The 243,793-nt window shown below is 46.2% G+C and overlaps 2 protein-coding genes across 7 annotated transcripts; one reads left to right on the forward strand and one right to left on the reverse strand.

Moving 5' to 3' along the window:
• Window positions 1-34,241: 34,241 nt before the first annotated feature.
• LOC134983572 (E3 SUMO-protein ligase ZBED1-like) lies at window positions 34,242-65,290 on the reverse strand. 4 transcript variants are annotated; one of them, XM_063949230.1, is made up of 6 exons: window positions 65,123-65,290; window positions 64,738-65,005; window positions 47,855-49,819; window positions 47,406-47,525; window positions 36,467-36,565; window positions 34,242-34,542 (listed from the first exon to the last, which is right to left on the reverse strand). In XM_063949230.1, the coding sequence occupies exons 3-6, from the start codon at window positions 49,446-49,448 to the stop codon at window positions 34,298-34,300; spliced, it is 2,058 nt and encodes a 685-aa protein (XP_063805300.1). In that variant the 5' UTR covers window positions 49,449-49,819; window positions 64,738-65,005; window positions 65,123-65,290; the 3' UTR covers window positions 34,242-34,297. The 4 variants fall into 4 exon arrangements, with proteins under 4 accessions (XP_063805300.1, XP_063805299.1, XP_063805301.1 ...); XM_063949229.1 differs by lacking the exon at window positions 64,738-65,005; XM_063949231.1 differs by lacking the exon at window positions 64,738-65,005 and having other exon boundaries at window positions 36,491-36,565; window positions 65,123-65,289.
• A 46,929-nt stretch (window positions 65,291-112,219) lies between these two features.
• LOC134983578 (zinc finger protein OZF-like) lies at window positions 112,220-241,563 on the forward strand. 3 transcript variants are annotated; one of them, XM_063949238.1, is made up of 5 exons: window positions 112,220-112,316; window positions 215,839-215,917; window positions 216,039-216,136; window positions 216,298-216,457; window positions 239,729-241,563. In XM_063949238.1, the coding sequence occupies exons 2-5, from the start codon at window positions 215,884-215,886 to the stop codon at window positions 241,054-241,056; spliced, it is 1,620 nt and encodes a 539-aa protein (XP_063805308.1). In that variant the 5' UTR covers window positions 112,220-112,316; window positions 215,839-215,883; the 3' UTR covers window positions 241,057-241,563. The 3 variants fall into 3 exon arrangements, with proteins under 3 accessions (XP_063805308.1, XP_063805310.1, XP_063805309.1); XM_063949240.1 differs by having other exon boundaries at window positions 239,732-241,563; XM_063949239.1 differs by lacking the exon at window positions 112,220-112,316 and adding an exon at window positions 150,864-151,086.
• The last annotated feature ends 2,230 nt before the right edge of the window (window positions 241,564-243,793 follow it).

Raw genomic sequence — 243,793 nt, forward strand, 5'->3', positions numbered from 1 at the left:
TTATTCCTCCTCATATATCACTGTACGTTCCACTCTCCCCTATATAATAATAATACCACATATCAGCGTGTTCCGGGGGCTGTGTTATTCCCCCTCATATATCACTGTACGGTCCCCTCTCCCCTATATAATAATAATACCACATACCAGCGTGTGCCGGGAGCTGTGTTATTCCTCCTCATATATCACTGTACGGTCCCCTCTCCCCTATATAATAATACCACATATCAGCGTGTGCCGGGAGCTGTGTTATTCCCTCTCATATATCACTGTATGGTACCCTCTCCCCTATATAATAATAATACCACATATCAGCGTGTTCCGGGGGCTGTTATTCCTCCTCATATATCACTGTACGGTCCCCTCTCCTATATAATAATACTACCACATATCAGCGTGTGCTGGGAGCTGTGTTATTCCTCCTCATATATCACTGTAAGGTCCCCTCTCCCCTATATAATAATAATACCACATATCAGCGTGTGCCGGGAGCTGTGTTATTCCCCCTCATATATCAATGTACGGTCCCCTCTCCTCTATATAATAATAATAATACCACATATCAGCGTGTGTCGGGAGCTGTGTTATTGCCCCTCATACATCATTGTAGGGTCCCCTCTCCCCTATCTAATAATAATACCACATATCAGCGTGTGTCGGGAGCTGTGTTATTCCCCCTCATATTACTGTACGGTCCCCTCTCCCCAATATAATAATAATACCACATATCAGCGTGTTCCGGGGGCTGTTATTCCCCCTCTTATATCACTGTACGGTCCCCTCTCCCCAATATAATAATAATACCACATATCAGCGTGTGCCGGGAGCTGTGTTACTCCTCCTCATATATCACTGTATGGTCCCCTCTCCCCTATATAATAATTATAATACCACATATCAGCGTGTGCCGGGAGCTGTGTTATTCCTCCTTATATATCACTGTACGGTCCCCTCTCCTGTATATAATAACAATACCACATATCAGCGTGTGCCGGGAGCTGTGTTATTCCCCTCATATATCACTGTACGGTCCCCACTCCCCTATATAATAATAATACCACATATCAGCGTGTGCCGGGAGCTGTGTTATTCCACCTCATATATCGCTGTACGGTCCCCTCTCCTCTATATAATAATACCACATATCAGCGTGTGCCGGTAGCTGTGTTATTCCCCCTCATATATCACTGTACGGTCCCCTCTCCTCTATATAATAATAATACCACATATCAGCGTGTGCCGGGAGCTGTGTTATTCCCCCTCATATATCACTGTACGGTCCCCTCTCCCCTATATAATAATAATACCACATATCAGTGTGTGCCGTGGGCTGTGTTATTCCTCCTCATATATCACTGTACGGTCCCCTCTCCCCTATATAATAATACCACATATCAGTGCGTGCCGGGAGCTGTGTTATTCCCCCTCATATATCACTGTACGGTCCCCTCTCCCCTATATAATAATACCACATATCAGCGTGTGCCAGGAGCTGTGTTATTCCCCCTCATATATCACTGTACGGCCCCCTCTCCCCTATATAATAATAATACCACATATCAGTGTGTGCCGGGGGCTGTGTTATTCCCCCTCATATATCACTGTACAGTCCCCTCTCCCCTATATAATAATAATACCACATCAGCGTGTGCCGGGAGCTGTGTTATTCCCCTCATATATCACTGTACGGTCCCCTCTCCCCTATATAATAATAATACCACATATCAGTGTGTGCCGGGAGCTGTGTTATTCCCCCTCATATATCACTGTACCGTCCCCACTCCCCTATATAATAATAATACCACATATCAGCTTGTGCCGGGAGCTGTGTTATTCCCCCTCATATATCACTATACGGTCCCCTCTCCCCTATATAATAATAATACCACATATCAGCGTGTGCCGGGAGCTGTGTTATTCCCCCTCATATATCACTGTACGGTCCCCTCTCCCCTATATAATAATAATACCACATATCAGCGTGTGCCGGGAGCTGTGTTATTCCCCCTCATATATCACTGTACGGTCCCCTCTAACCTATATAATAATAATACCACATATCAGCGTGTGCCGGGAGCTGTGTTATTCCCCTTCATATATCACTGTACGGTCCCCTCTCCACTATATAATAATAATACCACATATCAGTGTGCCGGGAGCTGTGTTATTCCCCCTCATATATCACTGTACTGTCCCCTCTCCCCTATATAATAATAATAATACCACATATCAGTGTACTGGGAGTTGTGTTATTCCCCCTCATATATCACTGTACGGTCCCCTCTCCCCTATATAATAATAATACCACATATCAGCGTGTGCCGGGGGCTGTGTTATTCCCCCTCATATATCACTGTACGTCACCTCTCCCCTATATAATAATAATACCACATCAGCGTGTGCCGGGAGCTGTGTTATTCCCCTCATATATCACTGTACGGTCCCCTCTCCCTTATATAATAATAATACCACATATCAGTGTGTGCCGGGAGCTGTGTTATTCCCCCTCATATATAACTGTCCCGTCCCCTCTCCCCTATATAATAATAATACCACATATCAGCTTGTGCAAGGAGCTGTGTTATTCCCCCTCATATATCACTGTACGGTCCCCTCTTTCCTATATAATAATAATACCACATATCAGCGTGTGCCGGGAGCTGTGTTATTCCCCCTCATATATCACTGTACAGTCCCCTCTCCCCTATATAATAATAATACCACATATCAGCATGTGCCGGGAGCTGTTATTCCCCCTCATATATCACTGTACAGTACCCTCTCCCCTATTTAATAATAATACCACATATCAGCGTGTTCCGGGGGCTGTGTTATTCCCCCTCATATATCACTGTACGGTCCCCTCTCCCCTATATAATAATACCACATATCAGCGTGTGCCGGGAGCTGTGTTATTTTTCCTCATATATCACTGTACGGTCCCCTCTCCCCTATATAATAATAATACTACATATCAGTGTGTGCCGGGAGCTGTGTTATTCCTCCTCATATATCACTGTACGGTCCCCTCTCCCCTATATAATAATAATACCACATATCAGTGTGTGCCAGGAGATGTGTTATTCCCCCTCATATATCACTGTACGGTCCCCTCTCACCTATATAATAATACCACATATCAACGTGTGCAGGGAGCTGTGTTATTCCCCCTCATATATCACTGTACGCTCCCCTCTCCCCTATATAATAATACCACATATCAGCGTGTGCCGGGGGCTGTTATTCCTCCTCATATATCACTGTACGGTCCCCTCTCCTCTATATAATAATAATACCACATATCAGCGTGTACCGGGAGCTGTGTTATTCCCCCTCATATGTCACCGTACGGTCCCCTCTCCTCTATATAATAATACCACATAGTGTGTGCCGGGAGCTGTGTTATTCCTCCTCATATATCACTGTACGGTCCCCTCTCTTCTATATAATAATACCACATATCAGCGTGTGCCGGGAACTGTGTTATTCCCCTTCATATATCACTGTACGGTCCCTTCTAACCTATATAATAATACCACATATCAGCGTGTGCCGGGAGCTGTGTTATTCCTCTTCATATATCACTGTACGGTCCCCTCTTCCCTATATAATAATAATACCACATATCAGCGTGTGCCGGGGGCTGTGTTATTCCTCCTCATATATCACTGTACGGTCCCCAATCCCCTATATAATAATAATACCACATATCAGTGTGTGCCGTGGGCTGTGTTATTCCTCCTCATATATCACTGTACGGTCCCCTCTCCCCTATATAATAATACCACATATCAGTGCGTGCCGGGAGCTGTGTTATTCCCCCTCATATATCACTGTACGGTCCCCTCTCCCCTATATAATAATACCACATATCAGCGTGTGCCGGGAGCTGTGTTATTCCCCCTCATATATCACTGTACGGCCCCCTCTCCCCTATATAATAATAATACCACATCAGCGTGTGCCGGGAGCTGTGTTATTCCCCTCATATATCACTGTACGGTCCCCTCTCCCCTATATAATAATAATACCACATATCAGTGTGTGCCGGGAGCTGTGTTATTCCCCCTCATATATCACTGTACGGTCCCCTCTCCCCTATATAATAATAATACCACATATCAGTGTGTGCCGGGGGCTGTGTTATTCCTCCTCATATATCACTGTACGGTCCCCTCTCCTCTATATAATAATAATACCACATATCAGCGTGTGCCGGGAGCTGTGTTATTCCTCCTCATATATCACTGTACGGTCCCCTCTCCCCTATATAATAATAATACCACATATCAGCGTGTGCCGGGAGCTGTGTTATTCCCCCTCATATGTCACCGTACGGTCCCCTCTCCTCTATATAATAATACCACATATCAGCGTGTGGCGGGAGCTGTGTTATTCCCCCTCATATATCACTGTACGGTCCCCTCTCCCCTATATAATAATAATACCACATATCAGCTTGTGCCGGGAGCTGTGTTATTCCCCCTCATATATCACTATACGGTCCCCTCTCCCCTATATAATAATAATACCACATATCAGCGTGTGCCGGGAGCTGTGTTATTCCCCCTCATATATCACTGTACGGTCCCCTCTCCCCTATATAATAATAATATCACATATCAGCGTGTGCCGGGAGCTGTGTTATTCCCCCTCATATATCACTGTACGGTCCCCTCTAACCTATATAATAATAATACCACATATCAGCGTGTGCCGGGAGCTGTGTTATTCCCCCTCATATATCACTGTACGGTCCCCTCTCCACTATATAATAATAATACCACATATCAGTGTGCCGGGAGCTGTGTTATTCCCCCTCATATATCACTGTACTGTCCCCTCTCCCCTATATAATAATAATAATACCACATATCAGTGTACTGGGAGTTGTGTTATTCCCCCTCATATATCACTGTACGGTCCCCTCTCCCCTATATAATAATAATACCACATATCAGCGTGTGCCGGGGGCTGTGTTATTCCCCCTCATATATCACTGTACGTCACCTCTCCCCTATATAATAATAATACCACATCAGCGTGTGCCGGGAGCTGTGTTATTCCCCTCATATATCACTGTACGGTCCCCTCTCCCTTATATAATAATAATACTACCACATATCAGTGTGTGCCGGGAGCTGTGTTATTCCCCCTCATATATAACTGTCCCGTCCCCTCTCCCCTATATAATAATAATACCACATATCAGCGTGTGCCGGGAGCTGTGTTATTCCTCCTCATATATCACTGTACGGTCCCCTCTCCCCTATATAATAATAATACCACATATCAGCGTGTGCCGGGAGCTGTGTTATTCCCCCTCATATGTCACCGTACGGTCCCCTCTCCTCTATATAATAATACCACATATCAGCGTGTGGCGGGAGCTGTGTTATTCCCCCTCATATATCACTGTACGGTCCCCTCTCCCCTATATAATAATAATACCACATATCAGCGTGTGCCGGGAGCTGTGTTATTCCTCCTCATATATCACTGAACAGTCCCCTCTCCCCTATATAATAATAATACCACATATCAGCGTGTGCCGGGGGCTGTGTTATTCCTCCTCATATATCACTGTACGGTCCCCTCTCCCCTATATAATAATAATACCACATATTAGTGTGTGCCGTGGGCTGTGTTATTCCTCCTCATATATCACTGTACGGTCCCCTCTCCCCTATATAATAATACCACATATCAGTGAGTGCCGGGAGCTGTGTTATTCCCCCTCATATATCACTGTACGGTCCCCTCTCCCCTATATAATAATACCACATATCAGCGTGTGCCGGGAGCTGTGTTATTCCCCCTCATATATCACTGTACGGCCCCCTCTCCCCTATATAATAATAATACCACATATCAGTGTGTGCCGGGGGCTGTGTTATTCCCCCTCATATATCACTGTACAGTCCCCTCTCCCCTATATAATAATAATACCACATCAGCGTGTGCCGGGAGCTGTGTTATTCCCCTCATATATCACTGTACGGTCCCCTCTCCCCTATATAATAATAATACCACATATCAGTGTGTGCCGGGAGCTGTGTTATTCCCCCTCATATATCACTGTACCGTCCCCACTCCCCTATATAATAATAATACCACATATCAGCTTGTGCCGGGAGCTGTGTTATTCCCCCTCATATATCACTATACGGTCCCCTCTCCCCTATATAATAATAATACCACATATCAGCGTGTGCCGGGAGCTGTGTTATTCCCCCTCATATATCACTGTACGGTCCCCTCTCCCCTATATAATAATAATACCACATATCAGCGTGTGCCGGGAGCTGTGTTATTCCCCCTCATATATCACTGTACGGTCCCCTCTAACCTATATAATAATAATACCACATATCAGCGTGTGCCGGGAGCTGTGTTATTCCCCCTCATATATCACTGTACGGTCCCCTCTCCACTATATAATAATAATACCACATATCAGTGTGCCGGGAGCTGTGTTATTCCCCCTCATATATCACTGCACTGTCCCCTCTCCCCTATATAATAATAATAATACCACATATCAGTGTACTGGGAGTTGTGTTATTCCCCCTCATATATCACTGTACGGTCCCCTCTCCCCTATATAATAATAATACCACATATCAGCGTGTGCCGGGGGCTGTGTTATTCCCCCTCATATATCACTGTACGTCACCTCTCCCCTATATAATAATAATACCACATCAGCGTGTGCCGGGAGCTGTGTTATTCCCCTCATATATCACTGTACGGTCCCTTCTCCCTTATATAATAATAATACCACATATCAGTGTGTGCCGGGAGCTGTGTTATTCCCCCTCATATATAACTGTCCCGTCCCCTCTCCCCTATATAATAATAATACCACATATCAGCTTGTGCAAGGAGCTGTGTTATTCCCCCTCATATATCACTGTACGGTCCCCTCTCCCCTATATAATAATAATACCACATATCAGCGTGTGCCGGGAGCTGTGTTATTCCCCCTCATATATCACTGTACAGTCCCCTCTCCCCTATATAATAATAATACCACATATCAGCATGTGCCGGGAGCTGTTATTCCCCCTCATATATCACTGTACAGTACCCTCTCCCCTATATAATAATAATACCACATATCAGCGTGTTCCGGGGGCTGTGTTATTCCCCCTCATATATCACTGTACGGTCCCCTCTCCCCTATATAATAATACCACATATCAGCGTGTGCCGGGAGCTGTGTTATTTTTCCTCATATATCACAGTACGGTCCCCTCTCCCCTATATAATAATAATACCACATATCAGTGTGTGCCGGGAGCTGTGTTTTTCCTCCTCATATATCACTGTACGTTCCACTCTCCCCTATATAATAATAATACCACATATCAGTGTGTGCCGGGAGCTGTGTTATTCCTCCTCATATATCACTGTACGGTCCCCTCTCCCCTATATAATAATAATACCACATATCAGTGTGTGCCGGGAGATGTGTTATTCCCCCTCATATATCACTGTACGGTCCCCTCTCACCGATATAATAATACCACATAGTGTGTGCCGGGAGCTGTGTTATTCCTCCTCATATATCACTGTACGTTCCACTCTCCCCTATATAATAATAATACCACATATCAGTGTGTGCCGGGAGCTGTGTTAATCCTCCTCATATATCACTGTACGGTCCCCTCTCCTCTATATAATAATAATACCACATATCAGCGTGTACCGGGAGCTGTGTTATTCCCCCTCATATGTCACCGTACGGTCCCCTTTCCTCTATATAATAATACCACATAGTGTGTGCCGGGAGCTGTGTTATTCCTCCTCATATATCACTGTACGGTCCCCTCTCTCCTATATAATAATACCACATATCAGCGTGTGCCGGGAACTGTGTTATTCCCCTTCATATATCACTGTACGGTCCCCTCTAACCTATATAATAATAGCACATATCAGCGTGTGCCGGGAGCTGTGTTATTCCTCTTCATATATCACTGTACGGTCCCCTCTTCCCTATATAATAATAATACCACATATCAGCGTGTGCCGGGGGCTGTGTTATTCCTCCTCATATATCACTGTACGGTCCCCAATTCCCTATATAATAATAATACCACATATCAGTGCATGCCGGGAGCTGTGTTATTCCCCCTCATATATCACTGTACGGTCCCCTCTCCCCTATATAATAATAATACCACATCAGCGTGTGCCGGGAGCTGTGTTATTCCCCTCATATATCACTGTACGGTCCCCTCTCCCCTATATAATAATAATACCACATATCAGTGTGTGCCGGGAGCTGTGTTATTCCTCCTCATATATCACTGTACGCTCCACTCTCCCCTATATAATAATAATACCACATATCAGCGTGTTCCGGGGGCTGTGTTATTCCCCCTCATATATCACTGTACGGTCCCCTCTCCCCTATATAATAATAATACCACATACCAGCGTGTGCCGGGAGCTGTGTTATTCCTCCTCATATATCACTGTACGGTCCCCTCTCCCCTATATAATAATACCACATATCAGCGTGTGCCGGGAGCTGTGTTATTCCCTCTCATATATCACTGTATGGTACCCTCTCCCCTATATAATAATAATACCACATATCAGCGTGTTCCGGGGGCTGTTATTCCTCCTCATATAACACTGTACGGTCCCCTCTCCTATATAATAATACTACCACATATCAGCGTGTGCTGGGAGCTGTGTTATTCCTCCTCATATATCACTGTAAGGTCCCCTCTCCCCTATATAATAATAATACCACATATCAGCGTGTGCCGGGAGCTGTGTTATTCCCCCTCATATATCAATGTACGGTCCCCTCTCCTCTATATAATAATAATAATACCACATATCAGCGTGTGTCGGGAGCTGTGTTATTGCCCCTCATACATCATTGTAGGGTCCCCTCTCCCCTATCTAATAATAATACCACATATCAGCGTGTGTCGGGAGCTGTGTTATTCCCCCTCATATTACTGTACGGTCCCCTCTCCCCAATATAATAATAATACCACATATCAGCGTGTTCCGGGGGCTGTTATTCCCCCTCTTATATCACTGTACGGTCCCCTCTCCCCAATATAATAATAATACCACATATCAGCGTGTGCCGGGAGCTGTGTTATTCCTCCTCATATATCACTGTACGGTCCCCTCTCCCCTATATAATAATTATAATACCACATATCAGCGTGTGCCGGGAGCTGTGTTATTCCTCCTTATATATCACTGTACGGTCCCCTCTCCTGTATATAATAACAATACCACATATCAGCGTGTGCCGGGAGCTGTGTTATTCCCCTCATATATCACTGTACGGTCCCCACTCCCCTATATAATAATAATACCACATATCAGCGTGTGCCGGGAGCTGTGTTATTCCCCTCATATATCACTGTACGGTCCCCTCTCCCCTATATAATAATAATACCACATATCAGCTTGTGCCGGGAGCTGTGTTATTCCCCCTCATATATCACTATACGGTCCCCTCTCCCCTATATAATAATAATACCACATATCAGCGTGTGCCGGGAGCTGTGTTATTCCCCCTCATATATCACTGTACGGTCCCCTCTCCCCTATATAATAATAATACCACATATCAGCGTGTGCCGGGAGCTGTGTTATTCCCCCTCATATATCACTGTACGGTCCCCTCTAACCTATATAATAATAATACCACATATCAGCGTGTGCCGGGAGCTGTGTTATTCCCCCTCATATATCACTGTACGGTCCCCTCTCCACTATATAATAATAATACCACATATCAGTGTGCCGGGAGCTGTGTTATTCCCCCTCATATATCACTGTACTGTCCCCTCTCCCCTATATAATAATAATAATACCACATATCAGTGTACTGGGAGTTGTGTTATTCCCCCTCATATATCACTGTACGGTCCCCTCTCCCCTATATAATAATAATACCACATATCAGCGTGTGCCGGGGGCTGTGTTATTCCCCCTCATATATCACTGTACGTCACCTCTCCCCTATATAATAATAATACCACATCAGCGTGTGCCGGGAGCTGTGTTATTCCCCTCATATATCACTGTACGGTCCCCTCTCCCTTATATAATAATAATACCACATATCAGTGTGTGCCGGGAGCTGTGTTATTCCCCCTCATATATAACTGTCCCGTCCCCTCTCCCCTATATAATAATAATACCACATATCAGCGTGTGCCGGGAGCTGTGTTATTCCTCCTCATATATCACTGTACGGTCCCCTCTCCCCTATATAATAATAATACCACATATCAGCGTGTGCCGGGAGCTGTGTTATTCCCCCTCATATGTCACCGTACGGTCCCCTCTCCTCTATATAATAATACCACATATCAGCGTGTGGCGGGAGCTGTGTTATTCCCCCTCATATATCACTGTACGGTCCCCTCTCCCCTATATAATAATAAAACCACATATCAGCGTGTGCCGGGAGCTGTGTTATTCCTCCTCATATATCACTGAACAGTCCCCTCTCCCCTATATAATAATAATACCACATATCAGCGTGTGCCGGGGGCTGTGTTATTCCTCCTCATATATCACTGTACGGTCCCCTCTCCCCTATATAATAATAATACCACATATTAGTGTGTGCCGTGGGCTGTGTTATTCCTCCTCATATATCACTGTACGGTCCCCTCTCCCCTATATAATAATACCACATATCAGTGAGTGCCGGGAGCTGTGTTATTCCCCCTCATATATCACTGTACGGTCCCCTCTCCCCTATATAATAATACCACATATCAGCGTGTGCCGGGAGCTGTGTTATTCCCCCTCATATATCACTGTACGGCCCCCTCTCCCCTATATAATAATAATACCACATATCAGTGTGTGCCGGGGGCTGTGTTATTCCCCCTCATATATCACTGTACAGTCCCCTCTCCCCTATATAATAATAATACCACATCAGCGTGTGCCGGGAGCTGTGTTATTCCCCTCATATATCACTGTACGGTCCCCTCTCCCCTATATAATAATAATACCACATATCAGTGTGTGCCGGGAGCTGTGTTATTCCCCCTCATATATCACTGTACCGTCCCCACTCCCCTATATAATAATAATACCACATATCAGCTTGTGCCGGGAGCTGTGTTATTCCCCCTCATATATCACTATACGGTCCCCTCTCCCCTATATAATAATAATACCACATATCAGCGTGTGCCGGGAGCTGTGTTATTCCCCCTCATATATCACTGTACGGTCCCCTCTCCCCTATATAATAATAATACCACATATCAGCGTGTGCCGGGAGCTGTGTTATTCCCCCTCATATATCACTGTACGGTCCCCTCTAACCTATATAATAATAATACCACATATCAGCGTGTGCCGGGAGCTGTGTTATTCCCCCTCATATATCACTGTACGGTCCCCTCTCCACTATATAATAATAATACCACATATCAGTGTGCCGGGAGCTGTGTTATTCCCCCTCATATATCATTGCACTGTCCCCTCTCCCCTATATAATAATAATAATACCACATATCAGTGTACTGGGAGTTGTGTTATTCCCCCTCATATATCACTGTACGGTCCCCTCTCCTCTATATAATAATAATACCACATATCAGCGTGTGCCGGGGGCTGTGTTATTCCCCCTCATATATCACTGTACGTCACCTCTCCCCTATATAATAATAATACCACATCAGCGTGTGCCGGGAGCTGTGTTATTCCCCTCATATATCACTGTACGGTCCCCTCTCCCTTATATAATAATAATACCACATATCAGTGTGTGCCGGGAGCTGTGTTATTCCCCCTCATATATAACTGTCCCGTCCCCTCTCCCCTATATAATAATAATACCACATATCAGCTTGTGCAAGGAGCTGTGTTATTCCCCCTCATATATCACTGTACGGTCCCCTCTCCCCTATATAATAATAATACCACATATCAGCGTGTGCCGGGAGCTGTGTTATTCCCCCTCATATATCACTGTACAGTCCCCTCTCCCCTATATAATAATAATACCACATATCAGCATGTGCCGGGAGCTGTTATTCCCCCTCATATATCACTGTACAGTACCCTCTCCCCTATATAATAATAATACCACATATCAGCGTGTTCCGGGGGCTGTGTTATTCCCCCTCATATATCACTGTACGGTCCCCTCTCCCCTATATAATAATACCACATATCAGCGTGTGCCGGGAGCTGTGTTATTTTTCCTCATATATCACTGTACGGTCCCCTCTCCCCTATATAATAATAATACCACATATCAGTGTGTGCCGGGAGCTGTGTTTTTCCTCCTCATATATCACTGTACGTTCCACTCTCCCCTATATAATAATAATACCACATATCAGTGTGTGCCGGGAGCTGTGTTATTCCTCCTCATATATCACTGTACGGTCCCCTCTCCCCTATATAATAATAATACCACATATCAGTGTGTGCCGGGAGATGTGTTATTCCCCCTCATATATCACTGTACGGTCCCCTCTCACCGATATAATAATACCACATAGTGTGTGCCGGGAGCTGTGTTATTCCTCCTCATATATCACTGTACGTTCCACTCTCCCCTATATAATAATAATACCACATATCAGTGTGTGCCGGGAGCTGTGTTAATCCTCCTCATATATCACTGTACGGTCCCCTCTCCTCTATATAATAATAATACCACATATCAGCGTGTACCGGGAGCTGTGTTATTCCCCCTCATATGTCACCGTACGGTCCCCTCTCCTCTATATAATAATACCACATAGTGTGTGCCGGGAGCTGTGTTATTCCTCCTCATATATCACTGTACCGTCCCCTCTCTCCTATATAATAATACCACATATCAGCGTGTGCCGGGAACTGTGTTATTCCCCTTCATATATCACTGTACGGTCCCCTCTAACCTATATAATAATAGCACATATCAGCGTGTGCCGGGAGCTGTGTTATTCCTCTTCATATATCACTGTACGGTCCCCTCTTCCCTATATAATAATAATACCACATATCAGCGTGTGCCGGGGACTGTGTTATTCCTCCTCATATATCACTGTACGGTCCCCAATCCCCTATATAATAATAATACCACATATCAGTGCATGCCGGGAGCTGTGTTATTCCCCCTCATATATCACTGTACGGTCCCCTCTCCCCTATATAATAATAATACCACATCAGCGTGTGCCGGGAGCTGTGTTATTCCCCTCATATATCACTGTACGGTCCCCTCTCCCCTATATAATAATAATACCACATATCAGTGTGTGCCGGGAGCTGTGTTATTCCTCCTCATATATCACTGTACGTTCCACTCTCCCCTATATAATAATAATACCACATATCAGCGTGTTCCGGGGGCTGTGTTATTCCCCCTCATATATCACTGTACGGTCCCCTCTCCCCTATATAATAATAATACCACATACCAGCGTGTGCCGGGAGCTGTGTTATTCCTCATATATCACTGTACGTTCCCCTCTCCCCTATATAATAATACCACATATCAGCGTGTGCCGGGAGCTGTGTTATTCCCTCTCATATATCACTGTATGGTACCCTCTCCCCTATATAATAATAATACCACATATCAGCGTGTTCCGGGGGCTGTTATTCCTCCTCATATATCACTGTACGGTCCCCTCTCCTATATAATAATACTACCACATATCAGCGTGTGCTGGGAGCTGTGTTATTCCTCCTCATATATCACTGTAAGGTCCCCTCTCCCCTATATAATAATAATACCACATATCAGCGTGTGCCGGGAGCTGTGTTATTCCCCCTCATATATCAATGTACGGTCCCCTCTCCTCTATATAATAATAATAATACCACATATCAGCGTGTGTCGGGAGCTGTGTTATTGCCCCTCATACATCATTGTAGGGTCCCCTCTCCCCTATCTAATAATAATACCACATATCAGCGTGTGTCGGGAGCTGTGTTATTCCCCCTCATATTACTGTACGGTCCCCTCTCCCCAATATAATAATAATACCACATATCAGCGTGTTCCGGGGGCTGTTATTCCCCCTCTTATATCACTGTACGGTCCCCTCTCCCCAATATAATAATAATACCACATATCAGCGTGTGCCGGGAGCTGTGTTATTCCTCCTCATATATCACTGTACGGTCCCCTCTCCCCTATATAAAATTATAATACCACATATCAGCGTGTGCCGGGAGCTGTGTTATTCCTCCTTATATATCACTGTACGGTCCCCTCTCCTGTATATAATAACAATACCACATATCAGCGTGTGCCGGGAGCTGTGTTATTCCCCTCATATATCACTGTACGGTCCCCACTCCCCTATATAATAATAATACCACATATCAGCGTGTGCCGGGAGCTGTGTTATTCCCCTCATATATCACTGTACGGTCCCCTCTCCCCTATATAATAATAATACCACATATCAGCTTGTGCCGGGAGCTGTGTTATTCCCCCTCATATATCACTATACGGTCCCCTCTCCCCTATATAATAATAATACCACATATCAGCGCGTGCCGGGAGCTGTGTTATTCCCCCTCATATATCACTGTACGGTCCCCTCTCCCCTATATAATAATAATACCACATATCAGCGTGTGCCGGGAGCTGTGTTATTCCTCCTCATATATCACTGTACGGTCCCCAATCCCCTATATAATAATAATACCACATATCAGTGCATGCCGGGAGCTGTGTTATTCCCCCTCATATATCACTGTACGGTCCCCTCTCCCCTATATAATAATAATACCACATCAGCGTGTGCCGGGAGCTGTGTTATTCCCCCTCATATATCACTGTACGGTCCCCTCTCCCCTATATAATAATAATACCACATATCAGTGTGTGCCGTGGGCTGTGTTATTCCTCCTCATATATCACTGTACGGTCCCCTCTCCCCTATATAATAATACCACATATCAGTGTGTGCCGTGAGCTGTGTTATTCCTCCTCATATATCACTGTACTGTCCCCTCTCCCCTATATAATAATAATACCACATATCAGCGTGTGCCGGGAGCTGTGTTATTCCCCCTCATATATCACTGTACGGTCCCCTCTCCCCTATATAATAATACCACATATCAGCGTGTGCCAGGAGCTGTGTTATTCCCCCTCATATATCACTGTACGGCCCCCTCTCCCCTATATAATAATAATACCACATATCAGTGTGTGCCGGGGGCTGTGTTATTCCCCCTCATATATCACTGTACAGTCCCCTCTCCCCTATATAATAATAATACCACATCAGCGTGTGCCGGGAGCTGTGTTATTCCCCTCATATATCACTGTACGGTCCCCTCTCCCCTATATAATAATAATACCACATATCAGTGTGTGCCGGGAGCTGTGTTATTCCCCCTCATATATCACTGTACCGTCCCCACTCCCCTATATAATAATAATACCACATATCAGCTTGTGCCGGGAGCTGTGTTATTCCCCCTCATATATCACTATACGGTCCCCTCTCCCCTATATAATAATAATACCACATATCAGCGTGTGCCGGGAGCTGTGTTATTCCCCCTCATATATCACTGTACGGTCCCCTCTCCCCTATATAATAATAATACCACATATCAGCGTGTGCCGGGAGCTGTGTTATTCCCCCTCATATATCACTGTACGGTCCCCTCTAACCTATATAATAATAATATCACATATCAGCGTGTGCCGGGAGCTGTGTTATTCCCCCTCATATATCACTGTACGGTCCCCTCTCCACTATATAATAATAATACCACATATCAGTGTGCCGGGAGCTGTGTTATTCCCCCTCATATATCACTGTACTGTCCCCTCTCCCCTATATAATAATAATAATACCACATATCAGTGTACTGGGAGTTGTGTTATTCCCCCTCATATATCACTGTACGGTCCCCTCTCCCCTATATAATAATAATACCACATATCAGCGTGTGCCGGGGGCTGTGTTATTCCCCCTCATATATCACTGTACGTCACCTCCACCCCTATATAATAATAATACCACATCAGCGTGTGCCGGGAGCTGTGTTATTCCCCTCATATATCACTGTACGGACCCCTCTCCCTTATATAATAATAATACCACATATCAGTGTGTGCCGGGAGCTGTGTTATTCCCCCTCATATATAACTGTCCCGTCCCCTCTCCCCTATATAATAATAATACCACATATCAGCTTGTGCAAGGAGCTGTGTTATTCCCCCTCATATATCACTGTACGGTCCCCTCTCCCCTATATAATAATAATACCACATATCAGCGTGTGCCGGGAGCAGTGTTATTCCCCCTCATATATCACTGTACAGTCCCCTCTCCCCTATATAATAATAATACCACATATCAGCATGTGCCGGGAGCTGTTATTCCCCCTCATATATCACTGTACAGTACCCTCTCCCCTATTTAATAATAATACCACATATCAGCGTGTTCCGGGGGCTGTGTTATTCCCCCTCATATATCACTGTACGGTCCCCTCTCCCCTATATAATAATACCACATATCAGCGTGTGCCGGGAGCTGTGTTATTTTTCCTCATATATCACTGTACGGTCCCCTCTCCCCTATATAATAATAATACCACATATCAGTGTGTGCCGGGAGCTGTGTTATTCCTCCTCATATATCACTGTACGGTCCCCTCTCCCCTATATAATAATAATACCACATATCAGTGTGTGCCGGGAGATGTGTTATTCCCCCTCATATATCACTGTACGGTCCCCTCTCACCTATATAATAATACCACATATCAACGTGTGCAGGGAGCTGTGTTATTCCCCCTCATATATCACTGTACGCTCCCCTCTCCCCTATATAATAATACCACATATCAGCGTGTGCCGGGGGCTGTTATTCCTCCTCATATATCACTGTACGGTCCCCTCTCCTCTATATAATAATAATACCACATATCAGCGTGTACCGGGAGCTGTGTTATTCCCCCTCATATGTCACCGTACGGTCCCCTCTCCTCTATATAATAATACCACATAGTGTGTGCCGGGAGCTGTGTTATTCCTCCTCATATATCACTGTACGGTCCCCTCTCTCCTATATAATAATACCACATATCAGCGTGTGCCGGGAACTGTGTTATTCCCCTTCATATATCACTGTACGGTCCCTTCTAACCTATATAATAATACCACATATCAGCGTGTGCCGGGAGCTGTGTTATTCCTCTTCATATATCACTGTACGGTCCCCTCTTCCCTATATAATAATAATACCACATATCAGCGTGTGCCGGGGGCTGTGTTATTCCTCCTCATATATCACTGTACGGTCCCCAATCCCCTATATAATAATAATACCACATATCAGTGTGTGCCGTGGGCTGTGTTATTCCTCCTCATATATCACTGTACGGTCCCCTCTCCCCTATATAATAATACCACATATCAGTGCGTGCCGGGAGCTGTGTTATTCCCCCTCATATATCACTGTACGGTCCCCTCTCCCCTATATAATAATACCACATATCAGCGTGTGCCGGGAGCTGTGTTATTCCCCCTCATATATCACTGTACGGCCCCCTCTCCCCTATATAATAATAATACCACATATCAGTGTGTGCCGGGGGCTGTGTTATTCCCCCTCATATATCACTGTACAGTCCCCTCTCCCCTATATAATAATAATACCACATCAGCGTGTGCCGGGAGCTGTGTTATTCCCCTCATATATCACTGTACGGTCCCCTCTCCCCTATATAATAATAATACCACATATCAGTGTGTGCCGGGAGCTGTGTTATTCCCCCTCATATATCACTGTACGGTCCCCTCTCCCCTATATAATAATAATACCACATATCAGTGTGTGCCGGGAGCTGTGTTATTCCTCCTCATATATCACTGTACAGTACCCTCTCCCCTATTTAATAATAATACCACATATCAGCGTGTTCCGGGGGCTGTGTTATTCCCCCTCATATATCACTGTACGGTCCCCTCTCCCCTATATAATAATACCACATATCAGCGTGTGCCGGGAGCTGTGTTATTTTTCCTCATATATCACTGTACGGTCCCCTCTCCCCTATATAATAATAATACCACATATCAGTGTGTGCCGGGAGCTGTGTTATTCCTCCTCATATATCACTGTACGGTCCCCTCTCCCCTATATAATAATAATACCACATATCAGTGTGTGCCGGGAGATGTGTTATTCCCCCTCATATATCACTGTACGGTCCCCTCTCACCTATATAATAATACCACATATCAACGTGTGCAGGGAGCTGTGTTATTCCCCCTCATATATCACTGTACGCTCCCCTCTCCCCTATATAATAATACCACATATCAGCGTGTGCCGGGGGCTGTTATTCCTCCTCATATATCACTGTACGGTCCCCTCTCCTCTATATAATAATAATACCACATATCAGCGTGTACCGGGAGCTGTGTTATTCCCCCTCATATGTCACCGTACGGTCCCCTCTCCTCTATATAATAATACCACATAGTGTGTGCCGGGAGCTGTGTTATTCCTCCTCATATATCACTGTACGGTCCCCTCTCTCCTATATAATAATACCACATATCAGCGTGTGCCGGGAACTGTGTTATTCCCCTTCATATATCACTGTACGGTCCCTTCTAACCTATATAATAATACCACATATCAGCGTGTGCCGGGAGCTGTGTTATTCCTCTTCATATATCACTGTACGGTCCCCTCTTCCCTATATAATAATAATACCACATATCAGCGTGTGCCGGGGGCTGTGTTATTCCTCCTCATATATCACTGTACGGTCCCCAATCCCCTATATAATAATAATACCACATATCAGTGTGTGCCGTGGGCTGTGTTATTCCTCCTCATATATCACTGTACGGTCCCCTCTCCCCTATATAATAATACCACATATCAGTGCGTGCCGGGAGCTGTGTTATTCCCCCTCATATATCACTGTACGGTCCCCTCTCCCCTATATAATAATACCACATATCAGCGTGTGCCGGGAGCTGTGTTATTCCCCCTCATATATCACTGTACGGCCCCCTCTCCCCTATATAATAATAATACCACATATCAGTGTGTGCCGGGGGCTGTGTTATTCCCCCTCATATATCACTGTACAGTCCCCTCTCCCCTATATAATAATAATACCACATCAGCGTGTGCCGGGAGCTGTGTTATTCCCCTCATATATCACTGTACGGTCCCCTCTCCCCTATATAATAATAATACCACATATCAGTGTGTGCCGGGAGCTGTGTTATTCCCCCTCATATATCACTGTACGGTCCCCTCTCCCCTATATAATAATAATACCACATATCAGTGTGTGCCGGGGGCTGTGTTATTCCTCCTCATATATCACTGTACGGTCCCCTCTCCTCTATATAATAATAATACCACATATCAGCGTGTGCCGGGAGCTGTGTTATTCCTCCTCATATATCACTGTACGGTCCCCTCTCCCCTATATAATAATAATACCACATATCAGCGTGTGCCGGGAGCTGTGTTATTCCCCCTCATATGTCACCGTACGGTCCCCTCTCCTCTATATAATAATACCACATATCAGCGTGTGGCGGGAGCTGTGTTATTCCCCCTCATATATCACTGTACGGTCCCCTCTCCCCTATATAATAATAATACCACATATCAGCGTGTGCCGGGAGCTGTGTTATTCCTCCTCATATATCACTGAACAGTCCCCTCTCCCCTATATAATAATAATACCACATATCAGTGTGTGCCGGGGGCTGTGTTATTCCCCCTCATATATCACTGTACAGTCCCCTCTCCCCTATATAATAATAATACCACATCAGCGTGTGCCGGGAGCTGTGTTATTCCCCTCATATATCACTGTACGGTCCCCTCTCCCCTATATAATAATAATACCACATATCAGTGTGTGCCGGGAGCTGTGTTATTCCCCCTCATATATCACTGTACCGTCCCCACTCCCCTATATAATAATAATACCACATATCAGCTTGTGCCGGGAGCTGTGTTATTCCCCCTCATATATCACTATACGGTCCCCTCTCCCCTATATAATAATAATGCCACATATCAGCGTGTGCCGGGAGCTGTGTTATTCCCCCTCATATATCACTGTACAGTCCCCTCTCCCCTATATAATAATAATACCACATATCAGCGTGTGCCGGGAGCTGTGTTATTCCCCCTCATATATCACTGTAAGGTCCCCTCTAACCTATATAATAATAATACCACATATCAGCGTGTGCCGGGAGCTGTGTTATTCCCCCTCATATATCACTGTACGGTCCCCTCTCCACTATATAATAATAATACCACATATCAGTGTGCCGGGAGCTGTGTTATTCCCCCTCATATATCACTGTACTGTCCCCTCTCCCCTATATAATAATAATAATACCACATATCAGTGTACTGGGAGTTGTGTTATTCCCCCTCATATATCACTGTACGGTCCCCTCTCCCCTATATAATAATAATACCACATATCAGCGTGTGCCGGGGGCTGTGTTATTCCCCCTCATATATCACTGTACGTCACCTCTCCCCTATATAATAATAATACCACATCAGCGTGTGCCGGGAGCTGTGTTATTCCCCTCATATATCACTGTACGGTCCCCTCTCCCTTATATAATAATAATACCACATATCAGTGTGTGCCGGGAGCTGTGTTATTCCCCCTCATATATAACTGTCCCGTCCCCTCTCCCCTATATAATAATAATACCACATATCAGCTTGTGCAAGGAGCTGTGTTATTCCCCCTCATATATCACTGTACGGTCCCCTCTCCCCTATATAATAATAATACCACATATCAGCGTGTGCCGGGAGCTGTGTTATTCCCCCTCATATATCACTGTACAGTCCCCTCTCCCCTATATAATAATAATACCACATATCAGCATGTGCCGGGAGCTGTTATTCCCCCTCATATATCACTGTACAGTACCCTCTCCCCTATATAATAATAATACCACATATCAGCGTGTTCCGGGAGCTGTGTTATTCCCCCTCATATATCACTGTACGGTCCCCTCTCCCCTATATAATAATACCACATATCAGCGTGTGCCGGGAGCTGTGTTATTTTTCCTCATATATCACTGTACGGTCCCCTCTCCCCTATATAATAATAATACCACATATCAGTGTGTGCCGGGAGCTGTGTTTTTACTCCTCATATATCACTGTACGTTCCACTCTCCCCTATATAATAATAATACCACATATCAGTGTGTGCCGGGAGCTGTGTTATTCCTCCTCATATATCACTGTACGGTCCCCTCTCCCCTATATAATAATAATACCACATATCAGTGTGTGCCGGGAGATGTGTTATTCCCCCTCATATATCACTGTACGGTCCCCTCTCACCTATATAATAATACCACATAGTGTGTGCCGGGAGCTGTGTTATTCCTCCTCATATATCACTGTACGTTCCACTCTCCCCTATATAATAATAATACCACATATCAGTGTGTGCCGGGAGCTGTGTTATTCCTCCTCATATATCACTGTACGGTCCCCTCTCCTCTATATAATAATAATACCACATATCAGCGTGTACCGGGAGCTGTGTTATTCCCCCTCATATGTCACCGTACGGTCCCCTCTCCTCTATATAATAATACCACATAGTGTGTGCCGGGAGCTGTGTTATTCCTCCTCATATATCACTGTACGGTCACCTCTCTCCTATATAATAATACCACATATCAGCGTGTGCCGGGAACTGTGTTATTCCCCTTCATATATCACTGTACGGTCCCCTCTAACCTATATAATAATACCACATATCAGCGTGTGCCGGGAGCTGTGTTATTCCTCTTCATATATCACTGTACGGTCCCCTCTTCCCTATATAATAATAATACCACATATCAGCGTGTGCCGGGGGCTGTGTTATTCCTCCTCATATATCACTGTACGGTCCCCAATCCCCTATATAATAATAATACCACATATCAGTGCATGCCGGGAGCTGTGTTATTCCCCCTCATATATCACTGTACGGTCCCCTCTCCCCTATATAATAATAATACCACATCAGCGTGTGCCGGGAGCTGTGTTATTCCCCTCATATATCACTGTACGGTCCCCTCTCCCCTATATAATAATAATACCACATATCAGTGTGTGCCGGGAGCTGTGTTATTCCTCCTCATATATCACTGTACGTTCCACTCTCCCCTATATAATAATAATACCACATATCAGCGTGTTCCGGGGGCTGTGTTATTCCCCCTCATATATCACTGTACGGTCCCCTCTCCCCTATATAATAATAATACCACATACCAGCGTGTGCCGGGAGCTGTGTTATTCCTCCTCATATATCACTGTACGGTCCCCTCTCCCCTATATAATAATACCACATATCAGCATGTCCCGGGAGCTGTGTTATTCCCTCTCATATATCACTGTATGGTACCCTCTCCCCTATATAATAATAATACCACATATCAGCGTGTTCCGGGGGCTGTTATTCCTCCTCATATATCACTGTACGGTCCCCTCTCCTATATAATAATACTACCACATATCAGCGTGTGCTGGGAGCTGTGTTATTCCTCCTCATATATCACTGTAAGGTCCCCTCTCCCCTATATAATAATAATATGTTATGCACACCAGTGCCAGCAGGAAAGTACTGGTGTCAGAACTGTTATGCACTCCAGTGTCTGCAGGAATGTACTGGTGTTTGAACTGTTATGCAAAACAGATGGACTCACAGACAAACTGGGGGATATGACATAACGTACACAGAAGGTGATAGGGTAACAAAATACACACAAAGTGAACAGAGAAGCCCAGAGGCTAAGGAACTGGGTATCTCCCTTGTATTAGAACTGCTAAGATGGAAAAAGCAAGATGTTGTGTTTTAATACGTAGAGTACCCGAAATGCTGTTGCTAAGGGCAACAGCAAAACCCTAAAGGGTTACCAACGGGTGTGGCAGTAAACTCCTTGGTCAGAGATGGAATGATAGACACAAGGAGAATCTCCACAATCCAAATTCTCACTTGCAGTGCACAGGTTTTAGCTTACTGCCACTAAACTGACCCCTGACACCTAGCACAGTGAGACAGGATTAGACAGGCAAGTCTTAGAATACAGCCGCAAACTTGCTAAGTTCACAGAGTAGTAACAGAACCCCAGCAAGCTAAACGACTGACTCCAGTCTTACTGCTAGGTCTGGATTGGCAGAGTGTAATACCAAATTCCCAGGCCTATTTGCAGTAAGCAACAAACAAATACAAAGCTACACAGTACTGGCTAACGTTAATGAACTGACTAACCAACAAAGATTCAGCAGCATCTGCTTACCCTGAAAAGAGGCCTTATAAAGCAGGTGCTGTCCACGCCCCACTCAGACCTCACAGACTGTGAGCACAAAAACCAGCACCGGATCCCCTGCCGTGCACAGAGCCTGTAACCACTGCACAGCAAAAGACCCGAACCGGAGTATCAGCTGCGCTCAGGTTACTCCACTAGCACTTGTCTCCTGGTTGCCATGACGACGTGGCAGCACAGGGCAGGAGACCCTAACAGTACCCCCCCTCTGACGAGGGGTCAAAGAACCCCTACCACCGGGTTTATCGGGGAACTGCGAGAAGAAAGAGCGTATCAGTCTGGGGGCATGAAGATCACAACTGCGCACCCACGACCGCTCCTCCGGGCCATACCCCTTCCAGTGCACCAAAAATGACAGCCGACCCCGAACCACCTTGGAGTCAAGAATCCTTTCAACAACAAACTCCCTCTGGCCACGTATCAGAAGAGGGGAAGGTCTTCCACTGGTAGAAGGATTACTAATCGCCCGTTTTAAAAGGGAACAATGAAATGTTTTATTGATACCCAAAGAACGGGGCAGATCTAACTGAAATGCCACCGGATTGATAACCCTGGTGATCTTATAAGGGCCGATGAACCGGGGCCCTAACTTATGAGATGGCTGTCTCAACTTCAAATTCTTGGTAGACAACCAGACGAAGTCTCCTAATTTGAAGCTGCAGGGTCTTTTCCGCTTATCAAAAACCCTTTTGGTCACTAATGACACAGACACAAGGGCTTTCTTCACTTTCCTCCAAATACCTCTAAGGACCGAAACCACAGAGGAACCACCAGGCGTGGAGTCCACGGGGTCAAAAGAATTGGCCTTAGGATGATGCCCATACACACAAAGGAAGGGAGAGATCCCTGTAGCAGAGTGAGCCGCGTTGTTATAGGCAAACTCCGCCATGGACAGATGAGCAACCCAGTCAGTCTGACACTTGGAGACATAACACCTGAGGAACTGCTCCAAGGACTGGTTCACCCTTTCAGTCTGCCCATTAGACTGCGGATGGTAGCCTGACGACAAGCTGACAGAAATCTGGAGATCGGAACAAAATGCCCTCCAGAATTTGGCCACAAACTGGGATCCGCGGTCAGAGACCACATCAAGTGGCAACCCGTGGAGACGCACAACATGCAGCATAAATAATTCAGACAGGCGTCTGGCTGATGGCAGCCCAACCAGTGGAACGAAGTGCGCCATCTTCGAAAACCTGTCAACGACAACCCAGATGGCTGTCATCCCCGAGGATTTGGGCAAGTCCACCACAAAATCCATTGAAATGTGGGTCCATGGCTTAGATGGGATAGAGAGTGGATGTAATGGGCCAACAGGAACCCCTCTAGGAGTCTTATTTCGGGCACAGATGTCACATGCCCGAACCCACTGATCCACATCCTTAGCCACCGAGGGCCACCACACCGCCCTAGATAGCAACTCCCGAGTTCTGGCAATACCCGGGTGACCTGCCGACTTCTTGGCATGGAATTCCAGGAACACTCGCTGTCTTAACCTAGGAGGCACAAACAAAAGACCTACCGGAAGGTCTGGAGGAGCCTGCTCCTGTGCTCTAAGGACTAATGATAAGAGGTCCTGGGTAATGCCCACTTTAATACATGATGGGGAAACAATGGGCAACGGCTCCTCGGTGGTCTCCTGGATTGGAGCAAAACTCTGCGAGAGCGCATCAGCCTTGATGTTTTTTGACCCAGGGCGATATGTTATCAAAAAATTAAAGCGAGCAAAAAACAAAGCCCATCGTGCCTGCCTGGCATTGAGACGCTTCGCTGACTCTAAATATGCCAGATTCTTATGGTCAGTGAGAATTGAGACCACAAACTTAGCCCCCTCAAGCCAGTGTCTCCACTCCTCGAGTGCATCCTTAATAGCCAACAATTCCCGGTTACCCACGTCATAATTCATCTCGGCAGGCGAAAATTTACGGGAAAAGTAAGCACAGGGATGAAGGCGATTATCAGACACTCCCATCTGAGAAAGCACTGCCCCAATACCCATCTCAGAGGCATCCACCTCCACCACAAAAGGACGCTCTGGATCTGGGTGTCGCAGCACCTTGGCCGAAACAAATGCCCTTTTGAGACGGGCAAAAGCCGCTTTAGCCTCACAAGACCAGTGAGCAACATCCGCCCCTTTCTTAGTGAGTGCCACCAAGGGCGCCACTATAGACGAAAATCCAGCGATAAATCGTCTATAAAAATTCGCAAAGCCCAGGAAACGCTGAAGCGCCTTCAAACTAGTGGGCTGCACCCAATCCAGGACTGCCTGTACCTTGGAACCCTCCATTTGGAAACCTTCTGGGGAGATAATATATCCTAGAAATGCGATTTGCTGAACTTCAAATACGCACTTCTCCAGCTTTGCCCCAAGCCGGTGGTCTCTGAGTTTCTGGAGGACTAAGCGTACATGCTTCCGATGTTCCTCCAGGGAATGGGAGAAGATTAGGATGTCATCTAAGTATACAACTAAGAATCTATCCAAATATTCCCTGAGCACATCATTCATGAAATCCTGGAAGACTGCCGGGGCATTACAGAGCCCAAAAGGCATCACCAAATATTCATAATGCCCTGAGTGGGTATTAAAGGCAGTCTTCCATTCATCCCCCTCTCTTATTCGGATTAGATTGTACGCACCGCGTAGGTCAATCTTAGAAAAAATGGTGGCAGTACGAAGCTGGTCAAACAAGACCGAAATGAGAGGCAGTGGGTATGAGTTTTTAATCGTGATACGGTTCAATTCCCTGAAGTCGATGCAGGGTCGCAACGAACCGTCCTTTTTACCCACGAAGAAGAACCCCGACCCAACTGGAGACTGTGAAGGTCTGATAAATCCCTTAGCCAAGTTCTCCTGAATGTACTCTGCCATAGCCTGAGTCTCAGGACGTGACAGGGAGTACAACCTGCTCTTGGGAAGCTTAGCATTTGGCAACAAATCAATGGCACAGTCATAGGGGCGATGGGGAGGTAGTACCTCTGCAACTTTTTTGGAGAACACGTCCGCAAAATCTGCATAACACCCTGGCAATCCTGGCAAACTTAGCTGCGAGAGCCTGACTGGAAGGCTCAAGCAACTCCTGAAACAATCAGTACCCCAACTAAGAATCTCCCCAGAGACCCAGTCAAATTGAGGATTGTGGGCCCTTAACCAGGGTAACCCCAACACCAATGGGGCAAAAGTACAGACAGTCACATAAAAGGACAATTTTTCAGAGTGTGTGGCTCCAATAAACAAAGAAATCTGGCTAGTGCAAGAGGTAATTTTACCTTGGGATAATGGTTCCCCGTTTAACCCACAAATCTCAATTTCCGATGCCAAGGGTACTAAGGGAACAGAGTGTTTCAGGGCGAATTGGCGGTCCATAAAAACCCCGTCGGCCCCACTGTCCACAAAGGCCTCAGTCTTGACAGTTTGACCGAGGATCTTCAAGGTCACCGGAATGATAAAAGTCTTCTTGGGAAATTCTGACTTCTCGCCTGACAGGATATTTCCCATCACCCTCAGGCCCTGAAGTTTTCCGGCTTTTCTGGGCATGATACTACCACGTGACCTTTATTCCCACAGTACAAACACAACCCCTGCTGTCTCCTCCGCGTCTTCTCACGCGAGGAGAGGCGGGTAGCCCCAATCTGCATAGGCTCCTCAGAAAATTCCTCAGAGTCTGAGGTTCCCTTGGGAAGGAAGGAAATCTCAGTCTCCCTTTCAAGCCTACGCTCTCTCAGCCGTCTATCCACCCGGATGGATAACTGCATGAGCTGATCCAAGCTATCAGGCAAGGGATATTGTACCAGTTGGTCCTTTATCTGGTTAGAAAGACCTCTTCGGTACTGGTGTCTCAGGGCTGGGTCATTCCACTGGGTATCATGGGCCAACCTCCGAAACTCCGTACAGTAAACCTCAACTGGCCTGCGCCCTTGCTTAAGGATCGAAATCTGAGCCTCGGCTGAGGCCGTCTTGTCAGGGTCATCATACAACATGCCCAGTGCCGTAAAAAAAGCATCAACACTTTTAAGCGACGGACAGTCAGGCTGCAACCCATATGCCCAGACCTGTGGGTCTCCTTGTAGCAAGGAAATCACTATGCCCACCCGCTGAATCTCCGACCCAGAAGACTGAGGCCTAAGCCGGAAGTATAGCTTGCAGCTCTCCTTGAAACAAAAGAACTGCGAGCGATCTCCAGAAAAACGATCCGGGAGATTTACTTTCGGCTCCTTAACCCCTGCAGGTGCTGCTGCTGCGGGAGCTCCGCCAGCAGCCTGGGAGGTGTGCATTTTAATGGACAAATCATTAAATTGTCGAGTCAGGACCTGCACCTGATCGACCACCTGTTGCAACGTATTTTGAGGGGTATGCTCCATATTCCCACAAAATTTCAACAGGAGTATTAGGCTGCTGAATATGTTATGCACACCAGTGCCAGCAGGAAAGTACTGGTGTCAGAACTGTTATGCACTCCAGTGTCTGCAGGAATGTACTGGTGTTTGAACTGTTATGCAAAACAGATGGACTCACAGACAAACTGGGGGATATGACATAACGTACACAGAAGGTGATAGGGTAACAAAATACACACAAAGTGAACAGAGAAGCCCAGAGGCTAAGGAACTGGGTATCTCCCTTGTATTAGAACTGCTAAGATGGAAAAAGCAAGATGTTGTGTTTTAATACGTAGAGTACCCGAAATGCTGTTGCTAAGGGCAACAGCAAAACCCTAAAGGGTTACCAACGGGTGTGGCAGTAAACTCCTTGGTCAGAGATGGAATGATAGACACAAGGAGAATCTCCACAATCCAAATTCTCACTTGCAGTGCACAGGTTTTAGCTTACTGCCACTAAACTGACCCCTGACACCTAGCACAGTGAGACAGGATTAGACAGGCAAGTCTTAGAATACAGCCGCAAACTTGCTAAGTTCACAGAGTAGTAACAGAACCCCAGCAAGCTAAACGACTGACTCCAGTCTTACTGCTAGGTCTGGATTGGCAGAGTGTAATACCAAATTCCCAGGCCTATTTGCAGTAAGCAACAAACAAATACAAAGCTACACAGTACTGGCTAACGTTAATGAACTGACTAACCAACAAAGATTCAGCAGCATCTGCTTACCCTGAAAAGAGGCCTTATAAAGCAGGTGCTGTCCACGCCCCACTCAGACCTCACAGACTGTGAGCACAAAAACCAGCACCGGATCCCCTGCCGTGCACAGAGCCTATAACCACTGCACAGCAAAAGACCCGAACCGGAGTATCAGCTGCGCTCAGGTTACTCCACTAGCACTTGTCTCCTGGTTGCCATGACGACGTGGCAGCACAGGGCAGGAGACCCTAACATAATACCACATATCAGCGTGTGCCGGGAGCTGTGTTATTCCCCCTCATATATCAATGTACGGTCCCCTCTCCTCTATATAATAATAATAATACCACATATCAGCGTGTGTCGGGAGCTGTGTTATTGCCCCTCATACATCATTGTAGGGTCCCCTCTCCCCTATCTAATAATAATACCACATATCAGCGTGTGTCGGGAGCTGTGTTATTCCCCCTCATATTACTGTACGGTCCCCTCTCCCCAATATAATAATAATACCACATATCAGCGTGTTCCGGGGGCTGTTATTCCCCCTCTTATATCACTGTACGGTCCCCTCTCCCCAATATAATAATAATACCACATATCAGCGTGTGCCGGGAGCTGTGTTATTCCTCCTCATATATCACTGTACGGTCCCCTCTCCCCTATATAATAATTATAATACCACATATCAGCGTGTGCCGGGAGCTGTGTTATTCCTCCTTATATATCACTGTACGGTCCCCTCTCCTATATAATAATAACAATACCACATATCAGCGTGTGCCGGGAGCTGTGTTATTCCCCTCATATATCACTGTACGGTCCCCACTCCCCTATATAATAATAATACCACATATCAGCGTGTGCCGGGAGCTGTGTTATTCCCCTCATATATCACTGTACAGTCCCCACTCCCCTATATAATAATAATACCACATATCAGCGTGTGCCGGGAGCTGTGTTATTCCACCTCATATATCGCTGTACGGTCCCCTCTCCTCTATATAATAATACCACATATCAGCGTGTGCCGGTAGCTGTGTTATTCCCCCTCATATATCACTGTACGGTCCCCTCTCCTCTATATAATAATAATACCACATATCAGCGTGTGCCGGGAGCTGTGTTATTCCCCCTCATATATCACTGTACGGTCCCCTCTCCCCTATATATTAATAATACCACATATCAGTGTGTGCCGTGGGCTGTGTTATTCCTCCTCATATATCACTGTACGGTCCCCTCTCCCCTATATAATAATACCACATATCAGTGCGTGCCGGGAGCTGTGTTATTCCCCCTCATATATCACTGTACGGTCCCCTCTCCCCTATATAATAATACCACATATCAGCGTGTGCCAGGAGCTGTGTTATTCCCCCTCATATATCACTGTACGGCCCCCTCTCCCCTATATAATAATAATACCACATATCAGTGTGTGCCGGGGGCTGTGTTATTCCCCCTCATATATCACTGTACAGTCCCCTCTCCCCTATATAATAATAATACCACATCAGCGTGTGCCGGGAGCTGTGTTATTCCCCTCATATATCACTGTACGGTCCCCTCTCCCCTATATAATAATAATACCACATATCAGTGTGTGCCGGGAGCTGTGTTATTCCCCCTCATATATCACTGTACCGTCCCCACTCCCCTATATAATAATAATACCACATATCAGCTTGTGCCGGGAGCTGTGTTATTCCCCCTCATATATCACTATACGGTCCCCTCTCCCCTATATAATAATAATACCACATATCAGCGTGTGCCGGGAGCTGTGTTATTCCCCCTCATATATCACTGTACGGTCCCCTCTCCCCTATATAATAATAATACCACATATCAGCGTGTGCCGGGAGCTGTGTTATTCCCCCTCATATATCACTGTACGGTCCCCTCTAACCTATATAATAATAATACCACATATCAGCGTGTGCCGGGAGCTGTGTTATTCCCCCTCATATATCACTGTACGGTCCCCTCTCCACTATATAATAATAATACCACATATCAGTGTGCCGGGAGCTGTGTTATTCCCCCTCATATATCACTGTACTGTCCCCTCTCCCCTATATAATAATAATAATACCACATATCAGTGTACTGGGAGTTGTGTTATTCCCCCTCATATATCACTGTACGGTCCCCTCTCCCCTATATAATAATAATACCACATATCAGCGTGTGCCGGGGGCTGTGTTATTCCCCCTCATATATCACTGTACGTCACCTCTCCCCTATATAATAATAATACCACATCAGCGTGTGCCGGGAGCTGTGTTATTCCCCTCATATATCACTGTACGGTCCCCTCTCCCTTATATAATAATAATACCACATATCAGTGTGTGCCGGGAGCTGTGTTATTCCCCCTCATATATAACTGTCCCGTCCCCTCTCCCCTATATAATAATAATACCACATATCAGCTTGTGCAAGGAGCTGTGTTATTCCCCCTCATATATCACTGTACGGTCCCCTCTCCCCTATATAATAATAATACCACATATCAGCGTGTGCCGGGAGCTGTGTTATTCCCCCTCATATATCACTGTACAGTCCCCTCTCCCCTATATAATAATAATACCACATATCAGCATGTGCCGGGAGCTGTTATTCCCCCTCATATATCACTGTACAGTACCCTCTCCCCTATTTAATAATAATACCACATATCAGCGTGTTCCGGGGGCTGTGTTATTCCCCCTCATATATCACTGTACGGTCCCCTCTCCCCTATATAATAATACCACATATCAGCGTGTGCCGGGAGCTGTGTTATTTTTCCTCATATATCACTGTACGGTCCCCTCTCCCCTATATAATAATAATACCACATATCAGTGTGTGCCGGGAGCTGTGTTATTCCTCCTCATATATCACTGTACGGTCCCCTCTCCCCTATATAATAATAATACCACATATCAGTGTGTGCCGGGAGATGTGTTATTCCCCCTCATATATCACTGTACGGTCCCCTCTCACCTATATAATAATACCACATATCAACGTGTGCAGGGAGCTGTGTTATTCCCCCTCATATATCACTGTACGCTCCCCTCTCCCCTATATAATAATACCACATATCAGCGTGTGCCGGGGGCTGTTATTCCTCCTCATATATCACTGTACGGTCCCCTCTCCTCTATATAATAATAATACCACATATCAGCGTGTACCGGGAGCTGTGTTATTCCCCCTCATATGTCACCGTACGGTCCCCTCTCCTCTATATAATAATACCACATAGTGTGTGCCGGGAGCTGTGTTATTCCTCCTCATATATCACTGTACGGTCCCCTCTCTCCTATATAATAATACCACATATCAGCGTGTGCCGGGAACTGTGTTATTCCCCTTCATATATCACTGTACGGTCCCCTCTAACCTATATAATAATACCACATATCAGCGTGTGCCGGGAGCTGTGTTATTCCTCTTCATATATCACTGTACGGTCCCCTCTTCCCTATATAATAATAATACCACATATCAGCGTGTGCCGGGGGCTGTGTTATTCCTCCTCATATATCACTGTACGGTCCCCAATCCCCTATATAATAATAATACCACATATCAGTGCATGCCGGGAGCTGTGTTATTCCCCCTCATATATCACTGTACGGTCCCCTCTCCCCTATATAATAATACCACATCAGCGTGTGCCGGGAGCTGTGTTATTCCCCTCATATATCACTGTACGGTCCCCTCTCCCCTATATAATAATAATACCACATATCAGTGTGTGCCGGGAGCTGTGTTATTCCTCCTCATATATCACTGTACGTTCCACTCTCCCCTATATAATAATAATACCACATATCAGCGTGTTCCGGGGGCTGTGTTATTCCCCCTCATATATCACTGTACGGTCCCCTCTCCCCTATATAATAATAATACCACATACCAGCGTGTGCCGGGAGCTGTGTTATTCCTCCTCATATATCACTGTACGGTCCCCTCTCCCCTATATAATAATACCACATATCAGCGTGTGCCGGGAGCTGTGTTATTCCCTCTCATATATCACTGTATGGTACCCTCTCCCCTATATAATAATAATACCACATATCAGCGTGTTCCGGGGGCTGTTATTCCTCCTCATATATCACTGTACGGTCCCCTCTCCTATATAATAATACTACCACATATCAGCGTGTGCTGGGAGCTGTGTTATTCCTCCTCATATATCACTGTAAGGTCCCCTCTCCCCTATATAATAATAATACCACATATCAGCGTGTGCCGGGAGCTGTGTTATTCCCCTCATATATCACTGTACGGTCCCCACTCCCCTATATAATAATAATACCACATATCAGCGTGTGCCGGGAGCTGTGTTATTCCACCTCATATATCGCTGTACGGTCCCCTCTCCTCTATATAATAATACCACATATCAGCGTGTGCCGGTAGCTGTGTTATTCCTCCTCATATATCACTGTACGGTCCCCTCTCCTCTATATAATAATAATACCACATATCAGCGTGTGCCGGGAGCTGTGTTATTCCCCCTCATATATCACTGTACGGTCCCCTCTCCCCTATATAATAATAATACCACATATCAGCGTGTGCCGGGAGCTGTGTTATTCCCCCTCATATTACTGTACGGTCCCCTCTCCCCAATATAATAATAATACCACATATCAGCGTGTTCCGGGGGCTGTTATTCCCCCTCTCATATCACTGTACGGTCCCCTCTCCCCAATATAATAATAATACCACATATCAGCGTGTGCCGGGAGCTGTGTTATTCCTCCTCATATATCACTGTACGGTCCCCTCTCCCCTATATAATAATTATAATACCACATATCAGCGTGTGCCGGGAGCTGTGTTATTCCTCCTTATATATCACTGTACGGTCCCCTCTCCTGTATATAATAATAATACCACATATCAGCGTGTGTCGGGAGCTGTGTTATTGCCCCTCATACATCATTGTAGGGTCCCCTCTCCCCTATATAATAATAATACCACATATCAGCGTGTGCCAGGAGCTGTGTTACTCCCCTCATATATCACTGTACGGTCCCCACTCCCCTATATAATAATAATACCACATATCAGCGTGTGCCGGGAGCTGTGTTATTCCCCTCATATATCACTGTACGGTCCCCTCTCCCCTATATAATAAAAATACCACATATCAGCGTGTGCCGGGAGCTGTGTTATGGGTGTGGTTAATCAAATCGACAGTATCTAGGTCGACAATGTTTAGGTCGACCACTATAGGTCGACAGTCACTAGGTCGACATGGATGGAAGGTTGACAGGGTTTCTAGGTCGACAGGTCTAAAGGTTGACATGAGGATTTTTTTTTTTTGGGTGTCATTTTCTTCGTAGAGTGACCGGGATCCCAAATTAGTGCGCCGCTTCGCTCGCCATGCTTCGGGCATGGTGCCTTCGCTCCGCTACCGCTTCGCTCGGCACAGATTACCGTTCCAATCGTAGTCCACTTGGATCGTTAAGTATGAAAAAATAAAAAAAAGCAAAAAAAAAAATGTTAAAAACTCATGTCGACCTTTAGACCTAGCACATGTCGACCTAGAAACCCTGTCTACCTTCCATCCATGTCGACCTAAACATTGTCGGCCTAGATACTGTCGATCTTCAGACCGGATCCCCTGTGTTATTCCCCCTCATATAATCACTGTACAGTCCCCTCTGTCCTATATAATAATTATAATACCACATATCAGCATGATATTATTGGGCCACTATGTAAAGTTGCCATGTGTTATGGAAAAATATAATCCAGGATAAGGGCGACATTAACTATAAAACGTGTCCCTGAAGAAAGACAAAACAAAACGTTACATAGCTACTTTAATGGAAAATCACGTCCTACAGGAAACGCTATGTCGCTTAAACCCCCCAGAGCCGATCATCTATACTCTGTAAGAACAGTAACTTGGGAAGCAGCTTTCCCGTTATTCTATTTCTTGATCTGCTCTTGATTTCTCCTGCCTTGGAGAAAAGCCAGTCGGCAGGAACACAAGTGGCCACGGTGGTCAAATATCGCCTAGCCACACTCGTCAGATTCGGATAGGTGGCTTCCATTTGTTTCCAAAATCTAAGGGGGTTTTCCTCTATTTTCTCCGGCGGAGCACCTGCAACGAGATTATGAAACCATGATTTAGCGCTTCTTCATAAAGCATTAAAAAAAAAGGTAACATTTTATGTATGTAGAACCTAATTTATATTCATTGTTTACCTGTCTTTACTCATTAGCTTAGGGAATTAGGAGTTATAGTCCTCACTTTCATATTCACCATGACGATACATTTATTCTGCCCCTTGGTAGCCTTCTAGCTCAGAGGTTCTCAATCGTGGTCCTCAAGGCACCCCAACAGTCCAGCTTTTAAGTTTATACATGCTTGGCCACAGGTGACTTAATTAGCACCTTGGTCAATTTAATGTAACCATCCGTGCTGAGCCAAGGATATATCTAAAACCTGGACCATTGGGATGCCTGGAGGACCGCGTTTGAGAAGCTCTGTTCTAGCTTATACTACCACCGCTGCCTTTGTTAGTCAGGTAGAACCTGCATGCTCAGGATCTACTGGTCATCTACATTCCCACACTCCTTTTATAGTTATTTACTGGCTTCAGTTATTATCGGATGTCCAAGGCTCCTTAACACACCCTTACATGGGTCCCATAGCTCAGTCCGAGCCTCCTTCTCATTTGCTAGTCCACCTTCCACCTCCTTATCTACACAATCACCCACAATTGCTGTGGAGTCCTCAGTATCCTGTGTGCTTCCTAGCTTTCATAGGAAACATGTGGCTTTCAAACCCTGCACTTAAATGGATTTGAGAGGGGCCTTATAATGGTCTCTCTGAACACGGGAGGTCTCAGTAGCCCCAGTGACTGTGGACATCATCAGTCCACGGTGTAGACACCATCTTCGACAGTGGCACATCAGTGATACAGCCATTCTTAGCCCACATATGAAAACACATCTGTACAGCAAGTTGCAGTACGATTCCACCAGGAATGTCCCCAAAGTCTCCTGAATGTTGCGGTGAGTCTTGCACAAGGCAAATCTCTGCTTACTCCCGACATAGCTCTGACCCTTGGCTAGTCTGACGACTACCTGCACCCATTCTAGTTACCATCCTGTCAGAGGGACATGACCTGCGTACCAGGAGCATCAAAGTCCACATTCCCTTGTGGGTGTCCCTGGACGATGACCACTGGTGCATTCAATTCCACATCTCTAATTTGGGTAGTACCAAAGCTAGTCGGCAGTAATTATTCCATCTATTGTTGAGTTTGTGACACAATATCTAAAATCAGTAATTTTATGAGAAGGGGACCATGCAGACACACTAGCAGCCTCTAGAGCAAAGGTTCCTAAACGCGGTCCTCAAGGTACACACTGGCCAAGCTATTAGACATTCAAACAGTCAATATATCATGAGCCTGATGGCGGGTGTCTACCCCGATATATATCCGAATGACGTCGTTCACAGACCTATCGCGTCGGCTCTGCAGCACAGCTGATGGCAGATATATAGGCACACCTTGCCGAGTGTACGGACGGTCGGCACTTGCGGCAGGGGGCGGACGTTACAACTAGGCAGGTTTTCCTGGCCAACAAGTCTAAATAACTAAAAGCTAGATTATTAGTGTGCCTTGAGGACCGTGGTTGGGATACAGGACAGGTCCCCGGAGCTGCCAAGAGCAGTTAAGTAACCGCTGGGCCATTACGGACAATATGTCAACATTATGATTGTCGACATATACAACTGGTTATAGAACCCTTGGTGGCTAGAATACGCTTATCCAAAAACATCACAGGGATAAAGTTGGCACAGGAAATTTAAAAAGCTCCTTGCTTGCCAATCAAGTCCTGGTGACACCATCACCCCCCCACGTGTCACGTCTCGCTCACTTCGGGGGAATTTATGGCTGTAAAGATCATTTATAATCAGACAGAAGCTCTTCCCTTCAAAGCCGAAACTGTATCCTTTGCTTGAAGAGTGACTAAAGATGGATATTTTAGAAATCTTTCGTAATTATACCTACGGTTCACTCTATAAAGAAAACTACCCTCGTGTCTCTTGTTTATAAAGGCGGACCAGTTGAGATGGCAAAGGGTGATTCCATGAAAACAGGGACAGAGTACTAAAAAATTAAAAATTACAAATTATTTGTTATTTCAGTTTATTCTGAAGCACAAGATTTCAAATTAAGTGGCAGCACTAATTTTTTTTAAACAAATAATAAGATTTTACTCACCGGTAAATCTATTTCTCGTAGTCCGTAGTGGATGCTGGGACTCCGTAAGAACCATGGGGAATAGTGGCTCCGCAAGAGACTGGGCACAACTAAAGAAAGCTTTAGGACTACCTGGTGTGCACTGGTTCCTCCCACTATGACCCTCCTCCAAGCCTCAGTTAAGGAAACTGCGCCCGGAAGAGCTGACATTACAAGGAAAGGATTTGGAATCCAGGGTAAGACTCATACCAGCCACACCAATAACACCGTATAACTCGTGATACTATACCCAGTTAACAGTATGAAAACACTGAGCCTCTCAACAGATGGCTCAACAATAACCCTTTATTTAACAATAACTATGTACAAGTATTGCAGACAATCCGCACTTGGGATGGGCGCCCAGCATCCACTACGGACTACGAGAAATAGAATTACCGGTGAGTAAATTCTTATTTTCTCTGACGTCCTAAGTGGATGCTGGGACTCCGTAAGGACTATGGGGATTATACCAAAGCTCCCAAAAGGGCGGGAGTGCAGATGACTCTGCAGCACCGAATGAGCAAACTCAAGGTCCTCCTCAGCCAGGGTATCAAACTTGTAGAATTTAGCAAAAGTGTTAGACCCTGACCAAGTAGCAGCTCGGCAAAGTTGTAAGGCCGAGACCCCTCGGGCAGCCGCCCAAGAAGAGCCCACCTTCCTCGTGGAATGGGCTTTTACAGATTTAAGATGCGGCAGTCCAGCCGCAGAGTGCGCAAGCTGAATTGTGCTACAGATCCAGCGAGCAATAGTCTGCTTTGAAGCAGGAGCACCCAGCTTGTTGGGTGCATACAGGATAAATAGCGAGTCAGTTTTCCTGACTCCAGCCGTCCTGGAAACATATATTTTCAAGGCCCTGACTACGTCCAGTAACTTGGAATCCTCCAAGTCCCTAGTAGCCGCAGGCACCACAATAGGTTGGTTCAAATGAAAAGCTGATACCACCTTAGGGAGAAACTGGGGACGAGTCCTCAATTCTGCCCTATCCATATGGAAAATCAGATAAGGGCTTTTACATGACAAAGCCGCCAATTCTGACACACGCCTGGCCGAAGCCAAGGCCAATAGCATAACCACTTTCCACGTGAGATATTTCAAATCCACGGTATTAAGTGGCTCAAACCAACGTGACTTTAGGAAACCCAACACCACGTTGAGATCCCAAGGTGCCACAGGAGGCACAAAAGGAGGCTGAATATGCAGCACTCCCTTAACAAATGTCTGGACTTCAGGCAGTGAAGCCAGTTCTTTCTGGAAGAAAATCGACAGGGCCGAAATCTGGACCTTAATGGAACCCAATTTTAGGCCCATAGCCACCCCTGACTGTAGGAAGTGCAGAAAACGGCCCAACTGAAATTCCTCCGTTGGGGCCTTCCTGGCCTCACACCACGCAACATATTTTCGATAAATGCGGTAATCATGGTTTGCGGTCACTTCTTTCCTAGCTTTAATCAGCGTAGGAATGACTTCCTCCGGAATGCCCTTTTCCTTCAGGATCCGGCGTTCAACCGCCATGCCGTCAAGCGCAGCCACGGTAAGTCTTGGAACAGACAGGGCCCCTGCTGCAGCAGGTCCTGTCTGAGCGGCAGAGGCCATGGGTCCTCTGAGATCATTTCTTGAAGTTCCGGGTACCAAGCTCTTCTTGGCCAATCCGGAACAAGGAGTATAGTTCTTACTCCTCTTCTCCTTATTATCCTCAGTACCTTGGGTATGAGAGGAAGAGGAGGGAACACATAAACCGACTGGTACATCCACGGTGTCACTAGAGCGTCCACAGCTATTGCCTGAGGGTCTCTCGACCTGGTGCAATATATTTCTAGCTTTTTGTTTAGGCGGGACGCCATCATGTCCACCTGTGGCCTTTCCCAACGGTTTACAATCAGTTGGAAGACTTCTGGATGAAGTCCCCACTCTCCCGGGTGGAGGTCGTGCCTGCTGAGGAACTCCCCAACAACTTATTATCTCTGCAAAGACTTCTTGGTGGAGATCCCACTCTCCCGGGTGGAGGTCGTGCCTGCTGAGGAAGTCTGCTTCCCAGTTGTCCACTCCCGGAATGAACACTGCTGACAGTGCTAACACGTGATTTTCCGCTCATCGGAGAATCCTTGTGGCTTCTGCCATTGCCATCCTGCTTCTTGTGCCGCCCTGTCGGTTTACATGGGCGACTGCCGTGATGTTGTCTGACTGGATCAGTACCGGCTGGTTTTGCAGCAGGGGTCTTGCCTGACTTAGGGCATTGTAAATGGCCCTCAGTTCCAGAATATTTATGTGTAGGGAAGTCTCCTGACTTGACCATAGTCCTTGGAAGTTTCTTCCCTGTGTGACTGCCCCCCAGCCTCGAAGGCTGGCATCCGTGGTCACCAGAACCCAGTCTTGTATGCCGAATCTGCGGCCCTCTTGAAGATGAGCACTCTGCAGCCACCACAGCAGAGATAACCCTGTCTCCAAGGACCAGGGTATCAGCCGATGCATCTGAAGATGCGATCCGGACCACTTGTCCAACAGGTCCCACTGAAAGGTTCTTGCATGGAACCTGCCGAATGGAATTGCTTCGTAGGAAGCTACCATTTTTCCCAGGACTCGCGTGCAGTGATGCACCGACACCTGTTTTGGTTTCAGGAGGCCTCTGACTAGAGATGACTGCTCCTTGGCTTTCTCCTCCGGGAGAAACACTTTTTTCTGGTCTGTGTCCAGAACCATCCCCAGGAACAGTAGACGCGTCGTAGGGACCAGCTGTGACTTTGGAATATTTAGAATTCAACCGTGCTGTTGTAGCACCTCCTGAGATAGTGCTACCCCGACCAACAACTGCTCCCTGGACCTCGCCTTTATCAGGAGATCGTCCAAGTACGGGATAATTAAAACTCCCTTTTTTCGAAGGAGTATCATCATTTCGGCCATTACCTTGGTAAATACCCTCGGTGCCGTGGACAGGCCGAACGGCAACGTCTGGAATTGGTAATGACAATCCTGTACCACAAATCTGAGGTACTCCTGGTGAGGATGGTAAATGGGGACATGCAGGTAAGCATCCTTGATGTCCAGCGATACCATGTAATCCCCCTCGTCCAGGCTTGCAATAACCGCCCTGAGCGATTCCATCTTGAACTTGAATTTTTTTATATATATGTGTTCAAGGATTTCAAATTTAAAATGGGTCTCACCGAACCGTCCGGTTTCGGTACCACAAACATTGTGGAATAGTAACCCCGTCCTTGTTGGAGGAGGGGCACCTTGACTATCACCTGCTGGGAATACAGCTTGTGAATTGCTTCTAGCACAGCCTCCCTGCCTGAGGGAGTTGTTGGCAAGGCAGATTTGAGGAAACGGCGGGGGGGGGGGGCGTCTCGAATTCCAGCTTGTACCCCTGAGATACTACTTGAAGGATCCAGGGATCCACCCGTGAGCGAGCCCACTGATTGCTGAAGTTTTTGAGCCGCCCCCCCACCGTACCTGGCTCCGCCTGTGGAGCCCCACCGTCATGCGGCGGACTTGGAGGAAGCGGGGGAGGACTTTTGCTCCTGGGAATTGGCTGTATGCTGCAGCTTTTTCCCCCTACCTCTGCCTCTGGGCAGAAAGGACGCGCCTTTTCCCCGCTTGCTCTTCTGGGGCCGAAAGGACTGTACCTGATAATACGGTGCTTTCTTTGGCTGTGAGGGAACATGGGGTAAAAATGCTGACTTCCCAGCTGTTGCTGCGGAAACGAGGTCTGAGAGACCATCCCCGAACAACTCCTCACCCTTATAAGGCAAAACTTCCATGTGCCTTTTAGAATCTGCATCTCCTGTCCACTGCCGAGTCCATAAGCCTCTCCTGGCAGAAATGGACATTGCACTTATTTTAGATGCCAGCCGGCAAATATCCCTCTGTGCATCTCTCATGTATAAGACTGAGTCTTTTATATGCTCTATGGTTAGCAATATAGTGTCCCTGTCTAGGGTATCAATATTTTCCGACAGGGAATCTGACCATGCAGCAGCAGCACTGCACATCCATGCTGAAGCAATAGCAGGTCTCAGTATAATACCTGTGTGTGTATATACAGACTTCAGGATAGCCTCCTGCTTTCTATCAGCAGGCTCCTTTAGGGCGGCCGTATCCGGAGACGGTAGTGCCACCTTCGTTGACAAGCGTGTGAGCGCTTTATCCACCCTAGGGGGTGTTTCCCAACGTGACCTATCCTCTGGCGGGAAAGGGTACGTCATCAGTAACCTTTTAGAAATTACCAGCTTCTTATCTGGGGAAGCCCACGCTTCTTCACACACTTCATTTAATTCCTCAGATGGGGGAAAAACCACTGGTAGTTTTTTCTCCCCAAACATAATACCCTTTTTTGTGGTACCTGGGGTAAGATCATAAATGTGCAACACATTTTTCATTGCCTCAATCATGTAACGTGTGGCCCTATTGGAAATTACATTAGTCTCATCGTCGTCGACACTGGTATCAGTATCCGTGTCGACATCTGTGTCTGCCATCTGAGGTAGCGGGCGTTTTAGAGCCCCTGATGGCCTTTGAGACGCCTGGACAGGCACGAGCTGAGAAGCCGGCTGTCCCATATTTGGTATGTCGTCAAACTTTTTATGTAAGGAGTTGACACTTTCACGTAATTCCTTCCACAAGTCCATCCACTCAGGTGTCTGCCCCGCAGGGGGTGACATCACATTTATCGGCATCTGCTGCGCCTCCACATAAGCCTCCTCACCAAACATGTCGACACAGCCGTACCGACACACCGCACACACACAGGGAATGCTCTGAGGACAGGACCCCACAAAGCCCTTTGAGGAGACAGAGAGAGAGTATGCCAGCACACACCAGAGCGCTATATAATACAGGGATTAACACTATAACTGAGTGATTTCCCCTTATAGCTGCTATATATTAATATACTACGCCTAAATTTAGTGCCCCCCCCCTCTCTTTTTTACCCTTTGTTGCTTGAAACTGCAGGAGAGAGCCTGGGAGCGATCCTTCCAGCGGAGCTGTGAGGCAAAAATGGCGCCAGTGTGCTGAGGGAGATAGCCCCGCCCCTTTTTCGGCTGACTTCTCCCGCTTTTTTAAAGAATTCTGGCAGGGGTATTTTTCACATATATAGCCTCTGGGACTATATATTGTGAATATTTGCCAGTCAAGGTGTCAATATTGCTGCTCAGGGCGCCCCCCCCCCCCCCCCCCCCCCAGCGGCCTGCACCCATCAGTGACCGGAGTGTGAGGTGTGCATGAGGACCAATGGCGCACAGCTGCAGTGCTGTGCGCTACCTTGTTGAAGACCGAAGTCTTTTGCCGCCGATTTTCCGGACCACTTCTTGCTTCTGGCTCTGTAAGGGGGACGGCGGCGCGGCTCCGGGAACGGACGACGAGGTCGGGTCCTGTGTTCGATCCCTCTGGAGCTAATGGTGTCCAGTAGCCTAAGAAGCCCAAGCTAGCTGCAAGCAGGTAGGTTCGCTTCTTCTCCCCTTAGTCCCTCGTAGCAGTGAGTCTGTTGCCAGCAAATCTCACTGTAAAATAAAAAAACTAAAATTATACTTTCTTTCTAGGAGCTCAGGAGAGCCCCTAGTGTGCATCCAGCTCAGCCGGGCACAAGATTCTAACTGAGGTCTGGAGGAGGGTCATAGTGGGAGGAGCCAATGCACACCAGGTAGTCCTAAAGCTTTCTTTAGTTGTGCCCAGTCTCCTGCGGAGCCGCTATTCCCCATGGTTCTTACGGAGTCCCAGCATCCACTTAGGACGTCAGAGAAACACTTTTTTTTCATTAGATTAGCCGCTTCCACATATCCATGTGTTTCTCAGGCTAGTTGGATATGATTATTTCACTTTCATTTAGAAGCAATTTGTAAAAAATTTTAACATGTTAACAGTAAAGCAAAAGCTATGTTGTATTCATTTATATTTTATGTTTAGGAGTAATTGAAAACTACATCCAAATACCTTTTTGATTTTGCACAATGGCCCTCATTCCGAGTTGTTCGCTCGGTAATTTTCTTCGCATCGCAGCGATTTTCCGCTAATTGTGCATGCGCAATGTTCGCACTGCGGCTGCGCCAAGTAAATTTGCTAAGAAGTTAGGTATTTTACTCACGGCATAACGAGGTTTTTTCTTCATTCTGGTGATCGGAATGTGATTGACAGGAAGTGGGTGTTTCTGGGCGGAAACTGACCGTTTTATGGGAGTGTGTGAAAAAACGCTGACGTTTCTGGGAAAAACGCGGGAGTGGCTGGAGAAACGGGGGAGTGTCTGGGCGAACGCTGGGTGTGTTTGTGACGTCAAACCAAGAACGAAACTGACTGAACTGATCGCACTGGCAGAGTAAGTCTCGAGCTACTCAGAAACTGCACAGAGAAATCTTTTCGCAATTCTGCTAATCTTTCGTTTGCAATTCTGCTAAGCTAAGATTCTCTCCCAGTAGGCGGCGGCTTAGCGTGTGTAATGCTGCTAAAAGCAGCTTGCGAGCGAACAACTCGGAATGAGGGCCAATATTAGGTTTCTTAAACCTACTGTTAGCATGTAATCTGAGTTACCAAAACATGGAATTGTTTTTTTTTTATATAAGGGTAAATAATAATACTGCTAGTTTATACTTGTTTTTGTATACATTTGTCATGCATGTTACTCAACTCTATAAAAAAAGAAAACATTTCATTCACATTTAAGTCATGAAAAATGCAATTCAATTGTGTGACCTGAGTTACCCTGTGTGACCTGAGTTACAAGACAAGCTATTCATTTTATTACCAGTTTTTTAATGCAATATATTTGGAATTTTTTTAGTGTAACATACATATGAATTAACAGGATTAATATCAACTTTAAAAAAAATAAATGAAGCTATCTTTATCTGTTTAGTATAAGAATTATACCCCTTTTCCACTACTGAGCACGGGTCGCAGCCCCATTTCCCACTGCGCTCACCAACACGGCATATTGCTGGCTGCTAGTGATGCGGCAGGGGCGGTGCTGGGAGATCACATGATCTTCCAGCGCCGCCTTTCCATACAGTGTAAACGGGAGCCGTGTCACATCGACACGGCTTCCGTTTACACTACAACCCTACGTGGATCATTCCCTTGGCCTACCCAGGTATTTACCCGGGTAGGCTTCACGGGTCACTTGATCTGGGTTTTTGCGGGAGTACCCTTTTCCGCTAGCAAAATACACGGGTAAATGTGCACCCCTGTGCATTCACCCGTATTTTTTGAGCTAGTGGAAAAGGGGTATTACTGTAAGATGGCACTAACACCAGCGGGGAAAAATTAGGAGAAGGAGACAGAGATTGAAGGATGAAGGAAAATATGATGAGTACAAAGCAGCTCATAGGCTTGCTGGAAAAAAAAGCAGTCAGAAAAGAAAAGATGCATTAAAAACGCTTCCAGCAAGGAAAAGAGAAGCTATTTTGGAAAAAATTAGGGAAAAAAAAAAAAAAAACAGAATCAAGGTGGCAAAACACGGGCAGCGAAAAACTGAAAACAGAGCAACTCCTTCTGAAAGAAATGCGGAAATGCATTTGAAGACATTTGATAACGCACCTTCTTTTCCTGGAATTTCTAAAGTCCATTGCCTGCGTTTAGAAGAGTTTGAACCCAAAGGCTACATGTTAACAAAACATGCTAAGTCTGTGAACAAGAGGTCCAGGAATAACTTTTACAAGGAAGTGTACAGGTCTTCTCCATCAGAAGATGAACTTCAAGTTCATGAACCAGATAGACCCAGGGTTGAAGAAATCAAACCTGGAACGTATGTTCTTGTTAAGTTTGATGGAGAGCGTAAAACATCATATCGATATGTTGCTGTCTTCCAGAGTGAATTGGAAGATGATGGTGAGGTCAAGATCATGTGTCTGAATCTGGTTGGCAAAAGTGGCATGCGTTTTAAAGTCGATGATTCTGATGTATCATATGATTATATCCTGTATCTTTTACCAACTCCAAGGCTAGTAATGCAAGGAAATAGAATGGTGTATGATTCTGATGCTGAAATTGATGTGTATCAAAAGACCTAGGACCCAGAGAATGCACAGTTTTGCCTCATGTAACCTGAGTTACCGTACCCTGTAACCTGAGTGACCGTACCCTGTAACCTGAGTGACCGTACCCTGTAACCTGAGTTACCGTACCCTGTAACCTGAGTTACCGTACCCTGTAACCTGAGTTACCGTACCCTGTAACCTGAGTTACCAAGAATTTTTTTTATAAATAATTCATTTCTTATCATAAACATGTGTAATATGTTATATCACCATCTATGATTTAGTGGCTTTTTCATAAATAAATTGTAGCAACTTCACACCTCAATAAGAGCAGAAATATTACATTATGTGATCTTAAAAAAAAAGCTGTGTCTGTTTAGTGTAACCTGAGTTACCACACAAAAACAATTTGTATTAATTTATGTGCAATTATTTTTCATTGTTTGAACATTTGGAAATAAAGAAGAATGTATTATTAGTAGGCTAATCATTATTTAGTACTCCTAAGCATAATTTATGTGGTAACAATATTGGTTTAAATGTCAACTTAGAGTGTCACTTGTAACCTGAGTTACCATGGAATCACCCCAAAGTCAATTTCTTGGCACGGTTTAACCGTGGTGAGTAAAATGACCGTCCCACCAAGACTCATCTACTTATCTCAGCTTCATTATTGGTTCGTGGCGTTGTATGCAAGAATAAAGTTCTCAGAATCCGTTTTTTTAAAGATTTGGAAGACCAATGGTGGACAAGGGTTCCCAGATATTAAGTTACATTCTATAGCTACTCAAGTCAGGTGGTGGCGGCTTGGTTTGCTCAATTAAGTACTCTAAGATGGCCACAGTTGGAGACTGGTGCCTGTAGATTGGCCTTTCTACCTTCAAATGTAGTTGTAGTTTGATAACAGCTGGAGAGAAACAGGTTGTCCAGGCCTGCTCTAGCTCTTCCATCTTCATGCACATTAAAGAGATGCACATTCTATGGGTGGTACATGGAGCTACCAGATCACACAAATCTATGGGTCTCTGGCTCCACTGTGCTGGGGGAGAAGGCTGTGTTGAATTGAACTCCTTCCTCCATATTTGGTGGCTATGCCCTAGGGCCACCTGCTTTAGCAATACCTTCATGGCTCTTCTCAGTAAGGGGACCACTGGTTCTATTCATTAAAATCCTGCAGTCCTTACCCCTGTGGCACCACAGCGTCCTTAGACAAAACCAACGGGGAAGCTTGCTACCCAGATCCTCAACGCAGAGATCTATGCCTCACACTGGAAGCACCCGACCTTACCCCCTCGCCACAAGATCATCGACTAAATCTGGCACCTGGCTGTGATGTGAGAACATTTCAGCATATCTCAACAACAAATCGCACCAGTTCCCTGAGATATGGTGTCTACGCCAGAGTTTCTCAAACTCCCATCGGTCCAGGATTTAAAGACATCCATGCTTAAGTCCAGATGGTTAAATCATATTGACTGAGGTACTAATGAAGTCACCTGTATTTAAGCATGGATAGCCTCAAAATGTGGACTGTAATGGCGAAGATTGAGAACCTCTGGTCTATGGTATGCTTTCAGCAGCCCACCTTCTCCTCGTCCTCCATTCCAGGGACTATCAAGCTCCTACACAACACATTCCTACAACACACACATTCACATCTAAGTAGAGTTTACATTGCTTCAATATCTTTTCTACCACATTGTTGTCCTTATCTCTCATTGGTGAATCTGACCACCCCTACCCCTTTTGCCATCCCTCCATGCCCTCTTACTACTCAGCTCTGTCAGTGGGGAGAGAGACATGTACCAGGGAGATGTTGCTCTCATCCCGATGTAAAGAGCTTTGTGCACTTCCGCCATTGCCAGAAAGCCCCCTCCCCACCAAGTACAGTTGGCATCTTGAACCCTGGTGTCCTTTCCCTCCGGCACAGTGCATCCACGCATCTATGTTCTTACGTCGTCGTCGTCCCCCCTCCACCGTATAGCCAGCACTGTGCATCAGACGAGCCGACTTTTCTCCAACTTGTGATGTCACAGAAGTGGGTGGGGAGTGCCTGCCTGCTTCTGCATGTTTTAAATGAATTATTTTTGTTTTCTAAAACTGTATGTGTAGTTATTTATTAGTTGTAAACTGAGAGCATTGTTAACAACCTAAATAAATAAAAACGTGCGGTGTCCTCCTCCCCAATTTCTCAGCACTCTCTGTAAAGCCCACAAAACATGCACAGCAAAGACGTCTGATGAAGCACTAGATTGTGGCAACGTAAATAAAAAATATATATACGCATAAACTACAGGTGGCAAAAAACATAATCTGGCTCAGTTTATGTGACGCCATGCAGCCGCCCCCTCGATCACGCTCACCAAGCCAGGCCTCCATTTCCCCACCGCCGCCGCCTTGGAAACAGAGCGTTGCCGCCCTGCGAACGCCTCTGCATGACTGACAATGAGAACGCATGCGCAAGGTGGGGCTTGCGCAGTTTTGCGGCTGGACCGCTACACACAAGTGGCAGGAGTTGACACCACCAGTGTGGTACATATTGGACAAGCACTACACAAACGTTATGTACTGCAACGTATTTCTAAAAACGTTAACCTTGTCAATCGTGTATTCAAAAAATAAAATTAATACCACAAACATATGCTCCAAAAAACAATCTTTCCATATCTGCAATCTCTCAGAATATTACATAAAGCAACAAAAAAGCCTCATCTTGAATCTACATTGTAAAAGTGGCTTACCCAGGTACATAGAGAGTTCCTGTGGCATATTTAAATACGGCGACTCCTCACGTTGCTGCCACGTCTTTTGCACAATGTTGTTGTGGTCACTGAACAGGTCCCTTGACGGTTTTTGTATATCTGAAATAATGGGCATTGTTAAATATATATATATATATATATATATATATATATATATATAGATTGTAAAACAGTAAATACTTTGAGGGATATCAGATGACTGGTCAACCTGAAGAAGGTCTACAAGCAAAAATTCAATAGTAAGTATTTATCGAGAGGAGCAGATCATGTCATCTCTAATGGTTGTCCAAACCTCTGTGGTAGCTGACCAAACCCTCTCTGGCTACTGATCACACCCCTAAGCGTGCCGTACCACTGCATGTCCCCCCCCCAGGTGGGCCCTTCATGCCCCAATTTGACAATGTGTGTAATTAATGCAGCCATCTTACCTTCGCTCTCACATACGGACGCTGACAAGTCATTGCCTTTGGCGCTTTCCGTGCCGCCCTTTTTCAGCTTGTTACTCAAGAAGGTGATTTGTTTGGACAAGGCAGTGGGATCGCGGAAGTACAGCTTCTTAAAGCGAGGGTCCAACACTGTGGCAATTGCTAATAAAAAGACGTGCTCGATCCTGCCAAACTTCTTCTTCATGCCACTCACGGCTTTGGCTAACACGCCCTTCGGGATATCGCGGCTTGGGTGCAGTTTCTCCAGTTTATCCAGGATCAGCGAAGCAATGGGTATCACCATGCTGCTACTCAGGTAGTGCTCCCCGCTAATCAGTTGTGTCGCCGATTCAAACGGATCCAATATTGCCAGGACTTCCGTCACATCCTCCAGCTCAGCGTCGGTCAGCATGGGAGGCGAGCCAGGATGCCTGGCCAGAACGTTACCGATGTGCGGCTGCAGCTCGAGCAGACGCTGCAACATATGAAAGGTGGAGATCCACCTCCCGGCGACGGATCTGATCAGCTTCCTCTCGTCTAACTTCCTCAGCTCTTCGCTGGCCGCGAGGCTCTGTTTGAACCATGCAACGATGTCCTTGGCCTTCGTAACCAACGTCGACACACTGTCGATTTCTAAACACTTTTCCACAACGAAATTGAGATTGTGCGCGAAGCACGGGATGTGCTTCTTCTCCCCAAACGCTACTTCCACTGCTTTTTTTACACTTGCGCCACTGTCGGTCACGACAGCCATTACGTGGTCGGTTTCCATCCTTATGCCCCAGTCTCTGCACCACTGCCTCAGCTGATCGGCCAGGTTCTCGCCCGTGTGAGTCTCCTCAAGCGGCAACACCCCGAGCGTCCCACTGAACAGTACATCCTCAAGGTCGTAAAAATGGACTGTAAGGCTGAGATAACTCTGCCGTTGGTCATCCGCCCAAACCTCGGTCGTGAGGGTGCATTTCTTGTTTACGAGCTTCTCCCTCATGACGTTGCTGAGCTGATAATACTTTTCAATCACAGAATTTTTTATACTTTTTCGAGTCGGAATTTCATACTGGGGCGCCAACGTGTTTAATAAATCTATAAACCCGGGCAGTTCCACGATGTTAAACGGCTCGCTGTCTTTACAGATCATGTAGACGATCGCCTGGGTGATCCGGTTGCTCTCGCTAACAGTCTCCTTGAAAGTGTGGACTCTCCTTAAGGTACGGGCTATCATGTCCTGGTGCACCGGCGTCTGTGGTATTTGCGGATGTGGAGTGGACGGTCCCGGGTCTTGCGGTGGTGGCTGCTGCTCCTGCGGCTCCGGTATCAGGTTCACAGCAGCCTCTGATAAAAGATTTGCAGCAGTTTCGTCTTCTTCCGTGACCTGCACGACGTTTATAGACGGCCACTCCGTGTAAAGGAGCCTGATTTTGCCTTCCGCTGAACCCGGAACCGGGGTCTGAAGCACATCGGAATGTTTGCTTTTCAGATGGCAATTGAGATTAGTGGTGTTGCCGCACGTTTTTATGTGTGTCCCGCAGAGCCTGCAAAGCGCGGTTTTCTCAGAGGTCTTATCGAAATAATTCCACGCAATGCTTTTTGGCCTCATTTCTTTTTTTCTTCTTTTTTAAAATCACAGAAAAAAAAAAAATCTCACAAAACTATTGAATGCTAAAAACTCCAAATATACACTAAGAACATAAAACGCTATGCTAAATTAAAATGAGGTAAAAAAAAAAAAAAGCAAAATCATTTGGTCGGACTCTTCTCCCAAGCGTCACCTAAACTGCTACTCCATCACCCACGGTTTGATTAGCGGTCTATCGGAAATGTGCCGTCAATAAAAGTAGGGGGGCAGTGTTGTCCGTGAACCAATCAGAAGGCAGCAGGTGGCACATTTCAATAGATAACAAAGGAAATTTGTTGTTGCCTTTCCCAGGACAACAATGGGGAGAGGTTCTATCCACTCGCTAGAGTGTTCTGCAAGAAAAAGAAAAAGACATAATCAGAGATCAGAGATTTAGTAATTAGGGGGGGGGATAGGATTATAATACCTACCGGTAAATCCTTTTCTCTTAGTCCGTAGAGGATGCTGGGGGTCACCATTAGAACCATGGGGTATAGACGGGATCCGCAGGAGACATAGGCACTTTAAGACTTTGAATGGGTGTGAACTGGCTCCTCCCTCTATGCCCCTCCTCCAGACTCCAGTTATATGATCTGTGCCCAGGGAGACGGACATTTCCAGGAAAGGATTTATTGTTAAACTAAGGTGAGATTCATACCAGCTCACACCTTAAGCAAGCCGTACAACGTGGCATTCAACAGAACACAAGCCAACGGCATGAACAACATCAGCAACATGCTGACAATCAACGTAACACAACATGTGTGTAACCACAACTAATAACTGCAGATACAGTACGCACTGGGACGGGCGCCCAGCATCCTCTACGGACTAAGAGAAAAGGATTTACCGGTAGGTATTAAAATCCTATTTTCTCATACGTCCTAGAGGATGCTGGGGTCACCAATAGAACCACGGGGTTATACCAAAGCTCTAGAATGGGCGGGAGAGTGCGAATGACTCTGCAGCACCGATTGACCGAACTTAAGGTCTTCATCGGCTAAGGTGTCAAACTTGTAGAACTTTGCAAAAGTGTTTGACCCCGAAAAAGTAGCTGCTCGGCAAAGCTGCAATGCCGAGACCCCCCCGGGCAGCCGCCCAGGACAAGCCCACCTTCCTAGTGGAATGGGCCTTCACTGATTCCGGTAACGGCAGTCCAGCCGCGGAATGGGCCGGCTGAATTGTGTAACAGATCCAGTGCGCAATGGTCTGCTTGGAAGCAGGACACCCAACCTTGTTGGAAGCATACACGACAAACAGAGCCTCGGTTTTCCTAATCTGAGCCATTCTGGCGACATAAATCTTCAAGGCTCTGACCACATCCAGAGATTTTGATTCAACTAAGGCGTCAGTAGCCACAGGTACCACGATAGGTTGGTTTATGTGGAAAGAGGAAACCACCTTCGGAAAAAATTGCTGACGCGTCCTCAACTCAGCTCTATCTTCATGGAAGATCAAATAAGGGCTCTTGTGAGACAAGGCCGCTAACTCGGACACCCGCCTTGCAGACGCCAAGGCCAGCAGGATGACCACTTTCCAAGTGAGGAATTTCAACTCCACCTTCCGCAAAGGTTCAAACCAATGTGATTGAAGGAACTGCAACACCACATTAAGGTCCCAAGGTGCCACCGGAGGCACAAACGGAGTTTGGATGTGCAACACTCCTTTCACGAAAGTCTGAACCTCTGGAAGGGAGGCCAATTGTTTCTGAAAGAAACCCGATAAAGGCTGAAATCTGTACCTTAATTGAGCCTAATTTTAGGCCCGCATCCACACCTGCTTGTAGAAAATGGAGAAAACGCCCCAGGCGAAACTCTTCCGTAGGAGACCCTTTGGCTTCACACCAAGAGACATATTTTCTCCAAATATGGTGGTAATGTTTAGCCGTTACCCCTTTTCTGGCCTGAATAAGTGTGGGAATGACTTCACTGGGAATACCCTTACGGATTAGCATACTGCGTTCAACCACCATGCCGTCAAACGCAGCCGCGGTAAGTCCTGATACACACACGGCCCCTGTCGTAACAGGTCCTCGCGCAGAGTAAGAGGCCAGGGATCTCCTATGAGTAATTCCTGAAGATCTGGATACCAAGCCCTCCTTGGACAGTCTGGAACAATGACGATCGCCCGGATCTTTGTTCTTCTTATGATCTTTAGAACTTTCGGAATTAGAGGAAGTGGAGGGAATACATACACCGACTGAAACACCCACGGTGTCACCAGTGCATCCACTGTTATTGCTTGAGGGTCCCTTGACCTGGAACAATATCTCTGAAGCTTCTTGTTGAGACGAGATTCCATCATGTCTATTTGAGGAACTCCCCAACGACTTATTATGTCTGCAAAGACTTCTTGGTGGAGATCCCACTCTCCTGGATGGAGATCGTGTCTGCTGAGGAAGTCTGCTTCCCAGTTGTCCACTCCTGGAATGAATATTGCCGACAGAGCGCTTGTATGTTTTTCCGCTCAGCGGAAAATCCTTGTGGCTTCTGCCATTGCCGCTCTGCTTTTCGTTCCGCCCTGACGGTTTATGTACGCTACTGCTGTTACATTGTCCGACTGGATCAGTACCGGCAGACCTAGAAGAAGATGTTCCGCTTGTAGGAGACCGTTGTAAATGGCCCTTAACTCCAGAACATTTATGTGGAGACAAGTTTCCTGACTTGACCATCTTCCTTGGTAGTTTTCTCGCAGTGTGACTGCCCCCAAGCCTCGGAGGCTTGCGTCCGTGGTCACCAGGATCCAATCCTGTATCCCAAACCTGCGCCCCTCTAGGAGGCGAGAGCTGTGCAACCACCACAGGAGCGATATCCTGGCCTTGGACGACAGGATTATTCTCTGGTGCATGTGTAGATGGGACCCGGACCATTTGTCCAACAGGTCCCACTGAAACTCTCTGGCATGGAACCTGCCAAACTGAATGGCCTCGTAGGCCGCAACCATCTTCCCCAGCAACTGAATGCATTGATGGATTGACACTCTTGCTGGTTTCAGAATTTGTTTGACCAGACTCTGAAGTTCCAGCGCCTTTTCCACAGGAAGAAAGACTCTCTGTAGTTCTGTATCATTACCAAAAATGATAACCGCGTTGTCGGAATCAACTGTGATTTTGGAAAGTTTAGGAGCCAACCATGTTGTTGGAGAACTGTCATGGAGAGTGCAACGTTTCGGACCAACTGGTCCCTGGATCTCGCTTTTATCAGGAGATCGTCCAAGTATGGGATAATCGTGACTCCTTGTTTGCGAAGGAGAACCATCAACTCCGCCATGACTTTAGTGAAAATCCTCGGACTCGTGGAAAGACCAAACGGTAATGTTTGAAATTGGTAATGACAATCCTGAATTGCAAATCTCAGGTAAGCCTGATGCGGAGGATAAATGGGAACATGTAAGTAGGCATCCTTTATGTCCGCCGACACCATATAATCCCCTTCCTCCAGACTGGAGATCGCTGTTTGGAGAGACTCCATCTTGAATTTGAATCTCTTTAGGTAGAAATTCAGGGATTTCAGGTTTAGGATCGGTCTGACCGAGCCGTCCGGCTTCGGGACCACAAACAGGCTCGAATAAAACCCCTCTCCCTGTTGTGGCTGGGGAACCCTGATGATAACCTGATTTAAACACAATTTTTGTATTGCGTCGCAAACTACCTCCCTGTCGGGAAGAGAAACTGGTAAGGCTGATTTGAAAAAACGGCGAGGGGGGGGGGGGCGCGTCTTGAAACTCCAGCTTGTACCCTTGGGATACTATTTGTAATATCCAAGGGTCTAGGTCCGAACGAACCCAAAACTGACTGAAGAGTTTCAGACAGGCCCCCACTGGTGCGGACTCCCGCATAGGAGTCCCAACGTAATGCGGTGTAGGTGGCAGAAGCCTGGGAGGACTTCTACTTCTTGGAGCCTGACAAGGCTGGAGATAGTTTACCTCTTCCCCTTCCTATAGTAGCAAGGAAGGAAGAACCCCGGCCATTTCTGTATTTATTGGGCCGAAAGGACTGCATCTGATAATGGTGCGTTTTCTTTTGTTGTGGAGGAACATAAGGTAAAAAGGATGACTTACCCGCGGTAGCCGTAAACACCAAATCATCAAGGCCGTCTCCAAATAAGGCCTTACCTTTATACGATAGAGCTTCCATACTTTTCTTGGGAGTCGGCATCAGCATTCCATTGGTGAATCCATAACACACGCCTAGCTGAGACAGCCATGACATTGGCCTTTGATCCCAAAAGGACAATATCTCTTGCTGCGGCGTACTGGATATGACCTAGAGTCAAGAGAAAACTATCCCTATCATCCAGGGTATCTATATCAGATGACAAGTTATCTGCCCATGTTTCGATAGCACTACTCACCCAGGCAGATGCATTGGCTGGCCTGAGCAGCGTACCTGTGGTGACATAAATGGATTTCAATGTATTTTCCTGCCTACGATCCGCAGGATCCTTAAGGGCTGCCGTGTCCGGGGATGGAAGAGCCACCTTTTTAGACAGCCGAGGTAGAGCCTTGTCTACAGTGGGGGGGTGACTCCCACGTATCCCTATCCCCAGAAGGAAACGGGTACGCCACCTGAATCCTTTTGGGAATCTGAAACTTTTTGTCAGGAGTTTCCCAAACCTTATCAATTAGAGCGTTCAGTTCATGAGAGGGAGGAAACGTTACCCCAGGCTTCTTCCCCTTATACATACAGACCCTTTTGTCAGGAACAAGAGGGTCTTCCGAGATATGTAACACATCTTTTATCGCCACAATCATGTACCGAATGCTCTTTGCCAATTTTGGATCTAATCTGGTATCACTATAGTCAACACTGGAGTCAGAGTCATTGTCGGTATCCGTGTCTGCCAACTAGGCAAACGATCATTTTTGTGACCCCGAAGGGGTCTGGACTTGTAACAATACATCCTCCACAGATTTCTTCCATGCCAGGTTCTGAGACTCAGATTTATCCAATCTCTTACTAATAAGAGCCACATTTGCATTCAACGCATTAACCCAATCAGGAGTCGGCGGTGCCGACAGGGTTACTCCCACAGCCGTTTGTGTCCCTAATACAGTCTCCTCCTGGGAAGAGCACTCCGCCTCAGACATGCCGACACACGTGTATTCACCACTCACAGACACACTGGGCATATAGGGGACAGACCCACAGTAAAGTCTGTCAGAGACACAGAGAGAGTTTTGCCAGCTCACATCACAGCGCTTCACCAACGGTTCTGAGACCCAAATTAATGTCTCAGACCTGCAGCGCTATTGTAATAATAATAATAATAATAATAATAATAACATGCACCAAAAATACTGTGCCCCCCCCCCCCCCCCCGTTTTGCACCCTGTTTTTGTACAGTAGTGTGAGGAAGGACCAGCGTCTCTGCAGCCTGTATAGAGAAAATGGCGCTGAGCTGTGTGAGCTGATAGGACTAAGCTCTGCCCCCGCAATGGCGCGCTTTTTTCAGTAAATGTTTATATTGGCGGGGGTAGGACAGTGCCTCTGCACCTATGTCCCTTCTCGCCACCCTGCAGTGCCGCTGTGTAGTGGGAGCGTGGCGCGCAGCGCGATTGCTGTACGGTACCTCACAAGCCGTCACTGAAGTCTTCTTTACTTCTTCTACTCACCTGTCTTCTGACTTCTGGCTCTGCAAGGGGGGTGACGGCGGGCTCTGGGAACGAGCATCTAGGCGCACCTAGCGATCAGACCCTCAGGAGCTAATGGTGTCCTGTAGCCAAGAAGCAGATCCTTTAAACTCACCAGAAGTAGGTCTGACTTCTCTCCCCTAAGTCCCACGAAGCAGGGAGCCTGTTGCCAGCAGTCCTCCCTGAAAATAAAAAACCTAACAAAAGTCTTTTCCCGAGAAAATCTGTAGAGCTCCTCAGTGTGCATCCAGTCTGCCTGGGCACAATTCTAAAATTGGAGTCTAGAGGAGGGGCATAGAGGGAGGAGCCAGTTCACACCCATTCAAAGTCTATACCCCATGGTTCTAATGGTGACCCCAGCATCCTCTAGGATGTATGAGAAATAAAGTTTCAAAATTATCAATTATTCTTTGTTACTTTAAAAAAATTATCTAAAAGAGGATTAAAAATAAGCAAAAAAAAAAAAAAAAGAGGAAGGAATGCCCTCCCACACACAATAAGACTTACCTCTAGTCTCTAAACCTTTAAATTGTCCCTGAAAACTTATCACATTCCGAACCCACCCATATAACCATCAGCGCATCCCTATCTAATTACATCCTCTCTGTACAGTACACATAACATCACATATCTTGTCTTTCTTTACTCTCACACCCTCCTGACACTTGGCCAACATCGCTGGGTGATCATATCATACAGCCCATTAAGAACCTAGCAATCTGGTGGACCATTATGCAATAGGTAGCATCTATACTTGTGTATCAATGCCTATTTCCCCATAGATTGTAAGCTTGCGAGCAGGGCCTTCCTACCTCTATGTCTGTCTGTTTTTACCCAGTTTTATTCTATTACTGTTGCTCTAATTGTAAAGCGCAACAAAATATGCTGCACTATATAAGAAACTGCTAATAAATAAACAACACTGAAATAAAAAAAGAATGCAGGAGAAAATAACTACTCTCCAAGGTGATGGGGGATTGTCATTAATATAGACTTGTCCCATAAATCACTGTACACTTCCTTCCCTTATATAATAATAATACCACATAGCGTTTGCCGGGGGCCGTGTTATTCCCCTCATATATCACTGTACGGTCCCCTCTCCCCTATATAATAATAATACCACATATCAGCGTGTGCCGGGAGCTGTGTTATTCCTCCTCATATATCACTGTACGGTCCCCTCTCCCCTATATAATAATACCACATATCAGCGTGTGCCGGGAGCTGTGTTATTCCCCCTCATATCACTGTACGGTCCCCTCTCCTCTATATAATAATAATACCACATATCAGCGTGTGCCGGGAGCTGTGTTATTCCCCCTCATATATCACTGTACTGTCCCCTCTCCTCTATATAATAATAATACCACATAACAGCGTGTGCCGGGAGCTGTGTTATTCCCCCTCATATATCACTGTACTGTCCCCTCTCCCCTATATAATAATAATACCACATATCAGTGTGTGCCGGGAGCTGTGTTATTACCCCTCATATATCACTGTACGGTACCCTCTCCCCTATATAATAATAATACCACATATCAGTGTGTGCCGGGAGCTATGTTATTCCCCCTCATATATCACTGTACGGTCCCCTCTCCCCTATATAATAATAATACCACATATCAGTGTGTGCCGGGAGCTGTGTTATTCCCCCTCATATATCACTGTACGGTCCCCTCTCCCCTATATAATAATAATACCACATATCAGCGTGTGCCGGGAGCTGTGTTATTCCTCCTCATATATCACTGTACGGTCCCCTCTCCCCTATATAATAATAATACTACATATCAGTGTGTGCCGGGAGCTGTGTTATTCCCCCTCATATATCACTGTACGGTACCCTCTCCCCTATATAATAATAATACCACATATCAGTGTGTGCCGGGAGCTATGTTATTCCCCCTCATATATCACTGTACGGTCCCCTCTCCCCTATATAATAATAATACCACATATCAGTGTGTGCCGGGAGCTGTGTTATTCCCCCTCATATATCACTGTACTGTCCCCTCTCCCCTATATAATAATAATACCACATATCAGTGTGTGCCGGGAGCTGTGTTATTCCTCCTCATATATCACTGTACGATCCGATCTCTCCTATATAATAATAATACCACATATCAGCGTGTGCCGGGAGCTGTGTTATTCCTCCTCATATATCACTGTACGGTCCCCTCTCCCCTATATAATAATAATACCACATATCAGCGTGTGCCGGGAGCTGTGTTATTCCTCCTCATATATCACTGTACGGTCCCCTCTCCCCTATATAATAATAATACTACATATCAGTGTGTGCCGGGAGCTGTGTTATTCCCCCTCATATATCACTGTACAGTCCCCTCTCCCCTATATAATAGTACCACATATCAGCGTGTGCCGGGAGCTGTGTTATTCCTCCTCATATATCACTGTACGGTCCCCTCTCCCCTATATAATAATAATACCACATATCAGTGTGTGCCGGGAGCTGTGTTATTCCCCCTCATATATCACTGTACGGTCCCCTCTCCCCTATATAATAATAATACCACATATCAGTGTGTGCCGGGACCTGTGTTATTCCCCCTCATATCACTGTACAGTCCCCTCTCCCCTATATAATAATAATACTACATATCAGCGTGTGCCGGGAGCTGTGTTATTCCCCCTAATATATAACTGTACGGTCCCCTCTCCCCTATATAATAATAATACCACATATCAGTGTGTGCCGGGAGCTGTGTTATTCCCCCTCATATATCACTGTACGGTCCCCTCTCCCCTATATAATAATAATACCACATATCAGTGTGTGCCGGGAGCTGTGTTATTCTTCCTCATATATCACTGTATGGTCCCCTCTCCCCTATATAATAATAATACCACATATCAGTGTGTGCCGGGAGCTGTGTTATTCCCCCTCATATATCACTGTACGGTCCCCTCTCCCCTATATAATAATAATACCACATATCAGTGTGTGCCGGGAGCTGTGTTATTCTTCCTCATATATCACTGTACGGGCTCCTCTCTCCTATATAATAATAATAATAATAATAATACCACATATCAGCGCGTGCCGGGAGCTGTGTTATTCCCCCTCATATATCACTGTACGGTCCCCTCTCCCTTATATAATAATAATACCACATATCAGTGTGCCGGGAGCTGTGTTATTCCCCCTCATATATCACTGTACGGTCCCCTATATAATAATAATACCACATATCAGTGTGCCGGGAGCTGTGTTATTCCTCCTCATATATCACTGTACGGTCCCCTCTCCTCTATATAATAATAATACCACATATCAGCGTGTGCCGGGAGCTGTGTTATTCCCCCTCATATATCACTGTACGGTCCCCTCTCCCCTATATAATAATAATACCACATATCAGTGTGTGCCGGGAGCTGTGTTATTCCCCTCATATATCACTGTACGGTCCCCTCTCCCCTATATAATAATAATACCACATATCAGTGTGTGCCGGGAGCTGTGTTATTCCTCCTCATATATCACTGTACGGTCCCCTCTCCCCTATATAATAATAATACCACATATCAGTGTGTGCCGGGAGCTGTGTTATTCCCCTCATATATCACTGTACGGTCCCCTCTCCCCTATATAATAATAATACCACATATCAGTGTGTGCCGGGAGCTGTGTTATTCCCCTCATATATCACTGTACGGTCCCCTCTCCCTTATATAATAATAATACCACATATCAGTGTGCCGGGAGCTGTGTTATTCCCCCTCATATATCACTGTACGGTCCCCTCTCCCCTATATAATAATAATACCACATATCAGTGTGCCGGGAGTTGAGTTATTCCCCCTCATATATCACTGTACGGTCCCCTCGCCCCTATATAATAATAATACCACATATCAGTGTGTGCCAGGAGCTGTGTTATTCTCCTCATATATCACTGTACTGTCCCCTCTCCCCTATATAATAATAATACCACATATCAGTGTGTGCCGGGAGCTGTGTTATTCCCCCTCATATATCACTGTACGGTCCCCTCTCCTCTATATAATAATAATACCACATATCAGTGTGCCGGGAGCTGTGTTATTCTCCTCATATATCACTGTACGGTCCCCTCTCCCTTATATAATAATACTACCACATATCAGCGTGTGCCGGGGGCTGTGTTATTCCCCATCATATATCACTGTACGGTCCCCTTTCTTCTATATAATAATAATAATAATAATAATAATACCACATATCAGCGTGTGCCGGGAGCTGTGTTATTCCCCCTCATATATCACTGTACGGTCCCCTCTCCCCTATATAATAATAATACCACATATCAGCGTGTGCCGGGAGCTGTTATTCCCCCTCATATATCACTGTACGGTCCCCTTTCCTCTATATAATAATAATACCACATATCAGTGTGTGCCGGGGGCTGTGTTATTCCTCCTCATATATCACTGTACGGTCCCCTCTCCCCTATATAATAATAATACCACATATCAGTGTGTGCCGGGGGCTGTGTTATTCCTCCTCATATATCACTGTACGGTCCCCTCTCCCCTATATAATAATAATACCACATATCAGCGTGTGCCGGGAGCTGTGTTATTCCCCCTCATATATCACTGTACGGTCCCCTCTCCCCTATATAATAATAATACCACATATCAGCGTGTGCCGGGAGCTGTTATTCCCCCTCATATATCACTGTACGGTCCCCTTTCCTCTATATAATAATAATACCACATATCAGCGTGTGCCGGGAGCTGTGTTATTCCTCCTCATATATCACTGTACAGTCCCCTCTCCCCTATGTAATAATAATACCACATATCAGCGTGTACCGGGAGCTGTGTTATTCCCTCTCATATATCACTGTACGGTCCCCTCTCCCCTATATAATAATAATACCACATATCAGTGTGTGCCGGGAGCTGTGTTATTCCCCCTCATATATCACTGTACGGTCCCCTCTCCCCTATATAATAATAATACCACATATCAGCGTGTGCCGGGAGCTGTGTTATTCCCCCTCATATATCACTGTACGGTCCCCTCTCCTCTATATAATAATAATACCACATATCAGCGTGTGCCGGGAGCTGTGTTATTTCCCCTCTATATATCACTGTACGGTCCCCTCTCCCCTATATAATAGTAGCAGGATATAAAATTACAGTGTATAATAATAGCAGGATATATTATTAATATAATAGAACAGCACAACTCAATAAGAATATAGTATATAACAGTACGATATAAGAAAAAAAAGATAGTACATAATAGCAGGTTTAAAAATAATACAAGTAGCTAATAAGTATATGACATCAGGATATAATACTACTATAGTGTATAATAGTCAATTAATATATAATCGCATGAAATAATATGATGTATAATAATAGCAGGGTATTAAAGTAATTTAGTTTAATTAGAGGATATAATAATGTGATGTATAATAATAGTAGGATATAATAATGTAGTGTATAATAATAGCAAGCTACATTAGTAACATAGTATATAATTGCAGGCTATATAATAGTAGCAGGATATATAATAATAACAACAACAACAACATGGTATAACAGTAACAATCACAGCAGGGCATATAATAAGTGTAACACACTATAATAATAATAATAATAATAATAGCAGGCCATATAATAATGGCAACAGTATATGATAAGCTATATAATACGAGTAACAGTATATGATAGGATATATAATAACAGTAACAGTATATGATAGGCTATATAATAATACTAACAGTATATGAAATAAGCTATATAATAATAGTAACAGTATATTATATAGGCTATATAATAATAGTAACAGTATATGATATGCCATATAATAGTAGTAAACAGTATATGATAGGCCATACAATAACGGTATATGATATAGGCTATATAATAATAGTAAAAGTATATGATATAGGCTATATAATAATAGTAACAGTATATGATATAGGCTATATAATAATAGTAACAGTATATGATAGGCTATATAATAGGATTTTAATGCATACCGGTAAATCCTTTTCTCTTAGACCGTAGAGGATGCTGGGGACTCCAAAAGGACCATGGGGTATAGACCGGATCCGCAGGAGACATGGGCACTTTTAAGACTTTAAATGGGTGTGAACTGGCTCCTCCCTCTATGCCCCTCCTCCAGACCTCAGTTATAGTAACTGTGCCCAGGGAGACCGACATTTCGAGGAAAAGGAATTTTGTTAACCAAGGGTGAGATACATACCAGCTCACACCACAAGACACCGTACAACATGGCATTTAACTAAACCAGTTAACAGCATGAACCAAAAAAAAAAATCAGCAACAGGCTGATCTAAACTAAAACACAACCTTTCTGTAGCAAAAGCAATAACCATGAACAAGTACTGCAGATAGAGTCCGCACTGGGACGGGCGCCCAGCATCCTCTACGGACTAAGAGAAAATGATTTAAAATCCTATTTTCTCCTTCGTCCTAGAGGAGGCTGGGCACTCCAAAAGGACCATGGGGTTTATACCAAAGCTCCAGACCGGGCGGGAGAGTGCGGATGACTCTGCAGCACCGAATAAGCAAACACAAGGTCCTCCTCAGCCAGGGTATCAAACTTGTAGAATTTTGCAAAGGTGTTTGAACCCAACCAAGTAGCAGCTCGGCAAAGTTTGAACCCGCCCAAGATGAGCTCACCTTCCTGGTAGAATGGGCCTTCACTGATTTCGGTAACGGCAATCCAGCCGTAGAATGAGCATGCCGAATCGCATTACAGATCCAGCGTGCAATAGTCTGCTTAGAAGCAGGAGCTCCAATCTTGTTGGAAGCGTACAGGATGAACAGAGCCTCCGTTTTCCTAATACGAGCCGTTCTGGCGACATAAATTTTCAAAACTCTGACCACATCGAGAGACTTTGAATCAGCCAAGGCTTCAGAAGCCACAGGCACCACAATAGGTTGGTTCAAGTGAAACGAAGAAAACACCTTGGGTAAAAATTGTTGATGAGTTCTCAACTCCGCTCTATCCTCGTGGAAAATCAAATAGGGGCTTTTGTGATACAAGGCCGCCAATTCCGACACCCGCCTTGCGGAAGCCAAGGCCAACAGCATGACCACTTTCAAAGTGAGAAATTTCAACTCAACCGTTTGTAAAGGTTCAAACCAGTGTGACATAAGGAACTGTAACACCACGTTAAGGTCCTATGGAGCCACTGGGGGCACAAATGGAGGTTAGATGTGCAGCTCGCCTTTCACAAAAGTCTGAACCTCTTGAAGAGTGTCCAATTCTTTTTGAAAGAAAATTGATACGGCCGAAATCTGCACTTTAATGGAGCCTAACTTCAGGCCCGCATCCACACCTGCTTGTAAAAAATGGAGAAACCGACCCAGCTGAAATTCTTCCGTAGGAGCCTCCTTGGATTCACACCAAGACACATATTTTCTCCAAATACGGTGGTAATGCTTAGCCGTTACCTCCTTCCTAGCTTTCAGTAGAGTAGGGATGACCTCACGGGAATACCCTTTCGCGCTAGGATTTTGCGTTCAACCGCCACGCCGTCAAACGCTACCACGGTAAGTCTTGGAACACGCACGGCCCTTGCTGTAACAGATACTCTCGTAGAGGAAGAGGCCAGCGAACTTCTATGAGTAATTCCTGAAGATCCGGATACCAGGCTCTCCGTGGCCAACCTGGAACAACGAGTATCACCTGAACCCTTGTTTTTCTTATGATCCGTATCACCTTTGGGATGAGTGGAAGTGGAGGGAACACACAGACAGACTGATACACCCACGGTGTCACTAGGGCGTCCACTGCTACTGCTTGAGGGTCCCTCGACCTGGAACAGTATGTCTGAAGTTTCTTATTGAGGCGAGACTCCATCATTTCTATTTGAGGAATTCCCCAACGACTTGTCACTTCTGCAAAGACCTCTTGATGAAGACCCCACTCTCCTGGAAGGAGATCGTGTCTGCTGAGGAAGTCTGCTTCCCAATTGTCCACGCCTGGAATGAAGACCGCAGACAAAGCGCTTGCCTGTTTTTCAGCTCAGCGAAGAACTTTTTCGGCCTCCGCCATCGCCGCTCTGCTCCTTGTTCCACCCTGTCGGTTTATGTGCGCCACTGCGGTTATGTTGTCCGACTGAATCAGGACGGGCAGGCCGCGAAGAAGATGTTCTGATTGTAGAAGGCCGTTGTAGATGGCCCTTAATTCCAGAATGTTTATGTGCAGACAAGCCTCCTGGCTTGCCCATTTTCCCTGGAAATTTTGTCCCTGTGTGACTGCTCCCCAACCTCGGAGACTTGCATTCGTGGTCACCAGGAACCAATCCTGGATCCCGAACCTGCGTCCCTCTAGGTGAGAACTTTGGAGCCACCACAGGAGGGAAATCCTGGCCCTGGGAGAGAGGCTTATCTTCCGATGCAAGTGTAGGTGAGACCCGGACCACTTGTCCAACAGGTCCCACTGAAAAACCCTGGCATGGAACCTGCCAAACGGGATGGCCTCGCAGGCCGCCACCATCTTCCGCAGCACCCGAGTGCATTGATGAATCGACACCCTTGCCGGTTTCAGAATCCCCTTGACCATGTTCTGTATTTCCAGAGCTTTTCCCATCGGGAGAAAAATTCTCTGTAGTTCAGTGTCCAGAATCATGCCCAAGAAAGACAGCCGCGTTGTCGGAATCAACTGTGACTTTGGCAAATTTAGGAGCCAACCATGTTGCTGCAGAACGGTCAGGGAGAGTGCAACGTTTTTTAGTAACTACTCCTTTGACCTCGCCTTTATCAGGAGATCGTCCAAGTACGGGATAATTGTGACACCCTGCTTGCGCAGGAGCACCATCATTTCCGCCATTACTTTGGTGAAAATCCTCAGAGCCGTGGAAAGACCAAACGGCAACGTCTGAAATTGGTAATGACAATCCTGAACAGCGAATCTCAGGTAAGCCCGATGTGGAAGAAATATTGGGACGTGTAAGTAGGCATCTTTTATGTCAACTGACGCCATAAAATCCCCCCCCCCCCCCCCTCCAGACTGGAAATCACTGTTCGGAGAGACTCCATTTTGAATTTGAATCTTTTCAAATATAGATTGAGGGATTTTAAGTTCAGAATCGGTCTGACCGAGCCATCCGGCTTCGGGACCACGAACAGGATTGAATAAAAACCTTCTCCCCGATGTGACGGGGGTACCGCGACAATGACTTGCTGTTGAGACAGCTTTTGTATTGCAGCGCACACCCCTTCTCTTTCCGGAAGAGACGCTAGCAAGGTCGATTTGAAAAATCGGTGGGGGGGGGGGGGGGGGGACGGGACACACGTCTTGAAACTCCAGTTTGTATCCTTGGGTCACAATTTCCAGCACCCAAGGATCCAGGCCTGAGTGAGCCCAGACCCGACTGAAGACGTGCCCCCACCGGTGCGGACTCCCGCAGCGGAGCCCCAGCGTCATGCGGTGGACTTGGCAGAAGCCGGGGAGGACTTCTGCTCCTGGGAGCTTGCCACAGCCGGTGATCTTTTTCCCCTTCCCTTACCTCTAGCAGCAAGGAAAGGAGGACCCTCGTCCTTTTTTGAATTTACTAGACCGAAAGGACTGCATCTGATACGCAGGCGTTTTCTTTTGCTGTGGAGGGACAAAAGGGCAGAAAAGATGACTTACCCGCGGTAGCTGTAGATACCAGGTCCGCGAGCCCCTCCCTTATACGGCAGTGCCTCCATAGCCCTCTTAGAGTCAGCATCACCATTCCATTGATGAGTCCATAACGCTCTCCTAGCCGAGATTGCCATGGCATTGGCCCTTGAGCCCAAGAGGGTAATACCTCTCGCAGCCTCCCATAGATAGACTGCGGCGTCCCTGATATGACCCAGCATATGCTCCTGCGGATCCCGTCTATACCCCATGGTCCTTTTGGAGTCCCCAGCATCCTCTAGGACAAAGGAGAAAATAACAGTAACAGTATAATAACAGAGGCAGCAGCAGGACATATAATAGTGACAGGCAGGCAGTATATGAGGGCAGTGACGCAGCACAGAGGGGACGGTACCTGCGGCCGGCGGGTGAGAGAAGACGATGGCGGAGATATCTGCAACCCGTGGCCCCGCCCCCTCCGCCGCCGCTGCTCTACAAGCCGGGTCACGTGCCGGGAGGTAACGTCCAATAGGAGATGACGCCTGCAGCCGGCGGACCGCGCTTCCCCATTGGCTCCCCCGCGCGTCAATCACGGTGCAGGAGACTAAAGCCGTCGCCTCTGGTGACGAGGGGCGGGTAGGAGGAGCCGTTCAGGTGAACGTGACGGTGCATTGGGCGTGCGTGCGAGGGGTGGGAGGAGCTCGCTGCGCTGTGTGCAGACGTTCCTGTGATAGGGAGGATACTACTCCAGCCGTCCCCGGCCCGCCCGCCCGCCTCACTTCCCTGTCACTGTGCGCCCGCCCGCACCATTTCTCTGTCACTGTGCGCCCGGCCGCCTCACTTTCCTGCCAGGGTGCTCAGGAGCAGGGCATTCTGTCCCTCCTGGGGAGTATCATTGTTGGGAGGTATGGGAATGCAACATACTTGCCTCCCTGACCCTCTCCATGAGGGAGAAAATGCTCTGTTCCTGGACTTTCCTGGTAATGTATGATTGCCATCACCTGTGGTGAAACACCTTTCTTATCAATTACCTGGCTCACCACAGGTGATGGCAATCATACATTACCAGGAAAGTCCAGGAACAGAGCATTTTCTCCCTCATGGAGAGGGGCAGGTAGGCAAGTATGGAATGCAACCCTGGGCTGGCGCAGTAGTGCATAGCAGAGTACGCTGCTCAGTGTCACCCAGCACCCCCCCCCCCCCCCCCCATAGTCCCATGCAGCGGATAAGGTGGGCACACTCTTGCTGTGGGGGCGGCATTGTGAGATTACACTGGGTCCATGTGACGGGAATGAGCTGCCATGTGAGGCGAGAACCAGTGACCTGTGTGAGAATGAGGCGGCCATGTAACCGGAGTGAGGGGCTATTTGAAGGGGCTATGTGTAGGAATGAATGGCTTGTGTGAAAGGGCCGTGTGATTGGGGGGGGGGGCATGTGACGGGATCAAGTGGCCATATCGGGTCTGTGTGATGGGAACGGGGGGCCATGTGACGGAAACAAGTGGCCATATCAGGGGTCTGTGTGACGGGAACAAGTGGCCATATCAAGGGTCTGTGTGACAGGAACTAGAGGACCATGCGAGGTGAGAAGAGTAGCCTGTGTGAAGGCAACGAGGGGCCAAGTGAGGTGAGAAGAGTGGCATGTGTGACAGGAACGAGGGGCCCTGTGAGGTGAGAAGAGAGGACTGTGTGAAGGCAACAAGAGGCCAAATGAGGAAAGGGCTGTGTGACAGGAACGAAGGGCCATATCAGGTGAGAAGGGTGGCCTGTGTGAAGGTAACGAGAGGCCATATGAGGAGAGGGGGCTGTGTGACAGGAACGAGGGGCCATATCAGGGGTCTGTGTGACTGGAACGAGGGGACCATGTGAGGTGAGAAGAGTGGCCTGTGTGAAGGTAACGAGAGGCCATATGAGGAGAGGGGGCTGTGTGACAGGAACGAGGGGCCATATCAGGGGTCTGTGTGACAGGAACGAGGGGACCATGTGAGGTGAGAAGAGTGGCCTGTGTGAAGGCAACGAGAGGCCATATGAGGAAAGGGCTGTGTGACAGGAACGAGGGGCCAAGTGAGGCGGGAATGAGTGACCTGTGAAAGGGGAACAAAGGCCGTGTGACGGTAACGAGTGGTATGTGTGAGGGTAACAAGGGGCTGTGGGGTGGGAACAAGTATTCATGTGAGGATGCTCTGTTGGGCGGGTTCGAGTGGGCTGTCTGAGGTGGTTACAAGAGGGGAAGGAGGGGGCCTGTGTGACGGGAACGGTGGCTGTATGAGGGTTTGTATGATGGGAATGAGGGGGCCGTGTGATGGGTATAAGAGGGAATGATGGGGTCATGTGAGGGGTATGAGGGTGACAGGAACGAGGAGCACGGGTACGAGGGGGCCATATGAGTGGATTGTATTATGGGTACCAGGAGGCTGGGTGATGGGGTGGTATTTAGGTTGGCGGTTGTTGGGATCCCGGCGCACAGTACACCGGCGCCGGAATCCCGACACCCGGCATACCAACACCTTTTCTCTGACGTCCTTGTGGATGCTGGGACTCCGTCAGGACCATGGGGAATAGCGGCTCCGCAGGAGACTGGGCACAAAAGTAAAAGCTTTAGGACTACCTGGTGTGCACTGGCTCCTCCCCCTATGACCCTCCTCCAAGCCTCAGTTAGATTTTTGTGCCCGAACAAGTAGGGTGCACACTAGGTGCCTCTCCTGAGCTGCTTAGTGAAAAGTTTAGTTTTAGGTTTTTTATTTTCAGTGAGTCCTGCTGGCAACAGGCTCACTGCATCGAGGGACTAAGGGGAGAAGAAGCGAACTCACCTGCGTGCAGAGTGGATTGGGCTTTTTAGGCTACTGGACACCATTAGCTCCAGAGGGACCGATCACAGGCCCAGCCATGGAGCTCGGTCCCAGAGCCGCGCCGCCGGCCCCCTTACAGAGCCAGAAGACAGAAGAGGTCCGGAAAATCGGCGGCAGAAGACGTCCTGTCTTCAACAAGGTAGCGCACAGCACTGCAGCTGTGCGCCATTTCTCTCAGCACACTTCACACTCCGGTCACTGAGGGTGCAGGGCGCTGGGGGGGGGCGCCCTGAGACGCAATAGAAACACCTTGGCTGGCGAAAAATGCATCACATATAGCTCCTGGGCTATATGGATGAATTTTAACCCCTGCCAGTTTTCCTTAAAAAGCGGGAGAAAGGCCGCCGAGAAGGGGGCGGAGCCTATCTCCTCAGCACACAAGCGCCATTTTCCCTCACAGCTCCGCTGGAAGGACGTCTCCCTGACTCTCCCCTGCAGTCCTGCACTACAGAAACAGGGTAAAACAAGAGAGGGGGGGCACTAAATTGGCATAATAATCAATACAGCAGCTATATAAGGGAGAAACACTTTTATATAAGGTTGTCCCTATATATTATATATAGCGCTCTGGTGTGTGCTGGCAAACTCTCCCTCTGTCTCCCCAAAGGGCTAGTGGGGTCCTGTCCTCTATCAGAGCATTCCCGGTGTGTGTGCTGTGTGTCGGTACGTTTGTGTCGACATGTATGAGGAGGAAAATGGTGTGGAGGCGGAGCAATTGCCGGTAATAGTGATGTCACCCCCTAGGGAGTCGACACCTGACTGGATGGTCTTATGGAAGGAATTACGTGATAGCGTCAGCACTTTACAAAAGACTGTTGACGACATGACACAGCCGGCAAATCAGCTAGTGCCTGTCCAGGCGTCTCAAAAACAGTCAGGGGCTCTAAAGCGCCTGTTACCTCAGATGGTCGACCCAGACACGGACACTGACTCCAGTGTCGACGGTGAGGAGACAAACGTGACTTCCAGTAGGGCCACACGTTACATGATCACGGCAATGAAGGAGGTTTTGAACATTTCTGATACTACAAGTACCACAAAAAAGGGTATTATGTGGGGTGTGAAAAAACTACCTGTGGTTTTTCCTGAATCAGATGAATTAAACGAGGTGTGTGATGAAGCGTGGGTTTCCCCCGATAAAAAACTGATAATTTCTAAAAAATAATTGGCATTATACCCTTTCCCGCCAGAGGGTAGGGCGCGTTGGGAAACACCCCCTAGGGTAGATAAAGCGCTCACACGCTTATCAAAACAAGTGGCGTTACCGTCTCCTGATACGGCCGCCCTCAAGGAACCAGGTGATAGAAAACTGGAAAATATCCTAAAAAGTATATACACACATACTGGTGTTATACTGCGACCAGCAATCGCCTCAGCCTGGATGTGCAGCGCTGGGGTGGCTTGGTCGGATTCCCTGACTGAAAATATTGATACCCTGGATAGGGACAGTATATTATTGACTATAGAGCATTTAAAAGATGCATTTCTATATATGCGAGATGCACAGAGGGATATTTGCACTCTGGCATCAAGAGTAAGTGTGCTGTCCATTTCTGCCAGAAGAGGGTTATGGACGCGACAGTGGTCAGGTGATGCGGATTCTAAACGGCATATGGAAGTATTGTCTTATAAAGGGGAGGAGTTATTTGGGGTCGGTCTATCGGACCTGGTGGCCACGGCAACTGCTGGGAAATCCACCTTTTTACCCCAGGTCGCCTCTCAGCAGAAAAAGACGCCGTCTTTTCAGGCTCAGTCCTTTCGTCCCCATAAGGGCAAGCGGGCAAAAGGCTCCTCATTTCTGCCCCGGGGCAGAGGAAGGGGAAAAAGACTGCATCAGGCAGCCTCTTCCCAGGAACAGAAGCCCTCCCCCGCTTCTGCCAAGTCCTCAGCATGACGCTGGGGCCTTACAAGCGGACTCAGGCACGGTGGGGGGCCGTCTCAAGAATTTCAGCGCGCAGTGGGCTCACTCGCAAGTGGACCCCTGGATCCTTCAGGTAGTATCTCAGGGGTACAAATTGGAGTTCGAGACGTATCCCCCCCGCCGGTTCCTGAAGTCTGCTTTACCAACGTCTCCCTCCGACAGGGAGGCGGTATTGGAAGCCATTCACAAGCTGTATTCCCAGCAGGTGATAATCAAGGTACCCCTCCTGCAACAGGGAAAGGGGTATTATTCCACGCTGTTTGTGGTACCGAAGCCGGACGGCTCGGTGAGACCTATTTTAAATCTGAAATCCTTGAACACTTACATACAAAGGTTCAAATTCAAGATGGAGTCACTCAGAGCAGTGATAGCGAACCTGGAAGAAGGGGACTATATGGTGTCTCTGGACATCAAGGATGCTTACCTCCATGTCCCAATTTGCCCTTCTCACCAAGGGTACCTCAGGTTTGTGGTACAGAACTGTCATTATCAGTTTCAGACGCTGCCGTTTGGATTGTCCACGGCACCTCGGGTCTTTACCAAGGTAATGGCCGAAATGATGATTCTTCTTCGAAGAAAAGGCGTCTTAATTATCCCTTACTTGGACGATCTCCTGATAAGGGCAAGGTCCAGGGAACAGTTAGTGGTCGGAGTAGCACTATCTCAAGTAGTGTTACGACAGCACGGGTGGATTCTAAATATCCCAAAATCGCAGCTGATTCCGACGACACGTCTGCTGTTCCTAGGGATGATTCTGGACACAGTCCAGAAAAAGGTGTTTCTCCCGGAGGAGAAAGCCAGGGAGTTATCCGAGCTAGTCAGGAACCTCCTAAAACCAGGCCAAGTGTCAGTGCATCAATGCACAAGGGTCTTGGGAAAAATGGTGGCTTCTTACGAAGCGATTCCACGCAAGAACTTTTCAGTGGGATCTGCTGGACAAGTGGTCCGGATCGCATCTTCAGATGCATCAGCGGATAACCCTGTCTCCGAGGACAAGGGTGTCTCTCCTGTGGTGGTTGCAGAGTGCTCATCTTCTAGAGGGCCGCAGATTCGGCATTCAGGACTGGGTCCTGGTGACCACGGATGCCAGCCTGAGAGGCTGGGGAGCAGTCACACAGGGAAGAAATTTCCAGGGCTTGTGGTCAAGCATGGAAACGTCATTTCACATAAATATCCTGGAACTAAGGGCCATTTACAATGCCCTAAGTCAAGCAAGGCCTCTGCTTCAGGGTCAACCGGTGTTGATCCAGTCGGACAACATCACGGCAGTCGCCCACGTAAAAAGACAGGGCGGCACAAGAAGCAGGAGAGCGATGGCAGAAGCTGCAAGGATTCTTCGCTGGGCGGAAAATCATGTGATAGCACTGTCAGCAGTGTTCATTCCCGGAGTGGACAACTGGGAAGCAGACTTTCTCAGCAGACACGATCTCCACCCGGGAGAGTGGGGACTTCATCCAGAAGTCTTCCAATTGATTGTAAACCATTGGGAAAAACCAAAGGTGGACATGATGGCGTCCCGCCTCAACAAAAAACTAGACAGGTATTGCGCCAGGTCAAGGGACCCTCAGGCAATAGCGGTGGACGCTCTGGTAACACCGTGGGTGTACCAGTCAGTGTATGTGTTCCCTCCTCTGCCTCTCATACCCAAGGTACTGAGGATTATAAGACGGAGAGGAGTAAGAACTATACTCGTGGCTCCGGATTGGCCAAGAAGGACTTGGTACCCGGAACTTCAAGAGATGCTCACGGAGGATCCGTGGCCTCTACCTCTAAGAAAGGACCTGCTTCAGCAAGGACCCTGTCTGTTCCAAGACTTACCGCGGCTGCGTTTGACGGCATGGCGGTTGAACGCCGGATCCTGAAGGAAAAAGGCATTCCAGATGAAGTCATCCCTACCCTGATCAAAGCCAGGAAGGATGTAACCGCACAACATTATCACCGTATTTGGCGAAAATATGTTGCGTGGTGCGAGGCCAGGAAGGCCCCGACAGAGGAATTTCAACTAGGTCGTTTCCTGCATTTCCTGCAAACAGGACTGTCCATGGGCCTAAAATTAGGGTCCATTAAGGTTCAAATTTCGGCCTTGTCGATTTTCTTCCAGAAGGAATTGGCTTCAGTTCCTGAAGTCCAGACTTTTGTCAAGGGGGTACTGCATATACAGCCTCCCTTTGTGCCTCCAGTGGCACCCTGGGATCTCAATGTGGTTTTGGGATTCCTAAAATCACATTGGTTCGAACCACTTGCCACGGTGGATTTAAAATATCTCACATGGAAAGTGGTAATGCTGTTGGCCCTGGCTTCAGCCAGGCGCGTATCAGAATTGGCAGCTTTATCCTATAAAAGCCCTTACCTGATATTTCTTTCGGATAGGGCGGAATTGAGGACTCGTCCTCAATTTCTTCCTAAGGTGGTTTCAGCGTTTCACCTGAACCAACCTATTGTGGTACCTGCCGCTACTAGGGACTTGGAGGACTCCAAGTTGCTGGATGTAGTCAGGGCCCTGAAAATATGTTTCCAGGACGTCTGGAGTCAGGAAATCTGACTCGCTGTTTATCTTGTATGCACCCAACAAGCTGGGTGCTCCTGCTTCTAAGCAGACTATTGCTCGTTGGATTTGTAGTACAATTCAGCTTGCACATTCTGTGGCAGGCCTGCCACAGCCAAAATCTGTAAATGCCCATTCCACCAGGAAGGTGGGCTCATCTTGGGCGGCTGCCCGAGGGGTCTCGGCTTTACAACTTTGCCGAGCAGCTACGTGGTCAGGGGAAAACACGTTTGTAAAATTCTACAAATTTGATACCCTGTCTAAGGGGAGGACCTGGAGTTCTCTCATTCGGTGCTGCAGAGTCATCCGCACTCTCCCGCCCGTTTGGGAGCTTTGGTATAATCCCCATGGTCCTGACGGAGTCCCAGCATCCACAAGGACGTCAGAGAAAATAAGAATTTACTTACCGATAATTCTATTTCTCGTAGTCCGTAGTGGATGCTGGGCGCCCATCCCAAGTGCGGATTGTCTGCAATACTTGTACATAGTTATTGTTGCCAAAAAATTCGGGTTTTGTTGTAGTGAGCCATCTTTTCTGGAGGCTCCTCATGTTATCATGCTGTTAACTGGGTTTAGATCACAAGTTATATGGTGTGATTGGTGTGGCTGGTATGAGTCTTACCCGGGATTCAATAATCCTTCCTTATTGTGTACGCTCGTCCGGGCACAGTATCTTAACTGAGGCTTGGAAAAGGGTCATAGGGGGAGGAGCCAGTGCACACCAGGTAGTCCTAAAGCTTTTACTTTTGTGCCCAGTCTCCTGCGGTGCCGCTATTCCCCATGGTCCTGACGGAGTCCCAGCATCCACTACGGACTACGAGAAATAGAATTATCGGTAAGTAAATTCTTATTTTCTCCCTCTTGGGGGGTCCACGACCCCCCTGGAGGGAGAATAGATAGCGCAGCGAGCACGCAAAGGGCTCATTTGCTTTTTCCCAGCTGTCGGGATCCCGGCGCCAGTATGCTGGCCACCGGGAGCCCGGCTGCCGGCATACCATACTACACCCGTGTGATAGGAGTAAAACTGTAATTATGAGGCTAGGAGGTTGCCATTCATTTTATATAGAGGCCATGAGGTGGTATTTCCCAGGCTTTTAGGTGGGTAATACATGGTGTGTGAAGTTATGTTGACTGCATTAAAGTGGTGGCATTTTTAGGAGCAATTCAATTCAGCGTGATATGCCAGGAATTTCGGTTGGTGATTTTATGGGTAAAAGTAATCTCCAGGCCATCTTGCAATTCGGTTCCAAACTATCAGACAAGTTTCACCACAAAATCACGTCTTTTCTCTTACGTCCTAGAGAATACTGGGAATCTACTTAGTACCATGGGGTACAAGGAGCCATGAGCACTTTAAGAGTTTAATAGTGTGGCCTGGCCCCTCCCTCTATGCCCCTTCTACCAGACTCCGTTTAGAAAATGTGCCCGGAGTTGGTCACGCTTATGGAAGCTCCTGAAGAGTTTTCTGCATTTACTTTATATGTTTGTTATTTTCAGGCAGGACTGGATGGCACCAGCCTGCCTGCTTCGTGGGACTTAAGGGGGGGATCGGCCCAACCTCTTGAAGGGTTAATGGTCCCGTTCCCCGCTGACAGTACACTGAGCTCCTGAGGAAACTATTCACAAGCCCCACCACGGCGAGCGTGCTTTCCCGCAGCACGCCGCCAGCCCTAACAGCCAGAAGAAAGAAGAGTGGTGAGTACTAAGCCCGCGTCCCGATTAGCGGGTCGCCGCCCATTATTGCGACATGAGAGTACAGAGACGCACGGCTTCTACCAGGGATGGACTGCGTCTCCAGACTCGGCAGTGCAGCGCACAGATTCTGAAGGTGCCAACTGAGTCTCGGTACACTGTACACAGTACCCACACTGGCGTTACAGACTTAAAAGGGGTCTGACTCCATTTTAAGCACTAAATTACCTCGGCCAGTATAATAAAACGGGAAGACTGCGCGCCATTGAGGGGGTGGGGCTTCACAATGAGCCCAGCAGCTCACCAGCGCCATTTTCCCTCTGCATTGGACACAGACGCTGACTGACAGGGACGCGCAGCTCCTCCGGAGAGACTCCAGATTACCTCAGTGGTACTAGGGGGTCATAGCAGGGGGGGAGCGATTATTAGTGTACTAAGTCCACAATCTGGATATTGGACTACTATGTACTCAGTGTAGTGCACATTCCCAGGCTAGCAGGGCTGAACCAGCATGGCTGGTCTCCATTAGGGGAATGATTTCCACAATTTCTATCTCGGAATGAGAAAGAGACGCAATACTTAAAACAGTCTATGGATGAGTTTATGAACAGAGACTCATGGGGTTATTCCGAGTTGATCACACGTAGCAACTTTTTGCTGCTCGTGCGATCACCTAGACGCCGCCTATGGGGGGAGTGTATTTTAGCATTGCGCTTGTGCAGCCCTGCTATGCTAAAAAAGTTTTCTGTAAAAGAAGACCAGCCCTGCAGTTACTTACCCTGTGCGATGAATCCAGCATTGCAGGTCCCAGAATCGACGTCCGACATCCGCCCTCCAAACGCCTCGACAAGCCTGCGTTCGGATCTCCGCGCTCCCGGAAAACGGTTAGTAGACGTCCCGATCCGCCTCCCGCCTGTCAATCTTCTTGCGATCCGCGCTGCGACTGCTTTCTTCGTTCCCGGCGTTGTTGCCCAGTGTCTGCCGTCGCTGAGCAACGACGCGTCTGCACATTGCGTCCGCCGTGCATGCGCAGAACCGACCCATTCGCAACGCTCCGATGAATCGCAGCGTGCGAACGGGTCAGAATGACCCCCTCAGTCCCCAAACCAGCGTCTCAGTCCCCTGCTATTTGTCCGCAACAATATACTCTGGCCCATATCCTGCAGTCTGACTCTGATGATGAGGGATCGGACATGGAGCAGAGGGAGGTGGACTGACAGGTGAGGGAGGCTACTCTCTCACAGGGAATAGAGGCTCTCATAGACGCTATCAGAGACATCCTACAAATTCCTGATGAGGTGACAGAGGAGTGTGAGGAATTTTATTTTAATGTAAAAAATAAATCCTCAGTTACTTTTCCTGTGTAAAAGGAGCTGAATACCCTGTTTGAAGAGCCGTGGGTTAATCCTGATAGGAAATTCAAAATCCATAAGAGGTTACTCTCATCCTTTCCTTTTCCTCCTGACGATAGGAAAAAATGGGAAAATCCACCGATAGTGGATGCATCAGTATCCAGGCTGTCACGAAAAATAGTATTGCCTGTTCCTGGTGCAGCCTCCCTGAAAGACACGACTGATCGTAGAATTGAGACCACACACAAATCCTTGTACACAGCTGCTGCGTTGGCTCATAGACCCACTATAGCATGTGCGTGGTTTACAAAAGCCATTGCTAAATGGTCAGGTAACCTAATCGAGGGTTTGATTCCTTACGTATGGGGGAGATTGTTTTACTTCTGCAATATATACAGGACTCTGCAAACTTTATGGTGGAAGCCATAAAAGAGATAGGCTTGCTTAATGCACGCACTATAGCTATGGCAGTGTCAGCACGCAGGGGCTTGAGGCTACGCCAGTGGACTGCTGATGCGGATTCCAGGAAAGGCGTGGTAGGTCTACCATTCACAGGAGAGGCCTTATTTAGCGACAAACTGGACAAATGGATCTTACTGCGGGTAAGTCTACATATATTCCTTCCGCAGCTCCGCCAGCCAGGAAAGCTTACTCAGCTTCAAGTCTACAGTCCTTTCGGATGGCCAAGTTTAAGGGCAGATCCGGAGGGGCTTCTACAGCCACCAGAGGCGCAAGAGGTAAACCACGCAAACCAGCAACTGCCGGTTCTCAGGAACAGAGCTCAGGCTCTGCTTCCTCAAAGTCTTCAGCATGACGGTAGGCCGCGATGCCTGGAAGACTAGCAGGTGGGAGCCCGGCTAAAATTCTTCAGTCACATCTGGACAAGGACCAGGATCCCTCGGTCATAAATCTTATTTCCCAGAGCTACAGACTGGAGTTGCAAGAGCTCCCATGTCACAGATTCTTCAAATCAGGCTTACCAATTTCACAAGAGGCAAGTATAACTTTACAGGACACATTCAAAAACTGGTACAGACTCAGGTCATTGTTCCAGTTCCACCTCATCTACAAACCAAGGGGTACTATTCCAACTTGTTTGTAGAACCGAAACCGAAGGTTCGGTAAGGCCGATTCTGAACCTCAAGTTGTTTAACCCGTACTAAGGATTGTTCAGATTCAAGATGGAGTCTCTGAGAGCGGTGATCTCAGGTCTGGAGGAGGGGGAATTCCTAGTGTCTCTGTATATCAAGGATTCATACCTTCACATTCCGATCTGGCCGCCTCATCAGGCTTATCTACGATTTCAACTGCAGGACTGTCACTACCAGTTCCAGGCCCTGCCATTTGGTCTTTCCATGGCACCAAGGGTGTTCACCAAGGTGATAGCAGAGATGATGTTTCTCCCCCGCAAACAGGGAGTGAACATAAATCCGTACCTGGACGATCTTCTGATAAGGGTTCCGTCCAGGGAGAGGTTATTGGACAGCATTGCCCTCTCGACCAGACTACTCCGTGATCACGGGTGGATTCTGAACCTTCCGAAATCTCACCTAGAGCCAACACGGAAGCTTCCATTCCTGGGAATGATACTGGACACAGAGTCTCAGAAGGTGTTCCTTCTGTTGGAAAAGGCATTGGTAATCCAGTCGATGGTTCGGGATATCCTAAAGCCAACCCGGATATCGGTGCATCTGTGCATTCGTCTTCTGGGGAAAATGGTAGCCTCTTATGAGGCGCTTCAGTTCGGAAGGTTTCACGCAAGACCCAGCTCGATCTGTTGGACAAGTGGTCTGGATCGCATCTTCACATGCACCAAAAGGATCTGTCTGTCGCAAAAAGCCATGATTTCTCTTCTATGTTTGCTTCGCCAGGCTGTGTGTGCGTCTTACACTTACTCCCTTAAATATTAACTCTATATGTTAACTAAATAGCAACAAATTTTCCAGTACAGGTCAAAATAAATCTAGTAATCAGTAATTATGGCAATCATGTGAGTAGATATGCAAAATACAGGTGTGTGCGTGTGTTGCGTGCGCAATTGGTGCCAAAACAGAAATTTCCAGATTTAAAAAAAGAAAAATAGCTTTTGCGTTCTTACCTTACGGGTCCCTCCAGCATCCCTTCAAACCATGCAGGGCAGACGCTTATCTAATCAGCACTTATTGTTTTCCCCGACCAAGAGAAGGTTTACAGGGGATACCTCTCCGCCCTTTGCTGATTGATAAAGTCTGCGAAAACTCTGCTAGGCTGCGGGTATGAGAAGGAACCGGATGAGCCCTCAATTGATAATGTCGATATTATCTTAGACCGCAAAGCTATACCCCTTTGTACACTTACCGTTGTGCTGCTATGGCCGCTAGACTACGTGCACGTGTTACTCACTTTGTACGCTATTTGCGTACAGAGTCCTGCACGTGGTACGCACTTGGCGTACGCACGCTGCGCTGAGTGTACGGAGTACACACAGCGAGCGCACACAATTGATAACCTTTAAACCTTGTTAATGATACAATGTAATGATATGCTTATACTTTAAACCTTTGGTAGCAATGTACTGTAACGATGTTAATACCTTTAAACCTTTAGTAGCGATGGTGATACAAAGTATCCGCAGTGCATACACCTTAACAATGCTTATACACCTTAAACAGGTTAATCTACTTTAAAGCCCAGGCAGGAAAGTTAAAACACAACACTGTTTGTAGTTTAAACCACAGGGTTCTAAGGCCTCCGTGGATTGATTCCAAAAAGGTAAAACAATACAAGTTATACACTACAGACTAACAAGTAAATCTAAACAGAATAATGGCTACAGAGAATGTATGTACGTGAGAATATTCGCAAGCGCAACCCGAACTCAGTCCTCCGCTTGTCATGCAGATAGCGTTTAGAGTCTTCTGACCGGCCAGGCAACAATGGTCCTTATTTACACAACATGCATACACAATACAATGGTCACTATAATCTCATTGTTCATTGGACACAGAGCTATGTCTCCACATTACAGCAAAGGTCATAGGTGGATTTGAAAAGGTGGGCGATGTCTCTTCCAACTGCTCTTGTGGGTGGTATCCTCTGGATTCCCGCTGCATATGTAATTTACAGTAAATACAGTTAATGTTCATAATCTACTTTTGCACATAACTATACGCAGGAGCAAGCGATCTTTCTCTTACTAACACCGGAATGTTACCCTCAAAATACCCTACAGCTGGATACTAGACATCACCTTCCAACCTTTATCTGAACCTTCCTATCATGCAAAGGCGAATCCCTCTGTCCAGGAACTGTTTAAACTAACAATACTCGCTGACATGGTCTAGGGGAACTATATCTACAAAATGCACTATTTGGGTAAGATATGCTATGTTCTAATAACACGCTACACGCTTACAAACTCCGCCGTAAATACCCATATCATTCGCACGATCGCCGGAGCGATCTAATGCAAATTGTGGATATGTGCACGTACGGCGGACTGAGTGCACGAGCAGCGGGCATGTGCATGGGGTTAGTACAAGACATATGCATTATGATATTTTTCGACTTTGACAGAGGGTCGACGGTTCGTGATTCAGAATTGGATTCTGCTAACCACAGACGCAAGCCTCAGAGGTTGGGGAGCAGTCACCCAGGGGGTGCAGTTTGAGGGAAGATGGTCAAGTCAGAAAGTCGTCCTCCCAGTCAACACTCTGGAACTCAGGGCTATATACAATGCCCTTCTGCAGGCCTCACATCTTCAAGATCAGGCCATTCAGGTCCAGTCAGACAATGTGACGGCAGTGATGTTCATAAACCGACAGGGCAGAACGAAAAGTAGAGCAGCATTGTCACAGGTCTCATGAATTCTCCTCTGGGCAGAAAAACACGCTGTGGCATTGTCAGCGGTCTTCATTCCGGGAGTAGACAACTGGGAAGCAGACTTCCTCAGCATACACGACCTGCACCCATGGGAGTGGGGCCTTCACCCGGAGGTGTTCAGGTGCGTCGATGGGGATATCCACAAATCGACATGATGGCCTCTCGTCTCAACAAGAAGCTCAAGAGGTATTGTTCCAGGTCGAGAGACCCGTAGGCAGTGGCGGTAGACGCTCTGAGGACTCCAGGAGTTGATAAAGCTAAATATTTATCTTACTTAAAACCCTTTAAGAGGTCAGAGAACACAGTACGCTATTGACGTATGGAATACCGGAAGGGTACGCACGTTGTGTAACAATCGCTTAGCCGTAGTCGAGACGCTCAAGCGTCACGTTCGCTCACGGCCAAGAGATCGCAGGCAGGCACGCTATTGGCTGCCGACTAACGTAATGTTTCGCTATAGCGTAGCGGACGCTCGGGACCACGAGGAGATCACCAGCGGCGCTAACGCTCACAATGTTAAACCTTTATATGTAAACCATGAACAATGTATTATACAGGAAAACCTTAGTGTAGCGATAGAGTGTAGATGCAACACAATGTAACCTTATTAACTTAAAAGCTGTTTGAGCGTCACCGGCGCTCTGAGAATACTTAACACTATAAGAAATACACAAATACCGGGCTTAGGGTCTAACGCCTTATATGAATGTTATACTTGAAAAAGAATAATACAATACAAGTCATACACTACAATATAACATAGACTAACTAACCAGATAACTACACAGGAAATACAATACAATACAATTATGTTTAAGGGAAAATGAGAGAGAAAGAGGAGGAGAGAGAGAGAGAGATAGAGAGAGAGATATGGCTCACAATAACAATAAAGACAATATGATTGCGGAGAAAACTTACGCACAAAGGGAACGATCGCATGCGCCTTTCTGAATATCCAGCTCCCGATTATCAGTGATGAGAACCGTTGAAGAGAGTGAGCTGGATCAGGTCGGCTTGTCTATTTATGCCCCACACACAATACAATTCAATGGTCCCTACAATCTTATTGTTCATTGGACACAGGAATTCGGCTTCGTATTATAACAAAAGGTCATAGGGTGATTCATACAGGTGGGCTGAGACCATTTCCAACTGCTCAGGTGGGTGGGAAACTAGGTTTCCCGCCGCATGGATAAGTGAGTGCAAATAATAGTAAAAGTACATAAACTTCTTATGTCCATAACTATTCGCACGAGCGATTAATCCGCTTCAAACCAACACCGGAATATTGCTAATTAAATACTCTTCCGATGGATACTAAACACCACTGTATGACCCATGTCTGACCCTTCGTATCAAACAAAGAGGGATCTCTCTGTCCAGGAACATGCTACATTAACTAAACTTTCAGATTCTATCAAAGGGACCATAATCTACAAAATACATTATATAGTTAAATATGTAACGAACGAGTCGCCCGCTAGACGCACATAAACTTTACCGTAAATGCGCACACCGTGCGCCTGCGGGTGCCCGCAGCGGCGAGTATGCGCACGCACGGCAGGGCTCATGAACGTGCAACAGGCACTCGCATGAGGTGCAAATATGGCAGTGTGTAGCGTGATATTTTTCTGACTTTGACAGAGTCTATCAGATGGTGTACGTGTTTCCTCCACTTCCTCTGATCCCAAGAATTCTCAAGAGAATTAAAAAAGGAAAAGGTTCAAGCAATACTCATTGCTCTGGACTGGCCAAGAAGGGCCTGGTGCGCGGACCTTCTAGAGATGCTCTTCGAAGATCCATGTCCTCTACCTCTTTGCGAGGATCTTCTGCAACAGGGCACATTCGTCTCAAAATTGGGATCTCAATTTGGTGCTGCAGTTCCTCCAAATTGGGATCTCAATTTGGTGCTGCAGTTCCTCCAATCGGACTGGTTTGAACCATTACAGGATGTAGACGTAAAAGATCTTACGTGGAAGACCGTCACGCTGTTGGCCTTGGCTTCAGCAAGACGTGTGTTGGAGCTGAGGGCGTTGTTTCACAAGAGCCTTTATTTAATTTTCCATGAAGAAAGAGCTGAACACAGAACACCTAAGGTGGTGTCTGCAATTCACATCAACCAACCTATTGTGGTTCAGGTTGTTACCAACACCTTGCTACTTCAAAGTCTTTGGATGTTGTGAGGGCTTTGAAGGTGTATGTAAAGAGAACAGCTCGTCACAGGAAATCAGAATCGCTATTTGTTCTCTATGATACCAATAAGATTGGGTGTCCTGCTTCGAAGCAGTCCATTGCGCACTGGATCAGGCTTACAATCAACGGCAGGATTGCCGGTTCCAAAATCTGTTAAGGCCCACTCTACTAGGTCGGTGGGTTCTTCTTGGGCGGCTGCCGGGGTGTCTTGGCTTTACAGCTCTGCCGAGCAGCTACTTGGTCGGGTTTGAACACGTTTGGTAAGTTCTACAAATTCGATACTTTGGCCTCTGAGGACCTTCAGTTTGGTCAGTCAGTTCTGCAGGTACCCCGGCACTCCTACCCGGTTTGGGAGCTTTGGTACTTCGCATGGTACTAAATGGATTCCCAGTATCCTTTAGGACGTAAGAGAAAATAGAATTTTAATTACCTACCGGTAAATCCTTTTCGCTTAGTCCATAGAGCAGCAGTGGCTAACCCACGGCTTTTGAGCCACATGCAGCTCTTTCATCCGCCGCATGCGGCTCGGTGGCTCCTGGCCACTGCTGCCCGGCACATACACTTGTCTCTGGCGGCGGTGTCACTCTTCAATTCAGCGCCAGTCTCTGAGCCAATCGGAGCTCGCGGACCGGCAGCTAAAGCTGCGCTCTCCTCCCCTCACAGACAGCAGCAGTGCGGTGAGCAGCACAGGTTAAGGGGGGCATGTATACCTGGCACCGGGGACATAGCTGGCACTGTGGGGACATGTATATCTGGCACTGGCAGGCATAGCTGGCACTGTGGGGACATGTGTATCTGGCACTGTGAGCATATATGTATCTGGCACTGTGAGCATATATGTATCTGACACTGTCGGGCATATGTGTATCTGGCACTGTGGGGCATCTGTGTACTTGGTACTGTGGGGCATATGTGTATCTGGCACTGTGGGGCATATGTGTATCTGGCACTGTGGGGCATATGTGTATCTGGCACTGTGGGGCATATGTGTACCTGGCACTGTGGGGACATGTGTATCTGGCACTGTGGGGACATATGTTTCTAGCAGTCTGGAGTGTCAAAGTCAAAAAATATCATGATGCATATGCCTTGTACTAACCCCTCATGCACATGCCCGCAGCGCGTGCACTCACTCTGCCGTGCGTGCGCATATTCGCACTTTGCGTAGCAGAGCTTCCACGGCCGTGCGCTTTGGTGCGTGGTATGCGCATTTACGGTAGAGTTTGTGAGTGTGTAGCGTGCAACTCGATCGTAGCATATTTAACCCATCTAGTGTGTTTTGTACTTAATTTTCCCCTAGACAATGTCAGCGAGTATGTTTAGTTTAAACTGTTCCTCGACAGAGATTCCTCTTTGCATGATAGGAAGGGTCAGATAAAGGTTGAAAGGTGGTGTCTAGTATCCAGCTGTAGGGTATTTTAAGGGTAACTTTCCAATGTTAGTTAGGAAAGGATCGCTCGCTCCTGCGTATAGTTATGTACAAAAGTAGTTTATGAACATTAACTGTGTTTACTGTGTATTGTGTATGGGGGGGGGGGATCCAGAGGATACCACCCACTACAGCAGTTGGGGAGAGACACAGCCCACCTTTTCAAATCCACCTATGACCTCTCCTGTAATGAAAATGAACATCTGTGTCCAATAGACAAAGGGATTACAGTGACCATTGTATTGTTTTGGATGAAGTGAACAAATAGAGCTTGCAGCAAGCTTGGACACACAAGACTCTGAAGGCTTTCTCCCTGATAGCTGAGGACTGATATCAGGTTGCGCCTGCGAAACATTCTCACGTATGTATATTTCTCTGTAGCCATTATTCTCCATTATTCTATTTAGATTTACTTGTTAGCCTGTAGTGTATAAACTGTACTGTTTTTACCTTTTCTTGGAATCAATCCACGGAGGCCTTAGAATCCTGTGGTTTCAAATACAAATCGGTGTTGTGTTTTCACTTTCCTGCATAGGCTGTTAAAGTGGATTAACCTGTTTAAAGTGTATAAGCATTGTTAAGGTGTATGCACTGCGGATACTTTGTATCACCAGCGATACTTAAGGTTTAAAGGTATCAACATTGTTTCAGTGCTTTGCTGTTAAGGTTTAAAGTATAAGCATATCATTACATTGTTTCCTTAATAAGGTTTAAAGGTTATCAACTGTGTGTGCGCTCGCTGTGTGTATTCCGTACACTCAGCGCAGCGTGTGTACGCCAAGTGCGTACCACGTACGGTACTCTGTACGCAAATAGGGTACAAAGTGCGTAGCACGTGTACGTGGTCTAGCGGCCATAGCGACTCCACGGTAATAGTGTATAGCTTTATGTTTAAAGATATTTGTCATTATCAATTGGGGGCAATCGTCCGGTTCTCCTCATATCCGCAGCCTAGCAGGACAAGGCAGACTTTTATCTATCAGAAAAGGGCGGGAAGGTAGTATCCCCTGTTAGCCGTTTTGTGGTCGGGGATACATTGATGCTGATTAGATAAGCGTCTGTTCCGCTTGGTTTGAAGGGATGCTGGTGGGATCCGAAAGGTAAGAACATAAAGCTATTGTTTGTTTGTTTTTTAATCTGTTTAATTTCTGTTTGGTGCCAACTGCGCACGTAACACACGCACACACCTGTACTCTGCATATCTGATCATATTGTTGCAAAACAAGGTAAAATAACTTCAGGGGCTTGCATGGTGATTTTTTTTGTGACAAAGGTAGCCGCATGGTCTGTCCTCCATTTTGTGTAACCCTCATGGATGTGGAAGGGGGAGGAGCAGCGGCCAATTTGGGAAGGTGATTTTTTTTTTCTAAATGGCTGATTTTCACTGCCCTGAATAATCAGCCGTCCTTGGTCAAAAAGAAATCACCATTTATGAGTTACCAATGCATTTATTTAACCCATGCCATAGTCAATTACAAATAGATTCAGATGGGGCTTAATAAAAGTTAATAGTAAGATGAATACATGATGTAAGAACCACATACAGATAAACAAAGTTTTTTTTTGTTTTTTTTGTCTTTACCTCTAGGATTCAGTTAAACTCTGCTTGTAAGAAAGCCATTGAAATGCAAATTAACCTGTGTGGCTGCTTTTTCCTGGCAGTGAAAAACCACCTTCACAGTCAAAAGCACATTCATATGCAAATTAGAAGCACTTAATGAGTAAATATGTCTCAGGAGACCAGTGAATGGTACATAGATATAATATTATAATTATGTGTGTGTGTTTATATCAATGTATGTTCTACAAGATAGCTATCCAATATGAATCATACTATTGGAAGCATTGATTACTAGATTCATTTAGACCTGTATTTCATTTGTGTATTTTCGCATATCTACCCTTTTGTTTGCCATTAGCATTGATCAAGTGCTGGGAAATTTGTTGCTATTTAGTTAAAAGTAAAAAGTAATATTTAAGGGAGTAATTGTAAAACACACACGCAGCCTGGCCCAGTTATAAAGGTTTATACAGGAGATACCGTGTGGTGTGGGTAAGCGATTATAGTTGAATATCGTTTACATTTATAGAAGCGTGTTATTTGTTACTGCGGACGTATCCGGCCTTTGTATACGTGTCTTGGACCGCGTGCGAGACTGCGTACGGAACGCAAAGGCCTACACACGTGGAGTATATTACGCAGCGTGCGTACAGATACGCCCAGTAAATACAAATCACATGATAGCATTGTTTTAGTTTAGGCGATACGGTAGCCACGCGATAATAGCACAAATTTGTTCAGTTTCCAAAATTTTAGTTCAAAAGATCCTTCTCTTATTGCATCACCTCTGTGATTGGCCTGTTTCACCTGAATGAAAGTAATTTTCTGTACAGAAAAATCAAAGTGTATATGAGTGAGCAAGAGTGAGTGTGCAAATAAAGGTTTTGTGAACCCATAATTCGGGATCCCGTTGGAGATCACATCAGGTGAGTGGACACTTGGTGGCGTGGGAGTAGCTTCCTCACGTTAACATTGTATAAGGTATAAAGGAGCAAGGTAGCAATCAGCAGACCCAAAAGGTCGGCGAAGTCAGAAATCCGCTTAAGGTACCCAGCGAAGTTCTGAAAACCCTGACTTGAGAAAGGTCAGAGGTAGAGAGCGCAGCCCCGGGGGTTGGCGCAGTACCCATATAGGCCCGTTTTGAGAATACGCTCCGGCTGAGGTTTCGCACCCTAAACAATCGATTCCGCTGGTCGTTCGGCGGATAAGTAATAGTTACTTATACACAGTGCGACTGGACCGCACGCTACTGTGTACATTAGTTAGTTCACCTTGATACCCACTAAATTTGTGGGATCATAGACGCTAATAGTACACGTGACGTGATTTGTGTAATAGTTTTTTTATTTTAATGGTGTTTCGCTGTTCACTCAGGAAATCTTCAACAACTGATATTTACTGGGAGGGGTAGCATACTCCCACACGCTCTCAGTAAATTGAGGTTACAGAGGAGCCCGAGGTTGGGTACTACCGGCACTGGACACACGGCTTGGTGTATTGGCCAATAGGGGCGTGAGTGGGTGAAAGCGCTCGGAAAACTTTCACCGTCGCCTTACCACTGAGTAATTTGGTTTTTGTAAGGATTAGCTGAGAAGGCAATACCTGCAAAGAATGGGGGCCAGTTGCTCAAGTAAGGGACGATCAACAAGGGTTCACGTTGATATTTGTCGGCCCAAAGGGTCGGCGAGGTACATAATGTGTGAGAAATATGGATCACACGCAGAGGTCTTATGCAATGAGTGGGAACGTATGACTGTGGACGATAGGGAACCATTCCCTAGGGTAGGCATTTTTAGTCCTGAGGTGTTGCAAAATTTAAGGAGAAGGATATGTCTGATAAAATCCGGAAAGCAAAGGATTAGACATTTATGATTATTTACAGCTATGGCAACAGGAGGGTGAGATACAACGGGGATTAGCTCAAGCAGCTGGTTCCAACCCTAGCAGGAAACTGATAGCAACTGCACCACCACCACCGTACATTACAGGAGAGAAAGTGGCTACAGAGAATGGCATACTGGTATATGACGATGATAGTGCACTTAATAAATGTATTAATGACAATAAGAGTAAATGTATTAATGACGACAGGAGTAAAACTGATAAATGTATTAATTCTAACCCGTGCAAGTTGCACCCAATTTTAAACTTCCCTCAGGATTACAAGCAAGAAAGTGAGCCCAGCACGATGTCGGCACTTTCTCCAGCAGCCACCATACATGGCACCCAAGTGGGCACGGCCCAATCGGTAAGGGCAGTAGTAAAGCCCCCTAACGGAGGATCAGGTGAGGTCGTGTCCACAGGAAAGTACGGTTTTGTACATTATGCACAGACAATTGCACCTCACACTGTAGAGTCATCATAGAGAGGTAGCTGTGTCCGTATTAATGTAAGGTTTAAAAGAAACGCTGAGAACCAGAGTACAAACCACTCAACCTAACTGGAGAGGTATCTCGGTGGCTGCATTAAGAGAGTCCGCTGTTGAGCACGATCGGAACATCAGTAAACACAGGGAGTCACAGGGGGGTAAGCTGATGACAATAAGTATAAAAGTCCTGACAACGAAGCCACATCAGCCTAAACCCCAGACCCCTGTTGGTAACTCGTATGTGGTAAAATGTTATAACTGCCAGAAGGAAGGACATATTGCACAGAGTTGCAGATTTAGAGACACACATAAAGTCAGACCCGCTAGATAAGAACACGAGCAAAGTTATGACACACGTATTCGGAATCCGGGATCATATAGGATAAATTTTGGGCCGCACCTGTAGTCTGCAGCCAGTGAAGTATAGTTGGTAGGTCATTCCTTGTGGATACAGGGGCGGCCAGGTAAACTGTGATTTATCTTTAAATGTTTCCTCTTCATCTCTGACGTTCACCAGCAGAACTACAGCTCAAACGTCACATGTCTACTTGGTCTTTTCAGAGGTCTGCCCAACCCCAGTATATCTTACCAGCATCATTGTGCCTGGCCATGCACAGAGGGTGGAGAGTGGAAATACTGGTGGAGGAGACTGTGCAGAGATACTGATAGACATGTTGGTGTGACAGCCTGATGGTGAACGGAAATCGAACAATTTTTCTCTTTTTCTATTATTCTCTCTCTTTTTGTTTTCTCATGTTCTACGGATGGTATGTCACACAACAGTAAACCAAATGGTAATGCAAGATTTATGCTCCTTACAGAAAGGTCGCTGACTCGGAGAGAACAGTGTGTCACTGGAGTGTCTGTTTTGGGAAGACTGAGAGGCAGCACTGTTGAGATGGCATCTAAGCAAGAAGAACAAAGAGACTAGAGGCGGTTATCGTACCAATTTTCTTTCCCTTCTAATTATTTTCTTTACCTCCATTTACCACTCTTTCTTTCTCCTCCTGCAAGATGGACTTGCCCCAAGAGACTGCATTCCGTGTTTTCCTGTTGACCCTGTTGTTGACCAGAGCAGTCTGTTTCGGTGAGAGTACCAGGGAGGTCGAGAAAGGATCTGGAGTGGGTTCTGATGACAAGGATGGATTCGTAGAATTCCAAGAGCAACACAATCACTGAGCAAAGGCGAGTATCAGAAAACGATCTGGTAGTCATGACACTAGGAGACATTGTGAAGGATTGTTAGCTGAAGAGAATTGTATCTGTAGGAATTGTGAAAACATAGTTGAGGACGGGTGCATCCAGAGATGTCAGTCCAGCCTTAATATCAACATGGACCGTCATACATTGAGTGACTATCACTCATTAGTGGGTAAGGTTTTAAACCAAACAGTATGCTGGGTGTGCTCACAAGTACCTCAAGGTCAGAGCAAGTCAGGACTAGTACCGTATCCCTTAACAATAGATGAGGTACTTGAATTAAGGGGTGGGAGACCGGTGGACAAGAAATTTAATATTTCTAGGCCTCCTAGTTTGAAGCTCCACCAATATCATGTGGATAAGTCCTTAATATGTTTTAACATTTCCAATCCCCGAAAGCCGGGAAATTGGGAAGTGACATGGAACAACCAAACCATGACATTTTCACACAGAGCCGATAGAATGCCCATAGACTCAGAACTTATACGCCAAATAGCCAACGGTGGGAGATACTTTCAGTATAGGTACACTCTAGGAAGTAGGACCATGCGGGTTGGAGAAGTATCACCAGGATACTGTGCGCATATCATACAGCCGGATACGTGTACTGAACAGATGAGAGAGTTAGGGATAGGATTTTTCATCTGGAAGGTTTGTAATATGGTGATGTCATATTCTGTCCCATATGTCCTCCCCGATGATGCATATTTCATATGTGGGAGGAAGGCGTATAAGTGGCTTGCCCCAAACTCAGAGGGATTGTGTTACATTGGAAGAATGTTGCCAGAAGTAACGACCATTACCCATGATAAAATAAAAGACGTTCACCGCAATGCTCAAGCTCCTTACACTTATGAACACATCGTTAAGAGACACCTTATAGATAGGAGAGGGCACGCAGCCTCTGATTTGATCCATGAATCCACTGGGATTCAATTCCTACTTGCGCTAGATATCACCCGTACCGCCAGAGGAGTTATAAATTTTAGGTATATAACTGCTCTAGCGAACCTGAAAGACAATATACTGGGAGGGAATTGCAAGCTTACAAAACGGAACTGACCCAGCACAGGATGGTTCTCAATTACATCACAGCTGTGACAGGCGGGTATTGTGTCACCCTAGCAACTCAGTATGGTGTGAAGTGCTGTACATATATCACAAACAGCACGGATGACCCAACCGAGGTCATAGATCAAAAGATGGACGATATCTTGCAATTGAAGTGGGAGTTCCGAAAGAGACACAACCTTACACTTACTGCTGTGAGTAATGAACTGACCGGCAGGGTTTCATGGTTGAACCCACGCAATTGGTTCTCAGGTTTAGGAGAATGGGCTCAAAATGTTATCGTGAATGTAGGGAAATTTCTCCTTTGTATCCTGGGAGGTTTCATAATGATTGGTTTGATATTTAGATGTGTTCGGATTTTAATGCAGTGCAAGCGCAGTACCAGAGTGATGAGTTTGAGGAGCGAGGGCATTGTTACAACAACTGGTTTAATTTATGACCCATCAATCCAGACAATGTTGTGATAAGAAGTGATTCCACGGTCCGTTTCTTTCACCTGTTTCTCCTTTGTTTTTCTCCAAGGTAAAAAGACATCCACCCGGAAGAAGATTGTGATGCACATTTCTACGGACCATTGATGATCATTTCTACAGACATTTGATGAATTTTTAGAGACTTTAACTTTCTGTGGACACTTGAAAAACTTTGCTTACCACTTACAGCAAAGATACAGCAATCCGGACAAGACTTCAACAAGACATCCAAGGACAATCACACATATTATCATAAGAATGCATTTATAACACGTTTCTTATCTTCATCTCTACGATCTTCAGGTAGTGACACACATAGACGACAGGTGATATAGGTACATATATTAGCACTGACATATTTCCCCCCTCCATGTATCATCAACTAATGTGCACCCCATTTGTTGGAACTAAAAGCCGAAAAGAGCTTGGTAGAGTTTGTTAGCCCACTTACAGACCCTTAATACGGGATAAGAAGGATTTAATGTATACTTCACAATACCTCGAAGCTTATTTAGAACATGTACGGCACGATGATACATGACCCCTCAGACATGAATTTCATACATACATGCTTTTACTATCCCACTAGGTCATACATTTCCCACCTTCTCCTCTCCGCCCTACACCCAATCATATATAGGTATTTCACGGTATTATATATTTTTCTGCTTAATTGTTTAGATAGTGGCAGTTATTGTTGACTGCCAAGGGGTGGACTGTCAAAGTCGAAAAATATCATGATGCATATGCCTTGTACTAACCCCTCATGCACATGCCCGCTGCGCGTGCACTCACTCTGCCGTGCGTGCGCATATTCGCACTTTGCGTAACGGAGTTTCCACGGCTGTGCGCTTTGGCGCGTGGCATGCGCATTTACGGTAGAGTTTGTGAGCATGTAGCGGGCGACTCGATCGTAGCATATTTAACCCATATAGTGTGTTTTGTAGTTAATTTTCCCCTAGACAATGTCAGCGAGTATGTTTAGTTTAAACTGTTCCTGGCCAAAGAGATTCCTCTTTGCATGATAGGAAGGGTCAGATAAAGGTTGAAAGGTAGTGTCTAGTATCCAGCTGTAGGGTATTTTAAGGGTAACTTTCCAATGTTAGTTAGGAAAGGATCGCTCGCTCCTGCGTATAGTTATGTACAAAAGTAGTTTATGAACATTAACTGTGTTTACTGTGTATAATGTAAATGAACATCTCTGTGTCCAATAGACAAAGGGATTACAGTGACCATTGTATTGTTTTGGATGAAGTGAACAAATAGAGCTTGCAGCAAGCTTGGACACACAAGACTCTGAAGGCTTTCTCCCTGATAGCTGAGGACTGATATCAGGTTGCGCCTGCGAAACATTCTCACGTATGTATATTTCTCTGTAGCCATTATTCTCCATTATTCTGTTCAGATTTACTTGTTAGCCTGTAGTGTATAAACTGTACTGTTTTTACCTTTTATTGGAATCAATCCACGGAGGCCTTAGAATCTTGTGGTTTCAAATACAAATCAGTGTTGTGTTTTCACTTTCCTGCATAGGCTGTTAAAGTGGTTTAACCTGTTTAAAGTGTATAAGCATTGTTAAGGTGTATGCACTGCGGATACTTTGTATCACCAGCGATACTTAAGGTTTAAAGGTATCAACATTGTTTCAGTGCTTTGCTGTTACGGTTTAAAGTATAAGCATATCATTACATTGTTTCCTTAATAAGGTTTAAAGGTTATCAACTGTGTGTGCGCTCGCTGTGTGTATTCCGTACACTCAGCGCAGCGTGTGTATGCCAAGTGCGTACCACGTACGGTACTCTGTACGCAAATAGCGTACAAAGTGCGTAGCACGTGCACGTGGTCTAGCGGCCATAGCGACTCCACGGTAATAGTGTATAGCTTTATGTTTAAAGATAATATTTTACATTATCAGGAGGCACCCATTTATTGCCATTTTTATATGCATGTGGCACTGTACTGGGGCATTATATGTATGTGGCACTGTACAACATGACTAAAAACGGAGTTATGACACAAGGTCATAGTCCTACAAATGTCATACCGAAAGGTGCTCGCACAAAAATGGGGTGTGGCTTTGTGAAAACTAGGCCACGCCCCCATTTTTACTACTAGCTTTTGCCTTTGACTACAGATTTTTCTGGCTCTTTGCCTCTGACTGGTTGGCCACCCCTGCCGTAGAGGATACTGGGCGCCCGCCTGGTTCTTCGTTCTTCCTGCTCTGTTACTTGGTTAAGTATTGTTGTTTTGTTCAGCTGTTGCGGTTCCTGTTTTCAAGTTTGGTTAGCCTGGTTTTCCTCTTGTTTGTGTATGCTGGTTCGGAATATCACCACTATCCTTTTTATATCCTTCTCTCAAAGTATGTCCGTCTCCTGGGTCTCAGTTTCCTAGACTGAGTCTGGTAGGAGGGGCATAGAGGGAGGAGCCAGCACACACTATCAAATTCTTAAAGTGCCCATGGCTCCAGGGACTCCAAATCTTTCTTAAACGTTGCATGTTCTGTATTCTCAGCTGAATTAGTGAGATGGACAAGGACATGAAGATATTACATTTCACCCTAGAGATCATCTATCTGCTGACTGGGAAGGTGAAGGGATCTGGGAGTGTCACAGTGATATCACTTATATCTATAGTAATAACACAGGGACATGACTGGGGAGGTGAGGGGATCTGGGATCATCACAGTGATAACACTTATATCTATAGTAATAATACAGGGACATGAGTGGGGATGTGAGGGGATCTGGGAGATGCCTTGAAAAAGAGTATTTTACTCGAAACGCGTTGGTTTAGGACAGAGGTTCTCAAACTCGGTCCTCAGGAGCCCACACAGTCATGTTTTGCAGGTAACCCAGCAGGTGCACAGGTGTATTAATTACTCACTGACACATTTTAAAAGGTCCACAGGTGGAGCTAATTATTTCACATGCGATTCTGTGAGGAGACCTGCAAAACATGCACTGTGTGGGCCCCCGAGGACTGAGTTTGAGAACCTCTGGTTTAGGTTTTGCATGGGAGGACTCAGTGCTCTTATCCTTGGAGAAAGGTAGGACCAAACCAATATATATATATTTCTCTGACGTCCTAGTGGATGCTGGGAACTCCGTAAGGACCATGAGGAATAGCGGCTCCACAGGAGACTGGGCACATATAAAGAAAGCTTTAGGACTACCTGGTGTGCACTGGCTCCTCCCACCATGACCCTCCTCCAGACCTCAGTTAGAATTCTGTGCGCGGCCGAGCTGGGTGCACACTAGGGGCTCTCCTGAGCTCCTAGAAGAAAGTATATTTAGGTTTTTTATTTTACAGTGAGATCTGCTGGCAACAGACTCACTGCAGCGAGGGACTAAGGGGAGAAGAAGCGAACCTACCTAACTGGTGGTAGCTTGGGCTTCTTAGGCTACTGGACACCATTAGCTCCAGAGGGATCGACCGCATGGAACCGGCCATTGATGTTCGGTCCCGAAGCCGCGCCGCCGGCCCCCTTAGAAGCAAGAAGTGTTCTGGAAAATCGGCGGCAGAAGACTTCAGTCTTCACCAAGGTAGCGCACAACACTGCAGCTGTGCGCCATTGCTCCTCATGCACACCTCACACTCCGGTCACTGATGGGTGCAGGGCGCTGGGGGGGGGGGGGGGCGCCCTGAGCAGCAATATATACACCTTGCCTGGCAAAATCATCACAATATATAGCCCCAGAGGCTATATATGTGATAAATACCCCTGCCTGAATCCATAAAAAAGCGGGAGAAAAGTCAGCGAAAAAGGGGCGGAGCTATCTCCCTCAGCACACTGGCGCCATTTTCTCTTCACAGTGCAGCTGGAAGACAGCTCCCCAGGCTCTCCCCTGTAGTTTTCAGGCTCAAAGGGTTAAAAAGAGAGGGGGGGCACTAAATTTAGGCGCAATATTGTTTATACAAGCAGCTATTGGGGAAAATTCACTCAGTTATAGTGTTAATCCCTACATTATATAGCGCTCTGGTGTGTGCTGGCATACTCTCTCTCTGTCTCCCCAAAGGGCTTTGTGGGGTCCTGTCCTCAGTCAGAGCATTCCCTGTGCGGTGTGTCGGTACGGCTGTGTCGACATGTTTGATGAAGAGGCTTATGTGGAGGCGGAGCAGATGCCGATAAATGTGATGTCGCCCCCTGTGGGGCCGACACCTGAGTGGATGGATAGGTGGAAGGTATTAACCGACAGTGTCAACTCCTTTCATAAAAGGCTGGATGATGTAACAGCTGTGGGACAGCCGGCTTCTCAGCCCGCGCCTGCCCAGGCGTCTCAAAGGCCATCAGGGGCTCAAAAACGCCCGCTCCCTCAGATGGCAGACACAGATGTCGACACAGAGTCTGACTCCAGTGTCGACAAGGTTGAGACATATACACAATCCACTAGGAACATCCGTTGCATTATCCCGGCAATAATAAATGTGTTACACATTTCTGACATTAACCCAAGTACCACATAAAAGGGTTTTATGTTTGGGGAGAAAAAGCAGGCAGTGTTTTGTTCCCTCATCAGATGAGTGAATGAATGTGTGTAAAGAAGCGTGGGTTCCCCCGATAAGAAACTGGTAATTTCTAAAAAGTTACGGATGGCGTACCCTTTCCCGCCAGAGGGTGGATAAGGCGCTCACACGTTTGTCAAAAAAGGTGGCACTGCCGTTTTAGGAACGGCCACTTTGAAGGTACCTGTTGATAAAAAGCAGGAGGCTATCCTGAAGTCTGTATTTACACACTCAGGTACTAGACTGAGACCTGCAATTGCCTCAGTATGGATAGTGCTGCTGCAGCGTAGTCTGTGACCCTGTCAGACAGGGATACTATTCTGCTAACATAAGAGCATATTAAAGACGTCGTCTTATATATGAGGGATGAACAGAGGGATATTTTGCCGGCTGGCATCCAGAATTAATGCAATGTCCATTCTGCCAGGAGGGTATTAGAGACCCGGCACTGGACAGGTGATGCTGACTTTAAAAGGCACATAGAGCCTTATAAGGGTGAGGAATTGTTTGGGGATGATCTCTGGGACCTCGTATCCACAGCAACAGCTGGGAAGAAACATTTTTACCTCAGGTTTCCTCACAGCCTAAGAAAGCACTGTATTATCAGGTACAGTCCTTTCGGCTTCAGAAAAGCAAGCGGGTCAAAGGCGCTTCCTTTCTGCACAGAGACAAGGGAAGAGGGAAAAAGCTGCACCAGTCAGCCAGTTCCCAGGATCAAAATTCTTCCCCCGCTTCCTCTGAGTCCACCGCATGACGCGGGGGCTCCACAGGTGTAGCCAGGTGCGGTGGGGGGCGCGTCTCGAGAACTTCAGCGTCCAGTGGGCTCGCTCACAGGTGGATCCCTGGGTTCTGCATGTAGTATCACAGGGATACAAGCTGGAGTTCGAGGCGACTCCCTCCCGCCGTTACCTCAAATCAGCAAGCTGTACTTCCAGCAGGTGAAAATCAAGGTACCCCTCCTTCAACAAGGCCGGGGTTACTATTCCACAATGTTGTGGTACCGAAACCAGACGGTTCGGTGTAACCCATTCTAACATTGAAATCCTTGAACACTTATATACGAAGGTTCAAGTTAAAAATGAAATCGCTCAGGGCGGTTATTGCAAGCTTGGATGAGGGCGATTACATGGTATCTCGGGGCATCAAGGATGCTTACCTGCATGTCCCCATTTACCATCCTCACCAGGAGTACCTCAGTTTTGTGGTACAGGTTTGTCATTACCAATTCCAGACGTTGCCGTTCGGTCTGTCCACGGCACCGAGAGTATTTACCAAGGTAATGGCCGAAATGATGATACTCCTTCGAAAAAAGGGAGTTTTTAATTATCCCGTACTTGGACGATCTCCTGATAAAGGCGAGGTCCAAGGAGCAGTTATTGGTCGGGGTAGCACTATCTCGGGACAGCTGGTTCCTACGACACGTCTACTGTTCCTGGGGATGGTTCTGGACACAGACCAGAAAACAGTGTTTCTCCCGGAGGAGAAAGCCGAGGAGCTGTCATCTCTAGTCAGAGGCCTCCTGAAACCAAAACAGGTGTCGGTGCATCACTGCACGCGAGTCCTGGGAAAAATGGTAGCTTCCTACGAAGTAATGCCATTCGGCAGGTTCCATGCAAGAGCTTTTCAGTGGGACCTGTTGGACAAGTGGTCCGGATCGCATCTTCAGATGCATCGGCTGATACCCTGGTACTTGGAGACAGGGTTATCTGCCGTGGTGACTGCAGGGTGCTCATCTTCGAGAGGGCCGCAGATTCGGCATACAGGACTGGGTTCTGGTGACCACGGATGCCAGCCTTCGAGGCTGGGGGACAGTCACACAGGGAAAAAACTTCCAGGGACTATGGTCAAATCAGGAGATTTCCCTACACATAAACATTCTGGAACTGAGGGCCATTTACAATGCCCTAAGTCAAGCAAGACCCCTGCTTCGAAACCAGCCGGTACTGATTCAGTCAGACAACATCACGGCGGTCGCCCATGTAAACCAACCGGGCGGCTCAAGAAGCAGGATGGCGATGGCAGAAGCCACAAGGATTCTCCGATGGGCGGAAAATCATGTGTTAGCACTGTCAGCAGTGTTCATTCCCGGAGTGGACAACTGGGAAGCAGATTTTCTCAGCAGACACGACCTCCACCCGGGAGAGTGGGGACTTCATCCAGAAGTCTTCCAAATGATTGTACACCATTGGGAAAGGCCGCAGGTGGACATGATGGAGTCCCGCCTCAACAAAAAGCTAAAAAGATATTGCGCCAGGTTAAGGGACCTTCAGGCGATAGCTGTGGACGCTCTGGTAACACCGTGGGTGTACCAGTCGGTGTATATGTTCCCTCCTCTGCCTCTCATACCCAAGGTACTGAGAATAATAAGAAGGAGAGAAGTAAGAACTATACTCGTGGTTCCGGATTGGCCAAGAAGAGCTTGGTACCCAGAACTTCAAGAAATGATCTCAGAGGACCCATGGCCTCTGCCGCTCAGACAGGACCTGCTGCAGCAGGGGCCCTGTCTGTTCCAAGACTTACCGCGGCTGCTTTTGACGGCATGGCGGTTGAACACCGGATCCTAAAGGAAAAAGGCATTCCGGAGGAAGTCATTCCTACGCTGATTAAAGCTAGGAAGGATGTGACCGCAAAACATTATCACCGTATATGGCGGAAATATGTTGCTTGGTGTGAGGCCAGGAAGGCCCCAACGGAGGAATTTCAGCTGGGTCGATTTCTGCACTTCCTACAGTCAGGAGTGACTATGGGCCTCTAATTGGCTTCCATTAAGGTCCAGATTTTGGCTCTGTACATTTTCTTCCAAAAAGAACTGGCTTCACTGCCTGAAGTTCAGACTTTTGTTAAGGGAGTGCTGCATATTCAGCCTCTTTTTGTGTCTCCAGTGGCACCTTGGGATCTCAACGTGGTGTTGAGTTTCCTAAAGTCACATTGGTTCGAGCCACTTAAAACCGCGGATCTAAAATATCTCACGTGGAAAGTGGTCATGCTTTTGGCCTTGGCTTCGGCCAGGCGTGTGTCAAAATTGGCGGCTTTGTCATGTAAAAGCCCTTATCTGTTTTTCCATATGGATAGGGCAGAATTGAGGACTCGTCCCCAGTTTCTCCCTAAGGTGGTATCAGCGTTTCACTTGAACCAACCTATTGTAGTGCCTGCGGCTACTAGGGACTTGGAGGATTCCAAGTTACTGGACGTAGTCAGGGCCTTGAAAATTTAAGGTTTCCAGGACGGCTGGAGTCAGGAAGACTGACTCGCTATTTATCCTGTATGCACCCAACAAGCTGGGTGCTCCTGCTTCAAAGCAAACGATTGCTCGCTGGATTTGTAGCACAATTCAGCTTGCGCATTCTGCGGCTGGACTGCCGCATCCTAAATCTGTAGAAGCCCATTCCACGAGGAAGGTGGGCTCTTCTTGGGCGGCTGCCCGAGGGGTCTCGGCTTTACAACTTTGCCGAGCTGCTACTTGGTCAGGGTCAAACACGTTTGCAAAATTCTAAAAATTTGATACCCTGGCTGAGGAGGACCTTGTGTTCTCTCATTCGGTGCTGCAGAGTCATCCGCACTCTCCCGCCCGTTTGGGAGCTTTGGTATAATCCCCATGGTCCTTACGGAGTTCCCAGCATCCACTAGGACGTCAGAGAAAATAAGATTTTACTCACCGGTAAATCTATTTCTCGTAGTCCGTAGTGGATGCTGGGCGCCCATCCCAAGTGCGGATTGTCTGCAATACTTGTATATAGTTATTGCCTAACTAAAGGGTTATTGTTATGAGCCATCTGTTGAGAGGCTCAGTTATGTTTCATACTGTTAACTGGGTATAGTATCACGAGTTATATGGTGTGATTGGTGTGGCTGGTATGAGTCTTACCCGGGATTCAAAATCCTTCCTTATTGTGTCAGCTCTTCCGGGCACAGTATCCTAGCTGAGGTCTGGAGGAGGGTCATGGTGGGAGGAGCCAGTGCACACCAGGTAGTCCTAAAGCTTTCTTTTGATGTGCCCAGTCTCCTGCGGAGCCGCTATTCCCCATGGTCCTTACGGAGTTCCCAGCATCCATTACGGACTACGAGAAATAGATTTACCGGTGAGTAAAATCTTATTTTTTCTAAATTAATTCGGCACCCCAGAGCAGATTGACCGTACTTCCGCTCTCCTAACGTTTCTCTGGTCTAACCGCTTCATAAATTTGGGTACTACCCCTGGACAGTACTACCAAAATGTCTTTAAAATGGTTTTAGTAAAAAAAAATTATGTCAATATTTTTTTTAATGAAATTTATATAAAACATTTTTCTTGTCTTGGAATTCTGGGACACAAAAAGAAACCATTATATGAGGAACATAATCACTGTTATTGTGAGAAAATGGTACGCCTCTACATATCTACGATACCTTGATGTGCTGATCAACACACTCTTGTTGTGTAAGTAAGGTGTGTTCATTGAAAATACTCCCTTTGGTTTACCACATGAGGAGAGTTATAACATCATTCTACAATTAAAGATCAAGAAACCTTTATGTGATTACACCCAGTACCTTTGAGGCGTACTGTGACAAATCACATGGCCCAATGTGGGCACTGCTATCAAGTAGTTAGGACTGCTGTATCAGAGAAGCCGTGAAGTGGCCAGCAGCTAAGCATGTGTTTGCAAACATTTGTGACGAATTCTCTGAATTTTATTACCAGATAGATTCAGGGATGGTTACAGGTAATTTTTAGTGTGCGGAAGGGAATTTGGGGGTGGGGATTTGTACCCCCCTTCCTCCTCTTTGTTTGTTTGTCTATGACCCCTCCCCCTTCCAGCACCTGATATATAATTATCTCCAGGTATGATTGAGCAGCTTCCAAATTGTTTGTCTGCTTGTGTGCATGAGGCATTGAATGGGAGCAGCATTTGGAAGGCATGCTGTTCCTTGTAGTGCCAATGGGAGATCCTGGGGGTGGCTCCCTGGTAAGTTAGCTCTCTGTCTGGAATTGTTTTAGTAATGGCCTTTATCATGAGGCGTACTGTGACAAATCACATGGCCCAATGTGGGCACTGCTATCAAGTAGTTAGGACTGCTGTATCAGAGAAGCCGTGAAGTGGCCAGCAGCTAAGCATGTGTTTGAAAACATTTGTGACGAATTCTCTGAATTTTATTACCAGATAGATTCAGGGATGGTTACAGGTAATTTTCAGTGTGCGGAAGGGAATTTGGGGGTGGGGATTTTCACCCCCCTTCCTCCTCTTTGTTTGGAATTCTGGGACACAAAAAGAAACCATTATATGAGGAACATAATCACTGTTATTGTGAGAAAATGGTACGCCTCTACATATCTACGATACCTTGATGTGCTGATCAACACACTCTTGTTGTGTAAGTAAGGTGTGTTCATTGAAAATACTCCCTTTGGTTTACCACATGAGGAGAGTTATAACAGCATTCTACAATTAAAGATCAAGAAACCTTTATGTGATTACACCCAGTACCTTTTTTTAAGTGAGGTATGCTACCTCAGTCATAAAGAAAGAAATATTCTCCACATATCCATAGATCATCTACAAAATGTTCTTTTTCATATGAAAAATACATTATATACGGTTTCCTCTCGTGTTTTATTTTTCGTGTACTCGTGAGAACCAAATTGATTGAGTAAAGAAGACCATCCTTGGATAAGAGGACCTTATACTGATCTTTTGAGTTAAGTAGAAATACATCTTTGGGTCTCTATTATCTATTCTGGGATAGGTACTACAGTAAAGAGAGAAGGCAGCAACCATTCCAAAGTGAAGCAACCCTTAAGAACTATGCTTTTGGACAGGTTTTAAGGAAAAAGTAGAGATGTGCACCGGACATTTTTCGGGTTTTGTGTTTTGGATTCAGTTCCGCGGCCGTGTTTTGGATTCGGACGCGTTTTGGCAAAACCTCCCCGAAATTTTTTTGTCGGATTCGGGTATGTTTTGGATTTGGGTGTTTTTTTACAAAAAGCCCTAAAAAACAGCTTAAATCATAGAATTTGGGGGTCATTTTGATCCCATAGATTTATTAACCTCAATAACCATAATTTCCACTCATTTCCAGTCTATTCTGAACACCTCACAATATTATTTTTAGTCCTAAAATTTGCACCAAGGTCGCTGTGTGACTAAGCTAAGCGACACAAGTGGCCGACACAAACACCTGGCCCATCTAGGAGTGGCACTGCAGTGTCAGGCAGGATGGCACTTTAAAAAAATTGTCCCCAAACAGCACATGATGCAAAGAAAAAAAGAGGCGCACCAAGTTCGCTGTGTGACTAAGCTAAGCGACCCAAGTGGCCGACACAAACACATGGCCCATCTAGGAGTGGCACTGCAGTGTCAGGCAGGATAGCACTTCAAAAAAATTGTCCCCAAACAGCACATGATGCAAAGAAAAATTAAAGAAAAAAAAGGTGCAAGATGGAATTTTCCTTGGGCCCTCCCACCCTTATGTTGTATATAAACAGGACATGCACACTTTAACAAACCCATCATTTCAGCGACAGGGTCTGCCACACGACTGTGACTGAAATGACTGGTTGGTTTGGGCCCCCACCAAAAAAAAGAAGCAATCAATCTCTCCTTGCACAAACTGGCTCTACAGAGGCAAGATGTCCACCTCATCATCATCGTCCGATTCATCACCCCTTTCACTGTGTGCATCCCCCTCCTCACAGATTATTAATTCGTCCCCACTGGAATCCACCATCTCAGGTCCCTGTGCACTTTGTGGAGGCAATTGCTGCTGGTGAATGTCTCCACGGAGGAATTGATTATAATTAATTTTGATGAACATCATCTTCTCCACATTTTCTGGAAGTAACCTTGTACGCCGATTGCTGACAAGGTGAGCGGCTGCACTAAACACTCTTTCGGAGTACACACTGGAGGGAGGGCAACTTAGGTAGAATAAAGCCAGTTTGTGCAAGGGCCTCCAAATTGCCTCTTTTTCCTGCCAGTAGACGTACGGACTGTCTGACGTGCCTACTTGGATGCGGTCACTAATATAATCCTCCACCATTCTTTCAATGGTGAGAGAATCATATGCAGTGACAGTAGACGACATGTCAGTAATCGTTGGCAGGTCCTTCAGTCCGGACCAGATTTCAGCACTCGCTCCAGACTGCTCTGCATCACCGCCAGCGGGTGGGCTCGGAATTCTTAGCCTTTTCCTCGCACCCTCAGTTGCGGGAGAATGTGAAGGAGGAGATGTTGACGGGTCACGTTCCGCTTGACTTGACAATTTTCTCACCAGCAGGTATTTGAACCTCTGCAGACTTGTGTCTGCCGGAAAGAGAGATACAACGTAGGTTTTAAATCTAGGATCGAGCACGGTGGCCAAAATGTAGTGCTCTGATTTCAACAGATTGACCACCCGTGAATCCTGGTTAAGCAAATTAAGGGCTCCATCCACAAGTCCCACATGCCTAGCGGAATCGCTCTGTTTTAGCTCCTCCTTCAATGTCTCCAGCTTCTTCTGCAAAAGCCTGATGAGAGGAATGACCTGACTTAGGCTGGCAGTGTCTGAACTGACTTCACGTGTGGCAAGTTCAAAGGGTTGCAGAACCTTGCACAACGTTGAAATCATTCTCCACTGCGCTTGAGTCAGGTGCATTCCCCCTCCTTTGCCTATATCGTGGGCAGATGTATAGGCTTGAATGGCCTTTTGCTGCTCCTCCATCCTCTGAAGCATGTAGAGGGTTGAATTCCACCTCATTACCACCTCTTGCTTCAGATGATGGCAGGGCAGGTTCAGGAATGTTTGGTGGTGCTCCAGTCTTCTGTACGCGGTGGCTGAATGCCAAAAGTGGCCCGCAATTCTTCGGGCCACCGACAGCATCTCTTGCATGCCCCTGTCGTTTTTTAAATAATTCTGCACCACCAAATTCAATGTATGTGCAAAACATGGGAAGTGCTGGAATTTGCCCAGATGTAATGCACGCACAATATTGCTGGCGTTGTCCGATGTCACAAATCCCCAGGAGAGTCCAATTGGGGTAAGCCATTCTGCAATGATCTTCCTCAGTTCCCGTAAGAGGTTGTCAGCTGTGTGCATCTTATAGAAAGCGGTGATACAAAGCGTAGCCTGCCTAGGAACGAGTTGGCGTTTGCGAGATGCTGCTACTGGTGCCGCCGCTGCTGTTCTTGCTGCGGGAGGCAATACATCTACCAAGTGGGCTGTCACAGTCATATAGTCCTGAGTCTGCCCTGCTCCACTTGTCCACATGTCCGTGGTTAAGTGGACATTGGGTACAACTGCATTTTTTAGGACACTGGTCACTCTTTTTCTGAGGTCTGTGTACATTTTCGGTATCGCCTGCCTAGAGAAATGGAACCTAGATGGTATTTCGTACCGGGGACACAGTACCTCAATCAAGTCTCTAGTTGGCTCTGAATTAACGGTGGATACCGGAACCACGTTTCTCACCGCCCAGGCTGCCAAGGCCTCAGTTATCCGCTTTGCAGCAGGATGACTGCTGTGATATTTCATCTTCCTCGCAAAGGACTGTTGGACAGTCAATTGCTTACTGGAAGTAGTACAAGTGGTCTTCCGACTTCCCCTCTGGGATGACGATCGACTCCCAGCAGCTACAACAGCAGCGCCAGCAGCAGTCGGCGTTACACTCAAGGATGCATCGGAGGAATCCCAGGCAGGAGAGGACTCGTCAGACTTGCCAGTTACCTGGCCTGCAGGACTATTGGCTTTCCTGGGTAAGGAGGAAATTGACACTGAGGGAGTTGGTGGTGTGGTTTCCAGGAGCTTGGTTACAAGAGGAAGGGATTTTAGTGGTCAGTGGACTGCTTCCGCTGTCACCCAAAGTTTTTAAAATTGTCACTGACTTATGATGAATGCGCTGCAGGTGACGTATAAGGGAGGATGTTCCGAGGTGGTTAACGTCCTTACCCCTACTTATTACAGCTTGACAAAGGCAACACACAGCTTGACACCTGTTGTCTGCATTTGTGTTGAAATAATTCCACACCGAAGAGGTGATATTTTTTGTATTTTGACCAGGCATGTCAATGGCCTTATACATCCCACGGACAACAGGTGTCTCCCCGGGTGGCTGACTTAAACAAACCACCTCACCATCAGAATCCTCCTTGTCAATTTCCTCCCCAGCGCCAGCAACACCCATATCCTCATCCTGGTGTTCTTCAACAGTGACATCTTCAATTTGACTATCAGGAACTGGACTGCGGGTGCTCCTTCCAGCACTTGCAGGGGGCGTGCAAATGGTGGAAGGCGCAAGCTCTTCCCGTCCAGTGTTGGGAAGGTCAGGCATCGCAACCGACACAATTGGACTCTCCTTGTGGATTTGTGATTTAGAAGAACGCACAGTTCTTTGCTGTGCTTTTGCCAGCTTAAGTCTTTTCATTTTGCTAGCGAGAGGATGAGTGCTTCCACCCTCATGTGAATCTGAACCACTAGCCATGAACATAAGCCAGGGCCTCAGCCGTTCCTTGTCACTCCGTGTCGTAAATGGCATATTGGCAAGTTTACGCTTCTCATCAGACACTTTCAATTTGGTTTTTGGGTCATTTTACTGAACTTTTGTTTTTTGGATTTTACATGCTCTCTACTATGACATTGGGCATCGGCCTTGGCAGACGACGTTGATGGCATTTCATCGTCTCGCCCATGACTAGTGGCAGCAGCTTCAGCACGAGGTGGAAGTGGATCTTGATCTTTCACTATTTTAACCTCCACATTTTTGTTCTCCATTTTTTAATGTGTGGAATTATATGCCAGTATCAATAGCAATGGCCTACTACTATATATACTGCGCACAACTGAAATGCACCACAGGTATGGATGGATAGTATACTTGACGACACAGAGGTAGGTAGAGCAGTGGCCTTCCGTACCGTACTGCTAAATATACTGGTGGTCACTGTGTCAGCAAACTGCAAAACTAAAATGCACCACAGGTATAGAATGTAGATGGATAGTATACTTAATGACGACACAGAGGTAGGTACAGCAGTGGCCTTCCGTACCGTACTGCTATTATATATAGTATACTGGTGGTCACTGTGTCAGCAAACTGCAAAACTAAAATGCACCACAGGTATAGAATGTAGATGGATAGTATACTTAATGACGACACAGAGGTAGGTACAGCAGTGGCCTACTGTACCGTAATGCTATATATTATATACTGGTGGTCACTGGTCAGCAAAACTCTGCACTGTACTCCTCCTATATAATATTATACTGGTGGTCCCCAGTCCCCACAATAAAGCAGCACACTGAGCACAGATATGGAGTGTTTTTCAGGCAGACAACATATACTGGTGGTCACTGTCAGCAAAACTCTGCACTGTACTCCTGCTATATAATACAGCTGCTCCCCAGTCCCCACAATTAAGCAGTGTGAGCACAGATATATGCAGCACACAGCACAGATATGGAGCGTTTTTTTCAGGCAGAGAACGGATAACTTGTGGTCACTGATCAGCAAAACTCTGCACTGTACTCCTCCTATATTATACAGCTGCTCCCCAGCCCTCCCCACAATTAAGCAATAGTGCACAGAACAATCAAGTTCAACAATAACGGAGGGGACGCCAGCCACGTCCTCTCCCTAACATTTCCAATGCACGAGTGAAAATGGCGGCGACGCGCGGCTGCTTATATAGAATCCGAATCTTGCGAGAATCCGACAGCGGGATGATTACGTTCGGGCGCGCTTGGGTTAGCCGAGCAAGGCGGGAAGGTTCGAACTTGCCTCTGACCCGTGTAAAAAGGGTGAAGTTCGGGGGGGGGGGGGCGGTTTCCGAGAAACCGAACCCGCTCATCACTAATGTTAAGTGAATTTGACTAAAGAACTAATTATGCCACCTCTGGTCAAGCATAGATATCCTTAAAACCTGATTTGTTAGGGTGCCCCTAGGCCTTTAGAAGCCAGCAGGGGATAGTCTCTGTAATAATGGCCTCATCCTTCTGTTGGCAATAAATATTGCTCCATGTAGTTTGCTGTAAGTAGTCCACGGTCACCAAGAAAATAGTCCATTCTAGAGTGACTAGTAATCCCCAGCCAAAGAAGAATAACCACTACCTCCTCTTCCGAGACAAGACTCAAGAACCCAGGTCACAAAATGGATGTATTCTTGTCTAGCAGTAGTAGTGGCCATCTTGATTAAGGGAAAGCTTAACCGTGTCGGCCTCTGCTGGGTGGAGTTGGAATTGCCCCTTGACAAAATTAGTTCCCACCACCAAAACAAAGACATTTCTTTATTGTAAATTGCTGGTGGGTCCACAGTAACACAACATTCCCAGGATGTGGTAAAAGTGCGTTCTACAATATAAGGGAAACATTCAAATAACAACCGAGTAACAGGCAATTTTGCTCCCCCCTAGGGGTCCATACTGGTGCTTACCTATCCGTGGCACTGTGGCTAGAGACTGGCCCGCGTGGCAGGGTGGCGGCAGTGACATAGATGCCATTTTCATAAGAACTACTAACGCCAGGCACACCCTACAGACACCAGCACCAGTGTACAGTGCAGCCGGAAAGTATTCACAGCGCTTCTTTTTCCACTTTTTGTTATGTTACAGCCTTATTCGAATATGGAATAAATTCATTTTTCCCCCTCAAAATTCTACACACAATACCCCATAATATCAACGCGAAAAAAGTTTTTATTTTTGCTAATTTATAAAAAAAATAAATAAATAAGATTTTACTCACCGGTAAATCTATTTCTCGTAGTCCGTAGTGGATGCTGGGAACTCCGTAAGGACCATGGGGAATAGCGGCTCCGCAGGAGACTGGGCACAAAAGTAAAGCTTTAGGACTACCTGGTGTGCACTGGCTCCTCCCCCTATGACCCTCCTCCAAGCCTCAGTTAGGATACTGTGCCCGGACGAGCGTACACAATAAGGAAGGATTTATGAATCCGGGTAAGACTCATACCAGCCACACCAATCACACTGTACAACCTGTGATCTGAACCCCGTTAACAGTATGATAACAGAGGAGCCTCTCAAAAAGATGGCTCACTACAACAATAACCCGATTATTTTACAATAACTATGTACAAGTATTGCAGATAATCCGCACTTGGGATGGGTGCCCAGCATCCACTACGGACTACGAGAAATAGATTTACCGGTGAGTAAAATCTTATTTTCTCTGACGTCCTAGTGGATGCTGGGAACTCCGTAAGGACCATGGGGAATATACCAAAGCTCCCAAACGGGCGGGAGAGTGCGGATGACTCTGCAGCACTGAATGAGAGAACTCCAGGTCCTCCTCAGCCAGGGTATCAAATTTGTAAAGCCGAGACCCCTCGGGCAGCCGCCCAAGATGAGCCCACCTTCCTTGTGGAGTGGGCATTTACAGATTTTGTCTGTGGCAGGCCTGCCACAGAGTGTGCAAGCTGAATTGTACTACAAATCCAACGAGCAACAGTCTGCTTAGAAGCAGGAGCACCCAGCTTGTTGGGTGCATACAGGATAACCAGTGAGTCAGATTTTCTGACTCCAGCCGTCCTGGACACCTAAATGTTCAGGGCCCTGACAACGTCTAGCAACTTGGAGTCCTCCAAGTCCCTAGTAGCCGCAGGCACCACAATAGGTTGGTTCAGGTGAAACGCTGAAACCACCTTAGGGAGAAATTGAAGACGAGTCCTCAATTCCGCCCTGTCCGAATGGAAAATCAGATAAGGGCTTTTACAGGATAAAGCCGCCAACTCTGACACGCGCCTGGCCGAGGCCAGGGCCAATAGCATGACCACATTCCATGTGAGATATTTTAACTCCACAGATTTAAGTGGTTCAAACCAATGTGACTTTAGGAACCCCAAAACTACATTGAGATCCCAAGGTGCCACTGGAGGCACAAAAGGAGGCTGTATATGCAGTACCCCTTTTACAAACGTCTGAACTTCAGGGACTGAAGCTAGTTCTTTCTGGAAGAAAATCAACAGAGCCGAAATTTGAACCTTAATGGACCCCAATTTCAGGCCCATAGACACTCCTGTTTGCAGGAAATGTAGGAATCAACCTAGTTGAAATTCCTCCGTCGGGCCTTCCTGGCCTCGCACCACACAACATATTTTCGCCAAATGCGGTGATAATGTTTTGCGGTTACATCCTTCCTGGCTTTGATCAGGGTAGGAATGACTTCATCCGGAATGCCCTTTTCCTTCAGGATCCTTCTTGGAACAGACAGGGTCCTTGCTGGAGCAGGTCCCTTCTTAGAGGTAGAGGCCACGGATCCTCCGTGAGCATCTCTTGAAGTTCCGGGTACCAAGTCCTTCTTGGCCAATCCGGAACCACGAATATAGTTCTTACTCCTCTCCGTCTTATAATTCTCAGTACCTTGGGTATGAGAGACAGAGGAGGGAACACATACACTGACTGGTACACCCACGGTGTTACCAGAGCGTCCCCAGCTATTGCCTGAGGGTCCCTTGACCTGGCGCAATACCTGTCCAGTTTTTTGTTGAGGCGTGACGCCAACATGTCCACCTTTGGTTTTTCCCAACGGTTTATAATCATGTGGAAGACTTCTGGATGAAGTCCCCACTCTCCCGGGTGGAGGTCATGCCTGCTGAGGAAGTCTGCTTCCCAGTTGTCCACTCCCGGAATGAACACTGCTGACAGTGCTATCACATGATTTTCCGCCCAGCGAAGAATCCTTGCAGCTTCTGCCATTGCCCTCCTGCTTCTTGTGCCGCCCTGTCTGTTTACGTGGGCGACTGCCGTGATGTTGTCCGACTTGATCAACACCGGCTGACCTTGAAGCAGAGGTCTTGCTAAGCTTAGAGCATTGTAAATGGCCCTTAGCTCCAAGATATTTATGTGAAGTGATGTCTCCAGGCTTGACCACAATTTCTTTCCTGTGTGACTGCTCCCCAGCCTCGCAGGCTGGCATCCGTGGTCACCAGGACCCAGTCCTGAATGCCGAATCTAGAAGATGAGCACTCTGCAACCACCACAGAAGAGACACCCTTGTCCTTGGTGACAGGGTTATCCGCTGATGCATCTGAAGATGCGACCCGGACCATTTGTCCAGCCGGTCCCACTGAAAAGTTCTTGCGTGGAATCTGCCGAATGGGATTGCTTCGTAGGAAGCCACCATTTTTCCCAGGACTCTTGTGCATTGATGCACTGAGACTTGGCTCGGTTTTAGGAGGTTCCTGACTAGCTCGGATAACTCCCTGGCTTTCTCCTCCGGGAGAAACACCTTTTTCTGGACTATGTCCAGGATCATCCCTAGGAACAGAAGACGAGTCGTCGGAATCAGCTGTGATTTTGGAATATTGAGAATCCAACCGTGCTGCCGCAGCACTACCTGAGATAGTGCTACACCGACCTCCAACTGTTCCCTGGATCTTGCCCTTATCAGGAGATCGTCCAAGTAAGGGATAACTAAAACTCCCTTCCTTCGAAGGAGTATCATCATTTCGGCCATTACCTTGGTAAAGACCCGGGGTGCCGTGGACCATCCAAACGGCAGCGCCTGAAACTGATAGTGACAGTTCTGTACCACAAACCTGAGGTACCCTTGGTGAGAAGGGTAAATTGGGACATGGAGGTAAGCATCCTTGATGTCCAAAGACACCATATAATCCCCTTCTTCCAAGTTCGCAATCACCGCTCTGAGTGACTCCATCTTGAATTTGAACCTGTGTATGTAAGTGTTCAAGGATTTCAGATTTAAAATAGGTCTCACCGAGCCGTCCGGCTTCGGTACCACAAACAGCGTGGAATAATACCCCTTTCCCTGTTGCAGGAGGGGTACCTTGATTATCAACTGCTGGGAATACAGCTTGTGAATGGCTTCCAATACCGCCTCCCTGTCGGAGGGAGACGTCAGTAAAGCAGACTTTAGGAAACGGCTAGGGGGAGTGCCTGAGTCCGTTTGTAAAGCCCCAGCATCATGCTGAGGACTTGGCAGAAACGGGAGAGGGCTTCTGTTCCTGGGAACTGGCTGAATTGCTGCAACCTTTTTCCTCTCCCTCTGCCACGGGGCAGAAATGAGGAGCCTTTTGCCCGCTTGCCCTTATGGGGCCGAAAGGACTGCACCTGATAATACGGCGTCTTCTTATGTTGAGAGGCTACCTGGGGTAAAAATGTGGATTTCCCAGCAGTTGCCGTGGCCACCAGGTCTGATAGACCTACCCCAAATAACTCCTCCCTTTTATAAGGCAATACTTCCATATGCCTTTTGGAATCAGCATCACCTGACCCCTGCCTCGTCCATAACCCTCTTCTGGCAGAAATGGACAGCGCACTTACTCTTGATGCCAGTCGGCAAATATCCCTCTGTGCATCACGCATATATAGAAATGCATCTTTCAAATGCTCTATAGTCAGTAATATACTGTCCCTATCTAGGGTATCAATATTTTCAGTCAGGGAATCCGACCAAGCCACCCCAGCACTGCACATCCAGGCTGAGGCGATTGCTGGTCGCAGTATAACACCCGTGTGAGTGTATATACATTTTAGGATATTCTCCTGCTTTCTGTCAGCAGGTTCCTTATGGGCGGCCGTATCAGGAGACGGTAGTGCCACCTGTTTAGACAAGCGTGTGAGCGCTTTATCCACCCTAGGGGGTGTTTCCCAACGTGCCCTATCCTCTGGCGGGAAAGGGTATGATGCCAATAACCTTTTAGGAATTATCAGTTTTTTATCAGGGGAAACCCACGCTTCATCACACACTTCATTTAATTCCTCAGAAGCAGGAAAAACTACAGGCAGTTTTTTTTTCTCACCAACATAAAACCCTTTTTAGTGGTACTTGTATTATCAGAAATATGTAAAACATTTTTCATAGCATCAATCCTGTAACGTGTGGCCCTACTGGAAGTCACATTCGTCTCTTCATCGTCGACACTGGAGTCAGTATCCGTGTCGGCGTCTGTATCTGCCATCTGAGGTAACGGGCGTTTTAGAGCCCCTGATGGCTTTTGAGACACCTGGACAGGCACAGGCTGAGTAGCCGGCTGTCTCATGTCATCTACTTTCTTTTGTAAAGAGCTGACACTGTCACGTAATTCCTTCCATAAGCCCATCCACTCAGGTGTCGACTCCCTAGGGGGTGACATCTCCATTACAGGCAATTGCTCCGCCTCCACACCATTTTCCTCCTCATACATGTCGACACCATCGTACCGACACACAGCACACACAGGGAATGCTCTGATAGAGGACAGGACCCCACTAGCCCTTTGGGGAGACAGAGGGAGAGTATGCCAGCACACACCAGAGCGCTATATATATACAGGGATAACCTTATAGAAGTGTTTTTCCCCTTATAGCTGCTGTTTTATTTATACTGCGCCTAATTAGTGCCCCCCTCTCTTTTTAACCCTTTTCTGTAGTGCAGGACTGCAGGGGAGAGCCAGGGAGCTTCCCTCCAACGGAGCTGTGAGGGAAAATGGCGCCAGTGTGCTGAGGAGATAGGCTCCGCCCCCTTCCTTCGATGCAGTGAGCCTGTTGCCAGCTGGTCTCACTGAAAATAAAAACTTTTTTCTAAGAAGCTCAGGAGAGCCACCTAGTGTGCACCCTTCTCGGCCGGGCACAAAAATCTAACTGAGGCTTGGAGGAGGGTCATAGGGGGAGGAGCCAGTGCACACCAGGTAGTCATAAATCTTTACTTTTGTGCCCAGTCTCCTGCGGAGCCGCTATTCCCCATGGTCCTTACGGAGTTCCCAGCATCCACTAGGACGTCCGAGAAACTTATTTATTCCAGTTTGGAATAAGGCTGTAACATAACAAAATGTGGAAAAAGTGAAGCGCTGTGAATACTTTCCAGATACATTATATATAGTGCTGTGCACCAGCATAACAATACATAGCTAGTACATCATATGTATATTACTGGTCGTCATTCAGCTGTTACTCTCGCTGTCCCTGCTGTGTGCTGCTGTCAGCCCCCCTGCCCCTGTGCTGGTGTCAGGGCCCTCCTCTGTGCTGCTGCTGTCAGCCCCCCCCTGCTGCTGTCAGGGCCCCCCTTCTGTGCTGCTGTCAGGGCTCCCCCGCTCTGTGCTGCTGTCAGCCCCCCCCCCCTCCGTGCTGTTGTCAGGGTCCCCCCTCTGTGCTGCTGTCAGGGATCCTGCCCTCTGTGCTGCTGCTAGCCCCCCCCCCCCCCCTGTGCTGCTGCTGTGTGCTGCTGTCAGGCCCCCCCTCTGTGCTGCTGTCAGCCCCCCCCCTGCTGCTGTCAGGGCCCCCCTTCTGTGCTGCTGTCAGGGCTCCCCCGCTCTGTGCTGCTGTCAGCCCCCCCCCCCCCCTGTGCTGTTGTCAGGGTCCCCCCCTGTGCTGCTGTCAGGACTCCCCCGCTCTGTGCTGCTGTCAGCCCCCCCCCCCCCCCTGTGCTGTTGTCAGGGTCCCCCCTCTGTGCTGCTGTCAGGACTCCCCCGCTCTGTGCTGCTGTCAGCCCCCCCCCCTGTGCTGTTGTCAGGGTCCCCCCTCTGTGCTGCTGTCAGGGATCCTGCCCTCTGTGCTGCTGCTAGCCCCCCCCCCCCTGTGCTGCTGCTGTCAGGCCCCCCCTCTGTGCTGCTGCTGTGTGCTGCTGTCAGGCCCCCCCTCTGTGCTGCTGTCAGCCCCCCCCTGCTGCTGTCAGGGCCCCCCTTCTGTGCTGCTGTCAGGGCTCCCCCGCTCTGTGCTGCTGTCAGCCCCCCCCCCCCTGTGCTGTTGTCAGGGTCCCCCCTCTGTGCTGCTGTCAGGACTCCCCCGCTCTGTGCTGCTGTCAGCCCCCCCCCCACCTGTGCTGTTGTCAGGGTCCCCCCTCTGTGCTGCTGTCAGGGATCCTGCCCTCTGTGCTGCTGCTTGCCCCCCCCCCCCCCCCCCCCCCTGTGCTGCTGCTGTCAGGCCCCCCCTCTGTGCTGCTGTCAGCCCCCCTTCTGTGCTGCTGTCAGGGCTCCCCCGCTCTGTGCTGCTGTCAGCCCCCCCCCCCCCCCTGTGCTGCTGTCAGGGCCCCCCTTCAGTGCTGCTGTATGGGCCCTCCTCTGTGCTGCTGTCAGGAACCCACCCCCCCTGCTGCCGTCAGCCCCCCTCCCTCCCCCCTCCCTGCTGTTGTCACAGTCCCCACTCTGTGCTGCTGCTGTCAGCCCCCCCTGCTGTTGTCAGGGCCCCCCTTCTGTGCTGTTGTCACAGTCCCCCCTCTGTGCTGCTGCTGTCAGAGTCCAACTTCTGTGCTGCTGCTGTCAGCTCCGCCCCCATCACCCCCACCCCCGTGCTGTTGTCAGGGTCCCCCTTCTGTGCTGCTGCTGCTGCTGCTGCTGCTATGTGCCGCACACTGTTATTAGCCACTACCCCAATCCAACATGGCCGCCGCGGCATCAGTCAGGTTGTAGCAGTAACGCGCGTGCTCACTGTCAACTTTATGGCGCACCTGGCGTCATGCAGGTCTATAGCTAACACTAGAGGAAAAACTGTAGTAAAAATGTGAAGTGAGCCGAATTCTTTCACGAAAGCATGGCGGCCATTTTCCTGTTGTCATAATACAGTATGAGAAGTAAAGAGGAATGATCGGCGGCCATTTTCTTATAGTCCCGAGTTTTACTTCACACAAAATTAAACCTGTAGAAATGATGTCATCGCCCCCAGACTGACTCCTGCTGCTGCCTGTATCGAGGTGATGTCTTATATATACTAATATTATTATAATTATTATATAGGGGAGAGGGGACAGTACAGTGATATATGAGGAGGAATAACACAGCTCCCGGCACACGCTGATATGTGGTATTATTATTATATAGGGGAGAGGGGACCATACAGTGATATATGAGGGGGAATAACACAGCCCCCGGCACACCCTGATATGTGGTATTATTATTATATAGGGGAGAGGGGACCGTACAGTGATATATGAGGGGGAATAACACAGCTCCCGCCACACGCTGATATGTGGTATTATTATTATATAGAGGAGAGGGGACAGTACAGTGATATATGAGGAGGAATAACACAGCTCCCAGCACACACTGATATGTGGTATTATTATTATATAGGGGAGAGGGGACCGTACAGTGATATATGAGGGGAATAACACAGCTCCCGGCACACACTGATATGTGGTATTATTATTATATAGGGGAGAGGGGACCGTACAGTGATATATGAGGGGAATAACACAGCTCCCGGCACACTGATATGTGGTATTATTATTATATAGAGGAGAGGGGACCGTACAGTGATATATGAGGAGGAATAACACAGCTCCCGGCACACGCTGATATGTGGTATTATTATTATATAGGGGAGAGGGGACCGTACAGTGATATATGAGGGGGAATAACACAGCTCCCGGCACACACTAATATGTGGTATTATTATTATATAGAGGAGAGGGGACCATACAGTGATATATGAGGGGGAATAACACAACTCCCGGCACACTGATATGTGGTATTATTATTATATAGGGGAGAGGGGACCGTACAGTGATATATGAGGGGGAATAACACAACTCCCGGCACACTGATATGTGGTATTATTATTATATAGGGGAGAGGGGACCGTACAGTGATATATGAGGGGAATAACACAGCTCCCGGCACACGCTGATATGTGGTATTATTATTATATAGAGGAGAGGAGACCGTACAGTGATATATGAGGAGGAATAACACAGCTCCCGGCACACGCTGATATGTGGTATTATTATTATATAGAGGAGAGGGGACCGTACAGTGATATATGAGGGGGAATAACACAGCTCCCGGTACACGCTGATATGTGGTATTATTATTATATAGGGGAGAGGGGACCGTACAGTGATATATGAGGAGGAATAACACATCTCCCGGCACACACTGATATGTGGTATTATTATTATATAGGGGAGAGGGGACCGTACAGTGATATATGAGGAGGAATAACACAGCTCCCGGCACACGCTGATATGTGGTATTATTATTATATAGGGGAGAGGGGACCGTACAGTGATATATGAGGAGGAATAACACAGCTCCCGGCACACGCTGATATGTGGTATTATTATTATATAGGGGAGAGGGGACCGTACAGTGATATATGAGGAGGAATAACACAGCTCCCGGCACACGCTGATATGTGGTATTATTATTATATAGGGGAGAGGGGACCGTACAGTGATATATGAGGAGGAATAACACAGCTCCCGGCACACGCTGATATGTGGTATTATTATTATATAGGAGAGAGGGGACAGTACAGTGATATATGAGGAGGAATAACACAGCTCCCAGCACATGCTGATATGTGGTATTATTATTTTATAGGGGAGAGGGGACCATACAGGGATATATGAGGAGGAATAACACAGCTCCCGACACACACTGATATGTGGTATTATTATTATATAGAGGAGAGGGGACAGTACAGTGATATATGAGGGGGAATAACACAGCTCCCGGCACATGCTGATATGTGGTATTATTATTATATAGGGGAGAGGGGACCGTACAGTGATATATGAGGAGGAATAACACAGCTCCCGGCACACACTGATATGTGGTATTATTATTATATAGGGGAGAGGGGTCCGTACAGTGATATATGAGGGGGATAACACAGCTCCCGGCACACACTGATATGTGATATTATTATTATATAGGGGAGAGGGGACCGTACAGTGATATATGAGGAGGAATAACACAGCTCCCGGCACATGCTGATATGTGGTATTATTATTATATAGGGGAGAGGGGACCGTACAGTGATCTGTGAGGGGGAATAACACAGCTCCCGGCACACGCTGATATGTGGTATTATTATTATATAGGGGAGAGGGGACCGTACAGTGATATATGAGGAGGAATAACACAGCTCCCGGCACATGCTGATATGTGGTATTATTATTATATAGGGGAGAGGGGACCGTACAGTGATATATGAGGAGGAATAACACAGCTCCCGGCACATGCTGATATGTGGTATTATTATTATATAGGGGAGAGGGGACCGTACAGTGATATGAGGATGAATAACACAGGTCCCGGCACACACTGATATGTGGTATTATTATTATATAGGAGAGAGGGGACCGTACAGTGATATATGAGGAGCAATAAACAGCTCTCGGCACACACTGATATGTGGTATTATTATTATATAGGGGAGAGGGGACCGTACAGTGATATATGAGGGGAATAACACAGCTCCCGACACACACTGATATGTGGTATTATTATTATATAGAGGAGAGGGGACCCTACAGTGATATATGAGGAGGTATAACACAGCTCCCGGCACACGCTGATATGTGGTATTATTATTATATAGAGGAGAAGGGACCGTACAGTGATATATGAGGAGGAATAACACAGCTCCCGGCACACTGATATGTGGTATTATTATTATATAGGGGAGAGGGGACCGTACAGTGATATATGAGGGGGAATAACACAGCTCCCGGCACACACTGATATGTGGTATTATTATTATATAGGGGAGGGGGGACCGTACAGTGATATATGAGGAGGAATAACACAGCTCCCGGCACACGCTGATATGTGGTATTATTATTATATAGAGGAGAGGGGACCGTACAGTGATATATGAGGAGTAATAACACAGCTCCCGGCACACACTGATATGTGGTATTATTATTATATAGAGGAGAGGAGACCGTACAGTGATATATGAGGAGGAATAACACAGCTCCCAGCACACGCTGATATGTGGTATTATTATTATATAGAGGAGAGGGGACCGTACAGTGATATATGAGGGGGAATAACACAGCTCCCGGTACACACTGATATGTGGTATTATTATTATATAGAGGAGAGGGGACCGTACAGTGATATATGAGGGGGAATAACACAGCTCCCGGCACACACTGATATGTGGTATTATTATTATATAGGGGAGAGGGGACAGTACAGTGATATATGAGAGGAATAACACAGCTCCCGGCACACGCTGATATGTGGTATTATTATTATATAGAGGAGAGGAGACCGTACAGTGATATATGAGGAGGAATAACACAGCTCCCGGCACACGCTGATATGTGGTATTATTATTATATAGGGGAGAGGGGACCGTACAGTGATATATGAGGGGAATAACACAGCTCCCGGCACACACTGATATGTGGTATTATTATTATATAGGGGAGAGGGGACAGTACAGTGATATATGAGGAGGAATAACACAGCCCCCTGCACACTGATATGTGGTATTATTATTATATAGGGGAGAGGGGACCGTACAGTGATATATGAGGAGGAATAACACAGCTCCCGGCACACACTGATATGTGGTATTATTATATAGGAGAGGGGACAGTACAGTGATATATGAGGGGGAATAACACAGCTCCCGGCACACGCTGATATGTGGTATTATTATTATATAGAGGAGAGGAGACCGTACAGTGATATATGAGGGGGAATAACACAGCTCCCGGCACACGCTGATATGTGGTATTATTATTATATAGAGGAGAGGGGACCGTACAGTGATATATGAGGGGAATAACACAGCTCCCGGCACACGCTGATATGTGGTATTATTATTATATAGAGGAGAGGGGACCGTACAGTGATATATGAGGAGAATAACACAGCTCCCGGCACACTCTTGATATGTGGTATTAATATTATATAGGGGAGAGGGGACTGTACAGTGATATATGAGGGGGAATAACACAGCTCCCGGCACACGCTGATATGTGATGATATTATTATTATATAGAGGAGAGGGGACCGTACAGTGATATATAGAGGGGGAATAACACAGCTCCCGGCACACACTGATATGTGGTATTATTATTATATAGAGGAGAGAGGACCGTACAGTGATATATGAGGAGGAATAACACAGCTCCCGGCACACGCTGATATGTGGTATTATTATTATATAGTGGAGAGGGGACAGTACAGTGATATATGAGGAGGAATAACACAGTTCCCGGCACACACTGATATGTGGTATTATTATTATATAGGGGAGAGGAGACCGTACAGTGATATATGAGGGGGAATAACACAGCTCCCGGCACACACTGATATGTGGTATTATTATTATATAGGGGAGAGGGGACCGTACAGTGATATATGAGGGGGAATAACACAGCTCCCAGCACACGCTGATATGTGGTATTATTATTATATACGTGAGAGCGGACTGTACAGTGATATATGAGGGGGAATAACACAGCTACCGGCACACGCTGATATGTGGTATTATTATTATATAGGGGAGAGGGGACCGTACAGTGATATATGAGGAGGAATAACACAGCTCCCGGCACACGCTGATATGTGGTATTATTATTATATAGTGGAGAGGGGACAGTACAGTGATATATGAGGAGGAATAACACAGTTCCCGGCACACACTGATATGTGGTATTATTATTATATAGGGGAGAGGAGACCGTACAGTGATATATGAGGGGGAATAACACAGCTCCCGGCACACACTGATATGTGGTATTATTATTATATAGGGGAGAGGGGACCGTACAGTGATATATGAGGGGGAATAACACAGCTCCCAGCACACGCTGATATGTGGTATTATTATTATATACGTGAGAGCGGACTGTACAGTGATATATGAGGGGGAATAACACAGCTACCGGCACACGCTGATATGTGGTATTATTATTATATAGAGGAGAGGGGCCCGTACAGTGATATATGAGGGGGAATAACACAGCTCCCGGCACACACTGATATGTGGTATTATTATTATATATGGGAGAGGGGACCGTACAGTGATATATGAGGGGGAATAACACAGCTCCCAGCACACGCTGATATGTGGTATTATTATTATATACGTGAGAGCGGACTGTACAGTGATATATGAGGGGGAATAACACAGCTCCCGGCACACACTGATATGTGGTATTATTATTATATAGGGGAGAGGGGACCGTACAGTGATATATGAGGGGGAATAACACAGCTCCCGGCACACACTGATATGTGGTATTATTATTATATAGGGGAGAGGGGACCGTACAGTGATATATGAGGAGGAATAACACAGCTCCCGGCACACACTGATATGTGGTATTATTATTATATAGGGGAGAGGGGACCGTACAGTGATATATGAGGGGGAATAACACAGCTCCCGGCACACGCTGATATGTGGTATTATTATTATATAGGGGAGAGGGGACCGTACAGTGATATATGAGGGGGAATAACACAGCTCCCGGCACACTGATATGTGGTATTATTATTATATAGGGGAGAGGGGACCGTACAGTGATATATGAGGAGGAATAACACAGCTCCCGGCACACGCTGATATGTGGTATTATTATTATATAGGGAAGAGGGGACAGTACAGTGATATATGAGGAGGAATAACACAGCTCCCGGCACACGCTGATATGTGGTATTATTATTATATAGGGGAGAGGGGACCGTACAGTAATATGAGGTGGAATAACACAACTCCCGGCACATGCTGATATGTGGTATTATTATTATATAGGGGAGAGGGGACCGTACAGTGATATATGAGGGGGAATAACACAACTCCCGGCACACACTGATATGTGGTATTATTATTATATAGGGGAGAGGGGACCGTACAGTGATATATGAGGGGGAATAACACAGCTCCCGGCACACTCTGATATGTGGTATTATTATTGTATAGGGGAGAGGGGACCGTACAGTGATATATGAGGAGGAATAACACAGCTCCCGGCACACACTGATATGTGGTATTATTATTATATAGGGGAGAGGGGACCGTACAGTGATATATAAGGAGGAATAACACAGCTCCCGGCACACTGATATGTGGTATTATTATTATATAGGGGAGAGGGGACCGTACAGTGATATATGAGGGGGAATAACACAGCTCCCGGCACACGCTGATATGTGGTATTATTATTATTATATAGGGGAGAGGTGACAGTACAGTGATATATGAGGAGGAATAACACAGCTCCCGGCACACACTGATATGTGGTATTATTATTATATAGGGGAGAGGGGACCGTACAGTGATATATGAGGGGGAATAACACAGCTCCCGGCACACACTGATATGTGGTATTATTATTATATAGGGGAGAGGGGACCGTACAGTGATATGAGGAGGAATAACACAGCTCCCGGCACACGCTGATATGTGGTATTATTATATAGGGGAGAGGGGACCGTACAGTGATATATGATGGGGAATAACACAGCTCCCGGCACACGCTGATATGTGGTATTATTATTATATAGGGGAGAGGGGACCGTACAGTGATATATGAGGGGGAATAACACAGCTCCCGGCACACTGATATGTGGTATTATTATTATATAGGGGAGAGGGGACCGTACAGTGATATATGAGGGGGAATAACACAGCTCCCGGCACACGCTGATATGTGGTATTATTATTATATAGGGAGAGGGGACCGTACAGTGATATATGATGGGGAATAACACAGCTCCCGGCACACGCTGATATGTGGTATTATTATTATATAGAGGAGAGGGGACCGTACAGTGATATATGATGGGGAATAACACAGCTCCCGGCACACGCTGATATGTGGTATTATTATTATATAGAGGAGAGGGGACCGTACAGTGATATATGAGGTGGAATAACACAACTCCCGGCACATGCTGATATGTGGTATTATTATTATATAGGGGAGAGGGGACCGTACAGTGATATATGAGGGGGAATAACACAACTCCCGGCACACACTGATATGTGGTATTATTATTATATAGGGGAGAGGGGACCGTACAGTGATATATGATGAGGAATAACACAGCTCCCGGCACACGCTGATATGTGGTATTATTATTATATAGGGGAGAGGGGACCGTACAGTGATATATGAGGAGGAATAACACAGCTCCCGGCACACACTGATATGTGGTATTATTATTATATAGGGGAGAGGGGACCGTACAGTGATATATAAGGAGGAATAACACAGCTCCCGGCACACTCTGATATGTGGTATTATTATATAGGGGAGAGGGGACCGTACAGTGATATATGAGGGGGAATAACACAGCTCCCGGCACACGCTGATATGTGGTATTATTATTATTATATAGGGGAGAGGTGACAGTACAGTGATATATGAGGAGGAATAACACAGCTCCCGGCACACACTGATATGTGGTATTATTATTATTATATAGGGGAGAGGGGACCGTACAGTGATATATGAGGGGGAATAACACAGCTCCCGGCACACACTGATATGTGGTATTATTATTATATAGAGGAGAGAGGACCGTACAGTGATATATGAGGGGGAATAACACAGCTCCCGGCACACACTGATATGTGGTATTATTATTATATAGGGGAGAGGGGACCGTACAGTGATATATAAGGAGGAATAACACAGCTCCCGGCACACTCTGATATGTGGTATTATTATTATATAGGGGAGCGGGACCGTACAGTGATATATGAGGGGGAATAACACAGCTCCCGGCACACTGATATGTGGTATTATTATTATATAGGGGAGAGGGGACCGTACAGTGATATATGAGGGGGAATAACACAGCTCCCGGCACACACTTATATGTGGTATTATTATTATATAGGGGAGAGGGGACCGTACAGTGATATATGAGGGGAATAACACAGCTCCCGGCACACACTGATATGTGGTATTATTATTATATAGGGGAGAGGGGACCGTACAGTGATATATGAGGGGGAATAACACAGCTCCCGGCACACACTGATATGTGGTATTATTATTATATAGGGGAGAGGGGACCGTACAGTGATATATGAGGGGGAATAACACAGCTCCCGGCACACGCTGATATGTGGTATTATTATTATATAGGGGAGAGGGGACCGTACAGTGATATATGAGGGGGAATAACACAGCTCCCGGCACACTGATATGTGGTATTATTATTATATAGGGGAGAGGGGACCGTACAGTGATATATGAGGAGGAATAACACAGCTCCCGGCACACGCTGATATGTGGTATTATTATTATATAGGGGAGAGGGGACCGTACAGTGATATATGAGGGGGAATAACACAACTCCCGGCACACACTGATATGTGGTATTATTATTATATAGGGGAGAGGGGACCGTACAGTGATATATGATGAGGAATAACACAGCTCCCGGCACACGCTGATATGTGGTATTATTATTATATAGGGGAGAGGGGACCGTACAGTGATATATGAGGAGGAATAACACAGCTCCCGGCACACACTGATATGTGGTATTATTATTATATAGGGGAGAGGGGACCGTACAGTGATATATAAGGAGGAATAACACAGCTCCCGGCACACTCTGATATGTGGTATTATTATTATATAGGGGAGAGGGGACCGTACAGTGATATATGAGGGGGAATAACACAGCTCCCGGCACACGCTGATATGTGGTATTATTATTATTATATAGGGGAGAGGTGACAGTACAGTGATATATGAGGAGGAATAACACAGCTCCCGGCACACACTGATATGTGGTATTATTATTATATAGGGGAGAGGGGACCGTACAGTGATATATGAGGGGGAATAACACAGCTCCCGGCACACACTGATATGTGGTATTATTATTATATAGAGGAGAGAGGACCGTACAGTGATATATGAGGGGGAATAACACAGCTCCCGGCACACACTGATATGTGGTATTATTATTATATAGGGGAGAGGGGACCGTACAGTGATATATAAGGAGGAATAACACAGCTCCCGGCACACTCTGATATGTGGTATTATTATTATATAGGGGAGAGGGACCGTACAGTGATATATGAGGGGGAATAACACAGCTCCCGGCACACTGATATGTGGTATTATTATTATATAGGGGAGAGGGGACCGTACAGTGATATATGAGGGGGAATAACACAGCTCCCGGCACACACTGATATGTGGTATTATTATTATATAGGGGAGAGGGGACCGTACAGTGATATATGAGGGGAATAACACAGCTCCAGGCACACACTGATATGTGGTATTATTATTATATAGGGGAGAGGGGACCGTACAGTGATATATAAGGAGGAATAACACAGCTCCCGGCACATGCTGATATGTGGTATTATTATTATATAGCGGAGAGGGGACCGTACAGTGATATATGAGGGGAAATAACACAGCTCCCGGCACACACTGATATGTGGTATTATTATTATATAGGGGAGAGGGGACCGTACAGTGATATATGATGAGGAATAACACAGCTCCCGGCACACGCTGATATGTGGTATTATTATTATATAGAGGAGAGGGGACCGTACAGTGATATATGATGGGGAATAACGCAGCTCCCGGCACACGCTGATATGTGGTATTATTATTATATAGAGGAGAGGGGACCGTACAGTGATATATGAGGTGGAATAACACAACTCCCGGCACATGCTGATATGTGGTATTATTATTATATAGGGGAGAGGGGACCGTACAGTGATATATGAGGGGGAATAACACAACTCCCGGCACACACTGATATGTGGTATTATTATTATATAGGGGAGAGGGGACCGTACAGTGATATATGATGAGGAATAACACAGCTCCCGGCACACGCTGATATGTGGTATTATTATTATATAGGGGAGAGGGGACCGTACAGTGATATATGAGGAGGAATAACACAGCTCCCGGCACACACTGATATGTGGTATTATTATTATATAGGGGAGAGGGGACCGTACAGTGATATATGAGGGGGAATAACACAGCTCCCGGCACACGCTGATATGTGGTATTATTATTATTATATAGGGGAGAGGTGACCGTACAGTGATATATGAGGGGGAATAACACAGCTCCCGGCACACGCTGATATGTGGTATTATTATTATTATATAGGGGAGAGGTGACAGTACAGTGATATATGAGGAGGAATAACACAGCTCCCGGCACACACTGATATGTGGTATTATTATTATATAGGGGAGAGGGGACCGTACAGTGATATATGAGGGGGAATAACACAGCTCCCGGCACACACTGATATGTGGTATTATTATTATATAGAGGAGAGAGGACCGTACAGTGATATATGAGGGGGAATAACACAGCTCCCGGCACACACTGATATGTGGTATTATTATTATATAGGGGAGAGGGGACCGTACAGTGATATATAAGGAGGAATAACACAGCTCCCGGCACACTCTGATATGTGGTATTATTATTATATAGGGGAGAGGGACCGTACAGTGATATATGAGGGGGAATAACACAGCTCCCGGCACACTGATATGTGGTATTATTATTATATAGGGGAGAGGGGACCGTACAGTGATATATGAGGGGGAATAACACAGCTCCCGGCACACACTGATATGTGGTATTATTATTATATAGGGGAGAGGGGACCGTACAGTGATATATGAGGGGAATAACACAGCTCCAGGCACACACTGATATGTGGTATTATTATTATATAGGGGAGAGGGGACCGTACAGTGATATATAAGGAGGAATAACACAGCTCCCGGCACATGCTGATATGTGGTATTATTATTATATAGCGGAGAGGGGACCGTACAGTGATATATGAGGGGAAATAACACAGCTCCCGGCACACACTGATATGTGGTATTATTATTATATAGGGGAGAGGGGACCGTACAGTGATATATGATGAGGAATAACACAGCTCCCGGCACACGCTGATATGTGGTATTATTATTATATAGAGGAGAGGGGACCGTACAGTGATATATGATGGGGAATAACGCAGCTCCCGGCACACGCTGATATGTGGTATTATTATTATATAGAGGAGAGGGGACCGTACAGTGATATATGAGGTGGAATAACACAACTCCCGGCACATGCTGATATGTGGTATTATTATTATATAGGGGAGAGGGGACCGTACAGTGATATATGAGGGGGAATAACACAACTCCCGGCACACACTGATATGTGGTATTATTATTATATAGGGGAGAGGGGACCGTACAGTGATATATGATGAGGAATAACACAGCTCCCGGCACACGCTGATATGTGGTATTATTATTATATAGGGGAGAGGGGACCGTACAGTGATATATGAGGAGGAATAACACAGCTCCCGGCACACACTGATATGTGGTATTATTATTATATAGGGGAGAGGGGACCGTACAGTGATATATGAGGGGGAATAACACAGCTCCCGGCACACGCTGATATGTGGTATTATTATTATTATATAGGGGAGAGGTGACAGTACAGTGATATATGAGGAGGAATAACACAGCTCCCGGCACACACTGATATGTGGTATTATTATTATTATATAGGGGAGAGGGGACCGTACAGTGATATATGAGGGGGAATAACACAGCTCCCGGCACACACTGATATGTGGTATTATTATTATATAGAGGAGAGAGGACCGTACAGTGATATATGAGGGGGAATAACACAGCTCCCGGCACACACTGATATGTGGTATTATTATTATATAGGGGAGAGGGGACCGTACAGTGATATATAAGGAGGAATAACACAGCTCCCGGCACACTCTGATATGTGGTATTATTATTATATAGGGGAGCGGGACCGTACAGTGATATATGAGGGGGAATAACACAGCTCCCGGCACACTGATATGTGGTATTATTATTATATAGGGGAGAGGGGACCGTACAGTGATATATGAGGGGGAATAACACAGCTCCCGGCACACACTTATATGTGGTATTATTATTATATAGGGGAGAGGGGACCGTACAGTGATATATGAGGGGAATAACACAGCTCCCGGCACACACTGATATGTGGTATTATTATTATATAGGGGAGAGGGGACCGTACAGTGATATATGAGGGGGAATAACACAGCTCCCGGCACACACTGATATGTGGTATTATTATTATATAGGGGAGAGGGGACCGTACAGTGATATATGAGGGGGAATAACACAGCTCCCGGCACACGCTGATATGTGGTATTATTATTATATAGGGGAGAGGGGACCGTACAGTGATATATGAGGGGGAATAACACAGCTCCCGGCACACTGATATGTGGTATTATTATTATATAGGGGAGAGGGGACCGTACAGTGATATATGAGGAGGAATAACACAGCTCCCGGCACACGCTGATATGTGGTATTATTATTATATAGGGAAGAGGGGACAGTACAGTGATATATGAGGAGGAATAACACAGCTCCCGGCACACGCTGATATGTGGTATTATTATTATATAGGGGAGAGGGGACCGTACAGTAATATGAGGTGGAATAACACAACTCCCGGCACATGCTGATATGTGGTATTATTATTATATAGGGGAGAGGGGACCGTACAGTGATATATGAGGGGGAATAACACAACTCCCGGCACACACTGATATGTGGTATTATTATTATATAGGGGAGAGGGGACCGTACAGTGATATATGAGGGGGAATAACACAGCTCCCGGCACACTCTGATATGTGGTATTATTATTATATAGGGGAGAGGGGACCGTACAGTGATATATGAGGAGGAATAACACAGCTCCCGGCACACACTGATATGTGGTATTATTATTATATAGGGGAGAGGGGACCGTACAGTGATATATAAGGAGGAATAACACAGCTCCCGGCACACTCTGATATGTGGTATTATTATTATATAGGGGAGAGGGGACCGTACAGTGATATATGAGGGGGAATAACACAGCTCCCGGCACACGCTGATATGTGGTATTATTATTATTATATAGGGGAGAGGTGACAGTACAGTGATATATGAGGAGGAATAACACAGCTCCCGGCACACACTGATATGTGGTATTATTATTATATAGGGGAGAGGGGACCGTACAGTGATATATGAGGAGGAATAACACAGCTCCCGGCACACACTGATATGTGGTATTATTATTATATAGGGGAGAGGGGACCGTACAGTGATATATAAGGAGGAATAACACAGCTCCCGGCACACTCTGATATGTGGTATTATTATTATATAGGGGAGAGGGGACCGTACAGTGATATATGAGGGGGAATAACACAGCTCCCGGCACACGCTGATATGTGGTATTATTATTATTATATAGGGGAGAGGTGACAGTACAGTGATATATGAGGAGGAATAACACAGCTCCCGGCACACACTGATATGTGGTATTATTATTATATAGGGGAGAGGGGACCGTACAGTGATATATGAGGGGGAATAACACAGCTCCCGGCACACACTGATATGTGGTATTATTATTATATAGAGGAGAGAGGACCGTACAGTGATATATGAGGGGGAATAACACAGCTCCCGGCACACACTGATATGTGGTATTATTATTATATAGGGGAGAGGGGACCGTACAGTGATATATAAGGAGGAATAACACAGCTCCCGGCACACTCTGATATGTGGTATTATTATTATATAGGGGAGAGGGACCGTACAGTGATATATGAGGGGGAATAACACAGCTCCCGGCACACTGATATGTGGTATTATTATTATATAGGGGAGAGGGGACCGTACAGTGATATATGAGGGGGAATAACACAGCTCCCGGCACACACTGATATGTGGTATTATTATTATATAGGGGAGAGGGGACCGTACAGTGATATATGAGGGGAATAACACAGCTCCAGGCACACACTGATATGTGGTATTATTATTATATAGGGGAGAGGGGACCGTACAGTGATATATAAGGAGGAATAACACAGCTCCCGGCACATGCTGATATGTGGTATTATTATTATATAGGGGAGAGGGGACCGTACAGTGATATATGAGGGGGAATAACACGGCTCCCGGCACACGCTGATATGTGGTATTATTATTATATGGAGGAGAGGGGACAGTACAGTGATATATGAGGGGGAATAACACAGGTCCCGGCACACGCTATGTGGTATTATTATTATATAGGGGAGAGGGGACCGTACAGTGATATATGAGGGGAAATAACACAGCTCCCGGCACACACTGATATGTGGTATTATTATTATATAGGGGAGAGGGGACCGTACAGTGATATATGAGGGGGAATAACACGGCTCCCGGCACACGCTGATATGTGGTATTATTATTATTATATGGAGGAGAGGGGACAGTACAGTGATATATGAGGGGGAATAACACGGCTCCCGGCACATGCTGATATGTGGTATTATTATTATATAGAGGAGAGGGGACCGTACAGTGATATATGAGGGGAAATAACACAGCTCCCGGCACATGCTGATATGTGGTAATATTATTATATAGAGGAGAGGGGACCGTACAGTGATATATGAGGGGAAATAACACAGCTCCCGGCACACACTGATATGTGGTATTATTATTATATAGGGGAGAGGGGACCGTACAGTGATATATGAGGGGGAATAACACAACTCCCAGCACACACTGATATGTGGTATTATTATATAGGGGAGAGGGGACCGTACAGTGATATATGAGGGGAATAACACAGCTCCCGGCACACGCTGATATGTGGTATTATTATTATATAGGGGAGAGGGGACCGTACAGTGATATATGAGGGGGAATAACACAGCTCCCGGCACACACTGAGATGTGGTATTATTATTATATAGGGGAGAGGGGACCGTACAGTGATATATGAGGAGGAATAACACAGCTCCCGGCACCCGCTGATATGTGGTATTATTATTATATAGGGGAGAGGGGACCATACAGTGATATATGAGGGGAATAACACAGCTCCCGGAACACACAGATATGTGGTATTATTATTATATAGGGGAGAGGGGACAGTACAGTGATATATGAGGGGGAATAACACAGCTCCCGGCACACGCTGATATGTGGTATTATTATATAGAGGAGAGGGGACAGTACAGTGATATATGAGGGGGAATAACACAGCTCCCGGCACACACTGATATGTGGTATTATTATTATATAGGGGAGAGGGGACCGTACAGTGATATATAAGGAGGAATAACACAGCTCCCGGCACACTCTGATATGTGGTATTATTATTATATAGGGGAGAGGGACCGTACAGTGATATATGAGGGGGAATAACACAGCTCCCGGCACACTGATATGTGGTATTATTATTATATAGGGGAGAGGGGACCGTACAGTGATATATGAGGGGGAATAACACAGCTCCCGGCACACACTGATATGTGGTATTATTATTATATAGGGGAGAGGGGACCGTACAGTGATATATGAGGGGAATAACACAGCTCCCGGCACACACTGATATGTGGTATTATTATTATATAGGGGAGAGGGGACCGTACAGTGATATATAAGGAGGAATAACACAGCTCCCGGCACATGCTGATATGTGGTATTATTATTATATAGAGGAGAGGGGACCGTACAGTGATATATGAGGGGAAATAACACAGCTCCCGGCACACACTGATATGTGGTATTATTATTATATAGGGGAGAGGGGACCGTACAGTGATATATGAGGGGGAATAACACGGCTCCCGGCACACGCTGATATGTGGTATTATTATTATATGGAGGAGAGGGGACAGTACAGTGATATATGAGGGGGAATAACACGGCTCCCGGCACACGCTGATATGTGGTATTATTATTATATAGAGGAGAGGGGACCGTACAGTGATATATGAGGGGAAATAACACAGCTCCCGGCACACACTGATATGTGGTATTATTATTATATAGGGGAGAGGGGACCGTACAGTGATATATGAGGGGGAATAACACGGCTCCCGGCACACGCTGATATGTGGTATTATTATTATATGGAGGAGAGGGGACAGTACAGTGATATATGAGGGGGAATAACACAGGTCCCGGCACACGCTATGTGGTATTATTATTATATAGGGGAGAGGGGACCGTACAGTGATATATGAGGGGAAATAACACAGCTCCCGGCACACACTGATATGTGGTATTATTATTATATAGGGGAGAGGGGACCGTACAGTGATATATGAGGGGGAATAACACGGCTCCCGGCACACGCTGATATGTGGTATTATTATTATTATATGGAGGAGAGGGGACAGTACAGTGATATATGAGGGGGAATAACACGGCTCCCGGCACATGCTGATATGTGGTATTATTATTATATAGAGGAGAGGGGACCGTACAGTGATATATGAGGGGAAATAACACAGCTCCCGGCACATGCTGATATGTGGTATTATTATTATATAGAGGAGAGGGGACCGTACAGTGATATATGAGGGGAAATAACACAGCTCCCGGCACACACTGATATGTGGTATTATTATTATATAGGGGAGAGGGGACCGTACAGTGATATATGAGGGGGAATAACACAACTCCCAGCACACACTGATATGTGGTATTATTATATAGGGGAGAGGGGACCGTACAGTGATATATGAGGGGAATAACACAGCTCCCGGCACACGCTGATATGTGGTATTATTATTATATAGGGGAGAGGGGACCGTACAGTGATATATGAGGGGGAATAACACAGCTCCCGGCACACACTGAGATGTGGTATTATTATTATATAGGGGAGAGGGGACCGTACAGTGATATATGAGGAGGAATAACACAGCTCCCGGCACCCGCTGATATGTGGTATTATTATTATATAGGGGAGAGGGGACCATACAGTGATATATGAGGGGAATAACACAGCTCCCGGAACACACAGATATGTGGTATCATTATTATATAGGGGAGAGGGGACAGTACAGTGATATATGAGGGGGAATAACACAGCTCCCGGCACACGCTGATATGTGGTATTATTATATAGAGGAGAGGGGACAGTACAGTGATATATGAGGGGGAATAACACAGCTCCCGGCACACACTGATATGTGGTATTATTATTATATAGGGGAGAGGGGACCGTACAGTGATATATAAGGAGGAATAACACAGCTCCCGGCACACTCTGATATGTGGTATTATTATTATATAGGGGAGAGGGACCGTACAGTGATATATGAGGGGGAATAACACAGCTCCCGGCACACTGATATGTGGTATTATTATTATATAGGGGAGAGGGGACCGTACAGTGATATATGAGGGGGAATAACACAGCTCCCGGCACACACTGATATGTGGTATTATTATTATATAGGGGAGAGGGGACCGTACAGTGATATATGAGGGGAATAACACAGCTCCCGGCACACACTGATATGTGGTATTATTATTATATAGGGGAGAGGGGACCGTACAGTGATATATAAGGAGGAATAACACAGCTCCCGGCACATGCTGATATGTGGTATTATTATTATATAGAGGAGAGGGGACCGTACAGTGATATATGAGGGGAAATAACACAGCTCCCGGCACACACTGATATGTGGTATTATTATTATATAGGGGAGAGGGGACCGTACAGTGATATATGAGGGGGAATAACACGGCTCCCGGCACACGCAGATATGTGGTATTATTATTATATGGTGGAGAGGGGACAGTACAGTGATATATGAGGGGGAATAACACAGGTCCCGGCACACGCTATGTGGTATTATTATTATATAGGGGAGTGGGGACCGTACAGTGATATATGAGGGGAAATAACACAGCTCCCGGCACACACTGATATGTGGTATTATTATTATATAGGGGAGAGGGGACCGTACAGTGATATATGAGGGGGAATAACACGGCTCCCGGCACACGCTGATATGTGGTATTATTATTATATGGAGGAGAGGGGACAGTACAGTGATATATGAGGGGGAATAACACGGCTCCCGGCACACGCTGATATGTGGTATTATTATTATATAGAGGAGAGGGGACCGTACAGTGATATATGAGGGGAAATAACACAGCTCCCGGCACACACTGATATGTGGTATTATTATTATATAGGGGAGAGGGGACCGTACAGTGATATATGAGGGGGAATAACACAACTCCCAGCACACACTGATATGTGGTATTATTATATAGGGGAGAGGGGACCGTACAGTGATATATGAGGGGAATAACACAGCTCCCGGCACACGCTGATATGTGGTATTATTATTATATAGGGGAGAGGGGACCGTACAGTGATATATGAGGGGGAATAACACAGCTCCCGGCACACACTGAGATGTGGTATTATTATTATATAGGGGAGAGGGGACCGTACAGTGATATATGAGGAGGAATAACACAGCTCCCGGCACCCGCTGATATGTGGTATTATTATTATATAGGGGAGAGGGGACCATACAGTGATATATGAGGGGAATAACACAGCTCCCGGAACACACAGATATGTGGTATTATTATTATATAGGGGAGAGGGGACAGTACAGTGATATATGAGGGGGAATAACACAGCTCCCGGCACACGCTGATATGTGGTATTATTATTATATAGGGGAGAGGGGACCGTACAGTGATATATGAGGAGGAATAACACAGCTCCCGGCACACACTGATATGTAGTATTATTATTATTATATAGGAGAGGGGACCATACAGTGATATATGAGGGGGAATAACACAGCTCCCAGCACACACTGATATGTGGTATTATTATTATATAGGGGAGAGGGGACCGTACAGTGATATATGAGGGGAATAACACAGCTCCCGGCACACGCTGATATGTGGTATTATTATTGTATAGGGGAGAGGGGACCGTACAGTGATATATGAGGGGGAATAACACAGCTCCCGGCACACACTGATATGTGGTATTATTATTATATAGAGGAGAGGGGACCGTACAGTGATATATGAGGGGGAATAACACAGCTCCCGGCACACACTGATATGTGGTATTATTATTATATAGAGGAGAGGGGACCGTACAGTGATATATGAGGGGAAATAACACAGCCCCCGGCACACGCTGATATGTGGTATTATTATTATATAGGGGAGAGGGGACAGTACAGTGATATATGAGGGGGGATAACACAGCTCCCGGCACACGCTGATATGTGGTATTATTATTATATAGGGGAGAGGGGACCGTACAGTGATATATGAGGGGGAATAACACAGCTCCCGGCACACACTGATATGTGGTATTATTATTATATAGGGGAGAGGGGACCGTACAGTGATATATGAGGGGAATAACACAGCTCCCGACACACACTGATATGTGGTATTATTATTATATTGGAGAGAGGGGACCGTACAGTGATATATGAGGAGGAATAACACAGCTCCCGGCACACACTGATATGTGGTATTATTATTATATAGGGGAGAGGGGACCGTACAGTGATATATGAGGGGAATAACACAGCTCCCGACACACACTGATATGTGGTATTATTATTATATAGGAGAGAGGGGACCGTACAGTGATATATGAGGGGGAATAACACAGCTCCCGGCACACTGATATGTGGTATTATTATTATATAGTGTCTATACACAGCTCCCGGCACACGCTGATATGTGGTATTATTATTATATAGAGGAGAGGGGACAGTACAGTGATATATGAGGGGGAATAACACAGCTCCCGGCACATGCTGATATGGGGTATTATTATTATATAGGGGAGAGGGGACCGTACAGTGATATATGAGGGGGAATAACACAGCTCCCGGCACACTGATATGTCGTATTATTATTATATAATGTCTATACACAGCTCCCGGCACACGCTGATATGTGGTATTATTATTATATAGAGGAGAGGGGACAGTACAGTGATATATGAGGGGGAATAACACAGCTCCCGGCACATGCTGATATGGGGTATTATTATTATATAGGAGAGAGGGGACCGTACAGTGATATATGAGGGGGAATAACACAGCTCCCGGCACACTGATATGTGGTATTATTATTATATAGTGTCTATACACAGCTCCCGGCACACGCTGATATGTGGTATTATTATTATATAGAGGAGAGGGGACAGTACAGTGATATATGAGGGGGAATAACACAGCTCCCGGCACATGCTGATATGGGGTATTATTATTATATAGGGGAGAGGGGACCGTACAGCGATATATGAGGGGAATAACACAGCTCCCGACACACACTGATATGTGGTATTATTATTATATAGAAGAGAGGGGACCGTACAGTGATATATGAGGGGGAATAACACAGCTCCCGGCACACACTGATATGTGGTATTATTATTATATAGGGGAGAGGGGACCGTACAGTGATATATGAGGGGGAATAACACATCTCCCGGCACACACTGATATGTGGTAATATTATTATATAGAGGAGAGGAGACCGTACAGTGATATATGAGGGGGAATAACACAGCTCCCGGCACACTGATATGTGGTATTACAGGTTGAGTATCCCATATCCAAATATCCGAAATACGGAATATTCCGAAATACGGACTTTTTTGAGCGAGACTGAGATAGTGAAACCTTTGTTTTTTGATGGCTCAATGTACACAAACTTTGTTTAACACACACAGTTATTAAAAATATTGTATTAAATGACCTTCAGACTGTGTATATAAGGTGTATATGAAACATAAATGAATTGTGTGAATGTACACACACTTTAACGCACAAAGTTATAAAAAATATTTGCTAAAATTACCTACAGGCTGTGTATAAGGTGTATATGTAACATAAATACATTCTGTGCTTAGATTTAGGTCCCATCACCATGATATTTCATTGTGGTATGCAATTATTCCAAACTACGGAAAAATCCGATATCCAAATTACCTCTGGTCCCAAGCATTTTGGATAAGGGATACTCAACCTGTATTATTATATAGGGGAGAGGGGACCGTACAGTGATATATGAGGAGGAATAACACAGCTCCCGGCACACACTGATATGTGGTATTATTATTATATAGAGGAGAGAGGACCGTACAGTGATATATGAGGAGGAATAACACAGCTCCCGGCACACACTGATATGTGGTATTATTATTATATAGGGGAGAGGGGACCGTACAGTGATATATGAGGGGAATAACACAGCTCCCGACACACACTGATATATGGTATTATTATTATATAGGAGAGAGGGGACCGTACAGTGATATATGAGGGGGAATAACACAGCTCCCGGCACACTGATATGTGGTATTATTATTATATAGTGTCTATACACAGCTCCCGGCACACGCTGATATGTGGTATTATTACTATATAGAGGAGAGGGGACAGTACAGTGATATATGAGGGGGAATAACACTGCTCCCGGCACACACTGATATGTGGTATTATTATTATTATATAGGGGAGAGGGGACCGTACAGTGATATATGAGGGGAATAACACAGCTCCCGACACACACTGATATGTGGTATTATTATTATATAGGAGAGAGGGGACCGTACAGTGATATATGAGTGGGAATAACACAGCTCCCGGAACACACAGATATGTGGTATTATTATTATATAGGGGAGAGGGGACAGTACAGTGATATATGAGGGGGAATAACACAGCTCCCGGCACACGCTGATATGTGGTATTATTATTATATAGGGGAGAGGGGACCGTACAGTGATATATGAGGAGGAATAACACAGCTCCCGGCACACACTGATATGTAGTATTATTATTATTATATAGGAGAGGGGACCGTACAGTGATATATGAGGGGGAATAACACAGCTCCCAGCACACACTGATATGTGGTATTATTATTATATAGGGGAGAGGGGACCGTACAGTGATATATGAGGGGAATAACACAGCTCCCGGCACACACTGATATGTGGTATTATTATTGTATAGGGGAGAGGGGACCGTACAGTGATATATGAGGGGGAATAACACAGCTCCCGGCACACACTGATATGTGGTATTATTATTATATAGAGGAGAGGGGACCGTACAGTGATATATGAGAGGGAATAACACAGCTCCCGGCACACACTGATATGTGGTATTATTATTATATAGAGGAGAGGGGACCGTACAGTGATATATGAGGGGAAATAACACAGCCCCCGGCACACGCTGATATGTGGTATTATTATTATATAGGGGAGAGGGGACAGTACAGTGATATATGAGGGGGAATAACACAGCTCCCGGCACACACTGATATGTGGTGTTATTATTATATAGAGGAGAGGGGACCGTAGAGTGATATATGAGGAGGAATAACACAGCTCCCGGCACACGCTGATATGTGGAATTATTATTATATAGGGGAGAGGGGACCGTACAGTGATATATGAGGGGGAATAACACAGCTCCCGGCACACACTGATATGTGGTATTATTATTATATAGGGGAGAGGGGACCGTACAGTGATATATGAGGGGAATAACACAGCTCCCGACACACACTGATATGTGGTATTATTATTATATTGGAGAGAGGGGACCGTACAGTGATATATGAGGAGGAATAACACAGCTCCCGGCACACACTGATATGTGGTATTATTATTATATAGGGGAGAGGGGACCGTACAGTGATATATGAGGGGAATAACACAGCTCCCGACACACACTGATATGTGGTATTATTATTATATAGGAGAGAGGGGACCGTACAGTGATATATGAGGGGGAATAACACAGCTCCCGGCACACTGATATGTGGTATTATTATTATATAGTGTCTATACACAGCTCCCGGCACACGCTGATATGTGGTATTATTATTATATAGAGGAGAGGGGACAGTACAGTGATATATGAGGGGGAATAACACAGCTCCCGGCACATGCTGATATGGGGTATTATTATTATATAGGGGAGAGGGGACCGTACAGTGATATATGAGGGGGAATAACACAGCTCCCGGCACACTGATATGTGGTATTATTATTATATAGTGTCTATACACAGCTCCCGGCACACGCTGATATGTGGTATTATTATTATATAGAGGAGAGGGGACAGTACAGTGATATATGAGGGGGAATAACACAGCTCCCGGCACATGCTGATATGGGGTATTATTATTATATAGGGGAGAGGGGACCGTACAGTGATATATGAGGGGAATAACACAGCTCCCGACACACACTGATATGTGGTATTATTATTATATAGAGGAGAGGGGACCGTACAGTGATATATGAGGGGGAATAACACAGCTCCCGGCACACACTGATATGTGGTATTATTATTATTATATAGGGGAGAGGGGACCGTACAGTGATATATGAGGGGGAATAACACATCTCCCGGCACACACTGATATGTGGTATTATTATTATATAGAGGAGAGGAGACCGTACAGTGATATATGAGGGGGAATAACACAGCTTCCGGCACACTGATATGTGGTATTACAGGTTGAGTATCCCATATCCAAATATCCGAAATACGGAATATTCCGAAATACGGACTTTTTTGAGCGAGAGTGAGATAGTGAAACCTTTGTTTTTTGATGGCTCAATGTACACAAACTTTGTTTAATACACACAGTTATTAAAAATATTGTATTAAATGACCTTCAGACTGTGTATATAAGGTGTATATGAAACATAAATGAATTGTGTGAATGTACACACACTTTGTTTAACGCACAAAGTTATAAAAAATATTTGCTAAAATTACCTACAGGCTGTGTATAAGGTGTATATGTAACATAAATACATTCTGTGCTTAGATTTAGGTCCCATCACCATGATATCTCATTGTGGTATGCAATTATTCCAAACTACGGAAAAATCCGATATCCAAATTACCTCTGGTCCCAAGCATTTTGGATAAGGGATACTCAACCTGTATTATTATATAGGGGAGAGGGGACCGTACAGTGATATATGAGGAGGAATAACACAGCTCCCGGCACACACTGATATGTGGTATTATTATTACCGTATATAGAGGAGAGAGGACCGTACAGTGATATATGAGGAGGAATAACACAGCTCCCGGCACACACTGATATGTGGTATTATTATTATATAGGGGAGAGGGGACCGTACAGTGATATATGAGGGGAATAACACAGCTCCCGACACACACTGATATATGGTATTATTATTATATAGGAGAGAGGGGACCGTACAGTGATATATGATGGGGAATAACACAGCTCCCGGCACACTGATATGTGGTATTATTATTATATAGTGTCTATACACAGCTCCCGGCACACGCTGATATGTGGTATTATTACTATATAGAGGAGAGGGGACAGTACAGTGATATATGAGGGGGAATAACACTGCTCCCGGCACACACTGATATGTGGTATTATTATTATTATATAGGGGAGAGGGGACCGTACAGTGATATATGAGGGGAATAACACAGCTCCCGACACACACTGATATGTGGTATTATTATTATATAGGAGAGAGGGGACCGTACAGTGATATATGAGGAGGAATAACACAGCTCCCGGCACACACTGATATGTGGTATTATTATTATATAGAGGAGAGAGGACCGTACAGTGATATATGAGGAGGAATAACACAGCTCCCGGCACACACTGATATGTGGTATTATTATTATATAGGGGAGAGGGGACCGTACAGTGATATATGAGGGGAATAACACAGCTCCCGACACACACTGATATATGGTATTATTATTATATAGGAGAGAGGGGACCGTACAGTGATATATGATGGGGTATAACACAGCTCCCGGCACACTGATATGTGGTATTATTATTATATAGTGTCTATACACAGCTCCCGGCACACGCTGATATGTGGTATTATTACTATATAGAGGAGAGGGGACAGTACAGTGATATATGAGGGGGAATAACACTGCTCCCGGCACACACTGATATGTGGTATTATTATTATTATATAGGGGAGAGGGGACCGTACAGTGATATATGAGGGGAATAACACAGCTCCCGACACACACTGATATGTGGTATTATTATTATATAGGAGAGAGGGGACCGTACAGTGATATATGAGGGGAATAACACAGCTCCCGGCACACTGATATGTGGTATTATTATTATTATATAGGGGAGAGGGGACCGTACAGTGATATATGAGGAGGAATAACACAGCTCCCGGCACACACTGATATGTGGTATTATTATTATATAGAGGAGAGAGGACCGTACAGTGATATATGAGGAGGAATAACACAGCTCCCGACACACACTGATATGTGGTATTATTATTATATAGGGGAGAGGGGACCGTACAGTGATATATGGGGGAATAACACAGCTCCCGGCACACACTGATATGTGGTATTATTATTATATAGGGGAGAGGGGACCGTACAGTGATATATGAGGGGAATAACACAGCTCCCGGCACACTGATATGTGGTATTATTATTATATAGGGGAGAGGGGACCGTACAGTGATATATGAGGGGAATAACACAGCTCCCGGCACACGCTGATATGTGGTATTATTATTATATAGGAGAGAGGTGACCGTACAGTTATATATGAGGGGGAATAACACAGCTCCCGGCACACGCTGATATGTGGTATTATTATTATATAGAGGAGAGGGGACCGTACAGTGATATATGAGGGGAATAACACAGCTCCCGGCACACGCTGATATGTGATATTATTATTATATAGGGGAGAGGGGACCGTACAGTGATATATGAGGGGGAATAACACAGCTCCCGGCACACACTGATATGTGGTATTATTATTATATAGGGGAGAGGGGACGTACAGTGATATATGAGGAGGAATAACACAGCTCCCGGCACACACTGATATGTGGTATTATTATTATATAGGGGAGAGGGGACCGTACAGTGATATATGAGGGGAATAACACAGCTCCCGGCACACGCTGATATGTGGTATTATTATTATATAGGAGAGAGGGGACCGTACAGTGATATATGAGGGAAATAACACAGCTCCCGACACACGCTGATATGTGGTATTATTATTATATAGGGGAGAGGGGACCGTACAGTGATATATGAGGGGGAATAACACAGCTCCCGGCACACTGATATGTGGTATTATTATTATATAGGGACCGTACAGTGATATATGAGGAGGAATAACACAACTCCCGGCACACACTGATATGTGGTATTATTATTATATAGGGGAGAGGGGACCGTACAGTGATATATGAGGGGGAATAACACAGCTCCCGGCACACTGATATGTGGTATTATTATTATATAGGGGAGAGGGGACCGTACAGTGATATATGAGGGGGAAGAACACAGCTCCCGGCACACTGATATGTGGTATTATTATTATATAGGGGAGAGGGGACCGTACAGTGATATATGAGGGGGAATAACACAGCTCCCGGCACACACTGATATGTGGTATTATTATTATATAGGGGAGAGGGGACCGTACAGTGATATATGAGGGGGAATAACACAGCTCCCAGCACACACTGATATGTGGTATTATTATTATATAGGGGAGAGGGGACCGTACAGTGATATATGAGGGGGAATAACACAGCTCCCGTCACACGCTGATATGTGGTATTATTATTATATAGAGGAGAGGGGACCGTACAGTGATATATGAGGGGAATAACACAGCTCCCGGCACACGCTGATATGTGGTATTATTATTATATAGAGGAGAGGGGACCGTACAGTGATATATGTGGGGGAATAACACAGCTCCCGGCACACGCTGATATGTGGTATTATTATTATATAGGGGAGAGGGGACCGTACAGTGATATATGAGGGGGAATAACACAGCCCCCGGCACACGCTGATATGTGGTATTATTATTATATAGGGGAGAGGGGACCGTACAGTGATATATGAGGAGGAATAACACAGCTCCCGACACACGCTGATATGTGGTATTATTATTATATAGGGGAGAGGGGACCGTACAGTGATATATGAGGAGGAATAACACAGCTCCCGACACACGCTGATATGTGGTATTATTATTATATAGGGGAGAGGGGACCGTACAGTGATATATGAGGAGGAATAACACAGCTCCCAGCACACACTGATATGTGGTATTATTATTATATAGGGGAGAGGGGACAGTACAGTGATATATGAGGAGGAATAACACTGCTCCCGGCACACGCTGATATGTGGTATTATTATTATATAGAGGAGAGGTGACCGTACAGTGATATATGAGGAGGAATAACACAGCTCCCGCACACTGATATGTGGTATTATTATTATATAGGGGAGAGGGGACCGTACAGTGATATATGAGGGGGAATAACACAGCTCCCGGCACACACTGATATGTGGTATTATTATTATATAGGGGAGAGGGGACCGTACAGTGATATATGAGGGGAATAACACAGCTCCCGGCACACGCTGATATGTGGTATTATTATTATATAGAGGAGAGGGGACCGTACAATGATATATGAGGGGGAATAACACAGCTCCCGGCACACACTGATATGTGGTATTATTATTATATAGGGGAAAGGGGACCGTACAGTGATATATGAGGGGGAATAACACAGCTCCCAGCACACGCTGATATGTGGTATTATTATTATATAGGGGAGAGGGGACCGTACAGTGATATATGAGGAGGAATAACACAGCCCCCGGCACACGCTGATATGTGGTATTATTATATAGGGGAGAGGGGACTGTACAGTGATATATGAGGAGGAATAACACAGCTCCCGGCACACACTGATATGTGGTATTATTATTATATAGAAGAGAGGGGACAGTACAGTGATATATGAGGGGGAATAACACAGCTCCCGGCACACGCTGATATGTGGTATTATTATTATATAGAAGAGAGGGGACCGTACAGTGATATATGAGGAGGAATAACACATCTCCCGGCACACTGATATGTGGTATTATTATTATATAGAGGAGAGGGGACCGAGCAGTGATATATGAGAAGGAATAACACAGCTCCCGGCACACTGATATGTGGTATTATTATTATATAGGGGAGAGGGGACCGTACAGTGATATATGAGGGGGAATAACACAGCTCCCGGCACACACTGATATGTGGTATTATTATTATATAGGGGAGAGGGGACCGTACAGTGATATATGAGGAGGAATAACACAGGTCCCGGCACACGCTGATATGTGGTATTATTATTATATAGGGGAGAGGGGACAGTACAGTGATATATGAGGGGAATAACACAGCTCCCGGCACACACTAATATGTGGTATTATTATTATATAGGGGAGAGGGGACCGTACAGTGATATATGAGGAGGAATAACACAGCTCCCGGCACACACTGATATGTGGTATTATTATTATATAGGGGAGAGGGGACCGTACAGTGATATATGAGGGGGAATAACACAGCTCCCGGCACACGCTGGTATGTGGTATTATTATTATATAGGGGAGAGGGGACCGTACAGTGATATATGAGGAGAAATAACACAGCTCCCGGCACACACTGATATGTGGTATTATTATTATATAGAGGAGAGGGGACCGTACAGTGATATATGAGGGGGAATAACACAGCTCCCAGCACACGCTGATATGTGGTATTATTATTACATAAGGGAGCGGGGACCGTACAGTGATATATGAGTGGGAATAAAACAGCTCCCGGCACACGCTGATATGTGGTATTATTATTATATAGGAGAGATCGGATCGTACAGTGACATATGAGGGGGAATAATACAGCTCCCGACACACACTGATATGTGGTATTATTATTATATAGGGGAGAGGGGACTGTACAGTGATATATGAGGTGGAATAACACAGCTCCCAGAACACACTGATATGTTGTATTATTATTATATAGGAGAGAGGGGACCGTACAGTGATATATGAGGAGAATAACACATCTCCCGGCACACGCTGATATGTGGTATTATTATATAGGGGAGAGGGTACCGTACAGTGATATATGAGGGGAATAACACATCTCCCGGCACACGCTGATATGTGGTATTATTATAATATAGAGGAGAGGGTTCTGTACAGTGATATATGAGGTGGAATAACACAGCTCCCGTAACACACTGATATGTTGTATTATTATTATTATATAGGGGAGAGGGTACCGTACAGTGATATATGAGGGGAATAACACATCTCCCGGCACACGCTGATATGTGGTATTATTATTATATAGGAGAGATCGGACCGTACAGTGATATATGAGGGGGAATAACACAGCTCCCGGCACACGCTGATATGTGGTATTATTATTAAATAGGGGAGAGGGGACTGTACATTGATATATGAGGGGGAATAACATAGCTCCCGACACACCCTGATATGTGGTATTATTATTATATAGGGGAGAGGGGACCGTACAGTGATATATGAGGAGGAATAACACAGCTCCCGGCACACGCTGATATGTGGTATTATTATTATTATATAGGGGAGAGGGGACCGTACAGTGATATATGAGGGGGAATAACACAGCTCCTGCCACACACTGATATGTGGTATTATTATTATATAGGAGAGAGGGGACCGTATAGTGATATATGAGGAGGAATAACACAGCTCCCGGCACACGCTGGTATGTGGTATTAATATTATATAGAGGAGAGGGGACCGTACAGTGATATATGAGGAGGAATAACACATCTCCCGGCACACACTGATATGTGGTATTGGTATTATATAGGGATGAGGGGAAATAACACAGCTCCCGGCACACGCTGATATGTGGTATTGGTATTAAATAGGGATGAGGGGAAATAACACAGCTCCCGGCACACACTGATATGTGGTATTATTATTATACAGGGGAGAGGGGACCGTACAGTGATATATGAGGGGGAATAACACAGCTCCTGGCACACGCTGATATGTGGTATTATTATTATATAGAGGAGAGGGAACCGTACAGTGATATATGAGGGGAATAACACAGCTCCCGGCACACGCTGATATGTGGTATTATTATTATATAGGGGAGAGGGGACCGTACAGTGATATATGAGGAGGAATAACACAGCTCCCGGCACACGCTGATATGTGGTATTATTATTATATAGGGGAGAGGGGACCGTACAGTGATATATGAGGGGGAATAACACAGCTCCCGGCACACGCTGATATGTGGTATTATTATTATATAGGGGAGAGAGGACAGTACAGTGATATATGAGGGGGAATAACACAGCTCCCGGCACACACTGATATGTGGTATTATTATTATATAGAGGAGAGGGGACCGTACAGTGATATATGAGGAGGAATAACACAGCTCCCGGCACACACTGATATGTGGTATTATTATTATATAGGGGAGAGGGGACAGTACAGTGATATATGAGGGGGAATAACACAGCTCCCGGCACACACTGATATGTGGTATTATTATTATATAGGGGAGAGGGGACCGTACAGTGATATATGAGGGAGAATAAAACAGCTCCCTGCACACGCTGATATGTGGTATTATTATTATATAGGGGAAAGGGGACCGTACAGTGATATATGAGGGGAAATAACACAGCTCCCGGCACACGCTGATATGTGGTATTATTATTATATAGGGGAGAGGGGACAGTACAGTGCTATATGAGGAGGAATAACACAGCTCCCGGCACACGCTGATATGTGGTATTATTATTATTATTATATAGGGAAGAGGGGACCGTACAGTGATATATGAGGAGGAATAACACAGCCCCCACGCACACGCTGATATGTGGTATTATTATTATATAGGGGAGAGGGGACTGTACAGTGATATATGAGGTGGAATAACACAGCTCCCGGCACACGCTGATATGTAGTGGTATTATTATTATATAGGGGAGAGGGGACCGTACAGTGATATATGAGGGGGAATAACACAGCTCCCGGCACACACTGATATGTGGTATTATTATTATATAGGGGAGAAGGGACCATACAGTGATATATGAGGGGGAATAACACAGCTCCCGGCACACACTGATATGTGGTATTATTATTATATAGGGGAGAGGGGACCGTACAGTGATATATGAGGGGGAATAACACAGCTCCCAGCACACGCTGATATGTGGTATTATTATTATATAGGGGAGAGGGGACCGTACAGTGATATATGAGGAGGAATAACACAGCCCCTGGCACACGCTGATATGTGGTATTATTATATAGGGGAGAGGGGACTGTACAGTGATATATGAGGAGGAATAACACAGCTCCCGGCACACACTGATATGTGGTATTATTATTATATAGGGGAGAGGGGACAGTACAGTGATATACGAGGGGGAATAACACAGCTCCCGGCACACGCTGATATGTGGTATTATTATTATATAGAAGAGAGGGGACCGTACAGTGATATATGAGGAGGAATAACACATCTCCCGGCACACTGATATGTGGTATTATTATTATATAGAGGAGAGGGGACCGTACAGTGATATATGAGAAGGAATAACACAGCTCCCGGCACACTGATATGTGGTATTATTATTATATAGGGGAGAGGGGACCGTACAGTGATATATGAGGGGGAATAACACAGCTCCCGGCACACACTGATATGTGGTATTATTATTATATTGGGGAGAGGGGACCATACACGGATATATGAGGAGGAATAACACAGGTCCCGGCACACGCTGATATGTGGTATTATTATTATATAGGGGAGAGGGGACAGTACAGTGATATATGAGGGGAATAACACAGCTCCCGGCACACACTGATATGTGGTATTATTATTTTCTCTAACGTCCTAGTGGATGCTGGGGACTCCGTCAGGACCATGGGGAATAGCGGGCTCCGCAGGAGACAGGGCACATCTAAAAAGCTTTTTAGGTCACATGGTGTGTACTGGCTCCTCCCCCTATGACCCTCCTCCAAGCCTCAGTTAGGTTTTTGTGCCCGTCCGAGAAGGGTGCAAACTGGATGGCTCTCTTAAGGAGCTGTTTAGTAAAGTTTTTTTTTAGGTTTCTAATCAGTGATTCCTGCTGGCGACAGGATCACTGCAACGAGGGACTTAGGGGAGAGACTTGCAACTCACCTGCGTGCAGGAGGATTGAAGTTTTAGGCTACTGGACACTGAGCTCCAGAGGGAGTCGGAACACAGGTCAGCCTGGGGTTCGTCCCGGAGCCGCGCCGCCGATCCCCCTTACAGACGCTGAAGAAAGACGGCGGAACGGAGGTCCGGAAACAGGCGGCAGAAGACTTCACAGTCTTCAGAGAGGTAGCGCACAGCACTGCAGCTGTGCGCCATTGTTGCTACACGGCTCACTGACACGGTCACGGAGGGTGCAGGGCGCTGCTGGGGGCGCCCTGGGCAGCAATATAAATACCTATTTGGCAAATAAATACATCACATATAGCCATTAAGGCTATATGTATGTATTTAACCCAGGCCAGTTTTCCTAATAACCGGGAGAAAAGCCCGCCGTGAAAGGGGCGGAGCTTATTCTCCTCAGCACTCAGCGCCATTTTCCTGACCAGCTCCGCTGGTGAGGAAGGCTCCCACTCTCCCCTGCACTACAGAAACAGGGTTAAAGAGAAGGGGGGCATAAATTGGCGATATAATTATATATTAAGAGCCCATATATAGAAACAACACCTTCTAGGGTTGTTATATACATTATGGCGCTTTTGGTGTGTGCTGGCAAACTCTCCCTCTGTCTCCCCAAAGGGCTAGTGGGTCCTGTCCTCTATCAGAGCATTCCCTGTATGTGTGTGCTGTAGGTCGGTACGTGTGTGTCGACATGTATGAGGAAAATGTTGGTGAGGAGACGGAGAAAATTGCCTGTAATGGTGATGTCACTCTCTAGGGAGTCGACACCAGAATGGATGGCTTACTTATGGAATTACGTGATAATGTCAACACGCTGCAAGCCGGTTGACGACATGAGACAGCCGGCGGACAAATTAGTATCGGTCCAGGCGTCTCAGACACCGTCAGGGGCTTGTAAAAACGCCCATTTACCTCAGTCGGTCGACAGACACTGACACGGACACTGACCCCAGTGTCGACGGTGAAGAAACAAACGTATTTTTCCTTTAGGGCCACAAGTTACATGTTAAGGGCAATGAAGGAGGTGTTACGTATTTCTGATACCACAAGTACCACAAATAAGGGTATTTTGTAGGGTGGGAAAAAACTACTTGTAGTTTTGCCTAAATCAGATAAATTAAATGAAGTGTGTGATGATACGTGGGGTTCCTCCGACAGAAAGTTATGGGCGGTATACCCTTTTTCCCGCCAGTAGTAAGGGCGAGTTGGAAAACACACCTTAGGGTGGACAAGGCGCTCACACGCTTATAAAAAACATGGCGTTACCGTTTCCAGATACGGCCGCCCTCAAGGAGCCAGCTGATAGGAAGCTGGAAAATATCATAACAGTATATACACACATACTGGTGTTATACTACGACCAGCAATCGCCTCAGCCTGGATGTGCAGCGCTGAGGGGGCTTGGTCGGATTTCCTGACTGAAAATTTTGATACCCTTGACAGGGACAGGATTTTATTGTCTATAGAGCATTTTAAGGATGCATTTCTATATATGTGTGATGCGCAGAGGCATATTTGCATTCTGGCATCAAGAGTAAATGTGATGTACATATCTGCCAGACGAAGACACGACAGTGGTCAGGTGAGGCAGATTCCAGACGGCATATGGAAGTATTGCCGTATAAAGGGGCGGTCCATTGGACCTGGTGGCCATGGCAACAGCTGAAAAATCCACCTTTTGTTACCCCGAGTCACATATTGGCAGAAAAGGACACAGTGGCCCTCATTCCGAGTTGTTCGCTCGCAAGGCGAATGTAGCAGAGTTACACACGCTAAGCCGCCGCCTACTGGGAGTGAATCTTAGCTTCTTAAAATTGCGACCGACGTACGCGCAATATTGCGATTACAAACGAGTTAGCAGTTTCAGAGTAGCTCCAGACTTACTCTGCCTGTGCGATCATTTCAGTGCTTGTCGTTCCTGGTTGACGTCACAAACACACCCAGCGTTCGCCCAGGCACTCCCACCGTTTCTCCGGCCACTCCTGCGTTTTTTCCGGAAACGGTAGCGTTTTCAGCCACACGCCCCTGAAACGCCGTGTTTCCGCCCAGTAACACCCATTTCCTGTCAATCACATTACGATCGCCGGAGCGAAGAAAAAGCCGTGAGTAAAAATACTTTCATCATAGTAAAGTTACTTGGCGCAGTCGCAGTGCGAACATTGCGCATGCGTACTAAGCGGATTTTCACTGCGATGCGATGAAAAATACCGAGCGAACAACTCGGAATGAGGGCCAGTCTTTTCAGTCTCAGTCCTTTCGTCCCCATACGGGCAGGCGGGCGAAGGCCAGTCATATCTGCCCAGGGGGAGAGGAAAGGGAAGAAGACTGCAGCAAGCAGCTCATTCCCAGGAACAGAAGCTCCTCACGGCTTCTGCCAAGTCCGCAGCATAACGCTGGGGCCGTACAAGCGGACTCAGGTGCGGTAGGGGGTCATCTCAAGAGTTTCAGCAACACTCGCAAGGGAACTCCGGGATCCTACATGTAATATCCCAGGTGTACATTGGAAATTCGAGACGTCTCCCCCTCACACAATTCACAGGCTGTATTCCCAGCAGGTGATAATCAAAGTACCCTTCTTACAACAAGGAAGGGGGTAGTATTCCACACTATATTGTGGTACTGAAGCCAACCGGCTCGGTGAGATCTGAAATATTTGAACACTTACATACAAGCGTTCAAATCAAGATGGAGTCACTCGGAGCAGTGATAGCGAACCAGGAAGAAGGGGACGATATGATGTCACTGGATATCAGGGACGTTTACCTACAGGTCCAAATTTGCCCTTCTCACCAAGGGTACTTCAGGTTCCTGGTACAGAACTGTCACTATCAGTTCAGACGCTGCCGTTTGGATGGTCCACGGCGCCCCGGGTCTTTACCAAGGTAATGGCCGGAATGATGATTTTTCTTAAAAGAAACATGGACGCTTTCCTGATAAGGGCAAGGTCCAGAGAACAGTTGGAGGTCGGAGTAGCACTATCTTAAGTAGTTCTACGACAGCACGAGTGGATTCTAAATATTCCAAAATCGCAGCTTTTTCCGACGACACGTCTACTGTTCCTAGGGAAGATTCTGGACACAGTCCAGAAAAACGTGTTTCTCCCAGTGGAGAAAACCAGGGAGTTATCCGAGCTAATCGGGATCCTCCTAAAACCAGGAAAAGTGTCAGTGCATCATTGCACAAGAGTCCTGGTAAAAATGGTGGCTTATTACGAAGCAATTCCATTCGGCAGATTTCCCGCAAGAACTCTTCAGTGGGATCTGCTGGACAAATGGTCCGGATCGCATCCTCAGATGCATCAGCGGATAACCCTATATCCAAGGAAAAGGGTGTCTCTCCTGTGGTGATTACAGAGTGCTCATCTTCTAGAGGGCCGCAGATTCGGCATTCAGGATTGGATGCCGGTGACCACGGAGGCCAGCCTGAGAGGCTGGGGAACAGTCACACAGGGAAAAAATTTCCAGGGAAGTGTGATTAAGTCTGGAGAATTCTCTCCGCATAAATAAGCTTAGAGCAAATTTATAATGCTCTAAACTTAGCTAGACCTCTGCTTCAAGGTCAGCCGGTATTGATCCAGTGGGATAACATCACGGCAGTCGCCCACATAAACAGAAGGGCGGCACAAGAAGCAGGAGGGCAGTGAAAACTGCAAGGATTTTTCGCTAGGCGGAAAATCATGTGATAGCACTGTCAGCAGTGTTCTTTCCGGGAGTGGACGACTGGGAAGCAGACTTCCTCAGCAGGCATGACCTCCACCCGGGAGAGTGGAAACTTCATAGGGAAGTTTTTCAACATGATTGTGGACCGTTGGCAAAGACCAAAGGTGGACATGATGGCGTCCCGCCCGAACAAAAACGGGACAGGTATTCCGCCAGGTCATGAGACCTTCAGGCGATAGCTGTGGATGTTCTGGTAACACCGTGGGTGTACCAGTCTGTGTATGTGTTCCCTCCTCTGTTTCTCATAACCAGGGTATTGAGAATTATAAGACATAGAGGAGTATGAACTATACTAGTGGCTCCGGATTGGCCAAGAGGGACTTGGTACCCGGAACTTCAAGAAATGCTCACAGAGGACTAAGGGCCTGGGGAGCTAAGAAGGGACTTGATTCAGCAAGTACCATGTCTATTCCAAGACTTACCGCGGCTGCGTTTGACGGCATGGCGGTTGAATGCCGGATCCTGAGGGGAAAAGGCATTCCATAAGAGGTCATACCTACCCTGGTCAAAGCCAGGAAGGAGGTGACCGCACAACGTCATCACCACATGTGGTGAAAATATGTTGCGTGGGTGAGGCCAGGAAGGCTCCACGACGGAAATTCAACTAGGTCGATTTCTACACTTCCTGAAAACAGGAGTGTTTTGGACCTCAAATTGGGGTTCATTAACATTTAAATTTCGGCCCTGTAGATTTTCTTCCAGAAAGAATTGACTTCTGTTCCTGAAGTCCAGATTGTAAAGGATGTATTGCATATACAGCTTTTTTGTGCCCCTAGGGGCACCGTGAGATCTCAACATAGTGTTGGGATTTCTTAAAATCATATTGGTTTGAACCGCTCAAATCTGTGGATTTGAAATATCTCACATGGAAAGTGACCATGCTGTTGACAAATATCTCACATGGGAAGTGACCATGTTGTTAGCCCTGGCCTCGGCCAGGCGATTGTCAGAATGGGCGGCTTTGTCTTACAAAAGCCCATATTAAAATTTTCCATTTGAACAGGACAGAACTGGGACTCGTCTCCAGTTTCTTCATGAAGGGGTGTCAGCGTTTTCACCTGAAACAACCTCTTGTGGTGCCTGCGGCTACTAGGGACTTGGAGGACTCCAAGTTACTAGACGTGGTCAGGGCCCTAAAAATATATATATATATATATAGTTAGGACGGCTGGAGTCAGAAAGTCTGACTTGCTGTTTATACTGTATACACCCAACAAGCTGGGTGCTCATGCTTCTAAGCAGTCTATTGCACGCTGGATTTGTAGTACAATTCAGCTTGCACATTCTGTGGCAGGCCTGCCACAGACGAAATATGTAGATGCCCATTCCACAAGGAAGGTGGGCTCATCCTGGGCGGCTGCCCGAGGAGTCTCGGCATTACAACTTTGCCGAGCAGCTACGTGGTCAGGGGAGAACACGTTTGTAAAATTTTACAAATTTTGATACTCTGGCTAAGGAGGACCTGGAGTTCTCTCATTCGGTGCTGCAGAGTCATCCGCACTCTCCCGCCCGTTTGGGAGCTTTGGTATAATCCCCATGGTCCTGACGGAGTCCCCAGCATCCACTAGGACGTTAGAGAAAATAAGAATTTACTTACCGATAATTCTATTTCTCGTAGTCCGTAGTGGATGCTGGGCGCCCATCCCAAGTGCGGATTGTCTGCAATGCTTGTACATAGTTATTGTTACAAAAATCGGGTTATTACTATTGTTGTGAGCCATCTTTTCGGAGGCTACTTCGTTTTGTTATCATACTGTTAACTGGGTTCAGATCACAAGTTGTACGGTGTGATTGGTGTGGCTGGTATGAGTCTTACCCGGGATTCAAGATCCTTCCTTATTGTGTACGCTCGTCCGGGCACAGTACCTAACTGAGGCTTGGAGGAGGGTCATAGGGGGAGGAGCCAGTACACACCATGTGACCTAAAAAGCTTTTTAGATGTGCCCTGTCTCCTGCGGAGCCCGCTATTCCCCATGGTCCTGACGGAGTCCCCAGCATCCACTACGGACTACGAGAAATAGAATTATCGGTAAGTAAATTCTTATTATATAGGGGAGAGGGGACCGTACAGTGATATATGAGGAGGAATAACACAGCTCCCGGCACACACTGATATGTGGTATTATTATTATATAGGGGAGAGTGGACCGTACAGTGATATATGAGGGGAATAACACAGCTCCCGGTACACGCTGATATGTGGTATTATTATTATATAGAGGAGAGGGGACAGTACAGTGATATATGAGGAGGAATAACACAGCTCCCGGCACACACTGATATGTGGTATTATTATTATATAGAGGAGAGGGGACCGTACAGTGATATATGAGGGGGAATAACACAGCTCCCAGCACACGCTGATATGTGGTATTATTATTACATTGGGGAGCGGGGACCGTACAGTGATATATGAGTGGGAATAACACAGCTCCCGGCACACGCTGATATGTGGTATTATTATTATATAGGAGAGATCGGATCGTACAGTGACATATGAGGGGGAATAATACAGCTCCCGACACACACTGATATGTGGTATTATTATTGTATAGGGGAGAGGGGACTGTACAGTGATATATAAGGTGGAATAACACAGCTCCCAGAACACACTGATATGTTGTATTATTATTATATAGGAGAGAGGGTACCGTACAGTGATATATGAGAGGAATAACACATCTCCCGGCACACTGATATGTGGTATATTTATTATATAGGGGAGTATATATACTATATTATATGTGGTATTATTATTATATAGGGGAGAGGGGACCGTACAGTGATATATGAGGGGAATAACACAGCTCCCGGCACAGTACCTAACTGAGGCTTGGAGGAGGGTCATAGGGGGAGGAGCCAGTACACACCATGTGACCTAAAAAGCTTTTTAGATGTGCCCTGTCTCCTGCGGAGCCCGCTATTCCCCATGGTCCTGACGGAGTCCCCAGCATCCACTACGGACTACGAGAAATAGAATTATCGGTAAGTAAATTCTTATTATATAGGGGAGAGGGGACCGTACAGTGATATATGAGGAGGAATAACACAGCTCCCGGCACACACTGATATGTGGTATTATTATTATATAGGGGAGAGTGGACCGTACAGTGATATATGAGGGGGAATAACACAGCTCCCGGCACACACTGATATGTGGTATTATTATTATATAGGGGAGAGGGGACGTACAGTGATATATGAGGAGGAATAACACAGCTCCCGGCACACACTGATATGTGGTATTATTATTATATAGGGGAGAGGGGACCGTACAGTGATATATGAGGGGAATAACACAGCTCCCGGCACACGCTGATATGTGGTATTATTATTATATAGGGGAGAGGGGACCGTACAGTGATATATGAGGTGGAATAACACAGCTCCCGGCACACTGATATGTGGTATTATTATTATATAGGGGAGAGGGGACCGTACAGTGATATATGAGGGGGAAGAACACAGCTCCCGGCACACTGATATGTGGTATTATTATTATATAGGGGAGAGGGGACCGTACAGTGATATATGAGGGGGAATAACACAGCTCCCGGCACACACTGATATGTGGTATTATTATTATATAGGGGAGAGGGGACCGTACAGTGATATATGAGGGGGAATAACACAGCTCCCAGCACACACTGATATGTGGTATTATTATTATATAGGGGAGAGGGGACCGTACAGTGATATATGAGGGGGAATAACACAGCTCCCGTCACACGCTGATATGTGGTATTATTATTATATAGAGGAGAGGGGACCGTACAGTGATATATGAGGGGAATAACACAGCTCCCGGCACACGCTGATATGTGGTATTATTATTATATAGAGGAGAGGGGACCGTACAGTGATATATGAGGGGGAATAACACAGCTCCCGGCACACGCTGATATGTGGTATTATTATTATATAGGGGAGAGGGGACCGTACAGTGATATATGAGGGGGAATAACACAGCCCCCGGCACACGCTGATATGTGGTATTATTATTATATAGGGGAGAGGGGACCGTACAGTCATATATGAGGAGGAATAACACAGCTCCCGACACACGCTGATATGTGGTATTATTATTATATAGGGGAGAGGGGACCGTACAGTGATATATGAGGAGGAATAACACAGCTCCCGACACACGCTGATATGTGGTATTATTATTATATAGGGGAGAGGGGACCGTACAGTGATATATGAGGAGGAATAACACAGCTCCCAGCACACACTGATATGTGGTATTATTATTATATAGGGGAGAGGGGACAGTACAGTGATATATGAGGAGGAATAACACTGCTCCCGGCACACGCTGATATGTGGTATTATTATTATATAGAGGAGAGGTGACCGTACAGTGATATATGTGGAGGAATAACACAGCTCCCGCACACTGATATGTGGTATTATTATTATATAGGGGAGAGGGGACCGTACAGTGATATATGAGGGGGAATAACACAGCTCCCGGCACACACTGATATGTGGTATTATTATTATATAGGGGAGAGGGGACCGTACAGTGATATATGAGGGGAATAACACAGCTCCCGGCACACGCTGATATGTGGTATTATTATTATATAGAGGAGAGGGGACCGTACAGTGATATATGAGGGGGAATAACACAGCTCCCGGCACACACTGATATGTGGTATTATTATTATATAGGGGAAAGGGGACCGTACAGTGATATATGAGGGGGAATAACACAGCTCCCGGCACACACTGATATGTGGTATTATTATTATATAGGGGAGAGGGGACCGTACAGTGATATATGAGGGGGAATAACACAGCTCCCAGCACACACTGATATGTGGTATTATTATTATATAGGGGAGAGGGGACCGTACAGTGATATATGAGGGGGAATAACACAGCTCCCGTCACACGCTGATATGTGGTATTATTATTATATAGAGGAGAGGGGACCGTACAGTGATATATGAGGGGAATAACACAGCTCCCGGCACACGCTGATATGTGGTATTATTATTATATAGAGGAGAGGGGACCGTACAGTGATATATGAGGGGAATAACACAGCTCCCGGCACACTGATATGTGGTATTATTATTATATAGAGGAGAGGGGACCGAGCAGTGATATATGAGAAGGAATAACACAGCTCCCGGCACACTGATATGTGGTATTATTATTATATAGGGGAGAGGGGACCGTACAGTGATATACGAGGGGGAATAACACAGCTCCCGGCACACACTGATATGTGGTATTATTATTATATAGAGGAGAGGGGACCGTACAGTGTTATATGAGGGGGAATAACACAGCTCCCAGCACACGCTGATATGTGGTATTATTATTACATAGGGGAGCGGGGACCGTACAGTGATATATGAGTGGGAATAAAACAGCTCCCGGCACACGCTGATATGTGGTATTATTATTATATAGGAGAGATCGGATCGTACAGTGACATATGAGGGGGAATAATACAGCTCCCGACACACACTGATATGTGGTATTATTATTATATAGGGGAGAGGGGACTGTACAGTGATATATGAGGTGGAATAACACAGCTCCCAGAACACACTGATATGTTGTATTATTATTATATAGGAGAGAGGGTACCGTACAGTGATATATGAGGGGAATAACACATCTCCCGGCACACGCTGATATGTGGTATTATTATAATATAGAGGAGAGGGTTCTGTACAGTGATATATGAGGTGGAATAACACAGCTCCCGTAACACACTGATATGTTGTATTATTATTATTATATAGGGGAGAGGGTACCGTACAGTGATATATGAGGGGAATAACACATCTCCCGGCACACGCTGATATGTGGTATTATTATTATATAGGAGAGATCGGACCGTACAGTGATATATGAGGGGGAATAACACAGCTCCCGGCACACGCTGATATGTGGTATTATTATTAAATAGGGGAGAGGGGACTGTACAGTGATATATGAGGGGGAATAACATAGCTCCCGACACACCCTGATATGTGGTATTATTATTATATAGGGGAGAGGGGACCGTACAGTGATATATGAGGAGGAATAACACAGCTCCCGGCACACGCTGATATGTGGTATTATTATTATTATATAGGGGAGAGGGGACCGTACAGTGATATATGAGGGGGAATAACACAGCTCCTGCCACACACTGATATGTGGTATTATTATTATATAGGAGAGAGGGGACCGTATAGTGATATATGAGGAGGAATAACACAGCTCCCGGCACACACTGATATGTGGTATTATTATTATATAGGGGAGAGGGGACCGTACAGTGATATATGAGGAGGAATAACACATCTCCCGGCACACACTGATATGTGGTATTGGTATTATATAGGGATGAGGGGAAATAACACAGCTCCCGGCACACGCTGATATGTGGTATTGGTATTAAATAGGGATGAGGGGAAATAACACAGCTCCCGGCACACACTGATATGTGGTATTATTATTATATAGGGGAGAGGGGACTGTACAGTGATATATGAGGGGGAATAACATAGCTCCCGACACACCCTGATATGTGGTATTATTATTATATAGGGGAGAGGGGACCGTACAGTGACATATGAGGGGGAATAATACAGCTCCCGACACACACTGATATGTGGTATTATTATTATATAGGGGAGAGGGGACTGTACAGTGATATATGAGGGGGAATAACATAGCTCCCGGCACACGCTGATATGTGGTATTATTATTATATAGGGGAGAGAGGACAGTACAGTGATATATGAGGGGGAATAACACAGCTCCCGGCACACACTGATATGTGGTATTATTATTATATAGAGGAGAGGGGACCGTACAGTGATATATGAGGAGGAATAACACAGCTCCCGGCACACACTGATATGTGGTATTATTATTATATAGCGGAGAGGGGACAGTACAGTGATATATGAGGGGGAATAACACAGCTCCCGGCACACACTGATATGTGGTATTATTATTATATAGGGGAGAGGGGACCGTACAGTGATATATGAGGGAGAATAAAACAGCTCCCTGCACACGCTGATATGTGGTATTATTATTATATAGGGGAAAGGGGACCGTACAGTTATATATGAGGGGAAATAACACAGCTCCCGGCACACGCTGATATGTGGTATTATTATTATATAGGGGAGAGGGGACAGTACAGTGCTATATGAGGAGGAATAACACAGCTCCCGGCACACGCTGATATGTGGTATTATTATTATTATTATATAGGGGAGAGGGGACCGTACAGTGATATATGAGGAGGAATAACACAGCCCCCACGCACACGCTGATATGTGGTATTATTATTATATAGGGGAGAGGGGACTGTACAGTGATATATGAGGTGGAATAACACAGCTCCCGGCACACGCTGATATGTAGTGGTATTATTATTATATAGGGGAGAGGGGACCGTACAGTGATATATGAGGGGGAATAACACAGCTCCCGGCACACACTGATATGTGGTATTATTATTATATAGGGGAGAAGGGACCATACAGTGATATATGAGGGGGAATAACACAGCTCCCGGCACACACTGATATGTGGTATTATTATTATATAGGGGAGAGGGGACCGTACAGTGATATATGAGGGGGAATAACACAGCTCCCAGCACACGCTGATATGTGGTATTATTATTATATAGGGGAGAGGGGACCGTACAGTGATATATGAGGAGGAATAACACAGCCCCTGGCACACGCTGATATGTGGTATTATTATATAGGGGAGAGGGGACTGTACAGTGATATATGAGGAGGAATAACACAGCTCCCGGCACACACTGATATGTGGTATTATTATTATATAGGGGACAGTACAGTGATATATGAGGGGGAATAACACAGCTCCCGGCACACGCTGATATGTGGTATTATTATTATATAGAAGAGAGGGGACAGTACAGTGATATACGAGGGGGAATAACACAGCTCCCGGCACACGCTGATATGTGGTATTATTATTATATAGAAGAGAGGGGACCGTACAGTGATATATGAGGAGGAATAACACATCTCCCGGCACACTGATATGTGGTATTATTATTATATAGAGGAGAGGGGACCGTACAGTGATATATGAGAAGGAATAACACAGCTCCCGGCACACTGATATGTGGTATTATTATTATATAGGGGAGAGGGGACCGTACAGTGATATATGAGGGGGAATAACACAGCTCCCGGCACACACTGATATGTGGTATTATTATTATATAGGGGAGAGGGGACCATACAGGGATATATGAGGAGGAATAACACAGGTCCCGGCACACGCTGATATGTGGTATTATTATTATATAGGGGAGAGGGGACAGTACAGTGATATATGAGGGGAATAACACAGCTCCCGGCACACACTGATATGTGGTATTATTATTATATAGGGGAGAGGGGACCGTACAGTGATATATGAGGAGGAATAACACAGCTCCCGGCACACACTGATATGTGGTATTATTATTATATACGGGAGAGTGGACCGTACAGTGATATATGAGGGGAATAACACAGCTCCCGGTACACGCTGATATGTGGTATTATTATTATATAGAGGAGAGGGGACAGTACAGTGATATATGAGGAGGAATAACACAGCTCCCGGCACACACTGATATGTGGTATTATTATTATATAGAGGAGAGGGGACCGTACAGTGATATATGAGGGGGAATAACACAGCTCCCAGCACACGCTGATATGTGGTATTATTATTACATTGGGGAGCGGGGACCGTACAGTGATATATGAGTGGGAATAACACAGCTCCCGGCACACGCTGATATGTGGTATTATTATTATATAGGAGAGATCGGATCGTACAGTGACATATGAGGGGGAATAATACAGCTCCCGACACACACTGATATGTGGTATTATTATTGTATAGGGGAGAGGGGACTGTACAGTGATATATAAGGTGGAATAACACAGCTCCCAGAACACACTGATATGTTGTATTATTATTATATAGGAGAGAGGGTACCGTACAGTGATATATGAGAGGAATAACACATCTCCCGGCACACTGATATGTGGTATTATAATTATATAGAGGAGAGGGGACCGTACAGTGATATATGAGAAGGAATAACACAGCTCCCGGCACACTGATATGTGGTATTATTATTATATAGGGGAGAGGGGACCGTACAGTGATATATGAGGGGGAATAACACAGCTCCCGGCACACACTGATATGTGGTATTATTATTATATAGGGGAGAGGGGACCGTACAGTGATATATGAGGAGGAATAACACAGGTCCCGGCACACGCTGATATGTGGTATTATTATTATATAGAGGAGAGGGGACAGTACAGTGATATATGAGGGGAATAACACAGCTCCCGGCACACACTGATATGTGGTATTATTATTATATAGAGGAGAGGGGACCGTACAGTGATATATGAGGAGGAATAACACATCTCCCGGCACACTGATATGTGGTATTATTATTATATAGAGGAGAGGGGACCGTACAGTGATATATGAGAAGGAATAACACAGCTCCCGGCACACTGATATGTGGTATTATTATTATATAGGGGAGAGGGGACCGTACAGTGATATATGAGGGGGAATAACACAGCTCCCGGCACACACTGATATGTGGTATTATTATTATATAGGGGAGAGGGGACCATACAGGGATATATGAGGAGGAATAACACAGGTCCCGGCACACGCTGATATGTGGTATTATTATTATATAGGGGAGAGGGGACAGTACAGTGATATATGAGGGGAATAACACAGCTCCCGGCACACACTGATATGTGGTATTATTATTATATAGGGGAGAGGGGACCGTACAGTGATATATGAGGAGGAATAACACAGCTCCCGGCACACACTGATATGTGGTATTATTATTATATACGGGAGAGTGGACCGTACAGTGATATATGAGGGGAATAACACAGCTCCCGGTACACGCTGATATGTGGTATTATTATTATATAGAGGAGAGGGGACAGTACAGTGATATATGAGGAGGAATAACACAGCTCCCGGCACACACTGATATGTGGTATTATTATTATATAGAGGAGAGGGGACCGTACAGTGATACATGAGGGGGAATAACACAGCTCCCAGCACACGCTGATATGTGGTATTATTATTACATTGGGGAGCGGGGACCGTACAGTGATATATGAGTGGGAATAACACAGCTCCCGGCACACGCTGATATGTGGTATTATTATTATATAGGAGAGATCGGATCGTACAGTGACATATGAGGGGGAATAATACAGCTCCCGACACACACTGATATGTGGTATTATTATTGTATAGGGGAGAGGGGACTGTACAGTGATATATAAGGTGGAATAACACAGCTCCCAGAACACACTGATATGTTGTATTATTATTATATAGGAGAGAGGGTACCGTACAGTGATATATGAGAGGAATAACACATCTCCCGGCACACTGATATGTGGTATTATAATTATATAGAGGAGAGGGGACCGTACAGTGATATATGAGAAGGAATAACACAGCTCCCGGCACACTGATATGTGGTATTATTATTATATAGGGGAGAGGGGACCGTACAGTGATATATGAGGGGGAATAACACAGCTCCCGGCACACACTGATATGTGGTATTATTATTATATAGGGGAGAGGGGACCGTACAGTGATATATGAGGAGGAATAACACAGGTCCCGGCACACGCTGATATGTGGTATTATTATTATATAGAGGAGAGGGGACAGTACAGTGATATATGAGGGGAATAACACAGCTCCCGGCACACACTGATATGTGGTATTATTATTATATAGGGGAGAGGGGACCGTACAGTGATATATGAGGAGGAATAACACAGCTCCCGGCACACACTGATATGTGGTATTATTATTATATAGGGGAGAGGGGACCGTACAGTGATATATGAGGGGAATAACACAGCTCCCGGCACACGCTGGTATGTGGTATTATTATTATATAGGGGAGAGGGGACCGTACAGTGATATATGAGGAGAAATAACACAGCTCCCGGCACACACTGATATGTGGTATTATTATTATATAGAGGAGAGGGGACCGTACAGTGATATATGAGGGGGAATAACACAGCTCCCAGCACACGCTGATATGTGGTATTATTATTACATAGGGGAGCGGGGACCGTACAGTGATATATGAGTGGGAATAAAACAGCTCCCGGCACACGCTGATATGTGGTATTATTATTATATAGGAGAGATCGGATCGTACAGTGACATATGAGGGGGAATAATACAGCTCCCGACACACACTGATATGTGGTATTATTATTATATAGGGGAGAGGGGACTGTACAGTGATATATGAGGTGGAATAACACAGCTCCCAGAACACACTGATATGTTGTATTATTATTATATAGGAGAGAGGGTACCGTACAGTGATATATGAGGGGAATAACACATCTCCCGGCACACGCTGATATGTGGTATTATTATAATATAGAGGAGAGGGTTCTGTACAGTGATATATGAGGTGGAATAACACAGCTCCCGTAACACACTGATATGTTGTATTATTATTATTATTATATAGGGGAGAGGGTACCGTACAGTGATATATGAGGGGAATAACACATCTCCCGGCACACGCTGATATGTGGTATTATTATTATATAGGAGAGATCGGACCGTACAGTGATATATGAGGGGGAATAACACAGCTCCCGGCACACGCTGATATGTGGTATTATTATTAAATAGGGGAGAGGGGACTGTACAGTGATATATGAGGGGGAATAACACAGCTCCCGACACACCCTGATATGTGGTATTATTATTATATAGGGGAGAGGGGACCGTACAGTGATATATGAGGAGGAATAACACAGCTCCCGGCACACGCTGATATGTGGTATTATTATTATTATATAGGGGAGAGGGGACCGTACAGTGATATATGAGGGGGAATAACACAGCTCCTGCCACACACTGATATGTGGTATTATTATTATATAGAGGAGAGGGGACCGTACAGTGATATATGAGGAAGAATAACACAGCTCCCGGCACACACTGATATGTGGTATTATTATTATATAGGAGAGAGGGGACCGTATAGTGATATATGAGGAGGAATAACACAGCTCCCGGCACACGCTGGTATGTGGTATTATTATTATATAGAGGAGAGGGGACCGTACAGTGATATATGAGGAGGAATAACACATCTCCCGGCACACACTGATATGTGGTATTGGTATTATATAGGGATGAGGGGAAATAACACAGCTCCCGGCACACGCTGATATGTGGTATTGGTATTAAATAGGGATGAGGGGAAATAACACAGCTCCCGGCACACACTGATATGTGGTATTATTATTATATAGGGGAGAGGGGACCGTACAGTGATATATGAGGGGGAATAACACAGCTCCTGGCACACGCTGATATGTGGTATTATTATTATATAGAGGAGAGGGAACCGTACAGTGATATATGAGGGGAATAACACAGCTCCCGGCACACGCTGATATGTGGTATTATTATTATATAGGGGAGAGGGGACCGTACAGTGATATATGAGGAGGAATAACACAGCTCCCGGCACACGCTGATATGTGGTATTATTATTATATAGGGGAGAGGGGACCGTACAGTGATATATGAGGGGGAATAACACAGCTCCCGGCACACGCTGATATGTGGTATTATTATTATATAGGGGAGAGAGGACAGTACAGTGATATATGAGGGGGAATAACACAGCTCCCGGCACACGCTGATATGTGGTATTATTATTATATAGAGGAGAGGGGACCGTACAGTGATATATGAGGAGGAATAACACAGCTCCCGGCACACACTGATATGTGGTATTATTATTATATAGGGGAGAGGGGACTGTACAGTGATATATGAGGGGGAATAACATAGCTCCCGACACACCCTGATATGTGGTATTATTATTATATAGGGGAGAGGGGACCGTACAGTGACATATGAGGGGGAATAATACAGCTCCCGACACACACTGATATGTGGTATTATTATTATATAGGGGAGAGGGGACTGTACAGTGATATATGAGGGGGAATAACATAGCTCCCGGCACACGCTGATATGTGGTATTATTATTATATAGGGGAGAGAGGACAGTACAGTGATATATGAGGGGGAATAACACAGCTCCCGGCACACACTGATATGTGGTATTATTATTATATAGAGGAGAGGGGACCGTACAGTGATATATGAGGAGGAATAACACAGCTCCCGGCACACACTGATATGTGGTATTATTATTATATAGCGGAGAGGGGACAGTACAGTGATATATGAGGGGGAATAACACAGCTCCCGGCACACACTGATATGTGGTATTATTATTATATAGGGGAGAGGGGACCGTACAGTGATATATGAGGGAGAATAAAACAGCTCCCTGCACACGCTGATATGTGGTATTATTATTATATAGGGGAAAGGGGACCGTACAGTTATATATGAGGGGAAATAACACAGCTCCCGGCACACGCTGATATGTGGTATTATTATTATATAGGGGAGAGGGGACAGTACAGTGCTATATGAGGAGGAATAACACAGCTCCCGGCACACGCTGATATGTGGTATTATTATTATTATTATATAGGGGAGAGGGGACCGTACAGTGATATATGAGGAGGAATAACACAGCCCCCACGCACACGCTGATATGTGGTATTATTATTATATAGGGGAGAGGGGACTGTACAGTGATATATGAGGTGGAATAACACAGCTCCCGGCACACGCTGATATGTAGTGGTATTATTATTATATAGGGGAGAGGGGACCGTACAGTGATATATGAGGGGGAATAACACAGCTCCCGGCACACACTGATATGTGGTATTATTATTATATAGGGGAGAAGGGACCATACAGTGATATATGAGGGGGAATAACACAGCTCCCGGCACACACTGATATGTGGTATTATTATTATATAGGGGAGAGGGGACCGTACAGTGATATATGAGGGGGAATAACACAGCTCCCAGCACACGCTGATATGTGGTATTATTATTATATAGGGGAGAGGGGACCGTACAGTGATATATGAGGAGGAATAACACAGCCCCTGGCACACGCTGATATGTGGTATTATTATATAGGGGAGAGGGGACTGTACAGTGATATATGAGGAGGAATAACACAGCTCCCGGCACACACTGATATGTGGTATTATTATTATATAGGGGACAGTACAGTGATATATGAGGGGGAATAACACAGCTCCCGGCACACGCTGATATGTGGTATTATTATTATATAGAAGAGAGGGGACAGTACAGTGATATACGAGGGGGAATAACACAGCTCCCGGCACACGCTGATATGTGGTATTATTATTATATAGAAGAGAGGGGACCGTACAGTGATATATGAGGAGGAATAACACATCTCCCGGCACACTGATATGTGGTATTATTATTATATAGAGGAGAGGGGACCGTACAGTGATATATGAGAAGGAATAACACAGCTCCCGGCACACTGATATGTGGTATTATTATTATATAGGGGAGAGGGGACCGTACAGTGATATATGAGGGGGAATAACACAGCTCCCGGCACACACTGATATGTGGTATTATTATTTCTCTATCGTCCTAGTGGATGCTGGGGTTCCTGAAAGGACCATGGGGAATAGCGGCTCCGCAGGAGACAGGGCACAAAAAGTAAAGCTTTAGGATCAGGTGGTGTGCACTGGCTCCTCCCCCTATGACCCTCCTCCAAGCCTCAGTTAGATTTTTGTGCCCGGCCGAGAAGGGTGCAATCTAGGTGGCTCTCCTAAAGAGCTGCTTAGAAAAGTTTAGCTTAGGTTTTTTATTTTACAGTGAGTCCTGCTGGCAACAGGATCACTGCAACGAGGGACTTAGGGGAGAAGAAGTGAACTCACCTGCGTGCAGGATGGATTGGCTTCTTGGCTACTGGACATTAGCTCCAGAGGGACGATCACAGGTACAGCCTGGATGGTCACCGGAGCCTCGCCGCCGGCCCCCTTGCAGATGCTGAAACGAGAAGAGGTCCAGAATCGGCGGCAGAAGACTCCTCAGTCTTCTTAAGGTAGCGCACAGCACTGCAGCTGTGCGCCATTTTCCTCTCAGCACACTTCACACGGCAGTCACTGAGGGTGCAGGGCGCTGGGAGGGGGGCGCCCTGGGAGGCAAATGAAAACCTTTTTTGGCTAAAAATACCTCACATATAGCCTCCGGGGGCTATATGGAGATATTTAACCCCTGCCAGAATCCGTTAAGAGCGGGAGACGAGGCCGCCGAAAAAGGGGCGGGGCCTATCTCCTCAGCACACAGCGCCATTTTCCCTCACAGAAAGGCTGGAGGGAAGGCTCCCAGGCTCTCCCCTGCACTGCACTACAGAAACAGGGTTAAAACAGAGAGGGGGGGCACTAATTTGGCGTTAGAAATATATAAAAAAGATGCTATAAGGGAAAACACTTATATAAGGTTGTCCCTATATAATTATAGCGTTTTTGGTGTGTGCTGGCAAACTCTCCCTCTGTCTCTCCAAAGGGCTAGTAGGTCCTGTCCTCTATCAGAGCATTCCCTGTGTGTGTGCTGTGTGTCGGTACGTGTGTGTCGACATGTATGAGGACGATGTTGGTGAGGAGGCGGAGCAATTGCCTGTAATGGTGATGTCACTCTCTAGGGAGTCGACACCGGAATGGATGGCTTATTTAGGGAATTACGTGATAATGTCAACACGCGCCAAGGTCGGTTGACGACATGAGACGGCCGACAAACAATTAGTACCGGTCCAGACGTCTCAAAAACACCGTCAGGGGTTTTTAAAACGCCCGTTTACTTTAGTCGGTCGACACAGACACAGACAGGGACACTGAATCCAGTGTCGACGGTGAATGAACAAACGTATTCCTTATTAGGGCCACACGTTAAGGGCAATGAAGGAGGTGTTACATATTTCTGATACTACAAGTACCACAAAAGAGGGTATTATGTGGGATGTGAAAAAACTACCGTAGTTTTTCCTGAATCAGATAAATTAAATGAAGTGTGTGATGATGCGTGGGTTCCCCCCGATAGAAAATATGGGCGGTATACCCTTTCCCGCCAGAAGTTAGGGCGCGTTGGGAAACACCCCTTAGGGTGGATAAGGCGCTCACACGCTTATCAGAACAAGTGGCGGTACCGTCTATAGATAGGGCCGTCCTCAAGGAGCCAGCTGACAGGAGGCTGGAAAAATATCATAAAAAGTATATACACACATACTGGTGTTATACTGCGACCAGCGATCGCCTCAGCCTGGATGTGCAGAGCTGGGGTGGCTTGGTCGGATTCCCTGACTAAAAATATTGATACCCTTGACAGGGACAGTATTTTATTGACTATAGAGCATTTAAAGGATGTATTTCTATATATGCGAGATGCACAGAGGGATATTTGCACTCTGGCATCAAGAGTAAGTGCGATGTCCATATCTGCCAGAAGATGTTTATGGACACGACAGTGGTCAGGTGATGCAGATTCCAAACGGCACAAAGGTGTATTGCCGTATAAAGGAAGAGGAGTTATTTGGGGTCGGTCCATCGGACCTGGTGGCCACGGCAACTGCTGGAAAATCCACAGTTTTTACCCTAAGTCACATCTCTGCAGAAAAAGACACCGTCTTTTCAGCTTCAGTCCTTTCGTCCCTATAAGAGTCATATCTGCCCAGGGATAGAGGAAAGGGAAGAAGACTGCAGCAGGCAGCCCATTCCCAGGAACAGAAGCGTTCCACCGCTTCTGACAAGCTCTCAGCATGACGCTGAGACCGTACAGGACCCCTGGATCCTACAAGTAGTATCCCAGGGGTACAGTTTGGAATGTCGAGACGTTTCCCCTGCGCAGGCTCCTGAAGTCTGCTTTACCAAGGTCTCCCTCCGACAAGGAGGCAGTATGGGAAAAAATTCACGAGCTGTATTCCCAGCAGGTGATAATTAAATTACCCCTCCTACAACAAGAAAAGGGGGTATTATTCCACACTATATTGTGGTACTGAAGCCAGAAGGCTAGGTGAGACCTATTCTAAATCTAAAAAAATTTGAAGACTTACAAAGGTTCAAATCAAGATGGAGTCACTCAGAGCAGTGATAACGAACCGGGAAGAAGGGGACTATCTGGTGTCCCGAGACATCAGGGATGCTTACCTCCATGTCCCAAATTTGCCCTTATCACTAAGGGTACCTCAGGTTCGTGGTACAGAACTGTCACTATCAGTTTCAGACGCTGCCGTTTGGATTGTCTACGGCACCCCGGGTCTTTACCAAAGTAATGGCCGAAATGATGGTTCTTCTTCGAAGAAAAGGCGTCTTAATTATCCCTTACTTGGACGATCTCCTGATAAGGGCAAAGTCCAGGGAACAGTTGGAGGTCGGAGTAGCACTATCTCGGATACTGTTACAACAGCAGGGGTGGATTCTAAATATTCCAAAATCGCAGCTGATCCCGACAACAAGTCTCCTGTGCTTAGGGATGATTCTGGACACAGTCCAGAAAAAGGTGTTTCTCCCGGAAGAGAAAGCCAGGGAGTTATCCGAGCTAGTCAGGAACCTCCTAAAATCAGTGCATCATTGCACAAGGGCCATGGTAAAAAAATGGTGACTTCCTTCGAAGCAATTCCAGTCGGCAGATTTCATGCAAGAACTTTTCAGTGGGATCTGCTGGACAAATGGTCCAGATCGCATCTTCAGATGCATCAGCGGATAACCCTATATCCAAGGACAAGGGTGTCTCTCCTGTGGTGGTTACAGAGTGCTCATCTTCTAGAGGGCCGCAGATTCGGCATTCAGTTTTGGATGTTGGTGACCACGGAGGCCAGCCCGAGAGGCTGGGGAGCAGTCACACAAGGAAAAAATTTCCAGGGAGTGTGATCAAGTCTGGAGATTTTTCTCCACATAAATATAGCTAAGGGTAAATTTATAATGCTCTAAGCTTAGCAAGACCTCTGCTTCAAGGTCAGCCGGTATTGATCCAGTGGGATAAAACATCACGGCAGTCGCCCACGTAAATAGACAGGGCGGCACAAGAAGCAGGAGGGCAGTGGCAAAAACTGCAAGGACTTTTCGCTGGGCGGAAAATCATGTGATAGCACTGTCAGCAGTGTTTCATTCCGGGAATGGAGACTGGGAAGCAGACTTCCTCAGTAGGCACGACCTCCACCCGGCAGAGTGGGAACTTCATGGGGAAGTTTTCCACATAATTGTAAACCGTTGGGAATTACCAAAGGTTGACATGATGGCGTCCCGTCTGAACAAAAAACGGGACAGGTATTGCGCCAGGTTAAGAGACCCTCAGGCAATAGCTGTGGACGTTCTGGTAACACCGTGGGTGTACCAGTCGGTGTATGTGTTCCATCCTCTGCTTTTCATACCTAAGGTACTGAGAATTATAAGACGTAGAGGAGTAAGAACTATACTCATGGCTCCGGATTGGCCAAGAAGGACTTGGTACCCGGAACTTCAAGAGATGCTCACAGAGGACTTATGGCCTCTGCCGCTAAGAAGGGACTTGTTTCAGCAAGTACCATGTCTGTTCCAAGACTTACCGCAGCTGCGTTTGACGGCATGGCGGTGGAACGCCGGATCCTAAGGGAAAAGGCATTCAGGAAGAGGTCATTCCTACCCTGGTCAAAGCCAGAAAGGAGGTGACCGCACAACATTATCACCACATGTGGCGAAAATATGTTGCGTGGTGTGAGGCCAGGAAGGCCCCACGAAGAAATTTCAACTCGGTCGATTCCTGCATTTCTTGCAAACAGGAGTGTCTATGGGCCTCAAATTGGGGTCCATTAAGGTTCAAATTTCGGCCCTGTCGATTTTTCTTCCAGAAAGAATTGGCTTCAGTTCCTGAAGTCCAGAAGTTTGTCAAGGGAGTATTGCATATACAAACCCCCTTTTGTGCCTCCAGTGGCACTGTGGGATCTCAACGTAGTTCTGGGATTCCTCAAAACACATTGGTTTAAAACCAGTCAAATCTGTGGATTTGAAGCATCTCACATGAAAAGTGAACATGCTCTTGGACCTGGCCTGGACCAGGCGAGTGTCAAATTGGTGGTTTTTTTCTCAAAAAAGCCCATATCTGTTTGTCCATTCGGACAGGGCAGAGCTGCGGACTCGTCCCCAGTTCTCTCCCTAAGGTGGTGTCAGTGTTTCACCTGAACCAGCTTATTGTGGTGTCTTGCGCCTACTAGGGACTTGGAGGACTCCAAGTTGCTAGATGTGGTCAGGGCCCTGAAAATATAGGTTCCAGGACGGCTGGGGTCAGGAAAACTGACTTGCTGTTATCCTGTATGCACCCAACAAACTGGGTGCTCTTGCTTTTAAGCAGACTTTTGCCAAGTTGGATGTGTAATACAATTCAGCTTGCACATTCTGTGGCAGGCCTGCCACAGCCAAAATATGTAAATGCCCATTCCACAAGGAAGGTGGGCTCATCTTGGGCGGCTGCCCAAGGGGTCTCGGCTTTACAACTTTGCCGAGCGGCTATTTAGTCAGGGGCAAACACGTTTGTAAAATCCTACAAATTTGATACCCTGGCTAAGGAGGACCTGGAGTTCTCTCATTCGGTGCTGCAGAGTCATCCGCACTCTCCCGCCCGTTTGGGAGCTTTGGTATAATCCCCATGGTCCTTTCAGGAACCCCAGCATCCACTAGGACGATAGAGAAAATAAGAATTTACTTACCGATAATTCTATTTCTCGGAGTCCGTAGTGGATGCTGGGCGCCCATCCCAAGTGCGGATTATCTGCAATACTTGTACATAGTTACAAAAATCGGGTTATTATTGTTGTGAGCCATCTTTTCAGAGGCTCCGCTGTTATCATACTGTTAACTGGGTTCAGATCACAGGTTGTACAGTGTGATTGGTGTGGCTGGTATGAGTCTTACCCGGGATTCATAAATCCTTCCTTATTGTGTACGCTCGTCCGGGCACAGTACCTAACTGAGGCTTGGAGGAGGGTCATAGGGGGAGGAGCCAGTGCACACCACCTGATCCTAAAGCTTTACTTTTTGTGCCCTGTCTCCTGCGGAGCCGCTATTCCCCATGGTCCTTTCAGGAACCCCAGCATCCACTACGGACTCCGAGAAATAGAATTATCGGTAAGTAAATTCTTATTTATATAGGGGAGAGGGGACCATACAGGGATATATGAGGAGGAATAACACAGGTCCCGGCACACGCTGATATGTGGTATTATTATTATATAGGGGAGAGGGGACAGTACAGTGATATATGAGGGGAATAACACAGCTCCCGGCACACACTGATATGTGGTATTATTATTATATAGGGGAGAGGGGACCGTACAGTGATATATGAGGAGGAATAACACAGCTCCCGGCACACACTGATATGTGGTATTATTATTATATACGGGAGAGTGGACCGTACAGTGATATATGAGGGGAATAACACAGCTCCCGGTACACGCTGATATGTGGTATTATTATTATATAGAGGAGAGGGGACAGTACAGTGATATATGAGGAGGAATAACACAGCTCCCGGCACACACTGATATGTGGTATTATTATTATGTAGAGGAGAGGGGACCGTACAGTGATATAAGAGGGGGAATAAGACAGCTCCCAGCACACGCTGATATGTGGTATTATTATTACATTGGGGAGCGGGGACCGTACAGTGATATATGAGTGGGAATAACACAGCTCCCGGCACACGCTGATATGTGGTATTATTATTATATAGGAGAGATCGGATCGTACAGTGACATATGAGGGGGAATAATACAGCTCCCGACACACACTGATATGTGGTATTATTATTGTATAGGGGAGAGGGGACTGTACAGTGATATATAAGGTGGAATAACACAGCTCCCAGAACACACTGATATGTTGTATTATTATTATATAGGAGAGAGGGTACCGTACAGTGATATATGAGAGGAATAACACATCTCCCGGCACACTGATATGTGGTATTATAATTATATAGAGGAGAGGGGACCGTACAGTGATATATGAGAAGGAATAACACAGCTCCCGGCACACTGATATGTGGTATTATTATTATATAGGGGAGAGGGGACCGTACAGTGATATATGAGGGGGAATAACACAGCTCCCGGCACACACTGATATGTGGTATTATTATTATATAGGGGAGAGGGGACCGTACAGTGATATATGAGGAGGAATAACACAGGTCCCGGCACACGCTGATATGTGGTATTATTATTATATAGAGGAGAGGGGACAGTACAGTGATATATGAGGGGAATAACACAGCTCCCGGCACACACTGATATGTGGTATTATTATTATATAGAGGAGAGGGGACCGTACAGTGATATATGAGGAGGAATAACACATCTCCCGGCACACTGATATGTGGTATTATTATTATATAGAGGAGAGGGGACCGTACAGTGATATATGAGAAGGAATAACACAGCTCCCGGCACACTGATATGTGGTATTATTATTATATAGGGGAGAGGGGACCGTACAGTGATATATGAGGGGGAATAACACAGCTCCCGGCACACACTGATATGTGGTATTATTATTATATAGGGGAGAGGGGACCATACAGGGATATATGAGGAGGAATAACACAGGTCCCGGCACACGCTGATATGTGGTATTATTATTATATAGGGGAGAGGGGACAGTACAGTGATATATGAGGGGAATAACACAGCTCCCGGCACACACTGATATGTGGTATTATTATTATATAGGGGAGAGGGGACCGTACAGTGATATATGAGGAGGAATAACACAGCTCCCGGCACACACTGATATGTGGTATTATTATTATATACGGGAGAGTGGACCGTACAGTGATATATGAGGGGAATAACACAGCTCCCGGTACACGCTGATATGTGGTATTATTATTATATAGAGGAGAGGGGACAGTACAGTGATATATGAGGAGGAATAACACAGCTCCCGGCACACACTGATATGTGGTATTATTATTATATAGAGGAGAGGGGACCGTACAGTGATACATGAGGGGGAATAACACAGCTCCCAGCACACGCTGATATGTGGTATTATTATTACATTGGGGAGCGGGGACCGTACAGTGATATATGAGTGGGAATAACACAGCTCCCGGCACACGCTGATATGTGGTATTATTATTATATAGGAGAGATCGGATCGTACAGTGACATATGAGGGGGAATAATACAGCTCCCGACACACACTGATATGTGGTATTATTATTGTATAGGGGAGAGGGGACTGTACAGTGATATATAAGGTGGAATAACACAGCTCCCAGAACACACTGATATGTTGTATTATTATTATATAGGAGAGAGGGTACCGTACAGTGATATATGAGAGGAATAACACATCTCCCGGCACACTGATATGTGGTATTATAATTATATAGAGGAGAGGGGACCGTACAGTGATATATGAGAAGGAATAACACAGCTCCCGGCACACTGATATGTGGTATTATTATTATATAGGGGAGAGGGGACCGTACAGTGATATATGAGGGGGAATAACACAGCTCCCGGCACACACTGATATGTGGTATTATTATTATATAGGGGAGAGGGGACCGTACAGTGATATATGAGGAGGAATAACACAGGTCCCGGCACACGCTGATATGTGGTATTATTATTATATAGAGGAGAGGGGACAGTACAGTGATATATGAGGGGAATAACACAGCTCCCGGCACACACTGATATGTGGTATTATTATTATATAGGGGAGAGGGGACCGTACAGTGATATATGAGGAGGAATAACACAGCTCCCGGCACACACTGATATGTGGTATTATTATTATATAGGGGAGAGGGGACCGTACAGTGATATATGAGGGGAATAACACAGCTCCCGGCACACGCTGGTATGTGGTATTATTATTATATAGGGGAGAGGGGACCGTACAGTGATATATGAGGAGAAATAACACAGCTCCCGGCACACACTGATATGTGGTATTATTATTATATAGAGGAGAGGGGACCGTACAGTGATATATGAGGGGGAATAACACAGCTCCCAGCACACGCTGATATGTGGTATTATTATTACATAGGGGAGCGGGGACCGTACAGTGATATATGAGTGGGAATAAAACAGCTCCCGGCACACGCTGATATGTGGTATTATTATTATATAGGAGAGATCGGATCGTACAGTGACATATGAGGGGGAATAATACAGCTCCCGACACACACTGATATGTGGTATTATTATTATATAGGGGAGAGGGGACTGTACAGTGATATATGAGGTGGAATAACACAGCTCCCAGAACACACTGATATGTTGTATTATTATTATATAGGAGAGAGGGTACCGTACAGTGATATATGAGGGGAATAACACATCTCCCGGCACACGCTGATATGTGGTATTATTATAATATAGAGGAGAGGGTTCTGTACAGTGATATATGAGGTGGAATAACACAGCTCCCGTAACACACTGATATGTTGTATTATTATTATTATTATATAGGGGAGAGGGTACCGTACAGTGATATATGAGGGGAATAACACATCTCCCGGCACACGCTGATATGTGGTATTATTATTATATAGGAGAGATCGGACCGTACAGTGATATATGAGGGGGAATAACACAGCTCCCGGCACACGCTGATATGTGGTATTATTATTAAATAGGGGAGAGGGGACTGTACAGTGATATATGAGGGGGAATAACACAGCTCCCGACACACCCTGATATGTGGTATTATTATTATATAGGGGAGAGGGGACCGTACAGTGATATATGAGGAGGAATAACACAGCTCCCGGCACACGCTGATATGTGGTATTATTATTATTATATAGGGGAGAGGGGACCGTACAGTGATATATGAGGGGGAATAACACAGCTCCTGCCACACACTGATATGTGGTATTATTATTATATAGAGGAGAGGGGACCGTACAGTGATATATGAGGAAGAATAACACAGCTCCCGGCACACACTGATATGTGGTATTATTATTATATAGGAGAGAGGGGACCGTATAGTGATATATGAGGAGGAATAACACAGCTCCCGGCACACGCTGGTATGTGGTATTATTATTATATAGAGGAGAGGGGACCGTACAGTGATATATGAGGAGGAATAACACATCTCCCGGCACACACTGATATGTGGTATTGGTATTATATAGGGATGAGGGGAAATAACACAGCTCCCGGCACACGCTGATATGTGGTATTGGTATTAAATAGGGATGAGGGGAAATAACACAGCTCCCGGCACACACTGATATGTGGTATTATTATTATATAGGGGAGAGGGGACCGTACAGTGATATATGAGGGGGAATAACACAGCTCCTGGCACACGCTGATATGTGGTATTATTATTATATAGAGGAGAGGGAACCGTACAGTGATATATGAGGGGAATAACACAGCTCCCGGCACACGCTGATATGTGGTATTATTATTATATAGGGGAGAGGGGACCGTACAGTGATATATGAGGAGGAATAACACAGCTCCCGGCACACGCTGATATGTGGTATTATTATTATATAGGGGAGAGGGGACCGTACAGTGATATATGAGGGGGAATAACACAGCTCCCGGCACACGCTGATATGTGGTATTATTATTATATAGGGGAGAGAGGACAGTACAGTGATATATGAGGGGGAATAACACAGCTCCCGGCACACGCTGATATGTGGTATTATTATTATATAGAGGAGAGGGGACCGTACAGTGATATATGAGGAGGAATAACACAGCTCCCGGCACACACTGATATGTGGTATTATTATTATATAGGGGAGAGGGGACAGTACAGTGATATATGAGGGGGAATAACACAGCTCCCAGCACACGCTGATATGTGGTATTATTATTACATAGGGGAGCGGGGACCGTACAGTGATATATGAGTGGGAATAAAACAGCTCCCGGCACACGCTGATATGTGGTATTATTATTATATAGGAGAGATCGGATCGTACAGTGACATATGAGGGGGAATAATACAGCTCCCGACACACACTGATATGTGGTATTATTATTGTATAGGGGAGAGGGGACTGTACAGTGATATATAAGGTGGAATAACACAGCTCCCAGAACACACTGATATGTTGTATTATTATTATATAGGAGAGAGGGTACCGTACAGTGATATATGAGAGGAATAACACATCTCCCGGCACACTGATATGTGGTATTATAATTATATAGAGGAGAGGGGACCGTACAGTGATATATGAGAAGGAATAACACAGCTCCCGGCACACTGATATGTGGTATTATTATTATATAGGGGAGAGGGGACCGTACAGTGATATATGAGGGGGAATAACACAGCTCCCGGCACACACTGATATGTGGTATTATTATTATATAGGGGAGAGGGGACCGTACAGTGATATATGAGGAGGAATAACACAGGTCCCGGCACACGCTGATATGTGGTATTATTATTATATAGAGGAGAGGGGACAGTACAGTGATATATGAGGGGAATAACACAGCTCCCGGCACACACTGATATGTGGTATTATTATTATATAGGGGAGAGGGGACCGTACAGTGATATATGAGGAGGAATAACACAGCTCCCGGCACACACTGATATGTGGTATTATTATTATATAGGGGAGAGGGGACCGTACAGTGATATATGAGGGGAATAACACAGCTCCCGGCACACGCTGGTATGTGGTATTATTATTATATAGGGGAGAGGGGACCGTACAGTGATATATGAGGAGAAATAACACAGCTCCCGGCACACACTGATATGTGGTATTATTATTATATAGAGGAGAGGGGACCGTACAGTGATATATGAGGGGGAATAACACAGCTCCCAGCACACGCTGATATGTGGTATTATTATTACATAGGGGAGCGGGGACCGTACAGTGATATATGAGTGGGAATAAAACAGCTCCCGGCACACGCTGATATGTGGTATTATTATTATATAGGAGAGATCGGATCGTACAGTGACATATGAGGGGGAATAATACAGCTCCCGACACACACTGATATGTGGTATTATTATTATATAGGGGAGAGGGGACTGTACAGTGATATATGAGGTGGAATAACACAGCTCCCAGAACACACTGATATGTTGTATTATTATTATATAGGAGAGAGGGTACCGTACAGTGATATATGAGGGGAATAACACATCTCCCGGCACACGCTGATATGTGGTATTATTATAATATAGAGGAGAGGGTTCTGTACAGTGATATATGAGGTGGAATAACACAGCTCCCGTAACACACTGATATGTTGTATTATTATTATTATTATATAGGGGAGAGGGTACCGTACAGTGATATATGAGGGGAATAACACATCTCCCGGCACACGCTGATATGTGGTATTATTATTATATAGGAGAGATCGGACCGTACAGTGATATATGAGGGGGAATAACACAGCTCCCGGCACACGCTGATATGTGGTATTATTATTAAATAGGGGAGAGGGGACTGTACAGTGATATATGAGGGGGAATAACACAGCTCCCGACACACCCTGATATGTGGTATTATTATTATATAGGGGAGAGGGGACCGTACAGTGATATATGAGGAGGAATAACACAGCTCCCGGCACACGCTGATATGTGGTATTATTATTATTATATAGGGGAGAGGGGACCGTACAGTGATATATGAGGGGGAATAACACAGCTCCTGCCACACACTGATATGTGGTATTATTATTATATAGAGGAGAGGGGACCGTACAGTGATATATGAGGAAGAATAACACAGCTCCCGGCACACACTGATATGTGGTATTATTATTATATAGGAGAGAGGGGACCGTATAGTGATATATGAGGAGGAATAACACAGCTCCCGGCACACGCTGGTATGTGGTATTATTATTATATAGAGGAGAGGGGACCGTACAGTGATATATGAGGAGGAATAACACATCTCCCGGCACACACTGATATGTGGTATTGGTATTATATAGGGATGAGGGGAAATAACACAGCTCCCGGCACACGCTGATATGTGGTATTGGTATTAAATAGGGATGAGGGGAAATAACACAGCTCCCGGCACACACTGATATGTGGTATTATTATTATATAGGGGAGAGGGGACCGTACAGTGATATATGAGGGGGAATAACACAGCTCCTGGCACACGCTGATATGTGGTATTATTATTATATAGAGGAGAGGGAACCGTACAGTGATATATGAGGGGAATAACACAGCTCCCGGCACACGCTGATATGTGGTATTATTATTATATAGGGGAGAGGGGACCGTACAGTGATATATGAGGAGGAATAACACAGCTCCCGGCACACGCTGATATGTGGTATTATTATTATATAGGGGAGAGGGGACCGTACAGTGATATATGAGGGGGAATAACACAGCTCCCGGCACACGCTGATATGTGGTATTATTATTATATAGGGGAGAGAGGACAGTACAGTGATATATGAGGGGGAATAACACAGCTCCCGGCACACGCTGATATGTGGTATTATTATTATATAGAGGAGAGGGGACCGTACAGTGATATATGAGGAGGAATAACACAGCTCCCGGCACACACTGATATGTGGTATTATTATTATATAGGGGAGAGGGGACAGTACAGTGATATATGAGGGGGAATAACACAGCTCCCAGCACACGCTGATATGTGGTATTATTATTACATAGGGGAGCGGGGACCGTACAGTGATATATGAGTGGGAATAAAACAGCTCCCGGCACACGCTGATATGTGGTATTATTATTATATAGGAGAGATCGGATCGTACAGTGACATATGAGGGGGAATAATACAGCTCCCGACACACACTGATATGTGGTATTATTATTATATAGGGGAGAGGGGACTGTACAGTGATATATGAGGTGGAATAACACAGCTCCCAGAACACACTGATATGTTGTATTATTATTATATAGGAGAGAGGGTACCGTACAGTGATATATGAGGGGAATAACACATCTCCCGGCACACGCTGATATGTGGTATTATTATAATATAGAGGAGAGGGTTCTGTACAGTGATATATGAGGTGGAATAACACAGCTCCCGTAACACACTGATATGTTGTATTATTATTATTATATAGGGGAGAGGGTACCGTACAGTGATATATGAGGGGAATAACACATCTCCCGGCACACGCTGATATGTGGTATTATTATTATATAGGAGAGATCGGACCGTACAGTGATATATGAGGGGGAATAACACAGCTCCCGGCACACGCTGATATGTGGTATTATTATTAAATAGGGGAGAGGGGACTGTACAGTGATATATGAGGGGGAATAACACAGCTCCCGACACACCCTGATATGTGGTATTATTATTATATAGGGGAGAGGGGACCGTACAGTGATATATGAGGAGGAATAACACAGCTCCCGGCACACGCTGATATGTGGTATTATTATTATTATATAGGGGAGAGGGGACCGTACAGTGATATATGAGGGGGAATAACACAGCTCCTGCCACACACTGATATGTGGTATTATTATTATATAGAGGAGAGGGGACCGTACAGTGATATATGAGGAAGAATAACACAGCTCCCGGCACACACTGATATGTGGTATTATTATTATATAGGAGAGAGGGGACCGTATAGTGATATATGAGGAGGAATAACACAGCTCCCGGCCCACGCTGGTATGTGGTATTATTATTATATAGAGGAGAGGGGACCGTACAGTGATATATGAGGAGGAATAACACATCTCCCGGCACACACTGATATGTGGTATTGGTATTATATAGGGATGAGGGGAAATAACACAGCTCCCGGCACACGCTGATATGTGGTATTGGTATTAAATAGGGATGAGGGGAAATAACACAGCTCCCGGCACACACTGATATGTGGTATTATTATTATATAGGGGAGAGGGGACCGTACAGTGATATATGAGGGGGAATAACACAGCTCCTGGCACACGCTGATATGTGGTATTATTATTATATAGAGGAGAGGGAACCGTACAGTGATATATGAGGGGAATAACACAGCTCCCGGCACACGCTGATATGTGGTATTATTATTATATAGGGGAGAGGGGACCGTACAGTGATATATGAGGAGGAATAACACAGCTCCCGGCACACGCTGATATGTGGTATTATTATTATATAGGGGAGAGGGGACCGTACAGTGATATATGAGGGGGAATAACACAGCTCCCGGCACACGCTGATATGTGGTATTATTATTATATAGGGGAGAGAGGACAGTACAGTGATATATGAGGGGGAATAACACAGCTCCCGGCACACGCTGATATGTGGTATTATTATTATATAGAGGAGAGGGGACCGTACAGTGATATATGAGGAGGAATAACACAGCTCCCGGCACACACTGATATGTGGTATTATTATTATATAGGGGAGAGGGGACAGTACAGTGATATATGAGGGGGAATAACACAGCTCCCGGCACACACTATGTGGTATTATTATTATATAGGGGAGAGGGGACCGTACAGTGATATATGAGGGAGAATAAAACAGCTCCCGGCACACGCTGATATGTGGTATTTCTCTATCGTCCTAGTGGATGCTGGGGTTCCTGAAAGGACCATGGGGAATAGCGGCTCCGCAGGAGACAGGGCACAAAAAGTAAAGCTTTACGATCAGGTGGTGTGTACTGGCTCCTCCCCCTATGACCCTCCTCCAAGCCTCAGTTAGATTTTTGTGCCCGGCCGAGAAGGGTGCAATCTAGGTGGCTCTCCTAAAGAGCTGCTTAGAAAAGTTTAGCTTAGGTTTTTTATTTTACAGTGAGTCCTGCTGGCAACAGGATCACTGCAACGAGGGACTTAGGGGAGAAGAAGTGAACTCACCTGCGTGCAGGATGGGTTGGCTTCTTGGCTACTGGACATCAGCTCCAGAGGGACGATCACAGGTACAGCCTGGATGGTCACCGGAGCCTTGCCGCCGGCCCCCTTGCAGATGCTGAAGTAAGAAGAGGTCCAGAATCGGCGGCAGAAGACTCCTCAGTCTTCTAAAGGTAGCGCACAGCACTGCAGCTGTGCGCCATTTTCCTCTCAGCACACTTCACACGGCAGTCACTGAGGGTGCAGGGCGCTGGGAGGGGGGCGCCCTGGGAGGCAAATGAAAACCTATTTTGGCTAAAAATACCTCACATATAGCCTCCGGAGGCTATATGGAGATATTTAACCCCTGCCAGAATCCGTTAAGAGCGGGAGACGAGGCCGCCGAAAAAGGGGCGGGGCCTATCTCCTCAGCACACAGCGCCATTTTCCCTCACAGAAAGGCTGGAGGGAAGGCTCCCAGGCTCTCCCCTGCACTGCACTACAGAAACAGGGTTAAAACAGAGAGGGGGGGCACTAATTTGGCGTTAGAAATAAAAGATGCTATAAGGGAAAACACTTATATAAGGTTGTCCCTATATAATTATAGCGTTTTTGGTGTGTGCTGGCAAACTCTCCCTCTGTCTCTCCAAAGGGCTAGTGGGTCCTGTCCTCTATCAGAGCATTCCCTGTGTGTGTGCTGTGTGTCGGTACGTGTGTGTCGACATGTATGAGGACGATGTTGGTGAGGAGGCGGAGCAATTGCCTGTAATGGTGATGTCACTCTCTAGGGAGTCGACACCGGAATGGATGGCTTATTTAGGGAATTACGTGATAATGTCAACACGCTGCAAGGTCGGTTGACGACATGAGACGGCCGACAAACAATTAGTACCGGTCCAGACGTCTCAAAAACACCGTCAGGGGTTTTAAAACGCCCGTTTACTTTAGTCGGTCGACACAGACACAGACAGGGACACTGAATCCAGTGTCGACGGTGAATAAACAAACGTATTCCTTATTAGGGCCACACGTTAAAGGCAATGAAGGAGGTGTTACATATTTCTGATACTACAAGTACCACAAAAGAGGGTATTATGTGGGATGTGAAAAAACTACCGTAGTTTTTCCTGAATCAGATAAATTAAATAAAGTGTGTGATGATGCGTGGGTTCCCCCCGATAGAAAATTAGGGGCGGTATACCCTTTCCCGCCAGAAGTTAGGGCGCGTTGGGAAACACCCCTTAGGGTGGCTAAGGCGCTCACACGCTTATCAAAACAAGTGGCGGTACCGTCTATAGATAGGGCCGTCCTCAAGGACCAGCTGACAGGAGGCTGGAAAATATCATAAAAAGTATATACACACATACTGGTGTTATACTGCGACCAGCGATCGCCTCAGCCTGGATGTGCAGAGCTGGGGTGGCTTGGTCGGATTCCCTGACTAAAAATATTGATACCCTTGACAGGGACAGTATTTTATTGACTATAGAGCATTTAAAGGATGCATTTCTATATATGCGAGATGCACAGAGGGATATTTGCACTCTGGCATCAAGAGTAAATGCGATGTCCATATCTGCCAGAAGATGTTATGGACACGACAGTGGTCAGGTGATGCAGATTCCAAACGGCACAAAGGTGTATTGCCGTATAAAGGAAGAGGAGTTATTTGGGGTCGGTCCATCGGACCTGGTGGCCACGGCAACTGCTGGAAAATCCACCGTTTTTACCCTAAGTCACATCTCTGCAGAAAAAGACACCGTCTTTTCAGCCTCAGTCCTTTCGTCCCTATAAGATCATATCTGCCCAGGGATAGAGGAAAGGGAAGAAGACTGCAGCAGACAGCCCATTCCCAGGAACAGAAGCGTTCCACCGCTTCTGACAAGTTCTCAGCATGGCGCTGAGACCGTACAGGACCCCTGGATCCTACAAGTAGTATCCCAGGGGTACAGATTGGAATGTCGAGACGTTTCCCCTTCGCAGGCTCCTGAAGTCTGCTTTACCAAGGTCTCCCTCCGACAAGGAGGCAGTATGGGAAAAAATTCACAAGCTGTATTCCCAGCAGGTGATAATTAAATTACCTCTCCTACTACAAGAAAAGGGGTATTATTCCACACTATATTGTGGTACTGAAGCCAGAAGGCTAGGTGAGACTTATTCTAAAAATTTTTTGAACACTTACAAAGGTTCAAATCAAGATGGAGTCACTCAGAGCAGTGATAACGAACCAGGAAGAAGGGGACTATATAGTGTCCCGGGACATCAGGGATGCTTACCTCTATGTCCCAAATTTGCCCTTCTCACTAAGGGTACCTCAGGTTCGTGGTGCAGAACTGTCACTATCAGTTTCAGACGCTGCCGTTTGGATTGTCCACGGCACCCCGGGTCTTTACCAAGGTAATGGCCGAAATGATGATTCTTCTTCGAAGAAAAGGCGTCTTAATTATCCCTTACTTGGACGATCTCCTGATAAGGGCATAGTCCAGGGAACAGTTGGAGGTCGGAGTAGCACTATCTCGGATACTGCTACAACAGCACGGGTGGATTCTAAATATTCCAAAATCGCAGCTGATCCCGACGACACGTCTGCTGTGCCTAGGGATGATTCTGGACACAGTCCAGAAAAAGGTGTTTCTCCCGGAAGAGAAAGCCAGGGAGTTATCCGAGCTAGTCAGGAACCTCCTAAAAACAGTGCATCATTGCACAAGGGTCCTGGTAAAAATGGTGGCTTCCTACGAAGCAATTCCATTCGGCAGATTTCACGCAAGAACTTTTCAGTGGGATCTGCTGGACAAATGGTCCGGATCGCATCTTCAGATGCATCAGCGGATAACCCTATATCCAAGGACAAGGGTGTCTCTCCTGTGGTGGTTATAGAGTGCTCATCTTCTAGAGGGCCGCAGATTCGGCATTCAGGATTGGATGCTGGTGACCACGGAGCCCAGCCCGAGAGGCTGGGGAGCAGTCACACAAGGAAAAAATTTCCAGGGAGTGTGATCAAGTCTGGAGACTTTTCTCCACATAAATATACTGGAGCTAAGGGTAAAATTATAATGCTCTAAGCTTAGCAAGACCTCTGCTTCAAGGTCAGCCGGTATTGATCCAGTGGGAAAAACATCACGGCAGTCGCCCACGTAAACAGACAGGGCGACACAAGAAGCAGGAGGGCAATGGCAAAAACTGCAAGGACTTTTCGCTGGGCGGAAAATCATGTGATAGCACTGTCAGCAGTGTTTCATCCCGGGAATGGAAACTGGGAAGCAGACTTCCTCAGCAGGCACGACCTCCACCCGGGAGAGTGGAAACTTCATCGGGAAGTTTTTTCCACATGATTGTAAACCGTTGGGAAATACCAAAGGTGGACATGATGGCGTCCCGTCTGAACAAAAAACGTGACAGGTATTGCGCCAGGTCAAGAGACCCTCAGGCAATAGCTCTGGACGTTCTGGTAACACCGTGGGTGTACCAGTCGGTGTATGTGTTCCCTCCTCTGCTTCTCATACCTAAGGTGCTGAGAATTATAAGACGTAGAGGAGTAAGAACTATACTCATGGCTCCGGATTGGCCAAGAAGGACTTGGTACCCGGAACTTCAAGAGATGCTTACAGAGGTCTTATGGCCTCTGCTGCTAAGAAGGGATTTGCTTCAGCAAGTACCATGTCTGTTCCAAGACTTACCGCAGCTGCGTTTGTCGGCATGGCGGTGGAACGCCGGATCCTAAGGGAAAAAGGCATTCCGGAAGAGGTCATTCCTACCCTGGTCAAAGCCAGAAAGGAGGTGACCGCACAACATTATCACCACATGTGGCGAAAATATGTTGCGTGGTGTGAGGCCAGGATGGACCCACAAAGAAATTTCAACTCGGTCGTTTCCTGCATTTCCTGCAAACAGGAGTGTCTATGGGCCGCAAATTGGGGTCCATTAAGGTTCAAATTTCGGCCCTGTCGTTTTTCTTCCAGAAAGAATTGGCTTCAGTTCCTGAAGTCCAGAAGTTTGTCAAGGGAGTATTGCATATACAACCCCCTTTTGTGCCTCCTGTGGCACTGTGGGATCTCAACGTAGTTCTGGGATTCCTCAAATCACATTGGTTTAAAACCAGTCAAATCTGTGGATTTGAAGCATCTCACATGAAAAGTGACCATGCTCTTGGCCCTGGCCTGGACCAGGCGAGTGTCAAATTGGTGGTTTTTTCTCAAAAAAGCCCATATCTGTTTGTCCATTCGGACAGGGCAGAGCTGCGGACTCGTCCCCAGTTCTCTCCCTAAGGTGGTGTCAGTGTTTCACCTGAACCAGCTTATTGTGGTGCCTTGCACCTACTAGGGACTTGGAGGACTCCAAGTTGCTAGATGTTGTCAGGGCCCTGAAAATATGTTCCAGGACGGCTGGAGTCAGGAAAACTGACTTGCTGTTATCCTGTATGCACCCAACAAACTGGGTGCTCTTGCTTCTAAGCAGACTATTGCTAGTTGGATGTGTAATACAATTCAGCTTGCACATTCTGTGGCAGGCCTGCCACAGCCAAAATATGTAAATGCCCATTCCACAAGGAAGGTGGGCTCATCTTGGGCGGCTGCCCGAGGGGTCTCGGCTTTACAACTTTGCCGAGCGGTTATTTAGTCAGGGGCAAACACGTTTGTAAAATCCTACAAATTTGATACCCTGGCTAAGGAGGACCTGGAGTTCTCTCATTCGGTGCTGCAGAGTCATCCGCACTCTCCCGCCCGTTTGGGAGCTTTGGTATTATCCCCATGGTCCTTTCAGGAACCCCAGCATCCACTAGGACGATAGAGAAAATAAGAATTTACTTACCGATAATTCTATTTCTCGGAGTCCGTAGTGGATGCTGGGCGCCCATCCCAAGTGCGGATTGTCTGCAATACTTGTACATAGTTACAAAAATCGGGTTATTATTGTTGTGAGCCATCTTTTCAGAGGCTCCGCTGTTATCATACTGTTAACTGGGTTCAGATCACAGGTTGTACAGTGTGATTGGTGTGGCTGGTATGAGTCTTACCCGGGATTCAAAATCCTTCCTTATTGTGTACGCTCGTCCGGGCACAGTACCTAACTGAGGCTTGGAGGAGGGTCATAGGGGGAGGAGCCAGTACACACCACCTGATCGTAAAGCTTTACTTTTTGTGCCCTGTCTCCTGCGGAGCCGCTATTCCCCATGGTCCTTTCAGGAACCCCAGCATCCACTACGGACTCCGAGAAATAGAATTATCGGTAAGTAAATTCTTATTTATTATTATATAGGGGAAAGGGGACCGTACAGTTATATATGAGGGGAAATAACACAGCTCCCGGCACACGCTGATATGTGGTATTATTATTATATAGGGGAGAGGGGACAGTACAGTGCTATATGAGGAGGAATAACACAGCTCCCGGCACACGCTGATATGTGGTATTATTATTATTATATAGGGGAGAGGGGACCGTACAGTGATATATGAGGAGGAATAACACAGCCCCCACGCACACGCTGATATGTGGTATTATTATTATATAGGGGAGAGGGGACTGTACAGTGATATATGAGGTGGAATAACACAGCTCCCGGCACACGCTGATATGTAGTGGTATTATTATTATATAGGGGAGAGGGGACCGTACAGTGATATATGAGGGGGAATAACACAGCTCCCGGCACACACTGATATGTGGTATTATTATTATATAGGGGAGAAGGGACCATACAGTGATATATGAGGGGGAATAACACAGCTCCCAGCACACACTGATATGTGGTATTATTATTATATAGGGGAGAAGGGACCATACAGTGATATATGAGGGGGAATAACACAGCTCCCAGCACACACTGATATGTGGTATTATTATTATATAGGGGAGAGGGGACTGTACAGTGATATATGAGGAGGAATAACACAGCTCCCGGCACACACTGATATGTGGTATTATTATTATATAGGGGAGAGGGGACAGTACAGTGATATATGAGGGGGAATAACACAGCTCCCGGCACACGCTGATATGTGGTATTATTATTATATAGAAGAGAGGGGACAGTACAGTGATATATGAGGGGGAATAACACAGCTCCCGGCACACGCTGATATGTGGTATTATTATTATATAGAAGAGAGGGGACCGTACAGTGATATATGAGGAGGAATAACACATCTCCCGGCACACTGATATGTGGTATTATTATTATATAGAGGAGAGGGGACCGTACAGTGATATATGAGAAGGAATAACACAGCTCCCGGCACACTGATATGTGGTATTATTATTATATAGGGGAGAGGGGACCGTACAGTGATATATGAGGGGGAATAACACAGCTCCCGGCACACACTGATATGTGGTATTATTATTATATAGGGGAGAGGGGACCGTACAGGGATATATGAGGAGGAATAACACAGGTCCCGGCACACGCTGATATGTGGTATTATTATTATATAGGGGAGAGGGGACAGTACAGTGATATATGAGGGGAATAACACAGCTCCCGGCACACACTGATATGTGGTATTATTATTATATAGGGGAGAGGGGACCGTACAGTGATATATGAGGAGGAATAACACAGCTCCCGGCACACACTGATATGTGGTATTATTATTATATAGGGGAGAGTGGACCGTACAGTGATATATGAGGGGAATAACACAGCTCCCGGTACACGCTGATATGTGGTATTATTATTATATAGAGGAGAGGGGACTGTACAGTGATATATGAGGAGGAATAACACATCTCCCGGCACACTGATATGTGGTATTATTATTATATAGAGGAGAGGGGACCGTACAGTGATATATGAGGAGGAATAACACAGCTCCCGGCACACACTGATATGTGGTATTATTATTATATAGGGGAGAGGGGACCGTACAGTGATATATGAGGGGAATAACACAGCTCCCGGCACACGCTGGTATGTGGTATTATTATTATATAGGGGAGAGGGGACCGTACAGTGATATATGAGGAGAAATAACACAGCTCCCGGCACACACTGATATGTGGTATTATTATTATATAGAGGAGAGGGGACCGTACAGTGATATATGAGGGGGAATAACACAGCTCCCAGCACACGCTGATATGTGGTATTATTATTACATTGGGGAGCGGGGACCGTACAGTGATATATGAGTGGGAATAACACAGCTCCCGGCACACGCTGATATGTGGTATTATTATTATATAGGAGAGATCGGATCGTACAGTGACATATGAGGGGGAATAATACAGCTCCCGACACACACTGATATGTGGTATTATTATTGTATAGGGGAGAGGGGACTGTACAGTGATATATGAGGTGGAATAACACAGCTCCCAGAACACACTGATATGTTGTATTATTATTATTATATAGGGGAGAGGGTACCGTACAGTGATATATGAGGGGAATAACACATCTCCCGGCACACGCTGATATGTGGTATTATTATTATATAGGAGAGATCGGACCGTACAGTGATATATGAGGGGGAATAACACAGCTCTCGGCACACGCTGATATGTGGTATTATTATTAAATAGGGGAGAGGGGACTGTACAGTGATATATGAGGGGGAATAACACAGCTCCCGACACACCCTGATATGTGGTATTATTATTATATAGGGGAGAGGGGACCGTACAGTGATATATGAGGAGGAATAACACAGCTCCCGGCACACGCTGATATGTGGTATTATTATTATTATATAGGGGAGAGGGGACCGTACAGTGATATATGAGGGGGAATAACACAGCTCCTGCCACACACTGATATGTGGTATTATTATTATATAGAGGAGAGGGGACCGTACAGTGATATATGAGGAAGAATAACACCGCTCCCGGCACACACTGATATGTGGTATTATTATTATATAGGAGAGAGGGGACCGTATAGTGATATATGAGGAGGAATAACACAGCTCCCGGCACACGCTGGTATGTGGTATTATTATTATATAGAGGAGAGGGGACCGTACAGTGATATATGAGGAGGAATAACACATTTCCCGGCACACACTGATTTGTGGTATTGGTATTAAATAGGGATGAGGGGAAATAACACAGCTCCCGGCACACGCTGATATGTGGTATTGGTATTAAATAGGGATGAGGGGAAATAACACAGCTCCCGGCACACGCTGATATGTGGTATTGGTATTAAATAGGGATGAGGGGAAATAACACAGCTCCCGGCACACACTGATATGTGGTATTATTATTATATAGGGGAGAGGGGACCGTACAGTGATATATGAGGGGGAATAACACAGCTCCTGGCACACGCTGATATGTGGTATTATTATTATATAGAGGAGAGGGAACCGTACAGTGATATATGAGGGGAATAACACAGCTCCTGGCACACGCTGATATGTGGTATTATTATTATATAGGGGAGAGGGGACCGTACAGTGATATATGAGGAGGAATAACACAGCTCCCGGCACACGCTGATATGTGGTATTATTATTATATAGGGGAGAGGGGACCGTACAGTGATCTGTGAGGGGGAATAACACGGCTCCCGGCACACGCTGATATGTGGTATTATTATTATATAGAGGAGAGGGGACTGTACAGTGATATATGAGGGGCAATAACACAGCTCCCGGCACACGCTGATATGTGGTATTATTATTATATAGGGGAGAGGGGACCGTACAGTGATATATGAGGGGGAATAACACAGCTCCCAGCACACGCTGATATGTGGTATTATTATTATATAGGGGAGAGGGGACCGTACAGTGATATATGAGGAGGAATAACACAGCCCCCGGCACACGCTGATATGTGGTATTATTATATAGGGGAGAGGGGACTGTACAGTGATATATGAGGAGGAATAACACAGTTCCCGGCACACACTGATATGTGGTATTATTATTATATAGGGGAGAGGGGACAGTACAGTGATATATGAGGGGGAATAACACAGCTCCCGGCACACGCTGATATGTGGTATTATTATTATATAGAAGAGAGGGGACAGTACAGTGATATATGAGGAGGAATAACACATCTCCCGGCACACTGATATGTGGTATTATTATTTCTCTATCGTCCTAGTGGATGCTGGGGTTCCTGAAAGGACCATGGGGAATAGCGGCTCCGCAGGAGACAGGGCACAAAAAGTAAAGCTTTTAACCATGTGGTGTGTACTGGCTCCTCCCCCTATGACCCTCCTCCAAGCCTCAGTTAGGTTTTTGTGCCCGGCCGAGAAGGGTGCAATCTAGGTGGCTCTCCTAAAGAGCTGCTTAGAAAAAGTTTAGCTAGGTATTTTATTTTACAGTGATTCCTGCTGGCAACAGGATCACTGCAGCGAGGGACTTAGGGGAGAAGGAGTCAACTCACCTGCGTGCAGGATGGATTGGCTTCTTGGCTACTGGACATCAAGCTCCAGAGGGACGATCACAGGTACAGCCTGGATGGGTCACCGGAGCCGCGCCGCCGGCCCCCTTGCAGATGCTGAAGACAGAAGATGGTCCAGAATCGGCGGCAGAAGACTCCTCAGTCTTCTTAAGGTAGCGCACAGCACTGCAGCTGTGCGCCATTGCTCCCAGCACACTTCACACGGCAGTCACTGAGGGTGCAGGGCGCTGGGGGGGGGGCGCCCTGGGCAGCAATGAGAAACCTTTTTTAGGCATAAAATACCTCACATATAGCCTCCGGGGGCTATATGGAGATATTTAACCCCTGCCTGAATCCATTGAAGAGCGGGAGACGAGCCCGCCGAAAAAGGGGCGGGGCCTATCTCCTCAGCACACGGCGCCATTTTCCTCTCACAGCTCCGCTGGTCAGGAAGGCTCCCAGTCTCTCCCCTGCACTGCACTACAGAAACAGGGTAAAACAAGAGAGGGGGGGCAAAATTGTGGCATTATATATATTTAAAGCAGCTATATAGGGAGCACTTATTATAAGGCTATCCCTGTCATATATAGCGCTTTTGGTGTGTGCTGGCAGACTCTCCCTCTGTCTCCCCAAAGGGCTAGTGGGGTCCTGTCTTCGTTTAGAGCATTCCCTGTGTGTCTGCTGTGTGTCGGTACGCGTGTGTCGACATGTATGAGGACGATATTGGTGTGGAGGCGGAGCAATTGCCAAATATGGGGATGTCACCTCCTAGGGGGTCGACACCAGAATGGATGCCTTTATTTATGGAATTACGGGATAGTGTCAACACGCTAAAGCAGTCGTTTGACGACATGAGACGGCCGGACAATCAATTAGTGCCTGTCCAGGCGCCTCAAACACCGTCAGGGGCTGTAAAACGCCCTTTGCCTCAGTCGGTCGACACAGACCCAGACACAGGCACTGATTCCAGTGGTGACGGTGACGAATCAACCGTATTTTCCAGTAGGGCCACACGTTATATGATTTTGGCAATGAAGGAGGCGTTACATATAGCTGATACTACAGGTACCACTAAACAGGGTATTATGTGGGGTGTGAAAAAACTACCTATAGTTTTTCCTGAATCAGAAGAATTAAATGAGGTGTGTGATGAAGCGTGGGTTGCCCCCGATAAAAAAATGCTAATTTCAAAGAAGTTATTGGCTTTATACCCTTTCCCGCCAGAGGTTAGGGCGCGCTGGGAAACACCTCCTAGGGTGGACAAGGCGCTCACACGCTTATCAAAACAAGTGGCGTTACCCTCTCCTGAGACGGCCGCACTTAAAGATCCAGCAGATAGGAGGATGGAAAACTACGACCAGCTATAGCGACAGCCTGGATGTGCAGTGCTGGAGTAGCTTGGTCAGAGTCCCTGATTGAAAATATTGATACCCTGGATAGGGACAATGTTTTACTGTCTTTGGAGCAAATAAAGGATGCATTTCTTTATATGCGTGATGCACAGAGGGATATCTGCACGCTGGCATCACGGGTAAGTGCTATGTCCATTTCGGCCAGAAGAAGTTTATGGACGCGACAGTGGTCAGGCGACGCGTACTCAAAACGGCATATGGAAGTTTTGCCGTATAAAGGGGAGGAGTTATTTGGAGTCGGTCTATCGGATTTGGTGGCCACGGCTACAGCCGGGAAATCCACCTTTTTACCTCAAGTCACTCCCCAACAGAAAAAGACACCGACTTTTCAACCGCAGCCCTTTCGTTCCTTTAAAAACAAGAGAGCAAAGGGATATTCATATCTGCCACGAGGCAGAGGAAAGGGGAAGAGACAGCAACAGGCAGCTCCTTCCCAGGAACAGAAGCCTTCCCCCGCTTCTACAAAAGCCTCAGCATGACGCTGGGGCTTCTCAAGCGGACTCAGGGGCGGTGGGGGGTCGTCTCAAGAATTTCAGCGCGCAGTGGGCTCACTCGCAGGTAGATCCCTGGATCCTGCAGATAATATCTCAGGGGTACAGGTTAGAACTAGAGACGTCTCCACCTCGCCGTTTCCTGAAGTCTGCTTTACCAACGTCCCCCTCCGACAGGGTGACGGTCTTGGAAGCCATTCACAAGCTGTACTCTCAGCAGGTGATAGTCAAAGTACCCCTTTTACAACAGGGAAAGGGGTATTATTCCACTCTATTTGTGGTACCGAAGCCGGACGGCTCGGTAAGACCTATTCTAAATCTGAAATCCCTGAACCTGTACATAAAAAAGTTCAAGTTCAAGATGGAGTCACTCAGAGCGGTGATAGCGAACCTGGAAGAAGGGGACTTTATGGTATCCTTGGACATCAAGGATGCGTATCTCCACGTCCCAATTTACCCCTCACACCAGGGGTACCTCAGGTTCGTCGTACAAAACTGTCACTATCAGTTTCAGACGCTGCCGTTTGGATTGTCCACGGCACCTCGGGTCTTTACCAAAGTAATGGCCGAGATGATGATTCTTCTTCGAAGAAAAGGCGTGTTAATTATCCCATACTTGGACGATCTCCTGATAAGGGCAAGGTCAAGAGAACAGCTAGAGATGGGAGTAGCACTGTCTCAAGAAGTGCTAAAACAGCACGGGTGGATTTTGAATATTCCAAAATCCCAGTTAATTCCGACAACACGTCTGCTGTTCCTAGGGATGATTCTGGACACGGTTCAGAAAAAGGTATTTCTCCCGGAGGAAAAAGCCAAGGAGTTATCCGAACTTGTCAGGAACCTCCTAAAGCCAGGAAAGGTGTCTGTACATCAATGCACAAGAGTCCTGGGAAAAATGGTGGCTTCTTACGAAGCAATTCCATTCGGCAGATTCCACGCAAGAATTTTCCAGAGGGATCTGCTCGACAAATGGTCAGGGTCGCATCTTCAGATGCACCGGCGGATAACCCTGTCTCCAAGGACAAGGGTATCTCTTCTGTGGTGGTTGCAGAGCGCTCATCTATTGGAGGGCCGCAGATTCGGCATACAGGATTGGATCCTGGTGACCACGGACGCCAGCCTGAGAGGCTGGAGAGCAGTCACACAAGGAAGGAACTTCCAGGGCGTGTGGTCAAGCCTGGAGATGTCTCTTCACATAAACATTCTGGAACTAAGAGCAATCTACAATGCTCTAAGTCAGGCAGAACCTCTGCTTCTAGGAAAACCGGTGTTGATCCAGTCGGACAACATCACGGCAGTCGCCCATGTAAACAGACAGGGCGGCACAAGAAGCAGGAGTGCAATGGCAGAAGCTGCGAGGATTCTTCGCTGGGCGGAGAATCATGTGATGGCACTGTCAGCAGTGTTCATCCCGGGAGTGGACAACTGGGAAGCAGACTTCCTCAGCAGACACGACCTTCACCCGGGAGAGTGGGGACTTCATCCAGAAGTTTTCCACATGCTTGTAACCCGTTGGGAAAGACCAATGGTGGACATGATGGCGTCTCGCCTCAACAAAAAACTGGACAGGTATTGCGCCAGGTCAAGAGACCCGCAGGCAATAGCTGTGGACGCGCTGGTAACGCCTTGGGTGTACCAGTCGGTGTATGTGTTTCCTCCTCTGCCTCTCATACCAAAGGTATTGAGAATTATAAGGAAAAGAGGAGTAAGAACGATACTAGTGGCTCCGGATTGGCCAAGAAGGACTTGGTACCCGGAACTTCAAGAGATGATCACGGACGATCCGTGGCCTCTACCTCTGAGAAGGGACCTGCTCCAGCGGGGGCCCTGCCTGTTCCAAGACTTACCGCGGCTGCGTTTGACGGCATGGCGGTTGAACGCCGGATCCTAAAGGGAAAAGGCATTCCGGAAGAAGTCATTCCTACTTTGATTAAAGCAAGGAAGGAAGTAACCGCGAAACATTATCACCGTATTTGGCGGAAATATGTTGCGTGGTGCGAGGATCGGAGTGCTCCGACGGAGGAATTTCAACTGGGTCGATTCCTGCATTTCCTGCAATCAGGATTGTCTATGGGTCTCAAATTGGGATCTATTAAGGTTCAAATTTCGGCCCTGTCAATATTCTTCCAAAAAGAATTGGCCTCAGTTCCTGAGGTCCAGACTTTTGTTAAGGGTGTACTGCGTATACAGCCCCCTGTGGTGCCTCCAGTGGCACTGTGGGATCTAAACGTAGTTTTAGATTTCCTCAAATCCCATTGGTTTGAACCACTAAAAAAGGTGGATTTGAAATATCTCACATGGAAAGTGTCCATGCTACTAGCCCTGGCTTCTGCCAGGAGAGTGTCAGAACTGGCGGCTTTATCTTACAAAAGCCCATATCTAATTTTCCATTCGGATAGGGCAGAACTGCGGACGCGTCCGCATTTTCTCCCTAAGGTGGTATCAGCGTTTCACCTGAACCAGCCTATTGTAGTGCCTGCGGCTACAAACGACTTGGAGGACTCCAAGTTGTTGGACGTTGTTAGAGCTTTAAAAATATACATTTCAAGGACGGCTGGAGTCAGAAAATCTGACTCGCTGTTTATACTGTATGCACCCAACAAGCTGGGTGCTCCTGCTTCTAAGCAGTCGATTGCTCGTTGGATTTGTAGCACAATTCAACTTGCACATTCTGTGGCAGGCCTGCCACAGCCTGAATCTGTTAAGGCCCATTCCACAAGGAAGGTGGGCTCATCTTGGGCGGCTGCCCGAGGGGTCTCGGCATTACAACTCTGCCGAGCAGCTACGTGGTCGGGGGAGAACACGTTTGTAAAATTCTACAAATTTGATACCCTGGCAAAAGAGGACCTGGAGTTCTCTCATTCGGTGTTGCAGAGTCATCCGCACTCTCCCGCCCGTTTGGGAGCTTTGGTATAATCCCCATGGTCCTTTCAGGAACCCCAGCATCCACTAGGACGATAGAGAAAATAAGAATTTACTTACCGATAATTCTATTTCTCGGAGTCCGTAGTGGATGCTGGGCGCCCATCCCAAGTGCGGATTATCTGCAATAATTGTACATAGTTATTGTTGCCTTCATCGGGTTATTGTTGTAGGAAGCCATCTTTCAGAGGCTCCTCTGTTATCATACTGTTAACTGGGTTTTAGATCACAAGTTGTACGGTGTGATTGGTGTGGCTGGTATGAGTCTTACCCGGGATTCAAGATCCTTCCTTATTGTGTACGCTCGTCCGGGCACAGTACCTAACTGAGGCTTGGAGGAGGGTCATAGGGGGAGGAGCCAGTACACACCACATGGTTAAAAGCTTTACTTTTTGTGCCCTGTCTCCTGCGGAGCCGCTATTCCCCATGGTCCTTTCAGGAACCCCAGCATCCACTACGGACTCCGAGAAATAGAATTATCGGTAAGTAAATTCTTATTTTCTCTGACGTCCTAGTGGATGCTGGGGACTCCGTCAGGACCATGGGGATTAGCGGCTCCGCAGGAGACAGGGCACAAAAATAAAGCTTTAGGATCAGGTGGTGTGCACTGGCTCCTCCCCCTATGACCCTCCTCCAAGCCTCAGTTAGGTTTTTGTGCCCGTCCGAGCAGGGTGCAATCTAGGTGGCTCTCCTAAAGAGCTGCTTAGAAAAAGTTTTTAGGTTTTTTATTTTACAGTGAGTCCTGCTGGCAACAGGCTCACTGCAACGAGGGACTTAGGGGAGAAGAAGTGAACTCACCTGCGTGCAGGATGGATTGGCTTCTTAGGCTACTGGACACCATTAGCTCCAGAGGGATCGAACACAGGCCCAGCCATGGAGTCCGGTCCCGGAGCCGCGCCGCCGACCCCCTTGCAGATGCCGAAAAGTGAAGAGGTCCAGAAACCGGCGGCAGAAGACTTTTCAGTCTTCATGAGGTAGCGCACAGCACTGCAGCTGTGCGCCATTGTTGTCACACACTTCACACCAGCGGTCACGGAGGGTGCAGGGCGCTGCAGGGGGCGCCCTGGGCAGCAATGAGAATACCTTGTTCTGGCTAAAAAATACATCACATATAGCCCCTGGGGCTATATGGATGTATTTAACCCCTGCCAGGTCTCAGAAAAACGGGAGAAGAAGCCCGCCGAAAAGGGGGCGGAGCCTATTCTCCTCAGCACACAGCGCCATTTTCCCTCACAGAAATGCTGGTGGGAAGGCTCCCAAGCTCTCCCCTGCACTGCACTACAGAAACAGGGTTAAAACAGAGAGGGGGGGCACTTATTTGGCGATATGATTACATATATTAAGATGCTATAAGGGAAAAACACTTATATAAAGGTTGTCCCTGTATAATTATAGCGTTTTGGTGTGTGCTGGCAAACTCTCCCTCTGTCTCTCCAAAGGGCTAGTGGGGTCCTGTCCTCTATCAGAGCATTCCCTGTGTGTGTGCTGTGTGTCGGTACGTGTGTGTCGACATGTATGAGGACGATGTTGGTGAGGAGGCGGAGCAATTGCCTGTAATGGTGATGTCACTCTCTAGGGAGTCGACACCGGAATGGATGGCTTATTTAAGGAATTACGTGATAATGTCAACACGCTGCAAGGTCGGTTGACGACATGAGACGGCCGGCAAACCAATTAGTACCTGTCCAGGCGTCTCAAACACCGTCAGGGGTGTTAAAACGTCCTTTTACCTCAGTCGGTCGACACAGACACGGACACTGACTCCAGTGTCGACGGTGAAGAAACAAACGTATTTTCCTTTAGGGCCACACGTTACTTGTTAAGGGCAATGAAGGAGGTGTTACATATTTCTGATACTACAAGTACCACAAAAAAGGGTATTATGTGGAGTGTGAAAAAACTACCTGTAGTTTTTCCTGAATCAGATAAATTAAATGAAGTGTGTGATGATGCGTGGGTTTCCCCCGATAGAAAATTATTGGCGGTATACCCTTTCCCGCCAGAAGTTAGGGCGCGTTGGGAAACACCCCTTAGGGTGGATAAGGCGCTCACACGCTTATCAAAACAAGTGGCGGTACCGTCTCCAGATAGGGCCGCCCTCAAGGAGCCAGCTGATAGGAGGCTGGAAAATATCCTAAAAAGTATATACACACATACTGGTGTTATACTGCGACCAGCGATCGCCTCAGCCTGGATGTGCAGCGCTGGGGTGGCTTGGTCGGATTCCCTGACTGAAAATATTGATACCCTTGACAGGGACAGTGTTTTATTGACTATAGAGCATTTAAAGGATGCATTTCTATATATGCGAGATGCACAGAGGGATATTTGCACTCTGGCATCAAGAGTAAGTGCGATGTCCATATCTGTCAGAAGTTGTTTATGGACACGACAGTGGTCAGGTGATGCAGATTCCAAACGGCACATGGAAGTATTGCCGTATAAAGGAGAAAAAGACAACGTCTTTTCAGCCTCAGTCCTTTCATCCCCATAAGGGCAAGCGGGAAAAAGGCCAGTCATATCTGCCTTGGGATAGAGGAAAGGGAAGAAGACTGCAGCAGGCAGCCCATTCCCAGGAACAGAAGCCCTCCACCGCTTCTGCCAAGTCCTCAGCATGACGCTGGGGCCGTACAAGCGGACTCAGGTGCGGTGGGGGGGTCGTCTCAAGAGTTTCAGCACGCAGTGGGCTCACTCGCAAGTGGACCCCTGGATCCTACAAGTAGTATCCCAGGGGTACAGATTGGAAATTCGAGACGTCTCCCCCTCGCAGGTTCCTGAAGTCTACTTTACCAACGTCTCCCTCCGACAGGGAGGCAGTAGTGGAAACAATTCACAAGCTGTATTCCCAGCAGGTGATAATCAAAGTACCCCTCCTACAACAAGGAAAGGGGTATTATTCCACACTATATTGTGGTACTGAAGCCAGACGGCTCGGTGAGACCTATTCTAAATCTGAAATATTTGAACACTTACATACAAAGGTTCAAATCAAGATGGAGTCACTCAGAGCAGTGATAGCGAACCAGGAAGAAGGGGACTATATGGTGTCCCGGGACATCAGGGATGCTTACCTCCATGTCCCAATTTGCCCTTCTCACCAAGGGTACCTCAGGTTCGTGGTACAGAACTGTCACTATCAGTTTCAGACGCTGCCGGTTGGATTGTCCACGGCACCCCGGGTCCTTACCAAGGTAATGGCCGAAATGATGATTCTTCTTCAAAGAAAATGGACGATCTCCTGATAGGGGCAAGGTCCAGAGAACAGTTGGAGGTCGGAGTAGCACTATCTCAAGTAGTTCTACGACAGCACGGGTGGATTCTAAATATTCCAAAACCGCAGCTGTTTCCGACGACACGTCTGCTGTTCCTAGGGATGATTCTGGACACAGTCCAGAAAAAGGTGTTTCTCCCGGAGAAGAAAGCCAGGGAGTTATCCGAGCTAGTCAGGAACCTCCTAAAACCAGGAAAAGTGTCAGTGCATCATTGCACAAGGGTCCTGGGAAAAATGGAGGCTTCTTACGAAGCGATTCCATTTGGCAGATTTCACGCAAGAACTTTTCAGTGGGATCTGCTGGAAAAATGGTCCGGATCGCATCTTCAGATGCATCAGCGGATAACCCTGTCTCCAAGGACAAGGGTGTTTCTTCTGCGGTGGCTGCAGAGTGCTCATCTACTAAAGGGCCGCAGATTCGGCATTCAGGACTGGGTCCTGGTGACCACGGATGCCAGCCTGAGAGGCTGGGGAGCAGTCACACAGGGAAAAAATTTCCAGGGAGTGTGATCAAGTCTGGAGACTTCTCTCCACATAAATATACTGGAGCTAAGGGCAATTTACAATGTTCTAAGCTTAGCAAGACCTCTGCTTCAAGGTCAGCCGGTATTGATCCAGTGGGACAACATCACGGCAGTCGCCCACGTAAACAGACAGGGCGGCACAAGAAGCAGGAGGGCAATGGCAGAAACTGCAAGGATTCTTCGCTGGGCGAAAAATCATGTGATAGCACTGTCAGCAGTGTTCATTCCGGGAGTGGACAACTGGGAAGCAGACTTCCTCAGCAGGCACGACCTCCACCCGGGAGAGTGGGGACTTCATCGGGAAGTATTCCACATGATTGTGAACCGTTGGGAAAGACCAAAGGTGGACATGATGGCGTCCCGCCCGAACAAAAAACTGGACAGGTATTGCGCCAGGTCAAGAGACCCTCAAGCAATAGCTGGGGACGTTCTGGTAACACCGTGGGTGTACCAGTCGGTGTATGTGTTCCCTCCTCTGCTTCTCATACCCAAGGTACTGAGAATTATAAGACGTAGAGGAGTACGAACTATACTCGTGGCTCCGGATTGGCCAAGAAGGACGTGGCACCCGGAACTTCAAGAAATGCTCACAGAGGACTCATGGCCTCTGCCGCTAAGAAGGGACTTGCTTCAGCAAGTACCAGGTCTGTTCCAAGACTTACCGCGGCTGCGTTTGACGGCATGGCGGTGGAACGCCGGATCCTAAGGGAAAAAGGCATTCCGGAAGAGGTCATTCCTACCCTGGTCAAAGCCAGGAAGGAGGTGACCGCACAACATTATCACCACATGTGGCGAAAATATGTTGCGTGGTGTGAGGCCAGGAAGGCCCCACGAAGAAATTTCAACTCGGTCGATTCCTGCATTTCCTGCAAACAGGAGTGTCTATGGGCCTCAAATTGGGGTCCATTAAGGTTCAAATTTCGGCCCTGTCAATTTTCTTCCAGAAAGAATTGGCTTCAGTTCCTGAAGTCCAGAAGTTTGTCAAGGGAGTATTGCATATACAACCCCCTTTTTGTGCCTCCAGTGGCACTGTGGGATCTCAACGTAGTTCTGGGATTCCTCAAATCACATTTTAAACCGCTCAAATCTGTGGATTTGAAATATCTCACATGAAAAGTGACCATGCTGTTGGCCCTGGCCTCGGCCAGGCGAGTGTCAGAATTGGCGGCTTTGTCTCACAAAAGCCATATCTGATTGTCCATTCGGACAGGGCAGAGCTGCGGACTCGTCCCCAGTTTCTTACTAAGGTGGTGTCAGCGTTTCACCTGAACCAGCTTATTGTGGTACCTGCGGCTACTAGGGACTTGGAGGACTCCAAGTTGCTAGATGTTGTCAGGGCCCTGAAAATATAGGTTTCCAGGACGGCTGGAGTCAGGAAAACTGACTTGCTGTTATCCTGTATGCACCCAACAAACTGGGTGCTCTTGCTTCTAAGCAGACGATTGCTTGTTGGATTGTAGCACATTTCAACTTGCACATTCTGTGGCAGGCCTGCCACAGCCTAAATCTGTCAAGGCCCATTCCACAAGGAAGGTGGGCTCATCCTGGGCGGCTGCCCGAGGGGTCTCGGCATTACAACTCTGCCGAGCAGCTACGTGGTCGGGGGAGAACACGTTTGTAAAATTCTACAAATTTGATACCCTGGCTAAAGAGGACCTGGAGTTCTCTCATTCGGTGCTGCAGAGTCATCCGCACTCTCCCGCCCGTTTGGGAGCTTTGGTATAATCCCCATGGTCCTGACGGAGTCCCCAGCATCCACTAGGACGTCAGAGAAAATAAGATTTTACTTACCGATAAATCTATTTCTCGTAGTCCGTAGTGGATGCTGGGCGCCCATCCCAAGTGCGGATTGTCTGCAATACTTGTACATAGTTATTGTTACAAAAAAATCGGGTTGTTATTGTTGTGAGCCGTCTGTTCAGAGGCTCCTACGTTTGTCATACTGTTAACTGGGTTCAGATCACAAGTTGTACGGTGTGATTGGTGTGGCTGGTATGAGTCTTACCCGGGATTCAAAATCCTTCCTTATTGTGTACGCTCGTCCGGGCACAGTATCCTAACTGAGGCTTGGAGGAGGGTCATAGGGGGAGGAGCCAGTGCACACCACCTGATCCTAAAGCTTTATTTTTGTGCCCAGTCTCCTGCGGAGCCGCTAATCCCCATGGTCCTGACGGAGTCCCCAGCATCCACTACGGACTACGAGAAATAGATTTATCGGTAAGTAAAATCTTATTTATATAGAGGAGAGGGGACCGTATAGTGATATATGAGAAGGAATAACACAGCTCCCGGCACACTGATATGTGGTATTATTATTATATAGGGGAGAGGGGACCGTACAGTGATATATGAGGGGGAATAACACAGCTCCCGGCACACACTGATATGTGGTATTATTATTATATAGGGGAGAGTGGACCGTACAGTGATATATGAGGGGAATAACACAGCTCCCGGTACACGCTGATATGTGGTATTATTATTATATAGAGGAGAGGGGACAGTACAGTGATATATGAGGGGGAATAACACAGCTCCCGGCACACGCTGATATGTGGTATTATTATTATTATATAGGTGAGAGGGGACCGTACAGTGATATATGAGGAGGAATAACACAGGTCCCGGCACACGCTGATATGTGGTATTATTATTATATAGGGGAGAGGGGACAGTACAGTGATATATGAGGGGAATAACACAGCTCCCGGCACACACTGATATGTGGTATTATTATTATATAGGGGAGGGGGGACCGTACAGTGATATATGAGGAGGAATAACACAGCTCCCGGCACACACTGATATGTGGTATTATTATTATATAGGGGAGAGTGGACCGTACAGTGATATATGAGGGGAATAACACAGCTCCCGGTACACGCTGATATGTGGTATTATTATTATATAGAGGAGAGGGGACAGTACAGTGATATATGAGGGGGAATAACACAGCTCCCGGCACACGCTGATATGTGGTATTATTATTATTATATAGGTGAGAGGGGACCGTACAGTGATATATGAGGAGGAATAACACATTTCCCGGCACACACTGATATGTGGTATTGGTATTAAATAGGGATGAGGGGAAATAACACAGCTCCCGGCACACGCTGATATGTGGTATTGGTATTAAATAGGGATGAGGGGAAATAACACAGCTCCCGGCACACGCTGATATGTGGTATTGGTATTAAATAGGGATGAGGGGAAATAACACAGCTCCCGGCACACAGTGATATGTGGTATTATTATTATATAGGGGAAAGGGGACCGTTCAGTGATATATGAGGGGAATAACACAGCTCCTGGCACACGCTGATATGTGGTATTATTATTATATAGGGGAGAGGGGACCGTACAGTGATATATGAGGAGGAATAACACAGCTCCCGGCACACGCTGATATGTGGTATTATTATTATATAGGGGAGAGGGGACCGTACAGTGATCTATGAGGGGGAATAACACGGCTCCCGGCACACGCTGATATGTGGTATTATTATTATATAGAGGAGAGGGGACTGTACAGTGATATATGAGGGGCAATAACACAGCTCCCGGCACACGCTGATACGTGGTATTATTATTATATAGGGGAGAGGGGACCGTACAGTGATATATGAGGGGGAATAACACAGCTCCCAGCACACGCTGATATGTGGTATTATTATTATATAGGGGAGAGGGGACCGTACAGTGATATATGAGGAGGAATAACACAGCCCCCGGCACGCTGATATGTGGTATAATTATATATGGGAGAGGGGACTGTACAGTGATATATGAGGAGGAATAACACAGCTCCCGGCACACACTGATATGTGGTATTATTATTATATAGGGGAGAGGGGACAGTACAGTGATATATGAGGGGGAATAACACAGCTCCCGGCACACGCTGATATGTGGTATTATTATTATATAGAAGAGAGGGGACAGTACAGTGATATATGAGGAGGAATAACACATCTCCCGGCACACTGATATGTGGTATTATTATTATATAGAGGAGAGGGGACCGTACAGTGATATATGAGAAGGAATAACACAGCTCCCGGCACACACTGATATGTGGTATTATTATTATATAGGGGAGAGGGGACCGTACAGTGATATATGAGGGGGAATAACACAGCTCCCGGCACACACTGATATGTGGTATTATTATTATATAGGGGAGAGGGGACCGTACAGTGATATATGAGGAGGAATAACACAGGTCCCGGCACACGCTGATATGTGGTATTATTATTATATAGGGGAGAGGGGACAGTACAGTGATATATGAGGGGAATAACACAGCTCCCGGCACACACTGATATGTGGTATTATTATTATATAGGGGAGGGGGGACCGTACAGTGATATATGAGGAGGAATAACACAGCTCCCGGCACACACTGATATGTGGTATTATTATTATATAGGGGAGAGTGGACCGTACAGTGATATATGAGGGGAATAACACAGCTCCCGGTACACGCTGATATGTGGTATTATTATTATATAGAGGAGAGGGGACAGTACAGTGATATATGAGGGGGAATAACACAGCTCCCGGCACACACTGATATGTGGTATTATTATTATATAGGGGAGAGGGGTCCGTACAGTGATATATGAGGAGGAATAACACAGCTCCCGGCACACACTGATATGTGGTATTATTATTATATAAGGGAGAGGGGACCGTACAGTGATATATGAGGGGGAATAACACAGCTCCCGGCACACGCTGGTATGTGGTATTATTATTATATAGGGGAGAGGGGACCGTACAGTGATATATGAGGAGAAATAACACAGCTCCCGGCACACACTGATATGTGGTATTATTATTATATAGAGGAGAGGGGACCGTACAGTGATATATGAGGGGGAATAACACAGCTCCCAGCACACGCTGATATGTGGTATTATTATTACATAGGGGAGCGGGGACCGTACAGTGATATATGAGTGGGAATAACACAGCTCCCGGCACACGCTGATATGTGGTATTATTATATAGGAGAGATCGGATCGTTCAGTGACATATGAGGGGGAATAATACAGCTCCCGACACACACTGATAAGTGGTATTATTATTATATAGGGGAGAGGGGACTGTACAGTGATATATGAGGTGGAATAACACAGCTCCCAGAACACACTGATATGTTGTATTATTATTATATAGGAGAGAGGGTACCGTACAGTGATAGATGAGGGGAATAACACATCTCCCGGCACACGCTGATATGTGGTATTATTATAATATAGAGGAGAGGGTTCTGTACAGTGATATATGAGGTGGAATAACACAGCTCCCGTAACACACTGATATGTTGTATTATTATTATTATATAGGGGAGAGGGTACCGTACAGTGATATATGAGGGGAATAACACATCTCCCGGCACACGCTGATATGTGGTATTATTATTATATAGGAGAGATCGGACCGTACAGTGATATATGAGGGGGAATAACACAGCTCCCGGCACACGCTGATATGTGGTATTATTATTAAATAGGGGAGAGGGGACTGTACAGTGATATATGAGGGGGAATAACACAGCTCCCGACACACCCTGATATGTGGTATTATTATTATATAGGGGAGAGGGGACCGTACAGTGATATATGAGGAGGAATAACACAGCTCCCGGCACACGCTGATATGTGGTATTATTATTATTATATAGGGGAGAGGGGACCGTGCAGTGATATATGAGGGGGAATAACACAGCTCCTGCCACACACTGATATGTGGTATTATTATTATATAGAGGAGAGGGGACCGTACAGTGATATATGAGGAAGAATAACACAGCCTCCGGCACACACTGATATGTGGTATTATTATTATATAGGAGAGAGGGGACCGTATAGTGATATATGAGGAGGAATAACACAGCTCCCGGCACACGCTGTTATGTGGTATTATTATTATATAGAGGAGAGGGGACCGTACAGTGATATATGAGGAGGAATAACACATCTCCCGGCACACACTGATATGTGGTATTGGTATTATATAGGGATGAGGGGAAATAACACAGCTCCTGGCACACGCTGATATGTGGTATTGGTATTAAATAGGGATGAGGGGAAATAACACAGCTCCCGGCACACACTGATATGTGGTATTATTATTATATAGGGGAGAGGGGACCGTACAGTGATATATGAGGGGGAATAACACCTCCTGGCACACGCTGATATGTGGTATTATTATTATATAGAGGAGAGGGAACCGTACAGTGATATATGAGGGGAATAACACAGCTCCCGGCACAGGCTGATATGTGGTATCATTATTATATAGGGGAGAGGGGACCGTACAGTGATATATGAGGAGGAATAACACAGCTCCCGGCACACGCTGATATGTGGTATTATTATTATATAGGGGAGAGGGGACCGTACAGTGATATATGAGGGGGAATAACACAGCTCCCGGCACACACTGATATGTGTTGTTATTATTATTATATAAGGGAGAGGGGACCGTACAGTGATATATGAGTGGGAATAACACAGCTCCCGGCACACGCTGATATGTGGTATTATTATTATATAGGGGAGAGGGGACCGTACAGTGATACATGAGGGGGAATAACACAGCTCCCGGCACACGCTGATATGTGGTATTGGTATTATATAGGGATGAGGGGAAATAACACAGCTCCTGGCACACGCTGATATGTGGTATTATTATTATATAGGGGAGAGGGGACCGTACAGTGATATATGAGGAGGAATAACACATTTCCCGGCACACACTGATATGTGGTATTGGTATTAAATAGGGATGAGGGGAAATAACACAGCTCCCGGCACACGCTGATATGTGGTATTGGTATTAAATAGGGATGAGGGGAAATAACACAGCTCCCGGCACACGCTGATATGTGGTATTGGTATTAAATAGGGATGAGGGGAAATAACACAGCTCCCGGCACACACTGATATGTGGTATTATTATTATATAGGGGAGAGGGGACCGTACAGTGATATATGAGGGGAATAACACAGCTCCTGGCACACGCTGATATGTGGTATTATTATTATATAGGGGAGAGGGGACCGTACAGTGATATATGAGGAGGAATAACACAGCTCCCGGCACACGCTGATATGTGGTATTATTATTATATAGGGGAGAGGGGACCGTACAGTGATCTATGAGGGGGAATAACACGGCTCCCGGCACACGCTGATATGTGGTATTATTATTATATAGAGGAGAGGGGACTGTACAGTGATATATGAGGAGGAATAACACAGCTCCCGGCACACGCTGATACGTGGTATTATTATTATATAGGGGAGAGGGGACCGTACAGTGATATATGAGGGGGAATAACACAGCTCCCAGCACACGCTGATATGTGGTATTATTATTATATAGGGGAGAGGGGACCGTACAGTGATATATGAGGAGGAATAACACAGCCCCCGGCACACGCTGATATGTGGTATAATTATATAGGGGAGAGGGGACTGTACAGTGATATATGAGGAGGAATAACACAGCTCCCGGCACACACTGATATGTGGTATTATTATTATATAGGGGAGAGGGGACAGTACAGTGATATATGAGGGGGAATAACACAGCTCCCGGCACACGCTGATATGTGGTATTATTATTATATAGAAGAGAGGGGACAGTACAGTGATATATGAGGAGGAATAACACATCTCCCGGCACACTGATATGTGGTATTATTATTATATAGAGGAGAGGGGACCGTACAGTGATATATGAGAAGGAATAACACAGCTCCCGGCACACTGATATGTGGTATTATTATTATATAGGGGAGAGGGGACCGTACAGTGATATATGAGGGGGAATAACACAGCTCCCGGCACACACTGATATGTGGTATTATTATTATATAGGGGAGAGGGGACCGTACAGTGATATATGAGGAGGAATAACACAGGTCCCGGCACACGCTGATATGTGGTATTATTATTATATAGGGGAGAGGGGACAGTACAGTGATATATGAGGGGAATAACACAGCTCCCGGCACACACTGATATGTGGTATTATTATTATATAGGGGAGGGGGGACCGTACAGTGATATATGAGGAGGAATAACACAGCTCCCGGCACACACTGATATGTGGTATTATTATTATATAGGGGAGAGTGGACCGTACAGTGATATATGAGGGGAATGAGGGGGAATAACACAGCTCCCGGCACACACTGATATGTGGTATTATTATTATATAGGGGAGAGGGGACCGTACAGTGATATATGAGGAGGAATAACACAGGTCCCGGCACACGCTGATATGTGGTATTATTATTATATAGGGGAGAGGGGACAGTACAGTGATATATGAGGGGAATAACACAGCTCCCGGCACACACTGATATGTGGTATTATTATTATATAGGGGAGGGGGGACCGTACAGTGATATATGAGGAGGAATAACACAGCTCCCGGCACACACTGATATGTGGTATTATTATTATATAGGGGAGAGTGGACCGTACAGTGATATATGAGGGGAATAACACAGCTCCCGGTACACGCTGATATGTGGTATTATTATTATATAGAGGAGAGGGGACAGTACAGTGATATATGAGGGGGAATAACACAGCTCCCGGCACACGCTGATATGTGGTATTATTATTATTATATAGGTGAGAGGGGACCGTACAGTGATATATGAGGAGGAATAACACATTTCCCGGCACACACTGATATGTGGTATTGGTATTAAATAGGGATGAGGGGAAATAACACAGCTCCCGGCACACGCTGATATGTGGTATTGGTATTAAATAGGGATGAGGGGAAATAACACAGCTCCCGGCACACGCTGATATGTGGTATTGGTATTAAATAGGGATGAGGGGAAATAACACAGCTCCCGGCACACAGTGATATGTGGTATTATTATTATATAGGGGAAAGGGGACCGTACAGTGATATATGAGGGGAATAACACAGCTCCTGGCACACGCTGATATGTGGTATTATTATTATATAGGGGAGAGGGGACCGTACAGTGATATATGAGGAGGAATAACACAGCTCCCGGCACACGCTGATATGTGGTATTATTATTATATAGGGGAGAGGGGACCGTACAGTGATCTATGAGGGGGAATAACACGGCTCCCGGCACACGCTGATATGTGGTATTATTATTATATAGAGGAGAGGGGACTGTACAGTGATATATGAGGGGCAATAACACAGCTCCCGGCACACGCTGATACGTGGTATTATTATTATATAGGGGAGAGGGGACCGTACAGTGATATATGAGGGGGAATAACACAGCTCCCAGCACACGCTGATATGTGGTATTATTATTATATAGGGGAGAGGGGACCGTACAGTGATATATGAGGAGGAATAACACAGCCCCCGGCACGCTGATATGTGGTATAATTATATATGGGAGAGGGGACTGTACAGTGATATATGAGGAGGAATAACACAGCTCCCGGCACACACTGATATGTGGTATTATTATTATATAGGGGAGAGGGGACAGTACAGTGATATATGAGGGGGAATAACACAGCTCCCGGCACACGCTGATATGTGGTATTATTATTATATAGAAGAGAGGGGACAGTACAGTGATATATGAGGAGGAATAACACATCTCCCGGCACACTGATATGTGGTATTATTATTATATAGAGGAGAGGGGACCGTACAGTGATATATGAGGGGAATAACACAGCTCCCGGCACACACTGATATGTGGTATTATTATTATATAGGGGAGGGGGGACCGTACAGTGATATATGAGGAGGAATAACACAGCTCCCGGCACACACTGATATGTGGTATTATTATTATATAGGGGAGAGTGGACCGTACAGTGATATATGAGGGGAATAACACAGCTCCCGGTACACGCTGATATGTGGTATTATTATTATATAGAGGAGAGGGGACAGTACAGTGATATATGAGGGGGAATAACACAGCTCCCGGCACACACTGATATGTGGTATTATTATTATATAGGGGAGAGGGGTCCGTACAGTGATATATGAGGAGGAATAACACAGCTCCCGGCACACACTGATATGTGGTATTATTATTATATAGAGGAGAGGGGACCGTACAGTGATATATGAGGGGGAATAACACAGCTCCCAGCACACGCTGATATGTGGTATTATTATTACATAGGGGAGCGGGGACCGTACAGTGATATATGAGTGGGAATAACACAGCTCCCGGCACACGCTGATATGTGGTATTATTATATAGGAGAGATCGGATCGTTCAGTGACATATGAGGGGGAATAATACAGCTCCCGACACACACTGATAAGTGGTATTATTATTATATAGGGGAGAGGGGACTGTACAGTGATATATGAGGTGGAATAACACAGCTCCCAGAACACACTGATATGTTGTATTATTATTATATAGGAGAGAGGGTACCGTACAGTGATAGATGAGGGGAATAACACATCTCCCGGCACACGCTGATATGTGGTATTATTATAATATAGAGGAGAGGGTTCTGTACAGTGATATATGAGGTGGAATAACACAGCTCCCGTAACACACTGATATGTTGTATTATTATTATTATATAGGGGAGAGGGTACCGTACAGTGATATATGAGGGGAATAACACATCTCCCGGCACACGCTGATATGTGGTATTATTATTATATAGGAGAGATCGGACCGTACAGTGATATATGAGGGGGAATAACACAGCTCCCGGCACACGCTGATATGTGGTATTATTATTAAATAGGGGAGAGGGGACTGTACAGTGATATATGAGGGGGAATAACACAGCTCCCGACACACCCTGATATGTGGTATTATTATTATATAGGGGAGAGGGGACCGTACAGTGATATATGAGGAGGAATAACACAGCTCCCGGCACACGCTGATATGTGGTATTATTATTATTATATAGGGGAGAGGGGACCGTGCAGTGATATATGAGGGGGAATAACACAGCTCCTGCCACACACTGATATGTGGTATTATTATTATATAGAGGAGAGGGGACCGTACAGTGATATATGAGGAAGAATAACACAGCCTCCGGCACACACTGATATGTGGTATTATTATTATATAGGAGAGAGGGGACCGTATAGTGATATATGAGGAGGAATAACACAGCTCCCGGCACACGCTGTTATGTGGTATTATTATTATATAGAGGAGAGGGGACCGTACAGTGATATATGAGGAGGAATAACACATCTCCCGGCACACACTGATATGTGGTATTGGTATTATATAGGGATGAGGGGAAATAACACAGCTCCTGGCACACGCTGATATGTGGTATTGGTATTAAATAGGGATGAGGGGAAATAACACAGCTCCCGGCACACACTGATATGTGGTATTATTATTATATAGGGGAGAGGGGACCGTACAGTGATATATGAGGGGGAATAACACCTCCTGGCACACGCTGATATGTGGTATTATTATTATATAGAGGAGAGGGAACCGTACAGTGATATATGAGGGGAATAACACAGCTCCCGGCACAGGCTGATATGTGGTATCATTATTATATAGGGGAGAGGGGACCGTACAGTGATATATGAGGAGGAATAACACAGCTCCCGGCACACGCTGATATGTGGTATTATTATTATATAGGGGAGAGGGGACCGTACAGTGATATATGAGGGGGAATAACACAGCTCCCGGCACACACTGATATGTGTTGTTATTATTATTATATAAGGGAGAGGGGACCGTACAGTGATATATGAGTGGGAATAACACAGCTCCCGGCACACGCTGATATGTGGTATTATTATTATATAGGGGAGAGGGGACCGTACAGTGATACATGAGGGGGAATAACACAGCTCCCGGCACACGCTGATATGTGGTATTGGTATTATATAGGGATGAGGGGAAATAACACAGCTCCTGGCACACGCTGATATGTGGTATTATTATTATATAGGGGAGAGGGGACCGTACAGTGATATATGAGGAGGAATAACACATTTCCCGGCACACACTGATATGTGGTATTGGTATTAAATAGGGATGAGGGGAAATAACACAGCTCCCGGCACACGCTGATATGTGGTATTGGTATTAAATAGGGATGAGGGGAAATAACACAGCTCCCGGCACACGCTGATATGTGGTATTGGTATTAAATAGGGATGAGGGGAAATAACACAGCTCCCGGCACACACTGATATGTGGTATTATTATTATATAGGGGAGAGGGGACCGTACAGTGATATATGAGGGGAATAACACAGCTCCTGGCACACGCTGATATGTGGTATTATTATTATATAGGGGAGAGGGGACCGTACAGTGATATATGAGGAGGAATAACACAGCTCCCGGCACACGCTGATATGTGGTATTATTATTATATAGGGGAGAGGGGACCGTACAGTGATCTATGAGGGGGAATAACACGGCTCCCGGCACACGCTGATATGTGGTATTATTATTATATAGAGGAGAGGGGACTGTACAGTGATATATGAGGAGGAATAACACAGCTCCCGGCACACGCTGATACGTGGTATTATTATTATATAGGGGAGAGGGGACCGTACAGTGATATATGAGGGGGAATAACACAGCTCCCAGCACACGCTGATATGTGGTATTATTATTATATAGGGGAGAGGGGACCGTACAGTGATATACGAGGAGGAATAACACAGCCCCCGGCACACGCTGATATGTGGTATAATTATATAGGGGAGAGGGGACTGTACAGTGATATATGAGGAGGAATAACACAGCTCCCGGCACACACTGATATGTGGTATTATTATTATATAGGGGAGAGGGGACAGTACAGTGATATATGAGGGGGAATAACACAGCTCCCGGCACACGCTGATATGTGGTATTATTATTATATAGAAGAGAGGGGACAGTACAGTGATATATGAGGAGGAATAACACATCTCCCGGCACACTGATATGTGGTATTATTATTATATAGAGGAGAGGGGACCGTACAGTGATATATGAGAAGGAATAACACAGCTCCCGGCACACTGATATGTGGTATTATTATTATATAGGGGAGAGGGGACCGTACAGTGATATATGAGGGGGAATAACACAGCTCCCGGCACACACTGATATGTGGTATTATTATTATATAGGGGAGAGGGGACCGTACAGTGATATATGAGGAGGAATAACACAGGTCCCGGCACACGCTGATATGTGGTATTATTATTATATAGGGGAGAGGGGACAGTACAGTGATATATGAGGGGAATAACACAGCTCCCGGCACACACTGATATGTGGTATTATTATTATATAGGGGAGGGGGGACCGTACAGTGATATATGAGGAGGAATAACACAGCTCCCGGCACACACTGATATGTGGTATTATTATTATATAGGGGAGAGTGGACCGTACAGTGATATATGAGGGGAATAACACAGCTCCCGGTACACGCTGATATGTGGTATTATTATTATATAGAGGAGAGGGGACAGTACAGTGATATATGAGGGGGAATAACACAGCTCCCGGCACACGCTGATATGTGGTATTATTAATATTATATAGGTGAGAGGGGACCGTACAGTGATATATGAGGAGGAATAACACATTTCCCGGCACACACTGATATGTGGTATTGGTATTAAATAGGGATGAGGGGAAATAACACAGCTCCCGGCACACGCTGATATGTGGTATTGGTATTAAATAGGGATGAGGGGAAATAACACAGCTCCCGGCACACGCTGATATGTGGTATTGGTATTAAATAGGGATGAGGGGAAATAACACAGCTCCCGGCACACACTGATATGTGGTATTATTATTATATAGGGGAGAGGGGACCGTACAGTGATATATGAGGGGAATAACACAGCTCCTGGCACACGCTGATATGTGGTATTATTATTATATAGGGGAGAGGGGACCGTACAGTGATATATGAGGAGGAATAACACAGCTCCCGGCACACGCTGATATGTGGTATTATTATTATATAGGGGAGAGGGGACCGTACAGTGATCTATGAGGGGGAATAACACGGCTCCCGGCACACGCTGATATGTGGTATTATTATTATATAGAGGAGAGGGGACTGTACAGTGATATATGAGGGGCAATAACACAGCTCCCGGCACACGCTGATACGTGGTATTATTATTATATAGGGGAGAGGGGACCGTACAGTGATATATGAGGGGGAATAACACAGCTCCCAGCACACGCTGATATGTGGTATTATTATTATATAGGGGAGAGGGGACCGTACAGTGATATATGAGGAGGAATAACACAGCCCCCGGCACGCTGATATGTGGTATAATTATATATGGGAGAGGGGACTGTACAGTGATATATGAGGAGGAATAACACAGCTCCCGGCACACACTGATATGTGGTATTATTATTATATAGGGGAGAGGGGACAGTACAGTGATATATGAGGGGGAATAACACAGCTCCCGGCACACGCTGATATGTGGTATTATTATTATATAGAAGAGAGGGGACAGTACAGTGATATATGAGGAGGAATAACACATCTCCCGGCACACTGATATGTGGTATTATTATTATATAGAGGAGAGGGGACCGTACAGTGATATATGAGAAGGAATAACACAGCTCCCGGCACACACTGATATGTGGTATTATTATTATATAGGGGAGAGGGGACCGTACAGTGATATATGAGGGGGAATAACACAGCTCCCGGCACACACTGATATGTGGTATTATTATTATATAGGGGAGAGGGGACCGTACAGTGATATATGAGGAGGAATAACACAGGTCCCGGCACACGCTGATATGTGGTATTATTATTATATAGGGGAGAGGGGACAGTACAGTGATATATGAGGGGAATAACACAGCTCCCGGCACACACTGATATGTGGTATTATTATTATATAGGGGAGGGGGGACCGTACAGTGATATATGAGGAGGAATAACACAGCTCCCGGCACACACTGATATGTGGTATTATTATTATATAGGGGAGAGTGGACCGTACAGTGATATATGAGGGGAATAACACAGCTCCCGGTACACGCTGATATGTGGTATTATTATTATATAGAGGAGAGGGGACAGTACAGTGATATATGAGGGGGAATAACACAGCTCCCGGCACACACTGATATGTGGTATTATTATTATATAGGGGAGAGGGGTCCGTACAGTGATATATGAGGAGGAATAACACAGCTCCCGGCACACACTGATATGTGGTATTATTATTATATAAGGGAGAGGGGACCGTACAGTGATATATGAGGGGGAATAACACAGCTCCCGGCACACGCTGGTATGTGGTATTATTATTATATAGGGGAGAGGGGACCGTACAGTGATATATGAGGAGAAATAACACAGCTCCCGGCACACACTGATATGTGGTATTATTATTATATAGAGGAGAGGGGACCGTACAGTGATATATGAGGGGGAATAACACAGCTCCCAGCACACGCTGATATGTGGTATTATTATTACATAGGGGAGCGGGGACCGTACAGTGATATATGAGTGGGAATAACACAGCTCCCGGCACACGCTGATATGTGGTATTATTATATAGGAGAGATCGGATCGTTCAGTGACATATGAGGGGGAATAATACAGCTCCCGACACACACTGATAAGTGGTATTATTATTATATAGGGGAGAGGGGACTGTACAGTGATATATGAGGTGGAATAACACAGCTCCCAGAACACACTGATATGTTGTATTATTATTATATAGGAGAGAGGGTACCGTACAGTGATAGATGAGGGGAATAACACATCTCCCGGCACACGCTGATATGTGGTATTATTATAATATAGAGGAGAGGGTTCTGTACAGTGATATATGAGGTGGAATAACACAGCTCCCGTAACACACTGATATGTTGTATTATTATTATTATATAGGGGAGAGGGTACCGTACAGTGATATATGAGGGGAATAACACATCTCCCGGCACACGCTGATATGTGGTATTATTATTATATAGGAGAGATCGGACCGTACAGTGATATATGAGGGGGAATAACACAGCTCCCGGCACACGCTGATATGTGGTATTATTATTAAATAGGGGAGAGGGGACTGTACAGTGATATATGAGGGGGAATAACACAGCTCCCGACACACCCTGATATGTGGTATTATTATTATATAGGGGAGAGGGGACCGTACAGTGATATATGAGGAGGAATAACACAGCTCCCGGCACACGCTGATATGTGGTATTATTATTATTATATAGGGGAGAGGGGACCGTGCAGTGATATATGAGGGGGAATAACACAGCTCCTGCCACACACTGATATGTGGTATTATTATTATATAGAGGAGAGGGGACCGTACAGTGATATATGAGGAAGAATAACACAGCCTCCGGCACACACTGATATGTGGTATTATTATTATATAGGAGAGAGGGGACCGTATAGTGATATATGAGGAGGAATAACACAGCTCCCGGCACACGCTGTTATGTGGTATTATTATTATATAGAGGAGAGGGGACCGTACAGTGATATATGAGGAGGAATAACACATCTCCCGGCACACACTGATATGTGGTATTGGTATTATATAGGGATGAGGGGAAATAACACAGCTCCTGGCACACGCTGATATGTGGTATTGGTATTAAATAGGGATGAGGGGAAATAACACAGCTCCCGGCACACACTGATATGTGGTATTATTATTATATAGGGGAGAGGGGACCGTACAGTGATATATGAGGGGGAATAACACCTCCTGGCACACGCTGATATGTGGTATTATTATTATATAGAGGAGAGGGAACCGTACAGTGATATATGAGGGGAATAACACAGCTCCCGGCACAGGCTGATATGTGGTATCATTATTATATAGGGGAGAGGGGACCGTACAGTGATATATGAGGAGGAATAACACAGCTCCCGGCACACGCTGATATGTGGTATTATTATTATATAGGGGAGAGGGGACCGTACAGTGATATATGAGGGGGAATAACACAGCTCCCGGCACACACTGATATGTGTTGTTATTATTATTATATAAGGGAGAGGGGACCGTACAGTGATATATGAGTGGGAATAACACAGCTCCCGGCACACGCTGATATGTGGTATTATTATTATATAGGGGAGAGGGGACCGTACAGTGATACATGAGGGGGAATAACACAGCTCCCGGCACACGCTGATATGTGGTATTGGTATTATATAGGGATGAGGGGAAATAACACAGCTCCTGGCACACGCTGATATGTGGTATTATTATTATATAGGGGAGAGGGGACCGTACAGTGATATATGAGGAGGAATAACACATTTCCCGGCACACACTGATATGTGGTATTGGTATTAAATAGGGATGAGGGGAAATAACACAGCTCCCGGCACACGCTGATATGTGGTATTGGTATTAAATAGGGATGAGGGAAAATAACACAGCTCCCGGCACACGCTGATATGTGGTATTGGTATTAAATAGGGATGAGGGGAAATAACACAGCTCCCGGCACACACTGATATGTGGTATTATTATTATATAGGGGAGAGGGGACCGTACAGTGATATATGAGGGGAATAACACAGCTCCTGGCACACGCTGATATGTGGTATTATTATTATATAGGGGAGAGGGGACCGTACAGTGATATATGAGGAGGAATAACACAGCTCCCGGCACACGCTGATATGTGGTATTATTATTATATAGGGGAGAGGGGACCGTACAGTGATCTATGAGGGGGAATAACACGGCTCCCGGCACACGCTGATATGTGGTATTATTATTATATAGAGGAGAGGGGACTGTACAGTGATATATGAGGAGGAATAACACAGCTCCCGGCACACGCTGATACGTGGTATTATTATTATATAGGGGAGAGGGGACCGTACAGTGATATATGAGGGGGAATAACACAGCTCCCAGCACACGCTGATATGTGGTATTATTATTATATAGGGGAGAGGGGACCGTACAGTGATATATGAGGAGGAATAACACAGCCCCCGGCACACGCTGATATGTGGTATAATTATATAGGGGAGAGGGGACTGTACAGTGATATATGAGGAGGAATAACACAGCTCCCGGCACACACTGATATGTGGTATTATTATTATATAGGGGAGAGGGGACAGTACAGTGATATATGAGGGGGAATAACACAGCTCCCGGCACACGCTGATATGTGGTATTATTATTATATAGAAGAGAGGGGACAGTACAGTGATATATGAGGAGGAATAACACATCTCCCGGCACACTGATATGTGGTATTATTATTATATAGAGGAGAGGGGACCGTACAGTGATATATGAGAAGGAATAACACAGCTCCCGGCACACTGATATGTGGTATTATTATTATATAGGGGAGAGGGGACCGTACAGTGATATATGAGGGGGAATAACACAGCTCCCGGCACACACTGATATGTGGTATTATTATTATATAGGGGAGAGGGGACCGTACAGTGATATATGAGGAGGAATAACACAGGTCCCGGCACACGCTGATATGTGGTATTATTATTATATAGGGGAGAGGGGACAGTACAGTGATATATGAGGGGAATAACACAGCTCCCGGCACACACTGATATGTGGTATTATTATTATATAGGGGAGGGGGGACCGTACAGTGATATATGAGGAGGAATAACACAGCTCCCGGCACACACTGATATGTGGTATTATTATTATATAGGGGAGAGTGGACCGTACAGTGATATATGAGGGGAATAACACAGCTCCCGGTACACGCTGATATGTGGTATTATTATTATATAGAGGAGAGGGGACAGTACAGTGATATATGAGGGGGAATAACACAGCTCCCGGCACACACTGATATGTGGTATTATTATTATATAGGGGAGAGGGGTCCGTACAGTGATATATGAGGAGGAATAACACAGCTCCCGGCACACACTGATATGTGGTATTATTATTATATAAGGGAGAGGGGACCGTACAGTGATATATGAGGAGGAATAACACAGCTCCCGGCACACGCTGATATGTGGTATTATTATTATATAGGGGAGAGGGGACCGTACAGTGATATATGAGGGGGAATAACACAGCTCCCGGCACACGCTGATATGTGGTATTATTATTATATAGGGGAGAGGGGACCGTACAGTGATATATGAGGGGGAATAACACAGCTCCCGGCACACACTGATATGTGGTATTATTATTATATAGGGGAGAGGGGACCGTACAGTGATATATGAGGGGGAATAACACAGCTCCCGGCACACACTGATATGTGGTATTATTATTATTATACAGGGGAGAGGGGACCGTACAGTGATATATGAGGGGGAATAACACAGCTCCCGGCACACACTGATATGTGTTGTTATTATTATTATATAAGGGAGAGGGGACCGTACAGTGATATATGAGTGGGAATAACACAGCTCCCGGCACACGCTGATATGTGGTATTATTATTATATAGGGGAGAGGGGACCGTACAGTGATACATGAGGGGGAATAACACAGCTCCCGGCACACGCTGATATGTGGTATTGGTATTATATAGGGATGAGGGGAAATAACACAGCTCCTGGCACACGCTGATATGTGGTATTTAAAAAAAAAACCCATTAAATTACAAAAAAAATAATAACATAAATTGTGGTGTAAATTTCATGTTGGTCTTCTTTGAAGCTAAGCGACCACAGTTTTTGTGAAAAATAGTTTTAGAATTAAATATTGACTTCTACATTTCAAGCTCTCATGATGTTATCTTTGACCTTGAATATCAAAAAAAGTTCTCTTCATTTTTTTGTATGAGGTATGTTATATAGTTAAATACAATCTCTCTTTGGTATAAATTTCATTTTGGGATTTCTTTGGGCATAAGGTGTCAGGATGTCACTGTCTATGTCTCCATGCAGGAAGGGGAGTATATAGAGGAACAGAGGGGTCTGTACAAGGACGTGATGATGGAGAATCACCGGCCCCTCACATCACTGGGTAAGAGGAGACTGTCATGTATTGTACAGGGGAGAGCAGGTATGGGGACCCCCTATATACACACACATCACCTGATGATCACATATATACACTGTACTCAGTCACTGTGTGTCTCCTACAGATGTGCCCAGTAACAGAGATACCCCAGAGAGATGTCCCCGTCCTCTGTATTCCCAGGACTGTACAGAGGAGAATCACAGGACCCCACAGGAGGATCAGGTAGGTGGGATTTAGGGTCTCCCCAGTATACCAAAGTGACTGTCACTGTATGATCTGTAGAGGAGCTGTGTGTTTAATACACTGATATTATACTTATAAATCTCAGGTATTAAAGTCGGACATTATTAATGTGATATTTTATTGTTTTGTGGGTAATTTAGGGTGAAGAACTGCTTGATATTAAGGTAGAAGAGATAGAGGAAGACGAAGGGACGTATGTGACTATTATGAAGGTTGAAAATGAAGAAGGAGATGAAAAGACATATGTAAGGGTCAATCAGCAGTGTAAGGAGGAGGAGATCTCTACAGATATCAGCACAGGTGAGTAATAATCACTTATAACAGAAAAGAGTCACATATTCTCCTTGCTCAGTCACTTAAGCAATCTCTTATCCTACACCCTCATCTGTCAGTACAAACTAATGAGCAATATTTATCTGTGAAGTGGGGGAGTCAGGAAACGTCAGCCCGTATTATACTCCTGCTCTCCCCCTCACATCATGTCACTGTGTGTTACCAGCCCACAGATCTGACCAGTCTCCTCCCCACACTCTGTGGTGTATCTCATACATCAGGAGCCATCAGTCCCTATTATACTCCTGCTCTTCCCTTACATCATGTCACTGTGTGTTACCAGCCCAGAGATCTGACCAGTCTCCTCCCCACACTCTCCGGTGTATCTCGTACATCAGGAGCCATCAGCCCCTATTATACTCCTGCTCTCCCCCTAACATCATGTCACTGTGTGTTACCAGCCCAGAGATCTGACCAGTCTCCTCCCCACACTCTCTGGTGTATCTCATACATCAGGAGACAGCCCCTATTTCTCTGACGTCCTAGTGGATGCTGGGACTTCCGTAAGGACCATGGGGAATAGCGGCTCCGCAGGAGACTGGGCACAAAAGTAAAAGCTTTAGACTAGCTGGTGTGCACTGGCTCCTCCCCCTATGACCCTCCTCCAAGCCTCAGTTAGATTTTTGTGCCCGAACGAGAAGGGTGCATGCTAGGTGGCTCTCCTGAGCTGCTTAGAAGTAAAAGTTTAAATAGGTTTTTTATTTTCAGTGAGTACTGCTGGCAACAGGCTCACTGCATCGTGGGACTAAGGGGAGAAGAAGCGAACTCACCTGCGTGCAGAGTGGATTGGGCTTCTTGGCTACTGGACATTAGCTCCAGAGGGACGATCACAGGTTCAGCCTGGATGGATCCCGGAGCCGCGCCGCCGGCCCCCTTACAGAGCCAGAAGAGCGAAGAGGTCCGGAAAAGCGGCGGCAGAAGACGTTCCTGTCTTCAAATAAGGTAGCGCACAGCACTGCAGCTGTGCGCCATTGCTCTCAGCACACTTCACACTCCGGTCACTGAGGGTGCAGGGCGCTGGGGGGGAGCGCCCTGAGACGCAATAAAACACTACAAAAACCTTATATGGCTAAAGAAATGCATCACATATAGCTCCTAGGCTATATGGATGCATTTAACCCCTGCCAGTTTTCCTGAAAAAAGCGGGAGAAAAGGCCGCCGAGAAGGGGGCGGAGCCTATCTCCTCAGCACACAAGCGCCATTTTCCCTCACAGCTCCGCTGGAAGGACGGCTCCCTGACTCTCCCCTGCAGTCCTGCTACAAGAATCAGGGTAAAACAAGAGAGGGGGGGCACTATTGGCAGCTAATATATAATACAGCAGCTATAACAGGGAGTAACACTTATATAAGGTTATCCCTTCATATATATAGCGCTCTGGTGTGTGCTGGCAAACTCTCCCTCTGTCTCCCCAAAGGGCTAGTGGGGTCCTGTCCTCTATCAGAGCATTCCCTGTGTGTGTGCTGGGTGTCGGTACGATTGTGTCGACATGTATGTGGAGGAAAATGATGTGGAAGCAGAGCAATTGCCTGTGTTAGTGATGTCACCCCCTAGGGAGTCGACACCTGACTGGATGGTCGTATTTAAAGAATTATGTGACAATGTCAGCACTTTGCAAAAAACTGTTGACGATATGAGACAGCCGGCAAATCAGTTAGTGCCTGTTCAGGCGTCTCAGACACCGTCAGGGGCGCTAAAACGCCCGTTACCTCAGATGGTCGACACAGACCCAGACACGGATACTGAATCCAGTGTCGACGGTGAGGAGACAAACGTAATGTCCAGTAGGGCCACACGTTACATGATCACGGCAATGAAGGAGGCATTGAACATTTCTGACACTACAAGTACCACAAAAAAGGGTATTATGTGGGGTGTGAAAAAACTACCAGTAGTTTTTCCTGAATCAGAGGAATTAAATGAGGTGTGTGATAAAGCGTGGGTTTCCCCCGATAAAAAACTGCTGATTTCTAACAAATTATTGGCACTATACCCTTTCCCGCCAGAGGTTAGGGCACGTTGGGAAACACCCCCTAGGGTAGATAAGGCGCTCACACGCTTATCAAAACAAGTGGCGTTACCGTCTCCTGATACGGCCGCCCTCAAGGAACCAGCTGATAGAAAGCTGGAAAATATCCTAAAAGGTATATACACACATACTGGTGTTATACTGCGACCAGCAATCGCCTCAGCCTGGATGTGCAGCGCTGGAGTGGCTTGGTCGGATTCCCTGACTGAAAATATTGATACCCTGGATAGGGACAGTATTTTATTAACTATAGAGCATTTAAAGGATGCATTACTATATATGCGTGATGCACAGAGGGATATTTGCACCCTGGCATCAAGAGTGAGTGCGATGTCCATTTCTGCCAGAAGGGCGTTATGGACGCGACAGTGGTCAGGTGATGCAGATTCCAAACGACATATGGAAGTATTGCCGTATAAAGGGGAGGAGTTATTTGGGGTCGGTCTATCAGACCTGGTGGCCACGGCAACGGCTGGAAAGTCCACCTTTTTACCCCAGGTCACCTCTCAGCAGAAAAAGACACCGTCTTTTCAAACTCAGTCCTTTCGTTCCTATAAGAACAAGCGAGCAAAAGGCCACTCATTTCTGCCCCGGGGCAGAGGAAGAGGAAAAAGACTGCACCAGGCAGCCTCTTCCCAGGAGCAGAAGCCCTCCCCCGCTTCTGCCAAGTCTTCAGCATGACGCTGGGGCTTTACAAGCGGACTCAGGCACGGTGGGGGCCCGTCTCAAAATTTTCAACGCGCAGTGGGCTCACTCGCAAGTGGACCCCTGGATCCTGCAGGTAGTATCACAGGGGTACAAATTGGAATTCGAGACGTCTCCCCCTCGCCGATTCCTGAAGTCTGCTCTTCCAACGTCTCCCTCCGACAGGGAGGCAGTATTGGAAGCTATTCACAAGCTGTATTCCCAGCAGGTGATAATCAAGGTACCCCTCCTACAACAGGGAAAGGGGTATTATTCCACGCTGTTTGTGGTACCGAAGCCGGACGGCTCGGTGAGACCAATTTTAAATCTGAAATCCTTGAACACTTACATCAAAAGGTTCAAATTCAAGATGGAATCACTCAGAGCAGTGATAGCGAACCTGGAAGAAGGGGACTATATGGTATCTCTGGACATCAAAGATGCTTATCTCCATGTCCCAATCTTCCCTTCTCACCAGGGGTACCTCAGGTTTGTGGTTCAAAACTGTCATTATCAGTTTCAGACGCTGCCGTTTGGATTGTCCACGGCACCCCGGGTCTTTACCAAGGTAATGGCCGAAATGATGATTCTTCTTCGAAGAGAAGGCGTCTTAATTATCCCTTACTTGGACGATCTCCTGATAAGGGCAAGATCCAGGGAACAGTTAGAGTTCGGAGTAGCACTGTCTCAGGTAGTGCTACGTCAGCACGGGTGGATTCTAAATATCCCAAAATCACAGCTGATTCCAACAACACGTCTACTGTTCCTGGGGATGATTCTGGACACAGTCCAGAAAAAGGTGTTTCTCCCGGAGGAGAAGGCCAGGGAGTTATCCGAGCTAGTCAGGAACCTCCTAAAACCAGGCCAAGTGTCAGTGCATCAATGCACGAGAGTCCTGGGAAAAATGGTGGCTTCTTACGAAGCAATTCCATTCGGAAGATTCCATGCAAGAACTTTTCAGTGGGATCTGCTGGACAAATGGTCCGGATCGCATCTTCAGATGCATCAGCGGATAACCCTATCTCCAAGGACAAGGGTGTCTCTCCTGTGGTGGTTACAGAGTGCTCATCTAGAGGGCCGCAGATTCGGCATTCAGGATTGGATGCTGGTGACCACGGATGCCAGTCTGACAGGCTGGGGAGCAGTCACACAGGGAAGAAATTTCCAGGGCTTGTGGTCAAGCATGGAAACGTCTCTTCACATAAATATCCTGGAACTAAGGGCCATTTACAATGCCCTAAGTCAAGCAAGGCCTCTGCTTCAGGGTCAGTCGGTATTGATCCAATCGGACAACATCACGGCAGTCGCCCATGTCAACAGACAGGGCGGCACAAGAAGCAGGAGGGCAATGGCAGAAGCTGCAAGGATTCTCCGCTGGGCGGAAAATCATGTGGTAGCACTGTCAGCAGTGTTCATTCCGGGAGTGGACAACTGGGAAGCAGACTTCCTCAGCAGACACGACCTCCACCCGGGGGAGTGGGGACTTCACCCAGAAGTCTTCCAAATGATTGTAAACCGTTGGGAAAAACCAAAGGTGGACATGATGGTGTCCCGTCTCAACTAAAAACTGGACAGATATTGCGCCAGGTCAAGGGACCCTCAGGCAATAGCGGTGGACGCTCTGGTAACACCGTGGGTGTACCAGTCGGTGTATGTGTTCCCTCCTCTGCCTCTCATACCCAAAGTACTGAGAATCATAAGAAGGAGAGGAGTAAGAACTATACTCGTGGCTCCGGATTGGCCAAGAAGAACTTGGTACCCGGAACTGCAAGAGATGCTCACGGAGGACCCGTGGCCTCTACCTCTCAGAAAGGACCTGCTCCAGCTGGGACCTTGTCTGTTTCAAGACTTACCGCGGCTGCGTTTGACGGCATGGAGGTTGAACGCCGGATCCTGAAGGAAAAAGGCATTCCAGATGAAGTCATCCCTACCCTGGTCAAGGCCAGAAAGGATGTAACCGCAAAACATTATCACCGCATTTGGCGAAAATATGTTGCGTGGTGTGAGGCCAAGAAGGCCCCTACAGAGGAATTTCAACTGGGTCGTTTCCTGCATTTCCTGCAAACAGGACTATCTATGGGCCTAAAATTAGGGTCCATTAAGGTTCAAATTTCGGCCCTGTCAATCTTCTTCCAAAAAGAACTGGCTTCAGTGCCTGAAGTTCAGACGTTTGTCAAAGGGGTACTGCATATACAGCCTCCTTTTGTGCCTCCAGTGGCACCTTGGGATCTCAATGTAGTGTTGAGTCTCCTAAAATCACATTGGTTTGAACCACTCACCACTGTGGAATTGAAATATCTCACATGGAAAGTGGTCATGCTGTTAGCCCTGGCTTCAGCCAGGCGTGTCTCTAATTGGCGGCTTTATCATATGTTTCCAGGACGGCTGGAGTCAGAAAATCTGACTCGCTGTTTATCCTGTATGCACCCAACAAGCTGGGTGCTCCTGCTTCTAAGCAGACGATTGCTCGTTGGATTTGTAGTACAATTCAGCTTGCACATTCTGTGGCAGGCCTGCCACAGCCAAAATCTGTAAAAGCCCATTCCACAAGGAAAGTGGGCTCATCTTGGGCGGCTGCCCGAGGGGTCTCGGCTTTACAACTTTGCCGAGCAGCTACTTGGTCAGGGGCAAACACGTTTGCTAAATTTTACAAATTCGATACCCTGGCTGAGGAGGACCTGGAGTTCTCTCATTCGGTGCTGCAGAGTCATCCGCACTCTCCCGCCCGTTTGGGAGCTTTGGTATAATCCCCATGGTCCTTACGGAAGTCCCAGCATCCACTAGGACGTCAGAGAAAATAAGAATTTACTTACCGATAATTCTATTTCTCGTAGTCCGTAGTGGATGCTGGGCGCCCATCCCAAGTGCGGATTGTCTGCAATACTTGTATATAGTTATTGTTACAAAAAAAAATCGGGTTGTTTATTGTTGTGAGCCATCTTTTCAGAGGCTCCTACGTTTATCATACTGTTAACTGGGTTCAGATCACAGGTTGTACGGTGTGATTGGTGTGGCTGGTATGAGTCTTACCCGGGATTCAAAATCCTTCCTTATTATGTACGATCGTCCGGGCACAGTATCCTAACTGAGGCTTGGAGGAGGGTCATAGGGGGAGGAGCCAGTGCACACCAGCTAGTCTAAAGCTTTTACTTTTGTGCCCAGTCTCCTGCGGAGCCGCTATTCCCCATGGTCCTTACGGAAGTCCCAGCATCCACTACGGACTACGAGAAATAGAATTATTGGTAAGTAAATTCTTATTTATACTCCTGCTCTCCCCCTCACATCATGTCACTGTGTGTTACGAGCTCAGAGATCTGACCAGTCTCCTCCCCACACTCTCTGGTGTATCTCATACATCAAGAGCCATCAGCCCCTATTATACTCCTTCTCCCCCTCACATCATGTCACTGTGTGTCACCAGCCCAGAGATCTGACCAGTCTCCTCCCCACACTCTCTGGTGTATCTCATACATCAGGAGCCATCAGCCCCTATTATACTCCTTCTCCCCCTCACATCATGTCACTGTGTGTTATGGCTGTTATGGCATCTTCAGGGAGTCAAAATACTCCCCTGCCTGTACGACCTGCTGGTCCTCTCGTTCTCCCCTAAGGTCCTTTACCGCCATCTTCAGCTGACTATTGCCTTCCTGCAGCAACACGCCTTCACGATTCCCATGTACGGGTCCAGGACAACAGATCCCGAAACAGCCTTTGTGGACGCTCGGGCAGTGAGGTGGACCTTCCGTCTGCCAAACGTCTTCCCTCCAGTCTCCCTTCTTCTGCAGGTTCTTCAGAAGTTCAAGCAAGAAGGAGTTGATAGCTCCAGCCTGGCCCAGACGCCATTGGTTCTCACATCTCCTCAGTCTCCCCAAAGATGCTCCCTTTCCACTTCCGCTACTACCAGAATTGTTGTCTTAAGATCCCTGTCCGCACCTGGACCTAGGTTGTCTGTCTTTGATGACGTGGCCCTTGAGTCAAGACCCCTAAGGCCTAAAGGATTTTCTCGCTCTGTGTGTGGTCCAGTCCATGCTCAAAGCTCGGAAGCCGACCTCCGCCCATATCTATTACCGAGTGTTTGTCAGGGCCGAGTGGTTTTGTGAATCCGTTAACCCTGGACCAACCAAAGTTGTAGGTGCTGGGGTACGATGAAAGCAGGGAGGACGAAGAAAGTTCTGTTTGGTATAATTATTAAAGGCAACAATTCCAGTAAGGAGTTAAATGACAAATAATTAGTTACCATATATATACTGACGTATTGCAAAAAGTGGTATAATGGTAAGCAGGAACAGTATTAAAGATGCATTGAAGAGATTTTCATATAACTGAGTTTTTAAACAGGCTTGTGAATGAATGACCGATTGTCCAAATGACGCAAAGACTGGTGCCAAACTGTAAGGAGTGTTAACTGGATATTGCAGACGTAAATTATTAACTGTAGAGACTTGTACTGAAGCTTAAAGATTAAACTGGAAGGCTGTGAAGAATTGTCCTTGAATGCAGCAACAATGAAAATAAAAAACTTAATGGAATACTTGCAAGTTGTGAAGATAACACAGCACTGTGAAACTGCAGCAGACGACAATGGTGCTGAATGTGTTAAGCTGAGAGCTGATTAAACGAGCACCTGAATTTAGTAGAATCCTCCAAAGGCTATGTGATTAAAGCAGGCTGACAGGGTAACCTCTTACAAGACTCTGGAAATCTACTTGTTGCCGCTGGGAGAGTGATTGACTGACAGCACAGCAGGGAGCTGATGGATCTTTAGCAGTGAAGGCTGCAGGCAGACTTCTAGGAGCGGAAGCGATATCTGGACCACGGGAATCACACAGGAATGCACGGAGAGAGCACAGAGCTAGGGCATAGAGTAGATACAACAAAGCACTGGCTCAGAGTAACATAATCCCAGCCTACTTAAAGGCAGCACAAGCATGGGATTGGCTAACACCCACAGGTGTTTCACACGTGCTCTCAGGTGCTCATTTGGTCTCCAACATGGCCGCATCCTATACTGCAGACACACAGCGGTGCCTTTGGCCATTTGGTCCCCTCACTTCCGGCTCCCAGAACCTGCATCACCTCTGCCGCTTACCACGCCTCATCCCCACACGGCCGCACAGCACCGCGAGCGACCACGCCCGCGACGGACGGACATCAGAACCCGCAGCGGTGAGTGATCGGGTCATGACAGTGTGGCATACATACTTCCAGTGGTGCGCAGCAAAACTCTATGAGCCTCTGTTTTTTAAAGTTTCCTGGATTCTTGCCTTTCTTCAAGCTGGATTGGATCTAGGACTCCACCTGGACTCCCTTAACCCCTTGAGTGGCATGCCCGGAAAATTTCTGGACCAGCTGCGCTGCGCAGACTGTCAACCCTAGACATTTCCCGGGCATGCCACTGTTCCCCCTCCCGCCTCCTTAAAGTCCGTTCTGCCGGTGGGTGTATACAGAATGACGTGATCGCGGCGTGATCTCATTGTGACGTTATGACGCGAATACCCACCGGCAGAACAGACTTTAAGGAGGCTGGAGGGAGTGGATAACAGTGCTGGTGTTAGGTTCCTGGTGCTCAGAACAAGGGAGATGTTTTGAAGTGAGTCCAGAGCACCAGGACGTAATGCTGGGAAAGGGGAATGGAAAGGGAATAGCCCCTGGCGCCCTATCTCCGTTGTCTCGCCCGTGCTGTCAGTACACTCTTGCGAGACTATGGTTGCTTGAGCCCATGGCAGCCGCGTTTGAAGGGCGGATTACGTCTGCCCAACTTCGATGCCCCCCTCAGGTCTTAATGAGAGACAAAGAGTGTACCGAGACAGGGTGATAACAAGGGGCCCTCTAACTGAAACAACCAAAGCCAGGGGCCACTAACTAGCCTAAAACCAAATGTATGTGCGGCTTGCCGCCAAAGGAAAAGAACAACAAAGGAAATGCTGACCACACGCCGACACAATACTTTTGTGTACCGGCGGTGACAGCATAAGCAGAACCCTCTGCAAAACACCAGTGACAGAAATAATAACGGAATACAGCGGCCTAGGCCGACGGACGCGGCAGAGCCGCTACTCACGGAACCGGTACGAATACTGGCAAACGGACAGGAACCTCCAATGCTGCCGACACAGACTCTCAGAACTGGAGGACAGGCAGAATCCCAAACGACAGACCGGTGGACACCAAGAAGCCAGAAACTTGACCAGGCACAGGCAAAGCCACTGGACTTCAGGACAGGAACGCTTTAACAGCAGGACACGGGATCAGACACAGGAATCGACACAGGGACTGACACAGGAATTCAGGAACTGGCAGGAACAAGCTCAGAACTCAAGCAGACTGGAAACTTAGAAATATCACCAGCATCTGTGAACTGCACTGAGCCAGCATATAACAGAGAGGCCTAATTAATAATTTCATGCAGCTGCCCTGTTGCATGACTCCAAACTAACAAGATGCAATTAGCAGCCAGGTGAGTCTGAACACATGGGAACAAGCTGCAATTACACAGACTCACCAGCGGCAGCAACCAAGAGTATTCTAAAACAGAGCAATGGGAAATACTGGCCTGCAAGACAACTTATAAACATAAAATACATAACCGACATGCAAAACAGGAATGAGCCACAGACGTGACTCATAACAGTACTCCCCCCCCCCCCCCTTGAGGAGGGGTCAATGGACCCCAAAATACAGACTATACAAGACAAGGGATACAAACAAAAAAAACCTGACACACTGGTCTAACAGACACGAAAACAGAAACAAGCTGCAGCCACAGCTTGTAACAGTGCCCTCCCCCTGACAGTGGCCACTGGACACGACAAGGGGAAAAAAATCTTTTTTTTTTTTTTATCAAGGCAAGAGTCAAAAATTATTTATTTTTCTTCTTCTTTTTGCAAAGCTCTTTAGGTCTGACCAAGGTAATTCCCCAAACATTGTCTGAACTGATGGTACCACCCAGCAAGGTTGCGTTCAAATCAGAGACAGGTTTCTTACCCTTGGGAGCTGAACTTTCTGGCAAAGTACTATTATTATTAGAAGAAGAAGAAGTCAGAAAAGCACATCCTGCAGTCAAAACAACGGGCTGGGACTCTTGTGCCGAGTTTACAGTATTTGGTGGACTCTCAACAGACAAGACGGGTGACTTAGAGGAACCTGAACCAATTTCTTTGGGACCATATCTTTTAATAATTGCATCACTGAATGCTGGGAGATCCTAAAGAATGGGATCTTCAGCTTTCATTAGGCTGGTCGCCCACTCAAAAGGCTCTCCTCTAAAAGAATAAATCAGATATAGCACAAGGTTCTCTGAAGTGATGCCCAGAAATGGTCTAGACAACATATTAATGTAATAGTGTTTGTAAAGCGCCAGAAATTGGGCTAAGTCCCCATCAAAGATTATGGATGTTGAGATATCAACAGAGTCAGGATCTGTTTCCTTCCCATCTGACTGACTGGAGTGCTTTGCTAGGACCTGGTCACTATTGACCTTACTCGAGGCTGAGACTCTCTGAACCCCACCCGGGGCAGTGACCTTCTAAACCCCACCCGGGGCAGTGACCTTCTGAACCCCACCCGGGGCAGTGACCTTCTGAACCCCACCCGGGGCAGTGACCTTCTGAACCCCACCCGGTGCAATGGCCTCCGGGAACCCCACCCGGGGCAGTTGCCTCCGGAAACCCCGCCGGGGCAGTGGCCTCCGGGAACCCCGCTGGGGTCAGCACCTCGGATTCTTTTACTGGGACCGGGCCGTCGACCTCCCCCACTGGGACCGAGCCATCGGCCTCCCTCTCTGAGTCGATAATTATCTAAACTTCTCCCGGGACTATGACTTCCGGGACTTTTGCTGAAGCTATAACCTTCAGCACCTCCACTAATGCTACGCCTCTTAAGTTCTTTCCTGGGGAAGCGACCTCTAGACCCTTCTTAGAGGCTGCGTCTCTCGAGACCCCACTTGGGGATATTACTTCAAATATCCCTTCTGGGGTTTTGCTTCTCGAGTTCCCTTCTAGAACTATGGTTTTAGATACCCTTTCTGGGGTTGCGCTTTTCAAGTCCCTACCTGGGGTAACAGCTTCTGAGACCCCTTCTGGTATGGACACCAGAGCTACAATATTTGATGTCCCTCTATAAGCTTGGGCATCGGGTACCGCTCCAGCACTCTGGGCATCGGGTACCGCTCCAGCACTCTGGGCATCGGGTACCGCTCCAGCACTCTGGGCATCGGGTACCGCTCCAGCACTCTGGGCATCGGGTACCGCACCAAGATCCTGAGCATCGGGCACCACTCCAGGACCCTGGGCTACGGGCACCACTCCAGGACCCTGGGCTACGGGCACCACTCCATGACCCTGGGCTACGGGCACCACTCCAGGGGCTTGCAACTCTGCTTCAACAGGAACCTCAAGAGAGGAGAGAAACATTCTCTTTTGATTCCTGAATCTATAATGGGGTTCCCTTGCCCAAGGACCCCAATTATAGGACAGAGAGCTTTTTAGTGTGGGTTGTGTGACAAGTACCTCTGCCACAGTAGAGACAGGAGTAGGTCTTGTAACCTGACCCAACTTGGCCAGAGGGCAAGACTCGTCACCACACTTTGGCTTGCGCAACTCACAGGACTGCAGATAGTGGCCTAAATCCCCACAATATAGGCATAAGTTTAAGTTTCTGCGACGCAGACGCTCCTCTTCTGAGAGCCTGGGCCGCAGAAAACTTTTAAACCTTTTCTCTTCAATTAAACCAGAGGATTCTCTTGTCACCATGCTGTGAACAAGAGTCTCTTTAGAGATTGATGTACTCTCAACGACTTCTGACAAGATGAGCAAGATTTTAGTCAGAAGGTTTTGCAGTTGCTTTAGGGATTGCTGCAAAACTTCTAGTCGCTCTGGTCTCAAAGCGCAGAGTTCAGGGCTGTGAGAGATGCCTGCAGGGCTTGCATAGTAGACATAGGAGGATTTAAAACTAGACAAGACAAGGCAAGACTGAATTTTTAAACTAGACAAGACAGGACTGGATTTTTAAACACCGGACTGGATTCTGCACACTAGTTTCTAGACAGGACTGGATTCTAAACACTGGATTGGATTCTGCATACTGAATTCTAGACAGGACTGGATTCTAGACTAGACACTGGAGTGGGCCAAAAAAGAAAAAAAAAGTTTTATTTCTTTTTTGTGGTATGGCTGGTGATAATGTTAGGTTCCTGGTGCTCAGAACAAGGGAGATGTTATGAAGTGAGTCCAGAGCACCAGGACGTAATGCTGGGAAAGGGGAATGGAAAGGGAATAGCCCCTGGCGCCCTATCTCCGTTGTCTCGCCCGTGCTGTCAGTACACTCTTGCAAGACTATGGTTGCTTGAGCCCATGGCAGCCGCGTTTGAAGGGCGGATTACGTCTGCCCAACTTCGATGCCCCCTCAGGTCTTAATGAGATACAAAGAGTGTACCGAGACAGGGTGATAACAAGGGGCCCTCTAACTGAAACAACCAAAGCCAGGGGCCACTAACTAGCCTAAAACCAAATGTATGTGCGGCTTGCCGCCAAAGGAAAAGAACAACAAAGGAAATGCTGACCACACGCCGACACAATACTTTTGTGTACCGGCGGTGACAGCATGAGCAGAACCCTCTGCAAAACACCAGTGACAGAAATAATAACGGAATACAGCGGCCTAGGCCGACGGACGCGGCAGAGCCGCTACTCACGGAACCGGTACGAATAATGGCAAACGGACAGGAACCTCCAATGCTGCCGACACAGACTCTCAGAACTGGAGGACAGGCAGAATCCCAAACGACAGACCGGTGGACACCAAGAAGCCAGAAACTTGACCAGGCACAGGCAAAGCCACTGGACTTCAGGACAGGAACACTTTAACAGCAAGACACGGGATCAGACACAGGGACTGACACAGGAATTCAGGAACTGGCAGGAACAAGCTCAGAACTCAAGCAGACTGGAAACTTAGAAATATCACCAGCATCTGTGAACTGCACTGAGCCAGCATATAACAGAGAGGCCTAATTAATAATTTCATGCAGCTGCCCTGTTGCATGACTCCAAACTGACAAGATGCAATTAGCAGCCAGGTGAGGCTGAACACATGAGAACAAGCTGCAATTACACAGACTCACCAGCGGCAGCAACCAAGAGTATTCTAAAACAGAGCAATGGGAAATACTGGCCTGCAAGACAACTTATAAACATAAAATACATAACCGACATGCAAAACAGGAATGAGCCACAAAAAAACTGTCCTGGGAGGGATGACCAATTTGAAAAATCCGCCACTGAAGAGGTTTAAGTGCATGTCTCTTCTCTCTTAACATAGTTTCAGTGCAGAATTGCCCCACTGCCAGATGTCCGCACCTTTCTTCAGGGTGTCCCTCGTATTCAATCTCCCTTTGTCCCTCCGGCAGGTCCGTGGGAATTGACCGTGGTTCTCCAAGCGCTTCAGGAGCCTCTGTTGAACCCCATGACTCAGTGGATCTCAATTGGCTAACTGTGAAGCTATATTCCCTCTGGCTATTGCATCTGACCGAAGGGTGTTAGATTTGATGGTGCTCTACTCTACTTTCTTTTGTCATCGGGACAGGGATGTTCTTCGAACTCGGCATGGTTACATTCCCAAGGTGGTCTCTCGTTTCCACCTCAATGAAGACATTGTGGTACCGGCCTTCCACTCACCGGAGCTCTCAGTAGAGGAGGCCTCCCTGGGTGTGGTCTGGGCTCTCTGGATCTATGTGGATCGTACTAGTCCCCTACGAAAATCGTATACCCTTTTTGTGCTCTATGGATTCCACAAGAGGGGCTGGCCTACTGACAAACAGACTCAGGTCAGATGGCTTTGCATGTCTATCTCACAGGCTTACATGCAGGCTGACCTTCCTGTGCCAGCTACAGTCTCTGCTCATTCTACTCGCTTTGTGGGTCCATCGTTGGCAGCCCGCCATGGTGCATCTGCCGAACAACTGTGCAAGGCGGCCACGTGGTCTTATGACCACACCTTTCTCAGGTTTTATGCCTTTGATACATTTGCCTCTCATTATGCTTCATTTGGACGCTGGATTCTGCTATTCGCTCAGGAACGCCCTCTTCCTTGAACAACTGCTTTGGGACATCCCCATTGTCTCCATGTGAAGTCCTTTGGAACCTGAAGAAGAAAAGAAGAGTTATGGTAGACTTACCTTTCTTAACTCTCTTTCTTTGAGGTCCATAGGGTGCACAGGGCACCCGCCCTCATGCACCTGGCTTCTATGTGTTTCTTTCCTTGTCTCTGGTTCCTTTCTTTTCTCCGTGAGAATGTGTTCTTGTGTGTACCAATTCATACTTCTCTACTATCCTGCTCCTGCCTTGGGCTTGTTGACAAGACTGAAGTGTATGAGCTGTGGCAGGGTATAGGGAAGCAGGACTGGAGCATCTTGGGATACCTAAAGCTTTAACTGTTTGTTGCCCAATCCTTTACCACCACCTACACCCCATTGTCTCGCTGTGGACCCTATGGACTTTGAAGAAAGAGTTGACAAAGGTAAGTCTACTATAACTCTCCTTTTTCCTACTATGAGGTGACACCGCTGAGTATGACTTAACAAGCCCTAAGCCCTGCTATTTGGAGCTTCACAATCAAGGCCTGGCTACAGAACAGTTGCTGGTTATTTCCCATATGACTCTTGCTGTCTTGGAGCCACTGCGACTGGCAACATAGAATAAAGAACTCCAACACTTTGGCAGTTAAATTGTTATCATAATATTCATGAGAAAATATATAGTACAGTATTAGCCCACTTTGAACCACAGGGTAATATGGGCACTTGTAGGGTTGAATAAGTCCTGGGCCTAGAGTGACCACTTTCGTCAAAGTCCTATCATAGTGATGGATCAGAACCAGGGCAATAAAAGTACATTAGCCTGATCTTTGGTTTCCTGACATAATATTATATGATCGACGTGAAAAAGGTTGACGGGGTCATTAGGTCAACAGGTAAAAGGTAGTCAATGGAAAAGGTTAACAGGTTCAAACAGTTGACATGGAAAATGGTTGACACAAAAAAGGCCAACGCTTTTTGGGGAGTCTTTTGGTGCCATTTTTTGCAGTCAAAGCACATGAAACCCCAATTAGTGTACTGCTTCACTCGCCATGCTTCAGGCAAGTTGTATCGCTTCGCTGCCGACGCACTCAGGACACTTTACTATTCCTAGTCGTCCCCGTGGATGGTAAAATATGAAAAAAATTGCCAAAATGAACCCTACAAAGTTACGTTGACCATTGTAATGTCAACCATTTCAGCCTTTTGTACCTGTTGACCATAAGCACTATAGACCTATACAGCTGTCCGTATTACGAATGACAACAGGTCCATATCATCCTTCAGATCATGTTGATATTCTCTGCATACTGACTTTACGTGTACGTTTCACTGTATGGATAGCTTTATCAAGGCTTGGATAAAGCTGTCCATACAGTGAAACGTGCACGTAGGCATTTCCAGCGAGTCCACAATGTGCTCTAATTAACAATGTGACGACACACCACCACAGTTAGTTCCACTCCACTGAGTCCAAGGTCTTGGCAGCATCCAGAGACATGAGCACTGCCCCTCCATGGCTTCATGCATTAATCGGAGAGAGGTGCAAAAGATGGCCAAGATTTTGGTCATATCTTCCTGATATAAAACTAGTCTGTGTACTATTTGTCCTATGATTGTATTGAGCTGAGTAGCTAGAGTCTTAGACAACATGTTGATGTTGGAAGGGTATTTTCTACCCAATTTAGAGAACACTGTGATCAACGCTTCAGACATAGTGGGAGGAGTTCCTGTATATTGTAATTCATTAAAAGTCTCCCAAATGCAAAGGACAAAAAAACGAAAATTTCTTATGTACCTTAATCGGTATACTATCAACACCTTGTGGCTTAGTGTTATTGAAGTAAGTGCTAGGACCACCGTATCTGAGACACCTTGGAGAGGCTGGTGTCTTAATCATATCTTTGCAAATGTATGTAACTAATATATCTGCATTTCTACTATGATATAGGATATACAGTCAATATAATGTTATGAGCCACGGCTGTGGCTCATTCCTGTTTTGCAGTTTGTTCTGTATTTCATGTTATACTTCTGTTTATGTTCCCCGTGGGTGTCATGGGGTGCTCGGAGCTCACCCTTAAGGAGGGGATACTGTTATGAACCACAGGTAGTGGTTCATTCCTATTTTATGTTTATTTAGTTGTCTTGCATGCCAGGATTTCCCATTGCTCTGTTTTGGATTACTCTTGTCTGCTGCCGCTGGTGAGTTTGTGCAATTGCAGCTTGTTCCCATGTGTTCAGCCTCATCTGGCTGCTGATTGCATCTTGTCAGCTTAGTCGTGCAGCAGGCCAGCTGCAAGAGATAATTAATTAGGCCTCTCTGATATATGCTGGCTCACTGCAGTTAGCAGATGCTGATGATATTCCTTGGGTTGCAGTCTGCTTTAAGTTTGAGCTGGTTCCTGTCAGTCCCTGTGTGGATTCCTGTGTCAGTCCCTGTGTGGATTCCTGTGTCAGTCCCTGTGTTGATTCCTGTGTCAGTCCCTGTGTCTGATCCCGTGTCCTACCCTGAGTTCCAGTGGATTCTGCCTGTCCTCCAGTTCTGAAAGTCGGTGTCGGCAGCTTCCTGTTTGCCTATGTCAGTTGCAGAAAGTATCCAGTCCTGCTCAAGCCGGTTGTTCCTGTCCTCAGTGGTCCTGTACTCAGAGATTTGTCATCTTTTCCTGGAGTCTGACTGAGCACCTTTAACATCCTGTGGTGTTCGTGAGTCACGGCGCAGCCGTGTGTTGCGGCTTGTCCGCTTACTGTTTATTATTTAGTATATTTGTGTCCTGGAGCTTTTGCGGAGGATTCCGCTCTCCCTGATCCACTCTGGTATCCAGCGGTGCTGGATAGGAGTAACGGATCAGTGGATCTTTGGTTGTCCTTTTCCCTGGCGGTTAGTCCGCACATACCTTTTGATTTAGTTAGTTAGCTTGTAACCCCTGGCCTGGTTGCTTAGTCAGAGGGCCCCTTGTTATCACCCTGTCTCGGATTTCCCTTTGTCTCCCATTAAGACCTGAGGGGGCATCGGGGTTGGGCAGACATAATCCGCCCTTCGAACGCGGCTGCCATGGGCTCAAGCAACCATAGTCTTGCAGGGGATTTCTGATAACACGGGCGAGACAACGGAGTTAGGGCGCCAGGGGTTACTAGGCTTTCCTGCTCCCACAACCAGCATATCTTCCCAGTACTCTGACCTCAGCCATACGATCTCCTCTGGTCAGAAGTACTGGAATCATAACATTATCATCAGCCATACCACAAAAAAGAAATAAAACTTTTTTTTTTTCTTTTTTGGCCCAGTCCAGTGTCTAGTCTAGAATCCAGTCCTGTCTAGAATTCAGTGTGCTGAATCCAATCCGGTGTCAAGAATCCAGTCCTGTCTAGAATTTGGTGTTTAGAATCCAGTCCGGTGTTTAGAATCCAGTCCGGTGTTTAGAATCCAATCCAGTCCGGTGTTTAGAATCCAATCCAGTCCGGTGTTTAGAATCCAATCCAGTCCGGTGTTTAGAATCCAATCCAGTCCGGTGTTTAGAATCCAATCCAGTGTTTAGAATCCAGTCCGGTGTTTAGAATCCAGTCCGGTGTTTAGAATCCAGTCCGGTGTTTAGAATCCAGTCCGGTGTTTAAAAAAAAAAAAAAAAAAAAGTCTTGTTTTGTTTAGCAAAATTTAGTCTTGCCTTGTCTTGCCTTGCCTTGTCTTGCCTTGCCTTGTCTTGCCTTGTCTTGTCTTGTCTAGTTTTAAATCCTCCTATGTCTACTATGCAAGCCCTGCAGGCATCTCTCGCAGCCCTGAACTCTGTATTCAGTGCTTTGAGACCAGAGCGACTAGAAGTTTTGCAGCAATCCCTAAAGCAACTGCAAAACCTTCTGACTAAAATCTTGCTTATTTTGCCAGAAGTCGTTGAGAGTACATCTATCTCTAAAGAGACTCTTGTTCACAGTATGGTGACAAGAGAATCCTCTGGTTTAATTGAAGAGAAAAAGTTTAAAAGTTTTCTGCGGCCCAGGCTCTCAGAAGAGGAGCGTCTGCGTCGCAGAAACTTAAACTTATGCCTATATTGTGGGGGTTTAGGCCATTATCTGCAGACCTATGAGTTGCGCAAGCCAAAGTGTGGTGACGAGTCTTGCCCTCTGGCCAAGTTGAGTCATGATACAAGACCTACTCCTGTCTCTACTGTGGCAGAGGTACTTGTCACACAACCCACACAAAAAAGCTCTCTGTCCTATAATTGGGGTCCTTGGGCAAGGGAGCCCCATTATAGATTCAGGAATCAAAAGAGAATGTTTCTCTCCTCTCTTGAGGTTCCTGTGGAAGCGGAGTTGCAAGTCCCTGGAGTGGTGCCCGTAGCCCAGGGTCCTGGAGTGGTGCCCGTAGCCCAGGGTGCTGGAGCGGTACCCGATGCCCAGAGTGCTGGAGCGGTACCCGATGCCCAAGCTTATAGAGGGACATCAAATATTGTAGCTCAGGTTTCCATACCAGAAGGGGTCTCAGAAGCTGTTACCCCAGGTAGGGACTTGGGGAGCGCAACCTCAGAAAGGGTATCTAAAACCATAGTTCTTGAAGGGAACTCGAGAAGCAAAACCCCAGAAGGGATCTTTGAAGTAATATCCCCAAGTGGGGTCTCGAGAGACGCAGCCCCAAAGAAGGGTCTAGAAGTCGCTTCCCCAGGAAAGAACTTAAGAAGCATAGCATTAGTGGAGGATCTGAACGTTATTGCTTCAGCAAAAGTCCCGGAAGTCATAGTCCCGGGAGAACTTTCGATTATTATCGACTCAGAGAGGGAGGCCGATGGCCCGATCCCAGTCAGGGAGGCCAACGACCCGGTCCCAGTAAAAGAATCCGAGGTGCTGGCCCCAGCGGGGTTCCCGGAGGCCACTGCCCCAGCGGGGTTCCCGGAGGCCACTGCCCCAGCGGGGTTCCCGGAGGCCACTGCCCCAGCGGGGTTCCCGGAGGCCACTGCCCCAGCGGGGTTCCCGGAGGCCACTGCCCCGGGTGGGGTTCAGAAAGTCACTGCCCCGGGTGGGGTTCAGAAAGTCACTGCCCCGGGTGGGGTTCAGAAAGTCACTGCCCCGGGTGGGGTTCAGAAAGTCACTGCCCCGGGTGGGGTTCAGAAAGTCACTGCCCCGGGTGGGGTTCAGAAAGTCACTGCCCCGGGTGGGGTTCAGAAAGTCTCAGCCCCGGGTGGGGTTCAGAGAGTCTCAGCCCCGGGTGGGGTTCAGAGAGTCTCAGCCTCGAGTAAGGTCAATAGTGACCAGGTCCTAGCAAAGCACTCCAGTCAGTCAGATGAGAAGGAAACAGATCCTGACTCTGATATCTCAACATCCATAATCTTTGATGGGGACTTAGCCCAATTTCTGGCGCTTTACAAACACTATTACATTATTATGTTGTCTAGACCATTTCTGGGCATCACTCCAGAGAACCTTGTGCTCTATCTTATTTATTCTTTTAGAGGAGAGCCTTTTGAGTGGGCGACCAGCCTAATGAAAGCTGAAGATCCCATTCTTCAGGATCCCCCAGCATTCAGTGATGCAATTATTAAAAGATATGGTTCCAAAGAAATTGGTTCAGGTTCCTCTAAGTCACCCGTCTTGTCTGCTGAGAGTCCACAAAATACTGTAAACTCGGCACAGGAGTCTCAGCCCGTTGTTGTGACTGCAGGATGTGCTTTTCTGACTACTTCTTCTAATAATAGTACTTTACCAGAAAGTTCAGCTCCCAAGGGTAAGAGACCTGTCTCTGATTTGAACGCAGCCTTGCTGGGTGGTACCATCAGTTCAGACAATGTTTGGGGAATTACCTTGGTCAGACCTAAAGAGCTTTGTAAAAAGAAGAAGAAGAAAAAGAAATAATTTTTTGACTCTTGCCTTGATAAAAAAAAAAAAAAAAAAAGATTTTTTTCCCCTTGTCTTGTGTCCAGTGGCCACCATCAAGGGGAGGGCACTGTTACAAGCTGTGGTTGCAGCTTGTTTCTGTTTTCGTGTCTGTTAGACCAATGTGTCAGGTTTTTTTTTTTTTGTATCCCTTGTTCTGGATAGTCTGAATTTTGGGGTCTTTTGACCCCTCCTCAAGGGGGGGGTACTGTTATGAGCCACGGCTGTGGCTCATTCCTGTTTTGCAGTTTGTTCTGTATTTCATGTTATACTTCTGTTTATGTTCCCCGTGGGTGTCATGGGGTGCTCGGAGCTCACCCTTAAGGAGGGGATACTGTTATGAACCACAGGTAGTGGTTCATTCCTATTTTATGTTTATTTAGTTGTCTTGCATGCCAGGATTTCCCATTGCTCTGTTTTGGATTACTCTTGTCTGCTGCCGCTGGTGAGTTTGTGCAATTGCAGCTTGTTCCCATGTGTTCAGCCTCATCTGGCTGCTGATTGCATCTTGTCAGCTTAGTCGTGCAGCAGGCCAGCTGCAAGAGATAATTAATTAGGCCTCTCTGATATATGCTGGCTCACTGCAGTTAGCAGATGCTGATGATATTCCTTGGGTTGCAGTCTGCTTTAAGTTTGAGCTGGTTCCTGTCAGTCCCTGTGTGGATTCCTGTGTCAGTCCCTGTGTGGATTCCTGTGTCAGTCCCTGTGTTGATTCCTGTGTCAGTCCCTGTGTCTGATCCCGTGTCCTACCCTGAGTTCCAGTGGATTCTGCCTGTCCTCCAGTTCTGAAAGTCGGTGTCGGCAGCTTCCTGTTTGCCTATGTCAGTTGCAGAAAGTATCCAGTCCTGCTCAAGCCGGTTGTTCCTGTCCTCAGTGGTCCTGTACTCAGAGATTTGTCATCTTTTCCTGGAGTCTGACTGAGCACCTTTAACATCCTGTGGTGTTCGTGAGTCACGGCGCAGCCGTGTGTTGCGGCTTGTCCGCTTACTGTTTATTATTTAGTATATTTGTGTCCTGGAGCTTTTGCGGAGGATTCCGCTCTCCCTGATCCACTCTGGTATCCAGCGGTGCTGGATAGGAGTAACGGATCAGTGGATCTTTGGTTGTCCTTTTCCCTGGCGGCTAGTCCGCACATACCTTTTGATTTAGTTAGTTAGCTTGTAACCCCTGGCCTGGTTGCTTAGTCAGAGGGCCCCTTGTTATCACCCTGTCTCGGATTTCCCTTTGTCTCCCATTAAGACCTGAGGGGGCATCGGGGTTGGGCAGACATAATCCGCCCTTCGAACGCGGCTGCCATGGGCTCAAGCAACCATAGTCTCGCAGGGGATTTCTGATAACACGGGCGAGACAACGGAGTTAGGGCGCCAGGGGTTACTAGGCTTTCCTGCTCCCACAACCAGCATATCTTCCCAGTACTCTGACCTCAGCCATACGATCTCCTCTGGTCAGAAGTACTGGAATCATAACATATAATAGTAGAAGTGCTGGGGGATTTCTGAGCAGCTTGCAATTCTTGTGTATCACTTTTAGTGGAGTAAGCCAGTTCCAAGGGGATCATTCCGAGTTGATCACACGTTGCGCTGCGATCAGGTCTCTACTGCGTATGCACAGCAATGCGCACGCGAGTCGTACGGGTACAATGCGGATTGTTGCTGAGCTATGGATTTAACGAAGAATCCTTTCGCACAGTCGATCTCAAGGAGAATGACAGAATGCGGACGTTTATGGGTGTCAACTGACCGTTTTCTGGGAGTGGTAGGGAAAACACAGGCGTGTCCGGGCGTTTGGTGCGCAGGTGTGTGATGTAAATTCCGTCACCAAAAAGACTGAAGTGATCGCAAGAGCTGAGTAAGTTCAGACCTATTCTGAAACTGCACAAAATGTTATTGCAGAGCTCGGCTGCACAGGCGTTCGCACATTTGCAAAGCGAAAATAAACTCCCCCATTGGCAGCGACTATGTGTTTGCACGGCTGCTAAAAACAGCTAGAGAGCAATCAACTCTGAATGACCCCCCCAAGTCCAAAATGTATGGACTCTTGAGGCAGCCTCAGCAGAACTAGCTGATCAATACAATCTTCCAGTTAAGCCCTGCTTTCGTATAGAGCCCTCCAGTAACAAAAAAAATTACTGTTTATTCCATGATATCAGTCACATTGTGGGGGTTTAGAATGGCCAGGATAATCCTACAAGGTTCATCTCCTTGAGGACACTAAGCTATACAACTGCCACCAGCATCTGTGATGAGTAAAAAGAAGCTTATGCTTGGACTTATCAAAGAGGTGGTCTGACCTTTCTCTCTGGGCCTGACTTTGAGAGGTCCGGTATCTGATTTCGAAGTCCCAACAAGGATTCTCCAGCTCCTCCTCACAGAATCTGGTTTAGCTTCCAAAATCTGATTCCTTTAATCAAAGACAAATATGAATCCATGTACCCTGGGGAGTAGTCTGACATACCTCCTAAATGTTCCTCAAGAATGTTAGGAAAAATGTCTAGCCATGTATACACAGACAACTACTGTTGTTGTTGTTGTTGTTGTTGTTTTAAAGAATATTGTATTTCAAAAACATAGGACATAAAATGATTTGCACCTCTTAGAATTTAGAATAAAACCAAATTAGTCTCCCAGAACTCCATTGTTTGTGCTGACCATTTCCTGTGTCTCTGGACTATAAATATGTGGTTACACCAGAGGTTCTCAAATACAGTCCTCAAGGCACCCCAACGAGTCCAGGTTTTAAGTTTATCCATGCTTGGCCACAGGTGACTTAATTTGCACCTCAGTCAATTTGATTTAACCATCTGTGCTGAGCCATGGATATACCTAAAACCTGGATCGTTGCGGACCGCATTTGAGATCCTCTGGGTTACGCACAGGTAAAATCCCATCAGCATGGCTAAACCATAGAGCTGGCTGTGGACCTGCATAGATTAGGAAATTGTTATAAAAAAAAAGTCAGTTGAAGTCACCATTAAGCACATACAGGGTGATAACAAGGAAATGAGAGACCATCGTTGAACATTTGCCAGAAAGAGGATGCATAATCATACTGACCTAATATACAGTGAGGAAGATCGTAAGAACTTCACAATTTAGCTGAATCTTGGGGTTTTTACATTTCGAAATCCGCTGGCTTTTTCACCATGTACGCTATCACCACAGAAAATAAAGGAACCTCAAAGAGAAGCATCTGATAGCCAATGTCAAACATGGTACCATCATTGATGCTTTTGGTTTGTTTTGCTGCTGGTGGCTCTTGAGACAATGAATGGAATAATTGATCCTATTATAGGTCCAAGAGATTATAGGCCAAAATCTGAGCTTGGACGTTGGAAGACCTTTGAGGAAGATCCCCAAGCACACATCAAAATCCACACTGAAATGGTTGTGGACACACAAACTCAAAGTCCTTCAATTGCCATGCCAGTCTCCAGATTTGATTGTTGTCCATCCATGAGTTATATATTTTCACATGAAACATCTTGAATTTACCTATATGGTACTTTTGGGGACCTTTCCGCATTATCTATATTGGAAAGTGGATCTTGTTACAGGGAATCTTTAATGCTCCTATATATTTATTTTTTATTCTCAGCAGTTGGACACCTCCGTAGGAAAACTTCAGAGGAACATCTCTTTATCTCTTCAAATGGTGAATTCGAAGATAACCTCACACGAAATGCTGAAGGAGAAAACTCTGTTACACCATCTGATCCTATTTATCATTGGCAATTTTCTCCTGGATGCTCAGATGTTGGTACATCTACGGCAGTTCTTGGAGTAGTAAACCCTATTACTCACCAGTCAGCTGAGGCAGGAGAAAAGCACTATTCATGTTCTGAGTGTGGGGATTTTTTCACACATAAAGGACATCTTATTATACATCAGAGGGTTCACACGGGTGAGAAACCGTTTCCATGGTCTGGTCTGAAACGTGTTACTGAGAAATCTGCTGCTGTTAGCCATGAGAGAAGTCAAACAGATAAAAGTCCATTTCCACGTTCTGAGTGTGGGAAATGGTTAACAGATAAATCATCTCTTGTTAGTCATCAGAGACGTCACACAGTTGAGAAACAATTTCCGTGCCCTCAGTGTGGGAGATGTTTTAGACAGAAATCTAATCTTTCTGTACATCAGAGAATACACACAGGTGAGAAGCCATTTACATGTACTGAGTGTGGGAAACGTTTTACACACAAATCAGCTCTTGTGACACATGGGAGAAATCACACAGGTGAGAGGCCATTTACATGTTCTGAGTGTGGGAAAAGTTTTGTGGGGAAATCGCACCTTGTTAGACATGAAAAGTTTCACACAGGTGAGAAACCATTTACATGTTCTGAATGTGGGAAATGTTTTACACGAAAATCACACCTTATTAGACATGAAAAACTTCACACAGGTGAGAAACCATTTGCATGTTCTGAGTGTGGCAAATGTTTTTCTCGGGACTCGCATCTTGTTATACATGAGAAAAGTCATTCAGGTGAGAAGCCATTTTTATGTTCTGATTGTGGGAAATGTTTTACACAGAAATCCTCTCTTCTTACACATCAGAGAAGTCACACAGGTGAGAAGCCATATCCATGCACTGAGTGTGGGAAATGTTTTACCCAGTCATCAGATCTTGTTAAACATAAGAGAATTCACACAGGGGAGAAGCCATTTTCATGTTCTGTGTGTGGGAAATGTTTTACTCAGAAATCGTATCTTGTTACACATGAGAGACGGCACACAGGTGAGAAGCCATTTCCATGCTCTGAGTGTGGGAAATGTTTTACCCAGTCATCAGATCTTATTAAACATCAGAGAATTCACACAGATGAGAGAGAATTTCCATGTTCTGAGTGTGGGAAATGTTTTACATGTAAAGCATATCTTGATAAACACCAGAAAACTCACACAGGAGATAAACAATTGTAAAGTCAGATTTTGCGAAAGCCATTGATGTTGTTGTACGTTTTTGAAATAGACACAAATACATTTACTGAAAATAGCAATTTAGTGATAAAATAACAGACTTAATAATAAATTAAATCTAAAATAGAAATGTAAAATTGAATGACCTCACTGGTGTCCAAATGCAATGCGTTTCACAGCTCGCAGTCCAATTCCGAGCTGCCTGCGGAAGCGGACGGAATGCTCTTTGCTTCTGGACACCATACAGTGAGATTATTATTGGTTTTAAAGTTCTTTAGTTTTTGTTTTAATTTCTTGTCTATATGTTAGTTATCATTCAATTGCTGTTTTATTATATGTTCTGAAGTCTTTAGTGTATGATATTTTGATCTTCTGATACTGATTAATTGCAGTAATAATGTGAGTCCATTATAGGAGCTCTTCACTCCAGGACCCAACAATATATATATATATATATATATATATATATATTTATTATGATTTGTTCATTAAAAATACAGTTGTTTCTGATACTATCTGTCTACTTACTGGAGAATTTACCATCCAGGACAAGGCTAGTAAGTTCTTATTCAACATATTTTTAGCCTTACTTTCCATAGCAAACTTTATATTTGCAATAGCTCGTACTATTATGGATTAAAATGATGCTCTGCAGAGGCCTCGTGGGGCCTTTAGCAAGACACTGATTACCCCTCCCCCCATATAATACAAACTCAATAATAGATCGCTCGGAGTATCATGATTTAATTGGGAAATCACAACAGAGTAGAAAGATAACTAAAGATTCCGTTCTCTAATAAGAGTCTAAGGGCTCCACAGGTAACACCACAGCAAACGTCTGCACAGAGGGTCTGATTCAGATTTGGTAGCAAGGCAGAAAAAGCCAATAACTCTGTATCTGGAACACACCATGCTGCAATGCAAGGGAAGGATATACACTGATATTGTTTCTGTGCAGGGTAAATACTGGCTGCTACTGTAGCCCACAAAAGTAATACCGCTTTTCCACCAAAACCCAGGTCTGACCTGAGTTTCCGGACACAGTTCCTACCCTGGTCAGATCCAGTTTACATTGCACCTTGGACGCAGGTTATTCCCCAGTTCGCCCCGTTTACACTGAACCTGGGTCTGCCCTGCATGTTACTCACACTCCCTTGAGGCGGACCTCTGTATACACGGCCAATCAGCAACTTTAAAGCATAACCTGGGTCGGGTAACCCAGGTCAAACCCTCTACACTGCACTCTTATCTGGAAATGTTTTTTTTTTTTAAATTTTTCAATGTTCAGAAATTGTCAGGTTTTTTTAATGAGTGAATTAGGTGAAGAACATTTATTTAAATTTCTACAAAACAATTTTATTAAAAAGAAAAACATTATTTTTTAAATATATTGTTCTTTATTTAAACATTGGTTCATCAACATCGGAAACCATTGCAACTTTGATTTCCCAGTTACTCTTGATTTCCATGTACACACTGGGGGGTTTATGTACATTTTCCGGGCGGCTGTTCCTCTGTACAGCCGCTAGGTGGGGGAGGGGGGTGGGGAGTCCTGCTGTGCTGACTGATTACCAGTGATCGGCACCAGCAAGGCTTACAGGGGAGGTTACCAGGTAGAAGAGGGGCCAGGAGGTCCGTCTGCGAGCGGCAGCTGCAGGAAGATTATCTTCCAGCAGCCGGCCACTCTGTGTATCTTACTGGTCATATCGTTAGCTTTTCATAAAACACAGAGAGCATTGAGTTGCTAAAGGGATGTTAAGGTAATGATTCAGTAAAACATAACTATTTAAATACAAATCCCTTCCTAACTTACAAATTAATTTGAAATATTAATTTTGATTCATTTGTTTAAACCATTAGGTAATAATAAGGTATCAAGAGAAAAGATCCAAAAATACTTCCCTTTGCGCAGCAGATTATTCCTATCTCCGCCTCTTGGTGTTTGTGGTATATAGTCAATGCCCTGTACAGGGGATCCAGTCTTTAGGTCGACAGTCAGTAGGTCAACACTGTCTAAGTCAACCACTATTGGTCGACATGGTTTCTAGGTCGACAGGGACTCCAGTCCACATGTCAAAAGGTCGACATGCGTTTTTCACAATTTGTTTTCCAATTTTTTTTTAACTTTTTCATACTTTACGATCCACATGGATTACGATTGGGAATAGTAACCTGTGCCGAGCGCAGCGGTAGTGGAGCGAGGCACCTTGCCCGTAGCCGCGAGCCATGCGAGGGGACACGGTGCACTAATTGAGTTTCCCCGTCACTGTACGGAGAAAACAACATAAAAAAAAGTTTTTAAAACTCATGTCGACCTTTTTTCATGTCGACATAGAGTCCCTGTCAACCTACGTACTGTCGACCAATAGTGGTCGACCTAGACACTGTCGACCTAAGTCTAATCTACCTAACATACCACACCCCCTGTACAGATAAGGCACTGGCGTCACTTTTGTGGAGTAGTGCAACACGTAGAGTATGGTGGTGCCAAAATTAATGCACGAAGAGCATCGAAATGAAGTGACCTGGTGTCTTATGTGCTTACATGGGGTGTAAGATGGTTTGCCGAACTTACAGCAACCTCTCCGGTTATCTACTGGTTTATTGAGGTAAGATGTATGAGGACAAAGTTAAGGGAAGAGATGGAACTAGGATGTACCTTAAGAAGAAGGCAAGCAGGCAGAAGCAGTATAATTTGTGGGCAATATTCTGCTTGGAAAGATTTGGGTCCTGGCATTCT

Source organism: Pseudophryne corroboree, assembly GCF_028390025.1.
Source record: "Pseudophryne corroboree isolate aPseCor3 chromosome 3 unlocalized genomic scaffold, aPseCor3.hap2 SUPER_3_unloc_19, whole genome shotgun sequence".
NCBI lineage: Eukaryota > Metazoa > Chordata > Amphibia > Anura > Myobatrachidae > Pseudophryne > Pseudophryne corroboree.

Coding starts and splice junctions, on each gene's coding strand:
- LOC134983578 (XM_063949238.1), top strand. CDS start 215,884: ATGATGGAGAATCACCGGCCCCTCACATCACTGG. Junction 215,918..216,038: donor CCGGCCCCTCACATCACTGG/GTAAGAGGAGAC, acceptor TGTCTCCTACAG/ATGTGCCCAGTAACAGAGAT. Junction 216,137..216,297: donor GGACCCCACAGGAGGATCAG/GTAGGTGGGATT, acceptor TGGGTAATTTAG/GGTGAAGAACTGCTTGATAT.
- LOC134983572 (XM_063949229.1), bottom strand. CDS start 49,448: ATGAGGCCAAAAAGCATTGCGTGGAATTATTTCGATAAGACCTCTGAG. Junction 36,566..47,405: donor GGAACTCTCTATGTACCTGG/GTAAGCCACTTT, acceptor TTAATTTTTTAG/TACTCTGTCCCTGTTTTCAT. Junction 34,543..36,466: donor TTTTCTTTATAGAGTGAACC/GTAGGTATAATT, acceptor ATCTCGTTGCAG/GTGCTCCGCCGGAGAAAATA.